Source organism: Micrasema longulum, unplaced genomic scaffold (assembly GCF_059751315.1).
Source record: "Micrasema longulum isolate JH-2025_06_02 unplaced genomic scaffold, ASM5975131v1 h1tg000681l, whole genome shotgun sequence".
NCBI lineage: Eukaryota > Metazoa > Arthropoda > Insecta > Trichoptera > Brachycentridae > Micrasema > Micrasema longulum.
In genome coordinates this window covers 1-278,915 of record NW_028277877.1, presented here as the reverse complement: position 1 = coordinate 278,915, position 278,915 = coordinate 1, and the positions used below count along the sequence as shown (strand labels likewise).

Genomic DNA, 278,915 nt, shown 5'->3' with positions numbered 1-278,915 from the left:
TTTATAACTCAAATAACATTAGATTAGATTATTACTATCGTTATATCAAAATCCCTTAACTCAGACTCTCTTTATATAAGTCACCAAACTATAAATTCCATAATCATTACATATCATACGACTATAAATACTTCAGTTCAGGTCTGTTATAGATATTTTAAATTCATCTTTAATATACCTACTACCTGTATCTAAAGAATTGCTGGTTGTGATATTTTAATTATAAATATAACATTATGTTGAAAGCACTGTGGTTATTCATTAGATAAAATAAATAAAAACAACTTTTTTGTAAACTACTAATTTTTTTTTTCTACCGTCCAGTTTCAAAGCTACACAACCTTCTTTATCAAGGTATACTTAAGGCGATCCATCCAGCGCGGAGCAAAAAAAGGCAGTTTTCAAACTAAAATTTAGAGTCTAATAATAAGTATAATTTTTTTTTTAAAACCACATAAAAGATTAAACATTTATCTAGTAAATTGATGAAGTAAAAATGTTTTTTTCAAATTTTATTTGACTAAAAAATTGCAATGAAAAGTGCACTTTTCGTTTTTTTCAATATTTTCAACGCAAATTATTAATATTTAGATAATATATTGTAATATGTTTTATTGTAGTTCTGGAAAGATCTATTATTTATCTAAGCCGATGATGAGTTAGTTTTTATGAATTCTATCTTAACAATGTTTGAGTATGTCCAAATGCTTGCAGACTGGCTGGATTTCCTCCCTCGGGAGTTATTCATATTAAAATTTATTTCAACAGAGAGGGAACACATTTTTGAGGAGGGATATGGAAGTCTGGGTATTTACAGGGCTTATGACCTGTCATTGGCTGGTTTAAGTGGCCACTTTACACACTGTGTAACATTCACCATTCTGCCCATGTTTGAACATCCACATTTCCTCAACTCTTCCATCTGTTGAATTTTGTAAAGTAAAAGAGCTGAAACCTTTATCACGTGGGTGAGATTCATCCGGCTGAACCAAATCACCTACTAGGCAACGCCTGAAAACAATTTTCCATTTTTTATACTTCTTCTTTTACCAGGTGGTTTTCCCTCTCTGTTGAAATAAATTTCAATATGAATAACTCCCTAGGGATGAAATCCAGCCAGTCTGCAAGCATTTGGACATACTCAAACATTGTTGAATTACTAGTATTTATTTTTTCCGCTCTCCTTCTGTGTTCATAATAATTGTGAATCTTTAATTGGTTTTACTTCTTTTATTTGCTTACTTATACGCTGTTTACTAAAAAAGACTGCATGATTTCCATAGTAAATAAATAAAGCATGCATGTAGCATCGTTTATTTAAAGGTAAACTACACCAATTTAATCAAGTCACAATGAAAGGATTGTACTTCGTAAAATATGGAATGTTGCAATAATATTTCACGTTCACCCTGTCAGGAATCGAACCTAGGGACTCAAGCATGGTAGACAAAAGCGCCGACCACTACACTATGAGGTGGACTTATCTTGACTCGATTTTTTTTTTTGGGATTTTTACCTGCGAGCAGCCATCGAGTCGAAAACATTTGTACAGAATTCTGGTTCTATTCCTCACACAGAACTGTATTATTCATCCTCCCGGACAACACGGGCAATCTTTTATTTTGTTAAAGTCTTTATTAAAAAAAATGAATAAATATATAAACTTATACAAATACAAATTATTTCAGCTGATGCATAAAACCGCTGTAAAAACGTTAATTAGAATGCATTAATCTAATATTGTAAAACGTGTATGTTATTGAGTTTTTTGTTGACTAACCATGAAATTGAAAAGACTTAATAAGCAAACAGATTCGAAGCTAAATGTGGTAAGAGGTAAGAACATCTATGTAAATAAATTACTTTAGAACTTATTGGTACATTCCTACTTTTTACTGATCAAAAAAAGCAATTTATTTCGACAGCTAAATCCGGTTTAGTATTAAGAGAGCAGTGTACGGCTCCGTTGTGACTTAATGCATAGCCATAATTATCAAAATATATTATTTCTGTGGGCTATCAATATAACTAAAAACAGATTGAAGTTTTCCAAATTTGAAGTCTGTGATTTTTTTTAGAATTATACGAATGTGCAAACACGAATGTGAAACAGTGTGCTTTCACACGCTTTTACTGTTTTACAAAAAAATTGTATGTGACAGTTGGAGAAAAATATGAAGAAAAGATGTATTTCAGAAATTGTAAGTAAAAACAGTAATAAAATTTGACGTTTTCAAAGTTACATAACCTGATAAGAAATTATATTATTTTCCTTTGAGCGCGTAGGTCGGTTGTTTTCCTTTTTTATTTTTTTTATTTATTTATTATTTATGTACACCCAATGAGACTTATTTACATGTCAGGTTTAAAATTTTAATTCAAGAGTTTTATGGTAAAACAAGTTAATATGTAGGTTATTATTTAATAAACAACAGATAGTATCGAATATAGGCTCTATTAGGTTTTTTGTGGATGTATTCTGTTAGTGCATATTTTAATTCATGTTGATTTTTTGTTAGATTAGTTATTTATTTATGTGTTTATTTTTACAATTATCATTTTATTATTATTTGTCGGCCTCGTGGTGTAGAGGTCAGCCCGTTTGCTTACCATGCGAGAGGTCTCGGGTTTGATTCCCGATATGGTTGAAATGGAATATTTATTTGAAAAGGCGTTTTAACACTAGAATATTTCATAGTCCCTGGACTGGTTACCTGAAGCGTAAGACTGATCATCTTACCTTCATGTAAGAAAAAATATCAAGATACACTACGATTGGTGAACCAATGCAGTGCCATATGCACCATTAGGTGCGGAAAGGGAATGATGATAATGTTATTCCTTTCTGTTTGAGTTGTTTTTATTTTATTTTATTTTATTTATTTCGAATACAAACAGATGCACAGGTTAAATGATTATAAATAAAAACTATAATAAATGTATATATTATATAGTAAAGCCTGCCATCCAATAATATATGTGTATTCACTTAATTCTACCACAATAAAACGACGACGGTTTTAACTATATAAAGAAAATATATACTCTATATTAGAATCGGGTTGTGGTCCCGTGGCTAGTGTTGCGGACTCACGGATCAGAGGTCCGAGGTTCGAACCCTACTCTACCCCAATTTGATCCCCATTTTCTAATAGTGAGTTATTTATAACTTGTTCAAAATGGCTCCGAAAATCGAAATATTTGGGTTAATAACAAGAACGAAAATTTTTCGTTTTTTTCAAAAAAATAAAAGAGATATGGACAAAACAAGGAGATAGTGGAAAGGAAAAGAAGGAAATTGATAAGGAGTGGTGAATAATGAATGAAGGAAAGTAGGAGTGGAAAACTGCATTTGATTTAATGATTAAGAGCAAGAAAAGAGACAAAACGTCTATTCTCCGTTATTATCAAGACTATTCAAATTCTTGTTAAATGCTTTACATATACGAGGGATGGTAAAATGTTTCCGATGATTAGTTTTAATACTACGAATATAGAAAATATCAGACAGTCTAGTTGGTCTAGAGGGGACACGGTAAGCAAGTTCCTAGATGAATTATTAGTTCTAAGGAATCAAATATATTAGTTACAATTTTGTAAAGCAGGATCTAATTGAAAATATCTCTTCTGTATGTGAATGAATCAAGGTTATGAAATTTTAAAGAAGGTATATAATTTGGAAAATGCAAATGATATGTTTATTATAATTTGCAAATCCATGTTTTAGGTCGATGTTAACATGTTTTGGTAAAAGGCCCCTAATAAAGGAAAAAAAGACATCATGCTTTATAGATATAAGTAAAGATAAAATACTGCATTAAAGATATATATAATAATCAGTTACCTATTGATTTACATTGTTTTTTGCTATCAAAATACGTATCTATTATTTTAAAAGATATACCAACAGAGAAAGGAACATTTTTGAGAAGGATATTTGGAAGTCTAGGCATTTATAGGGTTTGTGTGGCCACTTGAATTAGGTAGTGACAGATGATAAGCCATGTAAATGCCTAGATTTCCATATTCTCTTCTCCAAAATGTTTTCCCTCTCTGTTGTGATAAATTTCAACGTTGATAACTCCCTGGAAAGTGGAGTTCAGGCGTTTTACAAACAATGTTTATGTTCGTTTATTTCCTAATGTTAAAAATGGTATTGGGTTATTCATGATTCATGAAGAAGTTTAATGCTACGGGAAATTAGGTATAGTAAAAAAAATATTTTAATTAAAATTATCTGCTTTGAATTCAAACGTTATTACGTTGCGAGTTCTTCCGAATCAACCACTGATATAGTTTTGTGATAGATTTCCGGTTTCCGTGAAGCCAACTCGCCAATCAGGAGAACTCACCAACTTGAACTTGTTACGTCGTTGGCGGAATAATCTCAAAATTAAAAAACTTCAAAAAAATCAAAGCGCTGATAATACAATACAAAAAAATATTTTTGATTATTTTTTGCTTAATTTGATAGTTTATTAACAAATTAAAAAATACAAAAAAAAACGCTGAACTTCTGCATTAGGTAGGTACATATTACATACATAATATACATTGTTTCAAGAAGGAAAAAATCTTTACTATTTATTGTGCCAGACACGCCGAACTGATAAATACATAATACAGTTTTTTGTGTAAATTAGAAACAGAATTTCAGACGAGTGTTTTCAATGGCCATCCTCAGGTAAAAATAAAAGTAAAAGGCCACTTAGTTTGGTGTTTGGCGCGGTGGACGTAAAATATTTGTTTTAAAATCTTTTACACTTCAATCCTTCATTGTCCCCGGACAGGCACCTAAAGCGTAAAACTGATCACCTTACCTTTCATGGAAAAAAAAATCCAGTTATGCTGCAATAGGAGTACCAATAGTGTCCTATGCATCACTCGGTGTGATAGGGAAATTATGATGATGACGCCCATTTTTTTGAAATATTCCTACATCTTAAATAAAATATATTTTACATTAAAGTTAAAGGATCAAGGACGGTATTAGAGCTAAAATAAAATATCTACAAAAGTAGTAAAAAATAATTATAAAAAATCACGATTTTCTCTCTGTAAAACAGATTGTAACAAATATAAATTAACAAAATGGTTAGGAAGAAACAAATCTCTACAACTTATGTTGATATTGTCAATGCACGTTTATAAGGTTTTATAAATTATTTATGAAAATATTGTTCCTACTAAAATATGAAAAATACTTTCTACTCTATTTTTAAATAATCATGTTTTTAAATATTACACCATATATCGGTAGTCGGGTGGCAAAAGGGACCATATGTATTTTTGTCTATGTTTTAATTTTCAAAAGTTTTAATTAATATTTCAGTAAATACACGCAGCAAAAAAAAATCAGTGTCATTTAGAATGGTAATTTATTATTGAAAAGCAACACTAAAATATTTTAGTTTGTGGATTAAAGTCTTGAAATTGAGACGTATTTCAGCTCTCCTGAACATTTTTGAAAATTACAGATGGTCTCTTCTGCCATCTGACTACCGCATTATTTCCGTTCAATGTTAGAGTACTGGACAAAGTAACACGTTTCGTGGAAATATTTAAAATTATTGTGTGGATGCGGCATTAGTTTCAAATGTCAAATTCATTTGTATTGGTGCGTTGCCTTGCGTATACATATACACACCTACCTGTTGGATATCGCCCGTATTAACTTTTCAGCTGACTCTCGACTGCTAACTGTCACGTCCAATAAATATGTTATTAATTGTGCAATTGACGTTTTTACGCTAATCAGCCAATCGAACTCTATTTAGGTAAGCGATACATTTTACTTGTTATTTGTCTGTACTCGATATTTGTGTATTAAATGTTCGTTTATCGCATGCTGCTTATGTGTTCCGAGGATGGATTCCAAATCAGGTTTGCAGATTGTCACTATGTTATAGGGTTGAGTTTAGTGTAGTTGTAGATTCGCTAGGTTCTTCATACTATGCTCTTTTTAATGTTATTCTTCTGTCGTAGGACTTTCATCCGGAAACAAGTCTCCCTTGTGGGGCATTCGATTTCGCCATTGGATTGGTGGAGTTTTGATTGATATGCGTCGCAAAAGTCCTGTGCAGCAATGGGTAGACTCAATACCGAGGCAGGAACAGAAGCCGCAACCCATACAACGAGTCACGTCTCACGACGACATCAGCATTAGTGACGAAAGCGTCGCTAACATCGTTTCTCCTATCAAGAGCTTGAATCTTCAGAGCACCAGCACTCCGGTGCCGGTGAATAAGAATGCAGAGTACCCCGAAAGTCTGAACAATGACAGTGATGTGAATATCTCGTGCGAAGGTGATAACAGTGTGAAGACTGCGGATATTGAACTCAATGTGAAGTTAGATCTTTATTCTAGTTCTGTGGATAGTAGTTTAGTCAAACGGACTAAAGCACCATTTTTAAGGGATAGATCTATCAATTCGGAAGGAAATAGTCCGAGACACAGGAATGCCTTATTCAGGGACTCTTCGCAACAGGTAATAACAAATTAACCTATATTTTAAAAATGAATATTATCATCTAATGTAATACTTCTATTGTACATATACAATTGAAGTCTAGTATCTCAAAATAAAATGAATTTATCTTTGTTAAGATAAACTAACCTTGTATTTGTTGATTAACTATAGGAACAATTCTTTCATTTCTCAATGGTGACAATGAATATGTTTTATAACGATTGTTTCTTATTGAAAATGATGAATTATTTATAATAAAGTACCACTCGGAAAGTAATCTTTGAATCGTTTACTGTTTTTTTTATCCTTGATCTAAGAATACATTTAACATCAAGGCATGTATATATTATTTTTATTTCCTTACTGTTATTTAGTTACTTACTTTAGTTTAGTTACTTAAACTTACAGCATGATGTCTGTGTAAACTGTAATTAATTATTTTTTAAAGGTGAATAATAATAACCTTTCAGTTTTTGTGGTAAGATTTCAAACAGCCCAGACAGTGTACATATATTAGCATTTGAATTGAATGCTGTATAGCTATTCTAATTGACACTCTGAAACCCTTTTGTTTTTCTGTTTTTAATAATATTTCTTCATTATTTTAGTGTCGAGTGACCATGATTGTTGTGTAGTCAACTGCTGGGCGTCATTATTGAGTTTTTAAAATGTTTTATTTTGTATTATGCTAAAAGTTTTACTGTTCAGTCATACAAAAGTAATGATTAAATCTTCTATTATCACTTTTAATCAAAAGTTTTAAATGCCACTACTATTGTGTCAACAAACAGCTAGTAACTTGGAACATGGGCATCAGTGTTGAGATCATAAATCTGTTATCTGCTAAATTAATTTAGAGAGCTGTTGTAGAATGGCTGTTAGAGAAATTGATTTAATAATGATGTTTCATTATATTCAATACCTAATTTATTCCTTAAATTATTGAAACTTGCTTAAATTAAGCATGGTAAGTAGGTATATTATAATTTATTAAGTAAACCTAGAGATAGTCAATTTTGTATTTCTTCTTCCTAATTTTGTAAATGTAAATATATTTGAATTATAAAAAAGATACCAGATTTGAAGATGTTGCGAAAGTGATTAAATGGTTATTTAAAATTTATGGAGTTATGTATTACTCGTGTTTTATTTACCTGTAACCTCGGTAGCAAATCTCAATTTTTATTAATTACATAAAGATTCTAAAATTTTCCTACTGGCATAACCATATAAGTGTTTATTGATATTTTAAATGCATGTGTTAAGTTCAGGCTGATCTTAATAAAGGAACAGGTTGTTAAAAAAATAAAAATCTAATGCATTAACTATTATTTTTAACTTTTTAAAAAGAAGTACAAGTAATATAACTTATATTTTTTTAGATACTTATTGTTTGTGTTCCTACTATTATTAAAATTTCAGGACTGTTTTCAATGATCCAATCCCTGAACCGGAGTCGCATCATTGCCTCAGGACCACAACTGAATTTCTTTCAATACAATATGTATATCCCATATGTATTAGAAGCAAACTTAGAAATCTACACCGGAAACGGAAAATTAGTTATTGATGCCAAAATTAACTACATATATATAAAGCCTACCTACCTAAATAATAGCGTAATTCAAAACCGTCTCTGAATCTTGCAAAAACAGATTTCAATTATACTACTTGATACCGCAAAACTTAGCATTCTCCATTGAGTTGGCGAAGCATAATTAGAAATCTCGTAATTCTTTTTTCAAAGGTTTTCGCAAATATCTCAATAACTCCTTCAATGCAGATTTCCAAGTTTGCTTCTATTTCCCCCATAGCATAGCATTGTCGTATTATATATTCATATGATATTGTCAATAATCACACTATTATATGGATTGATATAGTATTTTAATAAACACTAATAGAACCTTTATTTTTGTAGCTCGCTAAAAATCAAAGTCCCTTGTGATCAAAGCTAATGTATGTTTTTCCGCGTTCTACTCTAAGTAAGCTATCTAATTTTTCCAAGTAAAAAAGTAAATTCATTTGCATGCGACTGCAGTACATAATGCACTGCTAAAGCTAATTGTTATCATTTATAATCAGTAACTTGTGTGCCTCATTGTGTTCTTTATTTTGTGGCATTGAGTACATATTTTGATTTAGATTATGTTGATTCCTACCCTTGAAATAAAATTGGTAGAATTAAATTAAAAATCTGCATAAATTCACACATAGTCACTAGTCAATTTACACATGGCTGTTTCATATGTATGTGGGCATTCAAAATATATTTTTATTATTCCCATACATAAACAAGGTCAACTTAACCTTTGGGCTGTATTTACTCAACATGGTTCCCAAAGACAAATGTTTTTACTATACGTATTGTAGTTTTCATAAGTAATTTGTATCACTGTTATTGCTTTCTTTTTCTTATAATGGCTAACTTATATATTGCCGTTTTTGTAATATAATACCTCAAAGGCACTTACAATGTGATTCTATAAATATTGTTTTAATTTGACTTAATATTTCAAATTTAAGTAAAACAATTAATTTTGTCATCACATGCTGCGGATTTAATCAAACGATTTGGAGAATAAGTGGATTTTATGTTTTTTCCGAAAAATTACTTCACTCTTACTGTTTTGCACTTCTGCTGGGAGAGCATTTCATTCATTGCGACCGCAAATGCCCGTTCTCCGAATTTCGCCTGGTTTACACTAAAAATAAATCTGTGTATCATCTGCATAGCAGTGAGACCACAATCCACATTCTTGGATTATGTTCTTTAATATCTTTAGTGTATTGAGTTTTAAGACACTCCAGTAGATACGGTACTAATTAGATTTTTTATTTCCTGAAATGATAAGTTATCAACGACCGAAATGGTCCATTCGCCATAACAAAACTGAAATAAGCTTGAAATAGGCTTGTAACATCTTTTTTTTAAATAATATTGTGGAGATATTTTGGTGACTATTTTTTGCTAAAGTAAACCGTGAACTAATTTCTAGTGCCTTATTAGAGAATATGGTTTTGGTGAAAACAAACTTTAAAAATGGTTGTTGAACTTTAAGTTCCACGCTCCGGGGGTTCATCGTTCATTACTAATTTTGAGTGAGATGTAAAAGGATCGGGCGCTGCACTAAGGTACATTCAGTACACAAGTGACAATTGAGGCGAATTCATGTTTTTTAACATTAGTAAAGGCAACTATTCTTGGCCATGGTTAAAATTTTATCAATGTTTCTGTAAATAACAGGGGGCATGTCTTTCCATATAAAATTGTAATAATATGAAGCAACAGTAAAGCAAAAAACCACTATCCAAATAATTTTTAATGCAGTGTCTCTTCTGTATAATCTGTTTGTGAACAATTTCACACACAAGTTATATTTTCAGCATATTCGTTTCTGAGGTTTTGCATTATATTATAATAGTACACAAAAGAAACTCGAAATAAGTTACGAAAAAACTATTATTCTGATCCTCTCATTAGCACAATGAAATGTGATTTTGTACAAATAATTAGCTATGCATGGAAAATAACGTCTTATGCCATTCTGTATTATAAAAAGTTCTGACGGATTTTTACATTTGCATTTTTAAAGTGGAACTAACACTTAAATGACTATTGACAAAATCTAATAATTTAGCTTTTTCACAAATAATTTAAGTAACTGTGAATTTTTAGTGTTTATGTTTTTAAAGTAATAAAAACACGTGAAGTATAATGAATTGTGTTTACCATGTACCCATTTATTTTGTTGTATCTGTTTAAAATCTTTTGATTACAATTTCATAAAAAAATATTGCTAATTTATTTTATTCAATAAGGAAATATCACATACTACGAATACCAATTCAAATATATGTAATGGATTTAGAAAAATTAATTGTATCTTCAAAATCAATATGGATATTGTGGAGAAATGTTTTCATACATAACTTAGAAAAAAAAAATATATCCCTTGGAAAATGTGACATGTTTGGCTTTGATAACTGTGATGTCAAGATTCATGACAATTTTTTTATAAAAATTTCAATGGTTACAAACGAAGTTCAAAATTAACATGTATCATGACGTATTGGGGACGTGGCCAATGCAATTACCGTTTTTGCAGGATTTCAAAATTTCAAAATATTTTTTATGCTGCTTATAAGTAGTAAAAAAATTTTTTTTTTACTCAACAGTATTTCATAGGCTCTTATTACTTTGAAATTGTAAAAAAAAATAAGTTTTTTTTTCTTATTTTTAATTTATGTTCAATAAATAATCTGTAATCTATCAGTTAATTACAGCCAGATATCAGATTTAATATCAAAGTATAAATTATAATAAATATTTTATGCATATAAATATTTTTTAAAACCCTAAAAGCTCAAGTCTTTTTTGAAAATTATTCTCATGAAAATTCCTATTTTATTTATTTATTTATTGTGGATAACTTATATAGCGCCATTTTCGTAATAAAATACCTCAAGGGCGCTTTACATGGTGATTCTATTGTTAAGTTAATTTAATTGAAGCTTTAAATTTGTAATTTAATTAAAATAATTTATTTTGTTGTCACGTGCTACGGATTTATTCAAATGATTTATGACTTATTAGTAACAATTATACAATAGTTTTTATATTTCAGTCTGATGGAGCTACAAGCAGAGCCTCCAGTGTGGAGAGTCTCCTGGAGTCACGGCGAGTGGATGCAGAAGCAGTTCTCCGAGGAGTCGGTTTTGGTCCAAGTCCGGCTCGTCAGCAACTCGCTCGAATACCAGATAGATTTCTTAAACCGTCCAAGGTATATTAGCAAAAAATCATAGTTGATTCTTATATTTTAATTAATAAAGAAAGGAATGTTTTTTCGTTCTTATAATTTACACAAATATTTCAATGAGTGCTACTGGAAATTGGATACAAAAAATGTTTTCTTTCATGTGCCACTGCGAAGTTTCTCAGAAATATACAAAAAAAAAAAAACAAATTATAAAAAAAAAATAAAACAACTTTGTTTTTAACCACTAATTTTTATTTTTCACCGACCGGTTTCAAAGCAAACAAGCTTCTTCTTCAAGGTTTACGTAACTAAACAAAGTCGTTGTATTTATTTTATTAAAATGAATAACCACAAAGTTAGTGCTTCAAATATAAACTTTATAAAAAACAAATTACTTTGCAACGTCACAGGTTTATGTGACCACATGTTTTGCAATGATAGCATTGTTATGACAACAACGGGCAACAGATTTCCAGTTTCTGAAATAGCTGTGTTTTTTCCATTTAGCGTGTTTTGACGTTTAGCGGGCACAAATTATAATTTATTTGATTTATTTCAACTTTTTACTATTCAACTATGTATTCAAAATTACTATTTCTTCTTTTCGTTATGAAAACCTCACCGGGTACAACCCGTGTTGAGGCATTCATTTACATTATTTTTATACTATGTTCCAGTTACAAGTAGTGTTTATGTATATGCATATATCTGTAATAAAATATGCATATACACACACGTACATAAATGTATACATTCATATACACATACAAATATGAAGTAACAAAAAAAACAAAATAATCATAATAGTAGTAATATAGTACACATAGGTACTGTGCAAATATTTAGCCGAGAAGCATGCCACCGTCGCGGGCTAATTTGCTCTTCTACACCCGCCGGTTGCCGGTCCTCCTATATCTGCAAAAATACTTATATACTTACCAAACAATGTTTTATATGATAATCAAAAACACTGTATGGATATAAACATACAATTGTGCGGAGTTCAACTTTTAAATGATGTCGTAGAATGCCTGCATGTCAGCGGCTCATACAATGAACGTCAGTTCTTGTTTTCTTTGTTTCTTGTAAGTTATGTTTCATTGTTCATATGTGTGATTTGATCACTTACTCACTGGCAGTGAAATTTTAATGTTTCAGTGGGAATATTTAAAATTACAATACATATTTTTTTTGCTTATTTTAATGGTATGTTAACAAATAAAATTAGTGAAAAAAACCTCCTAATTTCCTCATTTTGCGGTCATTTTCTGTGCTTGAAAATGAGAATCGATTTTTAATTGAAGGGGTTTAGAACCTCGGAACTCTGATCTATTAATCCGCAGCACTACCACTAAACATGTATCATTATTGTATAATTTTAATCAATCTGTCTATTGCGATTTATGGAGAGCATGCTTTACTTATCGAAAATGTTGATTTTGCATTACGATTTTGATTTATTTCGATTTTGGCATATAGGAATCTAGAATAAACGTGCCCTTTTGATGGACTAGGATTTATTATGCGAGTACTTAGTGAAATTTGAATAGTCTATTCTTTATATATTCAAATAAGATTTGTTGAGAATTATATAGTAATTTAAATAGACAATATTTGTGTTCCACCATCACTTGGAAATTTTTGCTAATTGTATTTAAACACTTTAGCAATCCGTATTGCGTAGTAGGATAATCCCATTTGCATAACCTATTTGTATTTTTATAGAAGGGATTATTGAATACTCATAAGTGCATGTTATTTATATATGTGTTGTTTACTCGTGCCAGGGTTTACTTAATACCTTTAAAGACAATGACTGGCAGAATCTTTTATTTTTATCATGTTCTCTTTCAATCAAATCCGTTAGTGTAATATAAAAAAATGCAGTAGACTATAAACTTTTTCTTATGGTAATTATTATTATATATGCGTACCGTAATCAATATTTATACACCTCATACCAATAGTTCTGTGTCCTAGGCGGATGAAGAATACAGTCCTGTGAGAAATAGAACCAGACCCCGAAACAAGTGTTTTCGACTCGACTCTTAGGTAAAAATCCTAAAAATAAAATTGAGTGGAGATAAGTCCCCCTCATGTTGATGTGTTTTCCTATTATGCTGAGGTCGTTGAGGCTTGATTCCTGGCAAGGTGGACGTGAAATATTGTTTTTAAAGGTGGTTCTACACTGCAATACGTCATTGTCCCTGGAGCGTAAAACTAATCACACACACGTAGTACATGATCGAGATATGTTACAATAAATGTTCTAATGCAGTTCCATATAATATTTTTAAACTTGTTCAGGAGATTAATAAAACAATGTAACTTTAGCTGATTATTTATTTATTACAAAAAGGAAAATAACCTCATTTGGTCTTGGATATATATTAAAATATATTTTGTTAAAAAAATGGGGCAATCGTAATGAGAAATTAAAAATATGTTTAAAACAGAAAGTTTACTTAGCAGATGTTGCCGGCACAACGAGGATATGTTATAGAAATATCAAACAATACAAAAGGGATTTTCACAACCCGGGAATAACTTTAAAAATATAATATATGTTTACAGTTAATTTTTACAATTCTAATGATACAACTGTCAATGTATTCAAAACAAGTTTTCATTTATAATTTTCGGATTTTAAAAATAAGCACACACAAAACGGCTCCCAGTTGGCATCACGTCATTTTGTCATCACGCATTATAACCGTCGACCCCGCTTCTAATTAACATTACGTACAAGTTTGGCGCCAAAACGTCGGCGCGTAACATCTTGTCTTCGGGTAATTCAAAATATACATATTTTTAACCTTTGTAGAAAATTTATCTGACATCGCACAAAAAAAATATTAATACCGTTACCATCGTAATTTTTGCTTATTTAAAAATAAAAACAACAAAATTCCGTAAAATTCCTATTATGCACATTATTTTATTTTTATCCTTTCTGATGCCTTCTTGTTTCGCATAATTTATCTTTCTTTATATCTCGTCAGGTTAAAGGTGTGAATACGGAGCAGTTTATAAGGGAGGAACAGAAAATTATGAAAATGCACGAATGTGGTGTATTTGGATACAAAGGACTTACAGGTGAGACAATTTATTCTAAATCTAAATTATATTGGAATTATGTACTATATGTCTTACTAAACTAACTATAGGGTGATGGTATCTTTCAGGCCTTAAAAGTCTTTTAGAAAATATGAAATTATATAATTAATTAACCTGACACAAAAAATAAAATAAAATAGTAATCTGAGTTTAACTGACGTTTCTTGGTGGAACTGCGTATTAAATATAAATAAAATTTAGTTATAACTTGTTTTACTTTTGAAATGTTCACCAGTGACCGGACATCGTCAGACATACAAGTGAAAGCAGGGGTTGTCATTCATGCATTAAACATCAGAAATTGTTTCATCATCAGACTGACGATGTCGGTCTCGAAGAATCCCAGTCAAAAGTGGAATTTACTCTTACCACATTTTTTTGTTGTTATTGTTACAATGAATATTGAATCTCTTTTCACTGGAAATTTACTGATTTTTTTCAAAATGTGCTTATTTATAATATTGTGGGGTAACTAAAACACATTTTTCTATCCTTCTCCGTGAGTGCTACAAATGAACAAGTCGTGCATTCAAATTATCATAATATTATTTTCTTTTTTAATAAACTCGTATAAACCACTTCAAATTTAAAATTATTTGTCGACTTTTTTCCAGGTAACTTCCTCATCATCGGGACTTTAATTAACTTAGAATTACTCGCGTTGCTATTTATATTATAAAATATTGCAAGAAAGAAACAAAAGAATGAAAGAAAAAGCGAGAAATGGAATAATATAAATCATGACAGTTAAAGTGGTTTATACAAATTTATAAATAAATAGAGAAAAATGTCATACCGCACAGTGAAAAATGTTCTTGATATTAAAAATACATCGTAATATTGTTTAAATGCATCAAGACTTGTCAATTTGTGGGGGAAGATACGAAGGTGTGTTTTAGTGGTTAACTAAAAAATCCTGATTTTTAAGTTACTGGTTTGTAGTAATTACCTCGCAATATATAAGTAAAATACGTTTAATTTTTATTTCATATCTACGAACATATGAAACCAAGTATACGCGTTTAATAAATATCATTAAATAATTATTAGTTACCGTTAATATTTAAAAAGAAATATTATCAAAACTAAATCAGTAACTTGACTGTCTTAGAACGGGGTAAATAACCCTAGTTAGACAGTCAAAGCAACTTTATTGTATTACTTTACAGTATTATAATATTGTGTATGTAATATAATGATAATAAATAAATAAATAAATAATAAATAAATATATAAAATTAAAAAAATTAAAAAACTGACTATTAATTTTTTCATCGCAACATTTCGTCGTGATCGTAGAACAACGATGGATGTGCGAATAATGCGACATTGACTTTTTTCTATATTTGATCTTGAAAAGGTTTTATAAAGACTTTATATTCCAGGTTTCAAAAAATATATAAATATTACTAACCCAAGTATCAAACAATACAATTTAGAATTTATTAAGTAATTTTTTAAAACCACTTAACAGGCTTATGAGGGCCGTAAAATAGAAATCTTAAAATCTATTTAAATGTATGATGTATATAGTCATGGCGTTATCTAGACAGACATGAAAAATGTGTCATCTCAAGTCAGAAGTTGAAGAAAATCACATGCTTCGTTGTTCTACAATCATGACGATTTGTTTGTGCTATAATTTGGATAGTTACATATTTTATTTTACACTAACCAACTAATTGAATTTTTCCTTTTCCCGGGGACTAACAAAAGCCACGAACATTTGTCAGTCACACCTATTTTAAAATCTAATGTTTTTGAAATGAATACATAATATTTCTCAACCAAACATATTTATAAATAATATATTGTGATTAAACTGTATCACAAACTTTTCTTTACTTGATATATATATTTTTCTTGTCAGAAATCATTGTCACTTAAGTTTTTAAATTCGTAAAAAAGTTGTCGATTTTCTTTGGCTAGTTTATTTACTCTCGAGAATAAAAACAGTGTGGTCTGGATACAAGAAATTCAATGAGCTAAATTATTAGGAAGTTCACTTGATTTTTTCCAATTTATTCATTTTTCTCGCTGACAAATGTTTACTGACCAGTTCCTAATTACATTGGCACTAACTAGATAATTGCACACCAGTCTGTCGATTTATGAAATCGTCCTCCCACCAACGCCTCAGGACGAATTCTGGACCAGCGTTACCCATAGTCACTGTTGAGTAAGGAATTCAAATAAATAATGTTTTGCCTTTTTAAATAGGGTTGTTTGTTGAGTTTGTTTCTTGTTGTTAATATTGAATATTTATTGCTTTTTGTAGATTGACCATATTGTAAAATTGTGCTTTATTTTACATCTATTTGTATATTGAAAATTCATCCTAACACATAATATTATCATTGGGTCATTCCGTTCCTGTTCAGTTGGCGATGAAGTATTAGAAATTCACTATAAAGTGATTCCCACACCGATAGATGCTTGGATTTTTAAAAATATTTCTTTTTTTTCTCTGTGTTCGGGCGGATTAAGAGTACAGTTCTGTGTGTGATGTGGTTGACGTATTTACCTACCACGCTTGAGGCTTCAGGTTCGATTCCTGGGAAGGTCAACATTAAAGATTGTTGAGAAAAGTGGTTATATACTGCCATATTTCATGTTCCTAGACTGGCACCTCACCTTCATATAACAGATGATCGATATACGCTGCATTTAGTGTATCAATGCAGTGCCCTACACACCATCAGGTGTGGACGATGATTTAATTTTTCAAAATCGCTAACTGATCCGCAGAAGAATACGTACCCATGCCTTTTAATAAATGTATGTACCATTTTTTTGTTAAATAATAGGGTAAACCTCAGAATTTTAGTTGTTTTGCATGTTATAAATCAATAAAGAATGTTATTGTTTTTATTATTTCATTATCTCTATTATATAAAATATAAGATACGAATTTTTTCTTCAAATTATTGATTGATTAGTTAAAATTGAATTTCAAATGTGCTATTATTTGAGCATGAATAAGATAGATTTTAAAGTCTGTTACAGCGAAACTTCTGACATGTAAACAGTTGTTAATTTACCTCGAAGAATGTGTATCTAGTCCAAATATTTATTTTTAGCTTATCATAACAATAATATATAGCTATATTACATACAAATAGCATTGTTTGTTTAGAAATGTAGTATTGAATCTAACTTTTATGTTTCTGTAATACTGTCCCTATCGCGACAGATTAACAACAATTACAAGAATATATTACAACATTGCATTGAGATATGATCTTATTTCTATATAGTTTAAATAATCGCAACAGTACCTGCAGTATTAATCGCCTTTTTTAGAACATGTTATATTTGTCAATTGTTTGCAAACTTCTGCAAATCGTCACTTAAATAACTTTAATTTTTCACAATTTGCGGAGAATAAAATAAATATTTAAAAAGGCTTCTCGATAGATATTTTATTATAATCTTATTTGAATAATCTTAAGTTAAAATATTGGTTGGTTGCCATACCAAAAATGGCACAGCTAGACAATTTCAGTTGCAGTAAGAAATATTTATTTGCATTTTTAAAATGTAATTTCAGATTATTTTTTACTGCACTTGTGCACTCACCTACTTTCAAAATTGAAAACTCATTTGGAGACTTGTTATATAAATAAACAACATTAAAGCTAATGACTTATTTATGAACATCGTGTATAATACATTTTTATTTTATTACTTTTTGTAATGCATTATTTGTGTTTCAGAAATATTTATCTGTTTGTATATTTGCATTTTTAAGGCTGGCTGTATTTGCAAAAAAATATTAATCACAATTACTTTCTATGATTCTGAAGCCGAGTAGATGTGACCCACGATTTTAAGTGTCTGTGTGTTGTGAGCCAATTGTTATGTAGTTCTATTTATATGTACATATTACATTTTTTTACTATGCATGAATATGCTTTTTGTTAAATATGATACAGGTAAGTTCTTTGAAATCTTATAAAACCCATATTTTTTTTTGCCTAAATGTGCTAAATATTTTTTGTAGAAAAGTAAAGCATATGACTACAGGCTGCCATTGAAAACCATTTTTCAACATACATAAATATTAAGTTGTTCCTATTGAATCAATTCAAAGAAATTATAATTGAGTTTGCGCCTCTGAAACAGGGGCGAATCATCCATATAAGTGATTATGCGCAGCTTACCATTATATTTGACTATCCATAATTATGTTTTATCGTAACTTTTTTGCAGAAAAACAAACAAGTAATTGTTATTTCTTTATGAATCGTTGCCACGGTTTTTATTTTCCTTAAAAAATATTTAAAAAACGCCCAGCGCCATCAGTTAGCCAAGAAACTACCTGATTATTCCAGCATGTATTTCTTCAAACATAAGTATGCTATATTTTTAACATGTTAAACCCAGGGCCTCGATTATTTACACCGACAGGTCTAGAACCCCTCTATATGTTTATCTACGCATTAAAAGTGACAAAAATTTTGTTCCACCTAGCAATTTTTCCTTTAATCGCGATTTATTTAGAATTTTAATTGTTTTGAGGTTGGAACTTTTTTTCTTAAAGGCCTATTTAAAATACAAAAGTGAAATAAGTCATCTTTAAAATGTCATTGAGGTGGGATACAATTTTGGCTGTACAGCGCCACTAGCGGTGAAGTTTGAAAACTCCGTGTAATTGAAGCGCATGCCAAGACCACGTGACCTCTGAGAGGGCATAATTCATATCCCCTCTTAAGGTGCAATGGCAACATTTGGAAAGAAATATTGCAAATATGGAAAATAAATATTACTATTTCATTTATCAACAATATTTTGTGTTTGTCCAAATTTTGTTGATAAATCCACCTGGTCCATGAAGAAGTATAGAAATTGAAAAAATAACATTTTCAGGCGTTGCCTAGTATGTAGGTGAAATAATTCAACTAGATGAATCTCACCCGCATAAATAAAGGTTTCAGCTCTTTAACTTCACACACATCAACAGATGAAAGAATTGAAGGAATGTAGATGTTCAAATATGGGCAGAATGGTGAATGTTACACAGTGTGTAAAGTGGCCACTTAAACCAGCCATTGACAGGTCATAAGCCCTGTAGATGCCTAGACTTCTATATTACTTTCTCTTAAATGTTCTTCATCTCTGTTGTAATACGTTAATATGTCATTTATTCTTGTCTTCCTGAAAATACGTATCGACGTGTAGATAGAACCGGCTTTGTAGTCGCTCGGTAGATAAATACAGATGATCGTTAAGCATATCGTCTTGGCAATTGTCAAAAGTCTTTTATCATGTTCAAGCGAGCATTTTTTGCTTGAATTGGGATTTATCGAAGTTTACAATGGCTTTGAAGTGGGCACTTTCTATCACAGAAACCTATTTAAAATATAAATTAGAACTATATTTCATGTTAATGAAGTAAGGAACGCGGACTAATTTCTGCGGTCATTCATTGGTTCGTTTCGATCGTATGATGTCGAAATGACAAGTAGGTAGAACATACTGTGAAAGATACAGATAGTACAGAAGTTAAGTATACCGTCTCGATACGTACAGATGAAGATAGCGTTCATAATTGAGGCCCAGGTGCATTTTGAAGTAAACTTGCAGATTACTCGAATTATTTGAAGATTCTCAATTTGGAAATCAGTATTTCAAACATTATTTTCTATGTAGCTATTTTTCTTTGAGATGATACAGTTGGTCATATACCACCATTACTTTTATGCAGTCTTATTGCAGGACATGTGACGCTCGACATGCCCGTTTTTGGCACTTTTCATTTCTAGAACAAATTGACCAGTTGACATTTCAATCGTAATCGGAATATATCTATTGTTTATTGTGTATGCAGACAATTGGTAGAATTTCATATTTAATTTGGTAATGTTTTCAAAATAAAATAAGTTTATTGGATTATAATTCTACTTTATTTTTTATAAAATATACAAAGGGTATATTGTGACGCGTTTTGTCTTAAATATTTACAAAGTTTCTTTAAATTCTAAAAATAATTGTAATTAAATAATTGTAACAATAATTAAAGTACAATTATAATCCAATAAACTTGTTTTATTTTGGATACATTACCAAATTATATATCTACTGGATTCGTTGTGATATTTTTATTAACTTTCGGATAAGTTTTGTATTAAAATAATGGAGAATATAGGTACAAATAGTAGGTACAAGTTTATGAACATTTTTTGTAAATTACCTGTAAACAAAATCACAGTTCGCCACTGCTCTGAAAGCGTACAAGACCTGTGTAATGTATGCATATTAAAATGTTTATACAATTTTATTATGGACTGCATCTGTGCTCCATGGCCATAAATAAAATTGAGTCCATAGAATTTGAAATAGTAAAAACGCTGGTGTATTATGGTCATATTTATATTTTCCAACTTTATTATTTTCCTGACGTATTTGCATTCATATAAATTATGTATGTAATATATTTAAAAATAATTTAATTTATTCAACAGATGGAAGTGTTGAGGAAATGTCGATGTTAAAACATAGGCACGATGATGAACGTTAGACTGTGTTTAAAGTAGTCACTTGAACCAGCCGATGACAGGTCATAAGCCCTGTAAATACCTAGACTTCCATTTTCCCTTCTCAAAAAGGCTTTTTCTCTTTGTTGTAATAAATTTCAATCTTGATATCTCCCTGGGGTTGAAAATCCAGCCTTGTCTACAAACATATGGACATACTCAAATGTTGTTGTTTCAACAATACTTTATATGATAAAAAAAAGTAAGAAGTACATAGTATTACGTGTTGACATAAGTTGTGTCTGTTTTTTCCAAATTTAAAAATGAGCACCAAAAGTAAAACGGTAAATATTTCAATTTGTTGCAACAGAGAGGGAAAATATTTTTGAGAAGAGAATATGGGAGTCTAGGCATTTACAGGGCTTATGACCTGTCATTGGCTGGTTTAAGTGGCCACTTTACATACTGTGTAACATTCACCATTCTGCCTATATTTGAGCAGATGGAAGAGTTGAGGAAATGTGGATGCTCAAACATAGGCAGAATGGTGAATGTTATGAGCATCCACATTTACTCAACTCTTCCATCTGCTCAAACATAGGCAGAATGGCGAATGTTACACAGTGTGTAAAGTGGCCACTTAAACCAGCCAATGACAGGTCATAAGCCCTGTAAATGCCTAGACTCCCATACTCCCTTCTAAAAAATGTTTTCCCTCTCTGTTGCAACAAATTTAAATTTGAACAACTCCCTAGGGAGAAAATCCAGCCAGTCTGCAAGCATTTGGACATACTCAAAACATTGTCAAAATGGTAAAACTTATATGTCATTCGACAGAAAGTTTTCAGCACTATAAGATATTGTGTTTGCTTTTCACTAATGTAATTTTATTTAGTTACAGCCTTCAAAATGGAATGTCAAGCAGACAAAAGTGGGCATTTTCGACACCTCCTTCTGTTTGCATTAGATCAAGAAAATAAAACTGCCAATATTGCTCGTGACATTTGCGCAGTGTGCCATGGTGATAAAAGATGGTGTCTTTATGTTATTATGAAGAAACGGAAAGAATGGGTGACTTATGGTCAGCAAGCATTGAATGCCAACAGACGGAGGTGTCGAAAATACTCACTTTTGTCTACTTGACATTCTATTTTGAAGGCTTGTAATTAAATTAAATAATATATGTCACGTAAAAGCAAACACAATATCTTATAGTGCTGAAAAATTTATTTCAAATGGCGAATAACCTTTATCATTTTGTTTTAAATTTGGAAAAAAACGGACACAACGTATGTTAACGCCCAATACATTGCATTTATTTTCATACGACCCATTGAATGTATTTGTTTTTCAATATATATGTGTTTATTTGCAGGTCACCCACACGCTCCACCTTCCTCGATAGTAGCTAAGATCATCGAGCGGATCAGTAGCCGAGAAGATATTCCTGATCCCCTTCTCTCACCTCCTTCGCGTCAAACTGATATTGAGAATTTCTGAATTGCCATCTTTACTTCGACTGTTATCATAAAACTAGATATAGTCCTTAGTCAATTAATTATTGGTCTCCTTTGGTCCCCATAAAAATCTAAATACCGTCAAACTCGGTTATTACGAGGAAGACGGGACCGACTGAATTCGCTCGTTATAAACATTACTCGTTATAATAGAGAAAGGTTTTTTAAATCCAATCGCCATTGCATGTTGTCACTATTGAAAATTATAATAAATGCTTACCAACACTTGGAACTAGGATGTCATTCATAAACTACCAAAGAAGTTGTAAATTGTAATGAGGTGCCGAACCTGCATTTACTAAGTTCAGAAAGCTTGGTTTTTTACATGCAATTTCAACCATATGTGTGATACTTTGTCAATGTTGTCGGCGAAAACACAATTAGGTACTTAAACACTTACGAAGTATCATAAATGTAAACCGATCCCAACACCCAGCGGGATCGGTAATAAGTTAGTCTCCCATTCGGATTTTTTTTACTTAGGTTCTTATTTCGAAAATGATATTTTCAAACAATGAGGAACTTCAGCCCTATGGGAAATTGGACACAAAATTTTTTTTCTTGCGCCCGGTAAAAATTAGATCATTAATTTGTAGAGTAAAATTTCTTAAAAATGTATGAATTTTTTTAAAATAAAAACGCACTACTTTGAATGACGTCACTGGTTCATATGAACCATCCAATGATATGAGAGCTTTGAAGGATATCCGGTTTGGTCACTGTAAACGAACCAATAGGAAGAACTGTCATAGAACAACCTCTGCGTCACACGCGGAGTTATTTCGATAATACGATATATAAAAATAAAGAAAAAAAAAATTTGGCTTAGTTTAATACTCTATTAACAAATAAAAAAAAGACACTGAACTTCCTCATTGAAGAGTTTTGTCTTAACTGTTGACCATATTTTTGTTCGGTATGCCCGAGAAGAAGCTCGTTATAAAAGAGAATAAATGAAATGGAGAAAACCCCAAACTAAAATGTCAACTAATGTTTCCATATTATATCCGAAATCTCGCTGTTGCCGTGATCGTTATAACCGAGTTTGACTGTACACACATATCTTTTACCCTTTTTTACATTTCCACTGTAATGATACATTACATTACAACTACTTTTCACTCAAAACAATTCAACCATTTTTCACTAGGTATTAGAAAACATTTTTTATGTGTTGAAGTTCAGTAAAACTCCAATTATTCGGACTAATGAACACCAGACAAAATCAGGATATGTAGAAATCCAAATAATTGGATTAACACTAAGGGAATGTTTTGAAACCAAACTCTAAATATACTCTAAAATCAGTTATTCATTGCTTTTGAAATAATACAGTGAATTGGAATCACCCTAAAAATTTACTCAAACGTTTTCAGCAGAGTTAATTGCGCAATTAAATTAAAATTTAAAATTTCTCCTTTATTTATTATTCCGTGATAACGATCCGGGTATTTGGCAATCTACTGTATTTGAATATTTCTCTTATTCCAATGTGTTGTTTAGTTGAATAAAAAAGATTAGTTATTATGATCCATTGAATGTGAAAAATATCACAACATACAAGAAAAAATGACCAAGTCAAATCTTTGCAACTTTGAGATTTTTCAACCAAGTTTTAGAGCTTGATGTTATCTTTTACTAAAAAAAAACATGTCCACTTATATCTCAAAGTTTTTTTACAAAATTGGTAATTGTATTTTGATCAAGTTATGATGCTACGGGAAATATTGTCAAAATTAAAACACTTACACAATACATTGCCTATGCTTTGTCTATTTATAGCAAAAGAAACTTTAAATCAAAATACTACTAATTAGCAAAACTGTTAGTTTGTGACTATGTAAAAACTTCAATCTTGATTGCCAACCAACAAAAATTGTGACTTGGCCAGTTTTCCTCGTATGCTTACGATATGTCTGGTGACTTACTCTTGGCTGTAGCATGATAAATAGGTAACTTAACTAGTATAATTTTAATGTCCATAGGATTAAAAATTAAAATGTAAAGGAATCAAAGATCTGAATTTTCTTTCAAACTTTGTATATTGAATAAAATTATGATATAAACATCGACATTTGCAATATTACTTATAGATTTAAAAAATAATAATTTAGATGACAAATTGCTCTCAGGCGCATAATAACAATAATTTTAGTAAAATATTTTTTGATTGATAGAATTGTTTATGTATTTCAAAGGACCATAAAAAAATACTACATTCAAAAAACTAATAGCCGCCATTAAATTAAGTTTGAAATCCTTTGAAATTAATTTTACCCAATATTTCATACTTAGTAACTTGACAAAAAATGCATTATTTGTCATGTAAAAATAATGCATTGATCTTAAAAATATATTTTTTTGTAATGTCTCGAATATTCAATACTATTCAATTACACATAATAAAATATAGTATTTCTTCTTTTAAAAGATGACATTTTAAATTAGATTTACCTTATAATGGCAATGTCCAACCAGTCCAAAGCGATACATTTCTTATTCCATATACATATCTTTATTTCCTTTTGGCACATCGAAAATGTTTATTGTATATTTTAACTAGATATTTTTAGGATTATGTACATCATTTTGTACTATTTAAACCATACATTCAATGATTAAATCAAATAATATCTGTGATTTTACCGATTTAAATTATATTGGATCTACGTATTGTTACATAGTTGCGAATCAGTACAATTTTGCAACTATGGTTACTAAAAAAGACTTATCTATTGCAGATTAAAATTTTTATTAATTTCTAATAATTGTTTACTTTTAGTTAGGTTGTTGCAAAACTTTTGACATTTTATGATTCTAACAAAATATTATATATACCTATGTAATGTATGTATGTTTCTACTATTTAATGAATAACATATTTTGAAATGTTTTCTATGTAAATGAGTAGAAAGGTGATTTGTTTCTATTTCCCCCTTGTCTTTACCCTCCGGTGAATAGCCAGTGAATACTTGGGGCTTATTTTAGTATAAATTAATATAACCTAGTTCTCAGTGTACATTGAATCTGTTGTACAGTTCGGAAGTTAGAATTTTTTTATTGAAATAAAACACATGTCTTACCATGATTCTTTTCAACCTGTCGTTTCATTTTAAATGACAGTTTTTTGCTGCCTTTTCCAATGTTTTATAAAAACTTAATTAATTTGTTAAAAGTTAGAATATTTTTAGGCATTTTTTCATTTAAACTACAGGTGTATTATTTTATCAGAATTTATAAATAGTACACTAGATTTCTAAAAACAGTAGACAAATAAATAAATACATCAATTCATTGCTATTGTCTTGCATTTCTACTATTCACCGATTGCTCTTGATACTGGTTTCAAAAATATTGCAAAACATGTTTAAATTTTTTAAATAATTATAAAATGTACCTTTCCAAAGTTTTACCTAAAAATAGAGGTTATCTAATATTTTTGATATCTAAGCTCCTTACTAAACTTCTATCCCAAGATGAAAAATATTCTTGATTACCTTCTATTGTGCTTATTTTACAGGGTTTTCTATTGTGGAGGAATTTTTTGATCAATTGAATCATTAGGAATTGGAATATTCGTAATCAGTGTTTTAAAAATGACTATATCAATCATACTTTACTAGTTTTCAGGGTACTGTACAATCACTTTAATCGAAAATAAGATACAAAAATAAGCATTCTACTTTTTAAATATAAAATTGGTTTTGTGAAAGACAATTAGGCTTAGTATTGTATCTTAGTAAGTATCCTATAACAATATTTTTCTTTTTATCTTCTGTCTTTAGACAAAGAGTCCCAATATCTCCAAAACATGTGGATTTGTGTGTGATGAACACATCATTATCGTAGGGTATTTATTTAATAAATTATGCTTTACCATACAGGTAACCGTCCTATGACACGGTTTCCAATAACATGGTTTCGCTCTGACACGATTGTAATTTTGCGGAAACCTCTTACAACATGGCTTCTCACAACACGGCTTAGAATACAATTTGATGATACATTTTGATGATATGAGCATTCAGGGCTTTCAAAATTTATTTCTGGAAGATGAAATTGGCGATGCGGATTTGCTATAAATGGCTTCAGACGTTTAAATCGATTTCTAGAAAAAGAGCAGAGAAGATTGTGAAATAAAGAAATTACAAGAAGGCCTAAGCTTAGCCAAAAATTTAGATTTAAAAAAAAAAACTATTTGTTTATTTATTAACGGACTTAGTCCATTAAAAAAAATGGCAAACACATATCCTTATAATATACGCAGGCACAATTGAAATAAAATATAAATAAAGAAAATTAAATGAGTAATTAAAAGGTAAATGCATACTTATCCGTTAAAAGAAGCTGAAAATTCAAAGGGGAGCTGGAAAATATCCTGTCTCCGTACCAGAAAATCTACAATAACCTTTTAAGGAACTGCAAGCAAACCGAAATCACCGACTTTTTAAAGATAATAGATAGCGCAAATGATAAAAAAGATTCAGAGAGTGAAGATGATATTATCATTCAACTGAAAAAGCCTTTACGTTTATTGTATCGAGCAGGGATGAGAAAGAAAATAATTAAATCAATATTTAACAAATAAAAAAAGTTATTTTTTACCGTTTGACACATAAATATGATATTTTTTTATTTAATAACAAAAATACTGTTTTGAATACATGTTTTGGAACCTAACCTTCTTTTTTGTACTGGCTCTGAGTCTCATATAACACGGTTTCACATAACACAGCATTTTATAGGAACCTATCAACCGTGTCAAGAACTGAATATTTATAAAGATTTTTTTTTTTTAATATCTAACAAAATCAAAGTCTTATGTATTAATTGACCAATCACATAGCCTTTTTAATAATAATATCTCCAACTAAATATATGATTTTTTGCATAGATTTTTTGATTATGTACAATCTATGAAATAAAACACCAATTTAAAAATCCAAATATACAATTAGTATGAATTACTTTCCTCTCTCGTTTTCATTGTGTTTTATATTAATAAATATTTCAATTTTTAAAATTATTAATGATAACTTGTATGTTGATATATCTTATAATATTATAAATATTAATTCCTTAAGAATGAATAATTATTTTTGAATATTAGTGACTATGAAAATTCTATGCTCAATTAAAAATGATTCCAAATGATTATTGCGGAAATGTAGGGATTTTTTTTTTCTTTTTTCGAAGAGTTTCTTTAAAAATGTTGACGGTTAATTTTAGTGTCACATCTTGTAATAAAAGATTAATGTTATTAAAATTAGAAATTTAATATGACCATAACTAGATTAAAAACATTAATAAATGTTCAATTCTTATGACCCGAGTGAGCAGCTCACCTTGTACCTATAGAATAGTGTGCATGCTGGGCAATAAAAATAGATAGTAAATTGTGTATCATTATGTATAATGTACATTATCATTAAGCTGATATTTGTTAATCCCTATGATTGTGTGAATTAAGTAAATAAATTGATATTACATTCTTAATAAACATTCCAAGATTTATTTTTCATTACTCTGATGTTACTTTCGATGAGAAAAGGGCTATTTAAATATATCTGTCATATTATATAAACACTGGAAAATTTTGACAATAAATTTGAGGTTATTTAAAATCTGTGTTCAGAATTTTTTGTCATTATTTGCATAACTTTTTCACATACACACATTTTTTTTGCAAATCTTTCAATTTTTTAACTTTTACAGAAATGTTTTAATGAAAATATCTCTAATAGACAAAGCTCACATAAAATATTTTTTTCTTTGCAATTGGAAAATTTCCAATCATTTGTCAATAACTTCTTCAATTGTTGTAACAGTTTGCCTACAAATATCTACATTTGAATCTTCGATAACTGTTGGGACATTTGTGGGTTGTTTTATTTGCATTAATAACAATAATTAATTGGAGTGAGTCATTTGGATCACAGCTGTATAAATCTGCATGAATATTTATTCAATTAATTTTATTTATTCGTAGATTGCTATAGTTTGTTTCGAAACAGTATGTGCCATTTTATAATTTTAGTAGTGTTATAGTCACTGTGGAGAAACAAAATACTTAATAAAATAATTTAATATTTATGTACAAACATTATTCAGTTTTGCATGGTATACAAGGAATACATATCAACATTTATGTCACGTGACAGAGATGTTTCTATTGTTAGTTTGTTTATATTTATGCAAAACAGTAATTTTTGTGCAAATTAAAATAATTCGTCCGAAATCTATAAATACATATATATGTATGAAATTACCAATTAAAAACTACAAAGCTTACATCTAGTGATACCTCTAATATTATCTTCTCACTATAAATTGTATGGAGTTTCCTTAAATACTAAAAAAATATTTTATTTATTACATTAATTGTACATACGTGTTTAAATTTAGTGAAATCTCTACTTGCTCCAACTCTCTTTAGTTACTTACCAAAAGTTTTTCTCAAAATTCTTGTCATTTTATTATTATTTGTTAAGTAAGATTCTTTCATCTGCCCTCATAATATGTATGTTGTTATTTTTTTGTCATTTTTTTATATAAAAAATATGCCAACATAACTACAGTAAAACTCAAACTATCCAGATTAACGAGTGCCAGATTTTATTGCTTTTGAAATAGTACAGCGAATTGGAATCATGTTGAAAACTTACTTAAACAAGCCCAACAAGATCAATTGCATAATTAAATAAGAATTATAAACTTCTACTTTATTTTTTATTTATTGTACTAATAAAACAAACTACTCGCTATTTAAAACTAAGTATCTTAAACTTTAACAACGATAAAAAATCAACATGTTTATATTGATGCAATACTAAAGTTTCATTTTGCTTTACTTAATTAAGTCATTCATATAAATGTAAATCCCTTTAAAAAGCATAATTAATTTTACCTTGTTTATCTTTCTACATTTATATTCAATGCCATTCACCTAGGTTATTAGATACACACATACTTGCTTACAATGCGCAGTAATCAGAAATCAATGCAAAGTTATGCAATGAGTTCTGTTTTGGTTTTAATCATGTCTTCTTTGTTGCTTACACATTATATAATATGTATATTATTATAATAAAGTATGTTTTTGCTATCCATTGTTTTCTCAGAGTAATAATGCGCAGTGGTGCATCATTACTCGGAGGTTGTTTTAGAATAGTATGTTTTGGTAGTTAATTAAACATGTTAAATTTATAAACAGTTCCTTTCTATTGATGCTTGCTCATTTTGTGATTTGTATATAATCCTGGATTGTTACGTTTTACATGAGTAGGTATTTTGTAATTTTAAATCTTTTCTGTAACATAGTCCTGTGATCTGACATTCCGATTCAAATAAATAATAAAACCTGTTTTATTTTATTTTTAATACCCCTGATGTTCTAAATTGTAAATGTATGTAGGTAATGTGAAGCTATTGATGGTGTTTTTCTGATGTTATGTGGATTGCGGTCTCACTGCTACGCAATGACACACAGGTTTATTTTTATTGTGAACTAGGTGTGAAGAGTATGTTAACGTTACTGATGGATGCATTAAGAAGATAGGAAACTGGATGGCTGAAAATAGAATACCATTAAACCCATCGAAAACTGAAAAAATTTGGATGGCTTCAGCCAGATGACAGCATTCGATTCAGGATACGACATTACCCGATATAAAGACCGCTTTACTCACTGTTAAATTACTGGAATTCTTCCTTAATTTTGACCTTTTTCTTGATGCTCAAATTGGTAGGACAATGAGTTCACGCTTCTATGAGTTGAAACAAGTCAAGCGTATGCAATAATTGGCAGTTTGTTGCAGCTCTGCTTTTATAGTGTCTAGTCAATTATTGTAATGATATTTACGCAGGTCTACCAGTAAATTAAATAACTCGATTACTGTCTGTATTAAACGCCACAGTGATAATTATTTTTGGATCTCTAAGTTCAGTTATATCACTCTATTACTTCTGACAAAGGATAGAATACAAACTCTGTAGACTAATATGTAAGTCACAGCTCAACTTTGCTCCGTAATATATAAAAGGACTAGCTAACAGACGTCTTCGGCTTAGATCAGCTAAATCTAAGGCGATATGAAAAGTTTTATGCCCATAATACTAAATTCGGTGAATGCACATTTGTGATCGCAGGTACTATGGCATGGAATGCTCTCCTAGCAGACGTGCGAAACTGTGAGAGTGAAGTGATGTTTCAGAAAAAAAACATCAAACTTACCTATTCTCTAAACCATTTTTTTTTTGTACCACAACAGGCCAGGAGGTCATTTGAATAAATCTGTAGCATGTGATTACACAATAAACTGTTTTACTTCAATTTGAAGTCAAATTAAAATCAGTATTCATGGAATCACTTTGTAAAGCGCCATTGAGGTGCAAAAATGGCACTATATAAGTTATCCATAATAGATAGTATAATGTTGGTACTTCTTGTTGATATTTTGGAGTATTGCATTGTCCATCATCTGTATTGATGCGACAATAGACACTGCAAATTGGCATAACAACACATAAAAATGTCTCAGTAGGTGTTCAAAGGGGTGCAAAATCTAAGAATCTTAATCAATGTCAACGCTATTTCTTCAAATTTTATCAATAGGTTTGAAGAATGCCTCTTTTTACTCTGGTTAATAAAACAATTTTAACTTTATTTTAGCCACTATTTAGTTATACATGTTATCATTAAAATATAATTAAAATCACGGTAAACATTGAGGGATTAAAAATAATATATGCTAGTAATTTCATATATACGCATCTAATATACCACAACTAATAGTAATATACTGCAACTAATAATAATGAAATAAATATAATATTGTTTTCAATCAGAGGCCCTGGTTTTGTCCCATTACACAAATAAAGCAGAAGGCTCATTTTTTTGTAGGATTTCTTGTAGTATTACCTTTTATTTGGTGATCTGGGTATGTATTCTGATGGGAAGTCAAAATTTATCTTCAATTTTATATACAAAGTAGAATTAAATTTTCTGTATGAGAAATAGAATATGTTTACTATTTTTTTCTTAACATGTTCAATTACCGAAGAAGATACTTCGAATTTTCATACAAATATACACACTTTCGTACATAAACATCGATATTAGTTTATACCATCTCAGTATATACCGACGAACATAGCCGTTCATAATCGCGGCCCTGGGCCTTTTGCTTACGAAGCGATTTGCCTGTGATAATATGAAATACTGAAACACTGTTAGTTAACACAATATAGCCTATTGGAGATAAATAAAAGTGAGATATAAGTAATATTATGATAAACACAAATCTATTTCTCGGGGAAACACTTTAAATTTAAATGAGTAAATATTTTTCACTTACATAGCATTACAAAGAAATGTTATCTCTAGAACTCAACTGTATTATTCTGTCATCAAATTGAATATCTCCTAAAGAAAATATAATATTTTCCCCTATTTTATATTCTCATGTTTCATAACAAAGGGAGATACATTCTGTAATAACTTTATATTGTGTAATATTGAAGCTGAAATAGAGAAAAAATGTTACAAATACAATTCAAATTCGTTTACATTTAAATAATCTGGTTGCTTTTTTATTTTTTTCTTCCGGTTTAATTCCTGTGATTGGTTTGGAGCAAACACAGCATATATTTTATATGGTAAAAAAAACAAATGAAAATTGTATAATGTGTTAAAAGTTGTGTCTGTTTTTTCCAAATTTAAATATGAGCCCCAAAAGTAAAACAAAATGGTAAATGTTATGCGTCATTCAAATGAAAATTTTCTGCTCTACAAGACATTGTATTTGTTTTTAAGTTATATTTATTATTTTATTTGATTACAAGCCTTCAAAATGGAATGTTAAGTAGACAAAAGTAAGCATCTTCGACACTCTTTCCGTTCGCGTTCAATCGAGGGAATAAAGGAGAAAACAAACTGTTGTAATTTGTCCTCTTCATTTGGAAAAAAACAGACAACTTGTGTTAACACCCAATACATGTAGGTATACTTACTTTTTTGACCTTCAGACAGTTTTTTACAGTTAACTACATACAATAACAGAGTGGCAGTCTCACATGCTACCATTTTTCAAAGAGATCTGTTACAGCAAAGAAATCTAATATTCTTAGTAATCGATTTTTAAATGATACATAATTAACTAATTTCTGAGACATAAAATGACTAAACAATATAAAATTTCTAATGTAACCCTAACAGGTTTTTTAAAATTGTAAATAAATTAAAAAAATATGATTTTTTGGAGTATTGTAATATGTCTTGGAATTTATTTGTGTGGCAAGGGGCACTTAATTTAGTATGTGTGTGTAATAATTTAATGCAGCACACGGACATCACAACCCAGAGCAGTTTTCGGATAAATTATGTTTGCATTGGTCAAGAAAGCCTTCACATCATTGAAACAATGTTCTTGTAGCAATCATTATCCAGTTTATTAAAATATTCTTACTCTTAATAAGATCAATCGCACTTTTTTTAAACTACACAAAATCTCATACCTTTACCAGTGTCATGTTTATACTATTTAAAAAAACAAGTAAATATGAGATGAAAAAGTTATCAAAGGACGCGGAGCAACTTTAGAAAAGAGTCGATTAAAGTTTAAACACAAAAAAAAACAAGTTGAAAAACAATAAACAACTCAAATTGGCTGTTCAGCAAAGGTGCTACATGTCGCTTGGTTACTTTATCCTTTCCAGCGTCAATATTGTCAGGTGAAGCGGGCGGAAAAGAAAAATCAGCATTGTGTAAATAAAATTAATGTATTATAATGTAAATTTCTTACATCAACTAAAATAATATGTAGAATTCAAATGTAATTTCGCCATTGTGTACAAAGGCTTAAAATACACCGAGATAGACTTTTACAATAGATATATATATTTTACAACCCCATTTATGAAATTTAGCACGAAAATACAGGAAAAAAAATTGGATACTGAATATGGTCAAGCCTTTTTTTATCCAAACCTTAAAACTAGATTAATTATAATAAAAAAATAAAACATAATACGTACATACAATAACCAATGTTCCATTAGTGACTGTCATATAATTTTGCATGGTAACAAGAACAATAATGTTGGGTGCCTTTATATCAAAAGAAAGTACTGCAAGCGAAATTGATAAACGGAAAATTTCACTAAGGACAATTTAGATTAAAAGAGTTTGTTATTAAACGTTTCCGTAGACATTCTCATCGGAAAAGGCGATGTAAAGGAAGAAGTCCTCATCATGATGTTCCTGGTAGAGCGAGCCCATAGTGGCAGATGTCGGTGGAATTACATTGTTTACGAAGAAGAACAGCGCATCTTCTGGTCTCAGGTGGATCCTTTTACGGATTAAGAAGTAGAATTGTCCCACAGTCAGGTCGGAAGGAACCAAATACTTCTTCTTGTCAAGGTCGCCCAATCTCGCCTTAGCCGCCTTCTCTACGATGACGGGGACCCTGTCGGGGTATTTACGGCGAATTTTCTCACCCTCTGCCTTCCTCTTCTCGAAGGAATGCTCCTCCTTGTACAAGAACTTCATTTTCTTCAAAATATACACCAAAATTTCTCTTTTATTTCTAGAGGAAATCTGTTATTGCGACTTTGTTTTTTGTTTTCGTACAATGGTGACGGCTGCGCTATGACGCAATCAGTTGATTAAGCACAAAATTCTTTATATTATCCCTTTTTAGTTTAGATTTAAAAACACTCACCAATCGTTAAAAAGCAACAATTTTAAACAGGGGATAAAGTTCAGTTTATTAGACAATTTCGATACGCAATATTAATGTTTACACACAATGCAATACACCACTCGGCAGGACGAGTAGAAAATTTCTGTTTTCTAATGATTTGAGTGCTTTCCTGTTTTTCTTCCATTCCAATATCAATATTTCTTACCGTGCTATTGCTAGCCCTGCCATGACAATCGAAACAAAGAAGAAAACAAAAACAAATTAGCCATAAACAATATGTATTTTACGAGTTTTCTGAATTTAAAAATTATATGTCTGTCTTATGAGTACGTAAAAAATTTAAAACATGCGATTTTTTTCACTATTTTAGGTTTCCATTTGTTTTTGTTGTTATAAAAATGGTTCGAAAGGAGCTATATATATTTACATGTCTAAAATATTTATCATAAAAACTTTTCTCCGTAAAGTAAATTGTCTTTATTGGAAAATAACGCGGCGATATAGAAAAATATTTCAATTTTAATTAATATAACCTTCCAATACATTTTTGTTTTTTAGGATACCTCAAACAATAAAGCACTTTGATAATAATGACATTTAAGTTCACGTTAGCTGATTCTAAAAAAAATCACACACCACCGCGCCGTTAAAAATAAATCCATTCAAATATAATAACATAAATAATGAATATCGACCCACGTTTTTCGCTGGAGAAATCGACCTCACACTATTTATTATCATTGAACCAATCTCGGAGTAAAATAATTCAGAGCTGGTATTCCAAACGCTCTCGCGGCTGTATTATCTCGTGTATTTACATACAAAATACACGAGAAAAACTGTTTTCTCGTGCAGCGAAAGCGGTTCAGAACAGCACTACAGCTCATCGGAACAAAACAGTCGTAACAAAGTCGTAAAGCAGTCAAAAGCGCCGTCGGGATAGTGAGTCGGGTCTACGCGATCGTATCCTCAGTCGCGGAGATGATGTAAAGACAGTCGAAAAGAGTCGTATAAGTCGTAAAAGTATCGAGAGTAAAGTGAAAGAGGTGGTGTCGAACGGCTCTTTGGTCCATGCCGAAGATCAACGTCGTCGAGGCATACAATGTAGCCAGCCGTGCTACGTAACAAACCTCGTGGAATCCGACTGCTCCACAAGGGTATCGGAGGCCGTCTTCCAGCCGCGAAAGTCCCTCCACATCTAGGACATCCATCGTTCTCCAAGGAACGTCAGTTTCCTGCACCACCAGCGCGTGTGCCTCAACCACAGCCGCCCAATATTCCTGCTGGCTATCGTTATCAACGGGACCGAATCCTCAGAGCCGTTCAAGGCTCTATCCATATGGCAAATCTCCACCCAGTTTATGCTCGTCCAAGCACAGAATCTAGACCATCATCCGTTAACTCTCCGCAAAATGAAACCACCGGTAATATTTTGTATTTGAAATGTATAAGTGACCATTACGAACTGGTTTTTTTAGTTGTGTAAGTAATTTATTTTTCTTGTTTGAAATAAATGAATCCCAAGTCATTTCCCATGTTCTAGATAAATAAACATAAAGGTAAATAAAACGTTCAAGATCTTTAAATTGTCTTTCAATTAACATGTTTTTTTGATGGAAATAAGTTTCTTGATTTTTTAGGCGTTAAATTCATTTAAAAAAAATTGGAATTTCATTTTAATGACGGAAAATTAAAATAGGAAAAATACACAGTGAACTAACTTTCTATCCCACATATTCGATATGGCACCAGGAAGACTCGATCTTCCATTTAATCTCAAGTTTCCGATTGGTAGATATTCCCGCTTCTTCTCAGTTAGGGGAGAGACGGACAGCTTCCACTTATTCATACGCGCGAATGCGGAACTTAATTTTATAGCCTCTGAGATAATTAGATATCATACAATTTTTTCGATCTCGACACCATATCTCAATAAAAAACTACCTCACATATAATCACTTTTTTCGATTTCTTTCCCCCTTAATTGGTTCAATAATAATAAATTGTCTGTGGTCAATTTTGAGACTTGAATAAGAGTGTTTGAATCTAGTCTCTAATTACAATGGTATTAAATAGCATAATGCATATTTTACTCATAATTAAACAGCTGACATAAACAAAGAAACAAGATACTAGATACCATGGTTTGAGATGATATCATAGATAAAAGATAAAATATACCTGAAACTGAAACAAACTGTTATCTTTATTGTGGTCGACTGCGTTAAATGATAAATCAGCACAATCTCTGCTCTAAATGTCAATTTGAGCCGTATAATATTATGTTTTTTCCAATTTTAAGACACAAGATTTTAGAATTAAATTAATAACAATTGTGGAGACATAAATCTAAAATAAAATTATCTCGTTTGTCGTTTGCAACTGAAATATGGCGTTGGTTTATTTTGATGACGATCCTTGGTAAGAATTTAGAGATAAGGAATATTTATTATTATAAAATGAGCTCTAGATTGTATAAAAAAACATTCTTACCATAAAACAAAAAGAAATCAACGTGCACTTGTGTTTCAGGATCATGGCACACGATTTTTGCGAGAAGTTGTATAGAGACATTCAATCACAGTTAGTGACTTGGAGTTCAATAGCCCGGTCATCTTCGGCTTACAATACCTCGTCAGCCAACATTCGTCTGAGGCTTAAGCAATACAGCTCCGAAATAAATCAGTTGAAGCAGCAGTTAGATAAAACAACACGGGAACAAATGATGTGAGTTAAACTAATCATTTTGATACCTCTTTTCATTCTTCTTTTTCCACATCCGCTCTTAAGTGGAGTGTGTAGAGATCGCTAGCCAGCACTCTCCCCTCCGACCCTTAGTTCTTCTGAATAAAGCCGAAAGACTGTCATCAACCGCCTTCCGAGACGGCGGTAGTCCGCAGATGTAAATAAGAGGCAACTCGAGTTAAGGTTCTCCCGAAGCGTGCGCAGCATTGTAAAATATTGTTTGCTAACATCAGAAAAATGTCCTTTTCACGTTTCAGAACTGACGCTGAGAGTGAAAGAAGATCTCGTCAAATAGAAGTGTTACAGTCTCGATATCTCCAACTGCAGAGTGAGTTTAGTAACGGAGTACAGACGTCCACTTCACGGAAAGCTGCGTTAGATTTGGACCGTTCCAAGCAAGAACTATTTGGAGACGGATATGGTCAACAGAGAAATAAAGGTAAGTCTAGTGGAACAGTGATCCTTGCCATAATCACAAATCTAAGTAACAAATACTTCCGAATAATGTTTATTTTTTAACCTTGACAATGGAACAGTCGTGTTCTGAAAACGGACGGCATATTAAATTTATTTTTCTCAAAATAAATCTGTAGATAAATTATTTTAGCCTTTTATAAAGAATACAGTTCTGAGTGTGAAAGTGAACCAGAACCCTGGACGAGCATTTTTGACTCGATGTCTACTCCCAGGTAAAAATTCTGAAAAAGGATATCAATAATAATAATTCACGGCACTAATTCAGAACGTGATCATTACAGTTTTTTGTATGAAAGCGGCCTAGTTGTTTTTAGCAGAACATAGAATTGACCTTACTGCACACGATCATACCAATATCTCATATTTTCGAAATTGTGGACTGGCTGCTTTCTGCATAACTACGTTAAATTATTTTACATGGAAAATCATGAAATAATAAGAACAAATACTTCAAAAATAATTTATGTTAAAAATACTTGTGTCCATTTGCATTGTTATTTAAAAAAAATATATACATGAGGGTACTACTTGCAATCCCGGCAAAATCCATCTTTTTTTATTTTGAGTAAATCACAAAAAACTGATACAATACTTAATTTCATATTTTTTTTAAACTTAAATTTTTTATTATAATCAATAAATATTTTATACGTAAGCAGTGATGACATAAGTATGATTTTGTCAAGTAACAGTAGTGAAATAATAAATTTAATTTTGGATATAACCAACTTTGCAATACTCAAGTAGAGGTTGCCATGTTTGCAACAAAGCCGATAATTTAAAAGTCAAGACTTACAAATTAAGACGTATTTTAACTGACAATATTATAATTATTGTCAAAAATTGTAGTCTGAATAAGTTTCAATTAATATCTCACTTTTTTTAAATTTTGGATTTTGCCGGGTTTGCAAGTAGTACCCTCATATGTAACCATGAATTATTTGACTATGTTTTTAATTATTGCAAAAAACTTATTTTAGATCGAGAATTTAAAGATGTTAGCTCTGCTAATTGGGGAACCGGCTCTGATGATGAAGAACTCCTAGATTCCGAGAGAAGAAATCCACCTATACATGAAATTCGGCAACAACAATACAAAATTATTAAAGGTTGGTTTAACTATTGTTTTAAAAATTATTCATGTAGTGTCTAAAACGTGTTTATTTCTAGTTTTTATTATTATTTATTTTCAGATCAGGATCGAGGTTTGGATGAACTTTCAAAAATAATTGCCAGACAAAAAGACATAGCTGAAAATATTGGAAATGAAGTTCTTACCCAAAATGGTACGGTGCATTCTCAATTCTAATAATTGATTTAATTTGGAATCATGATTATATGCCTAAATCTAAAATCTGTTGTGGATAGTTTTATTTTTTATTTTACAGCTAATAAATTGATGGTCCAGTCCATTAACTACAAATTAATAGTATTTGCATTGAAAGAATGGTTATATTGATTATTCATGAACCTGGTTGTGGTCCCGTGGTAGTATAGTGGACTCACGTACCAAAGGTCTGAGGTTCGAATCCCACTCCACCAAAATTCGATTCTCATTTTTCCAGCACAAGTTATTTACGGTTTTTATTAAATTGTCTGAAAATTTAAATATTTGAGTGAGTGACGTGAACTCAAGTATTTATCTTTTTTTTTAAATAAAAATATAGATTATCAATTCAGATTAACCAATAAAAAAAAAAACGTTTTCAAAATTAGGTTTTAAATTTCACAAAATTCTTAAAACATCATAACATATTTAACTAAAAAAATATTTTAAATGTGGTTTTGAATGTACTAACATATTTTTGAACAATCGGACTACTTACCAAGCCCTCTTATTCTCTCTCCCCTGTAGATATAAATGCTTTTTTTTTTTTTTAATTTATTTCAACAGAGAGGGAAAATGTTTTTGAGAAGGGAATATTGAAGTCTAGGCATTTACAGGGCTTATGACCTGTCATTGGCTGGTTTAAGTGGCCACTTTACACACACTGTGTAACATTCACCATTCTGCCCATGTTTGAACATCCACATTTCCTCAACTCTTCCATCTGTTGACTTTTGTGAAGTAAAAGAGCTGAAACCTTTATCACGCGGGTGAGATTCATCCGGCTGAACCAAAACACCTTCTAGGCAACGCCTGAAAACAATTTTCCAATTTTTATACTTCTTCTTTTACCAGGTAGTAATTCAACAATGTTTGATTATGTCCAAATGCTTGCACACTGGCTGGATTCCTCCCTAGGGAGTTGTTCATATTTAAATTTATTTCTACAGAGACTTTTTTTTTTACTTACACACCCCATGCCACACACATTTTCTCGCACGATTAACTAAATCCTTTCCTTCTAGAGGTAAATTAACTGTGGATTTGTAAAAATTACTCTCGTATTGTTAACATATTTCTACTCATTGCTGTGTAATAGCTGTAAAATTCCCCAATAAAATAAAAAGAAAATAAGTATTTGAATGATCACCTAAAATATAAGTGTTGATTTGTGCCTAAATTATTTTTTATCAATTGATTGTGCACATCTACAAGATGATGCTTTATCCGTAGGGTGGAAAGCTGTGTGTTCAGTAAAATTTTGGATTTTTTTTACTTACTACACATAAAAAAAATCTTTCCTCTACAGTGGTCAAATTTGAGTTACTTGATGATGGATTGGTGATTGCCGTCAACAATATACTTAAATCTATTTTTTTTAAACTTGTCTTTCTATCAAACTGGACGATCCGAATGTGGAGTTTACCAGTGAATTTAATTTGTTCTTAAAGGAATGAGGATGTTCAGTCCTATGGGAAATTGGTAATATAAAAAATGTTTTCTTACCCACGGTAAAAATGAGTGCATTAAAAATGTAAAAAAATAATAAAAAACATTTCCATAAAAAAAAGCTATAAAAACTAAACTATATAAATCAACTAAAGATTTCTGGTTTACTGTATGCCGAACCAATTGGCAAAACTGACCGAGAAGAAGCGGAAGAGAACTTGAGACTTGGCTTAGCTTTTGGCTTAGTTTAATTGTCTATTAACAAATAAAAAAAAATTTAAAAACCACTGAATTTCCTCTTTCAGCATTATATGATCTATAAAAATGTATGTACAGTAGTACGTCGATATTATTAATTAATATTATGATTACAGAAATCATCGACGACTTGGTCAACCATATTGACAGAACGGACACTCATATTCAGGACGAAACTGGACAAATTAGGTCGGTGGATAGGAAAGATAATACATGTCGTAAGTGTCTTTTTCAATACGAAATATTTAACTACGTACAATGCTTATTATTAATTTATTCTAAATCTCTCAATTTAACAGTTATAATGTTTGTTTATATTTGATAAGTGTAGAAATAATGTCAGCTTCTATGATATTTATTAGTGAAAAAAACTTTTAGAGAGTGATTTAAATTTTTTTGACACTCAATGACTTGATAAGTTTAAAAGTATATCCTTTGATAATTAAGTTAGTTACATGTATTTTTTTTTCAACCCTGGAATATAAAGCCTTTTCTAAACCTTTTCAAGATCAAATATAAAAGAAAATCAATGTTGCATTTTTTGCACATCCGTCGTTGTTCTAAGCAATTTGTGCTAACCACCAATGTCAAGAGAATATTATTAAAACATCATCTTCTATTCTTCTTCTTCTTCTACTGTATTTTTGCACAATATTTTTTTAAACATTTACATTACTTTTTATAAGACTGATAAAACTGTTAATTAATGAAATGTAATCTTCATTTGGATACTTATAAAAATAAGAGTCGGACCCAAGCAGTTAGTGAGTTTTTGCTTGGGTCTGACCATATATATTTTCGTTCTGTCCTATACTGAATTTTCTGTTTCCAAGGAATATAACATTTGTATTCTTTTTGCTAATTTTTATCATATTCTTTACAGGTTATTGGACCATTATAATAATATTGTTTATCGCTGTAATTGTTGTAGCAGTTGTCTGAAATCCTCGTGGATGCTGTGAGTGTTTTTATGAAGTAATTGGAGTTTATACTGGATACATATAACAAAAAAACAGCGCGACCTGGTACCTTTTCCTGTTTTTACTTCATCACATATTTATTTTACATATTAATTTGTATTTTCGCTACACTTGTCAAGAATCTAAGAATACTTTTAATAATTTATTTTCTGTTTTCTTTACAAACTATGTACACAATTATATTACATTTTAATTTTAATGTTGTGGTGGTCCCCCGGTAGTGTTGTGGACTCCGGATCAGAGATCTGAGGTTCGCTCCCTGCTCTACCACAACTTAATTCCCGTTTTCTAACTCAGTTATTTATTGACTAGTAACATTTTGATGAAGTGTATCCAAGAATATGTGTATATGTATTTTTTGAAGCAAATAAAAAATCATTTAAAAAATATATAAATACATATACTTGTATTCTCCATATATTTTTCAACTTTTATAACAAGCTTCTTCTCGGTCATACTGAACAAAAATACTGTCAACAAATTGAGTTGCATTACAATTTACAACTTTTAAAAATAATTAATGAATATCCTTGTTTTGGGGGTTTTTTTCCAACATTTTTTTTTCATGTTCTTCGATCAATGCAAAATAAACATTACGGGTGGGTGGTGGTCAGATCAGTTAAAATTAATTCACTTAACTTAATTTATGAAAAAGTGGCAATTATTTGTGAAATAGAATGTGGCGCGAAAAATGTTTTAAAGTGTGTAATCTCTATTCTTATTCACAGTGTCAACATTGTGTAAAAATAAGAATGTGTATCTATCTGCATTTGAAAAGAACATCACCCCCACGAAAAAAATTTAGAAAGTGCTTAGCATTTATTATAATTTTCCGCAACAATTTCACTTTTAAATTATCTGTATGAATTATATATTTATTTGTTTACTTAGTGACGCTATGCAATGGCAATTCGATTGAAAATAAACCTTTCTATGGTATAACGATCAAATTCAATCGGTCCCATCTTCCTCGTAATAACCAAGTTTGACTGTTCTACAGTTTTGGTATAAATCGATTTCATACTAAGATTTGTCCTTTGTATTTGTACATTTAAGTCCAAGAAAAAAAATCACTCATTAATTTGTCTTTTTAATCCGGTTAATTTTTTTGCATAGAATGTGCAAAAAGATATATATACTTAATATCGTCGGCCCAACTTGTAAAACTCGTAAATCCTAAACTTACCTTTGTTTAGGGGTGAGTAAAAACAGCTTTTACTTCAGTAGCAAATGGTAGTGAAGTTTTTTTTGTTGATATTTTTAAAAGAAAAATAATGAAAAACTGTCCCTATGAATGTACAACTTTCCTAACAGAAAATGCCTAAATATAATTTTTTAGCATTTGTGGACTTATGAGTGAAGTTAGGGTGACAATCACGCCGTTTCTCCGAAAGGGTAGGATAGAACGCCACATCACTCTATTTTTGCATACCGATCTCGCTTCCTCTACATACATCTTCTCATGCGTTTGCATCGATTATCCGACTTCTGACATGTCCATCTTCAAGTATTTGTAGGATTTGGTCATGCCATGTCTGTCTCGGTCTTCCTCTATTTCTGCATCCATCAAAATTCGCATTGTAAATATTTTTTGCAGTTTTTTCGCTGTCCATTCGCTGTACATGTCCAAACCAGCGCAGAGCTCCTTTCTTGATTTTGTCAATAATGCTTATCTCAGCCTTACATAGTGTATGGATCTCTACATTTGTGCATCTATAGTACATAGTTTTACCACACATTCGCCTGAGATATCACATTTCGACAGCATTTAACCTACTTTCATCCCTGTTTTTCCAAGACCATACTTCGCTTCAACAAATATTAGGGTCGGGACCAAGACTCCATTGTGAACTGCTAATTTTGCTTCTTGCGACATACATTTATTTGCCAAGGTTGATTTAAGTGCACCGTTCACTCTGTTCCCGGCACTCACCCTCTTTTCAATATCTTTCTCAGTCATTCCATCCCTAGTTAACATACTTTCCAGATACACAATAGATATTTATCAGTTAATATTAAATAAGATTACCATTACCATTAAATTCTCAATTTACATAAAAAATACATAGAAACTTGTATGATAACTTTGATGCCGATAAGTTCCCTGGGGCTTTCGGCATACACCAGCTGGAGCTGATAAATTTGGCATCGGAATCAAAAAGAGAAATCAGAAAAAAATGATAAAACCTTTTGATATGCCATACAAAATAAAAGAGCTTTATCATTCGAGTCGTACAGTATTAAAACCAGCTATGGCGCTTTTTACTTCTAATCAGAAAATCCCAAAAAACAATGGTTTCACAATACAGGTACATATGACAATAAGCATATGAGTCAGAGCGAGTTTTGCAACTCCCCTGGATATTTATTTTGATTTTGATGGATACAACACGGAGTTGGATATGTGTAATTGATAATTCATTGGCTTTTTTAACTTCACAACTCATATGCAAATTATCAAGTATCAAATTGTCCAATCGCCAAACCTTTTTTCCATCTCTGAACTATATGAAATTTGTCACAAAAAAGAAACATGAGTATCTGTAGGTTTATATAAATAAGACATAAATATACTTCATATTTGTTCAGTAATGTTTAGCGTAATAATGAAATTCATTGCTGTCATAGGAGGGGGGGTGAATGTTTCAGACTCCCAAAAACAAGAATCCAGGTAACTCAGAACGATCTGTACCATAAAGAACTTAAGATGTTCGATGAGTTGCTAAAAGAGATTAGGGATGCCGGGTCTATTGCATTGTTTCAAGGGATGGCAATAGTTTTTATTTGAAACAAACATCCATGTATGTACATACAGTATCATTGGACTGCATCTGGCTTTAATAACAATGTTTTGTTTTTGAAATTATTTTTGTGTATACCTGGGTCGGCACTCGAAGTGTTACCAATTAAAAATTCTGTAATTTTGTTAATTTTGATTTTTTAAATTCAAAAATTTCATTATATCGTAAAAAGATTTTAAATTAAAAAAAATGGTACTGTTCGATGTAGCCACCGTTAGCGCGGATAAAAGCATCGAGTCTGTCCAAGTAGGCTTCACACGCTGCACGAATGTGGGCTAATGGTATTTTATCTCATTCTCGGCGAAGAGCAATCTTTAAGGCGTCGACCGTCTCATATTCTTTAGCTGATACTTTGGCCCGATACACAAACATTTTGTTCACATGTAAATGTTGTAGCTTATTTTTAATAACTGGTTGCGATTTTCCAGCCAAATACAGAGCAATAACACTGTTAAGTTTAAATTCCATTTTGATAACTTTTTGTAACTGTGTCGTAAAACGATATGCTTCAGTAGAATTATTAACAATATAACAGACAAACACGTGTCAAAACATGAGCACACTGTCATTAGCCATTTGGTTGCTACAGCAGCGTAAAGTTGGTAACACTTCGAGCGCCTACCCCTGTATATTGTTTATTAGTTAAGGTATAATTAGTTTAAATTTATATTTTTTATACAACTATCTAAAATAAATTCAATACATATATATTTTATATAAATATACTTCAAGGCTATGTGATTGATTCCCTACTATAGTGAAAATTGAGTTATATGTACCATTTTTCTTGGATTTTAAGTTATGTATGAGCCGACACCTGGACGTATATTTTTTCATTTACGTAAAAAAAACCTCTTGTATGACGACATTCATAAAATCAACAGATTTATATCACAAAAGATGGAATTATTTTTACGAATAGTCACTTAGGTACATTAAAAATTGTTTTTGGCATTTGTCCTACACAGTCCTAATATTTTTACATAACAACTATCTTACCTACCTACATTGTTTTGGAATTAATTGAATTTAATGATGAATCCAATTATCTGAATTTCTGCATATCCGGATAGCGTCTGGCACTCATTAATCCAGGTAGTTAGAGTTTTACTGTACCTATCTAGTCCTGCCATAAATACTGTTACAAACTGTTTTTATTATAATAAAAAAGCAATTAGTTTTAGGCTAACATGCATATTCCACTAATTGAAAAAAAAATTTTTATTCAAAATGTTCTCCTCTTGCCTTCACACAGGCCTTTAAACGTGACAGCCAATCGTCAATGGCAGCACGCACGATATCCATGGGAAAATTGGCCACTGCTTTTTTCAAAGATCATTTCAAGCTCTCCAAATTTGGATGTCGTCTGATACAGACCATGCTCTTCAACACTGACCACAATTTGTAGTCCAGCTGATTTAAATCTGGGCTTCCAGAAGGCCAATCTTCAGCTCTAATATACTCCGGTATGTGATTTTCCAGCCATTGCTGAGTAGATTTTGCCTTATGAGCTGGAGCAGAATCTTGCTGGAAGATCCAATGTCTCGAATTGAACATTGTGTCATTGAGAGGCTTAACAACCTTCTCTAGAATGTCATCTTGGTACGATTTCGCACTTGTCTTCACACCCTGCACACAAAAATGAAGCTTAGAAACCCTTTCGTAGGAGACACCCCACCAAATCATCACTGCTGCTAGATGATGACCTCTTTGAACTTTACCAATGGATTGAGCGGCTTTTCGAGATGAGCTACACTCGATCATTTTGTTTGTTGAAGTTTTCTTCAATGTTAAATATTTTTAAATCAGAAAATAGAATTTTGCGATGCAAATTATTCGCATATCGTGAAATAAGTTTTTTGCTCTGGTCTTCCTAATGTCCCTTAAAGGTGGAGTAAGCAAATGACCAGTGCTTCTTCGGTAAGCCCCCATCTTTAGGTCAGATTTGAAAATGCGAGACATACTTCGAGTCCACATATTCATCTCCCTGGACAAGATTTTTTGTTTACGGAGCGGATTTCTATGAATTCTGCTTCTGACAGCTTTAATAGCTCCTGGAGTCCGCGCAATTCGAGGACATCCAGATCTTTGTCGGTCTTCAGCACTTTGAATATTCTTGAACCGATTAATAGTTCGATACACAAACTGGCGATTTATACCTAAAAGTTTTAGGGTGTTAAAAATGTCTCCCGGCTTCTTCCCAACTTTGTGTAATGCGATAACAGCGATTCGGTTTTCTTTAACACCCCACTCCATGTTTACTCGTTGACGTTCAACGACTGACTAATTATAGCAATAGCATAAGGGTTGGTACTTTACCCGAAAAAAGGTTACGGGTCTCTACCTGCTATTGTTTACATTTTAGGATTTTTTTAACTCGTGTAACAGTATTTATGGCAGGTCTAGGTATATATGTATGCATGTATTTATATTTATTTATTTCATTTGTAAATTTACAAAGTTACATAACTTACTTGTTAACACTGTAAAACAATTAAACCAAATTCACCGAAATTATGTTTATCTATAAATCTACATAAAATGTTTATTACTTATCCCTAATGTACACAATGCATTTTAATCGAAAAATGGAGACGCTTCCAGCTTCTTGGAGACTTTCTGGCAATTCATCAAACATTTAAAAACCTTTATTAAAGGTTTTGAGATCCAGTCAGTCTCACTTTAGGAAGCCTGAAATCATCTCCGCTCCCCGTTGCCTGCATGTGGAAATCCATTATTGCATTGAATACTTTTAACGTATATCCAGGAAGCAGTCAGTTTTTCAATTTGTAAATAAATGTCTGATTATTGAACAGACTTCTCTTTTTAATATCCAAGATATTTAGTTTCTGTAACACAAATTTATTCCCAGTATATGGACCGCACTTTAATTCCAAGCTCATATCCCCGTTCTGTGAAACTTTTTTTTTTCAACTCTGTATCGTTTCCAAGAAACAGGAAAGTAGAGCAATAGTTCAAGTGTGGTCTTACAATCCATTGGAATACTAATTTACTTGAATTGGAATGGAGTTTTTTTCTAACTCTTCTGAACTCTCCCCTCCCGGTAATGTGTTCTAAACTTCCCTCTAATGGACAAGTGCTGGCGGTTTTATTTTATAATATTCGCAAAGTCAATTTTAGCGTCAACGAAAGTGCAAATCTTACTATTCGTGAGTGAATTATTTATTGGGAAAGGGCATGTATACCGACCAAATCTTTACCTAACTGTGTTAAGAAACTTGTAGCCTTATACCAAGATTGGAGAAATTTGCAAAAAGATGCAAACAAAACTCAAGATGTGTGTGTTTGAGCAGCGTCGACAAGAGTTTGTTACAAATACAAAAAAATTGTTTGATATTGCACATGCCGATGCGCTTCAATTAATAAAGATAAATGAAGATAAGATTTTCTCACAAAAGCAGGGAGAGCCAGGACGACCCGGTCATTTAGCTCGAGTGGACAAAAAATTGACAGAAAAGGAGGAAAAGGCGAGTCTTAGAAATATCCAGGAGCAAAAGCGGCTGGCCACTTATTCGGCATCCATAACACCCTCTACGTCTTCTCATGAGCCATTACAAGAAACTTCATCTTCTGATTCTAAAGTAACGGACTTACAAGAAGATTTGTCCATTCCAATTGAGAGGAAACAGCCCTATACTATTAAAACTTCTGTGAAGAAAAATTTCGTTATTTAGAAACTGGTGGCGGCATTAGACAGGTGTCAGTTAAGTATGAGAGATTCTGTCTTTATTATTGAAGCAACTATTGAAGCACTTGGCCACAACACTGACGAATTTTCTATAAGCAAGTCCTCCATCCAAAGAATTCGTACAGAAAAGCGAAAACAGCGCGCAGAAGCTATAAAACTTAATTTTCAAAACGATGTACCAGCTACTGTAACTGTCCACTGGGATGGAAAACTGTTGCCGGCTTTAGATGTACGCAAATCTAAAGAGGAGCGTCTACCAATCGTTATTTCATACGATAATAAAGAACAACTTATTGCTGTGCCAAAATTAGAAAACTCATTGGGAAGCGAACAGGCACAAGCAGTTTGGAATGCTATTGTTGACTAGAATCTTGAAGATAAAGCACAGATCCTCTGTTGTGATACTACTGCTTCTAACACAGGCCGAATTAATGGTGCATGTGTGCTTCTCGAACAGAAATTGAACAGAGAAATGTTGATTTTTGCTTGCCGCCATCACATCTACGAATTGGTACTAAAAGCTGTTTTCGAGGCCAAAATCAGCCAAGTCACTACATGTCCCGATATCCCTTTATTCAAAAATTTTCGATCAAACTGGAAAAACATCAATGTAGAGAAGATACAAAGCCACAAAGAAACGCTATTACGTCTGAACGATTCTAAAGAGTATTACAGAACTGAATTGACCAAAGAAATTGTAAGAGATGACTATCGAGAGTTAATAGAGCTCTGCGTAATATTTCTTGGCGGAGATAAAATTAATGAATTTAAAATTCAGCCTCCAGGCGCCATGCACCAAGCAAGATGGATGGCGAGAGCTATTTATTCATTAAAATTATCGTTGTTTAGCTCTCAATTCAAAATGTCAAATAAGGACAAAACAGCTCTATTAGACTTATGCCTGTTTATCGCGACATCCTATGTCAAGCCTTGGCTGCAATGCACTTTAGCGGTAAAAGTGCCCTTCCAGGACTTGTGCTTTTTGAAGGCTGTGAAGGCATACGAAATGGTCGACAAAACTATATCAAAAGCGGCTATACAGAAGTTTTGCCAGCATTTGTGGTATTTAGCAGACGAAGTGTCTATCTTGTCTCTATTTGACGATGATATTAACCAAGAAAGTAAGGTAAAAATAGTTGCTAATTTGGCCAAAGAAACGCTACATTCCATCGAAAGAAGAACTTAGCGGGCCTCTTTTCGAAAAAAACATCGATGACTTTGTTTCCATGAACAGCAGATCCTTTTTCAGGCGACTCAAAATTGATGACAGTTTTCTCATGGAGTGTCCTACTTCGTGGCCTGCTAATGCTTCGTTTCAACACGCTAAAATGAAGGTGCAGTCACTGAAAGCAGTTAATGATACGGCTGAAAGAGCTGTTAAGTTGATGCAAAACTTTCATGACTTAATCACAGTGGACGAGGAACAAAAACAATATTTATTACGTTGCGTACAAGAACACAGTACAAGAACAAGTAAATCCTGACTGTAAAAAACAAACCTTAAAAAGAAAACTTAATTAATAATGACCTTTAAATAATTAGCATTTATAATACATAATAAATATGATTCAATAATCAAAGTACCATTGTTTTATTTACGAAATAAATATTAAGTTAAAATATTCCCCTATGGTTTCCATACAAACTTTTATATTCAATGTTTGACATCAAGTCGGCACGGGTTATCGCTATCCGATTTCAATAATATTTATTATTTCAGTTATTAAGGTCAAATGGAACAAAATAAGAGGGTATGCGTGTCTCAATCCGTAAAAAAAAATTATTGCCCTTATAGTCTGGGACACCCTAATGGGCATGTGGTAATCCTCGTTTTTGCCATTTAATGGAATACATCGAGCCTCGTGTTTCTTACAGCCAGAAATAAGACGAAGTGATTTGAATTGAATTTTATCGAGTTTAGAAGACAAATGTTTAGCTAGTGGTCCGAACAAGAATGAAGCATAATCCAAGTGAGATCTTATAAGAGCGTTGTAAAGAAATTTAAGGGTCTTGGTGTGAGATCCCCACGAAACGCCAGCAGTGGACTTTAAAATATTGAAGCTTTTATTACATTTCGAAATAATTTGCTGAATGTGAGTATACCAAGCTAATTTATAATCTAAATGAATGCCCAAAAAATTAATTTCATTGGTAAATTCAATGCAAAAGTTTTGAATCAAAAGATTAAGAAGGAATGATAAATTCATTTTTCTCGCGATGTCCATAATTTGACATTTATCAGGGACCAAAATTAGTTCATTTTTGGTAATTTAGGAATAGATCAAGCGATAATTTCATTTGGTTCAACATTCAACTGAGATCCGGGGTCCGTGGGGGCCACTCAAAGTCTCCTTGTGAAATGAGTTTCCCGGAGAACATCTCCTTCAAACAGTTGACGATCGGTATCATTTGGCTTCAACTCTTGCGTCAGCTGAATTTTATAAACCTTAAGATGTAAATCATGGCGTAAAATTCTTCGTTAAGTGGCCCTCTCGTTGTTTAAGACTTCGCTTCTCTTGCGAGTTGATTGTTGTGAATTTTTCCTTACTGATTCACTAACACGCTAAATAACATCTGGTATCCTCGCTGACTTTGGGCGGCCTTCTTTCATTATTTTTACTATTAAGCCGGTTGTCTCAAACATTTTGATCCATTTCCGAATAGACTGCTCTTGGTGTCTCGTAAACCGAAGAGAGCACGGTACATTCGTCTTAAAATCGTCATGGAATAATTGTTAACGTAATATGAGCGAACACAAAACGCACGCTGCTATTCCTTAAATGGCATTATGGCGACTAAATATTCCATGAAATAGCGCGTCTAACGCTACTCCCGCACCGTGCCCGCCCTACGTATTATTAAAAAAATAACGAAACAAACCGCGAACACAGTTAAGACCCACCAGTTATAAGTGTCGTGCGGCCGCCCCTCGCAATGAATGATGCAATACTGGTGGCGGAGAGCGGGGTACCGCGCGTCCGCAAACTTGTAGTGACAACTACGTGCGTTAGGCATCTATCTATGCGTGTGGCCTTGAGCAAGAGCGCCAATTTTAAACGATTTTCGTTAGTTAGGCCTTATTAGCCCACAGGTACCTTACCCACCCAATCTGAAAACCAGATCGGATTTGAACCATGTATCAGAAATGGCAGCAACTATTGAAAACGAAGATAATGTCCCATTGAAGAATTCGAGCTATTGTTAACGTGCACAGCTTAAAGTAAATGATTTATTATATCGACAGCGTTGGACGGTATTTTATTAAACAAAATAATGTTAATTAAGAGGTTAAGTAAAGTTTTGATAAGTTCTTGGGGATTATCACAGCTTTTATCAGTGGATAATGCAACACCATTATAATGATCAGAATCAGTTATTACTAGGGGAGATTAATATTGATTTAAGTAAATCTTTACTAACTAACTAACCATCACGCCATTTCCCCAGAGGGGTAGGCAGAGAGGATAGAACGCCACACCACTCTGTCCTGGCACACTTCCTTTGCTTCCTTCACATTCATACATCTTCTCATGCACGCACGTCGATTATTCCGACTTTTCACATGACCACTTTCAAGAATTTGTTGTACTTGATCATGCCATGTCTTTCTCAGCCTTCCTCGACTTCTACAACCAGACACATTCGCATCATAAATCTTTTTAGCCGTTCTTTCATCATTCATTCGCTCCACATGACCGAACCATCGCAAAAGACCTTTCTTAATTTTGTCGATAATGCTTAACTCAGCCTTGCATTCTGCTCTAATTTCGACATTAGGGCACCTATCATACATTGTTTTTCCGCACATTCGCCTGAGGGATCGCATTTCAACAGCATTCAGTCTACTTTCGTCCCTTTTTTTCCAACTCCATGCTTCGCTTCCATACATTAGGGTTGGTACCAGAACTCCATTATGAACTGCTAATTTAGCCTCTTGCGATAGACACTTATTTGCTACGACAGACTTTAAGGCACCATTAACTCTGTTACCGGCACTAACCCTCCTTAATCCTCCGTAAATCTTTATCTTTACTTAAATGAAGATTTTCAGGACTTTTTGGAGTGCGGTAGGTGAAAATAGTTCTTTTACGGGAAGTGGAAGGCGAAGTATTACTACCGAAAATTACATTAGCCGGGCGAGAGAAAGAAGGGGAAGGAAGGGAGGAAGCCTTTTCGGCAAAGGAAGGTTGGACAATGAAGGAGGAACAATCTTAGCTGCTTCAAAATACGAAATATTATCCGCAGTCATATGGTGTTTGATACTCTTTTGTCGAGAATATTCTGGACATTTGAGTATTAATTGCAGCGTGAGATCCTTCACAGTTAACGCACTTAGGAAGTTTGTCAGGAAGGCAGGATTCACCTAAATGATTCTCGGAACATTTAAAACAACGAGAAAGTGATCTGCATACCGTTTTGCTGTGACCAAAGCGGCAATCCTAGAAGCATAGAATCGTGGGGAAGATGTATTTTTCCACAGAAATGGAATTGTAGCGGATGTGAACATGAGGGGGTAGGGACTGACCTTCAAAATATACTATTACAGACTAAGACGGTTCCCAAATTACAGATCCAGATTTCGTATCTTTATAATTTAATCGTCTGACTTTGAAAACTTTTCCTTATCTTTCCGGAACCCGACATTCAGAAATAATATCATCCGACATTTCTGTCGGGACTCTTTTAATTAAACCCAAACGAGTGATCTGGTCGGAGGGAATTAACGCCTTAAAATTGTTGTTTGTAATAGTCAAAGAATTTGAATAGTCGTAGGCAGATTTTAAATCCTTAGACTCAACAGAAATTAGGTATTTGCCAAGAGATTTTACCCCACCGGGTAAAATGTTTTTGAAGCTGTGTCGGGAGAGAAAGTTACCGAATGAGATAGGATGCATCGGTGAAGATTTTTCATCGGTAAAGGTTTTTTGTACATGGGTAATGAATGGACCACAGTCAGATGATTTGTAGCTAGCCTCTGAGACTACAATTTTTGTTTTTTTAAGTGGGACATTGCTGTCCACAACGCGCTAGCGTAATCATGATCGTCCACTGGTGCGGGAAACGGCCTCGCAGCCGTCTCCGCGGGATCCTCCATTGTGGGCTATCAAGCCCTAAGCGAGGGGAAAAAACAATTAGCTAACAGTTAAAAGAAAACACACCCGGCAAATTGATTGAAAAATCAAAATGGACAATGAAAGCATCCACCCCTTTCCCGAAACTGTTCATAAAGACTTGAGTCTTTCTTCAGTTTCGCATATCAATATCATTTTATTGTTTTTAACTAATTAAGCGAAAATTTAATACTTCTTTACAATCAAACCGCGAAAATAACAAAAAAAAATAAACTTTAAAAACTTTCATTGTACCCCTCACTGCAGTATTGTCAGTTTGTGATCAATCAAATACACATGGTCAGCACAATCACCTTTTTCTAATTTCCCAGTATGACAGTGGAGGAATACAGTGTTAGTTCCAAATTGAGACCGCGGCCGCACGCTCCAGATCCCGCATCGGAAAGGAAGAAGAACGTAGTAATACAAGCAAACGACACGAAACCCACACATAGGAAACATTAGAATAATTTGCCCTAAACAACATGCACTCAATCAACAGAAGAAAAACAATACGTATCTATAACAAATCACAGTGGAACATCAAATTATCAAGACACTACCGGCAAAATCCTAACACAGATCCTAACATGATCCCTATCGAACTCAGGCGAAATTACTTTTCGTCATAGTACTGAATTCCTCGCAAAAACCATTTTCCTAATACCAACAGTAGAAACAATCCTATGCAAAGACCTTAATCGTCCTAACAATATCACAGACCTTAAAGCAGACGAAACGGGTCCTAGAGCATGGTCGGCGCGTGGTTCTCTTGAGTTAGTCTACTATTTAGATTTGTAATTTATCATTTCCCTTCTATGGGACAAGAACAACACAGACGGACAAGAGTTCAGTTCAGACAACCAATGCTAGTACCCAAGTATGCATCTTTTTATCTTAAACTGATTTAGTACTCATGGTAGGCCTTTACCCAGTTCCTCCCATTTTTCTACCCATTCGCTCACAAAATGAAAAAATGCTTTAACGTTAGTTGGATTAGCCAATAAGCTTGGATTCCACATCGGCCTCGTCACATCTGTCAAGCCGTTTAGCATGTTTTCCCTTTCAGTATCTAAAATCGGGCAATGCCATAGGATATGTTCAGCCGTCTGACGGGGCTCCCCGCAAGTACATTCAGGATCTCTTACTAGTGCGAGGTCATATAATTTTGACCTAAACTCACCATGTCCAGACAACATCTGGACAACACAGTGATCCAAGTTAATTTTCTTAAGGCTTAGTCTTTTTCGTATGTCCGGAAAAAATGTATGCGTCCAGCGCCCCGTCAGAGATGCATCCCACCTAATTTGCCACTTCTCAATAGTTTTTTTCTGTTATTATTTTTGTCAATGGTTTTAATCTACTACGCTCTCGGTGTTGAACACTGATGTCAAAATATGTAACCAACTAACCTTTTTTTAGTAGTTTCACCGCAACAGATTCCATCACCTCTAAATCTGCCGGAAGTTCCCCGGCCAGGACAGGTAAAGCGGCTGTGGACACAGTTCTATAAGCACCCGTGAGTGCAATTAGAGGGGCTCTTTGGCCACTCAGGAGGGTCCTGTAGACGCCACCAGAGGATGCACGATGAGCCCAAACTTTTGCAGCATATGTTAATTGTGCGACATAAGTTCCTCGGTATATTAGTCGGACCCCATTACTTTTTATTCCCCACGTTGCTCGGCTCACCCTTCGTACTTTCATAAAAAGCGAAGACGCCTTTGAGGATATCATTTTGGCATGAGCTAAAAACGATCCTTGGGTATCCAAAAGGACACCCAAGTACCTTACATCTTGGAAAAATCGTATTCCCCGCCCATCCATCCTGATTGTGGGTTTTCTTCCTCTGTCAGAGATACCCTTCACCATGAGTCCCATAGTCTTTTGCGGTGAGAATGTTAGTCTGTTCCTATTTCCCCATTCTAAAATTAGTTTAAGTGCCTCACACCCCCTAATTTCCAACTCCCTTCTACTGTCTCCTGACAAGAGAAGAAGAGCGTCGTCTGCGTAAGCCACCATATCGCTGCCTGCCGGAAAAGGTAAACGCAGTAAGTCATCAAATAGTATGTTCCATAGTGATGGCCCCAAGATAGAACCCTGTGGACAACCCATGGTCGTCGTTCTACACACGGTTATGGATCCGTGGACCACAGAGATGGATCTATCACTAAGGTAGCTCCGGATGATTCCAAAAAGTTCCTTCGGACAACCTCTGGATTTTAATTTCGTCAATACCATCGGCCACCAGGCGTTGTCAAATGCACCGGAGATATCGAGGAATATCCCACAGGCAAATCTCGCCCGGCAATCATCTCTCCATTTGCTGGCACGGAGTATGGCATCCTCCGTAGACCGGGCTCTAGTAAAACCGTACTGCTTTGGAGAGGGAGCAGAGAGCCAGCTTTTCAACCTATTTCTAATGAGATTTTCAAGAACTTTACCGAGAGCTGGGAGGAGCGTTATTGGCCTGTAAGCCTTGGGATCAGATTCCTTTTTATCGTTACCCTTCGGGATGATCCGCAGCAATCCTACTTTCCAAACTTTTGGGAATATCCCTGCTTTTAGACATAAACTCATCAGAGTTGTGAATTCACGCCTGGCAAAGTACCATACGTTTCTCACAATTTCTCCGTTAACTCTGTCAATACCAGGTGCCTTTTTTGGTCCGAGGGATTTTATGATTTTATCGATTTCACTCTCCGTGACAACAGACACCTCGATATCACTGGTACTAGGGTCAGCGACGCTGATTCTTCTGACCAGAGTGTGGTACGGAGAATCATTTACTTCACAGTCTTGTGGAATCAGTGAATCTAAAAGAGCCTTCAAAGTAGACTCGATAGTGGAGGTAGTTAAATTACCTCCACTATCGAGTCTAATTAAATGAAAAGAACAGGAAATTAAGAAGGAAAATTAAGAAAAGGTATCAGAATAAATGATAAATTCTTTAAAAATCAGGGCCGGCGACAGAAATTTTGGGGCCCGTTACTATGATCGTTTGTGGGCCCTCTGGTGCAGCCGTTAGCACCTCAAACGTAACACTGTTTGATTTTAACTCTTATGAGTGACGCATGAGAACTAGGTATGTAAAAACGGTATAAAGTCCAATTATTGTTATGCTCGGCAAGCTGTCGACTGTACCTAAAAGTACACATCTGAACATAGCTAAACAGGAATTTTTGGTAGGTAGTTATTTAAGACATTGAATATTTAGTTAAATCGTTTATTGTGATGAACAAATTACATTTTTTTGTACTACGCAAGTCTTCTCACTTTTATTTTATTTTATTTTATTTTTATTTTATTAGGGAAATCAACAGTTCTACATACATATTTTTTTAGTAAACAAACAGATATAGTGTATAAGCTCAGAACTAATAACAGATTTCCACATAGTATACAAAGTTAGTAAAGAAAATATATGTTACATATTAAATAAATACATACAATTTATACATATAAAAATGTTATTTTCATGTACTCAATAATCAAAGATTTTAAAAATATTAATTTTAAGAACATTAAGTTACTGTAAATTGGGCGGGATAAGGACAAAAATGCTTGAAGAGAGGATAAGGAGGGGGGGGGGGGAGATGTACATAATTATTATTATAATGTCTACTAAGTTACATAATGCATTTTTAGTGTAAATTTTAAATCTGACAGAGTGATGTTTGTATAATCTATATTTTTAAATTTTGTATTGTACATTGAAAAAGTCCTACGAAAAAAAGCATTTTTAACATACGATGTTTTACTTATTGGTACATGAAACAGGTGGTACCGTCTACAAATCCTGGCTGGCACATTTTACCGAGGCAAAATCTTTGATAACGTAATTGAAATCTATGTCTCGTGCTGTTTCGTGTTCAAACCGTTTAATCGCTGTTGAAGCATCGTTCCTCGCATGTAATTTTTTATCAAAGCTAGTTTGCTGAATGCTCGCTCACCTTCTGCGACTGTTATTGGCAGAGTACAGAAAATGCGCAATGCAGTACACACTTCTCTAAAGATGCTTTCCAACTGCAACTTGTAAATTGCAATCAGTATTACAAAGGAACCTCCTGAGCCAGAGACTGCACTTTCTGTAAAAGTCGCTTTATAAATAGTTTTGAAGTGAATAATTTCACTTCCTAAGTTTGACGTTAAGTCTTTCGGTTACATTTTTATTAGATTTGTACAGCTTTCTTTTATCTCGTCTTCTCTCATGTTTTGAAAGTTGAACAGCGACGAAAACACACTACAGATACGACTCATGTGCTCCAATCGATGTTTGAGTTCCGTTATTATAGAATCCATGATTACCAGGAAAACATTTATCTTAAATTGAATATCTGGGTCCTGGTATTGTCGACGCTCAGGTGGGAACTCTGCTGTAGTACCTACATAGTTTGCAACAAGTTTTGCTTCAGAAAGTAAAGTTGGCCATTGTACCCTTAGTGACTGCATTTCTCATGTTAGTTCTTTTAAATTCGCTGTAGCAATTTCCATAGTAATGGCTCTTGACTGTAAGATCAAGTTTCTCTCATCAAAGCTTTCTAGTACTTTTACCCACGTGACTGCCATTAATACAGCTTTAAAAAATGAAAAATATTTACGCAAATCAACATCTTCAGAGTAGGCTTCAGCGCTGAGTTTCTGTCGTCTGGTGTCAATTAATTCTTCTAAAGCTCGAATGACACTGGGTAGGTGCCTAGCAACAGGACGTTTAGCTTCTTTTTTGGAACTTCAACGGGTATCACTCTGTCTGTGAAGAGAGCAACCTTTCTTTTGTGTCAGTATGCTCTACCTGTCAGGACTGTCACTGAAAAGAGCATACAAGCGATTAATACACCCAAAGAATGTTATGGCGTCAGGGCAGCATGATGCAGCGTGCACACTAACTAGATTCAAAGAGTGTGCAGCACATGGTGAATAATTTCTTTTTTTCTTTTTTACTATGCAAAGTTTCACTTTTTATTTTGCATTGCAGCATGCTTTTTTGTTTCTAGATGTATACAAAAAAAAGGTGTTGTTTATTTTTAAAATTATTACTTACTATGTTTATACTTACCTGTATAATTTTTGTAAATGCCCCTTGGGCGTATTGTAAATTTATTTTTTATTTTTATTGCTGTTGGGATGTTTTTCTTGAATTCGAGCTTGCACTCGTTTATATTTTCCCGACATATTGCTTCCATTATCGTAGGCTTGCCTTCTGCATTCGTCAATATTGGTGCCATGATATTGGAGTCTGCTTAACACTTCGTCTGCGATTTCCAATCCAGTTTTTTGGCAAAAGTCTCAGAACTCTAGGAACATTTCTTTAATGATCCATTGTCTGGTTTCTGGATTTTTGAAAACATAACACAAAATCAATACATTTTGCTCAGTGTGAACTATATCTGGCATTGCATCACATATGAGGGAAAAATAAATTGCGTTTGCTCGTTCATCCAAAATTACGTCCAAAACTTTTTTCCCACACAAATTTCGTTTGAAAGGTAGTGAGCTTGAAGTCGTTTAACCCCACCATCTTGGCTCTTCTTTACTTTTTTTAAGTGTTCATCTAGTACTGTGCCATAATGAGAAATTAATTCGAGACAACCGAGAAAGTTTCCATTGTGCACGTCTCCTATCTTTTCTGTACTACCACGAAACGATTGATCACGTGAGCCTAAATAAATTGTAACATCAAGGAATCGTTTAAGCAAACATATCATGTTATCGCTTTCGGTCTGTAACTGATTTTGTAGTACACTGCCAATTGCTGCACCATCTCAAATGTTCTCCACTGCAAATAACAATTCTCGTGTTGCGGACTATTTTCATGTTCTGGAAGTTTTCTGTACAACTTACGCCATGTTGATTTATTCGAATTAAACCCATCTGTAGCAAAAGAGCTTGCTGGATGTTTCGCTTGAGAACTGGCGAAAAATAGCCTGCACGGACCACAATACACTGCATTAGTCTTACAACTTGCCATAAGCCAGTCTCTTGGTGACTTCTCGCGTCCGTTCGGTGCATATGTTTGGAGTAAATAAGTAGGAAACGCATGACCTTCAACACCGCGTGGTAGTTTTGTGACCATTTTTTTCAAGTTTGTTTCAGTATTTAAGACGAATTTCACGATAAGTTGTCGGTCATGATCAGTAAGTTGTTCTGGCCATTCACCTACACTTTTGGGTTAAGTGTATCGGTCAAGTCAATTTGAAAAGTATTATGCTCAGAAGTGTGATCTTCTTCTGTACTTTTTTCTATTTCAAAACCAGCCTGGCTTATTTACAGAAGAGAAGCAGAAAAAAAGACCTTGTTTTTTTTCTCGCTTGATCATAAGTAATAGACAAAAATCAAATGAACCTAATAACGTTTTCCTTACAAAAAATATTCTCTCTTCAAAATTGTTACTATTTCTTTCGATTACTAATGATCTGTAATAACTATATCTTTTCTGTTAAGTAGGCGGCACGGCACTATCAGGTTTTTGGTGAGTTTTTTCTGATCTATATATTTTTTTAAGTAAAAATATATATTTGCGTTCATATAATTTACCCAAATATTTCAAATTTGGTGGCCATTTTCAACGAGTTGTAAATAACTCAGTATTGGAAAATGGAAAAGTTGGGGTAGAGTGGGGTTCGAACCTCAGGCCTCTGATCCGTGAGTTCGCAACACTAGCCACGGGACCACAACCCGATTCAATATTGCCTATTTTAGTTTATGATATTCTTGTACATATTATATTTTTGAAGTCTATTGGTTTCTGTACATATTTCCAGTTTCAGTGCTGCAGAACAGCGTTTATTTGATTTTTTTAAATATATAATTTAAATATATACCCACTAAGTCTAAAGACTTTTCGGTAGGAAACGTTTTTGTTTGTTTATTTTTTTATGAGAGGTTTATTTTACTTTGTACAAATTTATTTATTCACAGGCACTATAAAGTATTTAGAAGATATTTATTCAGTTATTTTTTTTTTCATTTGAAGATCTTTGATGTTAATGATGGTTTGTGACGACAACCTTTGCATAACGAAATTTAATGATCGTTCTCCGAAGTAATTTGTAATTCGAGGAACGACCAGGGGTGCTATTCTGAACCACTCTCGTGGCACAAGAAAACAGTTTTTCTCGTCTATTTTGTATGTAAACTCACGAGATAATACGGCCACGAGAGCGTTTGGAACACCAGCCCAGGGAGCCCTTAGATTTTAATATAGTGTTGTGAGTGTGGGAAACTATTTGTTAAATTCCGGATCAACAAAGTGATCTACAATCAATTAGTAGTCACAAAGTTGTTTTACCGGCAGGACGTTACAGAATTTAAAATATAAACCTTTATTGTTATTAATTTTCCTTTCTGTTTTTGTTGTTTTTATGATTATTATAATTTGTATGTAACTTGTTTTCGGCCAAAACTTTACTTTATAATGCTTTTACGTAACTATAGAAACAGGTTCGTTTTTCTTAAATAAATAATTTAGTCCCTTAACTTTTTTCTACTGGTGAGAACGTATCGGTCCAGTACTAGTCCGTCGAGGACACACATACGAATATTGCCTTTTATATATGTATATAGATTATCGTGTAACATAATAATAAAATAAATGAAAATTTAAACTGTTTTTTATTATTTAATATTGTAATCACATGTTACTTTAAAATTTAACCTAGATGTTCCCATGAATTTCTCGGTGATATATTATTGTTATTATTTTTTTTAACTTAGAGGAAAGGAAACATATTTGGAGTACAATAAAGGAGATTAAACACACCAAACTCGATAAAAGGTTGGTTAAACGAATAATTTATTATAAAAAGTCTGCGAAAATCTAATGAAATTAAAACAGTTTTTATAAAAAACAAAAATATGTAAAATAAGAAAAAACGCGTTTTTACAAAAATGCACATAATTCGGAATATCATTTGTCAAATTACGTTCACTTTTAATGATGAGGAAAAATTATTTGTATTTGCCACACAAGAGGCACTGAAGCCTCCCTTAGGGCCTTTGTCATATGTGATGATGCTGTGTAAAACGATGTAATGGAAACTACTGAAATATTTTTTTAAATCGGATTGTGGTGCCGTGGTATTATTGTGGACTCACGGGCCAAAGGTCCTAGGTTCGAATCCCACTCTACCACAACTCGATATCCATTTTTCCAGCACAAGTTATTTACGACTTTTAGGAAATGGTCTGAAAATTTAAATATTTGATCAAATAATAAGAACTCAAGTATTTCTCTGTATAAAAAAATAAATTAAGGATAACATCAGATAAAAAACTTTTATAAAAAGTTTCGACAAAAACGATTTCACAAAATGTGAGTATTCATCCTAAATCAACGAAAGACTACTTTATCGACCGAAATCAGGGCTTGAAACTGTAGCGTGTAATATTTATAAGTATTCCCTCTTCTATCAAAAGTTAAGGCGGTATTCCAAATTACTAACAGTATTTCAAGTATGCTTCCTTTCCTCTATAACTACAAACGAAACGAAACTATATTTTCAATTTTTTTATGTATTTAAAAAAATATTTTTCAGGCCGTACTACATAATATAGAACAATGGGCTTATATGATACTACTACACACCAAATTGATTGGCAGGTTGTGACAAGTTCTAGTGTACCTACTTTAAATCCGCCCCTTAGAGGATAAAACACGGGAGTCCACTTTCGTCGTAAAAAATATTTTAAAAGTTGAAATAAAAATCCGAAGTCCACTTTGTTTCAATGCAAAAAACATCCTGATACCCCATTGTCATATGTAGGTACTATTATAATAAAATAAAAATATGTTTTACATTGTATGGTTTATAGGCATTTAGTTAAAAAATTATGACGTTTTGGAAACCGCACAATCACAAAATGTTTCCTGAACATTTTGTTCAATATGACTCCCGTGGCTTATTATTTAAGGTACATATATATAGGTCGTTGGGCATATTATCAGGTTTAATATGGTAATAAGATTAAATTTGAGTTTTTTTTTTATTTTCGTGTGTAAACACGGTAAATTTTTAGTTTTTTTTTTTTTTTAACACGTTGTTTCCTTAATTAATTTCCAAGAGGTTTCCCCTATGTTCAACATTTTTTATTATATGCCTTTAATCACCCCCTTTAGGATGGTTCGCAATACGAGGGTTGCTACTTACGTTTTGAGATATGGCAGCACCAGTGTGAATATGTCAAATCTGCCATTACCATCGTAAAGTTTGCCATTTTTAATGGTAAACGTACTCAAAACTTTTTGTCATACGAGTGATATTTGTGTTGTTTACAGATACTTGAAAAAATAATTTTGTTAAAAAATTAGAACTAAATCGTGAACATTTTCGTGCGATGTTTTTTTATTACTTTCGACGTGGATTAAAGCAATAACAGTATGCCGATCAATTCGCTGCAACTTTTGGTGATGAAGCGCCATCTCGAGCCATCGTGTTTCGCTGGTTTTCTGAATTCAATCGTTGCCGTACTTCCTTACAATTTATGAATAAATTTTAAGGATTCTAGTTTAGAAAGTTCAGTTACATTTAATTGCTTAGTTTGTTTAAAGAGTTCTTTAGTTGCTGTTATTGTATTTTTATACCTTTGAAAACAAAACTATATCTTTCTTATTCTGGTGACTGATGGTTGTCAAAACTGCAAGTTTCTGGACTGGCGCATAACGCGTAAGATTGATTACCTCACCACGTAACATATGATCGAAATATACTGAACCTGGTTTACCAATGCAGTGCCCTATGCACCACCGGTGCGGAAAGAGGAATGATGACGACTTAATAAACCTGGGAGTAATCATTGACGGTCAACTTAAATGGACCAATCGTCTTGAAATAGTTGTGTTCAAACAGCTAAGTATTTACGCCCAGCTAAATACTATTAAAATGGTATATTATGCAAGTGCACAGTCATCGCTTTCCTATGGAATAATTTGTTTTATATTGTTTTCAATGCTTAAAATATATATTTAAGAACCAAAATTTATTTACAAGTAATTCAAATAGAACAAGTAAAAGAAGGAATCGTATGTTAGAAATACCACATTGTAAAACGAGGCCAGCACAGAGGCATGCATATTTTATAGGCCCAAAATTTTTTAATCCTTTTTTTACTGATAATATTTCATTGATCCCAAACTTTCAAAATGTTCCTTCTTTTAAAAAACACGCACTATCCTGGATTCAAACTAAAGATATGAACTCTTTTTTTTCCTATGATATGTTTTGTTGCCCTTTAATAATAAGGAATATTTTTATGTTTTTTTAAATATTTTTTATTTCCTTTTTTAATTACTATATACATATAAATATATATATATATATATAAAAACTTTATAATCTTTTACAGATTTTTTTTTCTTTCTTTTGTTACACAAAAATATAACAACTGTCTATTTATTATAGGAGCAAAAATTCATAAACATTTCTTGTATACCCACGAACAGACCATGCCTTTGTGGGATTTTTTGTTGACTATTTTTACTGTTGATATGTATTTCATTGCTATGTAATTATCCTTTATTTTTTTGATACTCTGTTTTACCTCTTATGTATATTGTAAAAAAACAAAAAAATAATAATTTTAAAAAAAAAACATAAAATAAAATTCAATCCGTTTTGAAATCGGCCAGTGAGCTGTCTGAAAAGTCGACAAGAAGTGCTATTTACACACGGTCGAAATCATTATACTAACCCAGTTAATATTGTGTAAATAGGCATTTTTCTTTTATTCATTTAAGGTGGTCCTACACGCCTACTATACATATGCGCGGTGGTGCGGCATTCGGTATTTTTGTCATTTTTTTATTGAAAAAGTTTGTGCTTTTTGTTAAATATTTACACCGTCAACGAGGGTTGTTTATTATATAACACGACCAGTACCCAACAGAACGTGACGGAATGTATGGAGGTAAAACAGAAAACAAGATGTTGCCGGAGACGTTAAAATTGTAAACTGCGCTTTTAGGACCACTCAACTTTAGACTATGGATTATATGATTCACACTTTCACACGACTTAATCACTTCAGGCAGTGAACACGAAACAAAAATCTGTTATTGTTTGACTGAACGATGTGTGAACTGATTTTACGACATCCATCTTTAGCTCAGTGCATAGGCGGACTAAGTTCAAAAGAAGGTTGATGTTTCATTTTGTCAAGAGATAAAATAAAAACCATTATTAAAAGTGAACTTTCTTACATCCCCTATTCTTTACAAAATCAAAAAAAAAAAATTAATCATACTATATGGTAGATTTCTTGGTAACAAAGGTCTACGATGTATGCAAGGGAGGCGATTTGCTGATGAATGTCGATAAATCGAATGTGATGGTTTTTGAAAGAAATGAAAGTATGACTAAATGTGAAATGGGGTTGTACTAAAACAGGTAGAGGAATTTGTGTATCTGGGAAGTATGTTTACTAGGGATGAAATGACTGAGAAAGATATTGAAAGGAGGTTGAGTGCCGGGAACAAAGTGAACCGTGCACTTAAATCAACCTTGGAAAATATATATATATATATTTTTTTACTATAAATTCAAATTATGTACAAAAGTAAACAAAATCTAGATCGCGCCAAACTAATAATAAATAAAAGTTTATCGGCGCGTTTCTAATACATTTTATTTAAAATATATATAAATATATGTTTTTTTTAAATTGTAAATTATCACAAAATATCAAATAAACACAAAAACAAAACAAAAAATACCACTTTTAAAATTTAACAACACAAATATATTTGGACTGGATAAACACAACTTTACACTTTGAAGTTTTGATTTTTGATCAGGAAATCCTTCAAACTGGTAGAGTTCTTTACCTCGGCAGGAAGCGTTTGTCGCAAGAGGCAAAATCAGCAGTTCACAATGGAATCCTGGTCCCGACCCTGATGTATGGGAGCGAAGTACAGACTTGGAAAAACAGGGATGAAAGTAGGCTGAAAGCTGTCGAAATGCGATCTCTCTGGCGAATGTGTGCTAAAACTATGTACGATAGATGCACAAATGTAGAGATCCGTACAATATGTAAGGCTGAGATAAGCATTATCGACCAAATCAAGAACCTCCCATCTGTTATTAAAATCGATCATAATTGGAAACCAGTAATAAGAATCCCAACCGTTTATGCGCTCTGGAGCTGATGGACGTGTTGGAATATTTATTATACGGCGCCCTTGAGGTGATTTTTACAAAAACGGCGCTATACTAATTTATTTCCAGGAGTTCATTAACAAAGGAAAACATTAACATAAACCGCAAGAAAATGTTTTGCTATTGCCCATGATGTGAATTTAATATTCTTCTCAAGACATAGACATGGCTGAGTTGTTTCTCTGGGTTTAAATTTATTTCAACAGAGGGGGAAAAAGTTTTCGAGAAGGGAATATGGAAGTCTAGGCATTTACAGGGCTTATGACCTGTCATTGGCTGGTTTAAGTGGCCACTTTACACACTGTGTAACATTCACCATTCTGCCCATGTTTGAACATCCACATGGAAGATGGAAGAGTTGAGGAAATGTGGATATTGAACTCTCTGTTGAAATAAATTTAAATACGAACAACTCCCTAGGGAGGAAATCCAGCCAGTCTGCAAGCATTTGGACATAATCAAACATTGTTGTTTCTCTGGGCATTGAGAACACAGAGACCGGGTTATATTTCCCTGGGACTTTTTACCAAATGCTGTATGGAGCAATACTTTATTTCGGAAGATTCGCATACTGGATTTCATAGTAAATGTATCGCAAACTAGTTAAGACAAAAGTTTGGATGAGCTTAAGCTCATAAACACAAAAACAAATAACTTGTTAAAGACTGTTTTTTTTTAATTGTATAACTACGTATACATAGTAACAATTCATTTGTAAAATACTTGAACCGTTTAGTCACTAGACATACCATCCTCATTTTATATTACCGATTTATTTCCTAACGCCTCCATTATGCTCAATAAATTATATTATGCATTTAAATAAAAGTTATTTATTGCATCCATTAACGCAACATTGAGTAAAATTTGCCAATCTGTTGATAGGTTTAAAGGTTTTAGATTCTAGAATATTACACAAAAAATACTTTTTTACAGCTTAAATATTTTATCAAGGTAATTTAGTTAACACATCGTTTGATTTCTTCATATAAACAGATTGGCAAATGTTCATTTCGCGTAAGAAACTTCAGCCTTTTCTCGGTCACTTCTGCCGATTGGTCCGTCAACTTACCGTAAACCGGAAATCTTTCATAACTCTCTTATCACTGGTTTATACATATCAACTAGTGACGCTGTTCAAAGTAGGTTGTTTTGTTCTAATATTTATAATTATTTATTTCATACATTTTCAGGAAACTTTCCCGTACAATTTGTCATTTTTTATATCCAATTTCTCGTAGGGCTGAACTTCCTCGTTAAGTACGTAACTTAAGTATTACATTTTATTTATCTTACGAATAGTTAAAATATAAAACTTTATATTATTAATATTCAAAGCATTAACTTTGTGGTCCAACATTTTAATATTAACATTCACTATTTTGCCTATGTTTGAACATCCACATTTCTTTCATTTGATTGATTGATTGTTGATTATAGTGAAGTTAAAGAGATGAAACCTTTTTTGCTGTGAAGAGATCCATCTGACTGGATAATTTCACATACTAGGCAATGCCTGAAAACAATTTTCCAATTTTAACTTTCCATTGTAATCGGGGGCCCCTGGGGTGGTATTTTGAATCTTCTCTATCCCCTAGCTAGAGAGTCGTTAATTTGGGGATTTTTATTTTTTGCATGCACCTAAACTTTGCTTAATTTATGGCCACACTGATGATTAAACGTCAAATTAATACGTTCACCTGAAACCGTATATGAAGATTTTTATTTAGAACTTTATTGCGACTTTAAGCATTACCCAAAACACTTAATTAGGTTGAACTGACTAAACCGTCTTCGTTTTTTTCCGTTTTTAAACAGTTTTATACATCGTTTGACGTTTAACCGTCAGTGTGGCCATTATATGAAGCAAATTAATAATACTTAATAAAGTGTATACTACTATAATAGTATAAAATTGTACTTGTAATTTTCAATTTTTGTTTTTTATAAATAAATTGAACCTTTCGAATTTATTTTGTTCTATTATATTTTTATTTTGTCTGTCTTCTTATTACTATTTTTTCAAAGCATCTAAAACAAAATTATACATTTATTTTATGTGTACAAAATTATGACTGTACTCTTTTATTTTATTTTAATATTAATTAAAAGTAATGTCCGAGCACCCGATGATCAACCATTATTTAATACAATATTTAAGTTTGTCCAAATGTTGGTAGACAGAATACTGGATTTCACCCCCTCGGGAGTCATTAATATTAATAAATTACAACAGGGGTGGAGAAAACTTGTGTATATAATAGTGTGTAAAGTGGCCACTTAAACCGGCCAATGACAGGTCATTAGGCCTGTAAATGCTTAGACTTCCATATTCCCTTTTTAAGGGTATTCTCCATCCCTGTTGTATTTTTAATTATTTAATAGTTTATCGGATTAAAAAAAAAAATACTTTATGTGTTTTTCTTCTTATAATATATTAATATGTGTATTTTATTGAATAAAGACTCTATTATTATTATTATGTGTCGTCACATTCCAAAAATAAAAATCCCCAAATTAACCACTCTCTAGGAGGTAGAGAAGATTTAGAATACAACCCATGAAGACCTCGTTTTCGTTTGTGTATATTTATTTATTGACAGACTTATACAGTCCATTCCAACAATGGTAAACACATTTTCTTTTAATAAATACAGGTACAAATGAAATAAAATAGAACTAAATAATATTAAAGCTGGGACAAAAAAAATGTGTGCTTTTTTGCATCTTTTAGGATCTCGTCACTTTTAGAAAGGTTTTACTTGGATGAGGAATTTTAAATTGGCCCTGTGTGCAAAATTAATGGGACGAAGTTCTGTCTTGTTTGCATTTAGTCAATTAATTTATTCGGGTAGTACATTTTTATCTAATTACGCATTTTTTTCATTGTCTAGGCTTAGATTATTTTGACGTTTACACGCGTTTAAGCGTCCCGCCCTCAGACAAATGGTCCGCAGGCGACCTGATCCTCCTGTAGTGTAATTGAAATGTCTTGTCTGTTACGTTGGGGCCCTACGGTCAGGGGGGCCGGGGGCCAGTGCGGCCCGGCCTTCGAGGGCCGCAGGGCCCGCGCCGTATATTAGGGGACGGGCGGGACGGTAGACACAATACAAGGGCAAAATATTCGTCTTCTTGTCTGCCCTGTTCATCGACAATTCGTGAAATATAACGGCAGAAATAATACGTCATCTGAATATTAAAATGATTTCATTTGAACACAATTAGCAAGACACAAAATGGAGAATACTACTGTCCGGAATGTCTAACAATAGTCCTCGTCACCAGAGCTATGTAGTTCTTTATATACGTTATTTATTGACATTTACTTTGTGGAATAACGTGTTATATAAAAAAAATATAACACTGAACTTTACGCCACATATGAGTTTAACAAAGTTAAAGAAAATAAAATGCGTAAATTGCAAAGCCTCTCTTGGAGAAAAATCTTGGAGGATCTGAGTGAAAATTACTTCTAAATGCTTCTTCTTCTAGAGGTTAAAATCGGTTGATCTGTTATCAGCTAGAAGCTAACTTCCGAGACTTTGAGTTCCAGCTGTTCTTCCTTTTCCTTGGTGGTCTTCCGGGCAGGCGGCGAACGGCTGGGGTTTCGTGGACCATGGTATTGGATATTTTGGAGCTTTCCACCAATAATTGTTTTTTTCTCTCTAAATATTTTGCTTTATTGTTGTAATGGTTGTTTTCCTTAAATAAATAAATAAAAGAACTTATATTAATGACGGATAAAGAATTCAGTTCTCTGTGCGAAATAGAACCAGAACTCAGAAAGGTTCGATGGGTATTCTCAGGAAAAAAAATTGAGTGGGGGTAAGTTCGCTTTGTAGTGTAGCGGTTGGCGCATTTACTTTTCTATCAGTAGTTTCGCTACCCTCCGTTTTTAGTGACGAATACAGGAGAAATCCATGGACACGATCGACAAGCAAACGAGTCCACCATTTGGTGACGTCTTATACTCTATGTAAATTGCTCTTTGGTAACCTTATAGGTAAAAAGTAGTACCCCTTTCACCAGGGGCCTCTTATTTTCTTTTCACTGTAACTTCCATGTAATTGTCCTTCCAATATGATTTATAAATAAATAAAAAAATATAAAATTTGCCACATCCTACTATATGTGAACTAACGTTTTCTTCAATGGCGGACATAAAAACTCAAATAGACTACTCCAATTAAAATATAATTTGGTTATTTATCTCGAATCTAGAACCATCCTACAGATTCTTAAAAAAATAAACACGCATGTTTCGTTTCGTAGCTTTGATAAATTATGAGTTCAAACCGTGCAAAAGGGATAGGAGAATGAACACCAATTAAAAGTCATAATATTTTAACTGAATTAAGTGTTTTAATATATTTGCAACTTCACAATACATATTACAATGATAGAAAATTGAACTTATCATATTAAACGCATTAAATATAATAAATTTACATAATACAAACTAGACATTATACTACAAGACATTAGAAATATTATTACAATAATATTTCATTCATCCTTAAGCGGGGAACACAATGCAATATTACAAACAATAACATCGCTGTTCAAGACGTAGTTGCTGAAATGGCCTACACTTACTTTAATGTACGTAATATTCCTACTATTGATTACGCAATAATCAAATTATAATATTTTAATTCTAAATTTATGGGAATCGAACAAATAAACTTGACAGAAATACTACATCGGTTTTTTCGCCTAATACAACACACATTTTGATATCAAAATATTTTTTACTCAGCATCAAACGTGATGAATTTTTTTTTACACATAAGCGGCATTCTATAAGTGTGTCATGCATTAAATTAAATAATTTTAAGTATTAATTTAGCTTAACTTACAAAATTTTACATCTATAAATCATATTTTTCAAAGAAATAAATTTTGTTACTCACACAAAACTCAGTAGGTAATCAAAAATGGTTCTTTTTCGACAGTGTATTTGCTACGAAGAAACTATTATTGCTAAAATAAAGACTGTCTATAATTTTCCTTTGTTTACATTTGTCAATTGGAATTTGATTAAATTCTTTATAAATGTTCACAAATAAACCTGAATACTAGTAAAATATTTTTAAAAAAGTTATTTATTAAATTTCAATTTGATCTTTATGATAATCACTGCTAAAAAGTACTCAAATAGTAATGAGAATGGCACGTATATGTAAACATTATTCTCCATTTTCCATGAATTTCTCATACTGGCAATAAAATCATTTTGCTGATTGAATCAAATAAATTGGCTCATATATTGAATAAATAAGAAAAAACAATTAACATAATTATTTGTTAACCTTAAGCTTATCGTGTGACTTAAAGTATAAATAAAATTTGCGCATATTCATCATAAATATTATAATTTTATTAAGCAGTAAGATTAATTCGATTATGGCAGAATTGCTTAAAACTAAACCGGATTAAAATCTTCAAAGTAAATTAATTAATTATTAAACTGACTGAGAACTAAAATTAAATGACACAGATATTATTACGTTAGTTTCAGATTAGCTTATTAATTCTAATAATACTGTACACTTTCGAGGATGTCCTCTTATATAATGAAAAACTGAATCCATAAATATAATTTAGATTTAACATTATTGTTTTGAGTTTGGTAATATGTAATTATGATATGATACTAAAGTTACGTTTAATTTCGTACTTATATAAATAATATTGTGTGTACAATTATGTTGCTGCTTATTATATCTGTATTTTTTTTATCTATAGTAATATAATAATTGGGGTTCTAAAAATAAAAAAAACTGTGATTTTTCCAAAACGATTCCATCGCCTTATCAATTTAATGCCAAAGGCATTGCATTATTTCATCATAATTATATTCGTATTGAAATAAATTCTAGGTTTGAAATCGAATTCTGAAAAGAAATTCTTAATTAAAAAAGTATTCGAGTAAATGTGTTTCATTATACTTCATGTGTGTCACTCTATTCATTTACTGTTACTGGAATAAAAATAAATGTAAAGTTACTGAATCAAGGATTTATTTATTTGAAAAGAATGTCACAATGTCGAATAAAATAAATGAATTCATCTCTTTAACAAATAAATATCACATAATATACACTCTCCTTCACGCTAACACCGATACATTTATGAAAAAATCCTTACATACGTATGTTTTAAAATATAAAGTAAAATAAATAAACATCTTTATACAGGGGTGATAATGGAACACGTTACAATCTACAATAAATACAAATTTCATATTGTAAACATAGAAAACACAACGCCCTCTCTGGTGACACGATACAAACAGGAGCGGATTAGAAATTCTACATTGAACCAAAAAAGACAGGCAAATAGGCCAGTGATTTACCTAAATGTTTAAAAACTCTACGTACTCTAAAGCGAAAAACATAGGTTATAGTTAAAGATTAGGTTACGTTATCCGCTCCTCAATACTACAGACAAATACAAACTTATATCATTACAAATATTATATTATCAAAGGCGTGAAATGCATATCTTATTTTATTCACTATCCTCTCAACACTTCTTCTCTTGTTAATTTATATTATTTTAGACGGCAAAAAGCCCGAAAGCTGCCGGAACACTACTATTGTAATTTTGCATAAATAATTATAACGCACAGTGACCAAAGCGTTTCGTATAAGGATGTTATTTCCTTACGGTTTATTTATAATTTTGTCGCGTAGAAATTAAATAAATGCATATTTATTTCTGCGAAATGATCACCCGGGGTGCAATTATGAACCTTCGCTATCCCCTAGAGAGTGGTTAATTTGGGGATATTTATTTTTTCCATGCGACTAATTTTTGCTTCATATATGGCCACACTGATTATTAAACGTCAAAAAATATGAACACGTGAAATCAAACATGATGATTTTCATTTAGAACATTATTGCGACCTTAAGCATTACCCGAAACACTTCATTAGGTCGAATTGACCAAACCGCATCAGTTTTATTTTTGTTTTTGAAGCAGTTTTCTACAATATTCGACGTTTAATCATCAGTCTGGCCATTATATGAAGTGTCGTCGCATTAAAAAAATATAAATCTTCAAATAAATCACTCTTTAGGGGGTAGAGAAACCAAATGTCAGAACATCTTTCCATCCGCTGTCGATTTTCCAATCCGAAACAAAATTATTTTAGTGAAGTTTGTTGATAATAATGTTGTGATCAATAGTCAACAGTATTTATTTAGTTTATTATTTATTATTCACTTTGTATTAGTTTATGATTCATTTAGTTAGTATTTCGCCAATCTTGCCAACAAAGTGATTTTTCCAAAAGTAACATAAATTATAAAATATTTCTTTCAGTGACATGACCACATTTGGCTCTGCAGGCTGACGGAAGAGAAACTGACGAGGCCGTCTCGTTATTCTTTAATTTATTTAAGTGATTCTCCATCTAACTAACTACACCTTGACCTGCTCAGATAATTGAGTTCAGCCGTATGTATTTTTGAAAAATGACAGCTAATGTCAGGGTTTTGTAAGTGAAATGACGATATTAATAATATTTTTAGTTTTTCTTCTTCTAGGGCTTCGCTAGTTTTGAGATGTTTACGAGTCACTGTAATTAAATTTTTATACAAAACAATTAAAACAGTTACAAACACCTTTTGCAGATAAGACTGCATGCACGTAATTTTAATTTAATTAAATGCGCGCACTAGGAATATATTAAAAAAACATATTAAAACTGTTGAAAAACAATGGCAAAAAAATAAATTAGTTTAGTTATGTAATGATTATCAATTTGTTCGCCGTTATGCAAAAATACATCAATAAACACAATTTGACTCGTTGGCAAAGATTCAAAGCTAAAGGTACCGATTTTTTTTGGTTTATAATATTTAATGTTGTGTATTTTTGTCTATTAGATTTAAGGTTGTCATTTGCCCGGATGAGGCAGTGGGTGAAAGTTATTGAGGTATCGGATTCATATTATGAATAACACGTTAACTGTAAGAAATGCTGACAGTATCAAAGTAGATCACATGATAATGTGTTCAAAATAATGTGCTGTATGTCGCGTGATGTTTTCTTGATTGCATTTTTATTGAGATTGTAGATTCCAAATATTATTTTAAGATTTTAGTAAATCTATTACAGTTTTAAAAAACCGTTAAGTAATTAATCTTAGGTTAGACATTTGTAATAAGATTATCAGTTTAAGGGAGAATCGTGGAAGATGAGATTAATTGAGTCACTAGAGTATTTTTGTAATAGTTAAGGAGCGATTTTTCAAAAAGCCGTATGTAGAAAATGTAGATGTTAAATTGTTAAATTGGCCACCCGATGATAGGTCATAAGCCCTGTAAATGTTTTGACTTATATATTATTCAAAAATGTTTTCCTTCTGTTGCAACACGTTTAGATCTTAATAACTCCCTAGAGAGGATCCAGTCTGTCTATAAACATTTGGACATACTCAAAAACACTGTTGAATTTAACTGGTACAAGAAGTATAAAATTGAATATTAATGTGCATTTTCATGAAGTACCTTAAGGGGGATTTGGACGTTATTGAAATATAGCCAGTTATGCTTATAATGGTCTGGTTTTTATACCACTCTTTCAGGAATCAGGATCTGATCCAAATAAGTATTGAAGCCTACTGAGATGAATACATTGAGGATGATAGCAGGCACAACTTGAGATCGCGCGAGGACTACTAGAATAAGAGAGATATGTGTGGCTGAGGACATCGCTAGATGGAGTAGACAGCGAAATAGGGACTGGTATGATCATGTCCAAAACATGGACACCACCCGACTGCTTCATATTGCAATACATAATCAGTAGTGACCGTCATTTATGGCACCAAATTATGGCATATGTTCTATTTTCGGCCGAAACTAAAAGCGAAATTGAAACTCATTTAAATAAGTTAAAAGTCACATCAAGTTCAAAGTTAAACCTTACGAGTTCATAAATACGTGTTAAATAAAATACACAATGAAATAAAAGATAACGAACAACACCCACCGGCCGAAAACCAAAAAAAAATAAAGGTACCATGCCACAGGTCACGCGGCCGAGTCACAAGCCATAAGATGCACCCGAGTACTGCCGAACGTTAGCCATCACATTCCGACAGCACGCTTCAACTGAGCCGACGTTTCGGCCAATTTTTGGCCGAAACCAAAACCAGAGCCAAAACTTTTTTTACTGGCCGAAACTGGCTGAAACTGAAACCGAAACTTTGGCCGGTCACTAATAATCTCGAAAACCTCCCAAAAAATGGAAGGGCAGCTGGGAATCCTCCTCACAGGAGGATTAGCCCTCTGGAAAACAGATCACATAGGTCTATAGCAAGGAAGAAGAAGAATAAGTTTTTAACCAAAAGGTAAAACATTGCGATGCGGTAGAAATTTGACATTGGCAAAAAATATAAATAAGGCAGACAAACTTTTAGACATCTCAAAACATTGTTGAAGGCGTATTAGATTTATTCGTACAATAGCTTTATCGTCATTGCTTATACGAGATTAAGGTATTTTTCCGGGTGAATCCGTGTTGACTTGATCAGGTAATAAGACGTTTTGAAAAATCTCTCCTCAACGTCCCATCGCTGGGTGGCGTCTTGTGTCTTGTGTCTTGTGGCAGGCTGCGCGACGGGCTCGGGGTTGGAGGCGTGACCTACGAGTAGGCCTGGCTGTATTTGCACTTGTTCGCCCTCCGCTGCAGCCGGCGCATACGCCTACGCCACTCCTCCTTCCACTCGATGACGATAGTCTCCGGCCCCAGCATGAGCTCTCCCTCCCCGCCCCTGTCCCCGTAACCCTCCCCTTCATCCTCTATACCCAGAATAAGATACAACCTGAAAGATATCAAATTTATTTAACAAAATTACGGACAGTGTCTAATTTAAACTAATTATATGACGAAAAACAATAATAATAGAGTTACAAATAATAGAAGGAATGCAACAAAAAAAAGCAAAGACAAGTTAATACATGAGACAGGCATTATGGAATCTAGCTTGATTCTACAAAAATACAGTCAATTTATTGGGAATATTTCTTCAGCCTAAATAGGCACAAATGTAAAAAAACTCAATTTACAATCAAAATAATTTAGATCTTGATTTTCATTTACAAATCTAATCATTCTGGGTAGAGGCGCATGGAAACCATAATTAGTCTTATGGTGACCGAGGAACAAAATGTCATTATTTCTGAGTCTACGTGAAGGAACATTAAGAGATATTTGTTGGAGAATAGTCGGGACATTAAAAAAACTATCAAGTATCTTAAACATGCTAATTAAATCTGCATTAAATCGACGTTGTGAGAGACTGGATATATTCAGGAAAAGTTCCATGTCGGTATAGTTATAGTGATCACAAGAGTGTGATTCCTAGTTTGAACGCAATTTTTCTTATAACTGATTCGATGCGATTTATATGAGTAACATATGAAGGAGACCATATAACGGAGGCGTATTCAAGAATGGTTAACTGATTACATTCATTCATTATTTTTTATTTTTTTATTTGACAATTGTAATCTGCATTTCTTAACTGGCTGTTTAACCTATCACACAATGCAGTTATAAGTTAATGAATAGAAAAAAGATAGATACTAAACTGCCGATGCGTCCAGAAAAACAGATCCATATTATCTGCAGAAGCCGTATTCAACAAGTTTGCAAGACTCGCGTTTGTACGGCTTCGGGGTGCGTAAAACATTACACGAGATCTCACTCTAGTATAATTATTGGGAACATACAAACTGATCTCTTTCAGTATATTTGGATAAAATACACTTCCAGAAATCAGCTTATAGAAATGTATCCCAAGAAAAATTTGGAGGCGAGATTCGGGGGTTTTGTAATCCAGCATCTCTGCTAGAAATGATGATAGATACAAAAACGGATAATCGTTATTTTTTAAAGATATAAGTATGGCAAAAATCGCTTTTGTACCTTCTCTATTTCAAGGATGTGGTTTGATTGAAAAGGGTCCCGTATTATAGAACAGTATTCTAGTATGCTGCGGACTAGTGTATCGTAATGTGCGAATTGCAGTAGTATTATTGAAATATCTAGTGTTTCGAAGTATAAATCAAAGCATCTTACTAGATTTATCTACAACACTAGTAATATTGGACTTAATGATTTTTTATATAAATAACATGAGTAATAAATAAATAATTTATTTATTTAGAGCTCACCACACACAAAACGACTGACACTAAAGTACAGACATAAAAATACTTTAAACCTCAGAGTTTTTACTGTATTTTTTTACGCCATCCGCTTAGTCACCTATAAGGACAAAAACCATTTTATGATTTAATAATACCAAAAAGTTAGCTACAGTTTACAGTAATATAACGAGATGTAAATACCCAGGTCGAGAATTGTAAGCGCAAACCGAAATCGCCCGTTACGCGTTTGTCATTAAACCGAAAAGCAAACCAACAATTTGTAACGCTTTTGTTTTGAATGCAATACAGCGAAAGGGCTTCTCTTTAAGCGGTGGCGAATGATTACTCCGAGGGGAACAGTCATGTTCTGAAACCTGTCAGCAGATTACATTTTTTTTTGTGATTTTACACAGTGAAAATATTAAGTGTAAAATAGCAAAGTTGATGTCAATATAAGTAGCGAAAGAATCGCCTTTGAATCTTCTCTATTTCAAGGATGTGGTTCTACTCGGACTGGAGGATCACATGATCCTGCCGGTTTGCAGTAGGGAGTCATGCTTACTTGTTCTCTTTCATCCTCGGGCAGTCGCACGCCAGGTCCTCCCTGTTGACGTGCAGGGCGACGGGCCCCCGGCGCAGGGCGGAGCCGGGACCCCGTCGGTACACGACCTGCACGGCCATGGTGGCGCGCGCCCACGCGCCTCCCTTCTTCGACGCGGTGGCCTCGCCAGGGCCGTTCTTTATGTGGCCGATCTTCCCCATTATTGCTGGAAAATAAACAATAACCAAATATTTAAATTTTCGTGTACCCTTTACACGTACCCGTCGCGCCAAATAACTTTGCTGCGCTGTCGTTAACATTAATGCAGCAAAAAAATTATGCATAAATAATTCACTTGCATAAATATTGCACTTTATCGGAGCTAATGCGAGTGACATATTCAACTTGAATAATAATAAATTCTAAAAGGAAACCAGCGACAGCATGCAGGTATATTATCCTTGTAAGTAAGTAATGAAATGTGAACAGTATTTTTCACTTTAAATTTTTAAAAGTATTTTTGATAGTATGTTTCTTTTTTGGGTGATACCATGTGTGTTGGATTTGTTCCAACGTTTCAAATACCATTGCAGAAGCCATCTTCAGGATAAACTGAGTGTTTTATATAAAAAAAGTGTGTGTTTAAGTACTAGTAATTTGTACCGTGTCACAGTCTGCAGTAGGCACATTTTTGTAGTATGTAGTGCTGGGAACCATGTTGAGTTTAATTTAAGCCCGTCGTATTTGTTTACGTTATTTGGGTGTCTGAGTATTTCAATTGCCTCTTTTATTATTCGTGGACTGTAATTACAGGGTTTATGCAAAATTTTCAGTTCAAATGCGAAAAAATGTCCGGTGTCTATAAAGTGTTCCGCTATTGCAGATTTGTCAGGATGCCCAAGTTTACACGCTTTTTTGTGTTCGTCAATCCCTTAAACGTTGGAACAAATCAAACACACACGGTATCACCCAAAAAAGAAACATATTGATTTCAGTGACCGTGAAAACCATCGCACCTATTTAAGTATTATATAGGTTTGTCTCGCGGTCTAGTGGTTAGCTCGTTTTTCTCCATGCAAGAGGTCTCAGGTTCGATTCCCGACATGGCTGACATGAAATATTTATTTAAAAATGTGTTTTTACACTTGAATATTTCATAGTCCTTCTCTTCGGTGAGTTGTCCTGATGGTGGGTTGGATTCCCGGAAACCGGAGTTTTATTACAACACTCTATCATTGGTTGATTTAGAAGAGCATGTGACGCCATTCAAAGTAGCTCATTTTATTTTTTATTTTTTTAATTATTTTTGAAAACAACAGTCATAGTTATAAACAATACATAAATAATAACAACAAATGACAAGACCAATTACGGGTTTCAGGAACAAAAATATAAAAAAAACAAAACGCACAGTTCGCTAGGGGTGAAAGGAAGTGGGATGGGAAAATAGGGAAGGAAGAGAAGAAGAAATAGTAAGTAAATATAAAACAATGAAAAAATACATACACATACATACACATACATACATATACACACATGAACATGCATATATATATATTTTCATATACGCATGAGCATATACTCATACACAAATGTAAATACATACGCGTACATATATATAATTAATATTAAAAGAATGGAAACTGATAAGTAAAACGATAAAAAAAGAAACATACATATACATTCATACGTTTTAGAGAAATTTCGTCGTACAATTAAATGCTCTAATCTTTATCACATTTTTATATTCAATTTCTAAAAAAAGGTAATATTTCGAATTTTTTAGCAAAAAACAAAATAAATGTTATTACTTTATGTACTTAAATATAAATTATTATTATAATTTATGTACCAAAATATTAAGTCAAATTTTGTTTCTATTAAAAGTGTAAATATATTAATAAACATGGAATATGTCCATATACCAACTATATATTTTCTCAAACTGAACTGTTTGGCTAGGCATGAAGAAATTGCATTAAGGCAATATGCCTGCCCTTATATATGTATATAAAATGTACAAAAAGTGTTTAGTAAATAAATAACCGATTTCAATAATATCAAATGTATGATGAGATGCCTGAAAGTATGAAGAATGAAAGAAAACTTACGGATTTAAAAAAAAAATGTTATGTTTATTGTAATAATGTAGTTATGTAAGAAATATTTAATAAGTATTTGTTATAATTGTAAATATATTAGTTAATATACAATGTAATATTAACTAACTTAAGTAAATAAATAAAATAAAATAAATATTCTCTATTCAGATAGTCAAATAACTTTTAATAAATCTTATTTTTATATTAATCAACACTAATGTCTGAGCACCCATTGACAAACTAATATTCCCTTCTCAAAAATGTTTTCCCCCTCTGTAGCAACAAATTTAGATCTAAATAACTGTAGGGGGGAAATCCAGCCTGTCTATAAACATTTAGGCATACTCGAAAAGCAATAGAGGGAAAACATTTTTGAGATGGAATATGGAAGTCTAGGCGTTTACAAGGCACAGGGACTCTGTCAGTTGAATTTCAAGAAAAAAGTTGGATTCCACTCACCGTAATCGTTGTTGCAAAACTTTTTTAGATTCAGTCTTTTTGCTCCACCTGGACACTTTCCGCATTGATCTGTAAAGATATATTATTACATTAAAGTTAGTGTTCGTAGTTAAACAAGAAATTGGTCAGAATTCTGAATACGACATCTTTTACTACGCGATACAATTGTCTGTTAACATAGGTTCACATACTACTGTTAATCACGATGAATATATATGTACAATTTTTCAGGGCTAGATCGCGAAACTTCAGAGGAACGTTTCCCAAGGTAAGATTTAAAAAAAATCCTACTAAAATTTTTCCAAAAAGTCTTTTTAGTAAAAAAAATGTAATCTCAAAATGTAGTGAATCCTTAATTTCTTGGACAAGCCGGTCCTCCACAAACCCCTACCCCTCTTCTACCCAGCCGCTTCCCTTGTTGCGTCTGGTGCGTATCGCTTCGTTGGTCAAATACGTTTTTATCGCATGGCGTTTTTATTTTTTTTGTCGGGGTGAGGTAGGGGTTTGCGGAAGGGATGCTAGTCCGAGAAATCAAAGATTTACTCCATTTTGAGAACATTTTTTTTTAAATGACTTTTTTGGAAAAATTTTATTAGGATTTTTTTTTGAGCTTACCATGAGGAATGTTCCTCTGAAGTTTCACGGTTTGGCCCGGTTTAAAGTTTCGTGGTCACGGTTTCGTGGTCACGGTTTAAAGTTTCGTGGTCTGGCGATGAAATATAGGATAAAGGAGCACGTTGTAGCTTAGAAATCGGTTGGTAGATAAATAAGCAATAAGTGTTTTTTTTAAAAGTAAAGTTTGTTATTTTTATTTATATTATAATATATTTATCGAATACAAACTCAACGCTGTAGAAAAATTCCTCAGATTATATTCTTAACATAAACAAAAAATCCAAAGAAAAATTATTGGAAAACCTTAACAAATAGAAATCACATTTCCGCGCCTCTTGGGAGCCGTAACTAATAAAACAAAGCTTCGTTTCCTCTATAATGGGCATATTCCATTGTCTATGATCTGACATCAGCGCCCCCAGCGGTTATGGTTTTGACAAGATCAAAGAATATCGAATTATTTTTTAGGACACGAGCAAACACACGCATACGTAGGGAACGTAATATTTGCCATATAATACGTCCAGTGTATAGGAGGCATATTGATTAATTTATTTGAAATGTTATTTTACAACAATAACAAAAAATGAGGCTTTCCAATCGCATGTAAACAAAAAGATACCTGTTCTGGAGAGCCAGCTTTGTAATTCTGTAGGACACGGCAAATTAGAATGAAATATTTCTAAAGTACATATTATATCAAATGCACATTACTAAAATACAGATATTCAAATAAATAGATAAGCCTTTTTATTAAAATGTTTTGAAAATTTTGTGCCCCGTTTGCGTTACGCGGTACGATAACTCCATCTCCCCTTTCTTCGTCCGAAGCAAAGAGTAAGTAACAAATAGAAATTTATTTATTTATTAATGATTTATTTGCGCATTTATCTAGTTACAATAAAATACAATGAATTTTTTTATGTACAGGTGCAATAAAAATAAAAAACCTACTATTTTTTTTAAAATAAAGCTACGATAAAAGAAAAAAAGTAACGACATAGAATTTTAGATTTATTTCGTTCTTTCTACTAAACGAGCTGAGGACTGGGTTATTAGTTAGAGATAGGTTTCTTTTAAACAGCCATTCTTTCAAAATAGCTGATACAGTTTCAAAAGAAATTAAGCTGCTTTTTCGTAAAAAAAACAGTAAACAATAACATTTATTTTTATGGAACGGCTGACTTAAGAAAATTAAACTACTCATGCACATAAAACTTAGTTAAAATAAAAAATGAAACGATTTTTAAAAATTACAGTTACTCAGTAAAAACTTGGCATTCCTCTTATATTACTTCGTCAATGTGTTATCATAATATAAAACCTTTTTGAAAATATGGTATTCATCATTCATGTGATGTGATGATTTGATGTGTTTATGAGGTGCGAATTATGAATTATTATCAAAAAGGATCTAACGGCAGCGCCGGCATTTAAATGAGATGATTAAGTGCCTCATTACTGTATGAAAAATTTTATGATATTGTATGGCATATGGATGGATGGATCAAAAACGTAAAAAATAACACCCAGTAAAATTTGAAAACGGTGTAGGCTCACATTTTTTTTTAAACAGTGTAGTTTTACTGTTTTTTTTTTAATGTCTTAAAGGTTACAACTGGTTATGACATTTCAGTTTGATTTGCTATTCCGTTGTGGAAACACCTTTTAGTTTTTGGTGTTCTGTTATAACGGTTCCGACTTCGGGCTGTTTGAAAGTTCGTTTTTAGAATACGGATAGACAAGGGCACGGAACTGCGTGGGCGTGGGGTGGAGTGGAGACGGACCGCGGAGATTTAATGGGTATATGTGTGTGCACTTCTTCCTTGTGAGATTATAATACGAGTAGGTAGGTATTATGTTTGGTTTCACGAGTTCGTATTTATTTGACGTAATTTGATGTTTAATCATCAGTTTGGTCATATATGAAGCTAAGTGTAGTCGCATACAAAAAATAAAAATCCCCACGTTATATACGGCAGAAATCTCCCTACCTCCGCAAGAAGATTCAGAATAGCTACCCTGGAGTATTATTTTTTAAATATTCACTCGTACTTGGATTTCGATCAATACATTTATCGTTCCATAATCAAACATGGCCGGAGAAAAACTCTCGTTTGTTTAACAGGTACACAGTCGAAGATTCCTTATTTATTTTCAATATCTTTTGATTTTTTCTCTCTCAAGAATGATGAATGAGTCGATTGATATCTAAATTATTTTTCAATATTTATATGCCCGTAGCAAACAGTTGAAATGCGACCCCTAAGGCGAATGCGCAGAACAGGGTAACCGACGTTCAATTTATAAAGGTTATTACAAAAGTACAGGCAGTTATATTTTTTCATCCTTTACATAATATATTCAGCAATTAGTCGATTATTATAAACACATTGAATTTATGGGTAATTGTATCGTATGTTTAATCTGATTTAAAAAATATTTTTACAGGATAAAACCTTTGAATTAAAGTGACAAAAAGACATTATAATAATAGGGATATATTTTTTTTTAAATATTTATATAACAATAAAAATATTTTTTTGGTAATTATTACGTAATAGCATAAAAAATATTTTTTACTTTGTAATTTTGAATTCCCACAAAAACGGCCATTCCATTGGCCACGCCCCTAATACGTCACGACTCATGTTTATTTGTTCCTGGCCATTGAAATTTGTTTAGAACATCATCACGAATCTTGACATCACCACAACCAAGGCCAGAACGTCACGTTTTTATGAAATTTCTTTTTTACATTTATGTATGAAAACATTTCTCCACAATATCCATATTAATTTCGAAAATACAATTAATATTTCTAAATCCATGTAATATATTTTTATTGATATTCGTAGTATGCGATATTTCTTTATTCCGGTAAATAATTTCAGTCAATAGGCGTTTGTTGCTCAAATACTTTAGCGAGAATAGGACCCACATAATTGGTTAAAGAGACGTTTACAAGAAATAAAATTACATTTGACAAAAATAATGGTTTAATTTTTTTTTGTGCTGAACAAGTGAATATTTTTTTTTAATTTGCATTTTATGGTTGCCCCAAATACTGAGATTTTGGGCCCCATTTTATTTTAGTCGCAAATATCCGTGTTCGATTGGCGAGTCCGCGACGCTATCCAATACCCCTATTTCAAATCTTCCCATCGTATCAAAAATACTAGAAAAAATACTTTCTCATAGGCTTGTTAACTATATCGAGCGGAATTCTTTATTTTCGGTAAGGCAATCGGCATATCGACGTTTTCATTCCACGGAGACGGGAGTGATAAGAGTACTGTCTGACATTATAACGGCGTTGAACTCTGGTAATCTGGTGTTGATGGCTCTTCTGGGCATGGGTGCTGCATTTGATACTGTAGACCATAATATTTTGCTTCAACGTCTGGAGAAAACTTATGGTATCCGCGATCAGGCACATATGTGGTTCAGTTTATATCTTAATAAAAGAGAATATGCATTTATGTTCCAGGGTAATAGCTCACCCAACTTTAAGGTGTCTACAGGAGTGCCTCAAGGGTCAGTACTCGGACCACTCCTCTATCTCCTTTACACTAAAGATATAGAGAACAATATCAAAGAATGTGGATTGTGGTCTCACTGCTATGCAGATGATACGCAGATTTATTTTTATTGCAAACCAGGCGAGAGAAGTGTGCTTGTCAATTTAATTGATGGATGCATCAAGAAAATAGGAAACTGGATGGCTGAAAACAGACTAACATTAAACCCATCAAAAACTGAATAACTGTGGGTGGCTTCAGCCAGACGACAGAATTTGATCCAGGATACGGCTCTACCCAATGTAGGGAGTACCGCTTTACCCACCGTTAAACTACTGGAAGTTTTACTCAATTCTGACCTTTCTCTTGACGCTCAAATAAGTAGAACGATAAGTTCATGCTTCTACAAGCTGAGACAAATTAAATGCATACGCAAAAATTTGCCGGTTGATGCCGCCCGTCAATTAATAAATGCGTTTGTAGTGTCTAGAGTCGATTATTGTAATGGTATCTATGCAGGTCTACCAATGAACAAAATGACTCGCCTACAATCTGTATTGAATGCCGCAGCGAGACTTATTTTAGGAATCTCTAAGTTCAGTCATATCACTCCACTACTTCGGGAACTACACTGGCTACGTTTTCCACAGAGGGTCGAATACAAACTCTGTTGGCTTATGTATAAGTCACTGCACAACTCTGCTCCGGAATATCTAAGGGAACTATGCATTCCAGATGAACTAGCTGACAGGCGTCTCACGCTTAGATCAGCTACGTCTACGGCGAGAGGAAAAGTTATTATACCTCTACGCAAACAGCGCACTAAATTTAGTGAACGCGCATTTGCGGTCGCAGGCCCTATGGCATGGAATGCTCTCCCAGCAGAGGTGCGAGGCTGTGAAAGTGAAGTGATGTTTCGGAAAAAACTTAAAACCCACTTGTTCTCTAAATCATTTGAATAAATCCGTAGCATGTGACAACAAAATAAATTGTTTTAAATAAATTACAAATTTAAAAGCTTCAATTAAATTAATTTAACAATAGAATCACTATGTAAAGCGCCCTTGAGGTATTTTATTACGAAAATGGTGCTGTATAAGTTATCCATAATAATAATAATAACACAACACGTCTCCTTACATTTTTTCATACTGATTCCGTAATATTCATGATTTATATTTTTTTTCAAAGAAAATAAAATTATCGTTTAAGTAATATTATAATTTAGAAAAATTATTAAACCAATAAATGATTATATAGTACATTGTAATTATTTATCGCCGCCAGCTTTGATATTTTCATATTTCCACTTCCCACATCTAGAAAATTTTAATCAATTTTATTTCTGATCAAGTAGACGCGGTGTTTGATATCCAGTTTAGGGAGATGTCACAAGTCACAAGTCACGAAGTCAACTTTCGAACGAAAAATATATCTTGAATGAAATTGAGCGTGTACATGGATATAAATATATGTGTGTAGATTTTTGTGAAAGTCATGTCTTTGAAAATAATTTGTATTTAAGAGTCGAGCGAAGAAATGTCTTCGCGTGTAATGGTTCACATTGGCATACGCACGATCGCTTTGATCTAGTAGTGTGTAGAAATTATTCTTCCGGAAAATTGGTTTTGGAAAGAAAAGCGCCATTTACAGAAGGGATGTGCGGAACGAATTTAAATGTTCATCTCCGCCAAGTTCCTCTTTTATATTTATATGACCTAGGGGATTTGCAGCGTAATTTATAAGGATGACTTTAAAACAGTGATGGCTTTGCAATTAAATCTGAGAACCGGGTCGCTTCTTCGGTAGCTTTGATAGTAGGTACATACGTCTGGGTAAAAATTGGGTGATATTATGATCTTAAACATTAAAAAATAATTTTGAGAAAATTCATTCGCATATTTAAGTGGATCTTAGAGAAAATAATGCATATTTATTATAATTCTTCTCACAAGTTTTTTTCTGCACCTGTTTCTACCATACTTCTCTTCCTTGTTATAAATAAATACATATTTTTTATCTCTTCCAATTTGTTGAATATCTATAATATCATTTAAAAGCACTCCCTTAGCATACCCAAAAACCGTTTTACAGGCCGATGGTCTTCATGTCGGGTTCGCTCTTATTTAAAAAAACACTGTTGGTCAAAATTAGAATGTTATTTTTTTTAAAATTTTATTTCATAAACCGCGATTTAAATTTAATTTAACTTTACGGCTTTCATTGCACCTTTCTCATTAAGTATATTAATTATATGGATGGTTCATGTCGGATATTGTCGTTCTTCCTCGTGACCAAATCGCAATTAAACGAACAGTAGCAAAAGCTGATTAATTAATTTGTAAATTCAGGTTACATAATTAATTTCCTTTTTGGTATTTTACACATATAGATTTAATTTAAGAATAAATATTTTAATGATTTATACTATAATTACGTAATTTAGTCTCTAATTTTCTGTTTTCAAATTTGTATACTTTAAAATATATGTACGAAATATCATAAAATATAAATATTTATGTAAAATGTGTTATACTAAATACAAATATATTGAGTACAAATTTTGTATCATGAACCCTGGTAAAACTTTTTTTTTTAAATGGTGCGTTAGATCAGGGATGGCTCGAAAATCCATAGAGAATAAAATTAAGACGGAACCTACCCGATTGTCTCAGCATTTAAAAGCCACAAAAACATGTAATTAACACCACTTGTTTAACTTGTCAAAAGTCAGAATAATTGGCGCGCGTGCATGAGAAGATGTATGAATGTAGAGGAAACGAGATCTGTATGCAAAGATAGAGTGATGTGGCGTTCGTATTTCTCTGCCTACCCTTACGGGGAAACGGCGTTATGTTTGTTTGTTTTGTTTCATATTATTTATATTCTTAAAAAACAGTAAATCATGATCAGTCGGTATTTAAAAAAAAAAAGCTTTAAGAGATAATGCTCTGTAGAAATAAACCCGCCAGTGAACTGTCATATTGAAATAGTTGTTTTTAACACGGTCGTGCACGGTTTAGAATTAAGTTTTCTGATGAAAATTAAAATAATTTTAAATCTGTAAAGTAAATAAACTAACTAATAATCACGCTCTATCCCCGTAGTAGTAGAAGGAGAGGCTAAAATTCCACATAACTCTTGTTTTTTAATAAATACTTCGCTTACTTTACGATCATACATGTTTTCAAAAACGCACGCTGATTATTCCGATTTTTGATAAGTCCATCTTCAAGTATTTGTTGGGTTTTGTTATGCCATATCTTTCTCTTAAGCTCGGATTTCCTAAGACAGCGGTGCCCGTATTTTAACGGCCGTAGTGAACATTAACGCGGTTGACAGCCGTCGTAACGGTGACTAGAGAGTGGTTTCCTATAAAAATGGTGTTGATAACACCGTTAAAAAATAAAACCACTCTCTAGTCACCACTACGACGGCTGTCCACCGCATCACCGTTCACTACGGCCGTTAAGATACGGGCACCGCTGTCCTAGGAAACCCTAGCTTTAAATCGTAAATATTTTTTGCCGTTTTTATGATGTCCATTCGCTCTGCATGTCCAAAGTGATTTATAATTTTCTTATGTATTTTTCTACGTTATTTATTTGGTTTGACTGAAAAAGTTCTAAAAAATCACTCGGTTTTCTAATATAGTATACTTTGTATCGAAAGGCTGTTTCAGATCGCTGATTTGACAAAACTATGGTTGAGGAAATCTATCCTTTCAGAAAGTTTCTAAAATGTATCCTTTTCAACAAGTGGAGCGGCAAGAGTGTGCCTGAAGTGTACAAACTATCCCGGTCGGTATTAGGGACTAAATCCTGGAGGATTGATTCCGTATAGGAAGAGGAGGCGGAGGACCTCCACACCGCTTGAGAAATCACCCGTAAGGCTGGGGATGAGGCTTTATGGGACGGAGAATTGGAGGATTTACATAAGATCGGGTATTTTTTTCAAAGAAAGCCGTCAAAATAATGGTCGAAATGAGGTGAACACCTTCTAGACGAAATTTTACCCTTATTTGAAAAAAAATACACTACAAACTTTATTTAAGCTACATAAAAACATTTATTTTTTTCAATTTCCCTCTCTGCATACGAAGATTTATATATATTTCAACAGAGACGGGGTTTTAATAAGATAAATACGTCAGTATAATTCTGAATTTGCCTCTATACATATTGGTACGTATATTTAAATGATTTATTGTTTTCATTGTCGGCCTTGTGGTGTAATGGGCAGTGCGTTTGCTTACTTTGCAAGAGGTCTCGGGTTCGATTCCCGACATGGCTGATATGAAATATTCATTTAAATGTGTGTTATTACACTAAAATATTTCTTAGTCCCTGGACTGGTACATGAAGCGTAAGACTGACCCTTTTGCCTTCATGTAACAAAAATGATCAATATACTCTGCGATTGGTGTACTAATGCAGTGTTCTATGCATCATTAGGTGCGGCAAGGAAATGATGATGATGATTATTTACATTTTGGAATATTTCATTAAATTATTGTTTTTTTTATATTAAAACATTTGACGTACGTATTTTATAAAATATCACAATTTCCCTATCCGAACCTAATGGTGCATAGGGCATTGGATTGGAAAACCAACCGCGATGTATTTTGATAATTTTCGTTAAATGAAGGTAAGATTATCAGTCTAACGCTTCCGGAGAAAGTCCAGGAACTATGAAATATTCTAGGGTTAAAACACCTTTAAAAATAATTATTTCACGTCAACCATTCCGGAAATTGAACCCGACACCTCTTATGTGACAGGCAAACGCGCTGACCATTTCACGACGAGGCGAACAAAATACAAAATAAGCTCAAATAAATAAAACACACGAATATAATGCTTTTAAAATATTCAAGTTTTAACAAAAAAGTAGTAACAACGTTTAACGAAACTAAAATAATAATCAACACTATTTAAAAGGAAAAAAAACTAACAAACTATCACGCTGTTTCCCGTAGGGCAAGGCAAAAAGGATGGAACGCCATACGACTCTGTCTTTGCATACAGATCTCGCTTTGTCAATGTCTATACATCTTCTCATATGTTTATTTATTTATTTTTGCACCACAACAGGCCATGAGGCCCAATCACAGTGGTGGATTACATCATAGAACACCCAGGCTTGAGCAAAATCACATTTATTTTTTTATGTTCTCACCGGGAATTGAACCCGGAACCTTCCGTATGTGAGTCAAGCGTCTTGACCACTACACTACGGAGGCTGTACTTATGTGCACGCTGATTATTCTGTTTTTTTTTATTTGAACAACATGACGTTGTAAAAAACATTTGCCGCCCAAAAATGCAATAAAAAAACTTTTTTTAAAAAGAAGACGTAAAAACGTTTATGGTGAGTAAATGCAGGCCTTTTTTTAATTATTAATTCAGGGAGTTAGCAAGTCGGAAATGAATGTCCATGTTTTCTGAGCAAACAATTAAACAATATTGTATTACTTCCGCTCCCGTAGTCACCCTCTGTATTATACAGAAGTTGGTCAGACTCCCCGAGCTCGGGAAATAATATTATTATATTGTACCGACAGGAGACCTTCTCACAAGTTGCTCCCCGTTCCTCCTTTACTTAACAATCACTCATTTTGATGTCTTTTGTAAAACCTTCGAGTTAAGAAACCTGTCTTAGGGCCGGTTGCATCAACGTTGGTATAAATTTAGTTTAAAGTTAAATATTTAAACTTAGTTAAGGCTCAAAATCTGGTAACTGAAAAATTCCGTTGCATCAACATTATTTTAGTTAAGTTAAAGTTAAGAATGTTGCCACTGTAAAGGATCAAGTTTCACTCTAAAAATTGTTGGGATTTTTGCGCAAGCACGTACATGTTTATTTACATGTAGCAATACACAATACACATGCCCCGCGACGCGTCTTTGGGCACAAACGTTTAAATTTCGTTCCAATTTTCAGTGTGTGCGAAAGGGCGAAGCCACGCTGCGCATTCGGAGAAGAAAAGAACAAAAGGGACATCGTCATTTTTGAACTATATAAAAAATTAAAAGAGCAAAAGCTAAAACAAAATGAGGAACTTTTTACTCTAGAAATAGAGCAAAAAAATGTCATTTTTCGGGCAACTATGGCAGCCTTAAATGTCCAGAAAGAGTTGGCTGAGCTCAATCTAGCTCTATTTGAAAGTAAATAAACAGCATTTCAATACAGTGATGATTTGGATTTATTTTACACCACGCTGCTCTGATGATAAAGTCCTGTGTTTTGAAAAATAATTAACAATTAAAAATTCAAATAATTATTAGTTCTTCACTTTTTTGACATTCGAAATCTTGCAATAAAGTCTGACTCTTCCCACAAAAAATGGTCCGTTCGTGGTTTGAACAGTTTTTCTTTTCGGTTTAGAATATACTCGATGATAAATTCGTCATCGGAAGACGAAAAATCAGATAAAATGGACATTTTGTGCAACTTTTCACATATCGATCAATAGATTTCAACACTCACGACGCTTTTTTGACAAATGGCAGATCGCATTTAACTTTAAACTTAACTTTAAACGGTCCCCTGGCGGCCGGTCAAATAAAAGTAACTTTTTTGTTAATATTTAGTTAACTTTTTTGATGTAACGCATTTTGACATGAAAGTAACTTTTATTTTACTTTAGCCCTGACTTTAACTTAACTTTTGTCGATGCAACCGGCCCTTACGTAAGGGGTACATCTATTAGATAAACATATGAAAACGCTAGAGAAGCCATCCTCGAGAAAACGATCCATGTCTTAGTGAACCTACTAGACAAGTAGCTATGATATTTTTCCCAAGAACTTTTCATGCCGCTGATTTCAGGAAAACGCAGCAAGCTGGCTACGAACTGACTCAAATCCTTATCAGCCACGGTGGTTTTATGAGATATTTTCACCGCTTTAAGCTCTTAAAAATCCATCAGTTAATCAGCCGCCTATGTGATAACGAGACACTCTTGAAGATGTTCCTCTAAGCAATGTAGAAGTCTGAATATCTCTTGTACAAGCATTACTATTACCCATTCTATATTACGCTGATGTTTCCATGACTGATTTAAGCTGTGAGCGACTCGACAAACTTAAACGACTTCAAAATACATGCATAAGGTGCATTTTTGGTCTTAGGAAATATGACTACATTTATGATTATCGTAGGCAACTGAAATGGCTCAAAATTAGACAGCGGGGAGACTATCACTCTCTCTCACTTCTGTTCAATGTACTTCATAGTCCTAACGCTCCTATATACCTCCACGTAAAAAAAAAAGAAGTGAAATTTCAACGCTTATCAGTTCGTAGTTTACCTCTTCGTTCTAATTCTCAAGGCACTCTACCCACCCACAATTCCTCTTTCTTCTCTAACTCATATAGTGTCCATGCGGCTCGACTGTGGAATCATCTCCCATCCACCATCAAAGATGTTACTACATTATCTCTGTTTGAATCACGTCTGAAGAAACATCTCCTTTCTCTTCCTTAATCTCTCCTCCTTTATTTTTTCCTCTTTTTTCCTTTTCCCCATTGAGTAATAGTTTTGATTTAAGATAATTTGTAAACAAATACGTTTATTTATATTTTTATATATCTTTAGCTTTTTAATCTTTATTTTCTATTGAATATATTCTGTAACTTGAATTATAAAAATAAAACTATTATTTTATTAACATATTACAACAGAGATAAAGAACATTTAAGAGAAGGTAATATAGAAGTCTAGGGATGAACAGGGCTTATGACATGTCGTTGGCTGGTTTAAGTGGCCACTTTACACACTGTGTAACATTCACCATTCTGCCCATATTTGAGCATCTATATTCCTTTAATTCTTTCATCTGTTGGTGTTTGTAAAGTTAAAGAGCTGAAACCTTTATTTATGCGGGTGCAGCTCTCCAGGGAGTTAAATCCAGTCCTTGTCTACAAAAATTCAAAATATTATTATTTTATTGGTTCGTTGGAAGAAACTGCCATTTGGCAAGCCCGCCAATGTACAAATAACATTATGTACAAAAAGTTAAATAAATAAAAAATATCTTGGAGATATCGCAACCGTAATAAGTCACAAGAACTTGTCACGTGAGGTGACATCATGCATGTCAGGTACACACCTTGCAACTAATCCTGAAGGTAATCTAATTTTTAATTTAGACATAATATCTATCTAAATATATAACATAAAATCTTTTACATTTCATTAGATTGAAAAAAGGGATTAATATACAGGATAAAATATACATTTCATAAAAAAGGTAAGACATTGATATTTTTCAACCCGGTTTTAGCGTGTTTCGGTGAGTATTTTTCAGGTAGCCGATGCGTCTCAGTGCTGGCTTTAAATAAAAAAACACCAAAATGCCATGTGGGGCAAATATCGTGCTTTGAAAAAACTATCCTAAATTGTAAAAACACTGTCTAAGCTGTAACTGTATACGTTGCGATGCAATGCTTTTTTATAATTCTCAAGGAAGCATACTTGGACCAATTTTGTTTCTTATATATATAAATGATCTTTGCAATTTATCTATGAAAGGCTCTATAATTAGCTTCGCTGATAATACTGTGCTACTATCTCAAGGAAGCTCATGGGATATTGTATTTGAAAAGGCTGAAAACGACTTGAACTGAGTAAAAAAATGGTTAGACTCAAATTATCTAACACTCGAAAATCACTCGAAAATCACTCGAAAATCACTCGAAAACAAAATACATAACATATTATTGTTATCAAAAACATTTTTCACTTTGTGGTATGACATTTTACACTTATTTGTTTATAAATTTGTATAAACCACTTAAAGCGGTTTATACAAATTTATAAACAAATAAGTGTAAAATACATAACATTTAAAATTAATAATAAAACTACATACAATTTAAATCTTTCTTTAACTATTCTCAGCAGTAATTACAATAACTAAATTCCAAATATTAAATGTATTTGTAAATCGTTGGACAGAGTAGATTCAATGAAATATTTGAGAATTTATATAGATGTGAATTTAAGATGGACTAATCAAATTGATCATATTAAAAATAAATTGAAACAGCAAATTTATTTTTTTAAAACTATAAGAAATATAATTAGCCTAAAAGAACTTGTAAAAGTATATTATGCAGTAAGTTAGTTTTGAAATATGGAATAATTGGATGGGGATGTGCAAATGACACACTGATCAAACAAATAATAATTGCACAAAAAGCATTAATAAAAATTATCTTAAGAGTCCCAATCAGAACTAGCTGCCTCGGTATATTCGAAAATCTTAATGTAAAATCTAAAAAACAACTTTATGTAAAAGCTCTGTTACTATACGCACACAAATATTATTCTCTACCTTCCATAACTCTTTCTACAAATACAAAAGTTACTAGATACTCCACTCTGATGTTGCAAAAAATTAAAAATTAAGACAACCTTCGGTCAAAGAGGATTGGCCTACTACTCGGTTAAAGTGTACAATCTACTTCCATTATCCATAAGGACAATTAGTAAGTACTAAAAATATAAAATTGCTATTAAGAAATGGATAGTGAAGGTGAGTTGCGTACGGATCGATGAGTGGATCAAGCCAAACAGGTAAAATGTGTGTACTGCTTATGAAATTTGGTCTATATAAATTGGTTCAATGTTTTTTATTATTATTTTATGTTATATTGTTTATTATGTTTATGATAATTAGGTTAATTACGTTTTTTTTAAATGATTATTATGTTAACATTGTTAAACAACTAATTTGAGGCATGTTTCACATTTTGTAAAATGTTTCCCTCAGCACGGGACACCCCAGTGAGGGAACATTATTCTGTATAAAAAAAAAATACAAACAATGTAAATGTATAAATAAATAAATAATCATGGTTGTAGATAACTTATATACCGCTGATTTTGTGGAAATTACCTTAAGGACGCTGTACGGAAAATATCTAAACACGTTTTGCAGGTACAGAGCGCATAGATGTTTGGGATTCTGTGTAGTTTCCTGTTTCCAATTATGATACACTTTAACTGATGACCGGTTCTGTGGCAACCGTCCGTCTACGACGATGGTGATATACCACTCAATTTTAAGACTGAGAAAAACAGCTTTTCCGGTGACTGAATTCTATATGGGACATGGGACCAGCAAGTCACGTTTCTCACACTTCCAAGTTGTGAAGAGGGACTCCAGCAGGTAGCTGCTTTCCTCGCTGTCTTCGAAGCCTCAGACTTTCCTGCCAGAGGTCAACAGATAAGAGATAGGGCAGGCATAAAGCGCGTGGACGGTTGGAATTCTAGACCCTATTTTCGAAATTGAGTATAAAACAATTTGATAGCAAATATCATGTGGAAGCTTGATAACCAAATTTGATAACAACTGCAAAGGGCATAATGCAATTTTAGAAACATAAAAACGATTTCAATAAATTTGACTATTAATGATAAAAAGGAATCTTAACTTCGAATTTGTGCGCAGATTGCGACTCTCGTCTTAAGATAAAATGGCTGTCAGAGAATGACGATGGGGTAAGTTGGCCGTGAAGATATGCAAATTTTCTTTCGCGGGATGTCACGGCTTAACTAGTTTCTTGGCAGAAAATTATCGCGAGTAAGTTGACAGAATAATAATTACACAAATTAATTAAGGGACATGTTTCTGTCGCTTCCCTCTTGTAGGACTATTGATAATACTTGATAAGAATGAATTTATTCATTAGGACCATCATCCCTTAAAAATGATTACATTTACAAGAAATGAAAATGTTTGTAAATTTACGTTTTCATAATTGAAAATTATTTTTCTTTTATACTCAAAAAATAATTCAAACATATATTATTGTTAAGTTGGGTTTGAACCTCGGACCTCTGATCCGTGAGTCTGCAACACTACCCACGGGACCACAACCCGATTCATTTTTTCCATTTCCGCATTCAGTGGTGCATAGTGCACGGCGTTGGTAGGCCAATAGCAGCATATCCAGATAATTTCAGTTATATGGAGAGTATAGTGATATATTGCAGTGTTTAACTACCATTTAAATAAATATTTGATTAATAATTTAATCTGCCAGGGATAGAACTCGGGACCTAAAGAATGGTAGGTGAATGCGCCAACCACTAAACTACGAGGCTGATATCTTCATTTAACTTCCCTTTTCAGGATTTTAACCTTTAGGTTGTGTTTTTAATTACTTACTTTTAAGTAATCATCGCGTCAAAAACGCTCGTCAAGGATTCTAATTCTTTTAATTTTAATATTCAATTTTTTTATTTATTTTATTTTATTTGGAAGTTCAACGAGGATACATAAAATACATACAATTTGTAAGTAAGCATTACTAATATTCTTTATACATATCCTATATTATAGAACTCCACCATATTTCATAAATTATATAAAATACGTGTGTAGCTTAATTAAATTAATTTAAGTAATAAATAAAGATTAAGTGAAAGATAAAGATTGATATTATGTTAATAAAATTTGTATAAAACCACTCACCGACTTATCTGTCCACCGGTTTCGAGACGTAACCCGTCTCTTCGTCAGGACAACAACACTACACCAACATGCAAATACCACTACACACCTTCACCATAGTAGATTTGCAAAAATATAAAATCTACATGCAGGTTAGACACATGCTTCACTACGCCACCACCGAGGGTTAACCCTGACAGATAAGTCGGTGAGTGGTTTTATACAAATTTTATTAACATAATATTAAAATGTTGGACCACAAAGTTAATGCTTTGAATATTAATAAGATAAAGATTGAGTTAAAGAAATAAAATTGAGTCAAAGATTTTTTTTAAAGAAAAGAAAAGAGAAAATAAGAGCATATAAGAAGTAATGAAATAAACTAAAATTAATTTATAAACACAAAAATAAAGATTAGACATTTGATTTAAGAAACACAGTAATATTTTTTTAAATTATTATTTGCTCTATAATGATAAATGTCAATCTTAACTTTTTTTTCTTTTTTGTTATAGAGTCTTAGCATTCTTACAAGAAGGTTAAGTGTCATATTGTTTGTCAAATCAAACACTGATTTAAGTTAATTTCGTTTGTTTTATTTTTTAAAAACAAAAACAAAAAATCGGACAATTGTTTTGTTTGTTTTGTTGTTTGAAGATTAAGTAGACTAGTGGTCCAGTTATACAATAAAACAATGTAAAAAAATATAAAAAATCAAAAATATTTACAAAATAGTCTTAAATTAAAGTCCTGCTGAGTTGCATTCATACCACTCATCATCAGGTTCTTATAAATTTTATTTATTTATTTATTTATTCACACTCTTTATCAAAATACAATTCCATATTCACTTTGCCCAGCTAACAAGGGTGCATACCCCGTTCCAAGCTAGGCAATTACATTTTAATATATTATAATAGTTAACAAATTAATATAGAGCACAGACAAACAAAATATAAACTTATTCGTTCACACATTTTGATACATATACATACACATATACACACACATTTATTTATATATATATACACATATGTATATACACATGTACATACACACACACGTACACACATTTATGCGCATACACACACACGTACACACATTTATGCGCATACACATACATACATTCATAAAAACATAGACAATTTATTTATGCGAAACTTCATGGTTGTCATCTATAAATACTTTTTTTTTTAAATATTCGTTATTTTTTATATTTTATTTTTGACATCCAGTAAGGTTCCCCAATCCGTGGCATGCATCAACTTTTCTGACTACCTACGACCAATTGCTTTGATTATTCATACTTAAGCAGTATCATCGGCGTATTCATAGTGTTTGACATTATTAAATAGTTTATACATGACTGTAACATATATTATATACATTTACATTTTACATTTTTTTTTTTTTGCACCACAACAGGCCAGGAGGCCTAATTACAGTGGTGAATTACATCACAGAGCACCCAGGCTTGAGAAAAATCACATTTTAATTTTTGTGTTCTCACCGGGAATCGAACCCGGAACCTCCCGTGCGTGAGTCAAGCGTCTTGACCACTACACCACGGAGGCCGCCAAGGAGGCCTACAAGGTAGGGCCCAACATTGATCCTTGTGGCACCCCCGAAGAAACGTGTTCTATTTCACTTTTTTCATATAATACTTTGACACATATTTTTTTATTAGTTAAATAATTTTTGAAAAGTTTTAAAAGGTTTCCTCTGATTCCGATGTCATTTAATGTATCTATTAATTTTGAATGGTTAAATGTATCAAATGCAAAGGCATTCAAAGGAATTGTCGGTAAATAGAACAAGGGTGTGATATTTTTTATTTAGTTCACCATTTCAAAGTACTCTTAAGTAAGTACTCATAATAATAGAGAAATAACACATTTATTTTCCAATTTTTTAAATAATAAGGGTCTATGAAATACTGCTGAGTAAAAAAAATACTTTTTTGTACTTATAAATTCAAATTCCCGCGAAAACGATTTATTGCACTGGCCACACCCCTAATACGTTACAACTAGAATAAATTTTGAACTTTGTTTGTGACCGTTTAAATTTAAATAGAACATCGTCACGAATCCTGACGTTACAATTGTCAAGGCCAAACAAGTCACGTGAAAATACAATCAATTTAGCTTATTCCATTCAATATGTTTTTATCCGTATTCGTAGTATGTGATTGAAATTATCATGCTCAGCGTGTACGATGATTATAATTATAGGAAAAACCATCAGAGTAATAATGCGCCAAGCTATAGAGGAGCCCAAGCGTAGGAAAATCATGCTATGACTATTGGGTATTAAGTTAGCTACAGTTCACAGCAAAACAATGGGCCGTATTCAGGTCGAGAATTGGCAAATGGATATTAATTTGCATTGTAAATATTTTTTTAATATGTACCTGTGTATTTATTACTGCAGGGTTATTCCAATTTATTTTTCTATAATTCGCCTATAAAAATACATTTTATTCACAATATACTTATGTTACATTTGTTGAGACAAAAATCCCAACTCCTTGGAACCAAAGTCCTATGTTGAGTTTGTTTGTTTGTCCGTCACATCTCCGAAATGGCGAGTCGTAGCGGCCTGAAATTTGGACACGTCATTTTAGATGCGATTTTAAAGTTAACATTGCTATTTTCGAGTAAAATTTTAATCAACCTCTACTCGATAAAAACTTAAACTTTATATGGATGTCTAGTGCGGCCCCAACACATTACCCGTAAATAATAAAACATACTTTAATTTACAAATTTATCTCCCAAATTGAGAAAAAATAGTACCTGAAGTGTTGATAAAAGAAAGTTTTTAAGTAACATAATACACGTGTCGGGACAATAAATGCCAAAAATAAATGTAAAGCATGGGAAAATATTCGAAATCAATTACCTGTGAAAACTGTCTCCTTTAACACCTTTGACGCTCCTACTGCTGCAACCAAACATACTGCAATTCACCCATAGTCTATTTTTATTTATTTAAACGTAAATATCCAAGTTATTTACAAACAAAGCCAAGCACAGCTACAAAAGCATCCGATCGAACCGTTATGTTTATGTTGTCAAATATAACAAAATGGTCACCAATTGGTTGCTAACCAACAAACCAACATCGCTTGCGTTCTATGAAACATAGTGATAGGGCTTCTATCTAGGTTACGCATTATTACTCTGAGAAAAAACCAATAGTTACGGTTAGGCCAGGTGGTTGCTTAGCGATAAAGGTACTTATATTTGTGTTTTGAAGATATACATTTTTTTTTAATGAAGATGTAAACCCAAATGGCACCTTGAATAAAAAAGGAATTGCTGAAGAATGAGTTAATTCGTTTATCATAAATTATGGCTTCGATATATTTTGGAGGACAACACACATTTTCATAACACTAATATTTTTACAGAGTTCATTTCATCAAAATATGTGTTTACTACACTGGCATCAAACAAATATCTTGGGAACACTGCATAAACAAATAAGTTAATACGTTCTATGAGTATCTTTGTACCTATCAAACGAGGAATCGACATAATGTTCCTAATGAATTCATTGCTCAGGCATTCTATACGGTTAAAACATCAAAAGGATTTATTTATTGTAGCATAAATATTAATTTGGAGGATACACATTTAGTTAGATACCATAGAATTCCGAGTCTATTCATTGCCGGTAGGTGCCGCCATAATTCTATATCCGGTTGCAAGAAGACCAAAGCAAGCTGAATGCGTTATACCATAGAAAACGATGGAGCTAACGACTTCCGGTGCATTTCCCGCTAACGCATTTCCAGGGAAGATTATTATGTCACCTTTTAGTCGGTGCCGATTTGTCTATGGAATATAATTTGAAGTATGAAAGTATTATAAATTTGAATTCATATTTTAATTTCATTTATACCATTCACAATAGATATTTTGAAAGTCGTTTTATAGTAAAAATATTATTTTAATATCATGAACGTCATTATAAAACATATTATTGATTGCAAATATTGTATTTTTTAAAAATATATAGGATATATCAAAAAGCAAACAAACAAACAAACAAACGAACAAACAAAGCATCACGCCGTTTCCGTCTCCGTAGGGAAAGGCAGAGAAGATAGAACGCCATATCACTCTATCTTTGCATACAGACCTCGCTTCCTCTACATTCATACATCTTCTTATGCACGCACGCCGATTATTCATACTATTGACATGTCCATCTTCAAGTATTTGATGGACTTGACACAAAAGGTAATGATATAATGTTTTAAAGTGTTTTTTAATACCTATGATTTTATATTTAAAAACATTTTCCATTTTTTTTTGTCCCTATACTTATCTTAGATTGATCAATAAACAAAATAAAAAAATAAAAAATTGTCATTTAGAACGAATGGGTGACGAAAGAATGGTAAAACCGATATAAATGGCGAGAATGGATGGTAACGTAGGACGAGGACGAGCAAGAAAGATGTGGCATGATCAGATAAACCAAAATCTTATGTCTGATCATGTCAAAATTAGACACAATCGAAGGGCACGTATGAATGTGGAAAAAGCCAGGAATGTATGTCTGGATAGACGTGTGTGGCGATCCATCCTCTCTGCCTACATCTACGGGAAATGGTTTTATCGAGACGTTTTCTTTGATAAAAAAATATTTCTTCAGTTCTTATTATTTACCAAAATATTTCAGTTTCCAGACCATTTATTGAAAGTCGTAAATAACTCTTGTCAAAATAAGTAGAATCGAGTTGTCGTAGAGTGGGCAAATCCACCTTTGTTCAAATAACCTTTTATCCGTGAGCCCACAACACATTACCACAATCCTGGTTTTTGAAATACAATATGCAATAAATATTCCCGGTTCGTTAATATATATAAATAACATTTTTAAGAATAATGTAATTACGAAAAAACAAGAAAGAAGCATTTAAATAATGAAAAATAAGAAAACGCAATTCATCATTAGTATTATTTTTTTATTTATTCAAATTTTTTTCTCTTACAAACTATAATTAATAAGAAAAATAATGTGACCTCACTGGGGTTACCCGTGCCGAGGACACTTAACAATAAACTTTTTTTTAAATAAAATTTTGTAAAATACGTCGCCCCAGTAATTGCAATTTCGATATTATCAAATAAACCACCAGTCTTAATGTTGGTTAGTTAAAATTTCGCTTTAATTGTTGGTTAATTCTGCGTAGTTATATAGAAATATACATTCTACAGAGCAGGTACAATTAAAATCACTAGGATAATTGAAATTGAATCCTTGAAATGTAATTTCTTAATTAAAACGATACGCTGTACCAGACAACATTGATGAATAGATATTTAACATATTTTAACAGAGATGAAGAACATTTTAGAGAAGTTTATATGGAAGTCTAGGCATCTACAAAGCTTATGACCTGTCATTGGCTGGTTAAGGTAGCCACTTTAAATACTGTGTAACATTCACCATTCTGCCTACATTTGAACATCTATATTCCTTAATTTTTTCATCTGTTGATGTTTGTGAAGTTAAAGAGCTGAAACCGTTGTTTGTCTTATTTTTTTATTTTTTTGAAAAAGAAAGAAATATCGGCGCTCTTATAATTTGCCCAAATATTTCAATTTTGTTGGCCATTTTCAACGAGTTGTAAATAACTCACTATTAGAAAATGGAAATCAAGTTAGGGTAGAGTGGGGCTCGATCCTCAGACCTCTGATCCGTGAGTCCGCAACGCTAGCCGCGGGACCGCAACCCGACTCGTATGAGTGTAAAGTGGCCACTTAAACCAGCTAATGACCGGTCATAAGCCCTGTAGATGCCTAGATTCCTATATTACCTTCCCTAAAATGTTCTTCATCTCTGTTGTGAAATGTTTATATTAACAGCTCTCCGGGGACTTGAATCCAGTCTTTGTCTACAAAAATTTGGACAAACCCAAAATATCATTGAATAGATATTTGAACAATGCTGTTCTGTCGTTCTCATGTAAATGCCTCCCTGATACTGTGCAAAAAAATCTGCACATCGAACTGATTTTACAAAGCTAAATCGACAAAATCGACGTTTTGTTGTCCCGTTTTCCGAACCTCAAAATTGAACCGATTTTGCTGTTTTTTTTAGGAAGAGTATCATCATGAGATTTTCTATGTCGGTATCTTTTACGTTTTTTTAAAAATAGTTATCATATAGGACCAATCTTATTCTTAATATACATAAATGATCTGGGCCATTTAAACACCGATGTTTCTGTTATAAGTTTTGCTGATGACACCGTTCTATAATTTAAAGATAAGACATGGAAGGAAACATATTAAAAATCCGAAAAATATATGAATATAGTAAAGGCATGGCTAGATACTAATTACTTAACTCTTAATAAATCTAAAACTAACTTCATTCCATTTCAAATCAGTTCTAGAAACTATTCACAAAATGCTTATCTTAACATCAAACTACATAATAATAATTGTCTTCATATTGCTTATTGTAATTGCCCAATACTGGATAGAACAGACAATGTCAAATACTTAGGAGTTATTATTGATATATATTTAAAGTGGAAACAGCAGATTGAAAATATTACTAATAAACTTAAGAGACTAACGTATATATTCAAAACAATTCGAAAAAAAAAATCTACAGGAACTTTTAAAGATTTATTTTGCATTGTGCCAATCAATTTTGGAGTACGGTATACTCGGTTAGGTGCGAGTGACACAGTTTTAAATAGTGTATTTGTTGCACAAAAATCCATAATTAAAATAAAACTCAGAGTCCCGATACAGACGTCTACTGAAGAAATATTTCATAAATCACAACTTATGACACCAAAACAATTATACGCTAAAACAATACTCACTTATAGATTCAAAAACTGCTCTTACTCAAATGAAAGACATAACCCCCACAATACATCACATACAAATAATATAATTACTGGATCCTCAACACATAGACAACTTAAACAAATACAAACTAAAACCACTTTTGGACAAAGGGATTTTTAGTATTATTTCATTAAAATCTATAACCTACTTCCACTATCTATTAAAACAATTAGTAACGAGAAAATGTTTAAAAAAGTTATAAAAAAATGGATGGTGGAGCTAGGTAGAAGTAAAATGGATTGTCTCATTCGCCCATACCAATATTGAATCAACTGCTCCACAAGTGTATAGCTTATGTTAGATTTTTGTTATTTTCATTGTGTGTTTTGTATTATAAATAATATAGATTTACATAAATACATTGTTTTTAAAACTGTCTGAATATTTGTTAATTATCTTCGTTTTTTTAAGTTAGTCTTCTTTGTAAATTCTCAAATTTAATTTAAAAAAAGTATATTGTTAAGTGTCCTCGAACGGGTAACCCCAGTGAGGTTACATTAGTTTTATTATTCATTATAGTTTGCAAGTAAAAATATGAATAAATAAATAAATATTTGTATACCCTGCGTCCGAAGACAGCAGATAAATCTGGGCGCTGTTAAGGGTTTTCGGATGGTTCTAGTTCACAAAATAAACAAGTTATAAAAAATAAAAAAACAATACAATAGGGACACGCCAATGGTTAATATGTAAAGTGTGTAAAAAATCATTGCTCTTGTGCCGTAATCCAGGGAGAAAATAGGCAAATACGTTTGCATGAAAAAAAGGGAGACTGCGTTTCCTCATAAAACTACATTCCATTTTTATTTTTATGAAAATAATATGTCATTGTAAACGGCTCTTTTTTGTTATCCTGTATAAATATTTTATTTTTATGTTTGTGTACCATTGACTTTTACTGTTTAGTTGAGTCTATGTTATTTTATGGTAATTTAAGTTTTTTTATTTTTAATATTGGTATTCTTATAACTGCTTTTGCATTAAAATAAAAAAAAAACAGCAATGTTTTAAATAGGTATCTGCATATATTTTATTTTTTTAGAGATCTAATAATTCTTACCTCCTTATATATTATAACATTTGAAAAAAATAATTTTAAACAAATATTTACATTGCACCGCATCACCGTTCACTACGGCCGTTAAGATACGGGCACCGCTGTCTTAAAGCTAGGGTTTCCTAGGACAGCGGTGCCCGTATTTTAACGGCCGTAGTAAACGGTGATGCGGTAGACAGCCGTCGTAACGTCGACTAGAGAGTGGTTTCCTAGAAAAACGGTTTTAAATGGTGTTGATAACACCGTTTTCCTAGGAAACCACACTCTAGTCACCGTTACGACGGTTATCCACCGCATCACCGTTCACTACGGCCGTTAAAATACGGGCACCGCTGTCCTAGGAAACCCTAGCGTTAGACGAGATTCGGAGACCAAATCTCAAAACTTCGAGACTTTTTGAGACTTCGAGACTTTTCGATACTAAGGATAGTTTCTTTAAAAAGATAGTGCATGTAGTGAATAAATAATGTCATAGCATACTTTTCATGATTTTTTTTTAAATGAACACAAAATAACCAACCAACTATATTCCTATATTCATTTGTGAGTCTGGTCTCGAGACTGCTCTCGGGACTATTTTGTCTCAAGTGGACAATTACCCTAAAATCAACAACGAGTTAAAGGTAAAGTAGACTAGCAGCCAGCAGCCAGCAGCCATGAGCCATTATGCTCCAGACAGAGCTAAGGGAACATATGTGCAGCTTTGGCATACATTCGAGAAGTGCAACTCTGATCCAGCATAAGTCTAATTTAAACAGTTTTGACCTGGCGAGTGTGTTTTTTGCTTTGGATTCATAGTGCTGCCTGCGCTAACACCAAGCTTATAAAAATCTACCTTCATTTTTAATATTTTATTATAAAACATGATATTGACATCGTTATATTTTTTTATTAGTATGTAAATAACGTGCTAGCAAAGCGTTCTCTACTTCTTAGAGAGCGTTTAGAATCGTACTGCTTGTCTCAAAATTTCGATGCTAGCATCTCGATTTTGAAAATGTCTCTAAACTTGAAATTTCGAGAGTCTCGAGTCTCGAACTTCGGATCAGTGTGACTACGACTCTACCATGGGACCACAACCCGGTTCAGATACTGGTGCATTTACCAAATTCAATGCATAATCATAAAAACACATTAAAATATCTTTACACATCTCTAATTAGAAGCCAACTAGATTATAATTCTCCAATATGGTCACCTTATCAAATCACTTTCTAAGATTATATTGAGAGAATTCAGAATAAATTTCTTAGATATATTAATTTTAAGATGGGTTTTTTCTACTAATCAATTAAATTATAACAAAATTTTAGACTCTCTTAAATTAACTAAATTGCAAGAACGAAGAACATCGACCGATCTTACGACTTTATATAAAATAATTAAACCAATGTTTGATACCACTGTTCTCCTGAAATTGATTTCATTCTATGTACCACCTAGATTAAGCAGAACATCTACAATATTTTATTTTCAAAATTCTCGAACGGTAGCTCAATATAACTCACCTATTGTTAGATTACAGAATACCGGGAATGAATATGCATCACATTTTGATATATTTAGTTTATCTCTGCCTAACTTAAAAAATAAAGTGACCAACATATTTTTATCAAAAAGAGCAAATTATCTTTAGAAGATTGGGTTGGAATAGTTATAATTTGATTGATTAATGTGTTTTGTTATTGTATAATTTCTATAAAATATATATGTATTTCAAGTAATTAATAATGTGTACAGTACGAGTATATTAATATTTCATACCCGATTTTTTTAAAGCACTCTTTATACCACATATATGTAAATGGCAGAAATGTCATATATAAATAAATAAATAAATAAGCAGCATGGCGAATTTTATTAGAGTATAAAAGAAAAGTAATAAAGCATAGCAATGAAATACACATTAATAGTAAAAACAGTAAACAAAAAAATCCCACAAAGGCATGGCCTGTTAGTGGGTATACAAGAAAATGTTAATAAATTTTTGCTCCTATAATAAATAATAGACAGTTATAATATTTTTGTGTAACATAAGAAAGAGAAAATAAAATATTATGTAAAAGATTATATTGTTTTTTTTATAGTAATTAAAAAAACATAAAAGAAAACATAAAAATATTCCTTATTTTTAAAGGGCAACAAAATATATCATTTATATATGTCATTATATATATATATATATATCATATTCACATATGTCTTTAGGGGCGCTTCTCTTTTTAATAAAAAAATTCAAAACCCACCTTTACGATTTTGAATAATTCAGGATAAGTGTTGCGTAATGACCAAATCTCGCTCAAGATGAAAGTAAATCGATGAATTTTCCGGAAAAGGGATCGACTGAAACCGCATTAGATGTAATCCACCGGTAATAATTCCTCGGAGCAGTGATAAAAGCTGGGGTTGGGGATGCAATTCGGGAGGTTCAACACCGGGGTAGGCACTCGGCTGGATAATCATTTGATACAGAGAAATATGTTTGTTTTATTTCTATAGACTGGGGGGAGGCTTTAAACGATTCGCAAAGGGCGTATAACGCTTTCATTAGAAACACTAAAATAAACGAATTTCGATTTTTATTTTACTTTTGATCTTACAAATAAACTCCTCAAATCAGTCAGTAAAAAAAAAAGCATTTAAAATTATGGTGCTTATAGTTAAGTTCTAATATATATGCCTAATGTTATCTCTTAAATTCTGTATACATATAAAAACTCTTATTACAATGGAAAAAAAAAATATGTGCATCGAAAATAAAAAGTTGTCCAAATAAAAAAGAAAAACACAAACAAATTAAATATAAAAAAAACACAACAATGTTTGATTATGTCCAAATGCTTGCAGACTGGCTGGATTTCATCCCTAGGGAGTTGTTCATATTTAAATTTATTTCAACAGAGAGGGAAATATGGAAGTCTAGGCATTTACAGGGCTTATGACCCGTCATTGGCTGGTTTAAGTGGCCACTTTACACACTGTGTAACATTCACCATTCTGCCCATGTTTGAACATCCACATTTCCTCAACTCTTCCGTCTGTTGACTTTTGTGAAGTAAAAGAGCTGAAACCTTTATCACGTAGGTGAGATTTATCCGGCTGAACCAAATCACCTACTAGGAAACGCCTGAAAACAATTTTCCAATTTTTGTACTTCTTCTTTTACCAGGTAGTAATTCAAAAATGTTTGATTATATCCAAATGCTTGCAGACTGGCTGGATTTCATCCCTAGGGAGTTGTTCATATTTAAATTTATTTCAACAGATAGGGAAAACATTTTTGAGAAGGGAGTATAGAAGCCTAGGCATTACAGGGCCTATGTAAAGTCAACAGATGGACGAGTTGAGGAGATGTAGATGTTTAAGTACAGGCAAAATGGTGTTTTTTTTACAGATAGTCAGTACTTTTTTTCTTCTTTTATTCGGAAAACATACAGTTAAATCTTATAGTTTAAGAGTAAACAAAATTAAACTGAATTATAATGAACCAGATAAGTTTCCTTATTATATTACATGCTAAAGTTATCAGTTAACTATTTTTATTATTTAAAGTACAATGACAACATTATAAAGAAAAAAAAACAAAACTGGAAGTAGTTTAAAGACTGAATTAAAATCATTAAAACACTAAATGAAAAACCTGCTCAAAGTAATTACAAGATTTAAAAAAAAAAAAATAATAATTTTAAACAACGAGTAAAAAAGTTTTATTAAAAGTATTTAATCAGTATTTACATAAGTGAAAATAAAATTGGAAATAAAAAAAACATATTAAAAATAAAAAAAATAGAATATCAACAAATAAGAATAAAAAACATTCGCATTTTGCTGATGTGCAAAAAACATTTAAAAAAAATATTCTATAAAATTTAACAAAGAACAGATGAGAAGCAACAATAAAATAAATAAAAAGACAGTAAATTAAAGTTATTAAATAGAACAACTTTGAAAATAATTAAAAAAATACCGCAAGAAAAGTAATATAGCAGTTTAAAAAAGAAATTAAAATAGTAATTATAATTTGTCAACAAATATAAAAACACGCTCAGAGTAATAAAAAAATATAAAAAGCAGTATTTCGACTATTCTTTAAAATTTTAATAAGTACCTAATATTAAGAGAAGCTTTAAACTTAACGTAGTTTATAAAAAATAATATTAAAGCAATACATTGGTAATAATTTCAGAAAAGATATATAATGGTAAGCACTTATGGTAATAAGATCAACGGGAGTTTTGTTCGAACGTTTTCAATGCAGTGTTTTTAAATAATTGTAATCCTGTATGATAGTTATCTGTATGATTGAAAAAGCTGTTAATACTTAAACAAGATCTACGAAAAAACTTATTCTGACAATAGTTCGTATTGACGTTAGGTATTCAAACGTTAGGTGATTTCGTAGGGCGAGTAATGGACAATTAATTTGAATTTTATTTAGGAGCTGGGACGAATCAGCTATGCTGTTTATAATTTTATGAAGGAAAATGAGGTCGATTAATGTTCTCCTTTTTCAAGATTAGTGAGCTTGTGAAAGCGTGCAGATAAGTCCTAATTTGGAAATGTAAGAGAGCATCGGAAATTCAAATGTTTTATAAATGTATTTTGTAATTTCTCCAGTTTGTCAATATAAATTACGTATTGTGGATTCCAAATGATAGATGCAGGGTTATAAAGGCCTTAGATTCTAATGATGGCTTGGTAGTACCAAAAGTATGTAATAAATATGGAAATAGAACTCTTAAATATTTAGTACCTAGAATTTTTAATTTATTACCAAAAGAACTTAAATTTAACTCACATTGTAACAAGAGCAAAATAAGAGAGTGGCTACTCGATCAAGAGTTTATATATGAATAGTAGCTTAGGTGTAAATATTTTATTTTTTCATATATTTTCTTGTATTTAAAAAATAAATTTAAATATTATTATTTGTATAAACATGTTTATTCTGATCTTTCCGGCTGTTAATTTTTATATGTTATTCATTGTTTTTATAAATGTAAATAATATTATTAAGTCAGTATAAATATAATCTTCACCAACAAGCTACAAAAAGTGGCTTGGTGGGATTTTAGTTTTAGTAAAAATATAACAAGTGAAATTTTTTTAAATTGTAAAAATGTATAATTATGCTATAAAATCAAATAAAAAATTAAAAAAAAAAAGATACACATACAATAAAACCTAACATTTTTAGCCTTTTTCAATAATTTTATCTACATATAATTGAAATGTTATTTTTGAATCCATTCCGAAAGGCGTCAAACAGGGATGTGTAATGTCACGATGGTTGTTCAACATATACATCGATAACTGTATGAAAGAACTGAAAGATTTAAGGATGGGAGCAAAAATGAGTGGTATAACTGTTAACTGTATTCTGTATGCGGATGATGCCGTGCTTCTTGCTAGCAGCAAAGAAGACCTTCAATTCTTGGTAACAAAGTCTACGATGTATGCAAGAAAAGCGATTTGCTTATGGAATGTTGGTAAATCGAAAGTTATGGTTTTTGAAAGGGACGAAAATATAACTAAATGTAAGATCAGCGTGAACGGAAATATTCTGAATCAGGTAGAAGAATTTGTGTACCTGGAAAGTATGTTTACTAGGGACGGAAAGGCCGAAAAAGGTATTAAAAGGAGGGTGAGTGCCAGAAACAGGGTGAACGGTGCACTAAAATCTACTTTGGCAAACAAATGTTTATCGCAGGAGGCTAAACTAGCAGTTCACAACGGAGTTCTAGTGCCAACTCTAATGTATGGGAGCGAAGTATGGAATTGGAAAAATGATGATGAAAGTAGGTTGAATGCTGTCGAAATGCGATCCCTCAGGCGAATGTATGGTTAAACGATGTATAATAGGTGCTGCACAAATGTCGAGATCCGTGAAGTGTGTAAGGCTGAGACATGCATTATTGACAGAATCAAGAAAGGGGTGCTGCGTTGGTTTGGACATGTACAGCGAATGGACAGCGAAAGAACGGCTAAAAGGATCTACGATGCAAATGTTGATGGATGCAGAAAACGGGGAAGACCGAGAAAGACATGGCACGATCAAGTCCATCAAATACTTGAAGATGGACATGTCAAAAGTAGGAATAATCGGCGTGCGTGCATGAGAAGATGTAGAAGAAGCGAGGTCTGTATGCCAAGATAGAGTGTTATGGCGTTCTATCCTCTCTGCCTACCCCTACGGGGAAACGGCGTGATGGTTTGTTTTGTTTTGTTGTGAATCCATAACAACACCAAGATCTATTTTTTCTTTAACTCGGTGCAAGACTGTGCCCGATAAAGAATACGATTAAAATATCGTTTATTTACACAATAAGTAGAGAAGTTTTCAAGATTTTCTTGCATGTCAAGACAATCTTGTAGCGAAGTGACTTTCTTGTATATTTTTGTGTCATCAGCAAATATTTTATATTCGGAAAATTTTAAAATGTTTCCCATATAATTAATGTAAAGGATAAACAATAATGGACCCGAGTGGGATCTTTGTGGTACACCGGAATAGCATTGTTTAAATAAATACTAGTAGTTTATTAAAGCAACTGATTGTAGGCGATACCCTTAATTTGATTCAATCTAACCCATAGCATTTTGATTTATAAGTATTTTGAAGTATTATTTTTAGTTATGAAGAATAATTTAGTATGTACTAAAAATGATGTACCACTGATGTCTTTAAATGAAGGATTTTTCTTTGAAGCCTTAAAATAAATCTCTGTTGATTTTCTAACAACTTGGTAAAGTTTTTCTTTTCACAACAGTATGAAACACTAATAGACAGTTTTCAGCTATCGGAAAATATTATTACTCAGAACAAAAAGGAAATTCCAACGTTTAACGAAAAGAAAGCAAAGAGCTGTTTCTCAAATACACACATCTTGTTAAAGAGTTAAATACTCGTATAAGAAACACTTCAGTGCATTTGGTTAATCCAAGGATCATTATTTCTCAATTTTGTGAGTTTTCATTCAAAATCTAAAACTACATCATATAACGTCTAAAACATGTAGGTAAGCAGTTTGAAATTTAAATGTAGTTTTTTTTAAATAAAATAAATAAAACAACTTTGTTTTTAACCACCAATTTTTATTTTCCACCGACCGGTTTCAAAGCAAACAAGCTTCTTTGTCAAGGTTTACGTAACTAATGAATTGATTCCTTTTTATTTTATTTCTATCATGTTCACTAAATACTACACGTGGACCCAATAAATCAAGTGCTTTTTTTTTTCTTACGTGGGTGGTAATTTGATATCCTTATTTTCGAAGTAAACCAGGAGAGGACTAAAAGAAATATTGTTTATTTGGTTATTAATTATTATTTTCTTATTATGAATCGCTTATTTAATTTCTAAGTTGTCTAATTTTAATATTTTATTTTCAACATGAAGTACTTTTAATCCAGTGTCTTTATTGAAGTTATGATTATTTTCTATCAGATGATTTGCGAATTCAGAAACATTATTATTATTTAAGCATCTTAAGTGTTCTTTTACTCTTATTATAATGAATAACCACAAAGTTAGTGCTTCAAATATAAACTTTACAGTAGTTTTTTTTCTTCATTGATATAGAATGACAATATTTCTTTACCTTGTGTGTCCGGGTGGATGAGGAATACACACCTGCGTGTACAAAAGGACCAGAACCCTGGACAAGTGTTTTTGACTCGATGTCTACTCTACGGGTAAAGTCCTGAATAGGTGTGGCGGGTCGACAACGACGGCACGAGCCGAACATTGCCGAACGCCGACGTAGAGCGTACGAACGGGCCAAACCGGCGAGGAGAAAACTACCGGATTCCGACCTCACCGCACGCGTCTTCGAGGCACAAAATTACCGCCAATTTAGATTTACCAACTTCATTTTATTTTGCCTAATATAGTTATTAGAATCCTTCTTTCAAGGTGTTAGCTTCAGTAGTTTAGTTTCGTGAATAAATCTTTGTGTAAAACGTAAGTACCCTGTTTTACTTGCTCTCATTCTGTGCACCCACATAACTTTGTACATCACAAAATTAGGCCACCAACTAGGTGCCTACATAAAGGTGGTAACAACACCACTAAAGTGGTATACCCCGACGTTTGAACACGAAAACACAACATTAAACAATCAATCACGGTGACCCCATTCAAATTCCATAAAAATTGCGCAAAATTTCAGACAGAAATATCTTCGCTTGACAAAATTGTACAACAATTACTTTTTTTCGGTCGGTACATGAAAAATTTAAAATTTCATTTTTAATTTGATTGCACTTTTAATTTATTTGTAATTAATCAAGGTTAATCTATTTCAAGGTTAACTTATTGTAAGGTTAATTAATTTAGTATAATAGAATTATATTATAATAATTATAATATATAATAGAATTAGATTTTTCAAAGACCGAGCGAATCGAGTGAATTTTTCTGTCGGTAACAATCTTCAATGTAAATGTAACTAATGTAAATGTAATTAATGTAACTAGTGAATTGATTAAACTGTGATTAATTTCTTAACAATATTACTCGGCCGGGATTAATTCAAACAGGTGATTCATAATTTAACTAAAATTATTATAAACAAACATAATATAATACGTTCGAGCGACTCGCTCACCAAAAATCGCACGCCGAGTAATACATTCCTACAACACATATAAATTTTATTTTTTTTATTTTTCTTGAGTCGAACACACAAACAATTCACACGAACATTTACATAGGGTGCCAGATTGAGTGGAGGTACTTACAGGGTACCGGAAAATAATTGTTATTTATAGTTCTTAAATTTTGTTTTTTTTTTTTTTTTTTCAAAAATCCGGTACATAATTATTTTTGACAAATATTATATGGCGAGACAAGCGTGACGTAGGCATCCGAAAGTTTTCTCCTTGTGAACGCACTGCGGGAGTAAGTTTTTTTTTTTTACCAGCGAAATCTATCGGAAATATTTTTCAGCTGGCGCAGTCGTTCACAATACTTGCAATTTGTAAAATTTTATTTTTGTAAACAACTTGAAACTATCAAACAAACAGATATTCGGGCGGCTAAGCCGACGAATGTTTAACTTAGTACGTGGACATTAGTATCCATACTTTTTTTCTATATACATTATATTGTGTGACTGTACTATATATGTTTATATTTTTAACCTAGGCTATGCATGTTATTATGTGTTACAGATTTGAAGTTTTACCATAAACATTTTTAAACTTGATATATTGTACAACGGACAATCAAAAGGAATATTAATATTGAGGGGACCACTCAGGCTTGGAGAATACAAATACCTAATAGTTGGAAAATGTGTTCCGCCGTATGGTAAAATAATTATTTAAATTTTCTGTTTTTAATTTTCTTTTCTATAACTTGCACAGTACATACATAACAAATAGTGACTCTGACATTTAAAAAATAAATATTTTTGTTTGAAATTTAAATTTAAATTTAAATTTAAATCTAATAATTTAAACTTAACTTTTTAATACAACTACACTCATTATTGAATACTTTTATTTCAATATTTTAACTTATACTGTAATCATTATTACATACATTTTTCTGAATTTTTTTTAAAAACGAATATTTTTAAACTGTAAACAATGGCTAACAAGGACAACACTGACTTGACAAATATCAACACAGCAAACAACATGTTCCACACGGATAGGATTAGCGTTAAACTACCACAGCTATGGGTGAACAACATCGAACTTTGGTTTAAACAGATAGAAGCACAATTCGAGTTGGCAAACATAGTTTCAGAAGACGCACGTTATAGTCACTTAGTGTCAAAACTTGAACAAACGCACATAGAACAAGTTTCAGATATTTTACTCATGGAACCGAACCGAGCAAAATATACGAGGCTGAAGGAAGCTATAATCCAACGCATGGGCTGTCCACAGGACAGAAGGAGAGAAAAACTGTTTTCTTCCTTACAGCTTGGGGATCGAAACCCATCCAGCCTACTTAGAGAGATGCGGACGCTAGCAATAGGTTTACAAATAGACGAAACGACGTTGCAATACTTGTGGATACAACAACTGCCCAAGACGATCCAAGCGCATTTAGCCATAAGCGAAGATGACTGGGATAGGCAAGCGACGATAGCAGATCGCCTAATACAGGTGTACACACAGGATAATGTAGCGGTAGTAGGTACCAACAATAAAAATAACATTTGTAGTTTAGAACAGTCCGTACAAGCTCTAACCCATAAGGTAGAGAGTTTATTTCACACAATCAACAAACAGCATAGTCACAACAACAATAACAATAGATTCAAACACACAACAAGTAACAGCAGTAACAATTTCAATAACAACAAATACAACAACAATTTCAACAAAACAAGCTATAGGGCCAACGGAAATAACAAGAAAACTATTCTTTGTTACTTCCACACAAAATTTGGCGATCAAGCTAAGAAATGCGTCACACCATGTGAATTTAAACCGCATCTAGCTTCAAAAAACTAGATGGTCGAATCATAGCGGAGGCGGCTGATTCAACCAACACAACACGTCTCTTTGTTAAAGATCGTGATACCGGTGTGTCATACCTCGTTGACTCCGGATCGGAAATATCATTAATTCCTAGATCTTTACACAAACGCCATGGAGAAAAGTCTAAGCTAATTCTCTATGCAGCGAACGGGACTACGATCCAGAATTTCGGAGTTACCACGGTAACACTGAATCTGGGATGTAAACAAATGTTTACATGGAAGTTTATAATAGCGGATACGACACGCCCTATTATAGGAGCAGATTTTCTCCACAACTTCCACCTGTTAGTAGATGTTAGGAACAAACGGTTAGTAGACAATACAAACGGCAAGATAATCAGAGCATTTGACATCTCCACAAACAACAACATAACATGTTCCATATCATTAACAGACAAAACCAACATTTACCACTCACTCATATTGAAGTATCCACAACTAGTAGATATCAATAAACCATACGCAGGGCTGGATAAACACAACACAATCCACCATATAGATACCCGTGGCAAACCCGTTATGTGTAAGACTCGTCGGCTGTCCCCAGAACTACTGAGGCAGGCGAAGCAAGAGTTCGATCACATGGTGGCTCAAGGTATTTGTAGACCCTCCAAGAGTGAGTGGGCCTCTCCATTGCATATGGTGAAGAAGAGCGATGGTACTTATCGCCCTTGTGGCGATTACCGTAGCTTAAACGCACAGACGGTACCTGATCGTTATTCCTTGCCACATATCCACGATATATGCAATGACTTATTTAACTGTAAAATTTTTTCCAAAATTGACTTACAACGAGCATATCACCAAATTCCAATTAATGAAACTGACATTAAAAAGACAGCTATAACCACACCATTCGGGTTATTTGAATTTGTAAGAATGCCATTCGGACTATCATGCGCTGCACAAACATTCCAACGTCACATCAACGAAGTCACAAGAGGTCTAGAAGGAGTACACGCATATATCGACGATATATTGATCGCTTCACCAGACGAAGAAACACATGTGGAACACTTAAAAGCTTTGTTCCAGCGACTTCAAGATCATGGAATGGTGGTAAACCCATCTAAATGCGAGTTTGCCAAGAAAACACTGTTATTTCTTGGTTATGAAATTTCGGCTGAAGGCATCGGACCCTCGCCAACAAAAGTGGAAGCCATCACGAACCTCAACAAGCCAGAAACCATTAAGCAGTTGAGAAGATTCTTGGCCATGGGAAACTTCTACCGAAGATTCATACCACGAGCAGCACACAAATTGATACGACTACACGATTACCTCAAGGGAGCAAAAAAGAATGACAACAGAAAAGTAGAGTGGAACGAAGTCACTACACACGATTTCGAAGAGGTCAAGAACTCGCTGATCAACGCCACTAAGCTTAGCTACCCAGAGGAAAGCAGCAAGATGTCAGTGGGGACAGACGCCTCAGATTACGCAATCGGGGGCGTGCTACAACAAACCACAGACGGCATCAACTACAAACCGATAAGTTTCTTCTCAAAAAAGTTGAACAAGGCTCAGTGTTCATATAGTACGTACGACAGGGAACTACTAGCCATTTTTGAGACTGTAAGGTACTTTCAACATTATCTGGAGGGCAGAGAATTCTGTATATACACGGACCATAAACCACTACAATTCGTGTTTAGAAGGAAAAGTCACGACAAAGAAAGCCCCAGACAACTCAGATATCTAGACTACATCTCACAGTTCAGCACGGACATCAAATACATAAAAGGAGAAGACAACGTCGTCGCCGATACCTTATCAAGAATCGACATGATCGAACAAGAGGCAAACATATCGTTCGAAAAGATCCATAAAGAACAAAGGCAGGACAACGAACTACTCGCACTCTTGGACGACAAGAACACTGCTCTGAACCTGATCAAAACCAACATGCAGGGACAAGAAATCGTCTTCGATCTCAACAAAGGCAACATGCGACCGTACATCCCAAAAACGCTACAGAGATCTTTCTTCAACCAAGTGCATAACCTCAACCATGCAGGAGCCGACGCCACGACCAAGACCATCAGTCAAAGAGGCGTCTGGAAAAATATGAAAGCAGACTGCGCAGCTTGGACGAAGGCCTGCATACCCTGTCAGAAGAGCAAAGTCAACAAACACACGAGGACACCGATCATCAAGATCGACATGCCGAGACAGAAATTCTGCGTGGTCCATGTCGACCTCATCGGACCTTTTCCACCATCAGAGGGACTGAGGTACTGCCTCACATGTATCGACCGATACACTCGATGGGCGGAAGTAATCCCTATCGCAGATATCCAGACCCACACAATCATCAGAGCCATCTGGGACAACTGGATTGCGAGATACGGCGTACCGGAGAAAATTATAACTGATCAGGGTAGGCAATTCATGTCTACGGACTTTAACTTGTTTTGTTCCAGATCAGGCATAGCACACTCCAACACGACGCCTTACCATCCACAAAGTAATGGCATGATCGAGCGATTTCATAGAACGCTGAAGACGGCCATTAAAGCTCACCACCCTGTTCCGTGGACAAAATCGATCAGCACCATACTACTCGGACTGAGGGCCACACTGCGCACGAATGCAGAGCACTCAGTAGCAGAGATGCTGTATGGGTGCAAACTAAAGTTACCAGCAGACATCCTGGAGCAGACGAACGACTACATTGACCCGGACTCCTACACTAGGCAACTGGTAAATTTCATGCAAAACGTCAAACCAAGGCCAGTCGAGCACCACAATAAAGGCAACGTTTTCATCCACCCGGAACTAAAGAGAGCCACACACTTGTTTCTGAGGGACGACAGAGTGTACAAACCCCTGATGCCGAACTACAAGGGGCCCTACAAGGTCATCACCAGGGCGGAAAAGACGGTAACACTGGACGTGGATGGCGAACATAAAAAGGTTTCGCTGGACAGGTGCAAGCCGGCGTTCCAGACAGCGGAAGAACGAGCCAGTCCAGCAGAAACGGAAACACCAACAGAACAACCGGCATACACAACGCGTAGCGGCAGGAGGGTGATACAGCGTCAGTTTTGAAAAACAGATTTCAAAACTTGGAAGGGGGCTGTGTGGCGGGTCGACAACGACGGCACGAGCCGAACATTGCCGAACGCCGACGTAGAGCGTACGAACGGGCCAAACCGGCGAGGAGAAAACTACCGGATTCCGACCTCACCGCACGCGTCTTCGAGGCACAAAATTACCGCCAATTTAGATTTACCAACTTCATTTTTTTTTGCCTAATATAGTTATTAGAATCCTTCTTTCAAGGTGTTAGCTTCAGTAGTTTAGTTTCGTGAATAAATCTTTGTGTAAAACGTAAGTACCCTGTTTTACTTGCTCTCATTCTGTGCACCCACATAACTTTGTACATCACAAAATTAGGCCACCAACTAGGTGCCTACATAAAGGTGGTAACAACACCACTAAAGATATCTTATGGAGATACTTCTGCCTCGCAGTATAAAGGTTGGCACGTTCACCTACCATACTTGAGGTTCTGGCAGGGTGGACATGAAATCTGGTTTTTATGGTATTTAACGCTGCTATAATTTATTGTTTCTGGACCGGTACCTGAAGCGGTAAGATTAATCACTTTACCTTCCATGTAACAAAAAGTGTGTATTTACTTAAACGCCATAAACAAGTTAATTTTTATATCAAAAAAATTACGAGACGATACAGTAATAAACATTATTATTGGGGAGCAAACATTCAAATGGTGATTTGCCAAAATTAAAATATATATATATATATACTATAAATACTATTCAATAACTGTACATTTGAACCGCGTTTTTTATATCTAAAGTTCATACACTTAAACAGCGTGGTTAAAAAATAGTTTTACTTAATTTTTTTAAGTCTGCATTTCTGTGATTTAAAAAAAATAAAATATTTGCTTCTTTGTTATGGATAATTTATGCAGCGCCATTTTTGGGAAAATCACATCAAGGGCGTTGTACAGTAAGTGAACTCTTGTAATTACAGATCGCATGGGCGGACAGTATAAAATCTACCCCCCCCCCATTTACATTATTTCAAATTGGTTTTTTAAAAAGTTTTTTTATAAATTATTTACAAATAAAAGCTAGAAAACAACACATCCTGCAGTTAAAGAGCGAATTGTTGGTTGGAAGTCTAGACCCTATTTAAGCTATTTGCGTATAAAATGATTTCAAGATTATGGTGGAAAAAATCAATTTCGTTGATTATTTGTATAGAGAAAAACGTAACAAGTAAAAATTTATGCGGCGATTATAGAAAAAACTGACGAAATGGTACCATCGTTTGCGTAACATGTGATATTAACGACCATATATTTATTTTCTTTATGTATTTGATTAATATTACTATACGCCCAGGGGGCATTTACAAAAATAAAACAGGTAAGTACAAACAAAGTAATAATTTTAAAAATAAACAAAAACACTTTTTTTCTGAAGACATGATGTAGAAACCAAAAAAAGCATACTGCAATGCAAAATCAAATGTCAAAATTTTGCGTAATAACAAAGAGAAAAAATATGAACATAATGTAACATTTATTAATAGTTAGGTATAAAAATATGGATTAAATAAAAAAAAGGATAATGAAAGACAGTTGGTATATACAATAAATAAGAAAAATTAAAAAGCAAATTGTAGATAATCTTACCTTTCATTTTCCTTTTTAAATACAAACATAAAAAAATGGTTTAAACAATTTAATATATATTTTTTTTAAATAACAGTAAGTGTATTAAATAATAATGATACACATATTATATCCTTTAGTTGAAGATTTTCCACTTCCTTTATCTTAAAAGCGTATTTATTTATTTTGTTTGAATATGAAAACTGTTTAACTTTTTTGGTCTATATTTTTTTGTTATATTTATATTTAGTTATAAATATGTCTAACTAGCTTATTTTGTTTGATTTTCTGAATAAGTATTTTTTTTAAACTTAAAAGTACTACTTTTGTCCCTAAAAGAGTTGTAGTAACTCCTGGGAATATAAATTTTTCGTATTATATGATTGCTAAACAAAAAAATAAAATAAACGATTACATAAAAACTAAGAAAACAGTAATGTGACGAGTAAAAATTAAATATGTTAAGCTTCGAATACCAATATTGTCGTAAAAAAAGAACAATAATAAAATACTTCTTTGGGTTACTCGGTCTTACGTATTTAAAAATAAAATAGAAATGGAGAGTCATTGCTTTACTACCAATACTGCAATACATGCGCAAAATATGTATTATGTTGCATACGAGTATATGTATTAGTGTGTACCCTAGAACTTGTGCTTAGGGCGCCAAATTAATTAACCACTCAAAACGCTACTCAATGTTCCCGAGGGGGAAACTTTTCATTGAAAAAATCTTAGACACTGTTTTTCAGGCAAATATTAAAACGTGAGTCTACGGATGCCTGAAACATATACCTAAGTATTTTAACCCCTTTCAGGAGATTTGTGGTTTTACATTCATAAAGGAGTCAAGCAGGGATGTGTGATGTCACCATGGCTGTTCAACGTGTATATCGATAACTGCATGAAAGAACTGAAAGGCTTAAGAATGGGAGATTTACATGTCAACTGTCTTTTGTATGCTGACGATGCTGTGCTTCTTGCTAACAACAAGGAGGAACTGCAATTTTTGGTAACAAAGGTCTACGATGTATGCAAGGGAAGCGATTTGCTGATGAATGTCGATAAATCGAATGTGATGGTTTTTGAAAGAAATGAAAGTATGACTAAACGTAAAATCACTGTGAATGGACTTATACTAAAACAAGTAGAGGAATTTGTGTATCTGGAATGTTTACTAGAAATGGAATGACTGAGAAAGATATTAAAAGGAGGGTGAGTGCGGGGAACAGAGTGAACGATGCACTTAAATCAACCTTGGCAAAAAAATCTTTGTCGCAACAGGCAAAATTAGCAGTTCACAATGGATTTCTGGTCCTGACCCTGATGTATGGGAGCAAAGTATGAACTTGGAAAAACGGGGATGAAAGTAGGCTGAATGCTGTCAAAATGCGATTTCTCAGGTGAATGTGCGGTAAAACTATTTACAATAGATGCACAAATGTTGAGATCCCTACATTGTGTAAGGCCGAGATGAGCATTATCGACTAAATCAAGAAAGGAGCTCTGCGCTGGTTTGGACATGTAGAGCGAATGGACAGCGAAAGAACGGCTAAAAATACTAACGATGCGAATGTTGATGGATGCAGAAATACAGGAAGACCGAGAAAGACATGTCATGACCAAGTTGGAATAATCGGCGCGCGTGCATGAGAAGATGTATCAATGTAGAGGAAGCGAGATCTGTATGCAAAGATAGACTGATGTGGCGTTCTATCCTCTCTGCTTTTCTCTGTTTGTTGTTGTTGTAGTTTGTGTTTATTTACGTTTTGCTAATCTAATAAAATATGTACTTTTTAAAGAAAAGATATACTATTAATTGCATTTGAAGATCTGAGTGGTAGACGGATCCAACAGAGTAAGTTTTTACAATACTTTTACGACATTAAATATACAATTGAAAAAATAAAGTTCTCAACCCTGGTGGTATGTATATGCATGTACCAATTTGTTAGAGCTGTCCTATAAAGGGAGAGGTAAGTTTTGAAAATATGGAAATTACAAATGAGTATTTTTCAAGTCGATATAAAATGATATATCTATATAAATCACATGCTATAATTAAATAGAGATGATGCTTTATACAACGATAGTTTAAAATTATGTTCTGAAAAATGAGCGTTGGCGAGTCAACATTACAGTGCAAAACGCGTAGCAGAGTAAAAAATACTAAAAATGCCCGTTTACTTTGAAATCAAAGTTTCATAATTTTTGTTTTGAGTATTATTCAATAAGATACTTGCTTGGACTTTCTATTATGCTGTATCTCATCTCAATACAAGGCTCTTGGCCTTGTAGAGTTAGGAATTCATTTTTTTTGTTATACGAGAATGTATCTTTATAAAGGGTTTTTCAATTGGCGCGGGTAGATTTCGATGGCCCGTGGCGGCCATTTTGTTTTGATGACATCCGTCAATTTATTATTTTTATTATTCAGTTACTTATGTCAAATCACCACGGCAAGTTACACAATTGAACAGCACGTTCAAATGATAAAATTTTATTATCAAAATGAGTGTGCATAAAATGATTTGATTGAAGTTAACTTTTAATATTTAATTGTATAATTTCATTTATTAATTAAAAATAATGGTGAATGTTACACATTGTATAAAGTGGCCACATAATCTAATGATAGGCCACAAGCCCCGTAAATGCCTGGGTTTCAATATTCTATTCTCTAAAATGTTTTTCATCTATGTTGTTACATGTTAATCTTAATTACTCCCTGGGGGGTGTAATCAAGCCATTGTCTGCTGAAATTTAGAGAAACTCAAACTATTGTTGATAAAACCAAATTGTCTAAGAAGTTATTAACTACACTTATTTAATCATGTCACTGTAAAAGGGTTGTTAGTAAGTACTACGTTTGACAATTTCAACACTTGAGGTTTTCTTCTCTTTGATGGGAAAGGCCGGCACAAAATATTAGTTCAGTTTATACCCAGAGACATGGGCTCCTTTGACAAAACAGTAAATTTACCAACCATTCTGCACATTCTCTCGAAGACGAGAGTTCGCAAATATCGGTCACCAAATTACGGGGCACCCCTGATAATTTCTCAACCCAAGAGCAAAACAAAAATGAAAAGATGGAAGACTTGGATGTTCAAACATAGGCAAAGTAGTGAATGGTACACTAAGTCTAAAGTGGCCACTCACACCGGCCAATGACAGGCCAGCCCTGTAAATGACTAGAATTCCATATTCCCTTCTCTTTAAAATATTCTACAACTGTGTTGTAAAATGTTTTAAAAAAATTAAACTCCAGAATGGATGACTGATGGTTATATGTAAATACTTACGATCTAGTGCCGAATCTTTTCAACAATCTTTATATTTCTGAAGCTTGTGACACCATCGTTTTATTTTTAGATTCATATGCTTGACTGATACAATTGAAATGTAAATATTTGCAAGTGAGGCGGCTAGCAACATTAATCATTGTAATGCTTCCACTATTTCAATTTTTCACCACACTGTGCGGGCGATAGGCGAGGGAGGAAGGTGCTATCAACATTTTATCCAGATTAAAGTGCAGGAAGCCCCTCAGTGCGGTGCGGAAAGTAACGTAAGCGCGAACAATCAAAGAATCAAATAGACACTGTAGTCCATTTGTGCGGATGCGCGAGTCAATTCAATTTGACGGTTTATCTATGATCAAAGTTGTCGAAGTAAGTAAATATTTTTATGGTTTACACTAACATCATGGAGAGATATTTCATTTATTTATTTATTCCGCATAATTTTTATGGCGCCATTTTTGAGGAAAATCACCTCAAGGGGGCTGTACAATAAACATCTCTACACATCTTGCAGCTACAGAGCGCAGAGGCGGTTGGGATTTTAGTTCCCCCTTTCCAATAAATGATTTTTTATTTAAAAAATAAACATAGGAGCTAGATAAAAACATTTTTTTGCAGCTACAGAGCGCGCGGGCGGTTACAAGTTACAATATAGCCCCCATTTACATTTTACAAAAAAAATACTAAGAATTTAAATCGATTATACCTTGGACTAGACAAGTCACATATACAATGTTTCAGAAAAAGTTTTTCATATATTTAATTCCGTAAGAAACATTCTCGACAAAAAAACGTTAAATCAAATATACTACTCAATGTGTCAAACCATTATAGATCACGGGATAATTGCATGGGGTGGAGCCAGAAAAAGTGCTATGCTTACCTTGGAAAAAGCACAAAAGTATGTAAAAGTATGCTCTTCTCGGGGTCCCTATCAGAACACCCACAACGGAGGTGTTCTGGACGTCAGGCAACTGTACGCTAGGGCGCTTGTCGTTCACACACATAAAAATGGTGGGAGTAAATATTATATAGTCTCTAGATGGCGCTAGTTGAGTACAGTCGCAAATAATATTGTATGTCAAAACGAATTTGAAAATGATGTAAATTCTGTTCTGCTTTCTATTTTATCTTTTACATTAAAAAAAAAAAATAATAATTAAAAGGACCGGGTACTGTCGTGGCGTTATTTCTCTAAACTAATCAGTTATTCGGTGTATGTGTTGTAAAAAGACAAATCAGTGGACAAATCAATTAGAATTATAATGCATGTTTTACAAGTGATTTTTGATACTTTGTGAACAAAAATTCATAGTGATTTGTTAAAGAGTGTCTTGGAATACCATATTTCCATCGAAAGAGCTCTGTTTGCAATATTAAAAAGTTTTGCTTGTTTAACTTCGATGTTATTGTGACAATACCGCCAAACCTAAAAGCCATAGTGACATAAATCAGTGGCAAAACTTAACAAATAATAATAGTAATTGTACATACTTATAAAATAATATTGGCTTAAATAAAATATCTAATTAAAGAAAAAAAACACAAAAAAAAGTGATTTCAAAATATATATCCATACATTGTGATATCAAGTGCGGAGATACAAAGGTACGTACTGAATAAATCTATTATGGCTTCTAGTAGACGCTTCAGTACAAGCTCTAGTACTGGTGAGTTAAATATGAACTCTCTCTCTAACAATGATCGTCTAAAGGATGCCAAAAATCAGCAAAAAAAAATTAAAGATCTCTTAGCAAACAACATACTTAGTAAAGATCAACGGGGCGCTCTTATTGTTGCTGTTAATAACATTATGGATCATCTTATTTCGCTGGTACAATCAACGCCAGAAAAAACGGATGTGCTTTCAAATGTTATTGAATCCATAAAAACACTCTCCAACGAAATCCAGGATTTAAAAACATTTAAATTTACTGACGATAGAATAAAACCTTTCAAAGGTCAAAAAGACATCTCGACAAAAAAAAATCTATATAATATAATGTTGACTCCTCAATCCGACGAATCAGCTGATGCACTTCTGAAAAAAATATATAAGAAGATAAAAATAAGGAATTTGGGAATAAGTGTAGACGAAGTAAAAAAGGTTTCTAGAAATAGAATACTTATAAAATGCGATAAAAAAGAGGATGCAAATAGGTTAAAAACATGCTTAGAAAGTGAATTCAAAGACGTTAATGTCGACGAACTGAAAAAGAGAAAACCAACTGTCATCCTAAAGGGAATACATCATGAATATGATAAAGAAGAGTTCCTGGTAGACATAATGGCGCAAAATTCCGAAATAAATATTATAAGTCAAGAAAAACCAGTTGAGGACTTATTTCGCATTAAAAAAATTACAAAAAATAATTTTAACGATACATCTAATTATATTGTGGAAGTAGACCCGAAAATAAGAAGAGCGATGATAAGGACTAATAAAGTGAATATTGGGTATCAAAAAGTCGCAGTTGAAGACGCTAACATCTTGATGCAGTGTTATCATTGTTTACGTTGGGGACACAGCGCGGGACGGTGCTTACTCGCGGACAAGGAAAAGGTGAGCTGTACATACTGCGGAGGGCCACATACGCATCAACATTGTGAAAATAAAGAACATGCTCCCAAGTGTAAAAATTGTATTCATAACAATACTAGGTTTAAGCTGACATTTCCGACGGATCACAGGGCCAACGATAAGATACACTGTAAATATTATGCTAAAATGTTGCACCTTGCCGAACAAAATATTGAATATTAAAATGAGTCATATATCGTTTTTTATGTGTGATTGCTTGTATGCACATATACGCAGTAAGCTCAAAATGCATTTAATAACTAAATGTAATAATGTAAATATTTTACTAGAACGCTACAAACCATTCTATAGATTATTAAGTGTATATTTTATTTTGTTTCCTTATTTGTATATAATGTATTTGATATGTAAATATTTAAATACGAATGTTATTGGTGCAATGATGTGTGATGAAAAAATACTTAAATTTTACTACATTCATGACAATATATTATCTAGTATTGTTTACATTTTAATCCGTGAACTGGTTTCACGCCTCATTTTTTATTTTTACTTTAGTGAACATACTCGTACGCGTAAATATTTTTATATGAATTTGGTAGATATGCAACTAAATCAACGGATATTTATATACAATTTAATGAGACTTATATTTTATAATAAAAATAAATCTCTTCAACAAGTACTAGTTTTAAAAGTTTTCATATACGTGCTTATAATGCACGGTGTTGTGTTTTCTAATTGTATAGGTATACTACTTGTAACATATATACTCTCTTTTATTTATTGTTTTACATTTATAAGAATAGTATATGGTTATTCCATTGAAATATTAAAACTAAGGAAATATTTACTAAATTATATTTATTGCATTGAATATTATGACACGGCTAAAACTTGTATATATTATTTCATTTATAAATTTGTTGATATGACAATTTTTTTAACATATAATAGTCATACATCACTATTATATTTACCTCATCGGTTGTTTTTGAACCATATTATGTTACCTGCTTTTGTATACAATATTATGTTTTTTTATTCACTACAACTGTCACAAGTATATTTCTATATTTTATTTAGGCTTAAAAAGCTTCTTAAACACTGTGAACATATTTATATTTTGATAGATTGTATTATATTGAAAGGGAATATCATGCCATGAGTCTTGAATTTATAGATTACGAGAGCGACGTCGAATATATAAGAGTTAGCAAACTAGAGGATTTCATTGAATTAATTAATTGTAATAAGCGTTTAAATAATAAAATTACTTGTGTCCAGTTAAATATTCGCTCAATATGTAAATATTGGGATATATTCTATGCATATTTCAAGAACTGCTTACAGTTTATTGATGTTCTAATGCTATGTGAAACTTCGATCAAGGAACATGAAACCTGTTTTTATAATATATCAGAGTATAATTCTTTCAATTTTTGCAGAACTAATAAGCAGGGTGGCGGAATAATGCTATATATTAGTAAGAGGTTAAATTTTAATAAAAAAACATTACAAACCACTTTTTTCGAAAATGTATTTGGGACTTTGACTTTACCTAATAAAAGCAATGTACATATCCTGGCAATATATAGACCCCCAAATCTAAACAAACAGGGGTTCTTAAATGAAATCTCACTATTCCTCAAAGATAGTATAAATATAAATGAAAACTTATTGTTCTTAGGAGATATTAATTTAAATCTTTTGAATGAATTTGATCCGATGACTATCTCATATGAAAACATAATGACTGATAACTTTTTAGTAAAATGTATTTCCGACGTCACAAGGGAAGCGATTGTTAGAAATGGAATTACTATCTCATGTATAGACCACATATACTTGAGATATATTCCAAAAAAGGAAGGTGGTATGCGGCGAGAGGCGTTCTCCGCAAACATACGTGCCTGTGTATGCGAATACATGATAGCTGATCATTATACGACAGCGATTAGTTTTCAATTTGCCGCAAATAATAACTACCTAAATGCTGCCAAAAGTAAACCAACGTACATACTGTCACAGAAGTGTGTAGATAGACACATTACAAAATATGACTGGCATGCCCTCCTAGGGGAAAATGATGTCAACGCATTATACAATAAAATTAGTGAGAATTTTGCGAATATATATAAGGATAGTTTAGTTTTAGTTTCATATAAGAATAAAACCAGACCTCGCGCTGTTAAAGATTGGATGAATGGTGAAATATTGAATGATATAAAATTTAGAGACGTATTATTTAAGAAATGGAAAAGCTCTCCTGGCAATAAATATTACGAAAAGGAATATAAAAGGTTACGAAACAATCTAAATAAAAAAATTAACAAATTTAAGATCGCACATTACAATATGAAATTTCAAAATTGTTTCAATGATGTCAAAAAGACATGGGACGAATGTAACAGAATATTGGGCAGAAAATCTAAAACAAACTGTGATGAAGTTATTAAAAGGTACTTTGTTAACAATGATGATAACGTTGAAAAGGTCTCGAATGATTTTGCCGAGTATTTCTCTGAAAATGTGTCTCAAATGTTACACATCTGTGACAAGAAAATTGATAAATCAATATCTGAAGAGCTCCCCCACAGTCTATACTTACCTCAAGCTAAACTATTTGAAATCGTTAATATCATAAGGCTAATGAAAAACTCGAAAGCACCAGGAGCTGATCTAATCAGAATGGTTGATATTAAAAAACATATTGATATTCTAGGACCGATTGTAACGCATTTAATAAATAAAATTATATCTCAGGGCGAAATTCCATTGAAATTAAAATGCAGTATAATTAGACCAATATACAAAGGAGGTGATCATTCATTATTAGGAAATTATAGACCTATTAGTATTCTACCTGCTCTTGAAAAGATCTTTGAAAAATATGTATTATTAAAATTAACAAAATATCTCGAACTTTTTGGAATAATTGATATTAACCAACACGGTTTTCAAAAAAAGAAGAGTACTGAAACTCTTCTCCAAAGTTTTGCTAATTATGTTAATAATGAACTAAATAATAGAAAACATGTATTAATATTATTTATTGATTTTTCTAAGGCTTTTGATACTATAGATCATTGTAAACTATTAAAATGTTTAAATATAATCGGAATAAGAGGACCATTACTTAACCTCTTCAAAAACTACCTAACTAATAGAACAATGTCCGTAAGTATCGATAGTGCACAAAGCAGTAATAGAAATATCAAAGCAGGTGTCCCCCAGGGTTCCATATTAGGACCCATATTGTATATAATATATGTATCATTCATTAAAAATATTTTTTCACATGTTAAACACTTTGTTTATGCAGACGATACTGCTCTAGTTGTTTCGCATAGTGATATTAATAAATGTACTGAAATGTTGCAGGATGACTTTAATATTTTACAAATTTGGTGTCATGATGCGGGTCTTTTAATAAATGCCAAAAAAAGTCAATTAATGCATGTTAGATCGCCACACGCCAAAACAAATATGTTACCTATTGTAAAAACTCATAATTTTGAATGCCTTCATAACTCTACCTTTGATAGAGCTTGCTTATGCGATAGATTAAAAATTGTGAATGAATATGTTTATTTAGGTTTAACTATTGATAACTTTTTTAAGTGGAATATTCATGTTATGAAAACATGCAAACGGTTAAGATCTGTAGTTAGTCAACTACACAAATTAAAGTTTTTAGTTCCTCTCTCCACACTAAGATTAGTATATTTGTCTCTGGGAGAATCTATAATAAGATACGGGATCACTGCTTGGGGACATTCTTGTTCAACAAACATTAAATATGTACAAAATGTTCAAAATGCACTTGTCAAATTGATTGCACCCAATTATGTATACAATCAGAGGAATAATACCCCATTTATGTATGATAAATTAAATGTTTTACCAGTTAAGGGTATTTTATGGAGCAAAATTATTATCCAACAGATGTTCAGCTCGATATATAAAAATAAATTAGAACACAGCTATCTAACAAGATTTACATCTGTTGATGGCCTAGTAGTACCAAAATTTAAAAATAAATATGGACAACGTACGTTGGATTATATTGTTCCAAAAGTATTTAATTTGTTGCCACTTGACATGAAAACATGTCATAGTAAAAATAAAATTAAGTTTCTATTACGTAAGTGGTTAGTAGATAAAACGTTCCTATATTGATTTATTATTTATGTAGTATTTATGTAATACATTTTTTAAATTTTTTAATATTCTTTACTTATTATTATTTTTTTACATATATACATTTTTTGAAAAAAAAAAAAAAAAAAAAATTATCCCTCATTAATTACATTTTTGTTATTTTCTTGGGTTAACCTTTTCTTTTCTTTTATTACTTTCTTACTTTCTTATTTCATTTACAAATGTAAAATGTTAGATCTTAATTTTAATATGTACTTTTAATTTTCTTACTATTTTTTTTATATTTTTTTTCTGTAGATATGAATTGAATTTCTAGATTTACTTTACCTTGTTTAATTTATTTTCTTATCTTGTTTTGATTACATTTATGAGCACACACTATTTATATATGTGTCTATTATTTTTTTTTCTTTCTTATATTTAAAATATATTTAAGTAAATTACTATTCTTTAATTTTAATTGTATTATTTTACTCTATTTTCTTACTTAAAAAAAAAAAAAAAATCTTTAAACTGTTTTTATGTTTATTATTTTATACGTATACAGTATTATGTCTGTACTCTTCTTATTTGATTATTAATTAAAACTAATGTCTGAGCACCCGATGACAAACTATTATTGAATAGTTTATCGGGACAAAATATATCTTAATACTTTGTTTTCTTTATAATGTATTATAATGTAATAATATGTATATTTTATTGAATAAAGACTCTAAAAAAAAAAAAAAAAAAAAAATACAATCTATAAAACAAGATAAAAAAAGAGACAACTATTCGTGCCACCTAAAATGACAATATCGTTTGGTCAGAGGAGTCATATGTAACTTGCTCCCAAATTTTACAAACGTCTTGATTTAAAATTGAATACAAATAAACAGAAATTTTAATTATTTGTAAAAAAATGGCTTCTGGATTTGGGTCCCGAGAACTGCCTTGAGATAGTCACCCCACCAAAATAGTAGTATATTTGAACTCCGAATTATTTTTGCATGTCTGCTATTTATGTAAGAGTATATAGATATTTGTGCGGATGTTAAAGTACCGGCAGCTGGCAGGTGTAGAGGAGCCAAATAGCCCGCAACGCGCAATATCTGCACAATACCTTTGTGTATTATATGACTACTATTATGATTTCTTTGTTATTATTATTATTTATTTTACTATTTATTTATTTATGTATGTGTACATATAATCATACATTTATGTGTATGTATGTATTTTCTTCTTCACGTGTCATGTCGGGTCAAATTGGCGGCGAAAGAATGGCAAAAAACACCGAGAAGGATGCGGCATGATCAAATCCAACAAATATTTGAAGATGTTTGAACACCCATATTTCTTTCAAATTTGATTTTTGTAAATTAAAACAGCGATAAAGGTTTATTCAAGAGGATGAGATTCCTCTGAATTATTTCATCCACTAGACGACGCCGACGCATAACAATATTTTATCAACTTAGTTTTATTTTTTACTTCTATTATTTTATATGTTTATTGTACTTGAGGGAGATATGGTGAGTGGTGATAGTGGGGTGGTTAATTGTCATTCTTTCGAATTACAAATATTTTGAGCTCATGATCGTAAATCTACCGATACTGCATCACACATGCACAACTTGCATACGTATATACCTCGGTACGGGTTTACCTACATAGATAGATGCAACAAAAACAAATAAGTGAAAATATATATGATGCATTGTATTACACTATTTGGAATAATGGTTTTAATTTTAATTACTCATAAGTTTATATATTTTTTTTATCGTTTAGTTTTATTCAAAATTGTTATTAATTTATATCTCGTTATTGTTATTCTTATTCGTTATTATTATTCTCGTTACTTCGTTATTGCTTTCTTAGTTTCTTTTACAGGTTAAAAATATATCTATGGCCAAATATGTTTTTTTTATATCAATATTTTTTAAACTGGTAAGAAAGTTTTTTAATTGTGCACCTTTTTTTTTATTCTTAATTTGTAACTAGCTGTTTTGTATAAATTTGTTTAAATTACTATTTTTACTTATAATTTCATTTACATGTATGTATTTTATTGTATATGCAACTAATGTGTAAAAGGCACTAAGTGCCGTTTATTTCAATAAAATAAAATAAAATAGATTAATATTTTTTTGAATGATGTGCATTATAATATTATATACTATGTGAAAGTTTTTTTTTTTAAATGCCATATAAAGATTATTATTATTAAATTTTATAAATTCCCTAGAGGGTGTAATCCAGCACCTACTGTATTTAAAATATCTACAAACATCTGGTCATACTCAAAATATTGGTTATTAAATTTCTCACATTGACCTGGTCGTTCAGATGCACAATGAGGTTATCTGGATTATTCGTGAATGTTACAGCGTCCATCATCGCTCTGATGATGCAATCCGAAACGTCGGAAAAAGTGCGAACGACACTCATTGTGCGTTGTCAGGTTATGTTAGTTTAAATTAGAGTTACATGTTCAAAAAGAGGTAAGAAAAATAATGTTATTGTTTTTAATGAGAGAAGGTGTTAAAAAGAAGTGAAATGAAGAAAGCAATGGAAGTGTAGGGAATGATGAATGAAAGGCACTTACTTACCGCGGACGGGCGGAGCATCTACTGCCTCCATTGCTTGTACGGCCTGGATCACTTTGGGGATTTCTGGAAATAAATAAATAAAACATTTACTAATACTTTCAGACCTGAATTAATACCTGGAAATAAAATAATGTGTTCTTAATGGATTTAAGAAATTATTTTAGAATTCAATAATTTGTTTTTTTTTCTTTAAACAATAAATAATAATAAACATAGATACATAACACTATATAGTAGGGAATATAGAAGTCTAGGCATTTACAGGGCTTATGAACTGTCATTGGCTAGTTATGTGGCCACTTTACACTGTCTATCGTTCAGCATTCTGCCTATGCTTGAACATATACATTCCTTAAATTTTTCCATCTGTTGATGTTTGTGAAGTTAAATAGCTGAAACCTATATAATTTAAATAATTCTACAAAATGTTCTTTATCTCTGTTGTAATATATTAATATCAAAAACTCCCAAGGTGGTTATATCTAGTTCTTGTCTACAAAAAATGGATAGACTCAAATATTGTTGATAAAACGTACTTTACTAAAATAATCAAAGCAAATGCATTGATTAAATAACTAATAAAATGAATTTTTATTTTATTTTATAATTATTATGTTGAAATTGGCTCTTAAGAGCTAACTATTCAGCCTTTTTTCAGGAATATTTAAAAAAATAATTATTTAAATGTTTCAACATCTGTATTCCTTAAATTCTTCTATCTGTTGATCTTTGTGATGGTATTGTTGACCGATCTTGTGACGACACGACTGCTGATAAATAATAATCTCTGTTGCAATATACTAATATTGATAACTCCCAAAAAGGTTGAATCCAGTTCTTGTCCGCAAAAATTTGGACAAACTCAAAATATTATTGGTTATTAATATACTAATTTCTTAAAATATGTAACGTGGAATAAAATTAAGCAAAACCACAAACAAATGTATATTGAACGCTAGGTGAGCAAAATTGCTGTTTTAATTTATTTTATTTCTGTTATAGTTTTTTAACTTGAAAGTAGTTATCGAGTCCAGAACACTCATTCAGGATCCTAAATCTTTTTCACACACAGAATTGTATTCTGCACCCGCCCGGACACAGATATTTGCATATTTTTATACCTTTGCCATGTATACCAATTTAGTGAGGTGTTTTTACTTGTTGATTAGTTTAAGAAATTTTTACTATCAAGACGAGACACATTGAGGAACAATGCGTTTGATTCCAGATACGAGAAAAGGAAAAATTGAATACCCTACGTTCCCCCCATAGATGGCTCTAGGGGTTTATAGAAAGGATAATACAAGAGTAATGAAATGTCATTCTGTGATATCAGAAATGTCAAATTGCTACAACTTCCGGTTCATTTGTCGACTTACTTCCTGTTCGCTGGAAACGCTTTTCCCGATTCTGGAAAGAAAACGATAAATGGATACCTTTGTATTTATCAAATCTTGTGATTTTATATCATTTATCCAATTTAGTATGCCATTAAAACCTGAAGACTAACCTGATATGAGCGTGTTTATTTTTGTATTTTTTTACTAGCTTTTACCCGCGGCTTTGCTAGGGTGGTTTTAGGAAGAAATTTGGTAATTAATTCGTTTTGTCGTTTATCAATGAGAAATTTCTTGTTTCGGGATAGGAAGTTGCTTGTATCGAATTCCAATCCTCCAACTATATCAATAAAAAAAATAGACGGTCCGTTAGTCTATGGCGACGTAGCATCGTTATTTTGTCCACAAATCCAAAATCCTACTACAAAACCAAAACGAAAAGTAAACCAAACTAACCATAGATAAAGCAAGTCGATTATGGAATTTTTGAGAATTAATTTCAAATCAATTCTTTTTGATATCTCACCTTACCGCCTACTCATTTTCAAATAATGTTGCTCATTGTTGATACATAATTCATTGTTTCATTACACTTTTTTGAATTCGGTAATTCGGTTTTGTGGATAAATAAACCCCCTCCTCTATAATAATAATAATAATAATGTTTGGATAATTTATGTAGCGCAATTTTTGTGAAAATCACCTCAAGGGCGCTGTACAGTAAATAAATATCCCAACACGTCTTGCTGCTACAGAGCGCATGGACGGTTGGGATTCTAGTTCCTCGTCTCCAATTATGATATATTACAATTATGATATATATGAGCTAGATAACAGAACGTCTTGCAGCTACAGAGCGCATGGACAATAAGAAATCTAGCCCCTATTTACATTTTTATTTTCAATTTTTTTAATTTGACAATGAAGTTTAGAGTTTAAGTGATATTTTAAAAACGAAATAAAAGGCAAATTTATAAAATTAGAATTTAGATAACAACAAGTCTTGCAGCTACTGAGCGCATGGACGGTTTTTATCGACAGCTACTAATCTGTTCACTGTTTCTTTTATATGTTATGTATGTTTAGTTATTAAATAACCCCGAAGAGGGCAACATTCAGTTGCCAAAACTAGTCGGTTGTCTTTTTGTTTAGTCAGTTATTTTATTTATCTTTAAAAATAAGTATCCTATTTTAATTCTCACATCTCCGGCTTTCCGTATGCAAAAAAATGTATCAGTCAATCGTATCGTTGTGAAGTGAAGGAAACACAAATAATCGGGTTGTGGTCCTGTGGCTAGTGTCTCGGACTCACGGACCAAAGGTCTGTGGTTCGAATCCCACTCTACCCCAACTCGATTCTATTTTCTAATAGTGAGTTATTTACAACTCGTTGAAAATGGCCTTCAAAATGAAATATTTGGGTAAATCAAAAGAACGCAAATATTTATTTTTCTTAAAAAATAAAAAAAACACACTTTTGCATTTCTGATATTAGTATTGACAAGGATGGATGAAAGAAAGGATGATAATTTGATGGGCCCATGTTTTCTTACAATATTTCAAACTTTTTCTAAACCGTCTGATTTTAGATAACCCGATTTTAAGATGATATTTTAAATTTAGTAACTGGTTCAAAGGGGTTAAGATCGTATTACATGAGTCAGAAAACCGTATAAGATTGTACAATATTTTCTCTGACAAATTTATTTGCTGTTTTACACGGGTCGCTTTCTGGGATTGTAAATTACTCGTAAGCATGCGGAATACGCAGATGTTTTCGGCGTCAGGATGCAAAACGAGCAGTTTCACAGTTGATAAAACGAGCTATCTTGTGGCGACGCGACTGCCGACAGCTAACATATTATTCTGCGATCAATAATTAACATAAGGTTTCTAAAATAATGCGAACTTTAATAAAAATCAAAGTTTTCTAGATATGAAGGCAAGCATGAAATGAAAAGGTGCAGCGAAACAATAAGACCGGAGATAAATAATGTGATACAAGCAATGTGATACAAACACGCGTTGTCAGCTTGTCCACCGCATACTGCACACCGCTTGTAAGGACATAAGTCTCTTTGGCGGTGCCCACATACACGGAAAAATTGCTCGTTGCCGAACGAGAAAAGCTGCCCGAAGGAGCTCTCTGTAATTTAGTAGCCTCATCTTTGTGCTGAAAGAAGGTAATCGAGAAGCACATAATATGCACTTCATTGGATTGAGAAAAGAGGAAAGTGAATTTTTCATTGACCCGGATTAAATTGATTGGACATGATCAATTCGCCAAAATGATTACAAAGCTCTTTAAAAGCTTTGAAATTATTTTTGTCAGCTACCAGATCTATATGTCTGACAGGACCTATAACACGGCCACCGATAGTAGCAAGAAGCACCATTCGGTAATCATAAAGAGAGGGAAAGGGACAAGACCGAAGGATGTGTTCAAAAGATTGATTACGATAAGGGGAATCAACAATATTAAAAACAAATCATTTGTAATTTATTATGACATGATAAAAACTGCGTGATTCAGTGATCGGGGATAACCCAAGAAGATTTTAAGCGCTGACAGATTGAAGGCAAAAAAAGAAAGGTAACCCTCCTCGAAGGGAAAGATTCCCATCGCGATGGCCAAGCATAAAGAAGAGAAATCACGCCTTGACAGTTAACAGTATCACAAGCGTGAGATGCGCGCGCAGATCTTGGTTTAAATATTTATTGAAAAATAGGTATTTACTAAACAATATTAATTAGGTGAAATCTTGCACAAGATCTTGTACCATTTTCCAACTCATGTAATGCGAGCTTCAGAAGAGAAAAATAGAAAATTCCGCTTCTGTTTGTAATTAATCTCTTTTCGGAGACTTTATCTCCCGTGCATCAGGATGGATGTACGGGTAGGGCGGAGAGGAAACACTTCCGCATTTAGACAAAAAAATTACACGCTTGAATCTGTTATCATTGATTCTTGATTTATCTCTGCTATTGCTGTTTCCGTATCTGGGCGGATGAGGATGTTCTTTTCGTCTTCGAGCAGCTGAAATATGCAGTTCTGTGAATCAAAAACACTGAACGAGTGTTTTCGGAAACTCAACCTTTATTATTTATAATATATATAAATATTTATATATTTTTTGTATCTTTATTTATTAGCATAAAAAACAATACTTACAATAAAAAATGAAACACTTAAGTTTGAACTTGACAAAAAAGAGTCTGGCTCTTGTGTTCGGCAAGTTTACAAAATAATATAAAAAATAAACAAAAATGCAAAACAAAATAATACAATAAATAAAAAATATAACAATTTAAAAAATTGAGAAAAATTAAATAGAATCACAAAATTATTAAATTGATATACATAGGCACATATATATACACACATCTTTATTTTCAAAATACGGTTAATGTTAATTATGTCAGGAAGCTTTTCTTTAATTCCTTGAATTTTCCGTAATTTATTTCTTGACGTAATTGTTGTGGTAAATTATTGAAAAGCTTCCGTCCTGTGTGTTTTGTAATATAAATAATATAGATGTACATAAATACCTTGTTTTTAAAACTGTCATTATCTTTGTGTCATTATCTTTGTTTTTTAAGTTAGTCTTCTTTGTTTATTCTCAAATGTAATTTCAAAAAAGTATATTGTTAAGTGTCCTCGGCACGGGAAATTCCAGTGAAGTCACATTATTTTTATTATTAATTATAGTTTGTAAGCGAAAAATATGAATAAATTATTAAATAAATAAATATAAGTATAATGATGTTTGGCCGTAATAATTTCAATTCTTTTTAGAGCGAGTATTATTACAATTCAAAAATTGACATTGCATCAAACACTAAATTTTCCAATTTTTTTTTAATTCCAAATTTATAAAACTAGCGAAAAAAATTGAAGACTGTCATGATTTACAAAAAAATATTAACATTTTAGTCAGTAATAAGTTGCAACAACAAAGTGATGTTTTTTTTTTATATAGACACCCTTTTTATTAATTTAAACAAATTATATAACGAAAAACAATAATAGTAAAGTAACAAATAATAGAAGGAATACAACAAAGAAAAGCAAAGACAAGTTTATACATTAGACAGGCATTATGGAATCCAGGTTAATTTTACAAATATACATTCAATTTATTGGCAATATTTCTTCGGCCTATTTGTAAGAAAACTCAATTTACAATCAAAATAATTTAAATCTTGATATTCATTTACACATTTAATAATTCTGGGTAGAGGCGCATGGAAACCATAGTTAGTCTTATGGTGATCGAGGAACAAAATTTCATTATTTCTGAGTCTACGTGAAGGAACATTAAGAGATATTTGTCGGAGAATAGTCGGGACATCAAATAAACTATTAAGTATCTTTTTTTTCTTTTTTTTTAAATAATATTTGCGTTCTTATGATTTACCCAAATATTTAATTTTGAGGGCCATTTTCAACGAGTTGTAAATAACTCACTATTAGAAAATGGAATCGAGTTGGGGTAGAGTGGGATTCGAACCGCGGACCTTCGGTCCGTGAGTCCGAGACACTAGCCACAGGACAACCCGATTAGTTAGATCTTAAACATGCAAATTAAATCTGCATTCAATCGACGTTGTGAGAGACTGGATATATTCGGGAAAAGTTCCATGTCGGTATAGTTATAGTGATCTCTTGTAATTCCTAGTTTGTTATGCTGAACTGATTCGATACGATTTATGTGGAAAATGCATTAATGAATCTGTGTCTACCACGTAAAGGTGCCAACACTGCCGACGTCGGTCTGTCGATACCCGCCATTTGACGACAGTCCAACTTGTTGCGGCGATCGTTACCTTTTGGCGACACATGTCATAGAGTGTTTGTAGGCACCTTAAGGCTGTATTCTCGCGCTATTAATTACGAATGAAGAATGGTACTTACTGACACACGGAGCGATGTGTGACCTGCTCTGCTGGTAGCCGCGCGCGCACCTGTTACAGGTGAGTCCCGTCACCCCGTCCTTACACGGGCACTGGCCGCTGGTCTGGTTGCACGTCTTGCCCGATGCTCCCACGGGGTGGCAGTCGCAGGCTGCAAAGATACATAAACACTTCGTTACTTATGCTGAAAAGACAAATTTCACCGCTTAGCTACTAAAAGTTAACGAACAGATCATTGCCTGTTGCCATCCTGAGAATCTTCTATGGGGATATTATTAGTATTAATATCTATTGAAACTATAATTTTATCACAATATTATGAAAGACAAATAAAAAATAACAAAAATAAATTAACAACCGTATCGCTCAGAAAAAGTTACCAATTGAATCATTACCATAAACCGCGAAGACATTTTATTTTATTTGGGAAATCAACAGTTCTACATAAATATTTATGGTAAACAAACAGACATAGTGTATAAACTCAGAATTAATATCAGATTTCCACATAGTATACAAAGTTAGTAAAGAAAATATATTACACATAAAATAAATACATATAAGTTCATACATATAAAAATGTTATTTTCATGTACTCGTAAATATTTTTCAATATTCAAATATTTTTTTAAGAACAGTAATTTATTGTAAATTGGGCGGGATTAGGACAAGAATGCTTGAAGAGAGGATAAGGAGGGGAAGGGAGATGTACATATTTATTATTATAATGTCTACTAAGTTACATAAGGCATTTTTAGTGTAAATTTTAAATCTGACAGAGTGATGTTTGTGTAAACTATATCTTTTAATTTTTTATTGTACACTGAAAAAGTCCTACGAAAAAAAGCATTTTTAACATACGATGTTTTACTTATTGGTACATGAAACAGGTGGTACCGTCTACAAATCCTGGCTATAAATTTTATGATAGATTCTTCGGGTAATAGACGACAGATTGCAGAAGTCATGTATTTTATTCAAAGTCCTAAATGGTATTTCTGACTGCTAAAACAGGTAAATATCACATGCTACGAATACTGATAAAAATAAATGTATTTAGAAAAAATAATTGTATTTTCAAAATCGATATGGATATTGTAAAGAAATGTTTTCATAGATAAATTTAAAGAATAAATTATGAAAGACATGTCCGTACAAAAACGTAACATGTTTGGCCTTGAAAAAAAAAAAAATAATAAAACGTGATATTTCCCTATTTACTCAGTTCGATGAATTTTCGTGTATCCTTTAAATGTATTCGTCACACCAAATTATTTTACTGTGGTGACGTCTTCTGAGACGGTATTATAATATATTTCTATATATAAGACAAATGCAGCAAATGATTCACGCATAAATAAAAATTTTAATGCATTTGCAACTTTATTGGAGCCAATGCGAGTGATATATTCAACTTAAATAATAACAAATTCAAAAAGGAAATCAGCGACAGCATGCAGGCATTATCGTCGTACCCACCCACACACCTAACACTACCTTTCATTTTAAATTTACATAAGCATTTTTAAACATGTATATTAGGTGTTAACACAGGTGTGTCCTTTTGTTTCCAAATTTAAAAAGGAGCACCAAAAAAATAAACAAAATGGTAAAAGTTATACGTCATTCGAAAAAAAAATTTACTTTATAAGATATTATATTTGCTTCTACGGTTCTTTGTTCAAATCTTTTTATTACAATCCTTAAAAATGAAATGCCAAATAGTGAGCATTTTCGACACATTCTGTTCGCGTTCAATCGAGGAAGTAAAGGAAAAAACATATTACGAGAATACAGGTATGCATCCTTTTTTGAATATCAAAAAAAAAAATTCGCATTGTGGTGTGATATTTTACACTTATTTATTTGTAAATTTGTAAATACCACCATAACTTTTGTTGAAGTCCTGATGATGAGGAAGTAACCTTAAAACTGGTCGACGTATACCGCTAAAGTTAAAGTGGTTTATACAGTTTTATAAATTTATAATAAATAACAATTCTTTTATTTATTTTCGCATAAACATATTTACTACAAAACATTATTATCGAAAGTCAAATATTACGCTAATAATTTATTATTAGCGTAAGCTTTGCATAATCGTATGTTTTGAAGATTCGCCTCTGATGTAATATTATATATATATATAAACTTTTTTCTTTATATTCGTGTATAATTTTTAGCATATTACGTATATTATTAATTTTAAGTTTGAAACCATTTTTCGCATATAATTAAGCATATTTTATATCATAACAGGCGCCGTGGCGCAGTTGGTTAGACAGCTAACTGTGAAACTGGCGTCGCGAGTTCGGTTCTAGCCAGCTGGCCTTGGAGGCCAAGGCTTTTTTCTCAATTGGTCAGGGTGTATAGGTGTATTTTTTATAGCTTCCTTCCTTTATCCTCTCTTTCCCATCTGTCTAAAATAGAGGCTTGGCGAGTTATTCCTTTTAAAAAAACTGTATTCTTTTGCAAGAGATCATATGTTTATTTTTTAAGTGCCTAAGTTTTCTGACAGCAACACAAACATTTAAAAAACTAATAATTAAAATTCGTTAACCTTTTGAATGCGTTTTTTAGGGCGTCTTTGTGTTCGCAATTCAGAATTAATGGATGCAATAAACGCATCATATAACAGATTACATCTCATCAGGAACTCGTATATTTTACGACGATTTCTATTGATTTTTGTGTCATTACGGTAAGTGTTATAATTAATATGCGGTAGTTTGTCAATAAGTCTTGTTTTAATGGAGGAAGGCGTTTAATGTTTGTTAATGTTATCTTGTAAATGTTCAAGAGCCGGGAGTAATGTTGATGGCTTCATTCATTAACAAACTTGTTTCATTCAAAATGCTATCTTATTTAAATTAAATGTGTAATTTAATTAAAGGCGTGACCAGACTGAACGTATTTTACTGAGACGAATAAAATTACTTAGTTATTTATGGTCGAGAATTACTCTAGTGAGAATTTTAGCGGAAAATTATGTTTTCTAGTGAGAATAAGTTTAACCGCACTTAAATTACAACGGATAACACCTTAAGGGCGCTTTATGCCATCGTTTGTACATTATTTAATTTGATATCAGTTAAATTGAGTAAAATTATTAATTTTGTATCTGGGCCCAGGCGGATGAACAATACAGTTCCGTGTGTGAAATTAAATCAGAACCCTGGATGAATGCTTTCAACTCGATGGCTGCTAGTATTTTATTATTATTATGGATAACTTATAAAGCGCCATTTACGTAATATAATACCTCAAGGGCGCATATTTTTAACATATTATTCTCTGGATATTATGTATACTTGTGTTTTTTTTATATATACCTAATTAGTTTAATTATTTCTGTATGTATGAATTAAGATATTCAATTTTGTAATGTACATATATATGAATAAATAAAATTGAATTGTTTAAATTTATTTCAACAGAGAGGGAAAACTTTTCTGAGAAGGGAATATGGAAGTCTAGGCATTTACAGGGCTTATGACCTGTCATTGGCTGGTTTAAGTGGCCACTTTAATGCCTAGACTTCCATATTCCCTTATCAGAAAAATTTTCTCTCTCTGTTGAAATAAATTTAAATATGAACAACTCCCTAGGGAGGAAATCCAGCCAATCTGCAAGCATTTGGACATAATCAAACATTGTTGAATTTCTACCTGGTAAAAGAAGAAGTATAAAAATTGGAAAATTGTTTTCAGGCGTTGCCTAGTAGGTGATTTGGTTTAGCCGGATGAATCTCACCCACGTGATAAAGGTTTCAGCTCTTTTACTTCACAAAAGTCAACAGATGGAAGAGTTTAGGAAATGTGGATGTTTAAACATGGGCAGAATGGTGAATGTTACACTGTGTGTAAAGGCAGTTTTTTGCAGAGATTTCTCTCTTTAATTAAAAAAAAATAAATACAAGTAAATCAAGTCTTTTTTGAAACCGAAATATATAAAAAATAATAAACAAACACTTTTTTAAATTGTTTGGTTTCCCTTTTTTTTTTACAAACTTAACTTGAGATTTTGAAAACCAATTTAACTTTATTTTTATTTATATCACTATTCTTTACTTCGTCCGTAAGTCTATTTACTATGCGAGGAAGTATATACGCCCTGGTCCTCTCTCCATACGCATTTAGAGCTCTTTTTTTTATAAAATTTCCTTTCACTTTTTGGCGCGTTTCATCCTAAAGTGATATTGGCATTTTGTAGAAATCCATGAAGTCCTCTGTTACCAGGCGATAGTATATCATATTCTGTACCGACAAAACTTTACACATCGGGAAAAGATTTTCGTAGTCATTTTGACAAGTAATCATGTTTGTTTTATTTGCTAACATTTTAAGGAATCTAATTTGTATTTTTTTTATCCTATTTATATACGTTGTAAGTGTTAGCCCGTAACAATGATAAATAAATAAATATAAATATTTCATATCAACCATGTCGGCAATCGAACCCGAGTCCTCTTGCATGGTAGGCAAACGCGACATACTCAAACATTCTTAAAAACGATTATCGCCGTGACCAGCGATAATCGTTTTCAACAATGTTTGAGTATGTCCAAATGCTTGCAGACTGGCTGGATTTCCTCCCTAGGGAGTTATTCATATTTAAATTTATTTCAACAGAGAGAAAAAAACATTTTTGAAAAGGGAATATGGAAGTCTAGGCATTTACATCTGTTGACTTTTGTGAAGTAAAAGAGCTGAAACATTTATCACGTGGGTGAGTTTCATCCGGCTGAACCTAATCACCTACTAGGCAACGCCTGAAAACAGTTTCCCAATTTTTATACTTCTTCTTTTACCAGGTAGTTAATTCAACAATGTTTGAGTATGTCCAAATGCTTGCAGACTGGCTGGTCAACAGGTGGAAGAGTTGAGGAAATGTGGATGTTCAAACATGGGAAGAATGGTGAATGTTACACAGTGTGTAAAGTGGCCACTTAAACCAGCCAATGACAGATCGCAAGCCTTGTAAATGCCTAAACTTCCATATTCCGACGTTATTCATATTTAAATTTGCAACAGAGAGTGAAAAACATTTTAGAGAAAGGAATATGGAAATCTAGGCATTTACAGGGAATATGGATGAATCTGGAAGAGGAAATGTGGATGTTTAAACATGTGCAAAATAATAAATGTTACACAGTGTGTAAAGTGGCCACTTAAAACAGCCAATGACAGGTCATAAGCCCTGTTAATGTCTAGACTTTCATATTCCCTTCTCAAAAATGTTTTCCCTCTGTTGAAATAAATTTGAATAATCATTTTCGTTTAAAAATAAAATCATGCAACCAACACTGCAGAAAAATAAGATAGCAATCTGCAAAATCTTGCGACTAAATTGATTCGGAGATGTTATAAATATGTCACTCCTGTACAAGGGCCGAGGGAATTAAACGAACAGCGTAAAACAAGTGAAAAATACACGTGATGTGTTGATGTCGAGTTCGTGGCCATAAAGTGGTGAGAGTTTATGGCGACGTCTTGAATTTGTTATATGAATGGCAAACAGCACTTTGGCTGGTCATACACTGAAATAGTCCCGTTGACATAAAGGGTAAGTGAAGGTATTGGAGATGACATGGTTAGAGCTTTCAGTTCGTGTCTTTTTAAAAATATATTTTTTCGTATATTCAGTCCATTTAGTTACAAAAAATATATGATATAATAATCAAATTTACTTAATGTTATTAAATATTTGTATATAACCACTTACTGACTTTTCTATGTCTACCGGTATCGAGACGTACCCGTCTCTTCGTCAGGACACCAACTAAACCAACATGCAAAACCCACTATACACCTTCACCATAGTTGTTGCACAAAAATATGAAACATTAATTTTCAAACAAGGAATATTTTCATAATTTAATCAGTGCATGTTTTTCCTAATCAGTGCATGTGCTTATTAAAATGCATGTCGTGTTGGTTTTATATTTTTGTGCAACAACTATGGTGAAGGTGTATAGTGGGTTTTGCATGTTGGTTTGCATGCTGGTTTAATCGGTGTCCTAACGAAGAGACGGGTACGTCTCGAAACCGGTAGACATAGAAAAGTCGGTAAGTGGTTATTTACAAATATTTATTAACATTTAGTAAAATGTTTGACCACAAAGTAAATGCTTTAAATATTAATAATTAAATTTAAACTAGGTATGTAATTAGAGAAGAAAAATATGTTGTAGGGAGAGTTAATGCGAGCAACAAAATGAACGGAGCACTAAGCAGAGTAATTGATAATAAAAATATGTCAATCGAAGCTAAACTGGCAGTGCACAACGGAGTTTTAGTACCAACACTTACGTATGGAAGTGAAACATGGAACTGGCGGAGAAAGAATGAAAGGCGAGTGAACGCGATAGAAGTGCGATTTCTTAGACGAATGTGTGGGAAATCAATGTATAACAGAGTTACGAATGATGAAATCAGGCTAGAATGTAAATCTGAGTATAATTGATAAGATTAAGAAAAGGTCTCTGAGATGGTTTGTTCATGTAGAACGAATGGAAAAACAAGTATGTATGGTGAAAATTAACGGTAACGTGAGTCGAGGACAATCAAGAAAGACGTGGCATGATCAGATAAACCAAAATCATGTCATGTCAAAAGCAGGCAGAACCGAAGGACATTCCACATGGAAGAAGCTAGCTATATGCCAGGATAGACGTGTGTGGCAGTCAATTCTCTCTGCCTACTCCTACGGAGAAATGGCGTGATGGTAGTAGTAGTAGAAGTAACAATGAAGAATAAATCCACAATAAAACATACATAAAAAACAATAAGATATTTGCGTTCTTATTGGAAGTTATTTTCTAAAAGTTTAAGTGTAAAATTTGGAACTAAGTTGCATGAAAGCGGGGTCTGAACCTCGGACTTCTAATCCGTGAGTCCGTATGCTACCATAAGACCACAATTTTGTTTAAATGTCTAATATTTATGCAATATATGGTCAAATTTATAGGTACTACATGTGAATGATGTTTTTGATTTGACATCAAATTTTAAGGGATTTTCAGTTGAACGAACATACGAGTACTTTAAAATAACATTTTGTTTTAAGATTCGTAAATTATTGAGATGTGAAATCTGACATTTTGCTTTCGACAGTATATTATTCTATAGTCATAAATTATGATATGAAATACCTATACTGTAATACAGACTACTTGACCTGACACCATACGTGATTAATGATTATAATTTGGTTTGTATCAAGAGTAACTTGATTAGTTCCGGTAATTACTGATATTACTCCCCTCTCCCCTCCCACAAGGTTGATTAGATGGGAATAATTAAACACGTTGACAACACAATTTAGGTATTGGGCTAAAATAAACCAGTGCCCTTAAATCAAAATTCATAAAGTTATTCAGAACAGTGGAGAAGTTTTGATAGGAGATTGTGTTGGATAATCTGATGGAGTGAAAGGGTTTTTTTGCCTCTTTTAACACTTTCAGACATGATTGAATTCTTATGGATTTAAAACGGACTTTGCATTATTTATTTTTATCACGCGAGTTCCTTGTGCATCCCATCATACTTAGTTACGTGAACTACAAAGTATTTAAAGCTGACAACTTTCTCGATCCTATGCCCATTATTATATGGAGGGTGATTAGGGTTAGGACAGGATCTAAGTATTTTTGGCATTAACATTAAAACTCAGACGAGCGACGTTTTTCTGCAATCTGTCAACAATTTTTCGCCGATCAGGTTTTTCAAGAAGAACCGCACCGTCTGCGTGATCTAAGTCGTTGGACATTAAGGAAGAGTTTACATCTATACCTCGGTTAGGTGGTATTGATGTACATAACATTAAATACAAACAGTGCGAGGACGCAGCGTTGCATCAAAGAGCTGCCGGTTCGGTCATTCCTCAGTTCTGAGGGTCGTGATCGTTGGTACTCTTCTCAGCTATTCTATTGATAATGCGTCTCCACCCTTCACGGCTCTGCGCCCTCTTCACGGCTCCATATAAGGTAGCCCGTGACATTGTTTTCACCTGGTCGATCCATCTAACTGGAGCTTTGCTTCTGCTTCTTCGTCCTGGCACACTGCCCTTGATTATTTTTTTCTCCAGATTTTCTGGGTTACGTCTAGATATAGATATGTGTCCGAAGAATTGCAGAATACGTCGGCAGCATATGGCCGATAGGCGAACTTTCACGTTGAGTTAATTGTTACTATTTTTGTCTACGTAGAGCGTTTTAATTACAGCAATGATCTTGGAATTAATTCCAACGAAAGCTTTCCAGAGGGATAGTCGATGCGGGCTATTAAACGCTTTCTTGCATTTAATAAAGCAACACGCAAGGGTTGAATGCAAAATATATCTGACATTATGGATGTGGGCCGCACACGACTTACCCGGAATAAAATTAGTTTGGTTGACTCTCAGAATCTGCAATACAGAAGCTGTTATTCTGCCCTGGATTACGTGTGCAAGCATTTTTTCGAAGAGTTATTCCGCGGTAGTTATAACACTTCAAAATAACGCCTTTTTTGTGAAGTGCAATGATTTTACCATTACTCCAATCCCTCGGGCAACGTTGTTCATCCCCGACTTTGGATAATAAAGTCTGAACAATTACATCTAAACTACTTTTTAACAGTTCGGAATGAATTCCATTTTTGACCGGCGCTTTTCCATTCTTCGGATATTTCACCGCCCGAACGATTTCATCGATGGTCGCAGAATGGTCGAAAAAATTGGTTTCGGTGGGAAGACTTATTTAAGCAGCTTCTGCCGAAATGATTCTTCTAAATGCCACACACTTGTTCTATACCAGACTCAACCGCCCGCGCCACACTGAAATTGCGAATAGGACCCAAGGGTGGTGTGTCTTGCCACATTATTGGGAGTGTGATTTAAAAATTATTTTTGATTAATTTCTGTTAGATGCCGATGCTTCTGATACGTTTATTTGCAAATTTCACATTAATAAATTTTTGCCAAATTGATTGAAAGTTATATAAATAACATTTTTTTATCGTTTGTATTATTTTTATGAAGATTAAAAATAAAACTGAATATAAATGAGTTATGAAAAATACACAACACCCAGACCGTTTGAGAAAAAAACTTTCTCGGATTATATTCTTGCAACTGGCGGGAATCGAACCCGCGACACCAGTTTAGTAGTCGGCCATCTAACTAACTGTGCCATGACCCTTGTCAAATAATAATAATAAGTGAAACATGAAAACGAGTCTTGAATTGATAAAAAAAAGTCAACAGAAAATTATTGAACAATTTAGTTGGTATTAGATTTCAGTGAAGGTAGGATATTGATACTTATAGGTAGAATTTGATATAACCTGTGTGGGATCTTTGTAAACACTCGAACTTGAATAGTACTCGAGACACAAGTACCTACTGGAAGAAAGGCAAGGCAAAGGTAAGAAATAATATTAAGAATATGAGATATTACGATGGAAGAGGAATATAAATACTTGAGAAGACGGTACCTGAAGTGGTCGGTCCAGTAGTATTAATAGATTTGATCCAAAATAAAGGACAAGAGTCGCGCCGATCTATTTATTCAAAAAAAGTTGATCTTATGATTCATGAATTATTTAAACTCTTCGCACTTGTATAAAATAGTAATACTATAATTAAAGATTTCGTAATGTCAGTCAAACTGAAATGGCTCCCTGAAGGAATATTTTTAGCTATGTAAGATGGGTCTTTTCAAAACATTTACTTTATAATAGATTTTTTCAACATAAAAAAAAAACTACAGATGTCAAATTGTTAAATAGTTTCGTAATAAAACAAAGTCTGGCTGATCACAAAACCTAAAATATGCATTTTGCGGAAAACAGTCAGATCTAATATTGAATGATACCTCACACAAACTTTAAATGTATGAGGTGACGTTCTGTATTGAAACATGTTTTTATATTATTTGTATTTTTAAATTAATGAATTGTTAAAATAAAAATTCTAATGTATTTATCCACTTAAATTTATTTAAAAAAACAGATTTCTGTAGGCAGTAATCCTCCTATTAGGATCCATCCCGTAGGATTTTTCTAGTGATGTTGGTGTTTTCAGCGAATTGAGAAATGCCGTTTTTGTGATCAACGCCATTTTCAGAAGGTGATTTTCACAGTATTTTGTATGAAATCAGCCTGGCTGTTTTTAGTAGAACAAAGACTTGACCTTACTGCATCCGATAGAATAAATATCTAATTTTATCAAAATTGTGGATAGACGGTTTCGGCGTGACTACGTTCAATTGCTTTTCTAAAATATAATGTTTGTTTTTAATTAAGAATCCTAGGCTTAGACTGCCACTAAGAATGTTGTAATATTTTCATGTTGATATTTATTTATTTATTTTATAAACACAAACGGCAAATCTGCATTTTACAAATAATTATAATACTTACATATGTGGCTTATTATATACTTAAAAAAAAAAACATAAATTTCCTTTTACCCAAGATTTACCAAAAAATTATACTTAAATTGTTAAATTAAACTAACATATTCAGTAGAAAGTACAATTTAAGAATAAATGTAAAAAGCAAATTAAATAATAAAATATTTTAAAGTAATATAACAAGAAATTCATAAGTACTCTTTCGTACATCTGGGCAAAGTAAACAAAACATTGTATATATTATGAAATGCATGAATAAATAAATATAATTTCCATTCACCATCTTTGAAAAAGTTCAAAAGGTTTGTTCTATAGGAACAATACCCTACACTAAATATATCAGATACGTGGAAATAACTATTGCCAAGTTCATAAAGTCTGTTCAATACGGCATTACAAATATACACTGTCCGTGAATTTTTGCTACAAAACGGTGGCACCTGTCTAGTCATTCTTCCAGGCACCCTGAAGTCGATGAGACAGTTCAGGGCAATCCCAAATTGAATTTACAATTTTAAATAAATTTAAAAGGTCTATAATTTTAATTTTATCGTTAAGTTTTAACAAATTCAATGTTTTAGTAAAAAATCGTAATTTAAAAATTCATGACGGATTCTTAGTTTAAAATTTATATACCTTAAGAATTTTTTTAGGACTCTTTCAAGAGAATTTCGGTGACAGTCATGAATATTGATATATGTGAATTAAATAAATAAATATATCTAAAACATATTTTTTTTTAATGTGCTGTAACTATTTTTATTAAGGAGCGATAAGTTTTTATTTTTTTATCACTAAACTTACAAAAATATGATAAACATGCACTTCATCCCACACTCATAATATCTCGCTTTTAATACGTCAAATAAATCATCCGTATTGTGAAACGTGTTATCGACTTGAGAATAACTCTTTCCTTACTCGGCTCTATACAGGGTGTTAGGCAGACGGTTGTCCAAACAGAATAGGAGGCCAGGTGAGGCCGTTGCCGACTTGATCAGCCCCAATAACCTGGATTTGGCCTCACTGTCATGGGGGTTATTTTTTTGAAGTTTTTAGAAAAAAGTCCGATATATAATATCTTATAATATCGTAAACTGAAATTACGAAAAAAACCCTCTTGATAGTGAGGCAGAGTCCAGGTTATTGAGGCTGATCAAGTCGGATTGGCCTTACCTGGCCGCCTATTCTGTTTAGACATTCGTCTGCCTGATAACCTGTATAATTCATCGATTATAAACAATGTCGTTGTATTATTCAACATAAGTATGTACAATGCGTTAGACTGTTTAGTAAACCTTTGTTAATGTGTCGCCTGTCGGTGACCAAACAAACATACAATTTTGGTTTGTGTAAGCACGCACATTATTTTAATGATTTATGTGAATTTTTTTTATTACTCAAATGTTTATGTAGGCAAAGTTTAGATTTAAATGGACTATAGCTAGTAGTTAACCGCAATATGTGTTAAAGTCTGTTCACCCAAGATTGGAAAACATTGATGAAATCAAGCCTCAAAGGCAATTTTGCAAGAAAAAAGCCATTGCAACGTAAAGGAAATAGACAGAAAAGATTTTTTTTAAAAATTGAATTGACGGTGGAAAAAAAAAAGTTTTATGGATTGATGAGTCAAAATTTTCGGTTCCAATTGTCGTCAATATAAGACCTGAAGAAGTATATACAATTTATTATTTATGAAGCACTATTTTTTTAGTTATTTATTATAAAAATATAAAATTGAAAAAACTTTGTTTATTACCACTTTTTTTTATCGACCGCTTTCAAAACCACACAAGCTTCTTTATCAAGGTATATTGAACAAATGAATGTTATCCTATTTTATGGAGCTAACAAGTCAAGTATTTTTGTCTAGTTCTTGTAAAGATGGGAAGTGTGAAGAAAGATGGATACGATCTTTAAAACTAGTATGGTAAGCTAACGCGCCAACCGCTACACTCCAAGCCGGGTTCTCCTCAACGCTTTCTTCGTTTTTCAGAATGATTATTTAAGAGTACAATGAAATTTCCCGCCCCTTTCCCGACTAGAGCACGTCTCGAATCCAGTAGGCGCAGAAAATTCTATACTTACCGACCACTTGGGTATATAAAAATATTCACATACATTTACATTTGACACTAAGATCCAAAAATTAAAATCTGCATTTCATTTAATTCTCGTATTATAAAACGGTGTATTTTTATCGAATTATCATTTACACGAGTAACGTTGATAACCGAAGTATTTCTGTTACAAATGTTTAATATTCATATTCTGTTTAAAGTAATATCGTAAAATAACGATTTAACAGCGGGATGTAGAATCGGATGTTATTTGAAAATAAACTAAATAATCGGCATGAGAATGCAAAGTTACGGTTTCTAGGAAAAGCGTCCTCATTTCAATAAACGTACAATATTATGCCAATTTTACGTACGTCTATGTAGCTAATAAAGCTATGAATAAATTGCTGATTATAGACACCAATCTCTGGTGGTTTTTCATTTCTTGTGGTCATCGTGAACTTCTCAGCGGGAGTAGCCATAGATAATAATGAAAATATTAAATAATTCCAAACTATCTCTTACCATCGACTAATATTAGGTGAAGTCACCTAAGACCGAGGAAATTCTTTAACAGCAAAAAATTAAAAGTAGGCAGATATAAGTGACTTCAAAACAATAACGTATTTTAAAAATATATATTTCGATTCATAAAAGAATAAAACAAAACGTTTCCTTGAAGTCCTTTTGAGTTCAAATGCTCACACAGTTGTGTGAGCATAATACACAATTTTTTTTGATTATTGAAATATCACTTAAGTCATTGCAATATTTTGAGTTAGTCCAAATGTTGGTAGACTGAAGACTGGATTTCACCCCCTGGGATGTTATTAAAATGAAAAAATACGAACAGAAATTTTAGACAGGGAAATATGGAAGACTAGGTTAGTCTAGGACTTATGACCTATCATCGGCTGGTTTAAGTGAATACTTTATACACTAAGTCACATTTACCATTTTGCCCATGTTTGAACATCCACACTTCTTCAATGCTTTCATCCGTTGATTTTAGTGAAGTAAAAGAGCTGAAACCTTTATTGTTGTGAAGATATTAATTTGATTGAATTCTTTCACATATTTGCTCAGTGAAAACCAAATGCCGCTCATAAAACACATATTCTCCTCTACGGATGCGAATTGTGGCAACAACAAAATTCAAAAAAGCAAAATTCAGAATTTTGAGAATAGGTGTCTTGGGTGTGCGTTGGTTTGACTTTGTGAGGAATAAAGATATAAGAGAACAGACGCAGCAAACTCCGGTGACAACTGTCATCAAGCGGAGGCGATACAGTTGGCTTGGCCATGTGCTGCGGATGCCTCCTGACAGCCTTAACCACGCTTGCCTATTTACAAGGTATCAGGTTCTCGACGTGCTGGCGTCCACTGCTGACGTCGGCAGTTCGTGTCAGAACTACGGGACGCGAACCTGACTTACTTAGGAGGATGCACAGGAGCTGGGAGCCGACAGAGATGCTTGGAGGATCTTTGTGGGCACCATATGCTCCAACTATGGATCAGAAATGGAATGATGAAACATAATAGGCAACGCGTGAAAATAATTTTTCTTTTTTTTTTCACTTTTTCTTGGAGCAGTCGATTTGGTTAAAATGATATAGTTTTTTTGTCCGTTCGTCATTTATTTTTAAAATGACGTTCGTGGGATCCCCCACGTTAATAATATGATATTCGCGTGTTAATGGGCCGTGTAATTTAGTGTCTCCACACACTTGTCAGACCAATTTACGACCTACAGTCTGATTTGTTAATGTCCCAATGAACAACTTGCCCCGCGTACGCAACATGGAATGTTTTACTGATTTATTGTAAAAGAGGCACTGACTTGTGCATTCCAATTAAGTACTTTCATATTTTGAATGATTCTTATTTAAATTAGGAAAATGAGAATGTTAACGGTTCAAACTTTTGTCTGCGTTTAATTTTTGAATTTAATTTAATTATTTTTCACGCCCGTAAGGCTTTTACATCCATAAAAGTTATATAAACAACATAAAATTAAAATAATAATATATAAAGTTGGAATATAAAAATAAAAGTAGATTAACAGATAAAATAAAGAAAAAACATTTTTTTTTAAAATTGTATCGAAATAGTTATCCTTAATGACGTATAGAAGTAGACACGTTACAAGCGCGAAGAAAGTGGCATATCTATGAGAAAGTTCAGTGATTTACTTACATTTTTTTATTTGATAATGGACTATAAAACTAAGCCAAAAAAATTTTTTAAGTATTTTTACGTATTATCAGCGAAATTATTTTTTTAGGTTTTGCGATTTTCAAATTACTCCCCTGTGACGTCACAAATTCTCTACTGTGAGTTCTGCCGAATTGAATTGGCTTCCCGTAAACCAGAAATCCATCACAACACTCTATCATTGGTTGATTCACAAAAACTCGTGGCGTCATTCAAAGTAGTTTTTTTTGTACATTTTCGGAAGAAGATCAGTCTTCCACTCAGCTATTTTGAATGCATTATCTTAAAAAATAACTTTTAGGTTTGCAAGACGTAAATCAACACAAAATGTATGTCCTAAAGGGTTTAGCGGCCACGTTACATAGTGTGTAACATTCACCGTAGGCCTCGTGGTGTAGTGATCAGCGCGTTTGCTTACCATGCTCATGTCTCAGGTTCGATTACCGACGTATTTGACATGAAATATTTATTTGAAAAGGTGTTTCACGCTAGAATTTTTCATAGCTCCTAGACTGGCGCCTGAACCGTAAGACTGATAATCTTAGCGTCACGTAACACAAATGATCAAAATACGCTGCGGTTGGTGTAGAAATGCAGTGACCTATGCACCATTTGGTGCGGGAAGGGGAATGATGAACATTCAATGTACTGTGAATGTTTGAAAATCTATATTTTCTCTTCTTTTTTATGTATTGACTTTAGAGAAGAAAAAGAGCTAAAACCTTTATTGATGTGAGTGAGATTCATATGACTCAATTATTTCAGCTAATAAAGAAGTATAAAATAACGGTATTAAGGTATTTATATAACGTTATTTTAATTTCAAGAAGTTTTAAGAAATTAAGAAAGGTCTTTTGCGATGGTTCGGTCATGTGGAGCGAATGAATGATGAAAGAACGGCTAAAAAGATTTATGATGCGAATGTGTCTGGTTGTAGAAGTCGAGGAAGGCCGAGAAAGACATGGCATGATCAAGTACAACAAATTCTTGAAAGTGGTCATGTGAAAAGTCGGAATAATTGACGTGCGTGCATGAGAAGATGTATGAATGTGAAGGAAGCAAAGGAAGTGTGCCAGGACAGAGTGGTGTGGCGTTCTATCCTCTCTGCCTACCCCGCCGGGGAAATGGCGTGATGGTTAGTTAGTTAGTTAGTTAGAAGTTTTTGATAAAATAACAAAATTAATGATATACAATGCTTTCATACTTCCACACTATTTTTTTTAAATTTTTTTTTATTAAATTGAAAACATATTATACATAATTATATACAATATTCCCAAGGAGTTTTTATATCTTATATGGATTAATAATATGGACGCAATGTGGCAAACAAATGCTTTAGTTTAAAAAATAATGAATAAGGCACTTAAAGTAACATTTAATTTAAATAACTATACTAGAACTACAGATTTATATGAAATAACAAAAATGCCCAATTTAGATGACTTAATTTACACATTAAATTTAATGATATTTTAGATAAAAAACATTAGAATACAGACGAATATTAAATTGAATTTTGAACAACAATATACACTTAAGAAATACAAGAGAGTAAAATAATTTAACTTGTGAACAACCAAGGACTAACAGAAATATCAACAGTTTTGCGTATACAGCTATAAAATTTACTTTCGAAACACTTAAAATATAAATAAAACATTTACATACTTCAAGTTTCTAAGTAAAAATTCTTGATGGAAGTTCATTGTAATTTATTATAGAAATACAAAACGAGTGTATTTTGATCTACAAATTTGGAAAAACATACATAATAAAAATACCAGTCTCGAAGATGTTGCGAAAACAATGAAACCGGTCACTGGTTTTTCCAAATTAACATACTTAAACAACTGTTCTTACAGCCAATGTGACGAGTGATATGTAAATGTTATTTTATATACTTTAAATAGTGTCATAGTATATATATAAATATTATATCCCCTCATATCCAACCCTGGTTGTGATTGAGAATATTTTGTACGAATAAAATACGTAATATAATATAATGTAAATAACAAATAAATACTTAATTTGTATAAACACTGGCTTAAAACAATGGGTTGAACGGTATTTTAAAAAACACGTTTAAATCACACTATATGTTCATGTTTATAATATAGAAAACATTCAACATAAATTTCTACGATATATAAACTACAAACTAAACATTCCAATACAAAATGTGAATTATGACTATTTATTAACACTGCTTAACCTAACAACACTTTCTGAAAGAAGAACTATTAATGATCTCATTGTACTGTATAAAATTGTAAACTCTCTTTTTGACGCACCAAAAATACTTGAATTGATTAATTTTAGAGTACCTGCTGTCAACACTAGGAGTATTTTATTGTTTCATTGCTCCAGTACTTCTTCCAACCAACAAAACAATTCATTGATACCGAGACTGCATAGGTTAGGTAACACTTATGGAACGGCTGCAGATATTCTGTCCAATTCTTTACCATCTTATAAGTCCACAATATCAAGTTTATTTGTAGCTGCTCGTCAAACTATTATTGACAATTCAATTTCATAAATTAAAAAAAAAATACTTACCTACTTGTTTATTTTTATTACTTGTTTTTTTTTATTTTTTACTATTATATCAAATTGCATTGTAGTATTGGCAAATACGCATTTCATAGATACATATTTTTATTTCTTATTTTTTCGTGATAATATATGCTTGCTTGTTTATTAATTTAACTTAAAAATGTCTTTCTTGCTTACCGTAACACTTTATTTATTGTTTGCTTTACATCATTTATTTCATAAGCTTATATATTTGCATTTTTTGTTTATATGCTTACTGTTTTTTCTTGCATACCTTTGTTATTATTGTTTTTTTTTTACTTTGTAAAACTTTTTATCATATCCTTTTTAACTAATTTCACAATTTTTTTTCTGTATATTCTGTTTATTATTTAGTATGTTAGCATGTATTTCATTTTTTTTTTGTAAATGCCTTTTGGGCGTTAATGAACAAAATCAATAAATAAATAAATAAATGTGGCACAAATCATCCTTGTAAGGATATGTTGCCTTAACCAATTTAAAAAAAAAGGGTATTTATGCAATTTTATGATTTCGGAGGAGCCTATTATTTTTAACGAATTTACAAGATTAAGGTACACAGAAATATTGTAATACGAACCTTCTTTGTTGAGGCTTATATCTTTGTATTACTTCGTTGGCTCTTGTTTGTACCTTGCTGTGATGACATTAAGATTTTATTCCTCAGATTGTGTGAAGAACTTATCTTCCCACACCGGTCTTCTGTCCTGATTCCCCGGGACCATATACCTGCTCTTTATAGGAATAAATAGGAATGCGGCGAAAACAATGTACATTTAATATAGCTTTGTGGGGTTGTCAACAACAAAGTTACTATTTATATTTATATGTTTTTATTTTTTCTCGCTCACACAAAAATAACACTTTCAATCGTTTTAGCCTTTGTTATGTATAAAATAAACAATTTATTTTACTGGTATACACTTTTAAATAACATACAGGTAAACATGGTTTTGCGCCGATTCGATTTACGTCGATTTACAATTACGCCAATTGGTACCGGCGTGGGATTCCCCGGTTCAGCCGACACTAGACGAGAGTAGGCGCCGCGGTTCTAATAGCAGACACACTTTTACGCGTTGTTTTATTCTATTAACGTGTACGCGAGCAACCTATTGTATGTGTGAAATTGTTTCCGGGTTAGTTTTCGTTTTGTTTTTAAGAAAAATAAAAAGGTATTATTACAATTTTTATTTTATTATTTTAAAAAAAAAGAATATTAAAATATAAGAAGTTTGTGCTATGATTCTGCAAGAAAGGAAGCAACAATCAAAGCAAAAGAAATTGGGTGTTTTTTTCAAAAAAGTGTAAGAATTTAATTAAGAACCGACGAACTGCTGAGTTAGTATTTACTATAAAAAATATTTTTTTATATCAAGAGATTATTATTTATTTTGGAAAATGGATCAAATGGATCATTAAAATCGATTAAATTAATTAATCATAAAAAATTATATATGTAATGTGACTTTTATTATAATATAATAATATTTATGCTAAGTACTTTTTTTAGTGTATCAGTGTTATTATTGTGCATGGTAGTGTGGGTGAGTGTATATATATATATTGGGTGAGGAGTGTGTAAGTGTGCATAAGTGTGTGAGTATTGTATGTATGTGACAATGTGTAGTGAATATAAGTGGACTTTTTGAACAATGATTATCAAAAATTATCTGTTTTTTTTAAAAACCTTAATGAGCTTTATTTAACCACCTTATCGACCGATGTGAAATTGTTGAAAACGCTCTGGCCTAAAACCAAAATTTAAAAAACAAAAAATTATATACATGTAAGTACTCATATACACACATTTCTTAAACCAATCTCAATACGGTTTCTTGATGCCTTCGAGTGAATAACACTCGTGCAGGATTATGGTTAAATTATTGAAATATTTAGATAAATCATTAGAACGCATTTAAATGCCGTATCTCAGTTTCCGTGAGAATGATGTAAACATGGGTCCTCAGCGCCCTTGAGGTGATTTTCACAAAAATGGCGCTATATAAATTATCCAAACATTATTATTATTATGGGTATCCCAAAGTTCGGCACGTCTGCCCAGATAAGGTGGACCTGCGTCCCTTATCTTGCGAGGGCTATTAGCATAGTAATAAGCCCGCCTCACACAAATATAACTTCATATTGCTGGCGTTTCAAACAGAAGGACCGAAGGATATAGGCGAGATAATTTGCCGAACCATTTTGCCTTTGTTATTTTATTTTATTAACATAAACGGCAAATCTGCCTTTTACAAAAAATTATAATACTAACGTATTTGGCTAAATATTTTTTAAATTAAAAAAAAAAAAAAGAAAATTCCTCATACACAAGATTTATATAAAAAAAATCCCCACAACATATTCAGTAAAAAGTTTAAACAATTCAAGAATAAATGTAAAAAACAAAATTAAATAATAAAACATTCTACAGTAATACAACAAGAAAATCAAAATTACTGTTTCATACAGCTGGGCAGAGGGAACAAAAAACTGTATATATTATGAAATGCATGAATAAATAAATATAATTACCATTCACCATCTTTGAAAAAGTTCAAAAGGTTTGTTCTATAGGAACAATACCCTACACTAAATATATCAGATACGTGGGAATAACTATTGCAGAGTTCATGAAGTCTGTTTAATACGGGATTACAAGTATACACTGTCCGTGAATTGTAGCTACAAAACGGTGACGGTGCTAATTTTTGAATGTTTGACAAAACGACGCAATGTAAAGATGTCTTTATATTAATTAAGAAGAAAATAAAATAGATTTTATTATTTATTTATTTATTTCAACGGCTTACGCCTTTGACAAAATAATATTAAAAAACCATTATTATAAAACAAAACATCTGAACACAGTATAAAAAATATAGATACATGAAATAAAATCAGCAAAAAAATAGGAAATAATAAAGAAAAATTAAATAAGAAATTATAACGTAGGTATGCAGCAAATTAACATTAAATAAAGGGTTTAAATAAAATAGAATTGAAGTAACAGAGGCGAACAATCATAGCATAAACAGTAAAACAAGTATAACACTTAGTACATTTTTATAATTTAGAAAAGAAGTGATTAAAACGAAATGATTTTAATTGGTATAAAGATAAATTAAATAAAACTATGTTTCCATGTTTGTTTGCTAACATGTGGAACCGTGGAATAGGTGAGTATTTGGCATAGTTTGAACTATGCAAATCAACAGCAAAAGAAGTAATTTCTCTCGTCCCACGCTGTCTCAAATAAAAAGTCACACAATTTAAAAGTTCGGGACTGTCAAGAACATTATTATATGGTATACTTTTAATTTGTAAATTTAGACAGTATTTTTTTAGCTGTTTTAATGAGGAACTTCAGCCCTACGGTAAATTAGATTCAAAAATGTTTTTTTACGGGCGATAAAAAATAGAGTATTAAATTATGCAGCAAGTTTTTTAAAAATGTACGAAAGAAATATTGAAAATATTTTAATAAAAACGAACTACTTTAAATGACGTCACTAGTTCATATGAATCAACCAATGATAAGAGAGTTTTGAGGTTTTCCGGTTACCGGAAATTCAGATTAATTATTATTTAAGATTACCGTCAGCGAACCAATCGGCAGAGCTGACCGAGAAGAAGCGGAAGAGAACTTGAGACGTCTCACACGGAGTAATTTCAGAAACACAAAACTTTAAAAAAAACATAGCGCTGATAAAACGACGTATAAAAACAAAATAAAATAAAATTTGGCTTAGTTTATTAGTCAATTTAACAATAAAAAAAGTTGAAAAAACCACTGAACGTCCTCATTCATATTAATTGGATTCATATTCCAACCCCACATACCCAGAATTCTTTTCGTTTTGCCATTATTCAGCTATCAAAAGCAAAAAAGCAGTCATATTTTGAGATATGACACTTTTGTATATTTGTCAACTTTATGGTAATTAAAAAAACTGTAATTAATCACGTAAGTAAAAACAATATCAATTATTCTTAAAGCATAAAACCCGTGTGTGTCATATCTATACTGAGTTTTTGTTTATGGATCTCTAGATATTGTGTTGTTACTTAAAAACCATAATGAAATCATTTCGTTTTTCGTACTGAAATATTTTTTTACTGCTCATAGCTATACATCAAATGGTTCAAAATTTTATCTAGAACATTAACTCATTAAATTCATTTTGTGATTTTTGACAAAAAAACGGCTTCTTTGCTTATAATTGCATTAGTAATTCCATTATAAATAGATAATAGCTTTTGACACTGCATATTTATCACTCTGAAGACGCCTGTTAGAGGGTGAAAGCGCTAATTTGTCAAATAACTTGTAGGTACGAAATATACTAATTTGTTAAGTGAGTCATAAGATAACTAATATGTAAAAAAAAACTTTAAAACCCTTAGTATGTTAGGTACCACCATCCACAATTACTGATGTACATGCATAAGCGAGTATAGTAAGGATTTTTTTTAATTAATGATCTTTTTTTTCATATAACGTTATAAAACAAGCAATCAAGGCAAACGAACATTTTGAAATATCCTTGTTTACCAGTAATAAAAAGCTTAATAGACTTGAATGTGGTGTTTCGTAATAATTTACATCAATTTTATGAAAGATGGCCCTCATTAAAATTAAATTACGTTAGTAAATTTCTCAAGAAATAAAATTCGATAAACAATATACGAGTAATTGGCCGCCATTTCGTTTGCCAATAATTTGCGGTCACGACTTTTTTATACAAATTAATGGTTATTACTTCCTTTGACAAAAATATATATTAACGAAAATAAACATGTCAATGTTAGCCATATTTTAACAGACTATGAATTTTGTCCGTGTCCGGGTTCCGTGTGTGAAATAAAACCAGAATCTTGGACGAGCGTTTATTAAGAATATTATTGTCGTCCGCAAAGATCCGAAAGCGAGTAATATATCGTTAATAAACAAATTAAAAAGAAGGGGTGCCAGTTGGGCACCCTGAGGTAGACCTGATGTAACATCGATACTGGCTTATAAACAGTTTCCAATCCTAACCCTTCGCTGTCTTCCACTTACATAAGATTAATGCACGAATGACAATAACGGGTCTTTTAATCCAAGAGCATGTAATTTAGCAATAAGATTTTTATGGTTAACTTTATCAAATGCCTTTGCAAAGTCTGTGTAGAGAACATCAACTTGCTGACCACTCTTAAGTGCTTTGGTAATAGTATGTGATTTTACTTATACAAATATATAAGACTGAAAATGTTTAATGGATATATTTAGGCATAGAAATTATTTAACTTGCTACGAAAGATTGAATATTCAAAATCGAAAATAATATGGAAATTTCTTATAATTTTAATAAAATGATGAGGCAGAGTATAAAATTAAAATTTTATCGTAAATATCGCGTTATTGGCCGATGAAAGATAAAGGGGAATTTTTCAATGGAGCAGCCATTAACAGTTTTATTATCGGCTGCCCATAGAACGGAAAGCGATCTGAAAACAGCTAAATCATTTATCAGGATCATAATCAACACAGAATCACCAGGGGCCTTATGTTGCATTCACTCGTCTTTAAAGTCGTGTGCGACTTTCGTAAATGGGCAAGTGAGGGTGTTCTTAATACTAGCATGTTACTTCAAAAAAGGCTATTAAAAAACACTCGACCTTATCTCGTGTCCCGATATTGTATCTCACAAGATACGTTTTGAACGGTCAATTTTCTTCGTGCGAAAAACTCACCATTCTTGTTGCGTTTTATTTGAAAATTTATACGCATTTTTACGAATTTATATCTCAGTAACTATATAAGACAAAAGGATATTGTGAGAAAACTGTTGGATTTTTTCAATGCAAAACTAAATTTATATTAAAATACGAACTTTTTTTTGTATATTTTAGCATCATTCTGTTTTCAATTCACTAATTTGTCATTCGTAATGTTATTCTAACTTATTTTTACAGTCTACATTGCGCAATGAGTCAAATAACCCGTAAAGCTTTTTTTTTTTTTGTTTTTTTTAAAGAAATATTTGCGTTCTTATAATTTACCCAAATATTTAATTTTGAGGGCCATTCTCAACGAGTTGTAAATAACTCACTATTAGAAAATGGAATCAAGTTGGGGTAGAGTGGGATTCGAACCACGGACCTTTGGTCTGTGAGTCCGAGACACTAGCCACGGGACCACAACCCGACTGTAATGCTAAAGTAATGCTGTTTTCAATAATTGTTAGTTAAAGAAATAAATTAAACAAATAATTATCTCTATTCGTAAAATTTCGCATTAGAAACGAGATAATTTGGAAAACAGGGTGTGGACGCAACTTCGGTAGTTTTTTCAAGATGATGGCGCATGCACATACGTGCCCATGTAGAAAACTTAAATATAAAATCAAAGGAACAGGTTTGCAAAACATATTAAAAAATATAAACTACCAGAATAATTACGATCTTGACTCCATGGATTGCGCTAATTGCGCTGGCCTATGTGAGATATACGCTTTTTAATTAGCGGTGACACTTTTTTGAAATTAATGTTATCGAAGATTTTAAGGATTTTCAGGAATACGGATTCGATAAAGTGATCGAGATTATTATTCAATTGGTGTCAAAATCTCTCATCGTTGCTGCATAAGGCCCCCGGCTGCTTCCATTATAATCACCTTCCTCCGATCATCCTCTGACGCAAGGAAAGGTGCCGAAAACCTGCATTATATTGGCGGGAAAGATCCGCTAAGTTTCACTCCACGCGGGAACGGCCATTTTGAGTCCCCGAAGGCTGTGAGCACGTTCCTAAAATTATTTCCTCCATCCTTCACGATGACGTTTAATAGATGCGCAGATCTCGGTAATTGAAACAGGTTTATGGGCAGCAACCCTTTGATGTCCCGAGCTATCTTGAATCTCAATTAACTTCATTTTGCAGAATGGTAAGATGATACAGATAACATTATTGTTTCATAAAACAGGTGTGATAAATTTGAAAACTAAGATCGTTGTCCCGGTTTCATATATTTAAAATTATTTTGACTGTAAAAATGTAATGTTAATTTTTTAGATTTTTTTTACTTTAAATATTTTCAATTTAAACGCGATAGATCTTTTTAACGAAAGAAAATACGCGTCACAAGAGCAAAACTTTTAGTTACAATTTTATTTTTTATTGTTTCACTTATTAGTTTTCAATATTTTATTATTAATTATATATTTGTACGCGTATGTATGTGCATTAGTGTATGCGTATTATGTTCATGTGTGTATGTATGTGTATATATATATATGCATGTTCATGTGTGTATATTAAAATATGTATGTGTATATATGTGGATATATGTATGTGTATGTATATATATATATATATATATATATATATGTATGTATATATATGTGTATGTATGTATATGTATATATGTGTATATATATGGATGTGTGTGTGTATGTTTATGCATGTATGTTGTATGTTTACATTTATAAACATTTTAATTTATTTTTACTTACTATTTCTTATTTTTCTCTTCCTTCCCTAATTTCCCATCCTACTTCTTTTCCCCATAGCGAACTATACGTTTTGTTTTTTTATATTTCTGTTCCCATATGAAACCCATAATTGGTCTTGTGATTTGTTGTTATTCTTTATGTATTGTTTATTACTATGACATATGACTGTGTTGGTTTTAGAAATAAATAAATAAAATAAAAAATATCCATACATGTATTTAGTATGTAACTCATAATATTGAAAAGCCTCACCCAATAAACGTAATCCGTTATTAAAATTTATTATTTACCTGTCAATTATACAAAATATTTAATCGATTTCTGGTTTTAATTGATTATTGATGAGTTTAATAACGCTTCAGTGTAATTTGATGGGTTACGTATTACTAGTAATGCGTGGGGTTTCGTTAACCTTTTCACGAGTAGTTAGTAAATAATTTCCATATTTAAGTGAGCTCCAGAGCCCAGAGGTGTTGGAAACAACTCTGATTACGCGATTACCATTACCCCATTTGAATAATTTTATCTCGATGAATATTTTCAATTTTGATTGGTCGTGTCGATTGCACTTTTTTGTAGACTGTTATTAAACCATTTACGAAATTTCCTCGATTACGTTTCAACAGTTACCTTGATTGCAATAAGTTTATTTTAAACAACAACAAGAATAATTTAGTTAAAAATAAAACATATGAAGTTGTTCATCAATTTACCCAACACGATTTTGAAATAAATTAAAAAACCTAATTAGAAAACCGTTTCAAATTTTTAATATTGTTTGCCTATGTCTCTTGTTTTGTACTCATTTAACAAATCCTTTTATTTACTTAGAAAAAAAATCGTTGAGACATTTTTCACCATGAACTTACATAAATCAAGTATTGAACCAACCTTATATTTTGAATACATATTAGCGTATTGAAAACAATATTTAGAACGAACAATTTTTTTTAGAAGAAAATATTTAAAAAAAAAACAAATGGTTGCGTACTTCTGCAGTGGAGAAGCGAGGGGGGCGCCGCCGCGCGGTTGACGGTATATCAGACTCCCCCTCCCCTAACCTCGTTTCTCCGCTGCAGAAGTAAGCAACCATTTGTTTTATTAAATATTTTATTTTTGTAAATTTTTTTTGTTCTAAAAATTTATTTTAATGTGCCAATATGTCTTCTTGCTCATACTGATCATCGTGGTTTCGGATGTGACAGGGTTTAAAGAACACCTGTATAAGGTATTCGATGGTATAGAAATTGCACTACTGTAGATTATAAAATATTGTAATATTTCATAGAACAAGAATTAAATACAAAGCTTTAATTGCGACCATTGTTATGTACGTACATATGATTTATGCAGTGTCATGCCAAGTTTACAAAAAAAGTTGATCTGATATTTTGTTAAAAAAACTAACCGATTATAATTGTTTCTCCGCCTTAGTTCTTAATACAATATATCATTGATAATAGTTTATTTTTAAAGAATAACCGACAAGATAATTTCTAATGGTTAAAGTTATACATATTACGTTTAGACATATTTAAAATATAATATTTTAATTTGCAATGCTTGAAAAATTTACGTGACATTTAAAAATAAACGACGGCAGGTAAGGTAAGACAAGATGCCAACATTAGTACATTATTTAAATATAACGTGCTCTGTGAAGAGGATATTGAATTAATAATATCAGGTTTCAATGCAGGATGCTGTACCTCTCTACCTAATCTACTTGATTGGACACTGGACCATGCATACTCTCAGGGATGTGTTCTGAGTGTAACATCGACCATTAAAAAATAAACAATTTTAGTTCTAAAAAAATTGTTGTCAATAAGTTTTTTTCCAAATGGCGCGTCGTTTAGTCTCGAAAAATTAAACAATATACATTAAAAAAAGTAAAAAATAACTGACCAAGTGGCGGAAGGGTGAGATTATATGCGAAAGGATCGAAGAGAGGGTTTAAGTTATTTTAATAAAATAATATTTGTTTTCCATTGGGATAATACATATTATGAAATCTCTCACCTCCAAAATAAAATGATTTAATATCGTCGCAACCGCGAGATGTCTTTTCAAATTTATTTTCAATTTTTCCGCCTTTAGTGTAGAGTGTGTAAACTGTACACAAATATTTTTTTTGCATATTTTTTGCAGTGCCTAGTAGATAAATAAATAAAAAATATTGCTTTGAATTTGTACCTAATATATCAAAACATCCACAGTGGACATAGTAGAACATGCATATTTATTCTCAAAAAGTGAGTTCCGAAAGAAGAATCCTAACTGACCTAATATTACTATATAAAGTGATCAATTCATTCATTGACTGTCCAGATTTGCTGGAGTTGGTGTGTTTCCGTGTACCTGGTCGACATACCCGCCAAAGATCTCCTTTTTGTTCTGCTAGTTCTAGGACCAACTATCACATGCACTCGCCTATCCCTAGGCTCCACAGATATGGTAATCAGTATAAGGACAAGGCTGATATATTTGGTTCTGGACTTGAAAGTTATAAAACGAGTCTGATTTCTTTTTTTCTCTAGCAATATAATTCTTAAACTTTTATTTATATTTGAAAATATTTTCCTTTTTTGCTTTTTCATATTTCTGTATTTATTTCTTTAATTTTTTTTGTTGCTTATGTGTATTTAGCTACTTGTTACTATTGTTATAGTTATGCAATTTTATCATTTTTTGTTATGTATTTTTTTTCATACTTATGTTCAGTATAATATGTTAAAGGCTATTTATGCCGTTTATGTCAAAATAAATATATAAATATCATGGCGTTTGCAATTATTTGGGGTTTCCTTAACATTATATTAAAAATATATGGATATTTTAAGGAAGATGAAAAACCTTTTGAGAAGGAAATAAGTTAGCTTAGGCATTTACAGGACTTATGACCTTTCATTGGCTAGTTTATCACTCACACACACACACATTTTGTGACTTCAACTATTCATCTTATTCAACCTAAAAAAATCAATGTAGAATTAAGTCCAATAAAAGCTTTTTACTTTGGATACTTTACCAAATTTTAATGTAGAATTCTACCAATTTTCTGCACACACAATAAATAATATTCAGCCTATGTTTAAGTAATCAAACAAACATGTTTTATCATTATTCCCGTGAGTCGTTTATTGTAAAAATAACGCAATAGCAATGAAAATACGTTGCTTAATCCAGTTTATTAATTTATAACACAATTTTTTGATTATAAAATTTTTCAATAAAAACCTTAAGATATTTAAGCGCCTCGAAAATCTTATTCTGTCAAATTGATGTTACTGGCGACTCTTGGCTCGAGACGTTCCCAAGTTGAATTGTTACTTAAGTAGGTACTCGAACGCAGCTCAGATCATCGATATAAAAGGGTCGATAAAAAAATTACCGATGTTTGTTGATAACTCAACTTTCCAGAGCAAAATAAAAATATTTGCATTCAAATTTCCATTCATCGATAATATTGTATCAATCAGCTTCGGATTTTTTTTCCGGGAGGGTCCGATGCCGAGGTCCAACGCACAGCGTAGGTTTAAGCTATGCATGTCTAGACTATACCCTTTCTGCACCCTTTCTGCGTAATCCATAAGTTTGAAAGCACTGCAATGAATGATATGAATCATACACGTATAAACATGAGAGTCAGGTTCAGTTTTATAATTTTCATCGAACCGTCAGTAGGGTCGCAGTGAGTTACATCTTGCTGCAAGGTGTAGTTCTGTTAAATGCTGCAAATGCCCAGCTGCATTCCGCCGGCAACACTACTGATTAGTCCAACTCGTTAGCGTCCATGCCGAGAACCCCGGGTAATGGGATCACACTCATAACGGTGGGATCACAGCAGATAACGGGAGGATGAAAGGCGAGTTTCGAGAGAAGGCAACGGGAAGCCACTTTGGTCATCTTTTCTCAGGAATCACTATGGCGATCACTTCCAATAAGCAGTCGTTCTGGCTGCGGAATATAAGAGCAACGCAGGACCGAGATGCTTTCGCTGTAGTGATCGCCAACGTCGGGGGACCTGACAAGCACCGCAAGAAAAATAATATTTAGAGTTTTTTTTTGTTTTTTGATTTTATTTGTACAAACAATGGGGTTAACATCATTGTCTTGTATCTAAAAATCTACAATTTTTTTATAGAAAAATTAGTTAAATTATAATGATATGATCATTTAAAAAAATATATCCCTTTTAAATGTGAAACAGAAAAACTTGTTTCCAATTTTCTAACAAGGTTATTTACGACGCGAAGAAAAACCTTCAAAATTTTGGTAAATTATAAGAACGCAAGTATTTATCATTTTTTAAATAAAAATATTTGTCGGCCTCGTGGTGTGATCGTCAGCGCGTTAGCCTGCCATGCAAGAGGTCTCGGTTTGATTCCCTACATGGTTGATGTGAAATATTTATTTAAATTAAGTGGTGTTTTCACACTAGAATATTTCATAGTCCCTGGACTGGTACCTGAAGCGTAAGACTGATCATCTTACCTTCATGTAACAATAATGATAAAGATACGCTGCGATTGGAGTACCAATTCAGTGTCCTATGCACCATTAGGTGCGGAAAGGGAACGATGATGATGAAATAAAAATATATTTCTTATCAAAAGATTTCTCTGTCTCTATTAAAATATCTATATATAATGAGGAATTTGCGTTTACACAATCGACGAACATCGATAAATTTCTCACCCTCTCACTGCAATCAAGTCCAGGACTTAGGCTCTGCAGATAACGTGACACGCCGCGACCGTATCTCGAACATTGTATCCTCGTCCAAGTGTAACGACTTGGCAAACTAAATTTACATCACCTCCTAATTCCTGACTGAGTTTGTATCTTCTCGAGAGCTAATTTATCTTCGCGAGGGGAACTAATTTAAACAGAAACTGATTGCGCCATTCGCCAGATAGCAAATGGACGCTGGAATATTGTGTTTTTTTGCTGGTTCGCGGAATTTGGCGTCGCTATGCGTTATCTTCAGTTACTTTTCCACCGAACCCCAATATAAATGAATGCAATTACCTACCTCGTACTGGGATTCTTGGCTCCTCAATGCTCGAACTTCTCTCTTACGGAAGGCTCTATCAGATCCTGTGGTCAGATCGGCACTTGTCGATTTCTTAATTATTGATTCATACGATAAAGCTAGGGTTTCCTAGGACAGCGGTGCCCGTATTTTAACGGCCGTAGTGAACGGTGATGCAGTAGACAGCCGTCGTAAAGGTGACTAGAGTGTGGTTTTCTAGGAAAACGGTGTTATCAACACCATTTAACACCGTTTTCCTAGGAAACCACTCTCTAATCACATTTACGACGGCTGTCCACTGCATCACCGTTCACTACGGCCGTTAAAATACGGGCACCGCTGTCCTAGGAAACCCTAGCTTAACACGGCACGGTGGATTGGAATGACTCATTGATAGCTAAAATAACTTGTTAGCGATCGCGCTGAGAATATCAAAATCACACGTACATTCGGTGGTAGTTCAGTTGTTACGAAAAATATTATACCCACCATAAGATAATTACAACCTTTTCACTGGGGCTCAGTAGGTAGTAATAAATTTAACACAGCAACCTAGCGCAACCAGAAACCATTAAATTTGCCGAGCTTTATATAAACATGATCACAAAAAGGATGAATTGTTTTATTCTTGAAAGCACTAACTCTGTGGAACATTGTAAATTAAGATATTAAAATAGAATTACTTTGCTTTTATGCAACATTTTATTTTTTAAATTTATAAATCAGCTAATTTTGGTACCGCATTGTCTTGTCTAGAGTGTATAAAAAAAGGAATTTTATTTTAATATATTGAGGATAAATATTCTTCAAATGACAGTAAAACTGTAAAATTTTAAAAACAGTTAAGAAATTTCAATGAATCACTGTAATTAAATCAGTGTTAAAACTGGATAATTTTTTTTTTCTTATTGTATATTACTAAAACTTAAGATTTTACTACATAAACAAACTTAAGAGCATATTACCCAGACTCAACGATGCCTCCCCGATACTGTGCGAAAAAGACAACTGCGCGTCGGACTGCATATGTCTAAGTAAAATTGACAAAATCGGCGTTTCGTGGTACCGTTTTCCGCACCTCACTGTACCGATTATGTTGTTTTTTTTTAAAAAAAAGAGAACCAGAATTATTATTTTTTTGTCAGAACGCTTCATGTTTTTTAAAAATAGTTATCGTATTTTTATACTGTTCGTTCGAAGACAGCAGATAAAACTGGGCACTTTTGAGGTTTTTTAGCTGGTTCTAGTTCCCATAATAAAGGATTTATCCAAAAATAAAAACAATAAGAACACGCGAATGATAAATATTTAAATTGTGTAAAAAAATCATTGCTCTAGTGCCATTATCCAGGGAGAAAATGTGGGAATACTTTTCTATGATGAAAAGTGAGACCGCGTTCCTTCTTAAGCTTTGTATAAACGAATCTATGAATTCGAATACTTAACTTCTAAATAAATACGTTTATTTGAAATACAATAGGTAGGATCTTTAATTTCCGTTCGACAAAGTAGTTTGCATTAACAGGATAGTTGTCTAGCTACTCCCGAGTACTTTGCATACTCCATTACTCTCGGCTGAAAGTCAGGCTCAACAATTTGTAAGGCCAAATAGCTAAAATGACTTGAGCCAAACTTATCAAGATAGTTAAACTATGCACTAAACTTCGTAAAGCAGGCGAAATAAATTTGAAGTCAATAAGCAATAATAATACAGAGAGCGGAGGCAAACTATCGAAATATATTTTAAGAGATGCTCTAACGTTCAAAGACCTAATATAGTATGCCAATTTTTACTACAAGTTAATTTTTTACTAATATAGAATGGAAAAATAATAAATATAAACAGCGGAAGTACTCTCTTCACACACCCGAAACCGTATTTAAGAGCAAAGATCTTTCTATCAGTTTCGATAATACTTCAAACATTAAAAAAAATTAAGACACGTTTCGAAAATTAAATTTAACAAACCGCGATTCATTTTGAATCTAACTCCAATGCATTTGCTGTTATACTGATTAAAAAAAAACCTTGTGGTATAATGAATGTATCAATCTAAAGAAAAATAGGTTTTATAAAGTTGGCTCTAGGCTTGAACGGTAATCTGTCTAAACGTCTAATATGTACGAGTACATTTTTATGGATAATTACATTGCGCCATTTTTGATATGTTATACCTCAAGGGCGCTTTACAAAGTGATTCTTTGAGTACAGATTTTAATTTGACTTATATTATACGCGTTTTTTATAGTAAAACAATTTATTTCGTAATCACATGCTAGAAACTTATTCAAATGATTTAGAGAACGGATGAGTTTTAGGTTTTTTTCGAAACATCACTTCTTTCATCGGAGAGCATTGCGTGCCGTAAAGTCTGTGACGGCATATGCGCGTTCACAGAATTTTCCCAATAACATATTTCGCTGTTCATCTAGCTGATCTACTCGTAGGTGTAAGACTTCTGTCAGCCAGTTTATCTGGAATGCATAGTTATTTTAAATATTACCGAACAGAGTTATGTAGTGACTTATAAGTACATAAGCCAATAGAGTTTGCATTCCACCCTCCGTGGAAAAACATAGCCATTGTAATTCCCAAAGTAGTAATTTGATATTACTGAACTTTGAGATTCCAAAAAAAAGTTTTACAAAATGTTAATCGATCAAAGAAAAGAAGAAAACCCTATGATTGTAAAGAAGAAGAACAAAAACCATAAATATGAACATTTGCAAAATGTTATAATTGAAACCACCGGGGAACTGAGAAAAGCTATGATAACTAAAGCAAGATTAAACATTGGATTCATTCGAGCACATGTAGAGGACTGCAATCCGTTGATGCAATGTTATCACTGCCTAGGATTTGGATACTGCAATAAAATGTGAACATCTGATGTACAACCCTAGATGTATGTTCTGTGCCGAAGAACACAAAACTAAAAAATGCACAAACAAAAACTTGGACCCGAGTTGCCACAATTGTACAAAAACTAACAGTAAAAATGACACTAAATTGGACATAAAAAATGAAGCAAACAGTCACAAATGTACAATTAAAAATAAAATGCACAAAATCCCACCAAATCCCGATTCCCACTTAAATCCCTTCCACTAAGGAAAATCCAGTCCTTAACTCCTCTCTTGAAAATAGTTTTTGTTCTTGTCCATTAATAATAATTTTTGTTTTAGATAGTGATACAGAAATGTTATTTATGTTATGTACATTTTTTGTACTTTGAAATTTGTACGCTTTTGCTTTCCACTATGTTATAACCCAACTTAACACACGGTGTTTAGTGTTATTGAGTTTGGGGAGCGTAACTATTTTTATTAATATATTTACTAATGTAATGAATAAATAATAACATTAAATGAGTCATTCGATATACGAAGGATTGTCTCCGAAATATTTGCGTTGCACTACAGAATATGGAAAGCTTCAAAAGCTGCAAATATGCATTATTGTAATTTATTATTTAATTTTTCGACATTTGCAATTTCGACAACAACAAAAACAAACCATCACGCCGTTTCCCCGTAAGGGTAGGCAAAGAGGAAAGAACGCAACATCACTCCATCTTTGCATACATATCGCGCTTCCTCTACATTTTCTCATGCACACGCGCCGATTATTCCGACTTTTGACATGTTCATCTTCAAGTATTTGTTGGATTTAGTCATGCCATGTCTTTCTCGATCTTCCTCTATTTCTGCATCCATCAACATTCGTGTTATAAATATGTTTAGCCGTTCTTTAGCTGTCCATTCGCTATACATGTTTAAACTAGAGCAGAGCTCCTTTCTTGATTTTGTCGATAATACCTATCTCAGCCTTATATAATGTACGAATCTCGACATTTGTGCATCTATCGTACATGGATTTTCCACACATTTGGCTGAAAAATTCGACAGCATTCAGCCTACTTTCATCCCTGTTTTACCAAGTCCACACTTCGCTCCCATGCATCAGAGTCGGGACCGGGACTCCATTGTGAACTGCTAATTTTGCCAATATTGATAGAACATTAAAGTTATTATTTGTAAATATTGTTTTACTAAATTGATTAATAAACAAAATACGTAGGTGCATTTTTTAAGGCGAGTGAAATGTGAAATAAGTTGATTATATATACATACTAGCGGACCCGACAGACGTTGTCCTGCCCGAACATTGGCTTGCCTGCTATTATCTTGGAAAAATACTTTTCATCTAGGTACTTGTTTGTGATTGAATTCCAAAACTAAAAATTGTTTATATTCAAAAAGTATTGAATTTAAGTAGGTACTTGTTTATGGTTGAATTCCAAAATATAAAATAAATATTTTTTCAAATATGGCATTCTTTTTGCAAACGTCCAACTCCGGTCGTCTCACCAACAAAGGGGTGTACTTATGTAGGAATACGATTTTTTAAAATGTATTGAATTTAATATTATTTTGGTGTCACCAAAAATCAGATAAAAATAAATAAATGGGTACAAATTATAAGAAAAGAGTCTGATTGAGATCCACAAAAAACGCATGGTGTTTGTAAACATACAAAAACACACTTTTTTTATACGCAAAAAAATTACATTTTTCCATTTTTTTGCAAATGCATTCTACTCGAATGCAACCTCGGTAGATCGATAAATAAAACATTTATGCTCCTAACTTCTTGTTTAAGTATAAGATTGAAAAATTTAATATCTACGAAAATGCACAGCGCGGAGATCTATATTTCTCTGAAAACCGCACGTAAGTCGGTGAAGCCGTTTAGGAGGAGTACGGTGACATCACACGAACAGAAAAATTATATATATAAAGAAGAAGATATGACAAAAAAGGAAATCTGTAATTATTTGAAATTAATTTATTCGACTGATACATGGCGAAATTGAAAGAAAAATCAATAAGTTTGAGATGGATATGTTGATTAGGTGATCACGTCAAGAATTGAGATGTAAATGCATATACCTACATAAGTATGAGTAAAAAATAAAACAAAAGTAATTTAAGAGATAATTGAATATCGCCCTGCAATTAATAAAGCAGACAGGTGTAGCTGTTACTCCCACCCATTACGTTGCTCCACGATACGCTCTCTTTCTTTTGTAATTCTTTATAAAACTCGAGCATATCATTTAAGAATATAAAATCAAATAAACATGGTATAAAGTAAAACAACGGGAATCGTGATTTAGCACCAAGGATGTTTAATTTGACGGAATAAGTATTTATTTTATTTTATTTGGGAAATCAACAGTTCTACATACATATTTACAGTTAACAAACATATATAGTGTATAAACTCAGAACCAATAACATATTTCCATAGATTATACAAAGTAAGTAAAGAAAATATATTACATATCAAATAAATACATATAAGTTTATGCATATAAAAAAATTATTTTCATGTACTCGTAAATATTTTTAAATTTTCAAAGAATTTTTTTGTATATTTTTTTAAGAACAGTAAGTTATTGTAAATTGGGCGGGATTAGGACAAGAATGCTTGAAGAGAGGATTAGGAGGGGAAGGGAGATGTACACATTTATTATTATAACGTCTACTAAGTTACATAATGCATTTTTAGTGTAAATTTTAAATTTGATAGAGTGATGTTTGTGTAATCTATATCTTTAAATTTTGTATTGTACACTGAAAAAGTCCTACGAAAAAAAGCATTTTTAACATACGTTTTACTTATTGGTACATGAAACAGGTGGTACCGTCTACAAATCCTGGCTGGCACATGTATTGTTTTTAAACTAAGTAGTTCTGTACAGTCAACTATTCCTGTCATAATTTTGTTAAGCAGTAGTTGGTCCGCACACACTCTGCGGTATTGTAGAGACGTGATAAATAATACTGTTACTTACTTGTAGAGGATAAAACACGGGAGTCAACTTTTTGCTGTTTTGAAGTTAAAACTGCGGAAATTATCGTCAAGAGCTATTTCATACGCCAATAAAACGACGCTAGTCCACTTTCATCATAAAAATGCTTTTTTTTTTTTTTTTTTAAATATTAGCAATATCGATAAAATTGCTGACAAGTAGAGTAGTTCACAAAATCAAGTTCCCGCTAGGAAGCAAAGTGAACGCTGGACAATGTATTGTGGCGGGTAACACCAACAGCCGTGAGGTTGACAGGGCCGAACTCCGCTTTAGCCCGCAACGCACCGTCCGCTGCAACGTCAGCTTGGACAAGATATTAAACGCCGTGCATCGGAAGAACTTATCACATTATTTCATCTTGGCGTTTCGTGTCGCCCGGCCACCAGCTCTTCGCCAGTGTTCGCTATGGCAAATTCCTTCCGTACAAAATAATGTAACTCGGGTGTAACTGCTTAATAAATAACTTCAATTTTAATCCATTATTCTCATTTAACCTCAAATCGACTAGTAGCAACACATTTATTTACAGTCAATCTGCTACAATATGTATAAGAGTTCAATTATTCAGTTCATACAATGTAGTTACACTATGCAGTTCGGTAAGCCACAATGAGTCCCAACATGTAGTCCAGAGTTCAGTGCTCAGTGATTTTACGTAAAATGTATACACAGTTACTCTCTCTGTTACTCTTTTTATTCGTAATGTAATAAATACACTTCAACACTCGATATTGTTCCCCTTTGTAGTACCTAAAATCTTTACGTAATAAAAAATTGACTAAGAAATTTGATCACGATAATCTTGTATTTTTAAGCAAATGCGTTTCTCCGAGAATTTCAAGGGTAGACCCATTAGAGAATATTTTTCCATAGAGAATCTTGTAAAGCGTCGGCGTTTATGGTCTTACTAAGTGAAATAATTCGTGTTTTTCTTCTATAATAAATTTTTCCTTTTACAAAGTTAGAGAGCCTCATTATATTTAATTACACGTAATTAAAATTTGACTACATCGCGACACGAAGGGTTAAATTGTTCGATTCATTAGGGAGCCCTGATAAGGGGCAAGGAAAAATCGCCCTAACGGAATAGACATTAAAGCCTTTTTAAAATGGAGTTGTCCCCACAAGACTAGCGCCTCTGTTACAGAATTTTGTAGATGGTTTTCATTTATTTCAAAGTCCATAAGTCTGTGTTTTCGTTGACAGTGACAGAGCAGCCTCGACTTAGTCAGTGGAGATAACCCTTTAACTTAAATCAGTTTAAATATTTTTTTACACGAAAATTGTAAAAAATGTTGAAAAAATAAGATCGAAATTTATATTACATAGTCCATTGACAGACACAAGTGCAATGATTTTACTTTCAATTAACAGCCGATGAAGGAAGTCACCGTTTTATATTGAATACTATACATTATATTCTGCAAGACTAACAGTATCACACATAAAACGTCCGCTTTCATAATAGCAACATCCTGCAGTACATTCACGCCATGGAGACACGAAGAACAAAGAAACGTTTCCTATAAAGAGACCACAAGGCATGGTAACGCCCAGTCAGACCGAGCAAGTCAACCCAAAGAGTCAGTTCAACCAAGTCAGTTCAACGCAGTCACTCAATTCCAGCATGTAGTCCAAGATAAATCAATTCAAATCATCGTCGCCATTACCCTCGCGTTCCGTAAAAGGTCCGTATATTTATTCGCCATGTAATAAATACACATAAAATATTAATATTATTATTCTGTCAATCTCCAACTAGGGTAGAATACATTTAATTTCCGAAAAATAAAATAATAATTGTCCTAATAAACTGCTTGTAAAAATGTGGGCCACTGTCGGATTTTGTAATTTACATGAAAAAAAAAATCGTTTCAAAAAATTACGTTATTAAGAAAATAAGCATACAATACAGTTATCATAAAAATGATGTGTAATTTTTCTTAAGTAAGTACTTCGTTTTGTCTATCTTGAAGTATGGAATTTCGCTTGTTATTTTTTTTTTTTTTTAAATCGACCAATAATGCTGAAATTCAACTTTTTTTTCAAGAGTAATCCTCTAGTGACTATATATGCATTAGAGATCATGGCCCTTACAAAAAGAAATGTAGAAAAGCTCAAATGCATAGAGCGATCCATGGAAAGATCCATGCTTGGTATAAGCCCATGAGACAGAATAAGAAATGAGGGAATTAGAAACAGAACTAGAATAGCAAATGTCATGGATCGAGTAGCAGGACTGAAGTGGCAATAGGCAGGACATGTTGCGAGACAAGACTCCACAAGATGGACCCCTAAAATTTTAAGATAGAGACCTTAGGAGAGTAAGAGAGGCGTCGGAAGACCTCAAAAAAGATGGTCCGACGACATAGCCGCTGTGGAGGGTAAAAATTGGCTGCAAGCAGCAACCGATTGAAAAAAAATGGAAGGATATGAAAGAGGCCTATATTCAGCAATCTAGGACAAAAGGCCGAAGAAGAAGAAGGAGACTCCTCGGGAAGGTATACTGTTAAAAATAAATATGATATTGTATCAAATTCAAAGTACTAAGGTTTTGAAAGCCTTTCGGATATATATTAATTCATTTATTTAACTTTTTGTACATAACGTAAATTGAACATTGGTGGGCTTTTTGTCAAATGGCAATTTCTTCCAACCAACCCATAATAAAAGTTTGATTCAAAGTACAAAACATATTCAAAGGAAAATAATTTTAAAAAAAACTAAAGATACATAAATATAGAAATAACTTTATTTGTATATAAATTACCTTAAATCAATACTATTACTCATTGGGAAAAAGGAATATATAGGAAAGCTGGAGAGATTAAGGAAGAGAAAGGAGATGTTTCTTTAGACGTGATTTATACTGATGTATCAGTCAGTTTACCCCTTAACCTAAATAATGTATCCCGCAATGTTGTCAGAAACGTAAGACGGACGAACAACGCACGGCATTAAAGCCCAGAAAACCACATCTTTAAATATCTTTATAATTTTCATAACGGAGTAATACATTTCAAAAAGTAAATGTTACTAGAAGTTTACTGGATGAAAAGGGGTTGAATTTGATAAAGATATGTTCTAGTCTAGCTATCTAAGGCGGAAAGGCAGTAGACAAACACAGGGATAACATTTTGATCATAGTCAGAAGGAAAGTTACACCCATAACAGTTTCTATTTGTACTGGTAATTGTTTGCAAAGGGGAACAACTCAAATTTCTAATTATGATGGTTACTAAATGAAGATGAATTTCGCAAGATCCCAGATGTGAACACTGCCTTGTGGTACTTGGGAACTAAACTCCGTAATAACTAAATACTAACTTTGTGATTTTCCACCCTAATCTACACCTGATGGTGCGTAGGGCAGTGCTTTGGAACATGCACAGTATCTTGATCACTTTTACCGATAGCGCTCTTTGAACAATTACACGGAATCCAAAGAAAAAACATACAAAAAAACATCATGCCGTTTCTCCGTAGGCTCATTCATACATCATCTCATGCACGCACGCCTATTATTCCTACTCTTGACATGTACATCTTCAAGTATTTGTTAGACTTGATCGCGTCATGCCTTTCTCGGTCTTCCTCGTATTCTGCATCTATCAATATTCCCATCGTAGATCCTTTAAGCCGTTCTTTCAGAGTCCATTCGTTCTACATGTCCAAACCGACGCAGCAACCTTTTCTTGATTTTGTTAATAATGCTTGTCTCAGCCTTACATAGTTCACGGATCTCGACATTTGTGCACCAATCATACATATTTTTACCACACTTTCGCCTGAAAGATCGCATTTCGACAGCATTTAACCCGCTTTCATAATTGGTTTTCCAATATCATACTACGCTTTCTACACTAAAGTCGGCACCATAACTCGCCCTCCTTTCAATCTTTCCATCCTAGTAAACATACTTCCTAGATACACGAATTCTTCTACCTGATTCAGAATATCTCTGTTCACACTGATCTCACATTTAATTAAACTTTCATTCATTTAAAAAACCGCTACTTTCGATTTGTATTTTTTAAAACGTATAAATCGATAACCGTATGAAAGAACTGAAAGATTTAAGAATAGGAGCAAGAATGAGTGATATAACTGTTAATTGTCTTTTGTTTGCTGATGATGCTGTGCTTCTTGCTAGCAGCAAAGAAGACCTACAATTATTGATAACAGAAGTCTACGATGTATGCAAGAAAATCGATTTGTTAATGAATACAGAATAGTGTATGTAAATAATTTCATGGTACTTAATGCTTAACATAAAGGTGTTGCAAGTTGAGGTGGCTTGTAAAATATGAAGATAGCTTCAGCTGGTGGTAGATATGAGATACGGAAGGAAGATAGGAAACCAGTTATGGATGGTGAGGACGTGCGACAATATCTGCCCGTTAGTGGAAGCTATATGTACTTGCAAGTGTCTTCTCGACTAACCAACAAGCAGGGTTGGCAAAGTTGTTTTAATAACAGCCAGAAAAATATTTTTTGTGATACATTAAAAATGTATATTTTTTGGGTTTTCCCGAGTAAATTTCATTCGTTCCAACCTTTCGGCTACTGCAGGAGCCATCTTTTTTATTTATTTATTTTACTTTTTGTACACAATTTTAATTGTACATTGGCGGGCTTATTGAGAAATGGGATTTTTTCCAACCAACCAATAAAATAAAAGTTTTATTTTTATACATCAAGTTAAAACATATTCAATAGAAAATAAAGATAAAAAAGCTGAAGACATATAAAAATAGAAATAACAACGAAGAAGCTTGTTTGCTTTGAAACCGGTGGGGGAAAAAAAAAATTGGTTAAAAACAAATTTGTTTTATATATTTTATTATGGAAATAAATGTATTTGTACGCTGGACAATGTATTGTGACGGGTAACACCAACAGCCGTGAGGTTGACAGGACCGAACTCCGCTTTAGCCCGCAACGCGCCGTCCGCTGCAACGTCAGATCGGACAAGATATTAAACGCCGTGCATTGGAAGAATTCATTACATTTCATCTTGGCGTTTTGTGTCGCCCGGCCACCAGCTCTCTGCCAGAGTTCGCTATTGCAAATTCCTTGCGCTCAAATTTAATTAATATTAGGATAAAAATACAAACGGAGGAAATGATTTAAAATAAATAGTAATTATTTGTTTGCTTTTCTGTTAATAAAGTTACAGTAAAACATTATTATGGATACTCAAATAGAATGGTAAGCTGCGCATAATCGCTTCTATGCACGGTTCGCCCCTGCAATACAGTACCCTATGCACCATTAGTTGCGGAAAGGGAATGATGATGATGTATGCAGTGTAAGTTCCATAATTTTAGGAAAGAAAAAAAAGCTCAATTAAAATAAAATATATTTTTAAAACGCTAAACATTTTTCCCACAACCCTGTTGCAAGATAAAGGGTTAAGATAGAGAATATGTCGGCTTATCGGGTGGCGGTGAGCGCGAGAAAACTGAAGTGCTTTCTATAAAGTTATAATTTATAAGTACGCAATGGATCAAGATTCCGATTGCCATTTATAAATCCTTTTAATATTTTATAACGAGGTAAGCCTATGACATATAGGGATTACATTTATTAAATACATGCTGCTTGCACTTTTTTAAAGATTATTTCAATAGTGTATATGTTTAAGTAAAAATAGAAGTTAAAAATGTGCTAAATAAATAGTAATAAATAATATTTTTCAATAAACGGTGGTGAGAATTCTTGTCAGAATCTAGATAGAAGTAGGAAAAATTACAAGAATTCTGAACCTACTAGTAACCAAAATTAATTTTAATGTCCCCTTTCGCGTGACAAGAAATAAACATTTATTCCATCTGCCAGACCGTAGCACTACACAACATGTGTAGTGGCTACAGACACAAATGTACAATGCACAACACTCTTTCCTCTATCGTTCTTGCTCAAAATATTTTATTTTTTTTCATCTATTTATATATTTAACATGTATCTTTATTTATTTAAAAATAAATTAAGATTCATTCTGACTGCGATACGCCCTCACTTGCTATTTAATGTTGCTCACGCTTACACACGCCTGAGTACTTACTCCCACACGAATACACACTCTCACAACATACTGTACACTTACTCTCATACAAATACACACAAACACACCCTTTTGTTGTACCACAATTTTATATGTATAATTTTTATTTAGAAACTACACTGGTCTGTCTTTAAATGTTATCTTCACTATGTTATTCAATCATTGTTGACTGTTTGTTTCTGTAAAATAAAAAAATAACCAGCATGATAATATACCAGAGATTGCTAATATGGTTTGATTGTTAACAATTAGTACTTACTAGGGATACGTCATTATTTTTTTGTAATATGTATATTTGAATAATGATATACTAATCTTTATTAGGCATTTTGAGAATAAAAACACATTTACATATTAAAAATAATATTAATACAATTTCTGCATTAATTTTTTTTTTATATTTAAAATATAATCCCTAATAGTACAGTATAATATGTTATGTATATTTCCAATATTATTTATTTTGTTGCATCTATCTATGTAGGTAAACCCATACCAAGACAGATGCAAGTTAAATCTGTATGGTGTGGTAACTGTAGGGTATTGCACCCGCAGGCAGGCAAGCAAGAAAAATAAAAATACTATTAAAGGTAATAATAAACATTTGAATTGGTGGTAAAATAAGGCCCACAGAGCTGAAAAGAAACTGCATGCACTTCTACATATTACTTTAATCAATCAATGTTTTAATCGTCTCAAAACTATTCGCATAAAAATATAATTAACACAAATTGATAAACAATTATTGTAGATATTTTACTTAGAGTAAATAAATCTGTTTTCTTAAGTAATGTGTCAGCAAACCTGAATTTAAGCATTATTTATAACCTTTAATTACGCGAGTATTTTATGTGCAAATTGATCGCACGTATCGGCCATCATGTAAAGTGAATGAATATTTAAATTTCACGGTATTATTTCACTCTACAATTTTTACCGGTCCGTGACGAACCCATTCTGTCACAAATCAGGCGGCTTATCACGTTACACCAGTGATGTGCAAGTGTAGTCTGACTATCTTTGGACCATATCGGGTGTCATTAAGAACTCCATGATTATAATTAATACCGCAGCAAAGTGGACTTAACGTCCTTTTCTGGGATGTAAAAATTCAAAAGTGAAAAAATATATTAAGAACTTTTCGCAGCTGTCAGCAAAAGAGATTAACATAGTTTGCTTAATTTTAAAACACGTTTAAATTATAGGTTACCTTGATTTGCCGGGCATTTTTCTCGGGATTAAATTAGTTTCATTAATCGCTTACAGCGCATGTAAAATATGTCTTAATTTGTGGTGGTACCGAAAAGCTTTTAGTAGAAAAAAGATTCTCATTAATTAAATCATAGACGCAAAAGTTTTTTGTAATTAACAGGTATAATTCTCATAAAACTGTATCATTTTCATTATCCAGTGATTCTTTTGATCAAAGTAATTTACGATTATTGATAATAATTATATTTTTCAAAAACTTTGTCTGTTAATTTTATATTTGAAGCACTAACTTTGTGGTTATTCATTATAACAAAATAAATTAAACAACTTTGTTTTTGACCACAAATATTTTTTTTTCCACCGACCGGTTTTAAAGCAAACAAGCTTCTTAGTAAAGTTTAATTTAACAAATTAATTATTTCCTATTTCATTTTATCAATAAAGGGTGGTTGTTTGAGATGAATACTTTCGAAACTAGACAGGAGGGGACTAAAAGAAATATTGTTTATTTGGTTATTAATTATTTTTTTCTTATAATGAATCGCTTTTTTATTTTCTAAGATTTCCGAATTGTCTAATTTTAATATTTTATTTTTAACATGAAGTACTTTTAAACCAGTGTCTTTATTAAAAAAATGATTATTTTCTGTTAGATGGTTTGGGAATTTAGAAAGAAATGTTATTATTTAAACACCTTAACTGTTCTTTTACTCTAATATTAAAGTTTCTTTTAGTTTTCCAATGTAGATTGAATAGCAACCATTACTTTAATTGGTATAGGTATTTTTTTTTCATAGTCTTTATTCAATAAAATATACACATTATTACATATTAATACATTGTAAAGAAAACAAAGTATTAAAATATATTTTGTCCCGATAAACTATTCAATAATGTTACACAGTGTGTAAAGTGGCCACTCAAACCAGCCAATGACAGGTCATAAGCCCTGTAAATGCCGAGACTTCCATATTCCCTTCTCGAAAACTTTTTCCCTCTCTGTTGAAATAAATTTAAATATTCAATAATAGTTTGTCGTCGGGTGCTCAGACATTAGTTTTGATTAATAATCAAATAAAAGTGTACAGACATAATACGGTAATGAATATATATTAGTTTGTTTTTGATGCTTTGAAAAATATTATTTAGAAAACAGAAAGGAAAAAACTCAACAAAACCAGATAAAAATGGTTTAAAGATATATTTTTCGAAAAGTAAGAAAATAGACAAAAATAATACAATTAAAATAAGAGAATGAACATTAACTTGAATATATTTTTAATAAAGGAAAAAAATATAAATACATATGTAACTAGTGTGTGCTCATAAATGTAATCAAAACAAGATAAAAAATAAAACAAAGTAAATCGAAAATTTCAATTCATATCTACAGAAAAAAAAAAGAATAAGAAAAATAAAAGTTCCTATTTAAAAGATTTCTTATATTTATGGACTTTGTCTTTGTGATTTTTTAATAAAGTATAAATAAAAGTTCAATGAATAAACCAATCGCCGTCATGTTCTATGTTCGTGTCCATGACTTTAAATAAAACCCACATAAAACAAAATGAGTATTGAGAAAATATCATTAGATTTGGCACATTATTTTTTGATTCATTAAAATGAACGGTGTACGATTACGTTTTTTATAGTAAAAAAAAACATTCCAGAAAAAAGGCTGAATAGTGCAGAGCCAATGAAGATAAGAATTGAATAAGTTTATTAGCATAGCTAAATCGTTACCGAATCTTTTTTTAAACAAAAGTCTATGTTTAAAAAATACTACTTAGTAAACCATGGAGTGAAATGATACAATAAACTACCAAACCAAACTTCACCAAAGACTCAGACAAAGCTTACAAATTATTGTTATTAATAGTAGGATATGACTTCAATAAGAAAAATGCTTTGTTGAATTAATGTAATAATTCGCAACGATTAGTTAAATTATTTTCAAATAAAATCTTATAAGATTTCAAAAATGTCTCCGTACAAAAATATGTTTGTTTAAAAAATAAGTTTCAGAAAAATGAAATAAACTTGTCTGCCTCATGGTGTATGATCAGCGTATTTACCTACCTTGTAAAAGGCCTCGTCATTGATAGCCGACTTGTTTGACACAAGACATTTATTTAATTTAAAATTGTGTTTTTTCAGTAGAATACTCCTTAATACCCGGACTCGCACCGAAAACGTAAGACTTGTCATTTTACCTCCCTGTAACTATGTGGTTGTTTGATGTACTAATGCAGAGTCTTATGCACCAACAGGTGTGGAAAAAAATATGATGATGATGATGAAGAAATAAAGCTTACTTAACAATAACGTAGGCATAAAAAAATATTGAAAAATTGAAAACCGGGACCCGGAAGTCAATAAGTTATTCAGGGGAATATCTTTAGATCTTAACATGAGTGGCTATATTTTATTTGAAGGGTGGACTAAGTACTTGCCCACCTATTAATGCGCTAACAAATTGGATGTCTTGAACACTCCCTACATCTACAGATTGCCACAAGCAATACAAATATTCAATCATCATTTTTCACTGGTGAGATTTTAAAATGAAACATCAAATGCACATGTTTAAAATACGAGGCATGTTCAAAAAGCAAGTGGACTAGATTTTTTATTTTATTTTTAAAAAGTTCAATTTTGGTAAGAACCAAATTTGTTGATAAGAGTTCATGCAAAATCACCAACAAAGCACAACAAAGAAAGAGTCACTGAGATGGTTTGATCATGTAGAACGAATGGATAGCAAAATAATGGTAAAACATACATGCATGGCGAGAATGAATGCTAGCGTAGGACGAGGACGACCGAAAAAGATGTGGCGTGATCAGATAAACCAAAATCGTTATTTCAAAAGCAGACGCAACCGACACGCACACACTGAATGTGAAAGAAGCTAGAAATGTATGTCAGGCGTGTGTGGCGGTCTATTCTCTCTGCCTTCCCTTACCGAGAAATGGAGTGATGGTAGTAGTAGTAGAATATATTACATACTCGTAAATCAAACAGAAAATATTATTGGTCGAAAAAGTGAGAGATTTTTCTTTGCATTGGAATTTAATTAAACGTTTACATTAGAACTTTTTAATTTTTTTTATAACTCGATAAGTCAAAAAGTATACCATTTGATACTTTGGTTAGTTATATGTATTTAATTTTTTCAAACCTGGAATATAAAGCCTTTATAAACCTCTCCAATATCAAATATAAAAGAAAGTCAATGTCGCCTTTTTCGCACTTCCGTCGTTGTTCTACGATTACGATGAAATGATACCTATAGGTATTCTACAAACTACCAACTTGTAAGTTTGTTTAAAACTGTGTATAAAGCAATTTCCTGTGTCTCCTACAAGTTAGATCGAATAGGTACAGACAACACTTCCGGCCTGTGAAAGTAAAACGATACAATAGATACTGAAATGCGGAGTCCTGAAATGTTTATTTCAGGAATTCATCGTAATTTTTTTTCGATCTCACGAAAATTAAAAAAAAATAAAAAAACGAAGGCATTTTTTTAAACAATAAGCAAGCTAAGATGCATATATTTTTGTGCTTGAATTTTTAAATAAAAACATAAATTTTTCCCATAAAACCTATTTGACCTTATCAAACATATTCATCGATATCAGTAATCTGTACATATATAATTCTTCTGTACGTGTGATGTCACTAAAATCCTCATAAAACGGCTTAACCGATTTACGTGCGGTTTTCAGCGAATTTCAGCGAATTTCGATTTACGTGCGGATTTCAGCAAAATGTAGATATTTGCGCTGCGCGTGTTCGCAGATATTAAAAATTTCAATCTTATATGTAAAAAAAAGTTAGGAGAATAAATCCTTTTTTTTTAGACCCACTAGGGCTGCATTCGACGAGAATGCTTATATTAAAAAAATGAAGGGTGTTGTTTTTTTTTTGTTTAAAAAAAGTTTGTTTTTTAAAGTTATATTTATTTAGTTTTTTATAGTTAATTATTTATTTGAAAATTAATTATTTTATGTTTCAGATTTCAACCATAAACAAGAACCTACTTATCAATGAAAAGTATTTTTCCAATCTAATAGCAAGCAAGCCAACGTTCGGGCAGGACAACGTCTGTCGGGTCCGCTAATAACATATAAAAGTCAAAATGATTGAAACCTAATTATTCATGTTGCTAGCAGTAGTCAATCGCATCTACCCCATTAAAACCGGTTAAATGTATTTAATGATTCTGTTCATTTGTTGTTCTTTTGCAAATATCTCTTTGCTTAAAGGTTGAATATACTGGTCGATAAAAAAAACGCCAAAACACGCATTTGGCAGCCCAGTGTGCAGTTGCATTGTTTTGGATTGCGACCAACTTCATAATGAAGTTTTAGCGACCGCAAATGGCCAAATCCGCCCGGAGGCGCTGTCAACTATATCTATTTCTATGGACTAAATGTAAAGGCTCCGAACTCATGTTTAAATGTACGTTTGGCCGAGTACTATCAGTTGGCGGTCTGTTTTTATTTACCCAACTGTATGCCGCAGGGTAGATTTTTAGGTTGGTAAAATCACAAAAAAGAGTGCAGAAATTATTTCCCTTTTCTGTACGTAAAATTGATTGATTTAAATGAAGAAAAAACTCTAAATCGATGTTTCGAAATTTCGGTTTTAAAAGCGGCTCTAAACTGTAATAAAGCATTATCCATGGACGCATCTGAAGTCTGAAGCGTAAGTCTGATCACCTCACCTTCGATATAATAAACTTGATTCAGATAGACAAACACGCATAGATAAATGCAACAAGAGAACGTATTTTAAGTGAATAATAAGTATAAATGTAAATTTAAAGAAAAACAGCGAATTAAATCATAATTAATTTTAAAAAATATTCACATCAATAATAATTTTAAGTAAAGCTGAGAATAAAAACATTTTCAATTATTAATTATAATTTAACACAAAATAAAGTGATAAAATGTAAATGAATAAAAGCATTTATAAATAGAATGCACAAAAAAATAAAATAGAAGCAAATATTGTATAAAATAATTTTTAAAAAAACATAATGCATTATTTATTTTGTTTTTGCGCTACAACAGGCCAGGAGGCTCAATTACAGAAGTGATTTACATCACAAAATACTCAGGCTTGCGAAAAATCAAACAAAAAAAATGTGTCCTCTCCGGAAATCTATCCCGGAACCTCCCGTGCGTGAGTGAAATGACTTATCCATTACATCACGGAGACCGCCAACTATAAACCAACAATATCAATTCGTGAAGAAACAGGTAGTGGTTTAGTCGGATATTCGACGAGCCCCCAAGCCGGATAGCCGGATATACTGCTGACGGATGTCGAATTTTTCTCGTGGGTAAAAACAAAACTTTTAATGGACATAAATAAAAACGGGTTTAAATATTTTCATTGTGTTTTTTACGATCACTTACCGATCAATGAGTTGCATATCAATTCACGGATTAAAAGTTTATTTTTGAAATAATTATAACAGTTTCATCTCCTGCTCTTTATATTTTTCACGCAAATATATTTTGAATATAAAAAGTCATTTTTGATTAACATTTTTTATTTGAGTATTATATTCCTTTTCTATAGCGTAAAATGAAATCTGGAAAAATAAAATTTTAATGCAAAAGGGTAAATTTTTCAAATAATGTGGAGGATTTCCTTATTGCCAAACATTATTGATATCAATAAATAAATTCAGTGGCGTTGATTTCATGAAATTTTCGCAAATCAATAATTTTTTGGTATCTGCTGAGTATTGAGCTACTAGCCAGTATCCGGCTGGATATTAAAAAGGCCGGATACCGGATAGTTACCGGATATCAGCTTCATCTCTTATATAAATAAACCGAAAATAAACTTTAAAAACATCTGTTGTGCGTATATTTATTTATTTGTGTCTAAAAAAAAACATTTTAAACAATGATAAATAATAAAAATAATGTAACCTCGCTGGGGTTACCCGTGCCGAAGACACTTAAAAATGTATATTTTTTATATTTTACATCTCACATGTAAAATATAAAAAATATACAAAAAAGACTTACTATACAGAGATAATTAACAAAATGTTCAGACAGTTTTAAACACTACGTATTTATGTTTACATTTAATTTATGTATACCTATATTATTTAAATTATAAAACTAATTTTTATTATTGATCCTGTACTACTTTCACTCACACACTACAATGGGGAAGTTCAGACCTACGGGAAACATAAAAAATATATTCTTACGCGCGGTAAAAATTAGGCCATTTTATTGTACGACGAAGTTTCTTGAAAAAAATAATAAAACTGATTTTAATGAAAACGGACTACTTTGAATGACATCACTAGTTCTTCTGAATCGACCAATGATGAGGGAGTTGTGAAAGATTTCCGATTTGCGGTAAGTCAACTTAACAATCAGCAGAGCTCCCCGAGAAGAAGGGAGACGGCACACGCGGAGTAATTTTAAAAATACAAAGCTCTAAAAAATCGTGGCGCTTAAAAAACGTTACATAAAAAAAAAATGGTTTCGTTCAATAGTCTTTTAAAAAAAAACACTAAATTTTCTTATTCAAACTCTATTTTTTTTCTGTTATCCTGCAGTAACTTATTACTGGGAACAAATATTTTAAAGTATACTACTATACTTGGACTTTCTTGTAATAGTTGGGAGTGCGTAAAAAATGTAAATCCTAGGAAACAGAATTTCCATTGTCAAGAACTTTTTTCATATTCATAACTTTGACAAAAGACATACGAGTAGGTTAATCCTATTTTTCATACCGGTTTATTATTTGATTCCGAGAAAATTGGAAAAGCAGTGAAGCCTTTGGTAATAAGTGTGTACAAAAATAAAACATTCGCTGGTTAAAAAAAGATTTGTAAGTTTATTTGGGCCGTAATCAAATTGCTTTTACTGGTATAGGACTTCAAAACCAACAACCAGAAGACAAAAGCTATTTGTCCTAGAGGCATGTTTCGTTTTATTTCAGTCTACCGAAAACAGTTGACTCCTGGCTAAGGGGAGAGTTTAGTAAAAGTAATAAAACAAAGCAAAATTTCTGTTTTTTTGTTCTATGTTTAACGCATTTCATAACGTTTTGTGAGCTTCTGAAAGCTTATTTTGTAATTAAAATGCGCTCAGTAATTTTTCAGAATATTTCATTTTATCTTTTTTCTGGTTTGGCAACTTATTTCAATAATATTTTTCCGAAATATTTTTTTTCAGAATAATGAATATAATTCTATTTTATAATTTACCTAAATAAAGGAGCACGTTGTAGCTCTGAAACCGGTCGGCGATAAAAAGGCGGTTAAAAAAGTGTTTTATTTTTATTATATTATAGATTGAATTTTTCTACTGACATTTTTTGGTGGGACTTCATTTTAATTATAGAAATAAAAATACGTATGTAGTTTTAGTTTTATAAAAATGAAAGAAAACTACATAAGAATGTATTCTTATTATTATAATAAATTGTTTATTTTTTTTAATATTTCACTTATAGGTCTTATCACCATGTTATATGCACAATATACGTGTTTATAAATATTGTATTACATAACCTTTAATTATTTAATAACATTTCAACTGTGGTTCAGTTGACATGTAATCCCTCACACCAAATACAAGAGATTAATATTATGGATAACTCATATGGCGCCATTTTGGTAATATAACACCTCAAGGGCGCTTAAAAAAGTGATTCAGTAAATAAATAGATTTAATTGAAGCTTTTAAATTTGTAATTTGATTAAAACCATTTATTTTGTTATGACATGCTAAGAGGTTGTCTTTTTTTGGTGAAGTTTTTCGTTTCGTTTTTTTTTTCATTTGTACTTTTCGCCTTATATGCATTACTTTTTTTATATTTTCTGTTTGTAAAACATTTTCAATTAAAAAAAATAAAAAAATACAACGAATACCAACAAAGTTAGTGCTTCAAATGTGAATTTGATAAACAAATTATTTTTACTAATTGTATATAAAGTTTTTTCTGTTTTAACATGACCTGGAACAGCTTCTTAGCTTTTTTAGCTTCTTAAATATTATCCCATCTTTTGTATTTTTCCAATTTTGCAAGATTTAAATATTAGTACCTATTTTAGCTTTTGAATTTCTCAAGTCAGGTTATTTGCAGACATCCCTTCAAAAATTCAGTAAATTTGAACCAACGTCTATAAATGAGGTTAAAAAAATTGTTGCGGCATTACCCAACAAACAATGTATATTAGATCCGATGCCAACATGGCTTTTGAAAAAATGCATTAACGTATTAGCTCCATTTTTAACAGATTTATTTAATACATCCATGGAGCGCAGCATTGTTCCGAGAGCCATAAAAAAAGCAAATGTAACTCCACTTTTAAAAAATTCCCAACTAGATGTGGAAGATCTTTCCAGTTTTCGCCCTATTTCAAATCTTCCCATCGTATCAAAAATACTAGAAAAAATAGTTTCTCACAGGCTCGTTAACTATATCGAGCGGAATTCTTTATTTTCGGTAAGGCAATCGGCATACCGACGTTTTCATTCCACGGAGACGGGAGTGATAAGAGTACTGTCTGACATTATAACGTCGGTGGACTCTGGTAATCTGGTGTTGATGGCTCTTCTGGACATGAGTGCTGCATTTGATACTGTAGACCATAATATTTTGCTTGAACGTCTGGAGAAAACTTATGGTATTCGTGATCAGGCACATATGTGGTTCAGTTCATATCTTAATAAAAGAGAATATGCAGTCGTGTTCCAGGGTAAAAGCTCAACCAACTTTCGGGTGTCTACAGGAGTGCCTCAAGGGTCAGTACTCGGACCACTTCTCTATCTCCTTTACACTAAAGATATAGAGAACATTATCAAAGAATGTGGATTGTGGTCGCACTGCTATGCAGATGATACGCAGATTTATTTTTATTGCAAACCAGGCGAGAGAAGTGTGCTTGTCAATTTAATTGATGGATGCATCAAGAAAATAGGAAACTGGATGGCTGAAAACAGACTAACATTAAACCCATCAAAAACTGAACAACTGTGGGTGGCTTCAGCCAGACGACAGAATTTGATCCAGGATACGGCTCTACCCAATGTAGGGAGTGCCGTTTTACCCACCGTTAAACTACTGGGAGTTTTACTCAATTCTGACCTATCTCTTGACGCTCAAATTAGTAGAACGATAAGTTCATGCTTCTACCAGCTGAGACAAATTAAATGCATACGCAAAAGTTTGCCGGTTGATGCCGCCCGTCAATTAATAAATGCGTTTGTAGTGTCTAGAGTCGATTATTGTAATGGTATCTATGCAGGTCTACCAATGAACAAAATGACTCGCCCACAATCTGTATTGAATGCCGCAGCGAGACTTATTTTCGGAATCTCTAAGTTCAGTCATATCACTCCACTACTTCGGGAACTACACTGGCTACGTTTTCCACAGAGGGTCGAATACAAACTCTGTTGGCTTATGTATAAGTCACTGCACAACTCGGCTCCGGAATATCTAAGGGAACTATGCATTCCAGATGAACTAGCTGACAGGCGTCTCACGCTTAGATCAGCTACGTCTACGGCGAGAGGAAGGGTTATTGTACCTCTACGCAAACAGCGCACTAAATTTGGTGAGCGCGCATTTGCGGTCGCAGGCCCTATGGCATGGAATGCTCTCCCAGCAGAGGTGCGAGGCTGTGAAAGTGAAGTGATGTTTCGGAAAAAACTTAAAACCCACTTGTTCTCTAAATCATTTGAATAAATCCGTAGCACGTGACAACAAAATAAATTATTTTAATCAAATTACAAATTTAAAGCTTCAATTAAATTAACTTAACAGTAGAATCAACATGTAAAGCGCCCTTGAGGTATTTTATTACGAAAATGGCGCTATATAAGTTATCCACAATAAATAAATAAAAATCCCTCTTAAGACTCGTCGTCTGTACCAAATTATTTGTAGAATTCGCGACCCTTCTGGAGGTTATTCGGAGCATTTATTTGGGTCGTTGTGTCGATATGTGGGAGGGGGGGGGCGAACCCAGAACCTTCTTTGCCGGGGAAGGGTAATCTTGGTGACAATTTTATAGGTGAGAGCACTCAATAATCAGAAATTCATTTGAAATATTTTAAGTACCACAGAACGAGAAACGGGTGCAAAAATTCTGAATTTGCACTAAAAAATATAAGGATACCTGTTATAAGTGTATATTTTATTATTTAAAAAAATATTATGCCCGAATCTTTGCAGCAATTTTGTCCGCCTCGTGGTCTAATGATCAACGCGTTTGCCTACCATGGAAGAGGTTGCGGGTTCAATTCAAGAAATTTTTATTTAAAAATGGGTTTTTACACCTATTCACCATTGGATAAAGAAAGGTAATAGTGAATAAATATTTATTTTCCCAAAAATGTTTTGAGTACGTCCCAATGTTTGTAGACAGGCTGGATTTCCTCCCTTGGGGGTTATTTAGATTGAAATTTGTTTCAACAGAGAGGGAAAACAGTTTTAAGTAGGGAAAAGTCTAGGCATTTACAGGGCTTCTCAAGCGTCGCCCAGTAGGTGAAATGGTTTATCCGGATGAATCTCACCCACATAAAAAAGGTCTCAGATCTTTGACATCACAAAAGTCAACAGATGGAAAAGTTAGGGAAACGGGGATGTTTAAACGTAGGCAGAATGGTGAATGTCAAAGGTGTGTAAAGTGGCCACTTTAACCAGGCAGTGACCTGTAAATGCCTAGACTTACTTCCTTATTCCCTACTCAAAAATGTTTTTCGTCTCTATTGCAACAAATTAAAATTAATTTTAAAAATTTAATTAAACACGCGTTGAATAAAAAATTTGATACGATGATAATAATTGTTCATGTTTTTTCAACCATTCTTATCATTTTTAAACATTGAATTTTATAGCGATAAGTACTTCTTATAATATATCATAAAAACGATCGGTATTAATTGAACGTAGTTATGCAGAAAGCAACCACTCCACAATTTTGAAAAAAAAAATATTGGTGTTTTTGGGTGCAGTAAGGTCATTTCTATGTTCTGTTAAAAACAGCCAGACCGCTTTCATACGAAAAAACTGTAATAATCACCTTCTGAAAAAAGTGTCGATCACAAAAACGGCATTTCTTAATTTGCAAATAACAGCCACAGCACTAGAAAAATCTGACGGTACTTAAAAATCATTAAAACTGGTCAAATACATAATAGATTCTTGTTTGTTATATTAAAAAAATACATATACGAGGGTTGTGTAAAAAATAAGGTTCTCATATTTTTTTTTCAGATTTAAGGCATTTTTTATTTGAACTGATGAAAGAGTGCAGGAAGCGGTCACCAAATTTCTCCACGGACTGGCGGCGGACTTCTTTGAAACTGGATTCCAAAAGTGGATTAGTCGTCAACAAAAATGCGTTGAAAAATCTGGTGATTATGTTGAAAAATATTTAAGCAATTAAGCTTTCCAATGATGTATTTTTCAGTTCAAATAAAAAATGCCTTAAACCTGAAAAAAAATTGAGAACCTTATTTTTTACACAACCCTGGTATATAAATTGTTTCATCATCATCATCATCAGCCGTCTCTTGTCCAATGTTGAACATAGGCCTCCCCCTTTAGTCTCCATATTTCCCTATCCTGAGCCAACCGCATCCAACCACTTCCTGCAACTCGTCTTATGTCATCAGACCACCTTGTCTGAGGCCTGCCGACACTTCTTCTACCCGTTCTGGGTCACCATTCCAGGACTTTTTTGGTCCATCGAGAGTCTGTGATTCTGGCTATATGACCAGCCCAGCTCCATTTCTGGTTGGCAGCCCTATGGACCACATCAGTGATCTTTGTTCTCGCTCTAATTCATGTATTGGTTTTTCTGTCTCTCAATGAAATACCCAGCATTCTTCTTTCCATGGCTCTCTGTGTCACTGATACTTTGTGTAATTTTTTTTTCGTGAATATAAAAGTTTCACAGCCATATGTCAGTACAGGGAGAACACAAGCATCAAAAAGTTTCTTTTTTAAGTAATATAAATACTTCGGAGATTTTAGGATATATGATAGCTTACCAAAGGCGGTCCATGCTAAACCTCGCCTTCTTTCTATTTTTATCTCTTGATTATCTTTCCCGAGCTTTATTTCATGTCCTAGGTATATATAACTATCAATCTTTTCAATTATTTCTCCATTTACTAAGATGTTACATGATTGGTTTGCATCATTCATTACTTTAGTTTTTGACGCATTCATTTTCAAGCCTATTTTCAGGGATGCTGTTTATCATTTGTTAATATCAAAAACATTACAACTGTTGTGTAGATTTGATTATTCACTCGTTTTATAAAGGTGCCATTATCTCCGTTTCTCTTTTCTATTGCTGGCTGCTTTTTGCGTAATTACGTTAAATGAATGTAAAAAAAACAGGATTGGATCTAAATAAATTCCAACGTGGCTTAGCAGTAATTTTCTGCCCCTCCAAATAAATTAATATCCTAAGAATCCTTTAAAAACTTTATAAAAGCTGAGAAAGAATGGTAATTTATTACTCGACGTCAATTGCAGGCCATTGTTTCAGGATTTTCCCTCTTTTTTAGTATTTGTAGCAAAAACTTTGTTTAGTCGGTAAAATAATCCATGCCTTATACCTTTCTTATAAAACGTGCATAAACCGTAACAGTAAAGGTGTACCAAGTGGCATTAAAGGAAATAAAAAGTCTTTGATGCTTATGTTATATTTTTAAGGGTAGTTTTGACGTTTTGTTTTTTGTAAGTGTTTCCAAATTAAAAAATGACCACCAAAAGTATAACAAAATGGTAAAGGTTATACGTAATTTAAAAATTCTGCTCAACAAGATGTTGTGTTTGCTTTTACGTTGAACATATTATTTTATTTGATTACAACCCTAGCTCAAAAGGAAGTTCAAAAGGAAGTCAAAAGGAGTTCTAGTGCCAACTCTAATGTAAGAGAGCGAAGTATGGAATTGGAAAAATGATGATGAAAGTAGGTTAAATGCTGTCGAAATCCCTAACCTGAGATCCCTCAGGCGAATGTGTGGTAAAACGATGCATGATAGATGCACAAATGTTGAGTGTGCATTATCGACAGAATCAAGAAAGGAGTGCTGCGTCGGTTTGGACGGTTTGTAGAGCAAATGGACAGTGAAGGAACGGCTAAAAAGGTCTACGATGCGAATGTTGATGGATGCAGAAAACGAGGAAGACCGAGAAAGACATGGCACCATCAAGTCAAGTACACTATGTAACTTTCCTTTGTTTTTGAATACTCAGTTTTACCTCTTGTGTATATTGTAAAAAAAAAGCAAAACAATTAAAGTAAAAAAATAACAATACTTTAAGATGGACATGTCAAGAGTAGGAATAATTGGCGTGCTCCCCTGCAGAAGTTAGCAACCATTTGTTTTTTTTTTTTAAATTTTCTTCGTTCTAAATATTTCTTTAAATATGCTATGTCTTCTTGTCCATACTGATCATCCTGGTTTCGGGTGTGACAGGGTTTAAATAACACCCTGTATTACTAATTGTTTTTATATTGCAATATTGAAAGGTTGTTTAATTATTGAATGTAGAAAAGTCGGTGGTTGCGAATTATGTGTATCCACCAACCACCAGTGTCTAGCTCCAGATCGGGGGCCTGCCCTCGTGTTAGTGCCGCTCGCAAGTGACCAGTCGGACCACAGCAATTCCATCAAGAACGAAGAGAAGGTTAGTAGCATCCCTTTCAAATCCATCTTATTTGTTGGAGTTGTGACCGATTGACTCTGCATACCGCATATCGAGGATACTCACTTATTTTCATTTAAATTAAATACAGTCTACTCCGCTAAATAATATCGTAGAAGCCCTAGGGCTTCACCCCCCGCTATTTCTCGCCCCGCATTCGCGTGGGTATTCGTTTTCCCGCCAGTCAGTACTTGGTTATTTACAAATATTTAATAACATTTAGTAAAATGTTGGACCACAAAGTTAATTATTTAAATATTTTTAATAGTTTTTCCGTTTTTTTTTTCTAAATGAAGAAAGCAAGAGAACACATTACAACAAATTAGTCAATAATATATTCTCCTTCATTATTTTGTATAAAATTATTCGATAATGTATTCTCTTTCATTATTATGTATAAAACTAGTCAATAATGAATTTTCTTTCATTATTTTTTTATAAAATTAGTCAATAATGTACTCTCCTTCTTTATTTTGTATAAAACTAGTCAATAATGTATTCTCCTTCATTATTTTGTGTAAAATTAGTCAATAACGTATTGTTTTAAAAACGTACTTTTTATCTACTGCCTGTTCTCTGTGCACGCGACTGCTTAAACCAGCGAACGACAGGTCATAAACCATGTAAAAGCCTAAAAATCCATATTCCACGATCTTAAATGGTCTCTATCTCGTTGCAATAGAAATTTATTAGTTGATAATATAATTTTTAAACTCATCTGAACATTTATATACTTAGTATCAAGTTAATACGACAGTTTATTAATTTATAACACATACCAATTCCAGGTAAAATGACAGAGGAGATTAATCATGCTACAGATGACGGAAGTGCGACTCTTCTTGAATATACGAGTAATAATCCTACACAATTATTTGTACCCACATGAGTATCTGCATCATGAAATGTGTGAGAATGCATTTTGAAGGAGCCAAGCGTTAATATTGCATAAGTTCAATCAGGGTCGTAGCCAGACTTTGTGATCAGGTCAGGCTCAAAAAATGTCAGGATCGGCAAAAAAATTCCAATTGTATTAATATTTTATATGCCATAAGGTAACGTTTTATTTATTAGCATGATTTATGTTATAATACCGTTGTTGCATACCAATCCAAAACAGTAAACTAAGAATAGTGAACATTTGAAAACGACAAAAAATGACCAAAAATGTAATTCTTGGGATAAATAAGAAGATTTTATTTGTCTTCTTTGTTTTTATTTGCGAATAATCATAACGACGTGCGGCGTTTGCTTTCGAAATAATTTTGTAGCGTATTTTTTTTTGGATTTAGATAATTATTTGATTTATGTTTGAGAATATATATGATATGTGGTGCTATTTGCGAAAACCTGTAATTGGCTTATTTGTTATTTGTTTTTTTTTATCTATGATTATTGTAGCTGTTAGTTACCCGAATAAAGAATAAAAAAATATTTAAAAAATTGTCATAATCATACTATCCGCACCCGATGATGCACTGTATTGGTACACTGAATGCAGCATGTATTAATTATCTATTACATGAAGGTAAGGTGAGTCTTACGTTTGAAGTGCCAGTCAAGGAACATAAAATATTGAAGTGTTGAGAACTACCTATCCAATCACAATTTCGTGTCGACTTTCCCAGGACGGTATAAATTTTAAATTATTTTCATGCCTCATTACTACAAATGTGTTGAATAATAATATTTGACAATAATATTTTGCTAAAGATCATATTCTGGCTAGAGACTAAAGGCTGGGGCAAACTTTGCCTGCCCTGGCGTACCCCTGGCTACGGTCCTGTGTTAAATATTCACATCCGTATAGTTCCAACTACACGTCTTGTAGACGTTGATTCATCTTCATTCTCCATCCATCTCAAAAGGTTAAGTCATTCGAATATCCGATATAACTCAAAGCTAGTACATATTATATTTATTTTAATCTTGTCAGTAGGTGATGTTCAGACTGCCATGTGTGTAAAACGATTAAAATAATTTGAATTAAACTCTCTCTTATTCCGCGGCTTATGCCTGAAAATGGTGATCACGCCCGACTCCAGGCATGGCTCGTCTGTGGACAGTCATCCGTCTGGAACGGTCTTGTGCAGCTCTGTAGGCATTTGTCACTGATGATTCTGGTAATTCAGCGACCGAGCCGCATCTTGTCGATTGATACCCACACGACCTAATGCTATATTCCCTTCTCAAAAATGTTTTCCCTCTCTGTTGAAATAAATTTAAATGTGAACAACTCCCTAGGGATGAAATCCAGCCAGTCTGCAAGCATTTGGACAAAATCAAACATTGTTGAATTACTACCTGGTAAAAGAAGAAGTATAAAAATTGGAAAATTGTTTTCAGGCGTTGCCTAGTAGGTGATTTGGTTCAGCCGGATGAATCTCATCTACGTGATAAAGGTTTCAGCTCTTTTACTTCACAAAAGTCAACAGATGGAAGAGTTGAGGAAATGTGGATGTTCAAACATGGGCAGAATGGTGAATGTTACACAGTGTGTAAAGTGGCCACTTAAACCAGCCAATGGTAGGTCATAAGCCCTGTAAATGCCTAGACTTCCATATTCCCTTCTCGAAAATGTTTTCCCTCTCTGTTGAAATAAATTCAAATATGAACAACTCCCTAGGGATGAATAAATGATGAAATAAATTTAAATAAAAAACACGTTTTATAAGCCAGATTCTCAGCAGACGTCCTTCTCTTGAGCCAGATAAGTTTATTTGATTTTTTATATTTAATGGGAGCATATTATACATTTTTGGTATGTTGTACTCGAGTGTTCTTTTCTCGTATTTATTATTAAATTTAGGGAGAACTAGTCCATCTACACTAGTGAACCGAGTATTATATACACGCTCAGATTTATTTCTACATTCAGATAGAGACGCATGCTGAGAAACCAGCTTGGACCATAATAAGGCTTTAACGGATAAAATATTTATAGATTTATACAATAAGGACAAAATTAAGAAAGGTCTTTTGCGATGGTTCGGTCATGTGGAGCGAATGAATGATGAAAGAACGGCTAAAAAGATTTATGATGCGAATGTGTCTGGTTGTAGAAGTCGAGAAAGGCCGAGAAAGACATGCCATGATCAAGTACAACAAATTCTTGAAAGTGGTCATGTGAAAAGTCGGAATAATCGACGTTCGTGCATGAGAAGATGTATGAATGTGAAGGAAGCAAAGGAAGTGTGCCAGGACAGAGTGGTGTGGCGTTCTATCCTATCTGCCTACCCCTCCGGGGAAATGGCGTGATGGTTAGTTAGTTAGCTAGTTACAATAAGGAAATTGGAATATCGTGTCGCTGGCAGTACAATTTTTTTTCAATTAATACTAGTTGTGATACATTTCCGGCTACCGGGAAGCGAATCCACCAATCAGGTCAACCTGCTGGAGAACTTGAGATGTCACAGTTTCAAAATCACAAAACTTAAAAAAATCATAGCGCTGATAATACGATAGGTAGGTACCTAAAATACTTCAATTTTTTTTTGACTTAGTAATACTCCGTTGACAAATAAAAATGAATAAAAAACACTGAACTTCTTATTATGTAAATGTGTATTGAATATTTACTTTTGACAGAAAATTATTGATTTGTGAACAAGGAAAAATATCAAAACACCTTTATCACATGCAATTTGAATTATTAACAAACAGGTTTTGAACCAACAAAAGACAAAAGACAAAAGTTTGAATGGATAATTTTTCAAAGAAATTAGTGATTCATAAGTGTGATATGCAGAATTTTATCACCTTATTTGTACAAATAAAGACCACCCGGGTGTTTGAGGAAAGCCGATACTCGTACAAAGAGTAGGGAGAAATTATGTTTGTAGGTATTATGTCGGTTTACTGCAAGAAGTCGCTAACAAAAATTAATATTCATAATTCTTTTTTACTCATTGAAAACACTGTATATTTTCTTGTAATTTATATTTTTTATCAATAAAATATTACATATTATATAAAACACATTATTGAAACACGCCACTCCCTTTATGCACACAGCATTTTATTTTTATTTTATTGATTTATTACAATACTTGAGTTTGTCAAAATGTTAGACAAAAGACTGGATTTCACCCCCTCGGGAGTCATCAAGTTTAACAAATTACAATAGGGATGGAGAATACTGTAAATAAGAGAATATGGAAGTCTAGGCATTTACAGGGCTTATGACCTGTCATTGGCTGGTTTAAGTGGCCACTTTACACACTGTGTCACATTCACCATTCACCCGGGAATTTATTTACCCCAACAGCGTATCTATTGTAAATAATTTTAATGGCCCCCATATTACAGGGCGGCTATGCTAAGCTATTATTTACATGTTTGTTAATTTTAAATTATGATGTAATATTTATGGTAATTTGTATAATTAGCATGTACAACTGTTCCTGTAAAAAAATAGAGACTTGCGAACAAGCAAGACTCGTGGTATAGCGAATTTTTCTTTTTATTTAAATAGTATGTTTTATTGATTAATAAAAAAATATAAAACACAATGTTCTACTGATGATAAAAAAGAGAAGAAGGCGTTAATTTTAATATAATAACATTTATAAATATTGAAAACTAAATAAAAATAATAACATTTGTAGCTTGGTGGCTTCTTAAAGTAAACCGAAGATAAATACAAAATAAAATGTCCGATTCAGTGTAAACAAGGACATTGAGCACCGCCGCGCCGCCGTATTTTGTGTATCTCATTGTACATAGATTCAGATTCCAGACATCCAGAAATATATTCCCGCAAATCCCGACGCGGGAATGCTTCAAAGAAATTTCCTGATTTTGTTTTTCTGTTAAACTTTACACAGATAGTGACGAAAGCTTTAGTATGGAGATTTTACAAATATTATTCTGAAAATTTGTAAAGAAGTCAAATTTGTTTCGTTTGTATGGAAATGTGGAAGTATCATCGTGGCTTTGAAAGTTAAATATTTATTTATTGTTAATAATGTTTTTTTTTAAATGTAATATGTAAAATACAATGATAATTGGTTTTTTGTGATTACTTTTACTTATTTAGGTGAATCGATCATTTCTGTATTTAAGTCATTTGTTTTAATTAGTGGATATGTATTATTGGTTTTATTTTGGTTCAGAGAACGTGCTTTTTAAAAGTATTTTTAATGGAATAGGTTGTGAATTTTTTTTTACATTCGAGATTAGCAATAAGCAAAAATTGACAAATCTTCATTCCTTCCGTAATTTTACTTTTATTTTCTTTTTATATATCTTGATATTTGTATGTTTTTTCATTATGTATTTTTGTATTATTTAATTAAGTACTCACTGTTATTTGGCATATTATTTATTACTCTCATTTCTTACTATAGCATAAATTGAGTTTCTAGAAACCATATCTCAATTATAATTTCAATTAGGTTTTTATATAAATAATATTTTTTTATTGATTTTAATACTTTTTTTTTTTCTTCAATACTACTGTATTTTATTATTATTTTGTTGATTTCAATAATACTTTTATTTTGTATATTTGATTATGTTTGAATCTTAATTTGTATAATTTTTATATTTATATCTAATTATCTTTTTTACATTGTATTCTTTGGAATTTTATTATTTTTTACTTATACCTTGTTTTTCTGGATTGATATTATATTGCATCACATGTCATTATAATTTAATCTAATTTATTTTCCTATTTATTTTTATTGTTAAGTATTATGGTTTGACACGGGCACAACCTAAAACGCCTTGGTAAGTTCATTAATATTTAAACGAGTGTAATTTTGAATGCATAAATAAATAAATTTCTCGTCCATTTAATATAATTTTATTTTAACAAAATATACTTTGTCTAAACAAATAATGCAACTTTCAAAACAATAATTGATTTATTTTATTTAATTTATTCTAACAAAGATAAATATTACAAAAAATAATAACGCACCCCTAACTCTATGAAAAGTGGACGCATGCATATTATTAAAGGATGCTAAAAATAAAAATTATTACATATCATTAAATGTAATTAGTATAAGTAATAAATAATTGAAGAGAATCCAGCATGTCTACAAACATTTGGGTATACTCAAAACATTGCAGATTTAAACGTTTATTTAGCTTTTAAATGCACTCCAGCTTGCACAAATGTTTATTCCATCTAATAAATTAAATAGTTTTCCAGGAATATAAATCATCCCAGACAAGAATAGATATGTGGGCACCACAGTGGTAGTTGTGTAATGGTCTTGTCACGGGCGCAAATCCCTTTTCCTTAGTGAGGCGAACAAGTGCATTATCTAAATGAAGAAGGGTGTCCCCCCGGGAGGCCTTGTGCGGAACCCCCCCCTCCCCCACACCAATAAATTATAAAAGATTTACAAAGTCGGAGCCCCTTATCGATATTCCCGTAAAAGTTTACATTCCGAGGTGGAAAAGTAAGCCATGTTATTATTTTAAATAACACTCGGATATTTCAAAGGGAAATGAAATTCTAGACTACTGAACATAGGGGATGATTTTCATATTAAAAAATAATGAAAGCTACAAAAGCGGGTTTATTTCATACCGACGTAAGAATAAAAATGCATTATTTCCACGTTTAACAATGTTTTTAATGGTAATATTTGCATTCATATTTTTATACAATACATTTAATTTTTCGGTGTCGTTTTCAACGAGTTATAAACATCTCAGTATTAGAAAACGGGAATCAAGTTGCGGTAGAGTGAGGTCCGAACCTTAGACCTCTGACCGATTAGTCTGCGATACTAGCCACGGGACCACAAACCAACATTTATTTCTTAGAGTAAATATGACATTAGTATCTAGAACCCTTGAAATTTGTTGCAACAGAGAGGGAAATAATTTTTGAAAAGGAATTATATGTATGCCTAGGTATTTAGCGGACTTACGACCTGTCATTGGCTGATTTAAGTGGCCATTTTACACACTTGCCCTTGTTGTAATTCATTAATCTTAATGACTCCCTAGGGGGAGAAATCCAGTCTTTTGACTAAAAGCATTTGGACAAATTCGAAATATTATAATAAAAGTAAACATGTTTATTTTTATGACAATCATGAAAAATTATGAATAAGTAAAGCTTTGTACCAATAACTTCCTATATTTAATTACGTATAAAACTTTCGATTCAAGTCCTATTCTTAAAATATTCCCGTTACGATACTTTTTTTTTCTTTCTCTTTATAATATTTTTTAAATATTTCATTTAACTATAGTATAAATAATAACGCGAGTGATTCTATTGAATTGTTTTGAAAAACCTTACTTAGACATAAAAATGTTTACGAGTATTTGTACATACACTCTTTTACTAGATAAACAATAGACTTTTAAGTATAACTCGGTTACAAAGGGGAAATATGCTAATTCCACTTCAGAGTCAAAAGTTTTGAATATTCTCAAATAGGTCATTAGGTCTGACCACAATGTTAAGGGGACTCTCGGTTTGTGTAATTTCCGAGGAAAATAACCATGAAAAGGGTAACTTCCCTTAGAATGTGGTCCAACAATGGTCAAGCAGTTTCACATAAAATTTATTAATTCATATTTTATTCGTTATTTTTCGACTAATGTACTTGATAAAGTCATTTTTTTTAGTAAAATAAATAATATTATGCTCAGTTTAATTATTGCAAATAAAAAAAACATTATTTTCCTTGAATAGCACCTTGATAAGCTTTGTACAACGCCCCACAAAGCTTTTCAAGCGTAAGACAAGTATAACTTGCAAAGCAAGGAAAAAGATATCAAAGTGGTCCGAAGACAATTCAACCAGACTAAAATCTGTCTTCGAGGAAACTTTAATCTGTGTTCACTAATCTCCAGTTTGTGGAAAGGGTAATAAATGTATTTTATAAGCTCCGAAGAGTAATTAAATAAATAAACAGTTACTAAGTACGAAGATAACCCAGCTTAACGCGCTAGAAAGCTCCCAATCCATGGTTGGAAATTAAAACGAATTCTGTAACGACGAGAAGTTTCACAATTTCACGAACCATCATTGTAAAATGTAATATCACTTTTGTGCTGTACCCAGTTTATGGTCAGAAAATTTGTAGGCTTAAGCTTTAAAGCTTACCTACATTTATCTGAATATTCAAAAAAAAAAATTAAAAATTATTTGGTAAATATTAGTAAATAACCACTTACTTTTATGTGTCTACCGGTTTCGAAACCTACCCCTTTCTTCGTCAGGACACTAATAACCACGCAAATCCCGCTATACACCTTCACGAAAGTACTTACATTCATAAAAATTTTAAAACATTTTGACGACGAAAGGTGCTTTATCTTTATATATATAATTCATCTGTACGTGTGATGTCACCGTTCTCCTCCTAAACGGCTTAACCGATTTACGTGCGGTTTTCAAAGAAATATAGATCTTTGCGCTGAGCGAGTTCGTAGATATTAAAATCTTCAATCGAATATGTAAAAAAGAAGTTAGGAGCATAAATGTTTTATTCATCGATCTACCAGGGTTGCATTCGAAGAGAATGCATTTGCAAAAAATTGTTGTTTTTTTGTGTATAAAAAAAGTTTGTTTTTGAATGTTTACTAACAACATTTGTTTTTTGCTGATTTCCATCAGATTCTTTCCTTAAATTCCTCATAATTTCTACCCATTTATTTATTTTTATTGGATATTTGGTAATACTAAAATAATATTCAATTCAAAACATTAATTTAAATCGTATTCCTATATAAGAACACCCCTCTGTTGGTGAGAAGACTGGAGTTTGACGTTTGCAAAAAGAATGCCATATTTGAAAAAATATTTATTTTAAGTTTTGGAATTCAACCATAAACAAGTACCCCATTACCTACTCAAATTATTTGAATATCAATAATTTTTAGTTTTGGAATTTAATCACAAACAAGTACCTAGGTACCAACTTATCAATGAAATGTCTTTTTCCAAGGTAATAAATAGCAGGCAAGCCAACGCTCGGGCAGGACAACGTCTGTCGGGTCCAGTAGTTCACATATAAAATAACCCATTGCGATAATTTCTACATTTTTAACTTCAAAACGGCAAAAAATGGGCTCCCATGTGTTATCCTCTAAGGTACAGATATTTTCATTTAATTATTTATTTATACAAATTAATTTATTTATATTTGTATATACGCCCAATGGGCATTTTGAAGGACATATTTATACATAGAAAGTTATTAGAAAGAAAAATAGAAAGACACAATGGTATACTTATATTGTAGACTTTGTGGTGGTAGAAGCGGGAGAGAGGTGTTTATAATTGAATTTGATTCAGTGATCGTTTGAAAGAAGACAACTTGTTATCAAAGAAATCAAGACTGGTATGTTTGTTGGCAGGTCTAAGAATTCTGGGCATAGGGGAATGAAAACCATATTTATTTCTATGGTTATCGGTACGAAAGAGTATGTTTTGTCTGAGGTTTCTAGTTGAGAGATTTAATTTTATTGAGCTCAGTAGTTAAGGCGCATCAAAGAGTGAGTTGAGAAATTTAAATAGGACTAGAAGGTCGGATTTATTTCGACGGTCTTGAAGAGAAGATATATTTGAGCTAGTTTCTGACTCATTATACGTATATTGGTACATATAAGGGCAGCATATTGCCTTAAGGTGATTTCTTCCTACCTACCCAAACCGTTCAGTGTGAGAAAATAACTACTACATGGACACATTATAGATAATTATGGACAATCTATAAGATACCTAAAAGGTATGTGAGATATATAAACAAAGTATGTATTATATTTTTTATTGCTTTTTGACTATGTTAGACAATGTGTAAAAATTGGCTACGGTCTTTAATAAATAAATAAAATAAATCGACGGACTATCAGACGTTCTATTTTCAAATTCCTAATCCATAGACTATTTATTTTCTACCTGTCTCATTCCAACACTATTGTCCGCTGAATTCTCCTTGTCTCCGCTTCTTTATCTGCGGTCGAGTTATATATCTCTCACTTTGTTTCCGATTTGAGAATGAATGGTTAAGAAATCGAGGAGATGCTGTTAAGAAACGGGCGGTTAAGAGTTCCGCTTAAGATGGCGACAAATGGTTGAGAGTTTATCGTAAATCCAGTCCAAAGAAAGAGGAAAGTATAGAAATAAATATAAAGCTTCCCGGGGAAACAAATGACACTATCGTCTATTGAGACATTTTATTAGTACTCTAGAGGCGAGCAAAACCAAGTACTTTTTAAGACAAAAAAAAATCATCAATAAAAAGTTTGCGACTCAAAATGTGTCATCTTTATATCATACTATTATTTTCACCTGATAATCCACATGGAATTGTATTGTATGTATAGTGAATATTCACATATAAATAGTACCGTATTTTAGCTTGATGGGAACTTGGGGATGAATGGGGACAATCGTCGGGAAAAATACCCAAGTCAAATAACACCATTTTGGCTAAAATTTATAAATAGAGTTTTGTTTCGTTTTTAAAATACGATATGTTTTCACATCTAGAGATAAAAAAAAACTGTTATTTAGTAAAATTCTTGAATTTTTGGAGCTCGAAGGTATTGCAAGTTCACATCACATAACTTCGGTTGTAAGCCTATTAAATATCTGTTTTGTATTAACTCTAGTTTATTACAAAGAAAAATATATGGTTCGTTTTTTTAATTCTAAAACATCTCATTTTAAATTATTTTATAATGATTTATCTGTCAGGTGTTACTAATAACCTAGTTTTGGGGTAAATAAGGACAAGCTAGATACTGATTATAAACAAGTTGTGTGGCCAATACAGACAAGTTTGCATAGAACTAGTCTTTGTAGGTCTTGCAATGTGATAGGTAAAATATATTAAAGACTTGGCAGACACCTTGACGTTGATGTACCACATGGCGTTCAGCAGTTCGACTGTCATGAGGTAGAAAGATTCTGGAGAGTTGCAGAGAATTTCTTGTAAACTTAGCGGCAAATAATTTGCAAACCTGTTTCGGTTCATCCAAAGATGGGCGACATTCGATTTTATTATTATACAAGACGTTTTCCTAATTTCTGATTTTATATGTCAATCTGAATAACTCTCTAAAGGGTAAAATTCAGTCCTGGTTTACAAACATTTAGACAAACGCGAAATATTTCTGATAATATGTTATTTATTTATTTATACATCAACGGTTCAAAGAACCATTTACAAAAAACTAATAATTTACAGAAATAATCACAGCAGTGCACAATAATCATGTAGTACATGATGTGAAATAATGGAATAATTAAAACTAAACAATTTAGTAAACATATAATACAAAAAGTTAAAAAGAAACATAACATTTCTAAATAAAGATAGCAATAACCATGAGAAAATCTTAAGTACTAAATATAAATATAACAAAGTAAAGTTGAGAATAACTAGATAATAATAATAAAAAAATTAATACAACATTAGTACTTAAAAAATAAAAGTTCTTTGGGCAATAAAACGAAAATTAAAAATTAAAAAAGTTAAATTACTAAATAATACCTCTATTTAGTGAAATCATCATCATCATTTTAATTCATCAATATGGTCACCCTGCTATAATGTTCATGTTTATAATATAGAAAACATTCAACATAAATTTCTACGATATATAAACTACAAACTAAACATTCCAATACAAAATGTGAATTATGACTATTTATTAACACTGCTTAACTTAAAAACCCTTTCTGAAAGAAGAACTATAAATGATCTCATTGTACTGTACAAAATTGTAAACTCTCTTTTTGACGCACCAAAAATACTTGAATTGATTAATTTTAGAGTACCTCCTGTCAACACTAGGAGTACTTTATTATTTCATTGCTCCAGTACTTCTTCCAACCAACAAAACAATTCACTGATACCGAGACTGCATAGGTTAGGTAACACTTATGGAACGGCTGCAGACATTCTGTCCAATTCTTTACTATCTTATAAGTCCACAATATCAAGTTTATTTGTAGCTGCTCGTCAAACTATTATTCACAATTCAATTCCATAAATTAAAAAAATACTTACTTGTTTATTTTTATTACCTTATACTTGTTTTTTTATTTTTTACTATTATATCAAATTGCATTGTAGTATTGGCCAATACGCATTTCATAGATACATATTTTTATTTCTTATTTTTTCGTGATAATATATGCTTGCTTGTTTATTAATTTAACTTGAAAATATCTTTCTTGCTTACCGTAACACTTTATTTATTGTTTGCTTTACATAATTTATTTCATGAGCTTATATCTTTGCATTTTTTGTTTATATGCTTACTATTATTTTTGCATACCTTTGATATTATTGTTTTTTTTTTTTACTTATTAAAACTTTTTATTATATCCTTTTTAACTAATTATATAACATATAACATATTCTGTGTTTATTATTAAGTATGTTGGCATGTATTTCATTTTTATTTTTTGTAAATGCCTTTTGGGCGTTAATGAACAAAATAAATAAATAAATAAATCAGTTGGTTAGTAGAAGTTGCCATTTGGCAATAAATCCACCAATGTACAATTTAAAATTATGTCTAATATGTTAAATAAAGAAATAAAAAATCACGTATTCCAGGAAACATAATTAAATCGAATAATATATATAAAAATAAATCCATTATTTTTCTAAAAAATAACGAGTGAGAATTCGTTTTAATTCATGAACAGAATTAGTATTGAAGATATCGAATATTTATTTGTTCTAATTCATTTCCGTACCTATGTATCTTGGGTATAGGAGAGTGCATTTCAACGTTGGTCCGCGAATGTTAAGAACCATAAGAGTCGAGTGAACCACGAAGTCGTTTAATTAATTAATAACGATGAATCATTAGAAAATTCTGAAACTGAAGTTTTATATTTCACCATAATATAGTTTGATCTCTATTCTCTGCCTGGATCAAAGTTTAATTTGATTGTCAGAATATCCGAATCATCACGCCGCGCCGCGCCGCGCCGTTCCAAAGAGTAATATGAAGGGTTGAAAGTGCCATTTTGTGAGGTAGACCACAGACGATATTTATTCCATTGTGTTGCTGAGTTATTTGATGATGGTCACGAAATAATGGCGGAGAACCGATTCCGCAGACCGCACATCCAATTTCGCAACACATAAAAATGATATTTAGAAAGGCGTCCTCATCATAATATTATTACATTGTGTCTGGACGCGAGACACTTATTTCCATTCCAGGAATTTTATTTCATACATATAATAAAAATGTTTGTTATTTTTATTTAATTCATGAAAAACTTTAAGAAAATTAAAGTGAAACATGTCTCTAATTCCCATAAAATTGATCACCACGTCACGTCTCGTCGAATCGTCACTTTCAAGAATTATACAGACTTTTACAAATGCAAAGAAAACGCTGTGAAAAAGAAAGAAAATGCAGGTGCATTTGAGACACGTATTCAGTTAATTAAATTCCGCAATTCCACTTGTTTTGGTGCAGACTTCGATTAAGTTTATATCTGTCTGTCATCCCCTGAGGGAACGCAATCCGGGGGCAGGGGATGGAAAGTGGTCCTCCAATTACAGTGCACAAAGGTTAGGGGCAGAGGATAGGCAGAGGGGGGCAACTGACCCCCGCCCCGGGACAAAGGGCAGACAGACTTCACTGACCAGTTACTATTGCAACTTAGACCAGGAGATTTTGAATCTGGTATTTTTAAGCCAGCCAGCGCAACGGAATTGAAAAATGTAGATATATTTTGTTCAATCATCAAAAGTCAATCAATTTAACTGTGCAAAAACAATAAACTTTAAAATGTAGAAAAACACACCTTTTTACACGGTTTCGAAATAACTTGGTAAAAAAAATATTAATTAAACAATGCGTAATAGTAATATGAACATATAAATATATTATATAAATTTATTGCATGGATAAATAAGTACACATATTTAATAATCTACATAAAACTAGTGAATTAGAAAATTAATACGGAGCGTCCTCTGGTTAGGATGGTCTGATCTAGAAGATTTTTTTATGATTTAAAGTATGCTTTACTGATATATTAAATAAATAAAAAACTTCTTAATAATAAATGCTAAGCCAACTAAATATTAAAATTTCATAATCATTATTACATATATATATAAAGTAGATGTATGTGCTCAGAATACATAATGTTACTTAAACATAAATAATTTAGTAAAATATGTGATAAAAAACAAATATAAAGTAATATAATACATAAGAACATAAATAATATGTGGACCAATTACATAAAGTAATAAGTTTATTAATTTACATTCATTTTTCAAAAGAATTTCTCGCTTCAATATTTATACGTGTAGTTATTTTTATTTAAAATTTTGTTTTACGTTTTGAGTCCTTTATAAATGGCATAAATTCATTAAATATTTTTGGAGCTATTCGTTATACTGTTTTTTTTATGAAAAGAGGTTGTTACAGGTCGTATTCATTATAATACTGTTCGTTTTTGGTATACCCTTTATCGTTCTTTTACTTAGGCGTACCTATAATATCATATTATATGATAGTGTTAGTGATAGTGTTATCTTTGTTAGGATATTTTAAAGTTTTATGTTGTCATATTATAATTTAAAAAAAATTAAGCTACAACAGTTAACAATTTTTGTTTTTAAATACAGAAATAATTTTTCCACCATTTTTAATTTTCATTTACTTTTTACGCGGTACAGAGCGTATCCCCCGCGTAAAAATATGTTCCAGTGAATAATATAAGTTGTATTGAAAATTGTAGAACCTGGATTGATTAAACAGTTACCGAAAGTTTTATCCTAATGGTCCGATTCATACGATCATTGAAGACTAACATTGAAGCCTGAGAACGGACGTTACAGCCTCATATAACGAGCGTTTTGACGGTGCGGCGGCGGACCTGGCTTGGAGAGCCTCAACTCAAGTAGCCTCTTCTTCACAGCTGCGGGCTCCTGCCGTCACGAAGAAAGGCCGTCAATGTCGATCTTTCGGCTCTATTCGGCGGAACTAAGGGACGTGGGATTGTCGTGAGAGGAGGCGAGAGTGCTGGCTGGCGATAGGGTGGAGACCCTCCAGACATAACCAGACGCCTCCACTCCTGGAGGCGACTGGTTATGTCCACATGCTCAATTTAGAAGCGTATGTGAAAAAAGAAGTAAGAAAAAAAAGGTGTTGTGTTTTACTACTAACTTTTTGAACACATAAACAATAAAATGTGTACATAAACGTTTGCTATTTTAATTTTTGTGGAAGCGTAAAAATAAGTCCATCGTAGTTTTTTTAATATAACGGTGTGTTTCAGAAAAAAATATTTATTTCGTCGGAATTTTCGAAAAAATGTGCACATATTTTAAACCCCTTTCGTCCACAGGAAGGTCACATAATCTGTTGATGTATGAATTCTAAAAGGCGCAAAAAATAAATCGATACCCGATTCGATACGCAGAAATAAAGTAGATGATTTTATTATGCGGGAAAAGATATCGACTGAGGTGGCGATTTTTTAAAGAAACCAAAGTGGAGTAGTGATGCGCGAAACTAAGGTTTAGAAATAATTATCGATTAATAAAAGGAATAAAGTAATGTTAACGATATTATTTATGTTTAATGCATTGTTTATGTAAAGATGAGACTTATGTTTTGATTATTAATATTCCTCAAGCGGATTGACCAAAAAAAATATTCACGTTAAGGAACATGACCATTAACCAACAAATAAAAACAAAAATCGGCTCACATTAAACAAAAAATTTAAAAAATAATTATGTAGAAAAAAAGGGTTTTTGTTGTTTATTTATTTTTATTTTGACACGTTTTTATAAACAATAAACATTTTTAATACATAAAACAAACAAAAAACATACGGTAAATAGGCATAGCCTGTGGGTATACTGTTTTTTTTAAAACATATATTATGAAGTGAATATGGACTTTAAAGTTTAAAATATAAAAGATTGAGTTGTTTTACTGACATTTCTTGGTGAAACTACATTTTGATTATAATAATAAAAATACGAATATAGTTTCATTCAACTCTATTTTTTATTTTTACCAGTGACCGGATTTCGTCGTGACCGACATCGTCATGTTTAGTCTCCCACCAGTCTGACAAAAAAAGAAAGAAAAAAACAAGAAAAAATATAAATTAAAGTGGAATCAAACTACATATGTATTTTGATTATTATAATTTAAGATATAATTTATGCTTGCATATACAGAAAAGTTAAATACAAAAAGATGGAATATATGTTTTTTAAATATCACACAAGCACACAAAATACGCATAAAGGCTAGTATGTTCGTTAGATAAACGAGTTCGTGTGTACCAACCGTGTGTAAAAATTAGAGCATTAAATTGTCCGGCAAAGTTTCTTAAAAATGTACGAATTTTTGAAAAATATTTTAATAAAATCGACGTCACTGGTTCATATGAACCAACCAATGATATGAGATCTGTGAAGGAAATCAGGTTTGTTTACCTTAAACAAATAAATCGGAAGAACTGACAGAGAAGATCCCCTGACGTCACACGTTGAGTTATTTCAGAAATACAAAACTTTTAAAAATCATAGCGCTGATAATACGATGTATAAGATTAAAAAAATTTTTTTGGCTTAGTTTAATAGTCTATTAACAAATTTAAAAAATTAAAAACACTGAACTTCATCATTGCAATTTAAAATTAGTTAGTCATTGTAAATTGTTACGAAATAAATCGAACAATACGATTCGGTTGTAAAAAAAGTTTTGATATCTAATGCTTATGTGCATCGCTAGGAGTGACTAATGCTTGGGGTGAGGTATAGAAGGGCGGAGAAAGGGAAAGGAAGGTCAGGGAGGGAAAAGAAGATGGTCCAACAGGATGAGTCCTGGGGGAGCAGTTAGCTGATGCTGCAGAAGGAGCCGACTGAATTATGTGCAGGGAAAATATACGGAGTTCGATACGTGAACCGGAATAAAAGTTACGCGATGTTACAGTAAAAAAATATAACGTCATTATCACCATCATCATCATTTCATTTCCGCGTGTAATGGTGCATAGGGCACTGCATTGGTACACTAATCGCAGTGTATCTTGATGATAACATGAAGGTAAGATTATCAGTCTTCCGCTTCAGGTACCAGTCCAGAGACTACAAAATATTCTAGGGTAAAAACACCTTTTTGAATTAATATTTCATGTCGGGAATCGAAGACCTTTTGCGTGGTAGGCAAACGCGCTGACCACTACACCGCGAGGCTGACTTAAAAGTGTTTTAGAAATAATTCAATATGTCAATTTGTCTTTTGCACATAATTATCTAATAAATAAGTTGTAATAGTTGATACAAATGTAATTCATAAATACACATAAGTACAACGTCAAGATGTTCTATATTTTTTGCAGTGTATTTGTGTATGTTCATTGATTTTGAAATCATTTTTATTTTCAATAAATCTAAATATGTAATATAATAAATCTTTCATGTATAAATACTGCAAAATATAACAAGGATCATTTTCAAAACAAATGCCAAATAAAATTTATCTGAATGTAATGTTAATTTGATAATAATTTTTACACTCATAAACGGAATTTCACTTTGAAATATCTAAAACGATAGCATGTTTTGTAAATAGTTTAAAATCTAAATAAAGGCAACACATTTTACTACTGAAAAATGTGACAGGTGACAGATTGCAGGCTTATTCCACTGTTACACCACGTTGGACGCAGGTGTGCACTTGAAATACGTTTCTATCGTCGCTATCCCAGCCTATACCGGGTATAATTTAATGCGAGATTTATGACAAAGGGATTTTGAGTATTATTCAATTAAAATCTTTAACCCACTTCCACTATCTATTTAAACAATTAGTAACGAGAAAATGTTCAAAAAGGCTATAAAAATGGATAGTGGAGCTAGGTAGAAGTAAAATGGATTGTCTCATTCGTCCAAACTAATATTAAATCAACCGCTTCACAAATGTATAGCTTATGTAATGATTTTGTTCTTTCATTGTGCGTTTTGAAATATAAATAATAAAAATGAACATATATTAATTATAAACATACATACGTAGTATTTAAAACTGTCTGAACATTTTGTTAATTATCTCTGTTTATTAAGATAATCTTCTTCGTTTATTCTCAAATGTAAAAATATTTTTTAAAAAGTATCTTGTTAAGTGTCTTCGGCACGGGTAACCCCAGTGAGGTCACTTTATTTTTTTATTAATTATAGTTTATAATGTAAAAAATATGAATAAATAAGTAAGAATTTTTACTTTACCGCCCTAAATCTATCATTATGCTTCGGCGTAATATTATACCAGGTTTATAAGTAAGGCCCAAGCTTGCATATTTTTTCCTTGATATGCACTGAAAAGTAATGAACAGCATCCAAATGTACTGAATGTGAACATTATCGTGAATATAAAACAAAAGCCATATTTTTTTTCCACTTTGAATTTTTTTTCAACGTAATTGGCTTTTTTCTCTTTTGAAATAAGAAAGATTTAAGCAACGTAAAGTGTAAAGGAAAGACATTCACAAGATGGGGTATGGTTTGGTTGGAACACAAAGCGAAGTATGTTTCACAACACGAAAAGAGCTTCAATACACGATCGCTACTTTTGTTTTGTTTCGAAACAATCGAAGTGCAAACTTTGCAAAGCGTTCGACAACCGAACACTTCACACCGTGTCTTCTGTCTACTGAAGTCGCACGGGGACCACGCACAGATTGGATCTTGGTTCTTTCGTTTAGTTATTCAAATATGTTTTAAAAGAAGAATTTCTTTCTTTTTAAATATTAATAAAACATATAATACATTATAATATGAAACATTTCATATTCTCAACAGTTAAAAATACTTAAGATTATAAGTTTGTGCTATATAATTAATTCAACGCCAACAAACCATTACGCCGTTTCACTGGAGGGGTAGGCAGAGAGGATAGAACGCCACATCACTCAATCTTTGCATACATATCTCACTTCCTCTAATTTAAGATATCTAAGTTGTCTAATTTCAACTTATAAAGAACTTTTAATGTAAAAATTTTTTTTATTACAACAATAACAAACCATCACGCCGTTTCTCCAAAGGGGTAGGTAGAGAGGATAGAATGCCACATCACTCTATCTTTGCATACATATCTCGCTTCCTCTACATCCACACATCTTGTCATGCACGCGCGCCGATTATTCCGACTTTTGACATGTCCATCTTCAAGTATTCGTTGGATTTGGTCATGCCATGTCTTTCTCGGTCTTTCTCTATTTCTGCATCCATCAACATTTGCATTGTAAATATTCTAAGCCGTTCTATCGCTGTCCATTCACTCTGCATGTCCAAACCAGCGCAGAGCTCCTTTCTTGATTCTGTCGATAATGCTTGTCTTAGCCTTATATAATGTGTACGGATCTCAACATTTGTGCATCTATCGTACATAGTTTTTTAGAGAGATCACATTTCGACAGCATTCAGCCTACTTTCATCCCTGTTTTTCCAAGTCCATAATTCGCTCCCATACATCAGGGTCGGGACCAGGACTCCATTGTAAACTGCTAATTTTGCCTCTTGCGACAAACACTTATTTGCCAAGGTTGATTTTAGTGCACCGTTCACTCTGTTTCCGCTACTTACCCTCCTTTCAATATCTCTCTCAGTCATTCCACCCCTGGTAAACATACTTCCTAGATGTCTAATTCCTCTACTTGTTTTAGTATAACTCCATAATTAGTTCATTATACAATATTCTACACCACCATAAATAGATCTTGAGTTGGATTTACTATTCATTTTATTTTGAGTTTTCTTTCATTTTTGTTTAACTATATAAACATGATAATAATAGATTCTAATAAATTTTATGATATCAATTAAGTTATTCATAACATACGGGTTTTGTTGCATTTCAGGTTGAAATAATATATTTTTGTACTTTTAATATTCATAAAACATATGATAAAAAGGTATAATTATATTTTTTATTTTACTGTTATTAAAATAAAAATAATAAAAAAATATTAGTAGTTAAAGCTATAATTCTGCAAAAAAGTCGGCAACAATCAAATCAAATGAAATTGAATGCTTTTTTCAAAAAAGTGTGAGATTTAATATAGTATCGACGAACTGGTGAGTTAGAATTCATTATTATATCAAGAGATTATTATGAATTTTGTAAACGAAATTAAACTGTATTTATTAAATACATTTTTGATTTATCTTAATTATTAGTAATTATTTTATATTAATTATTAGGGGTAGGCAGAGATGATACAACGCCACAGCAGAATGTATTTGCATACATACCTCGCTTCTTTTACATTCAAATATCTTCCTATGCACGCACGAAGATTATTGCGACGTTTGAACGAGTATTTGTTGAATTTAGTTCTCTCTTCTTTTCTGCGTTTATCAAAATTTGCATCTTAATCCTCTTATCTGTTCTTTTGCTGTCCATTCGCTCTACATGACCAAACCAACGTAGCACTCCTTTCTTGATTTTGTCAATAATGCTTGTTTAGCCTAACATAATGTAGATATCGTGACATCTGTGTACCCATCATACGTTTTCGTCTGAGTTTGAGATTCCGTTTAATAAAGAGATAATATAATATCCAAACTTGTTTTCCCAAAATGTTTCTGTTTTTTAAATAGCAACCCTAGCAGCATACCTTTGTAACGAAATTCCAAACACCGAACTGATTTTAAATTCAGATGGTGTGACAAAAATTCGACCAAGAAAAGCTGGTTTTGGCCGAGACGAAAACAGTCAAATTGGCGAATAAATAATGATTTTATTCGAACTAGCGGTCCAGAACACGGAGAAGCGGAAAACAAAAGTATCAGGATAGCAGAAGATTGAGGAGGTGAAGTAGTGAAACATAAAGGTTATATGCGAGGGACAGAGTAAATGTCCTTCGGAGACAGCCCGCTGTGGTCGGGTTTACTTTATACGTGCCCAATACGATGTCCGGAGTTCCGCTTTTTTGTATTTCAAACGGGTGAAATCCCAGGGGATCATGAGTTGCGAATGTGTCTACTTACCGCTGTATACTTGTCAAATATATTTTCTTATCGGATTGCCTTTCAATTTAGATGCTATCCAACTGACAGTCGAATTTGACATATTTTATTTTAGGTTGTGTTAGAAATGCTTAAAACTTAAATCGAATTCAGACCACACATAACTTTTTATGCAATAAAAACATATAATTTAAGTTTTAAAGCAGCACAAATACTTTATTTGTTTCAGATATTACATTTAAATAATCGATCGAAGATTTACTAGTTTTTTAAAAGGTTAAAACTAAGAAACTGAAAGCGTAAGATAATTTTAAAGACTTGATGTAAATATTTTTTTTCCTTGCGTGCGCGAGCTGTTCTTATCGTAATTTTATGTATTATTACATTTAAAAAAAAATAATCCCATGTAATTGACATTGAAAACAAGCCACAAGTACAAGATGAAAAATATTACGTAGGCACTTTGAAATATAAAAATTTCCAATCTTATGATATACATAAACAACTAAAAAATCGTGCTTTAACATTAAAATCAAATTAAGTTTAAAAAACAAGGGCAAAATGGTGAATGTTGATCATTGTGTAAAAATAATTTAAACCAGTCAATGATAGGTCAAAGGCCCTCCTTCTCGAAAATTTTCTCTGTCTATTTTGTAATTTCAAAACAAGCCACGGAGTTTCAGCTCTTAAACTTCACTAAAATCAAAGATGGAAGAATCGAATAAATGTGGATGCTCAAACATAGGCAAAATGGTGAATGTTACAAAGTGTGTAAAATGGCCACTTGAACCAGCCAATGACAGATAATAAGCCATGTAAATGTCTGGACTTCCATATTACCTTCTCTAAAATATTCTCCATCTCTGTTGTAATTTGATAAACCAAGAAGTGGTAAAACGGGGTACGAATACAACGGGGCCATATAATGAAATGTATCCACGTAGGACATATTCCGTACAAACGAAGAAATCAAACGGTTTTATTCAAACGTAAAATAATATATACAATCAAGTATAAAATAATAATATAATATAAATAAATAATAATATATGTTTATAGTAGGTCGTCATGTTGTTGTTTGTTTTGCATAAAAATGTCTGCCTTAAAACAGGTTGTACCTAGTTAGGAATAGACATAATCCTGGGAAATCTATTGTTTACAACATGTGGCATATAAATAAATAGTATTTTTTATTAGTAAATCGTGATAGTAAACAGCATTATTATACCCCTTAACGTGGGCACAATTCAATTATACAATAGATGAAAAATCTAATCTAATCTAAAACTAAAATTAATTTTACAATAATTAAACACTTCGATAGAAACAACGAAATTTATCCCTTATTTTGTTCTATATACACTACTAGTTGTGTTGGTTTACACTAGGAAGAAAATCATCGCCTACACAATACAAGGCTCAATAATAATTATACCATAGGACACCGCTATTACCTCTCTATGCTCTAGTTTCATGAGGCACAGCATGTTGGTCGCTTTATGGTGATACCACGAGCCGTGAGGTTATCCCGAATTCTAAATCTTAAATCTGGCACAAAGGGTCGAGGCGGGTTACATTAGGGGAAGGTGTGGAATGCCGAAGTGTAATTGGTAGGAATTCCTGACGTGGTTGAGGCAAAATAGTTACCTTAATCACACTGCAAATGCGTGAAAGGAATCGATGCATTTGAAACTAATTATTCTCACCGCAATCATAATTCAGTTCGCTTTTCTACTGTCGTCACCTTCAAGTTATTATTTGCATGCGAGATTAGAATCTATTTTTCTAGAGTTTTGCATCTTAAAACGGACATTTAAGTTGTGTTTTTTACAAAGTTATACCGACGATATTTTCAGCACACAAATCATTGCAGACAAACACTGGGGTCTTAATTTGTAGACAAGTTTTTCGAGTAGTCTTACCGCCAGAAGTTATTAAGTGCCATTTAAAATAAAAACTAAGTTAGAAGTCACAATCTCCATGCTGTATCCAGTAAAATAGTCGGTATGTTAAATAACACCCTGCTTATAGAGTAAAATAGTCGGTGTGTTAAAAAACACCCAGCTTATTTATTTATTATATATACGGCCTAAGCAATTACAACAGTTACATGAAGAAACATAAATGCAAGAAACTGAACAAAAAGAATATAAAACTATTAAGAAAAGACACACAAAGGCAAAAAAATAATTGTATACAATATATTTAAAAAAACGAAAGACCTAAAACTTTGAACTAAACCATGCCAATCCAACTTCATCCCACACTGTTTAGTCGCGAAGAGATCTACGAAAAGCCGGAAAAAATAAAAGATCTACGAAAGCTTTATAGAGTAAAATAGTCGGTATGTTAATAACACCTTGCTTATAGAGTAAAATAGTTGGTATGTTGAATAACACCCAGCTTATAAAGTAAAATAGTCGGTATGTTGAATAACATCTTGCTTATAAAGTAAAATAGTCGGTATGTTGAATAACATCTGGCTTATAAAGTAAAATAGTCGGTATGTTGAATAACAACTCGCTTGTAACTCTACAAGCGTGGTGCAATTTAACAGACATTGCTGAATAGACAAACAAAACAAACAAACCATCACGCCGTCTCCTCGTAAGGGTAGGCAGAGAGGATAGAACGCCACATAACTATATTTGCATACATATCTCGCGTCCTCTACATTCATACATCTTCTCATGCACGCGCGCCGATTATTCCGACTTTTAACATGTCCATCTTCAAGTATTGGTTGGATTTGGACATTCCATGTTTTTCTCTGTCTTCCTCTATTTCTGCATCCACCAACATTCGCATTGAAAATGTTTTTATCCGTTCTTTCGCTGTCCATTTGCTCTTCATGTCCAAACCAACGCAGAGCTCCTTTCTTGATTTCGTCGATAATGCTTATCTCAGCCTTACATAATGTACAGATCTCAACATTTGTGCATCTATCGTACATAGTTTTACCACACATTCGCCTAAGATATCGCATTTCAACAGCATTCAGCTTTCTTTCATCCCTGTTTTTCCAAGTTTATACTTTGCTCCTATACATCAGGGTCGGGACCAGGACTCCATTGTGAACTGCTAGTTTTGCCTATTAATAGAGCATTATAGAATCGGTAGATTGTGATTTTGAACTCAGTTTCGACAATATCACATAATGATTTCTGAAATGATATGTGTCCGGGAGGATGAAGAATACAGATATGTGTATGAAACGGAATCAGACATGCGCCGTGGCGCAGTTGGTTAGACGGCCAACTGCAAATCTGGTGTCGCGGATTTGATTTCCGTCCGTTGCAAAACAAAATTCTAATAAATATTTTTTCTCAATTGGTCTGGGTGTGGTGGTATATTTTTCATATCTTCTTTCCGTATCCTCTCTTTCCTACCAGCTGACAAGCCTCTTAAATTGAGGCTTAGCGCTTATTTGATTTTAAAATGCATTTATAAGAATTTGCGCGTAAAAATTTAGAAACATAATATCACTATTATATTATGGGCACTCGCAACACTGGACACATCAAACTCCAAGTGACAGGCCTGCCAATACGGAGACGCAGCATGGCGCTAACGACCGGAAACCTCAAACAGACACTCTCCGACCACCATTGATTCCGGTTTTGACGTTAAATTTTTCCAATTTCCACGGCTAGGTTTAAACAGTATTGTTTGGTGTTCATATCGTTGTATTTTATTAATTATATGTCGATTAATTTGTAAATATAACTTCAGACAAAATATGTAAGCTGAAATCTTTTATTTTATTCACACTACCTTGCAAAAAACATTTGGTATATAATAATTCTATACAATTATCATAACCGCACAAAACAGATTCGCCTACAATATAATGTGATTTCACAGTGAGCAGATTTACATCTATGCCAAGCGATAATTCGAATTAAAATCAGGTCCCTATTTCCGTCGTATGGAAATTGTCATGGTATTTTCTCCACGCAAGTTGTAAAATTTATTACAACTGTCTGTTGTCAGTCAAGTTTGTCATTTGATTTAATATTTGAGAGAGTTGCTGTCCGCAACTTCACATGTCCTCAACTTGTACTAACGTATTTACTAGGAAAAAACATAAAAGTGATTAATTTGGTTTGTCAACATTTTCATCATATGCTAATCAAAGTGAAATAATTCAGCCAAATTTCTTTTAAAATTGTTTGTGCATTGAACTGTGTTTCTGGCGTTTTTCACGATTTACAGTTTTATGGATTATTTTAGTAGTAATCATCATTGTTTCAGCACTACGCGAGGACTAGTGCATAGGGCACTGCATTGATACTCAAAACGCATTTTTTAAATTATTTATTTGTAATTTTTTTGTTATTTTACAATAAACATAAGTGATAAAACAGAGTAATCAAAAAACCAATCATAATAACAAAGCAATGAAATACATATTAATAGTAAATACATTAATCGTTTATTACATGGGAGTTTCAAGTGCTTGTTCACGGACATTGCAATATAACAAACATATATATTATCAGCATAATTCCCTTTCCGCACCTAACGGTGCATAGGGCCCTACGTTGGTACACCAATTGCAGCGTATTTTGATCATTTTTGTTACATAAAGGTAAGATGATCACGACTCAGGTTCCAGTCCAGGAACTATGAAATATTCTAGTGTGAAAACACCCTTTTAAATAGATATTTCATTTCAACCATGTCGTGAATCGAGCCCAAGACCTCTTGCATGGTAGGCAAACGCACTGGCCATTACACCACGAGGCCGACATACATATAAGGGCTGGCATAAAATAGTAATTAATTAATTATTAATAATCATGATTATATATATATAAAAAAAACTTGTATATACATTTATTGGGGACAGAGACACAGTTTGTAGTGAGGCAATCAGGTACGAACCATGCCTGTGAACTTACCTCGACTCGCTAGAAAATATTTTTATACATTACTATGTATGCCAGTAGTTACGCACACAGTATTATTTTATTTATTTTTGCCCCACAACAGACCAGGAGGCCAAATAACAGTAGTGAATTACATCACAGGACACCCAGGCTTGAGAAAAATCACATTTTAATTTTTGTGTTCTCACCGGGAATCGAACCCGGAACCTTCCGCGCGTGAGTCAAGCGTCTTGACCACTTCACCACGAAGGCCGCCAGTATACCAGCATACTTAAAGATGTTCTACGAACAAACTGAACCATAGAAATAATCTGTCGACAAAAATTGAAATACAAATCTAAGGAGCAGTATTGAATAAATTGTTAGATTACTTCTCTACATCTGGAATTACTTCATGCAAATTCAGCCAGAGTTTCACAGATTCCTCCCGCCGCAAACTAGTCATGACTTCACATAATGTTATTGGAATATTCCGCAGGAAATACGTGTCCATTGTCCGAGCAGATGGATGAAGTGAAAACTTCAACACAGATCTGCAGATAGAGGAAATTGCAGCGCCATATTAGATGCTATTGTCCGAAATGTCAAAACGTGATATCAAAATAGTTGCCCTCTGCGAGCAGGGTGACCTCGCTAATCCATACATGAACAGTGTCATAACAATGGTTATTTTATAAGGAAGGAAAGTTTATATGAGCATCATGATTAAACCTGTAGTCTGATAAAAAGTAAGGAAATCATAAGATTTTCTAATAATATTAGTTGTAATAAAAGCATTTTTTTTTTCAGAAATATTTTATCTAATGTTTATTTACATCATTTTTGAACAACGTGCTTTTGAAATAACGTCGTTTTAATAGCCGAATCTAAAAATAATAGTTTAAAAATAGGAACTTAATAACATCACGTTATGCAGCTACATAAGGGTCTATGAAATACAGATTTAAAAAAATATATTTTACTACTTATTAGTAGCACAAAAAATTATTCTAAATTTATAATTTCAGATATCCGTGAAATCAGTTCTTTCCATTGGCCACGTCATTAAGACGTCCCGATTCGGTTTAATTTTGAGCTTTGTATGTGAACATTTAAATTGAAATAGAACGTCGTAACGAATCTTGACGTCACAATTGCCAAGCAAACATGTCGCGTTTTTGTGGACAAATATTTTTTTAACAATTTTCTTTTAAAGATTATGCATGAAAACATTTTGCCGCAATATCCATTAATTTTGAAAATAAAATTCATTTCACATGTTTTTATCGGTATTCACAGTATGTGATATTACTCTATTCTAGACTATATTTAAGTATTAATCGAGATGGAAGGGTATTTAAAAAATGTGCAACCCTTCATTACTTACTTACCGGTTGGTTGAAAAAATGAACAATTTATTTTTACATATTTTTCTCTTTTTATTATTTCATGTACGTTTATAAAAAAAATAATTATCTGATCTCTTTTATTTTATATATATAAAACTGTAACTATAATTTATGTGAACGTACTCTTATGTATATATACAATAAATAATACGACACTCTAGAACTATGGGCCAGTGGAGTGGCTATATCCAAAATATAAAAAAATTGTGTTTGTTTTTTTGTTAAATATTTATATTTATTTTGTTGGATAGTTGAAATAAAAAAATAATATATCCGGAGTATATGTAATACTAACACTTTTACACTAGCAGTAAGGAAGGTACTTTGGCTTATTTCTAGTAAACTCGCCACGTTTTCGCCATCCAGTTTTTATTTTTCTATGCTGGCCACACAATAAGCAACGCGTGTTGCCATTTTCGGCGGCAAATCGGACTGGCCGCGTTATCATGGGAAATCGTTTTGTATTCATTCTGGTCGAGAGGGGCGGCCATAGACTAGAAACAACATGCAACATTGGCTGCAATACATACAGACACTACAGACAGGAGGCGGGAAATGCTCGGGGAGTTATTCCATACAAATAAAACTAACACATTCCGTATTAAAATTTTCGAAAAAGAATTTGTATTGTGTTCGAATCAGAAGCGATTATTGCTGCCCATTATATTATTTAGTATGTTATAAGAACAGGATAATAGACGCACTGTATCTGAATTATGATATTTACATAAATTATTAAATAATAAAGTAGACTCTTAACCTACTCTCCAAAATTAATCTTGATGTCCCCTTTCGCGTGACAAGAAATAAGTATTTGTTCCATCTGCCAGTCTGTAGCACTAACTATACACAACACTCTTTCCTCTATCGTTCTTGCTCTAACTTTAATGCTTTTTTTTCATCTATTGATATATTTCACATGCCCCTTAATTTATTTAAAAATAAATTGAGACTCATTATTTCTGTCTGCGATACGATCCCACTTACTATTTAATGATGCTCGCACATACACACACCTGAACACTTACTCCTACACTAATACACATAAACACACCCTTTTGTTGTGACACAATTTAATAATATGTATGATTCTTATTTAGAAACTTTGCTGGTTTGTCTTTAAACTGTATTTTTATCAATGTTACTATTATCATTATTATTATGGATAACTTATATAGCGCCATTTTCGTAACAAAATACCTCAAGGGCGCTTTACATAGTGATTCTTTTAAATTTGTAATTTAATTAAAATAATTTATTTTGTTGTCACATGCTACGGATTTATTCAAATGATTTAGAGAAAAAGTGGGTTTTAAGTTTTTTCCGAAACATCACTTCACTTTCACAGCCTCGCACCTCTGCTGGGAGAGCCTTCCATGTCATAGGGCCTGCGACTGCAAATGCTGGAGTAGCAAATTATTTGTATCAAAACAAGAACATTTGATCAAATTAATTTCAATTTAACAAAAAACAAAGCTTTGAGATTATTTTGAGAAAAAATAGATACACAAAGGTAAAGGTACAAATCATCATCATCATTATCATTCCCTTTTCACACCTCATGGTGCATAGGGTACTGGGTTGGTACACCAATCGCAGCATATCTCGATCGATTTTGTTACATGAAGGTAAGATGATCAGTCTTACGCTTCAGGTAATAATCCGGGGACTATAAAATATTATTGTGTGAAACTCCCCTTTAAAATGAATATTTCATATCAACCATGTCGGGAATCGAACCCGAGACCTCTTGCATGGTAGGCAAAAGCGCTGACTACACTACGAGGCCGATAAAAGGTACAAATAGACTAATTATATTTATTAATACCACGACAAAGTATAAAATCATAGTTTAAAAAAATAAAAAAATAATAATAAATGAATGAAATGAATGAAAATTAATGAATGAAAAAAATAAAGGAATTAAAAATGTGAAAGTAAACTTGAACATAATCATTATATCATATAAAAGGCAATGTAAAAATCAGACTCCCATTACAAAAAAAAAATGTAACGCGGAAAAAAAAATTACGATACTGAAATAAAAATAATACCTGTGTATAATACACGACAACATTGCATTATATTTTGCGTATAATACAATGTTGTCATTTAAGTCGTTGTAAAATCGTTGACACTTGGTCCTTGAATGAAATAAGCTTCAAAGCGTATATATATACATAATGTAAATGTAGGTACCCATACTATAAAGAGTTGGTGTTGAAGATCAAAGAAAGTTCGTCACACAAAAAAAAATACCGAAGATTTTAATACGAATTCCAATTCCAAATATAGAGAGCGCGCAATTCTAAATTCCTTCCTCAAGTCATTGTTCTGAATTCAAAAACAGAACAACTCCTTTAAACCGGTCGAATATAACGCAAACCTTATTTTTTTAAAGCTTTTCCTAAACTGTTTTTACTAACTCCGGTTTCATTGAATTTTGAATTGGAATATTATTGAGCTACTGAAAGCTATAACACATATTATTTGCAAGTTGTGAGATAGTCAATGTGTCGTTAAAACAACATAAATTATTGGCATTATGATATCGACGCGGGAAAGGAAAAAGTTAACAAAGGACATATAGCAACTTTACAGAAAAGTCAATTAAAATTTCTTTCGTTTTTTTTTCATTGATAAAAAAATCTCACACAAACGAATTATTTTGGCGTGATTCTTTAATAAAATAAAATACGAGATTCTTTATTAAATAAAAATATTTAAAAAACTATCATTGGATCAGACCGTCGATATAATTAGAAATTTTATTAAACTAAACCAATATATTATTATTACCAATAAACCAATACTGTAGCGGGGTATTTTGAGAAGTCTCTTCATTATGATTTATTTTTATTTTTATTTCATAAGATAATTTAACAATGATACATACTAGGAAACATACAATTTGAAGAAATTCGTCGATATAATTTCACATGCATAATATATCTCTAATTTTAGAATGAAATTAATTTGTTGATTAATTTAATTAATTAATTTGTTTTTAAATATTTTTTTGATTCTCTTATAGTATACAATACAATTTAAAATAAGTCGTAATTGTCAACTTATTAACTAAAAATTATTCCTAAGAGATTATTCGCGAAAGTTGGGAGAGTATCGTGAAAAATTACAATTGTTTATTTCGGCAGTACCTATATATTATATTCCCGACACACGCGGGCCATAGGTGTGTGGTATGTAGCATTACGTGAAAAAAGGGCAGTTTAAATATGTTCCGATGTATGTGTGTTCTCAATCCCGCATTTATTTGTTTTTTATTGAGGAGGTCAGTATCTACGATATAATTAAATATTTAATAAAGAAATTTCATATCGAAAACAACGCGAAGTTTTGCCAAGGAATCAGAATGAAAAAGAGTTGGGTATTAACTACCTAATAATTTTCATCTGAGGAGTTGTCAAATTGGCTTTGTGGTTTTTTAAGGTATTTATTATTTCTTACAGCTTTTCTGTATTATTTGGAATGATTCCCAAATAAATCAGTCTAAAATCAGATAAAACAGAAAAAATATTGTTGAAAATAATTCCTACATTGTTTAAAAAATTATTAGGTAATTAAAAAAAACATATCTTTACATCTTTTTTGGTATTGTAGATTTTTTCTTTTTAAAATAAATCCGAGACTAAAGAGCATCAACTCGAAGACAGTCGCCATAGATAAATTGTGATCGCGCGGGAAATACTCGAGCACATTAATCCAACATGGCGGCTCAATGCAAAAATACACACCGTGTAATGGCCGTCATGCAGTTGCCAGGAATAATGAATGGACAACGTCAAACGGCACATTGCTTCCACATAAATCATACATTTTTAACAGTCATCGTAAGTGCGTGTCCCGAAGACTTACGGTAAATACAGATATTTCCATAGGGGCAAGAAAAAAAAAATAGTGATCTGATAGAATGTAACAGTGATGCTTCATATTTTTGAAAGGAGGAAAAATACTGGGTGCTTGCTGTGGTTCGATGTCCATAGGTTAAAATTAAATACACAATACAGGCATATCATAATAATGCATAAATAAGAAAATACCGATTTTTTTCTCAAATAATAATAGATTAAATTAATATTATGTTAGTAAAAATAATCTCAAAAGATCAATCATCTGAATCTGACATGGCTTCCTTAATGCAAAACGTGTGTAAAAAAAGCAAAAAAAAAATAGGTACTTAAAATATAACTAGCAATATGTGTATTTAAATTAATTATTATTGATACTGGTCATCTTTTTCGTATCTTTCCTCTCACCGATAGAGGTTGGAAATCATCGCAGCAATTCTTACTTTGTCATCAGCTGCCCTGAACATGGACTAAGTGCTGCGATGGAACCAGTCACGCAAGTTCTTTAGCCAAGAGATGCGCCTTCTACCTGCACTGCGTCTTCCTTCAATCCTTCCCTTTATAACGACTTGTAAAATGTTATATGTTTCGCTTTTCATCACATGCCCAAAGTACTCAAGTTTTCTTTCATTTATGGTCTTCAGTACCTCTTTATCTTTTTTCATCCGTCGGCAAACATCATCGTCTTGGACTCTGTCTTCCCGGGAGATTCTCAATATCCTCATGTAGCACCGCATTTCAAAGGCTTCGATCTTTTTTGACGTGGCTTGGGTGAGATCCACGTTTCGACTTCGACGCCGTAAAAAGTACTGAGAAGACGTAACATCGCACAATGCGCATTCGGAGGTCTAAATTAAAGTCTTTACTGCAAAAAAGGTCACGCATCCAGAAAAAGCAGTCTAACGCCATCTCTATTCTGACTTTGATATCTTGTGAGTGATCCTATTTATCATTCGGCCAGCGCAGCGTCCTAAATATTTATGTTGATGGATTTGCCAAATAACCTGCGCTCCAATTTTTAAAGCCATCAGGAAAGTTTGTGCCTTTTTCAAAGAACCATGCATCTGGTCTTAGAGATATAATTTTCTAGCCCTTTACTTAAACTACTTTATTCAAACTGGTTATCAATAAGAGAATAAAAGGAGACGAGGAGAGGAGAGATTAAGGAAGAGATAAGAAACGTTTTTTCAGACGTGGTTAAAACAAAATTTCTGTTGAAAAATCCTTGATGGTCGAGCCACATACACAGTATTTGAACATAAAATGAAGAATGAATTATGCGATTTGAGAATTTGAATGAAAAAATAAGCCGTCATCTAATCAGTATTAAATTTTTCAAGCAGATGTAGTGGAGCGTTAGGATTATGGGGTGCTGTGAACAGAATAAAGAGGGTGGAATAATCTCAGATATCTAATTTATAGCCAATTCAGTTTCCTACGAAGACCAGATATTTATGTGGTCACATTCCCTAAGATCAAATATGTACCTAATGTTGGTATGTATTCTGACTTAATCTCGTACTACATGGGTCAGAAAATGGTACAAGATTTTACCCAAGATCTTGTGCAGATTCTTGAACAATAATTCTTTTTTATTTGTTGTTTTACCCGAGGCGGGTTCTGGAATAGAAATTGCGCGTAAGTATGCGCTGCATATAGGTAGTTTTGGCGCCATAACAGATAACGGACAGTTTCAGAATTGACAAAACGAGTTATCTTGTGACGACGCGACTGCTAACTAACAATATATTATCCTGCGAATAAAAATCAACAGCATTTCCAGAAAAGAAGGCAAACGCGAAGTGAAAAAGTTCAGTCAAACAAATAAAGTGATATAAGCAACAACAGAAATAAGCGTTGAAAAGTAAAGTTGGATCACATGCGTATGATCCGCGTGCAGATTTCACCCGATTTGTGAATTACGCGAGATAACAACAACTTACACAAATACAAACTAATACCACTTTCAGACAAAGGGATTTTGAGTATTATTCAATTAAAATCTATAACCTACTTCCACTATCTATTAAAGCAATTAGTAATGAGAAAATGTTTAAAAAGGCTATAAAAAATGGATAGTGGAGCTAGGTAGAAGTAAAATGGATTGTCTCATTCGCCCATACCAATGCTGAATCAACTGCTCCACAACTGTATGGCTTATGTTAGGTTTTTGTTGTTTTCATTGTGTGTTTTGTAATATAAATAATATAGATGTATATAAATACCTTGTTTTTAAAACTGTCTGAATATTTGTTAATTATGTTTGTTTTTTAAGTGAGTCTTCTTTGTTTATTCTCAAATGTAATAAAAAAAAACTAAATTGTTAAGTGTCCTCGGCACGGGAAACCCCAGTGAGGTCACATTATTTTTATTATTAATTTATAGTTTGTAAGCGAAAAATATGAATAAATAAATAAATAAATATTTTTGGAGTGAAATCTTGCCCAAGATCTTGTAACATGTTCCGACCCGTGTAAAGGAGTATCACGCGTGCCAATATCTTCGCCAGTACGCTGGCAAATACATCTTGGTAAGCTTAAGAGAAGAGTATTTGTGGCTGGCAGAGTTGGCACACGCGCTGGCACATGCGCCGGCGCACGACCTTCCGATTGACGGTTTTTTAACACATATCAAAGGGCACTGGCGGAATTGTGCTGAAAGCGTCCAAACGTTGGCCCAGCTTGTAGTACTCTACGAAAACCGAAAAAGGGCACACGTGATTTTTTGTTCGCATTTGACGTCCGCACATTGGCTCGCACGGACAGTTTCTGAACGGCTCAACAACGCAACGTGTAGATAGATTAGCGATTTCGTTGCCAATGCTCGCTCCAACGTACTAGCCGACGCCGACGTGTTGGCCAGCGCAGCGGGTAAATTCGCCTTTACACGACCTTTATACACAGAGTATTTCTAAGGACATAATATAATGTAAATTATAGATTTGATCCCTATTCAGAAACGATCTTATTTGAAATAAGTGCCTTCATACATTATATTATATATGAATTTAAATAAGGTCATTCCCTGACCGCGTATTTGTATTGAGCGGTTCAATTATTCTCGGTCTACATTTTCCACCCCGCCATTAAAATAAATAGTCCGTTTTAATAACAGCGAGGTAAACATTACTCGTATTTGTATTGTTTGTCTGTGGGCGGAATATAGCGGTGGGCGGTGACAACCACTTACAGACCATAAACCTTCGGGACACAGAGATTAGCTGCCATTACAACTCCAGGAACATTGCTGACCAGAGATATACGAATATGCTAGCACGGTGACACAAAATTCTGCGCTTAGAAATAAAAAAAAAATGGATTTAATCCTAACTTTTTGAAGTCGTGAGTTCCATACCTGGCATTTTCTTTTCATTAAATATAACTAAGGGCGGGTTGTTTGATTCCGTTTCTAAAATTGTTACTATTACTTTCGATTTTCAACTATTACTAATCATCAAACAACCCGGCCTTAACGTCCGATTTCCAGATCTTAATTTGTAGCCGCATTCCCAGCTCCCAGTTCTATTTCAAAACAGACATTTTTAGTGAAGTATTCCATTTTATTTTTCTTCAGAAACCGAGATTTTAATTGAATTTAACTCTAAGGGCTTGGGCCATAGTGGCGCGGTAAACTCAAAATATATGGTAACAAGTATGTATGATTTTGGTTGATGGGGGTTGGAGTTCCTAGTTCCTACCCCAGTTAGAGATTGACAGAGAAGACACGAGGTTGCTGTTTAATGCGTATTTATTACATGGCGAATAAGATACAGCACTTGGTTGTGTAGCGCGAGCGTAGCGGCGATGATTTGAAGAGACTGCACTTGAACTACATGCTGGAACTGTGTGACTTCGTCGAGCTGGACTGACTGACTGAACTGAACTTGTTAGGCTGACTGACTGGCGTTGCGTCCTGTGGTCTCTTTATAGACCACATTCCTTTGAAGTTCATTTATTCAGGATAGGGACGATGTGAATGTACTGCAGAATGATACCCCCGATTTCATGTGCAACACTGTTAGATTTGTATTATAATGTTGTATTGGATTCTATAGAAAATGATGACATTGCTTTCATTGGTCATCACACTATTTCAGGCGAAACGTTTTAGCGCGTTTGCGTCATCAATTATGGACTATAAACCCTACAAGTATTAGTGTCTATAGTGACCGCGAGGGCGCGACAAGGCTGCAGTGCCGAAAAACACTCGCCACTATGACCAAGCACTTAAGCACTCGTTTGTTGACATAAAAATAGTCTTTTATTTAGAAGAAAACCCATAAAAAGATCCGCGGTCTTAAAATCGATTTTCAGGTATGTGGAGGCTGTGCTTTCACAGCCATTTTATATGCCATGCCTGGATATCCATGTTTACTTTTTAAAAATGCTTTTCCTCTCTGCTGCAACATATTTAGATCTAAATAACTCCTCAGGGAAAATGTCCAGCCAAACAAACATTTGGACATAGTCAAAACATTGCTGTAAAAACAGTAATTTATTTCATGGTTATCGTGTATAACAGTGTGATTTCAAAGACAATGCTGTTGAGAATAAGAAAAAAAGAGCTTATTGAAGCTCAACATTGTAAATTGTCAAGTTGAAATAAAATAATCCCTTTGCAATGGTTACACCCAAAAGCTGCTGTGATACTTTTGGGATCGGATTTAAACATTTAATGGTAGGTTAAGAAAAAACTTTAGCTCATTGAATTGATACTCAATATTTTATATCAGTGCTAAGATTCTTACGGATAACCTAAGGTCACAACGACACAAGGAATATATTATAATATAATTTTAAAAAATTACAATAAATGAAAAAAATAACAAAAAAAAATCAAACTTTATACCTTTACAGAGGTATGTAGATAGGATAAAACTTTTAACCAACAGTGCTATTACTTTGCACGACAGTGTATGTAAAATATTTTCTTACGCGTTTGTCTACCATGCAAGAGGTCTCAGGTTCGATTCCCAACATGGTTGATACAAAATATTTATTTAAAGGGGTGTTTTCACACTAGAATATTTCATAGTCCTTGGACTGGCACCTGAAGCGGAAGATTGATCACCTTATCTTCGTGTAACAAAATTGATCGAGATATGCTGCGATTGGTGTACCAATCCAGTGCCCTAATGGAATGATGATGATGATGATGAAAAACTAGAGACGTTGAAACAAACATCATAAATTTACCAACAAAATAAATTAATACATAATTGAGTGCCTGCAAAGCTTTTAAAATATGTCTTGCGAATTAACTAAATATCGTCGGTGGAAAGACAAAAAATCCTAAGCAGCGACATGTAGACAGTAGAAGGTTAACAGAACAGACAATTTTTTTAATTACTAAAAAATCTCATATTTTAAATAAATAATGTAAGAATTACGCCAAAATAATAGGTACATATTTGAGGTTCTTTCATTAATTAAAAAAAAATAATAATGTAAACTCTTCTGTAAAGTTGTTTCATGTCGTTAAGGTATTTTTGTCTTTCCACCGTCGATATGGTATTAAATTGGTACATTTGTATTCAATAAATTTGAATAGCCGTATTTAAAATAATACGTATTTGTAATAATGAGATTACATATGGTTCAATTATGAAAACTGTACCTGGCATTATATAGTACTTGGGCCCAGAACAGCTCTTGTAAATAACGATGGGGAAAGGTGCGGAGGAAACTAAATGAAGACATTTTGTGGTGAGATTATGGAGAGCGAATCGTGATACTCCGTCTAAGGAATCTACGTCAATTACGTCATTATATCAAACCTTACACGGATTACTATATCAATTTTGTGCCTTGAATTGTGTACCTTGATAACCGCGTCTAAAGCCTAACCTAAAACTGTTTTTGCCTGAGCAATAACGTTTAATTTCTTAATAATTGTCTATTACCTGTTTAATGATGAATACAACATAGTTGTTCGGTGATATTCTTATCTTTCGTTTCTGTGATTTCTTTGATCAATCCTGATAGCTATTCTGATAGCTATCATCATTTGCGTCGTTTTCCTTAGAGCTGAGGGTCGTGACTAACGTCCATCTTTGTCTTCAACATGTTATGGTTAAAGGACAAGTATTTTTATCAGACAGACTATTCTCCATCTGTTTAAAGCGTGTCCTGCAGTTTTTTGGACCCATCGCCAGAAGAGATGAGAACGGTCTTGAAATATTAATGATCGTTGGAAGGAAAAAGAAATATAGGCAAAGGAGGGACCAGATTCTCCTTATATCTACCATTAATAAAGAAATAATAAGGTTTTGGAACAATGATTCATATTTTAAACAAAAACTCTGGAATCATCGATTGCTACTGAGAGAAGATTATAATTGACCATTCGAGTAAAAAAATGCAGTTCTTCATTTACATCAGTATACTATCAATTCTGTGTTTATCTTTTACCCCAAAATACTTCCAGTACGTAAAACCGAATGATATTCATGTATTTAGTACAATCTAAATTGAATTTGGTTCTTCGAGCCGGATCGTAATAGATTTTATCCATTTCATTTTGTCTTGAAGGTTGACGTCTTGTGACTACTGAAAAACGTTGTTTTGTGATAAGAATATGTTAATAATATGTTGTCACACGTGTAACGACAATGCACTATCGCAGATCAATGCGTCGCGTTGCACCGTCGCGCATCTTGACGTCATATTATTTTAGTTTTTAGACTCTCCTGTTTTTAGAAATTCTGTGATTTTAATTATGACAATATTTTATCGCATGCGCAAGTCTTGCGGGAAATTTGCTTACAAAGTGCAGGTTTTAACCCTTTGTGTCCTACAATATTTTGAGTTCGTCCAAACGTTTGTAGACAAAAGACTGGGTTTCGCCCTCAAGGGAGTAATTTAAATCCAGTCTTTTGTCTACAAACATTTGGACAAACTCAAAATATTGTAATAAAACCAACTGGTCCAAGAAGAAGTTTAAAAATTAAACATTTGCTTTTAGGTGTAGCCAAATATGTGTAGTAATTAAATCAGATGAATCTTTTTACAACAATAAAGGTTTCAGCTCTTTGACTTCACTAAAATCAACAGTTGAAGAATAAAAAAAATTATGGATGTTCAAACATAGGAAAAATAGTAAATGTTACACAGTGTGTAAAGTGGCCACTGAAACCAGCCAATGACAAGCCATAAGCCCTGCAAATGCCTGGACTTCCATATTTTTTTCTGTAAAATATTTTCCATCGCTATTGTAATTGGTTAATATTCGTTGTTCTGTTTTCAAAATAAAAATACTTTTGTAACAATATAACTACATTTCATAATTATCTTGACAAGTTAATTGATCTTTGACGCAGTGGTAGTGCGTGCGTTTGGAAGAGGAAATAATTTTAAAAATTTACATCACTTTTATATACAGTTATGTTTTTACAAATATTTATACACTAAAAGTAGTTTTAAATAAATGTTGCATTAGTTTTAATTTCATTAAGATTTTAAACCATATTTTGGCCACTTTTCAAGGGTGGTTATACACGGAACCACTTTACATTTAGGCTTTTTTTTACCTCTTTCGTTAGATTTTTCCTTAGTAAGGCTCTACCAGTAAATGCTTTTTTAGATGAAACAATTCTTAATTTCAACATATGAACTTATGTTTAATGGATTTTTAGTAATGCTTAAATAATTTAACTGATATTTGATACATTTTTGAAAAACGGATTCTGACACAAAATGCACCACTGTTGGTAAGTAGCGCAGAGTTTGACATTTGCAAAAAAAATCTATATTTGTAAATGAATTTTTTTATGTTCTGGAATTTAACCATAAACAAGTACCTAAGTACCTACTTAAATTCAATATTTGAATATAATTAATTTTTAGTCTTTGAATTCAATAATAAACAAGTGCCTAAGTACTTATCAATGAAAAGTCTTTTTCCTTTAATCCGAACAGGTGGGCATGAGTTGAGTGCCATAATTTTTGAATGCTCGGGGTAAAACACAGTCTGACTTTTTTTCATTAATATGTATTCCCGTATTTTCTCCATGGATTGTGGCACTGGAGTAAAGATTTTTGCACGATTTTGATTTGAGCACGACGAAGCCTCTTAGCCAATCACATGAGGAGATAAAACGAAAAACTAACCATTATTACGAATATATGAATGGCTCAAAAAAGTCCAAAATAAAAATCAAACAAATGAAGTATGCAATTAAAAGTTGCTTGTTACAAAGACAAACTCCACAAAGTAGCCGGCAATTGGATGGGAAAGGATATAAATATGCATATATTTAATTAGTGTGAATGGCACTGTTTGGAACAGGTAAAATGTATTTTTGTTGACTTTATAGCGACAAACGCGACACGGCACAGTTAAGGTGATACGAAATGTGCGAATGTGATACAAATGGCCAGTTACAGCGATAATTTATTGAGGTGTAATGCCTTATCTGATGGCATTCAAGAAACTTTAAATTTATGCAAACATTAAGTAAATTAGCGGTACATTTATTTCATATATGGCAGTAGGAGTATTTTATTGAAATAATCTGCGATAATTATTGATAAATAGTTAGATTAAATGTATAGTAAATGTAATGAGGTATCCTTTAGATTTCTTTAGCTTTTCTGTTTACCGCTTTCAACACACCAGGTAAATTATAAGGAAAAAGGATTTTACAAATAAACTCACATAAAATCAATCACATTTATAGGTACCAAATAAATATGCGATTTAACATCCATTTCTCGTAAAAAAAATAGGGAATTTCTTAATAACGGAGAAAGTTGTAGAAAAGTTTACTTAAACTAAGTATTTATTTCCTGTTTTGTACCAAAACACTAAATGTTTAGCTTTTTTTTGCTAAATAAATATTTTAAAAATTAATTTTATAATATATAATATGCATAAAGGTATTTTTTCTGTTCCGAGGTAAAAACAAATTAAACATTTACAAATATATATCACCAAAATGAGTCTTTTTTTTACCATTAGAAATTACCATGAGAGAGAGGCAAGAGGTCTCGGGTTCGATTCCCGACATGTTTTTATACTAGAATGTTATTTCATAGTCCCTGGACTGGCACCTGAAGCATGAGACTGCTCATCTTACCTTCATGCAACATAAATAATCAAGATATACTGTGACTGGAGCACCAATGCAATGCCCTATGCACCATTCGGTGCGGGAAGGGAATAATGATGATGATACAGTGTTATAAGACGTTTCTAAATTTCGGATTTTTATTTGTTACGTTCATGACACCTTTAAAGAATATATCGTAACGCATTAACTAGTGAATAAAATAGTTTTAAAAATAAATAGAATTGTTTTGTTATAAGTCGGTAGATACTTTAAAATAAAACTGACAAAAGCTTTATCAAAATAATAAAAGAGGCGTAAATCGTTCTCCACAATAAAACAAATTCAAAAGGATGTTAATTTATTATTCAAAAGCTAATGACTCGAAATTAAATAACAATAAAAGTTTTATTTCGTCTAATTTAACATTAAGCTCAAATGTTGTTAAATAAATTACTTTACCTTTCTTGATAAAAGGAACCCTTTCATTGTGCTTACATTTGTACTTGATTATGCGTTGGGTTGTTTATTTTAAGGCTCTTTTACGTTCTTTGAAGCAAGTAAGTCATTGTTGAAAATTATACACGGCCCAAAAAAGATTTAACTAAATTATTCCAAAGTTTAGCATTGATAGGGGTAAAACTTATTTTCCTATCCTTTCTAAATACATTTATTTACGTTTCACGAGATACCTGCCAATCTAAGATGATCAAACTACCAACACACTTTTTGTACTTCCTAAGCTACCTAGGAAAGCATTTGGTATTCACGATGTCGGGTTTGTGTCTCTAAGTTTGGACGTGGACGTGAACTGCAGGCGAACTGTCAGCCGTGGACGTCTGAACTGCAATAACCCGATGCCTTGTAAACAAAGAAATGGTGTTTGTATTTGAGATTCCCGTATTTCCTACCTAGATTATGGCACAAGAGCAGTGATTTTTTTGCAAACTAGAGATATTTACCATTGGCGTGTCTCTATCGTTTTGCTATTTTGATCAATTTCTTCTCATGGAAGCTAGGAGCATCCAAAAATCCATAAAAGCGCCCAGTTTTATCTAGGGGTCTCTCACTGCGAGAGGGAGACAAAAAACTTTGTTCATTAATCTATTAATCAAAATAAATACATAAAACTGCCACCGCTTTTCCTCTTAAGGCTTATGGGATTAATCCGCAGTGTACCTATCCAACCGGCCGTTTCACCTCCGCTTGATGACAGTTTTCGAAGGTTCGCCGGGGGTTGCTGCATCTGTTCTTTTTAATAAACATTCCTTATAAACTCAACAGTTTTTGTTTTGTACTTACAACTTGTATTTTAAAATAAAAATATGAAAAAATAAACCCGTCTATAGTCCAAATACATTCATACATAATGTATCCATAATACCTTGGGCATTTCTTTTGGTAGCACGCTTTTAAACATGGTGTATAGTTTATCGTGATCTGAACGCGTGATCTTATTTACATTATAAATCTGATCAGTATGAACTGACCTTAAAGGCCACATAAGCAGACTTGCAAACAAAAAAATATATATACCTCAATAAAGCTATCACGATTTCAACTTAACGTTAGGTGTGAAAATACCAGCTTAATATGTGTGCATTTAGAAGTCTTCATTAATTTATTTTAAGTGCGGTATTTTGAGTATCGTTAGAAAAGGGGATACAATGGTTTGCATTGACAAAACAGAATTGTAGTAATTTAACTGTTAACAATGGTAGTTTCTGATGCAGGGAAAACGGTCCTAGATATTGTGTTAATTACGCACTCGCTGTTGGTAATTGCAACGGAAATATTTCACTAGGTGCTGTTGACTTATGTAAGTGCTTTAGGCTAGTTTGATTATTATTAGTCCACGGTTGGTTAAAGAAAACTCAAAGTGCTATTAGAAACTTCCGATGCATTATCGTCTCTCATTTTCAAACATATCATCCGTTCCTTACTTTCTATGTACCAACCTTAGGAAAGTAATAATATACATAGGTACCATTACTTAAAAAAGGTCATGGGCCAGGAAGCAGAGGGCAATGCTCTGGCAAAAAGTACCTGGTTAGCAACATGCGAAGGAACTGATAAAAGGGTACTAGCAAAGTTTTGTTTTTGACCTAATAAAGCTCAGCCGATATGAGAACGACAACCCTTACAAAGCACTGCAGATTGAACAAACACCTTGCTAAAATGAACTTTTTCGAAACTTCTAGATGTAGGTTCTGCAGTGCAGAGGAGGAAACACCTATACACATTATATGTGAATGTGATGCCTCATCCTCGGGGAACCACTAGTTAAGTTAAATAATATGAACTCAAATACCTACCCATTTTTTATTTTTTTAAACTTTTTAGAAAGTGATAGCATTATAAGTCAAAATGTGCAATTATTTGCAGTTGTGTCATTTTTTCACAGGAAAATTGCGGACATGTATCCAATTTAAATCAATAAAATCTTAATGTCTTCCTCGTCCTAGTTCGCAAAGTTTTGTAGCGATGATTGCATTCAACCAATCCGTTCGAAGTACCGAGTTCAATCCACGGCAGTAAATTTAAAACATCGAATTAAAAACGCATTTTTTCATAACGTCATACCATCATCTCTCTGGACTGGCAGATGAAGCGTACGACTGATGCCTGCATGTAAAAAATTATAAACATATGTTGAAATTGGTGTTTTGTTACAGTATAATGTCATAGACTTTTTGCTGATATTTAAATCATGGTTGAAATGTCACCGAAAATAAAATTCTCTCTAAAAGTGTAAACAAGAAAATAAAACGTATAACACTACTCAGAACGACTTTTAATTTATTTAATATAAAATAATTGGTCATTGCCTCTAAATTAAGGTTCACACATTAATTTTAATTTGAAGGTTGTTAGTTTGATAAATGAAGTAACCTATCTTAATCAGCATATTCGATACATTATGTGAATCAGAACTGGTTTAGGATGAAGCCGCTATCATTGCGTAGATAATATTCAGTCGCTAAAATAATATTTTAATTAATTAAAAAATATTACCTCAATGGTTATCATAAATGATAAATGACGCAGTAATTCGTGATTAATGAATAAGCATTTCTTGACTTCTCTAAGCGCTAAAAAATCGTTTCTTTTTTAGCCCAGTCAACATCTTGATAAATTTGACAGTGCAAAAAGAAATCCCATGTAATATTTTTTTACAAAAAAAATATTTTAGTGGTAATTGCTTGACATTATTTCAGCTAGAGGCGCGATGTAAAAGTCTGGATGAGGACTTGGAAGATATGGTAACAGTAATGTCATAAGGACTTCTCGCGTTAGTTTATATCATACATGGAAAAAATAGTAAAGATAATTGTTGAAATAAATGAAAATAGGACGAAAATTCGGAACACTCTCAAAATGCAATGGAAGGTAGTTAGTACCTTCTGAAAATAGTGTCGATCACAAAAACGGCATTTCTCAATTTGCAGAAAGCACCCACACTAGGAAAACCTTAAGGTACATACTTTAAAAATCACTAAAACTGGTCAAATACATAAACAAAAAAATCTTGTTTGTAATATTTAAAAAAATTCATATATTTATTGTTGATCATTATTCAGTCAAAAATGTTGTGTAGATTAGATTGAGGAGAGTTCAGCGTGTATAAGAGTTAATGGGGGATTTATATCTTGGTTTGCGATCTCAAAAGGCGTGAAACAGGGATGTGTAATGTCACCATGGTTGTTTAATCTATACATGGACAACTGTATGAAAGAGATAGAATGTATGGGTATTGGAGCAAAAATGGATAATTTTTCAGTAAGCTGCTTGTTGTATGCTGACGATGCAGTTCTGTAAGCAAGCAGCAACGCTGATTTGCAGCAAATAGTCTCTAAAATGTATGATGTATGCCTGGAGAGCGAATTGGCGATGAACGAAAGTAAGTCAAAAGTGATGGTATTTGAAAGAGATAGTGAGGTTACTGACTGCATAATAAATGTAAACAACGAATGTCTCGAGCAAGTAGAAGAATTTGTGTATCTGGGAAGCATGTTTTCAAGAGATGGAAGAGTAGAAAAAGATGTTGAAAGAAGAGTGAATGCGGGCAACAAAATGAACGGAGCACTAAGCACAGTAATTTCTAATAAAAATATGTCAATCGAAGCTAAACTGGCAGTGCACAACGGAGTTTTAGTCCCAACACTTATGTATGGAAGTGAAACATGGAACTGGCAGAGGAAGGATGAAAACCGAGTGAACGCGGTTGAAATGCGATCTCTTAGACGAATGTGTGGGAAATCAATGTATGACAGGGTTACGAATGATGAAATCAGGCGAGAGTGTAAATCTGAGACAAGTATAATTGATAAGATTAAGAAAGGGTCTCTGAGATGGTTTGGTCACGTAGAACGAATGGACGACGAGAGAATGGTAAAACAAGTATATATGGCAAAAATGAACGGCAACGTTAGACGAGGACGACCAAGGAAGACGTGGCATGATCAGATAAACCAAAATCTTAAGTCTGGTCATGTCAAAAGCAGACAGAACCGAAGGGCATGTATGACAAGATGTATGAATGTGGAAGAGGCTAGGATTGTATGCCAGGATAGACGTGTGTGGCGGTCCATTCTCCCTGCCTACCCCTACGGGGAAATGGCGTGATGGTAGTAGTAGTAGTAGTTCATAAAAGTGCTAGTATCTCAGTTTCACTGTTCTATGTCTGGCTGCTCTTTGTACAACCACGTTCAGTTGATGTTCGTCAATAGTCCGGCTTCTCCTGAATAAGTTTTTTGTTGTTTCCTCTTCCTAAACAAGGCCACAGCCGATTATACCAACAGATCCTCACATTATAGTTACAAGTAAGAGTAATTAAAAGGAATATACCTTTTACAGTAAATAAACAAGGCAAAAAATAAGCAACTCCCATTTAAAGAAAATAATGCTCAACAAATGTCTAAATAAACATTTTCAATTTGTACTATTTTACAGATCTTTTCAATATTAACACAAAAATAACAGAACTTTCAAACTGTTAAAAATCATATCAGGGTTTTTAAAAATAAAAAACTGATCGATCTTTTCATAAAATAAGTTCATTTCATTTTACTACGCACAGTTTTATTTAAGCGATTTCGAACTTTAATATAATGATGGTTGTATTCTATTATTTAGAAGAAAAAAAAATAATGCCTGTATTCAATTATTATAAATAATAACGCTCTCTGCATTTTTTCGTACCTAACATGCAAATAATTAAAATGATACATTTTTTTGAAAACATATTCGCAGTGCCTTTTCAAAAAAGAGAAAATCTCTTGTGCTTATAAAGTATATAACACTTAAAATTTAGTAACAAAAAAGGTTAGATTTTTGAATTACTTGTATTAGAGGACAAGTGATGTTTATTACGTTTTTTTTATATATTGTATTTTTACAGAAGATTATTGAAATATTTTACTACTAAGCCATAAGGATTATACTTAATATATGTCATTTAGTTTTCAAATTTTTTGAAAGACAGATTTAAGAAAACTAAATTTTTATGGCTTCAGAACTTAACTTATAATAAAAGAGTATGGGCACTACGTGTTATGTAAACCTAAATGATAGTTTTAAGAATTACTTTTTAGGAATATAAGATATTGTTATAAATCCCCCACAGCCAACAATTCCGAATTAATGTAAAGACTAAACAATTGCCTAATATTTTATTTTTTTCAATAAATGTATTATGTCAATCGTATCAGGAATGCACGAGACTTTAACATGAGAGACAAATGCACTTAAAACAGTTTTACGGAAATTTCAGATTAAGTTCTGTTGTTCAAAATATTAAAAAATGTTTTTGACAGTCCCAAACTCTTGATTTTTTTTTTACGAGAAATATCTAGAAATGAGGCAAGGAATTGCCTTATCTGTTGATTCATACAGTTTAAACTACGATAAGTATTTACTTTTAAACGGCTCTGCATGTCAGGAAACAAACATGAAAATAATGTACATTCATTATTAGAAATATTATTATAATATTATTAGAAATATTAGAAATCAAACACTTATTTGAGTCTACTGGACACTTTATTTTATTTTTACAAATATAAAAATAAAAACTTCGTGACAATTGTTTCGCCTTGTTAGGGCATTTTCAAACGAATGTGAAGATTAGATGGATTGAATGTCCTTATATAGTTATATAATTAAAGGTACTTAAGTAGAAAATAAAAATAATCTTATGAACTATAGCATGTACATTAATCATAATTGAGGGGAAAACCAATGGTTAAGGGCGAGGCTAATAGTTTAATAGGTAATGGGGAATTTAGGTTTTTTTATTTGAATTTCGGGAAAAATATAACAAAGTAAGTATTTATTGACATACAAGTATGTATTGTGAGATAATTAATGAAGCTTTATAGTTTTGTAAATTTAGATAATTGCTGTCGAAAAAATACCAGTAATATTATAATAGGTTGCTGTTCATTTTAATTTTAAAACATGAGTGAAATATTATGAGGAAATTTATATAAACATAAATGTATTATTATACAATATTTCTATTTTTAAGAATTTCTAATCAAAATATATAAATGCAATTGTGACATGATTCATATATTAATTACGCGTCTTGTAAGCGTGCACAATAAGGAACAATTCCAATTCCTACAATTTTACTTTACTTCTACTTCCAACAATTCCATTACATGTTGAAAGCAAAGGGCGCCGGGCGTAAACTTAATATACTCGAACAATTGTAAATTAATAAATATCTAAATAATCCTCATTTTAAAATACTAAATGAACAAACCAACATAATATCTAATTAAACATATTTAAATAGAGTGTTATTATTCTCTTTTTTCCTTTTTAACGGTATAATTATTTTGAGTACATTGCATCGTACATTGTACATTGTTTTGATATTTATATTATTATGATATGTGCTTTGTATTTTGTTTTTATGATGATATTTTTAATACTTTGTTTAAGGAATGCGCCGTTATTTTGTTTATATGTTAGTACCATAAAAACAATATTAAAAATATTTATAACAATAATTATAACAAAATTTAATGTTATTTTAGGAATGAATGTCCACTGGGTTAGATATAACGTACAAGTGTCGCCGCGCAAAGTAATTGGGTGCAAGATTAATCATTCTTGTAATTATAAATCGCTGATAGGAAACTCACGTCTCCATTACTATCTGATCTCCGTTCCATCGTCGCCAAGCACCTTCTTTTGCGGGACTTACATTTCCATTAATCATAAAATATTATACACCTTTTTAAATTCATTTTTTTGACACATTAAAAACAATAATAAGAATAATGTGACGTCACGGGGTCACCCGTGCGGAGGACACTTAACAATTTATATATTTTACATGTGAGAATATACAAAGAAGACTTTATAAAAAGAGAGAAATTACGAAATTTTAAGACAGATTTAAACACAACGAATTTATGTTTATATTTAATTTCCGTATATCTTTATTATTTGTATTTTTTAAATATATATTTGGAACCCTGTATTTAGTAGCCTTACGTGTCATGTACAAAGCTAAGGTATTCTGAAAAAAAAGGGATGGACAGTGGAAAGTGGAAGTAAGTTATAGATTTTAATTGCATAATGCTTAATTTTTTTTTGTCCGAAAGTGGTATCAGTTTGTTTTTGTTTAAGTTGTCTTTGTTTCGAGGACTTAGTGGTTAATACCTAATATATCCTTACGATCATAAAAAAAGTACTGAATAATTCATTTAATAAAATAATTATCAAAATTTTTCCTAGTCAAAGAACATGAACATAGGCAGACTGGTAAATATTCGTTTTTTTTGGCAACAGAGAAGGAAACCTTTTTTGAGAAGGAAATACGGAAGTTTCAGCATTTACAGGTCTTATGACACACTGTGTAATATTCACCATGCTGCCTATGTTTAAATACCTACATTTCCTCAACTCGTCCATCTGTTGACTTTAGTAAAGAAAAAGAGCTAAAACCTTAAGAGATGTGGGTGAGATTATTGATTACACAAACTGGTATAAGTAGATAAAAAAAATTAAAGAGTTTTCAGGTGTTACCTAGTAGGTAAAATAATTCAGCCTGGTGATTTTTACCCACATCAATAAAGGTTTCAGCTCTTTAAATTCAACATATGGAAGAGTGGAGGAAACGTGGATGTTTAAATATAGGCATTATGGTGAATGTTACAGTGCGCAAAGTAGCCGCATAAACCAGCTAATGACTCAATTTTTATTCCTTCTCTGTGGCAATAAATTAAGACCTCAATAACTCCCTACGAAGTGAAAATCCAGCATTTCTGCAAGCATTTAGACATACTCTAAATATTGTTCAGTAAAATCTCAACGAAATGGAGTAATCGACATGGAAGATTATTACACGAGTCAATTTTCTTTATTCATAAAAAACAGTGCTAGAAAATAAGAACCAAATTGTGGTTAGAAATACCTATGTATTTAAATTCCTCTCTCAAAATCAAAAAGAGTTAAAATAAAGATATGAAAATTTTAAATAAAAAAATATAAACAATAAAAAAAAATTACAAAGTTGATATTTGACTATTTATAACTTTGTGATTATTCATTATAATAATAATAAAAAAAAACTTTGTTTTTAACCACTCATTTTTTATTATTTTTATTAGAAACTTGTTTTTAGAAATTTAATATTAGAGTAAAAGAACACTTAATATGCTTAAATAATAATAATTTTTCTGAATTTGCAAATCATCTGATAGAAAAAAATCAAAATCTCAATAAAGACACTGGATTAAAAGAACTTCGAGTTAAAAATAAAATATTAAAATTAAACAACTTAGAAATCTTAGAAATTAAAAAAGCGATTCATAATAAGAAAACAATAATTAATAACTAAATAAACAATATTTCTTTTAGTCCTCTCTAGTCTAACTTTGAATATAGTGATATCAAATTATCACCCGTGTAAGGAAAAAACGACTTGATTTATTGGGTCCACGTGTAGTATTTAGTGAACATGATAAACATTCAAAAGGAATCAATTCATTAGTTACGTAAACCTTGACGAAGAAGCTTGTTTGCTTTGAAACCGGTCGGTGGAAAAAAAAACAATAATAAAAAATTAGTGGTTAAAAACAAAATGGTTTTATTTATTTTATTATAAATAATTACGTTTAGATTTTATTTTCTGTCTTCTATTAATAACCGTGTTATGATTTAACGAAAAATGTCACAAACAGCTCCGCGGACGTTGTGAAATGCTTTTGAATATTTTCTTCAATTTCCGTTACATTTTTTGTAACAAATATTCGACTATTGTTCAATTCAATTAAGCGAGACATCGTAAAAACTCAAAAACAAGGGGGGATCTTGTTGAGTGAAAGGAATGAAGGAAAACAGATTGAGTTTTGCAAAAAACAGTCAACAAACCGTGATTAAACGAGATAAACTAAATGATTCTAAAATTTAAGCATATGGAATGTTAACAGTGTTTTGAATATGTTTGTATGCTTTCAGACAGGCTGAATTTCCTCCCTAGGAGAGAGTTTTGAAGATCAAAATTTATTGCAACAGAGAGAGATTTTTTTCCAGAAGGGAATATGGAGATCTAGACATTTTCAAAGCTTATGACATGTCATTGGCAATTTACACACTATGCCACATTCACAATTCTGCCTATGTTTAAACATCCTTATTTCCTCAACGCTTTCATCTATTGACTTTTGAGTAAAAGAGCTAAAACCTTCAGAGATGTGGGGAGATTCATCATCGTCATTCCCTTCCCGCACCTAATCGTGCATAGGGCATTGCATTGGTACACCTATCGCAGCGTATCTAGATCATTTTTGTAACATGAAGGTAAGATGATCAGTCTTACGCTTCAGGTACCCGTCCAGGGACTATGAAATATTCTGGTGGGAAAACACCCTTTTCAAGAAATATTTCATATCTGCCATGTCGGGAATCGAACCCGAGACCTCTTGCTAGGTAGGCAAACGCGCTGACCACTACACCGCGAGGCCGACAGTAGATTCGCCTGGTTGAATTATTTGGCCTACTCGGAAACGCCTGAAATTATTTTTCAAATTTTAAACTTTTTATACTTATAAGTTTAATCAACAATGTTTTGAGTATATCCAAAAGTTTGTAAACAGGCTGGATTGGCTCCTTAGGGAGTTATTAGGATCAAATCATTTTTTTTAAAGAGGGTAAAAGCGTTGCCTAGTAGGTGTAATAATCCAGCCTGATGAATCTTACCCACGTCAACAAAGGTTTTAGCTCTTTTACTTCACAAAAGTTAACAGATGGAAGAGTAGGGGAAATGTGGATGTTTATACCTAGGCATATGGTGAATGCTACACAGTGAGTAAAATGACCACTTAAACTAGCCAATGACTGGTCACATGTCCTGTAAATGCCTAGACTTATATATTACCTTCTTAAAAATGTTATTACTCTGTTGCAATGGTTTAAAATTTCGAAGGCTATATCAAAACTTAATGACAAGCCGGTCTCGCGATTTAGCGGTTTATCAATCATTTTTAAGCATTAAAAAAAAAAAAGTAATATTGGCGAATGTACCAACCACTACACTTCAAGGTGAAGGTATATCCACCCCGTGTCCAAGCGGATGAAGAATATAGTTCTTAGTGTGAAATAGAACCTTGAACAAGCGTTTTCGACTTGATGACTACTCTCAGCATAAAATACTGAAAATCTATTAATACTATCGTTTAACTTCCCAGGGGGTAAAATCCAATACAGTAGGAGCTTTAGTAATTAGACTTGCAACATTAATTCATTGATTATTTAAATTATTAACATCAATTCATTCTAAATCTAATGTTAAAAAATGATCAAATGTAATGCGTTCATTTGAATAAAAAGCACACAAAAAATCGTGTTATGTCGGAGATAAATGCTTACGTTTGCTAAATGTTGTAAAATATTTGTATATAACCACTTATCGAATTTTTTATGTCTATCGGTTTCAAGACGTTCCGTCTCTTCGTCAGGACACCAATTAAACCCACACGCAAAACCCATTTAAAACGGGGCTAGATTTCTTAGGGGGCATGCAAAACCCATTTAAAAAGGGGCTAGATTTCTTATTGTCCATGCGCTCTGTAGCTGCAAGACGTGCTGTAATCTAGCTCCTGTATATCATAATTGGAGACGAGGAACAAGAATCCTAACCGTCCAAGACGTAGTGGGATATTTATTTATTGTACAGCGCCCTTGAGGTGATTTTCACAAAAACGGCGCTATATAAATTATCCAAATATAAATAAAAATAAAACCTTACGTTTGCTTATTTTTGTCCATTAAGGGGGTCCAATTACTATAGCACCTACCCTATTTATATTTGGAAGTATTTACCTAAATCATTACTAAAAAAGGGTCAAATTAATACATTTATATAGAATCACATTGATGGTTTTTAATTTAGAAAAGGTTTTTCCTCTTATTGTTTCTAAAAAATATGACAGGAAGTAGAAGGTTGGAGGCTTTATACATTATAGGTCCCAATTGACTTACAGTTTCGCTACAGAAAAACAGGAATATAATTTGAGCGTACAAGCTGCCGATTCAATCCAAGTTGTTGAAAACCTTAAAAGTTTAGTGAAGTTGAAAGCTTTCGAAGAATTTGCGGGGTCTGCATTCTTTATGCTTTAGCCAAATGGGTAAATTAAGTTGACACTTTTGTTTATTCAGAAATCACTTTGATAAAATTAATTAAATTTAAAAATATAGATTACACAAACATCACTCTGTCAGATTTAAAATTTACACTAAAAATGTATTATGTAACTTAGTAGACATTATAATAATAAATATGTACATCTCCCCTCCCCTCTTTATCCTCTCTTCAAGCATTTTTGTCCTTATCCCGCCCAATTTACAGTAACTTAATGTTCTTAAAATAAATATTTAAAAAATCTTTGATTATTGAGTACATGAAAATAACATTTTTATATGCATAAATTGTGTGTATTTATTTGATATGTAATATATTTTCTTTACCAACTTTGTATACTATGTGGAAATCTGTTATTAGTTCTGAGTTTAAACACTATATCTGTTTGTTTACTAAAAATATGTATGTAGAATTGTTGATTTCCCAAATAAAATAAAATAAAATATATTTTTGTAATTACATTACACGTTCCGTCCCGTGGTCAAATGGTTAAAGCGTTTGTGTACAATGCAAGAGATCTTCAATCTTCGACATCATCATTATTATTTCCATATTAACATCCTGTGGATAACTTATTTATATACATATACGACGTTATCGTCGTTTTCATAATACAATATCATGACAATATCTTAAGGGCGCTTTAGAAAGTGATTCGTATTCATATTCTTTTCCATTATAAACTATGATTAATAATAAAAATAATAATGTGATCTCACTGGGGTTACCCGTGCCGAGGACACTTAACAATATACTTTTTTCAAATATTTTTACATTTGAGAATAAACAAGATAATTAACGAAATGTTCAGACAGTTTTAAACACTACGTATTTATGCTTATAATTAATTTATGTATATCTATATTATTCATATTACAAAACGCACAATGAAAGAACAAAAAAATAACATACGCTATACATTTGTGGAGCAGTTGATTCAATATTGGTTTGGGCGAATGAGATTCATTCAATGTTAATTGATTTCAATTTTATAATTATTAGTGAAACAATTTATTTTGCCATCACGTGCCACGGATTTATTTGAATTATTTGGAGAACAGGTAGTTTTTAAGCAATTTTCTAGAATGGGGATAGGTTGGCACATTCGCCCAACATTCTTAAGTTCCCGGATTCGATTTCTGACACTGTCGACGAGAAATATGTGTTGTTATTGGTGGTATAGGCGCTGGTAACACCAAGTGCTAGTCCCACTAATATACCAACCCAACAAGGCACTAACGGCGACAAAACGGAAACGTAAATTAGACTCTCTCCGTTCAACGCTGGTACCGGTCGACCGACACGACACAGCGAACTACATTCACAGTAAACGTAAACTCAATTCGTGTTTAATTAAAGCAACTAGATTTTATTCAGCATTGTCTACATCTTCCGTTTATTACATTTGAATCTTTGTTACAGTAGTTGGGTCATCAAATTAGTAAATAAATATCCACATAACATGTAAGTTTTTTTTTTAATATACGAACATTGTAACAAAACTTCTGGTAACTGCTATTCAATTAATAATCCACCATCGAAAACAAATCATTACATTTATTTGACACTTTATATACATATACAATATATATACAGAGTAATAATAATTTTTCAGAATTCGCAAATCATCTTATATCCGAAAACCATGAATTTAATCAAGATACATGTGTAGAAATTTTGCATGTCAATAAAAATAGTTTTCGTTTAGATAATTTAGAACGATTAGAAATTAGTAAAGCCATTAACCAAAAACTTCAAATAATAAATAATCAATTAAATTTAACTTCGAGTCCTCTTTTAAAACTATTCCCGTTATGATTTATTTTATCTTCTTTCTCTCCCTTTCTTTCAATTTCCTTTCTCTTTCATACAATATTTTATTATATAAATAGCAACGCGTGTAATTATAAGTTAGTTAAATTTCTGACGATGAGGTAGTAACCTCGAAACCGGTCGAAGTGTAATAAAAAATAAAATAAAGTGGTTTATACAAATTTATGAACAAATAAGTGTATACATACATATTGCCTTAAGGAAATTTCTTCCTACCTACCCAAACCGTTCAGTTTCAGAAAATTATAAATACATGGAAATATTGAATCTTAAAATTTTTTACAAAAATTAAAAACAAAGATTAACAAAATAAAAATGTATAAAAAAATTAACACTATACTATGAAGAGTGGAGAGGGATGGGAAGGAAAGAAGAAGAATAAAGGAACAATTTAAATATTTAGATAGCGATATTTAAATCTTGACTTAAATGTAAATAAAGAAGGGACTAGAACCTTCCGAAAACTCGTAAAAGCGCCCAGTTTTATCTGCTGCTGTCGAACAAAAGGTACACAAATATGATGGCCATTTTTAAAAAACGCCAAACATACCGACATAGAAAATTTTATTAGAATATTTTTTCTCAAAAAAACAAAACCAAATTAGTTCAGTTTAGGGGTGCGGAAAAGGGGACAGGGAAACGTCGATTCTGTCAATTTTAGTTAGCTATAACAACGTAATTTTGCTTACAACATCGATGAGATATTTGCGAGAGTGATAAAACAATTTTCAAATATTCATTAAAATTCTCAGCCATCACCTATCCTCTAAACATGTTTTCTGACATTAAAAAAAATAATTGATTTTATTTGGGATATGTACAGCTATTACATAAAAAAATAAATAGAAATTTATAAACAATACAAGAGCCAATATAAAAAACCGCTGTTAATCTAATAAAACATAATACATGCGAAAAGATTTAAAAAAATTGTATGTGTGCGACGTTTGTATTCATGGGTGTATATATGAATATGTAAGGGTAAGCTTTTTGCGTGTGTGGGTGCGTTAGTAAAAAAATGTAATTTAAAACGTATATTTATATTGAAAAAGGTATAGGAAAAAACATGGTTTGACTGAAAAGAAAAAGTAAAATAATATTTTTTTGCGTATATTCGCGTCTCTTCTAAGAAAAAAATACTGAAAGCGTAAACATCTGAATAATGATGTTATGAGGCAAATAAAGCTTATTATATATTCCAAGGATGCTTATCATTTGAATAATTGTACGCTAATGATGGAATACATGAATAATGGAAAAAAATCATTATGCGACGTAATTTGTAACGCTCAAGAAAAAATATTAAAAACCAAACGTTCACGTTGAACCACCCTGTGTGTGAGTGGGTGTGTGGGTGTATTAGTGAGTGGTGAGTGGTGCAACTTCGCTGCTTATTAAATAACTTGGCCGTGAAAGTGAGTAATTGGCAATATTTGTTTCTTTACTACCATGCAAATCGGTTCCTTGGAAGGTGCCTTAGTTAAGCATATTCGCAGGGATTATGAATAAACAAGAATAACAAATAGGTGCGAAGGTTTTCACGGTCGCTGTTATTAATTTGTTTCTTTTTTGGGTGATACCGTGTCTGTTGGATTTGTTCCGACGTTTCAGCTACCATTGCAGGAGCCATCCAGAAGATCACCCAAAAAAGAAACAGATATAGAATAACAAATTTTTTTTTGATCAAATAAACGGCATATTGGGTTAAATACATTATTAAACTTTTGTTTACAGGTAAGTAAAATATACAATTTAAAAATAAACTAATTCTAAAAGTTGTTATTTACAAACATTTGGAATGTGTGAAAAGGTTAATAGAAAATAAATAAATATGTGAATAAAAATTTTTTTTTTTTTTTGGGAAACCAACAGTTCTATGAACATATTTATATTAAACAACAGATATTATATTTAATAATATAATATATTTTCTTTATTATATTATTAAATATTTTAGTTATTATTTATAATTTGTGGAAATCTGTAATTAGTTCTGAGTTTATATACTATATCTGTTTTTTTACTATAAATATGTATGTAGAACTGTTGATTCCCCAAATATAAAATAAAATAAATAAAATAAAATAAACAATTCTTTCTTAAATTAAAAAGTAAAAATTAAATTTATATCTTTATATAATCACTTTGTAAAGCGCCCTTGAGGTATTATATTACGAAAATGGCGCTATATAAGTTATCCATAATTATTATTATTATTATATATCCACCAACCAACCAATAAAATAAAAGTTTTATTTTTATAATTCAAGTTACAGAACATATTTAATAGAAAAAAAAGATCAAAAAGCTAAAGATATATAAAAATAGTAATAAACGTATTTGTTTATAAATTACCTTAAATCAAAACTATTACATATAAAACAATATAGAAATAACATTTTTGTTAGGGAATATGGAATTATAGACTTTAGAGAGCTGTGTAAATCTGATTTTGCTCGTTAGAACATCTATATCTGTAGTGTTTTGGCACCGTAAAAAACGTGATCTCTTAATCCTAGTGAATGCTTTGACATCCATATTCCCTTCAAAAATGTTCTCCATTACAATTCACCAAAAGCTGTAATAATTAATTACCTAATTATTTCTTGACGAATCAATTTTTTTTTTTCAATTTGGTCACCATATTTCAGTGAAATGTAATTACCACCTACTGTAAAACGTTAATCACTTTAGTTTGGGACGTGCTTTGAATCAAAAGACTGTACATTCGATAAAAAAGTTACCTCCATGAATTAGAATCTGAACTGTGTGAATGTAACGCCTTTATCCATACAAATTCTAACCGACGCCGAGGCGATGGGCGAACGTTCGATTTTATTATTCAGCTTTATTAATCCATTCACACAATGAATCACAATTATTGCTTCTGTTTGTAATGATGTAATAACTTATATTTACATATAAGTTATTAATTAAAAAAATAGTTGGTACACTTCCACTTATTTATTTTGACCAATTAGCGCTTTCACCCTCTAATGAGCATCTTCAGACTGGTGAATATTATACAGTGTATGGATAATTTATATAAAACTAAATATCTTAATACCTAAATATCTAAATATATAACTACTATATAATACTAAATATCTAAATATCTTAAGTGTAGGTACATTTAAAAATAAGTTTAAAAAAATACAATACCTACGCAATATTGCAATGGAACAGAGTGAGACAAATGATCGAAACACGTGTTGGCGGTGTACTTTAAGAGGATATTCTATGTTATGAAAAACTTTTTGTTTTAAGAAAATGTAACGAAAATAATATGAACATTCGATAGGTTTCAATAAATTTTCGCACACGATCAATTATTTAACGCCATTCATTAAATATTGAAAAAATAATAATTTATAGATATTTAAATGGGGGTTGTTTTAGAGAATGAAATGAAACGGCATACCACACAATAAATCAGTGGAAAGATGGCTGAAAATATGGTATGTCAGACATATTTTTTATTTATTTATTTCACAAAATTTTTTTTTTTGCTATATGAACACATCACTGGGCATAACCTGTGTCGAGACAATCATTTACATTATTTTTATATGTTCTAGTTACAGTAGTTGGTATGTATATAGTAATATATGCGCATACATACACACAAATAAATGTAAGCATAAATGTTCACATACATACATCAATAATAATAATAATAACAAAGAAATCATTATAGTAGATTACTACTTGATATATGAATATTACACTTAGGTAATGTGCAGATATTGAGCCGAGAAGCATGCCACCGTCGTGGGCTATTTAGCTCCTCTACACTGGCCAGCTGCCGGTCCTCTAACATCCGCACAAATACCTATATACATATAAAAACACTGTATGAAAATACACATATAAATTATAAATAGCAGACATTAAACAATAAGTCCAAGTTATAATTATATACATATATATAAATAAACATATTTTTATTCAAAGGAATGACCTGTTAAGCCTCTATTTAGAGGCTTGTCAGCAGGTGGGATAGAGGGGATATTAAATGATGTAATGAAAAATACACCACAACACCCAAACCAATTGAGAAAAAAATATTTCTTGGATTGTTTTCTTCCAACTGGCGGGAATCGAACCCGCGACGCCAGTTTCACAGTTGGGCGTTTTACCAACTGCGCCACGGCGCCTGTCATATTATCTTGTTTCATCGTTTTTATTCTAGATAGCTAAATATGCTGTGTCAAACATTTCATATTTTGGCGTCTGTATTAGATGGCAAAATGTGATATGTAAGGGAAGTCTGAAAAAATAAATCTGTGGTAAAAAAATACCGGAGAAATAAATGTTAAATGTATCTTCTGGCTCTAGAACTTGGCTTGTTAACTAAAATTCTGGTTTTGCAGAGCCCGTCAAACACTAAAATTGCTTTTCTTCAAAATCTATAAAAAGTGACTTTCCTTTAACTTAAATCATTTCTCTATTCTGAAAAAGAAACACGTCTGAAAGCCTTCGCTATAGCATTTCTAAAATTAATTTAAACAGCACCATCAACGTTGTAAAGTGCTAAAGAGGTTTTCGTTTATATTTATTAGATTTTACCCACAGCGGCTTCAGGCGCAAATTTAGTTTCCAAGTTATTGTGCCGAGTGTCGTTCTCACTCTTTGTATAGATTATGAAGAGTACTCACTCTTTCCTGGAAAATCTTTAAATCTGCAGGTTTCCGTAATCGATTTTGATTTCACGAGAAAAAGAAAAAATATTGCTTACAATTTTAAAAACCCCCTTTGCTTAGTTTGAAAAAGATGACGCCAGGAGCTTGCATAGCACTGACCCCCACCACTAAGAATACACACGAATTCTTTCGGTGTGATTCCTACATATTTTTATGTTATGAAGGAGAAATTAAAAGTATACAAATTCTTCAAAATAGGCGATGAAGATTATACTCAAAAGAAATATCTATTCTAATGTAGAAAGAATGCACAAAGAAATTGGCTTGCTCATAGTAAAGCAGCAAATTAAATATAAGGTTGCAATTTTTATACATAAAATAATTAAGGTGATGAATAAAATAAAAACAAAAATAAAATTTAACCAACAATGTCATACATATGAAACAAGGCATAAAAAAAGATAAGCTTACCAATAGAGAGAAAAACAGAATCTCCAAAATCATTGTACAAAAGATTGAAGCTGTACAATGAGTTACCTGAAGAAAAAAAGGAGATGGAAAAGATCGAAATATTTCAAATTAATTTGAAAAAACATGTTATAAGGAAATTTTAATAAAAAAAGTTGTAGTGTTTTTAAAAGTTTATATTAGTTCTTAAGATGTAATGATCTTAATTAATAACTTAATAAAGCATAAATAAAATAAAATAATTAATATAAATAAATAAATAAAATTTGAGATTCTTCAACTTAGGCTCTTGTGTAAAGTTGCTACGATATGTCGCTTAATAACTTTTTCCTTTCCAGGGTTGATACATTTTATTTCGCCACCGGTTTCAAAACACGACTGTTCCTTCCTGTTTTGAAACCGGTCGGCAAATAAAATAAATTAAAATCAGTGATTTTTAAACAAAGCAAATATTTATTTATAATTTAACATGGAAAATCAAAGTAAGTGCTACATATATTCATTTTAATTATTATTTATTTAATTACCGCCAGGTTTCGAAGCTACGCAAGCTCCTTTATCTGGAATAATGTAGAAATAAATACTATCAAACTTTTAAAATTTTAACAGTGTCTACTAAATACTAAGTCTAATACTGTTTTTGTGTTAATTTTAATTATCAAAGTAATAACTACAATGTCCATTTTTCCAAATATATTTAAGTTTAATTTAGTTCATTTTATATCCAAAAAGTGTTTACCTCTAACAACCAAGAAGGTACGGCATCGCTACATTAATTTTGTAAACACAAATTAATTTTTAAAACTTATTCATCTTGACAACCAGGTTTGAGTACAAAATTGACATCAGCAATTCGAAGTTTGTCTGGTCTCGTGATAAATCTATCTCATAACTCAGCACCTGATAACTCGGAGGTTGCGGGAAGTGAGTGATGGCGAAACTCCGCGCTGTCTCACGGCTGCCAATATACGAAGAGAAGAAATTAAAATAAATGTTTTCTGTAAAATTGTTTACCGTCGTTATAGTATTTGTTCCGAAGGATTGTGGAGGTGTCGAAGACAGCTCTTTGCCGCCATTGTACGAGAAAATTGAGGTTTCTTGTTTTTTTTTTCTAAAGATAGGAAACATTAAAAAAATGTGTTCACAAAAAATAATCTGAAAAATCGCATTTTTAAACTAGTGACTACGTGTTTTGGAAAAGTTTGTTATTAATGTTTTAAAAAAAATGTTACCTATATGAATTGCAGTTAAACAAAAGGTGGATTTTTTATTTTTTTTAAACAGTTTATATACCTACATATACAGTTTACTATGCATGAGGGCGGGCATATTGTGTAAAAGCAATTTAATGGTTAGGATAAAATTATTAATAAAATTTACAATGAAACTTCTTGGTTTAGTTTCACTTTTATTTAATTTTGACCAACGAGCGCTTTTGCCTAAGAAGGCATCTTCAGGACTTTTCACAGGAGCAATTTTTCCTACGTACCATAGAGTTGAATAATATTAAATGTTAAATATTTAGACATATTTTGTTAATAAAGGTAAGTAATGATAACAATGTTTGTGGACAAAATTTGTCTTCTCTTCTTTTTTACATCCGCTCCTAAGTGGAGCATGTGGACATCACTAGTCCACATCCAGGAGAACCTATCTCCATCCGGAACTCTCGCTTCCCCCCACGTCAATCCAGCGCTCCTTAGTTCCACCGAATAAAGGCGAAAGATCGTCATCGACGGCCTTCCAGGACGGCGCGAGCCTGCAGGTTTAAATAAGAAGCAACTTGGGTTTAGGCTCTCCTGAGGCATGATCCACCGCCGCATCAGCAAGACACTCATATAGGCGGCTGCTGCGTCCGTTCTCGGACTTCAATGCTAGTTATAAAATCGAACCACCTTTTACTAATATTCTCCTCAAACACTTACTCTCAAAACTCAGAAGTTTGGTGTTCTGAGCTTTAGTAAGGTGCCAAGATTCGCACCCATAAAGGAGCACTGGCATTATACAAGAATTGAATAATTGTCATTTCGTTTTGACCGATTATAGACTTGAGTTCCAGCCAACCCGCATCACGACTAAATCATCGCATCATCGACTATTTAGTCTAAATTTTTATAGTATAAATTTTTATAGGTTAATATTCACCTGAATATTCTTTAAGGGGGTTCTCTGGTTTGATGGGTTCAAAAAATAGTTATTTTTTGCATAAATTGTTTCCTTAATATATCTAGAATATGTTGGTAAAGTGATTTTTTAAAATTCAAAGCCATTATAAAGATATAGCAGCTAGAAGAGGCAGGTATTCGGAGCGCTGTGCAGGAAACTTCAAACGTGTTTTTCTCCATACTATGTCTTTCAAACTTTCCTGAATCATATCTTGAAAACGGCTTGACCGATTCAGATCTAGAGTCGACTCAACATATATAGACGCATATAATTATTTATTATCAGCTCTTTAACTTCACTAAAATCAACAAATGGAACAATTGAAGAAATATGGATGTTCAAACATAGGCAAAATGGTGAATGTTACACAGTGTGTAAAGTGGCCACTTAAACCAGCCAATGACAGGTCATAAGCCCTGTAAATGCCTTGACTTCCATATTCCCTTATTTAAGGTATTCTCCATCCTTGTTGTAATTTGTTAATCACCTGAAAATTTCAATTTTTTTTTTCACAAAAAGTTGACAAAAAATACATGAAATTCGAATTTTTTTGTTCTGTTTGTCAGTCAAAAATCAAATTTTCAACATTTTCTTATCATAATAGTTCATTCCGTGAATATAAGCTAACAGATTAAAACACCGCCAATTTTTTTAGTTTCAAATAAGCAAATCAGCTGATTTTGTGGAGGGAATGAGCGTCCATTTTTTCGAGGGAGGTGTCTTCAGAGCGCTATAACTTTGGTTCTAGTAAATATTTTTAGCTGAGAATTTATATGTATACTCTTGAAACATTTACGATTAAATGATAAAACCTCCAAAGTTCTATCTCTTCACTGGTTCTCACGAAAAATCTCGAAAAATGCGTAAAAATCTGACCGTCAAACCAGAGAACCCCCTTAAATACCTAACCACAAAGACGGGATGCACATATGGAGATAAATATACGAGTATAATATTATGTTTGTATGGAAATTTCTCTATGTAGGATGTATTATAATATGCTCGTATGTGCGTCGTATATCTTCAAGCAGCCTCGGGGGACCATCAAATATAAAAGCGGTGATGACAGCTAAGTCGTTAAACATTAGTGTACAAATTATTATCGAATCATTAAACTTTCATCGAACCGAACCGCATTAAATAAAATAAAAAGATTGATTCATTTATAAATATAATTAAAATTAAGTTTAATTTACCTTATTCGGAGAGACAGTACAATACGAGTCGTATATATTCATCTCCCAACTTGCTAGAATTTAGATCAGTATATATATCAAAATTGCGATAGAGACGTCATAAGAGCAAAATTTTAAGTTACTGTTTTTTTATCGTTTTACTTATTAGAGTTCATTATTTTATTATTAATTATATATATGTACGCGAAAGTATGTGCATTAGTGTACGCGTATATGTTCATGTGTGTATATATGTGTATATATATATATATATGTATGTTCATATGTGTATATGTATGTATGTATGTGTATGTATATATGTATACAGGATGTTCTTTAAACCCTTTTACATTCGAAACCACGATGATCAGTATGAGCAAGAAGACATATTGGCACATTAAAATAAATTTTTAGAACGAATATAATTTTTAAAAATAAAATATTTAAAAAAAACAAATGGTTGCTAACTGCTGCAGGGGTGAAACGTGGAGGGGGGAGGGGGGAGGGGGGAGTCTGACACACCGATAACCGCGCGGCCGCGCTCCCCTCGCTTCTCCCCTGCAGAAGCAACCATTTGGTCTTTTTAGTAATTTATTTTTAGAAATTTTCTTCGCTCTAAATATTTTTTTATTACGCCGATATGTCCACGCGTTGTGTCCCGGTTCCGGTGTTTTCACGTGGTTTACCAGCTGTTTAAAAAAGTGCATTTTATTGACATCTAGTGAATTTTATTAGTACTTTTTCGCTGCTGGTAAACTACGTGAAAACACGGGACCGGGACACAGCGCGTGGTTAATATAATCGCGTGTTTACACGGCTCCGGGATACAAAGCACAAAAAAGAAGTGAGACTCTGTGGGTATATGTGTGAACATTGCAGTATGACTCTCCATAAAGGCCAATGTTGGCAAAACTATAATACAAAAATCACTTATTAAATTGTTTCATATAAATATGAGAAGTTACAATTGATTTGACCTAGTATTTTCATAATTCAAAAGGTTATAAATTAATTTGTATAAAATTTCTTAATATTGTTCTTTATTTTTTTTCTCGTTTGTTTTTTTATTTTTTTTCTCATGTATCTCTATAATAATGTATAAACTTATATGTATGTATATGTATGTGCATGTATGTGTATGTATATATATATGTACATGCATGTATGTATATGTGTGTGTGTGTATGTATGCATATGCGTGTGTATGTATGTGTGTATGTTTTCATATGTAAATTTATTAAATATTTTTCTATGTACCCATAAACCTATGTTACATACCTATGTACATTTCCTTATTTTTGTATCTTTTAGTTTTTCTTATGTTATCTTTAATTTTAACTAAATTTACATACTTATGTTTCACTGCTGCACTTAACTGTAATTTCTAATATATGTAAAAGCCCGTAGGGGGTGTAAATTAATAAATAATTAAAAAATAATTATGACACGTTTAAGAAACCCTTCACAAACCATGAAATTTCATAAAAATGGGCCGGGCACAGGGTAAATTCTATGTGTATTCGGTCGGTACTCAAAGTGTTCACAGTTTGGTGAAATAGGTACACGAAATTACATAATCCTATTCCTTTCCAGCATCAGAGATAATGCACCGTAAGGGATCAATAGTAAAAGCGTTGCATAATTATTTATCCACACATTCTATAGGCAGACGCACCATGTACAGTGTACACGTTCGGAAGTCCTGATTTAGATGCGAAGGCGCGCGCTGATAAAGAAATCCAGTTGACACATCGCTCACAGTCGCCGCTTATTCCAGTCACGTCTGATTTGTTCCGTCAATGTGCGCCAATGTACACAACACCATAGTGTATATTTAGATACAGCTCCGGAGAAAAGGAAGCGAGGGTATTTCGAAACGCAGAAAGGAAATCTTCGGGAGTTCCTCGTCTCCGCAGCTATTCATTATCTCCGCACTGTATTGACTGCTGATGAGTTGCGAACAGTTCGCATCGACTTAAGCCGCAGTCAGACAGATCTTTAGATATTATTGTTTTACGAACAGGGGTGAAACTAGTGAACATACGGAAGTTTTGGCTAGTCTATTTATAGTATTTTTCAATTCCGTTAGGGTTATATAAGAAGTATTGTATCTAGTCATGTTGCCTCTCGACCGTCGTCACCATGCGCTTTTTTAGGGTGATTTTAAATTTGTCACCAATGTAAGTTTTTAAGTAGTTAGATAAGTCGAAATGGTAAGGTAAGTCGTAGAGATGGAAGAGTAGAAAAATATGTTGAAAGGAGAGTTAATGCGGGCAACAAAATGAACGGAGCACTAGCACAGTAATTGCTAATAAGAATATTTCAATCGAAGCTAACCTCGCAGTGCACAACGTACTTTTAGTCCCAGCACTTACGTATGGAAGTGAAACATGGGACAGGCAGAGGAAGGATGAAAGCCGAGTGAACGCGGTTGAAATGCGATCTCTTAGACGAATGTGTGGGAAATCAATGTATGACAGGGTTACGAATGATGAAATCAGGCGAGAGTGTAAATCTGAGTCAAGTATAATTGATAAGATTAAAAAAGGGTTTCTGAGATGGTTTGGTCATGTAGAACGAATGGACTGGTAAAACAAGTATATATGGCGAAAATGAACGGTAACGAGAAACGAGGACGACCAAGGAAGACGTGGCATAATCAGATAAATCAAAATCTTAAGTCTGGTCATGTCAAAAGCAGACAGAAGCGAAGGGCATGTATGACAATATGTATGAATGTGGAAGAAGCTGGGAATATATAGCAGGATAGACGTGTGTGGAGGTCCATTCTCTCTGCCTACCCCTACGGGGAAATAGCGTGATGGTAGTAGTAGTAAGTCGTTATGTTGAAGTTAAAGTCCATTAGATATTTTTTTTTCCGTCTTGCAGTGGCAAGCCGTGATTTATTTTATGGGTAATCTACAAAAAAATATTATTAATTTGTACCTACATATAATATGTAAGTAATATAATAATTATCAATGGCTATTTTTTCCGTGGTTTTGTGAAAACCAACTCAAACAACAATAATTTTAACCACGCGATATACGCAGCTTTATTTTACACTATTTTAATACAATACTTGTACACAATTTTATTAACAAATACCACAATGACATTCAGCAGTAACTGTCAACACTGAGCACTGGCCGATTTATTTTAAAATGAATAATGAATACTGCCAAAAACGGCCACTGCGAACGCCACATGTCTTATGTGATACATAATTTGTCAACGGTATCCTATCAAAGAAAAATAGTCCTTCGGAAATAATAGTTCCCAAATAGAGAATCTTCACATACTATTTGTGATCTGCAAGCTTGTTTTAGTACTAAAAAAGCTGACTCGGTTGAAGATATAAAATATAGTGTAATTTTTTGTATGGAGAAATAAGGTAAGATAATCGGCTAGTTTCATCATTTACTGAGAACGGGCTGGGTGCACTTCATAGGTATTTTTTGTTGGAAGATTTAAACAGTAGCGGTGATTTATAGTTAATAAAAAATATTTAATTTACTTTCGCACAAACATATTTACTATAAAACATAATTATTGAAAGTCGAATATAATCGCAAAACTGCGCATAATCGCTTATTTTGACGATTCGCCCAGCTGTCCTGCATTTGTCTTTGTTTGTTATCATATTGGTGTATGCCATCGTCTTGTTAGTTTTCCAATGCAATTTCGTGTACAATTTTTACCGTCTCAATTTTCGTCAAGTACAACATGAAAATGTCCAACTTATCTGTTTTTTTCATACAATTCCAGTCGTAAAGGTCAGGTAGGGTAAGTGGTTTATTATTTAAATTATTATTATTTTTTGTTTTTTCATAATGCGTCATCACTTTATACACATACGTATAACATACACCATTCTACCTTTTGGTAGTTGACTTCCATATTAGCGTATTGCATTTTTCGTTTTTCGTTTTTCTGTAAAAACTAGATTTGAATATTACATTCGCATGATTGTAGATTGGAAAAAACTAGCGACATCTATTATTGGGAATTCCAAATTTAGAAGAAATATTCATTTTTACACATTTTTAATACCTTACAGTTTAGCGTTTCGATACCTACTTATTTTTGCACAATTGATAAATTAAAATATAATTTTATTATTATTTTATTTCATTGGAAAGCCAACAGACATTTATACATTTATAAGAATCAATTATACCATAAATACATATCATAAAGTCCAATTAGAGGCTTCCACATAATATTGTTATTGTAAATGTTGTCACATAAAAATTATACATAACATAAAATAACTAATCATACAAAACTTCTCCAAGCCATTCTCATCACCAAATACATTAAAACTTCTTTACTATACTTATGTGCGAAGTCAACTCGAATTCGCTTCATTAGTATGGTCCCCTAAATATAATGTATATATTAATCAAATTGAAAACATTCAAAAGAAATTTATAAGGAGCCTGGAATATCGTTTTGGTAACATTGAAAATGATTACGGCGCATCTTTGATCAATTTTAATATAAAATCACTACAAAAAAGGCGCCTTAGATATGATTTAATTTTTCTTTTCAAAATTCTCAATAACATAGTTGATTCGCCGTATCTTTTACAAAATATTGGTTTCCGTTGTCCTCTTCGCTATACTAGATTAAATTCCCTTTTTTATGTACCAACTTGTAAAAACAATTATACCTCGAATTCATTCATTAGACGTACCTGTAGAAATTATAACGGACTCAGTATTGATGTAGACATTTTTAACTGCACGTTGCATTTGTACAGAAAATTTCTTCATGGGGTCGATTTTTTGGGATAGTTGCTGAATGTACATCTTGAGTGGTTTATGCTATGTATATGTGCCGCATGTTATGTATATGTTTGTGTATGTTTTATATGTGCGTTCATGTGTGTGCGTGGATGGCTCGGAGTGTACATTCGGTATTTTTATTTATTTTAATTTATTACCTCCATGGAAAACGCAAATGTCAACAATTATCCTTTTTTCACTTAAAATTCTTATTTATTTTTTATTTTTTGTCACATTTAATGTTTATATCTTTTAATTTATGAAAACTTAATTGGTCTTTTTATGTTAAAAAATTGTTGTTTTTAATACTGATTTTGTATGACTGTATGTTTTCTAAATAAAATAAAATAAAAAAAATAAATAAAAAATAAAACTTATAATATTACTAGAAATGTAAATGAATATTGGTCACACAGTTGCACATTACAATAAATAATACAACTATAGTTGACCATACAGTGTTCATTTATTATGTGCCCACATACAGAACTGCACATAACCTGCATAATATAGGCTGCGGATTCAAGGCGCAACATCATAACTTGAGTTATTTTTGGAAATTTCACTTTTAAAGGAAGTTAAAGATATGTTATTAATATCAATACAATTTAATTTCTGATTACACATACGGCAGGTTCTATTTACAAATGAATTTTGAAAAGATTTAGTTTTACATTTAGAAATTTTAAAAAGAGATCGGTTTCTGGTCTGCGTTACTGGGACTCTAAAATTAATAAGTGACAGAATCTTAGGGCAATCTATCATGTAATTCAAAGTTTTATACATAAAAATGGCATCAGCCATGTTCCTTCGAGTTTGGAGAGTTTGGAGTTTAGGTAAGTTTATAGATTCATCTGGACCTGTATTCTGAGTCAACCGTCTAAAATTGCAATACGATAAAAATTTTGATTGTATAGATTTCATTCGGTTAATGTATTTTTTGTATTGAGGGCTCCAAGCGGAAGATGCGAATTCTAATTGACTTCGAACAAATGTAAAGTAAATAGTTCTAAGAGTGCGCGCATGATTGAATTCTCTCCCTATACGGAAGAGGAAACCTAACATTTGGTATGATTTTTTCACAATTGAGTTGACATGTGCCTCAAACGTTAACTTATTGTCAAGTAGAACCCCGAGATCCCGCATCTCATTAACTTTAGTAAGTACTTGATAGTCAAGGCAATAATTATGGATGATTTTAAAGTTGTTCCTTGAAAATGTGAGCACAGAGCATTTTTTAATATTCGATTTTAGTAAGTTTTGTTTACAATATAAATTTAATCTATCGAGATCTTCTTGGAGTTTGACACAGTCTAAATTAGATTTTATTTTTAAATATATTTTCATGTCATCAGCAAAAAGTAAAGTAAAAAATTATAATATAAACACAAATGTCAATTGACCCAATTGAAATTTATTCAGCAATATCGTATATTTATGTGCGTCATAAAAATACGGTGCGAGGTTCGACAGGGAAATTTGAGTTTGATATCGGCCCCCACAGAATTGTTACTATGATTGGATAAAGGGGTGAAACAATAAACAAAAAGCCAATACTACAATGCCTACTGAAAGTGATATAACCTTTTACAAACGAGATGAAATAAAAAAAAAATATATTTCGACAAAATTTAATCATACGGTACGGAGATAGAATATTTACAGTAAAAAATAGCCCCCAATAATTCAAAAGCAGAATTGTACTCTATTCTTAGAGCAAATTCATAAAATAAGATGCGTTTTGTATGAAAAAATGCAATGCCTTATCATATGGGTCCAAAATAATGATTTGAACAAAAAAACAGAGGCATTGAGGGGATCTTGAGGGGTGAGGACGACGTGTTGGCCTCTGTCTATACATCCTTCTCCCCTTCCTTAATCTGCATAGAGTTTATATTCCTTAAGAATATTTAAAATAATTGTCCTCTAGGACCGTATAACAGCTGCAGGTGGATGGTGGCCTAAGGATCTCCCCTCAACGTCAAACTATCGTATTCTCCACATAAAATATACTAGAGATAAGCATACATAAGAGGTTTTGGATTCGATTCCCGACATGGTTGACATGAAATATTTGTTTAAAAATGTGTTTTTCCACTAGAATATTTCATAGTCCCTGGACTGGTAACTGAAGCGTGAGACTGATCATCTTACCTTCATGTAACAAAAATGATCAAGATACACTACGATTGGTGTACTAATGCAGTGCCCTATGCACCATTAGTTGCGGAAAGGGAATTATGTATGATATGAAGCATATTGGAAAAAAGTAAACGAGAAAGACTTATCTTATTTGAATAGAATCGTAATGTGCAGATAATATATCTTTAAGATGGAAACTTTGAAAATAATTTTATCGAACAAGCCATAGAAATTTCAAAATTTTGTGAAAGCTATTCGGTTATAACCAATAAAGTAAAAATTAACAAAAATACAACGGCTGTTTAATTTTTTGGGGAGTTATCCATTCAATAAGAATTATAGTAAAGAGCACGGTTATGATGTAGCCATTTGTTGAACCACCTAATCAGCTTACCTTTAATTGTAAAGAGGTACTATGTGAGGTGTATCCGAGTTAATTTATCAATTTGTATGATTTTTCGTAAGTCCACGTTGATCCTTAACCCCATTATACCACGGTATGCATTCATTGCCCTCGAGTTCACGATTTTAGCCGATGAGGCAAATTGCTAATCTAACGAATTCGTTTTACTAAAGCTTTGACAATTATTATTCAATTATGCCACGTCCACGGCATGGCGTAATAGGGAAAACGTGATTGAAAGAATCGTTTATCGTCGATTCAGTACTGATTTTTTATTTATTTATTTTTTCTCTTACTATTGCGAAATATTTTTTGAAAATTTAGACCATAACTTTAAATTTTTATTTTGGCCAAAAAATCATCAAATAGATAGTCAGAGTATTGTGTTCATTTATGATTCTGAATAGCCACAGGGTGAACTATCGCACTTCCGTTTCAAAACTGCCTGACCGGATATCGAAATATCGAAATATGGTCAAGCGTAATAACTGTTATTATTAATCCAGCCGGCCGAAAATTAGTAACGTTCTCGTTAAACAGTTTAGTAAAAAATAATAGATCAGTTTTGTTTTATTTCAATAAATGATTGGATCATAATGAAACCGAAATTCAATGAAATCATGCCTGCCAATATAATTATAACCACCAACTGAAAGAAAAAAGTGTTTTATTTTTAAACTTTCGGAAAACATGTAATTGAGTATTAAATTATTACACGCGTTGGACAAAGCAATATTTAAGGGTTTATTAAACAACATCCCTTAAAACAGTAATTATTTATTAAAGGTCTAGCTGGAATGTTCTCAAAATAAATAATTCATCATCATTACTTCTCTATCTGGGTCGGGCGTCATAGCGGGGTTGGTTAGACGGCCAACTGTAATACTGACGTCGCGGGTTTGATTCCCGCCAGCTGCTAGAAATATTCCTTTTTATGGTCTATTTGATAGTCACTCCACGGTGGAGGTTGACTATCATATTGCAATTTTTATTTGGTCCGCAGCTGCTGTAAATTTGGAGCTACAGTGGAGTTTTTAAGCCAGAAGATACATCGTCTTCCTACAATGCGTTTTCCGATTAAGATATTTCATAACTGTTCTGGGAGTTGTGGCATATTTTTAACAACTTCCATTTATATGCTCTGTTTCTTACCAGGTGACAGGCCTCTAAAATTGAGGCTTAGCAGGCTACTAACTTTTTAAAAAGATGATAATTATTGATATTTTATTTATTATTTATTTATTTAGTTCTATGTAACATAGTCTAATATATATTTACAACACAATATTTACATCTATACTTATTCTAACAATATTTATCACTATTATACACTTAATATCCTTAATACACTTATATTTGGATAATTTTTTTTAGTCGTTATCGATTTGGTTGATTTTAATATACTAAACATAAATCAGGGTCCCGATTACAATGAGCAAATAACCGAGTTACCTTCGACTGTCTTTAAAGTAAAATCGAAATATATGTACTAAATTGTGTTTGTTTGTATGAAAATGTAAAGCATCTTCGTCGGTAACCTGTACTAACCATTGAACATTAGAAATAAAAAAATTGCAATTCTATTAGTAGGTATAAAATAAGAAATTGTTTAATCTCCCACCAGTCTGAGGATGTCAGTCACGACGAAACCCAGTCACTGGTGAAAATAAAATGGAAAAAAAATAAATTATTTTCGATGCGTTGTGAGGCTAATGGCTCTGGATATTTCGATACGGTTTCGGCAAATTCGATATTGATGTTATTTGCACGATGTATGTGGGGCCCTCGCATCTGTCAATGTGTGAGTTATTGATGAATGTCCTACACCCGCACTAATCCCGATTGGCCAGACAATGTTATTCCGGCATCTGTTCGGCCAGGTCCATTGTGCTAGTCGCTAGTCACCAGTCACCAGTTGCCGTTACATTGTGGTGATTGTAGATTACCCATTATACAGACGGACAGTGCCGACTCGGTGCTAACGCTAACTAGCTTTCACACCCCTGCGCCCTGCAGACACACTGGGGTTCAGTGAAATCCGTACATTTGTATGTAGGATATTATAAAAACAATAAAACCCAAATTATTCGGATTAATGAGTCCCAGATTTTGCTTTTTAAAAAAAACAGCGAATTGGAATAACATTAAAAGCTTACTTAAACATGTCCCGCAAAGTGAATTGCACAATTAAATTTCAATTAAAAACTTGGCCTTTTTTTATTCTCTGATAACGATCTGGATATTTGGAAATCTGGATGACTGAAATTCAGATAGCCGGAGCATAACAGATATTTCAAAAATCTTGAAACTTCTGGAAGTGAAAAATAAAACAGGCATGGTAGCAAAATAATGAAAGCAGTGATCACGGATTTTATCTAATAAATGAATAGCCTTGAATTTGTGATCCCGTGGGTAGTGTCGCGACTCACGGATCAGAGGTCCGAGGTTCGAATCCCACTCTATCCCAACTTAATTCCCGTTTACTTATAGTGAGTTATTTGCAACTCGTTGAAAATGGACCCCTAAATCGTAAAACAGATAGAAAAAATTCCATAACTAAATTATTTTTTTACAGTGGTAACTTTCTAACGCCTAGATACTTTTATATGTTCATAGGACAGAACCTAGCGACATTATTTTTTGCATCTAGGCGTTCGTTTTATTAAACTGACAGTGTGTCGGAATTATATTCTACTTCAAAATTTACTTATTTCTTTCTCATATTATGACTAGGCTTTTAAGAAAAAAAGCGCCAACCTGAAAACAATAAAATTTTAAAATAAATCGTATTCAAAGGACAAAATGCTCGGTGAAACCAAATTTTTGATACTTTTAATGTGTAGATAAACGTTTAGAGGGGTTTGAGACCCGTCAGTATGAACCGACGTACTTACATGAAAACTTGATGGTGGAGGGATCGGTAGTATATCTTTGTAGTCGTTCGGGAGAATTTGATCTTCAACTATGACGTCATACTGAAGCTATGTCATTTTAGAGCGTAGATATGTGTACCGTGACGTACGCTTCCCCTTGTTTCATATCGATGAACCTACCCAAAACTTGAAGGGGGGGTCGGTAGTTTATCTTTGTAATCGCTAGAGAAATTTTATCTTCAACTTTACTGTCAAGGTGAAGGTATGACGACTTAATCTTCCCATCATGATCGTGGCCCTGGCATTGCAGTTAACATTTATAGTTCGTTTTGATACACTAGCGGTGTTTAGAAATCTCTCCCGAGGTGGTTGCGCGCGCATGCAGATGCAGGAAAATGACTTACGTTTGCAGGCCTTCCGGTTGGAGATGAGCCTGGCGGGGTCGCGGAAGTAGCCCTCCCGGCAGTAGTGGCAGTGGCGCCCCGCCGTGTAGTGGCGGCAGCGCAGGCACACGCCCCCGGACTGCCGCCCCGACAGCTTGTACAGCTCCATGTTGAAGCGGCACTTGCGGGCGTGCCCGTTGCACTCGCACTCTGTAAAACAAAGGAAAAACCAATATTAAGCAAGTAATCAAAAAAATGTTTATATCCTCAAAATATTTTTATAATGGAGCAAGTCAAAATGATAATGGCACAAGTCCGAAATTGTCGTTTTAAAGTTATGTAGGTACAGTAGACGCTCTCTTAACCGGCCTTGACGGGACCGACCCAGGGCCGGACAGCGAAAAAGCCGGTTAAAGAGAAGGTAGTGAAAAACAAATAAAAAAAAAACACTTTAGCGAGAAAGAAAAAAACCACAAAGAAAACAGAACTTTTATTCTGTATTATAAACTCACACATTAAAATTTACATTTCGCAAACTGTCAAAAATATGTACAGGAAAAAGCCACACATTACTCCCAAAGAGGCATTCCTAGAAGAGGCCGGTTAAAGCGGTATTCTACTGTATGCATAAAAAGCACCTTTAGAACGAAAACGACTTAACTAAAAAAAGCTTAAAATGAGTAAGGATTATAAAACGACGTCAAGAAACATGATCCATCTTCATCATCATTATTCCCTTTCCGCACCAAATGGTGCATATGGCACTGCATTAGTACACCGATCGCAGCGTATCTTGATATTTTTTGTTACATGAAGGTAAGATGATCAGTCTTGCGGTTTAGGTGCCAGTCCAGGGACTAAGAAATATTTTAGTGTAAAAACACACTTTCAAATAAATATTACATGTCAACCATGTCGGGAATCGAACCCGAGAACTCTTGCATGGTCAGCGCGTCCATCCATCTTTCTGCATTTAACAACGCAACATTCGGGTGGGAATAGGACAAAACCGTTACATCGGTATCTTTTTTAGTCAGAGAATTCAAATTCCGTGCAGTACGGAAGTAACGCTATAAGTGTTGTGTTTACATTGCTGTGTGAAGGACGCAACGCCGACAAACATATAGTGACCGAAAGCCGGTTGAGTCGATTTTGTTCCGATATAAATGGCAAGTTTAATTTGTACCTATATGTTATATACATACTTATATATTATGTACATATTTATTATATTATATACGTATTTATTTTATTAAAAACATACTTATATATTATATTCATACTTATAATATCCGTGTACACTTTTGCAAATACGACCCTATATTTTTTTTTTGCCGCAACATATCGGTTCCTTAGAACAGGCGTTGCCTATATAGGAACTGATGAATGTAAGTTTAGATATACAATTGTAAAGCGCCCTTGAGGTGATTTATTACAAGAATGGCGCTATATAAATCAGCCAAATATTATTATTATATTATCCTCTCAAGTATTCCGCTATACTGCACTCCTTCAATTGCTTGATTTATCCTTAGTGTTTATATGGAATATTTGTTTGTAATTTGGCTTATGTGATTTTTCTAATATATAAATAAAATTTATATGACTTTTTTTAATGTTATAGCGACCAATTTAGCTTTGTTTTTTCGTTCCGACTTACCAATAATCTTAATGACTTATTTAAGTTTATGTCATTTGTTTATTTAAATTATGGATAATTTTAGATTTATTAACGTTTATGTCATTTCGTGAATAAATAAAAACATGCGTTTGGTGACCTGATCTGACCCAATAAAAATGATGTCATTATTTTATTTATCAAAGAACTTCTGTTTGTTTATTTTCAATCTAATAATAACTCATAAAATAAATTTATTTTTTAGACTTAAAATCATAAATTTTTATTATACTTTTTTTTCATAGCTTCATTGCTGAATGCCTTCGGTATAATTTTTAACTCAAAATTTGGTGCTCACTTCAAAAAATACGAAATAATCGACGAAAGAATACGAAGATGTCACAATTTACATTCCTCTTATGCAATTTCCCAAAAAGTTGAAAATTTGATGGTATTTATCACGAAACTGAAGACGATCTTTTACTACGTGAATAAAGCAATCAAATTGCGTACTTAATGTAAATTTGACATATTTTTGACATTCCTCGTTGTTGCAATGGATTCTTTATTTATTCTCTACCACAATATTAACAGTATTTGTAACAAAGTACAATGACTTCGTTCTTGATCGGCCTTTATTGATTCGATTATAAACACGATACACTGTAACCCAGCGGGTCAGAAATAACCCAGAAGAAAGTTCACTAAATTATTTGGCTATCAATCTTACAGAAAGGTAAACGGGCTGTTTGATGTAATATTCCAATAAATTAAACGGTTCCCTTAACCCCGTGGCCGCTGATGTCACACTTCAGGTGGGAAAGAAAGGTCGCGATACAAATCTGTAGCTGTCAAAATGTCCCCGATTAACTTCTCGTTGGCTGTGAAACGCCACAATTATTAATGCACATTTTTATTTCTGACACTTTTGGAGAATTATTAATTGCGTTTTTATTTAAATCCTTCCTTTTGTCATTCTGTTTGTTAAGGGTTGGCCTTAGTTTGGTTGCTTTGATATATTTTCTTTTTATGAATGCTTTTGAAATTTTATTTTTTGATTCACGTAAAAGTACCTAACTTTTTTTGATTTACAAAATTTACACAGAATAACAGAGAGTAAACATTTTTGTTCTTTGCTACTCGTCATTATTATTTTCACTATATTCGTTAGTAAAATGCAATTTTATAAATAATCTAACTTTCTTTTCAAAATAAGTCAATCTAACTTTCCATTCCTACCTGTTTGTTTTGTCAGCATTTCTTAATTTTTAATTTGCTATCAAGAATACTGTTTTAATTAAGAGTACTTATTACTCTATTTGTTATATCTTTACAACGCTGTTTTATATTATTTAATGTAGTGAATACATCTAGTAAGATGGCATACTTTTTTTCTCTTATGGGCACTGGCAACACCGCGTACCAGGCCCACCAACACACCAAACAAAAACATCACCAACTGCTGCGACACAGAAACATAAATCAGACTATCTTCGCTCAGCGCTGGTACAGGTTGACCGACACGACACAGCTTACGACATTCAACGCAAACGTAAATTCAATTTGCGTTCATTAATGCAGTATTATCTGCATTTTCATTTATTATGTTTTAACCATTGATATGGTCAACTAAGTTACAAGATTAGTAATAAACTTCACCAAATATGTAAGTGAATCTATTATTTTAATGATGACTGAACTAACTAGACTAGACGAGACATAAAATGACTAGACAATATTAAATTTCTAATGTAACCCTAACGGGTTTTTTAAAATTGTAAATAAATAAAAAAAATAAAAATACAGGCCACCTATGTAACGAAACTTCTGGTAAGTCCAATATAATTAAATCATCGTCACACTGGAAATCAGATTCCCGACACTTTCTTTGTTTCTTGATTTTTATTAACCAATTTTATGCTATCGCTCAGACGACATATCAAAATTCGGAATAATCGTCGTACGTGAACGAGAAAATGTATGAATGTAGGATGAATGGAAGCGATATCAGCACGGAATAACGTGGCGTTTTATCCTTTTTCCAACCCCCACAGGGATCCCTTTCCAGCTCTCTACGAATATCGAGTGAAGCTTTTTGCTACTATCCATAGCCCTGTTATTAGGTGCTGTCGGATGTACAGATCTGGTGGTTTCCAAAAAGAATTTCAAGACTTAAAAAAAAAATTGTTATCTAAAATTTGAATTTGAAGCACTAACTTTGTGGTTATTCATCATAATAAAATAAATATAAAACAACTTTGCTTAACCACTTATTTAGATTTTTTTCTACCGACCGGTTTCAATGCTACACAAACTTTATTATCAAGGTATACTTAACTAATATATAGATTAAGAAGCTCGTGTAGCTTACTTAACTAATAAAGTGATAAAGAAGCTTGGGTAGCTTTGAAACCGGCAGGTAGAAAAAAATATAAATAATTGGCCAAAAACAAAGTAATTTTGTATTAATTTAATTAGTTTTGTAATCATTGCGGCGAATTGATCATATCATATCCAAAAAATGTAATCTCAGTTGGTGGAGAATTCACTTATAATGTACTTCTATATTACCTTCTTTCAGAACAAATATGACAAGGCTACCAGATTACAGAGAGCTAATTGATCAGCTTTTTTGTTCGGCAGCGAGCAAACAAGGAAACTTATGTTCTCGGATACAGTGAGCAGTATGTGGTGGGCAAGCTGTATCCCCACAGGGAAACTGCGTGGCGGTTTATTTGTTTGTAGTCAAAATTACACATGACAGAATTAATCATTATTTTCATGTCCCATCTTGCTTACTTACTTTGTATTAAATGGAAGTTGGCAGTCAGTAGCAGGCAGAGGGTTAAACACAGGAGATTTGTAAATGCCTTGTATTGTTGTTCCGCTCACCCCTGCCCTGTCCCTGGTTCGCTACCAGTCACGGACTAACCCCCGAGTAACCTTTGGTCACCCTGTAGCCAGTTGTCTGTAGGCCGCTCGTGTGCACGAGAGTGCTTCCGAGAAAGTTTGTTCTACCCACTACCTTTATAAATACCCTGTTGCCCGTCCTATAAACCTTAATTCACCACCAATTTAAGTTATTGATTTTGTCAAATGTAATATTATCATTTTTTAGAAGGAAATATTTGCGTTTTATAATTTACCCAAATATTTCATTTTGACGGCCATTTTCAACGAGTTGTAAATAACTCACTATTAGAAAATGGAAATCAAGTTGGGGTAGAATGGGATTCGTACCACGGACTTTGAGCCGTGGGTCCGTGACACTAGCCACGGGACCACAACCCGATTTCAATTATATAAGTGATAAAACTATAATGGTTAGTTAGTTTGTAATGACTTATTTACATAAACTAGCATGCACTGTTTTACACACCCAGAAGCCGTACAAATGCAAGTCAGAATTCACCCATAAATAGGGCAATTCGCTTGCTGAATATAGCTTCTGCGGATAATATTGATCTTTTTTTGTACGTATCGACAGTTCATCAGCTATCTGTTTTTTATTCATTAACTTCTAACTTGTATTTACAGTCTGATTACGTAATTGGTTAAACAGCACGTAAAATAATGCAGACCAAAATTTGTCATATAAGTAAATTATTTTCTGACCCATACGTGTTGCAAAAAACATTTTTGAGATGGGAATATGAAGGTATGGGCATTTATGACGTGTCATTGGCTGGTTTAGATCTTAAAAAGTCCACAGGGAGAAAATCCAGCCTGTCTACAAATATTTGGACATTTTAAAAACATTTATTTATTTATTAAAATCTTCAAGTACAGGTATGTACTTTGGCGGACTTATTCTTATTCTTCGAGGTGGGGGTGTGTTATACAAGCTCCTGATGTCACTGCGACCTGTGAAGCTTTATTGTTACGGATCCCTGTGAATAGTTCTCGCCCTCCAAGCCGAGGTCTATAAAGAGCCTATCAAGATTAATGCAATATTAATTCTTCTAGAAATCTTGTTTTAAGTGGAAAAGTACATAACTTTTTAAATTTAATAAATTCATTAATTTAAAAATACATGCAGAAAAAATCATTTTTCAAATCATCATACAGTCAAAGATTGAATGAGGTATCATTTTCAATAAGATCCGGCTGTTTTCTGCAAAATTCATATTATAGGTTGTGTGGTCAGCATCGTCAGCAAAACTTAAAAATATCCCGAAAATTCCTTTAATACATGATTAAATTATTTTTTAAGTCATTATAACAAATGAATTAAGTGTTTTTTTTACAATAAAGTTCCCTAATACAAATATAAAATAATATGTCCAATACATAATGACTAAACATACATTATAGTTTTACTAGAGCTAACTGTTTTCTGCAAAATGCACATCTTAGGCTGTGTGGTTAGCAAGACTTAAAAATCTTTAAAACTCGTCAAATACGTCTTTTTAATTAATTTTTTAAATTTATAATTATATTTTTTTGTTTTTTTTAAACAATGTACATAACGGGTAAAACAGAATATTGAAAAAAAAAAAGAATAATTACATAGCAATGAAATACATATTGACGGTAAGAATAGTAAACAAAAAATCCTTCAAAGGCGTTCGTGGGTTTACAAGAAATGTTCACGAACTTTTTACTCCTATAATAAATATAGAGGTATAGTATTTTTATATAAAATAAGAAAGAGAAAGAAAATATTCTGTAAAAGATTAGGAAATACTTTTTTATTTTAAATTAATTAAAAAATTAAATTAAAAATATAAAAAAAGAGTTTGTATATTTTGTTTGAATCAAAGATAGTGCGTGTTTTTAAAAGCAGGAAAATTTCAAAAGTTTGGGATTAACGAAACACTATCCGTAGAAAAAGAATTTAAAAAATTTGGGTCTATAAAATTAGCATGTTTCTGTGCTAGCCACGTTTTACAATGTAGTATTTCTAGCACATGGTTTCTTAGACTTGATCTATTTGAATTACAAGTAAATAAATTTTGGTTCTTAAATATATATTTTAAACATTGAAAACAATATATTTTTCTTATTTCCAAAAGTCAAGCTTCTTGGAACTATTGGAAACAATAAAGAATAATATGATAATAAAAATAAAATATCTCGGTTTATTATTAATTACTTCAAGATAAGTACATTTAAGTTGATTTATTTTATTTATGCTTTATTAAGTTAGTTCATAACATTTTAAGAACTAATATAAACTTTTTATAATATTACAATTTTTTATCAAAATTTCTTAATTACATATTTTTTCAAATTAATTTTAAATATTTCAATTTTATCTATTTCTTTTATTTCTTCAGGTAACTCATTGTACAGCTTCAATCCCTTGTACAATGAGTTTTGAGATTCTGTTTTTTTCCTCATTGGTAATCTTGTCTTTTTTTTACCCCTTGTTTCATATGTATGACATTGTTGGTTAAATTTTATTATTGTTTTTATTTTATTCATCCCCTTAATTATTTTATGTATAAAAATTGCCACATTATATTTAATTTGTTGCTTTACTGTGAGCAAGCCTATTTCTTTGTGCATTCTTTCTACATTAGAATAGATATTTCTTTTGAGTATATCCTCATTGCCTTATTTTGAAGAATTTGTATATTTTGAATTTCTCCTTCATTACATAAAAATTTGATTTTTTTTTATCTATGACAAAGAAAAATGCATGGATTATTTATCATTTGTCAAAGTAAAAAACATTCCAACTGTGGATTAGATTATCACTCTTTTCACAAAAGTGCTAATTGTGCTAAAATGCTATTATCTTAGTTTCACTTTTCTATGACTGGCTGCTTTCCTACATAACTTAGTTCATTTCATAATCTGTCGTATGCCACCTTAAGCAAATAACACTAGCCACCTCACCTTTATGTATCAAACGACTATAAAAATACGCTGCGATTGGACTATGCACCATTAGGTACGGATAAGAGGTTGATGGTGATGATAGGGTGAAACAAAATGTCTACTACGGCAAATTTACCGTACTTAGGCAAAAAATTGAAATTGCTATTTCCTAACATCGTTGTTAGTTTATCGATAGGTAAAATTTTATTATATATTTATGGCACAAAAGTGCAATGGAAGTTTTATTGCACCATTAAATTTTATGGCTCAATTTTTCATCGTTATTCATGTCTGAAAAAATCAATAAAAAAACTCGCCATAAAGTTCCTCTCTTCCTGTTTCGAGAACAATTTATTTTTATCTGAATTCAATTCAGTTCAGTTTCAGTGTCGACAAACAGCGTCAAAAAAAAAACATCATCATCATTCCCTTTTCGCACCTAATGGTGCAAAGGGCACTGGATTGGTACACCAATCGCAGCGTATCTTGATCAATTTTGTTACACGAAGGTAAGGTGATCTGTCTTACGCTTAAGGTTCAGGTCCAGGGACTGTGAAATATTCTAGTGTAAAAACACGCTTTTAAAGCTAAAGAGAATAAAGCAGTCAACTTTTTAGGTTTCTTTCTTAAATACGTATACGAAAAAAAAGTTTCATATTTTGTTTTTGTTGCTAAAAACCGTGTTTTTTGTCCTTAAATATTCCATTTCCGAGAGAGGACTAAATTAATTACCAATTTGTTTCTTTTTTGGGTGATACAGTGTGTGTTGGATTTGTTCTGACGTTTCGGCTACCATTGCAGGAGCCATCTTCAGGGTAAACTGAGTGTTTTGTAGAAGAAAAAGATGTGTTTAAGTATGTGTTTTACTACAAAGAAGAACAAGGAAGAATATATTGCAAGAGGAACTACATACCTACCATATGTACAGAATGTTACTGACAGGATAGCCAAAGTGCTGAAAAAACATAATATTGGAACAACGTTTGGAACTGTGGGAAAAAAAAGAACCATTTATTGAACCCAAAAGGTGAAAATCCCTGGGAACGGAAGCTGTTTATAAACTAAATTGCTAAGGATATGATAAGGTGTACATATTACAAACAGGGCGCACAGCAAAGAAAAGGATTGACGAACACAAAAGAGCACGTAAACTTGGGCATCCTGACAAATCTGCAATAGCGGAACACTTTATAGACACCGGACATTTTTTCATTTGTAATTTATTTGAAAGCCAACCGTTTAGAGTTTTTACGTGATATTATGCATAAAAAATATTTTCATGTCTTTATTTGTGTTCTTTTGATTTAACCATACAGTTGAAAATTAATGAAATTTTTAAGAATCAATGAACATTTCAACAGAGATAGAGAACCACTTTAAGAAGGTAATGCGGTCGCAGGCCCTACGGCATGGAATGCTCTCCCAGCAGAAATCCGAAACTGTGAGAGTGAAGTGATGTTTCGGAAGAAACTTAAACCCACTTGTTCTCTAAATCATTTGAATAAATTCTTAGCATGTGGTGGAAAAGTAATATGAAAAAGTACATTATTTTTCTTAAATTAAAAAGTTAAAGTTAAAATTAAATTTTTATCGTTATATAATCACTTTGTTAAGCGCCCTTGAGGTATTATATTACGAAAATGGCGCTATATAAGTTATCCATATTTATTATAATTATTATAATGTGGAAGTCTAGGCATTTATAAATCTAAATTCCTGCTTTTGTCCGTCTCGTGGTGTAATGGTCAGAGCGTTTGCCTACCACGCGGGAGGTCACGGTTTTGATTCCCGACGTGGTTGATATGAGATACATTAGAACTCCATTTATCCAAACTCCAGTTATCCGGATAGCCAAACACCCGGATCGTTATCGGGAAATAAAAACCTCTTTGCTGCTCGTAAACGAGTTTCCTAGTCCGAGCAATTTGCTGGACATGTTTAAGTAAGTTTTTAATGTGATTCCAATTCGCTGTATTATTTTAAAAGCATTAAAATACTGATTGTTAAGTTAATTTTGCATTTTCTTTAAAAATATTGCCGTAATTTAATAGTTATTCTAAGTATCCGGATTTCTGCATATCTGGATAACATCTGGCACTCATTAATCCAGATAATCGAATTTTTACTGTAATTACAGATTTTTAAAAAATGTTCATACACTGCAATACAGCATAGTCCCCGGTCTGGATACTGGAGCGTAGGACTAATTATCTTACTTTTATCCGACGAAAAACGATCGATATACGAATGCAGTGTCCTATGCATCATTCGGTTTTTTTAAATCCCCACTATGATCCAATCGTGTGCCCCGACTCAACACAGATTTTCTAAAGAGAGGTCAAATTCACAAGCATGGGTCGTTCTTGATAGTGTCGCTATAAACTCTGTCTCTGTACCTAATAAATGTATGCAAAATGTTATAAATAAATAAATCATTTAAAAAAAAAAAACTGACTTTCAGGACTAGATAAATAATTTAAATAATTTGAAACGCTGCCTGCGTTCAAACAATTATACATTAAGTGATAAAATGAAAATCTTTATTTATGTGGGTAGATTCTACTTAATTAATTTACCTTCTAGGAAACGTCTGGAAATTCATTTTATTTTTTACACGAACTTCTAAGACAAGTTTGTTTTATAAATAATATTTTTAATATGTTTCTTTGGAGACAATTAGGAGAAATTAGGAAAATATTGGCCTTTCCGAATATAATAAACTGCCCGATGAGCTAAAACACAAAAAGTCGAATAGCAAAACCAAAAGTGTCGTAATTAAAAAATATTACTTAAATCTTGTTGATAGTGATAAGTATTAATGTAATTTATATAGATGGTGTAAAGTACTGTGTTTTATGTTTTTTATATTATGTTTTCTTACTATTTCAGATGTACTAACTATGTATTGTCACAAAAATGTTTTCTTTTTATGTACGGTCCCAAATGAGTTTTTTTAATAACTCCAGGGAGTATAATGATTTATTGCCAAATATGAATGACTCAAAATGTAAAAAAAAAATAAAAATAACTGCACATATGAATAGTGTAGCGAGAGATTTTTTGAAAAATATATGTAAATCAAAAAACGTAGTACTTTATATAATTGGTACACATATTTTTTTATATTTTTATGTATTTCATTGCTTTATATTTGTTTTATTATATATTATACTATATTATTTATAATTTAGTAACATGTATTCTTGGCACATATATATACTTTATATTGGTACAATAATTTGTTGATACCATTTTTTTTTATACTTATAAGTATATGAAAATGTATTTATTTTTTTTGTTTGAATTCTTTACAAGTTATTTACAATTTTCTTTTTAATTCAATTACTTTTAATACATCCATTTATTTATTTATTTCTTTTTTACTATGTAAAGTTTCTCTTTTTATTTTGCATGGCAGTATGCTTCTTATTGTTTCTAAATGTACACAAAAAAGCAATGTTTATCTTTTAAATTTTTACGCACTATGTTTGTATTTACCTGTATATTTTTGTAAATGCCCCTTGGGCGTATTATAAAATTAAATAAATAACGATTTTTAATTTCTTACATTTGATTAGCTAGGCATTTATTTATATTTTTATTTGTTTTATTTTATATTTATTTAGATTTATAATTAAGTAGTTTAAGTTTTTTTTTTATGTTATTGTTTTATTAGTATAGGAGTACTAATGCTCTAAAGATAGAAAATCTCCATCATAGAACAAGCTGTGCCATGTTAGATGGAGACTATCATAAACAGAAAACACTCCGATTTCATTTTACATTAATTGGTTTTATATAGATTCCCTGTTAAGTATGTATATTATTTTTTTGCAATAAATGAATAAATAAATAATATATTTTTTGTGTATTATATGTTTTATCAATAATAAAAAAAAACTTAAGAAAAAAAATTGTACATTAGTATTAGTTTATATTGATTACGAATAAAAGCATTTAAACAAATATTTTATACAAAACGGGCCATAACTGCCACAACTTACAAGCCCTCGCAACTCCCTCTACCATTTTCATCCCTTCAAAATATAATTACGATGACATTTCATTATATCAAGGCGTGTAAAAACAACCATTTATTAAAATTTTCCCATTAAACGTACGTGCTGGGTCCAACCTAACTACCTCTAGAAAGTAATTTGAGAACCTTTTACATGGGGAGTTAGGTATAGAGGTATGTGCGCCGGCTTGGCCGGTCGCACTTGTGCTTAGCTCCGACAAACTATGTAATTTAATAGTGAGTGAACCAAAACAATTGAACTATAAGGTGTGGAAAATACAAAAAAATATGTCGCGTGTGTTCTGTATGAAATAAATATTGTCTAAGTGTGAATATGTGACTAAATAAAGAAAAGATTGACTAGACTCGATATTTTTGTGGGACACGAAGCGCGTTCCAGGAAGGGCCTTTGTGTGTGTTAACTAGCAGTGTAAGAAAAATTAACAATTAATCATTAATTTAATAAAACTAATTACCTAGTGTTAGCATGTAATCCTCCAGCAAAGTGCGTGCATTTATTAAATAGTTTAATTCCAACGAGAAACGAGAAAAAACAGTTTGTAAAGTCTAATGACTTAAAATCAGTGCCCCTAGCGAACATAATTCTCGGAAGATTCGAGATGTCGCAACATGTGAAAAAGTACGAAGCCTAAACCGGGAACCGAGGCGAAGTGAGGGGCGGGAAGTTTGCACAATATCAGGGTGCAGGCGCGGGGTGCAAATGCACCCACAGCACAGGCGGCAACCCTTAGAAGCCGGACACGCCGCACCGAGCGAAGAACATCTGGGGATACACATGGCAAATGGCAACCACGACTCGGCCTTCTAGCAGAAAAGGATTCGTTCGGCCGAGTCACCATTAATGTTTAAGTTTATGACTTCTATAGTGATAAGTGACAGTAGTGAATTTTAGTGTTAAGGTACTTTGTGAATGTTTATACTGTAAGTCTTAGGAATAATCTATTTAAGTCATTTATATCAATTCATTATAGGTCTTGTGTAAAATTAAGTATTTAAGTAGTAGTAGAGATGAGGGGTAGCGTAATTAATATTAAGTAGGCAGGCAGAACGGGAGGATGCCTTTGACAAACTTCGATGAGGCTCGCAACCCGTCAGGTCGCTCCTTCCGTGGGGGCGCACAGAGGAGGAAAACGCAAGAATGCAGAATTGCGACATGGAATATAAGGGGACGCATGA

General features: G+C 32.4%; 4 protein-coding genes across 8 annotated transcripts; 2 read left to right on the top strand and 2 right to left on the bottom strand.

Moving 5' to 3' along the window:
- Nucleotides 1-5,680: 5,680 nt before the first annotated feature.
- On the top strand, nucleotides 5,681-23,285 carry olf186-M (Ki-ras-induced actin-interacting protein-IP3R-interacting domain olf186-M). 4 transcript variants are annotated; one of them, XM_088229581.1, is made up of 6 exons: nucleotides 5,681-5,777; nucleotides 5,986-6,488; nucleotides 11,099-11,254; nucleotides 14,233-14,326; nucleotides 16,433-16,526; nucleotides 22,199-23,285. In XM_088229581.1, exons 2-6 carry the CDS (start codon nucleotides 6,060-6,062, stop codon nucleotides 22,233-22,235), a joined length of 810 nt encoding a protein of 269 aa, XP_088085707.1. In that variant the 5' UTR covers nucleotides 5,681-5,777; nucleotides 5,986-6,059; the 3' UTR covers nucleotides 22,236-23,285. The 4 variants fall into 4 exon arrangements, with proteins under 4 accessions (XP_088085707.1, XP_088085708.1, XP_088085710.1 ...); XM_088229582.1 differs by lacking the exon at nucleotides 16,433-16,526; XM_088229583.1 differs by lacking the exons at nucleotides 5,681-5,777; nucleotides 5,986-6,488 and adding an exon at nucleotides 7,362-7,437 and having other exon boundaries at nucleotides 22,199-23,159.
- A 9,815-nt stretch (nucleotides 23,286-33,100) lies between these two features.
- LOC148279681 (gamma-aminobutyric acid receptor-associated protein) lies at nucleotides 33,101-34,205 on the bottom strand. The gene has a single exon (XM_088229585.1). It carries the CDS (start codon nucleotides 33,886-33,888, stop codon nucleotides 33,532-33,534), a length of 357 nt encoding a protein of 118 aa, XP_088085711.1. The 5' UTR covers nucleotides 33,889-34,205; the 3' UTR covers nucleotides 33,101-33,531.
- Nucleotides 34,206-36,201: 1,996 nt separating this feature from the next.
- Syx8 (syntaxin 8) lies at nucleotides 36,202-61,447 on the top strand. Of its 2 annotated transcripts, XR_015822807.1 has the most exons (8): nucleotides 36,226-36,463; nucleotides 36,575-36,769; nucleotides 37,045-37,226; nucleotides 38,245-38,373; nucleotides 38,458-38,550; nucleotides 40,415-40,516; nucleotides 41,182-41,323; nucleotides 61,431-61,447. XR_015822807.1 is itself a non-coding variant. In XM_088229579.1 (7 exons), exons 1-7 carry the CDS (start codon nucleotides 36,432-36,434, stop codon nucleotides 41,238-41,240), a joined length of 792 nt encoding a protein of 263 aa, XP_088085705.1. In that variant the 5' UTR covers nucleotides 36,202-36,431; the 3' UTR covers nucleotides 41,241-41,869. The 2 variants fall into 2 exon arrangements, 1 of the variants encoding a protein (XP_088085705.1); XM_088229579.1 differs by lacking the exon at nucleotides 61,431-61,447 and having other exon boundaries at nucleotides 36,202-36,463; nucleotides 41,182-41,869.
- An 11,000-nt stretch (nucleotides 61,448-72,447) lies between these two features.
- On the bottom strand, nucleotides 72,448-266,466 carry LOC148279679 (netrin-3-like; the record flags this gene model as incomplete). The annotated part of the gene is made up of 6 exons (XM_088229577.1): nucleotides 72,448-74,886; nucleotides 76,779-76,983; nucleotides 79,319-79,387; nucleotides 130,627-130,689; nucleotides 136,879-137,028; nucleotides 266,278-266,466. Coding segments are annotated over 6 exons (857 nt in total), but the record flags the coding sequence as incomplete, so codon positions are not given.
- Nucleotides 266,467-278,915: the final 12,449 nt, after the last annotated feature.

Coding starts and splice junctions, on each gene's coding strand:
- olf186-M (XM_088229581.1), top strand. CDS start 6,060: ATGCGTCGCAAAAGTCCTGTGCAGCAATGGGTAGACTCAATACCGAGG. Junction 6,489..11,098: donor TCAGGGACTCTTCGCAACAG/GTAATAACAAAT, acceptor TTTATATTTCAG/TCTGATGGAGCTACAAGCAG. Junction 11,255..14,232: donor GATTTCTTAAACCGTCCAAG/GTATATTAGCAA, acceptor ATATCTCGTCAG/GTTAAAGGTGTGAATACGGA.
- LOC148279681 (XM_088229585.1), bottom strand. CDS start 33,888: ATGAAGTTCTTGTACAAGGAGGAGCATTCCTTCGAGAAGAGGAAGGCA.
- Syx8 (XM_088229579.1), top strand. CDS start 36,432: ATGGCGTTGGTTTATTTTGATGACGATCCTTG. Junction 36,464..36,574: donor TATTTTGATGACGATCCTTG/GTAAGAATTTAG, acceptor CTTGTGTTTCAG/GATCATGGCACACGATTTTT. Junction 38,374..38,457: donor ACAATACAAAATTATTAAAG/GTTGGTTTAACT, acceptor ATTTATTTTCAG/ATCAGGATCGAGGTTTGGAT.